At 42.2% G+C, this 237631-nt stretch overlaps 1 protein-coding gene and 1 long non-coding RNA gene across 3 annotated transcripts; one reads left to right on the forward strand and one right to left on the reverse strand.

Annotated features, from left to right (window-relative positions):
- Positions 1-49022: 49022 nt before the first annotated feature.
- On the reverse strand, positions 49023-207107 carry LOC102460195 (versican core protein). 2 transcript variants are annotated; one of them, XM_075932193.2, is made up of 15 exons: positions 206631-207107; positions 190791-190866; positions 177091-177468; positions 150465-150639; positions 150214-150341; positions 130295-130588; positions 115139-118546; positions 84787-90258; positions 82112-82225; positions 80689-80802; positions 72195-72353; positions 70119-70201; positions 51991-52135; positions 50891-51073; positions 49023-50188 (listed from the first exon to the last, which is right to left on the reverse strand). In XM_075932193.2, exons 2-15 carry the CDS (start codon positions 190858-190860, stop codon positions 50058-50060), a joined length of 10854 nt encoding a protein of 3617 aa, XP_075788308.2. In that variant the 5' UTR covers positions 190861-190866; positions 206631-207107; the 3' UTR covers positions 49023-50057. The 2 variants fall into 2 exon arrangements, with proteins under 2 accessions (XP_075788308.2, XP_075788309.2); XM_075932194.2 differs by lacking the exon at positions 115139-118546 and having other exon boundaries at positions 206631-207091.
- LOC112546004 (uncharacterized) lies at positions 160756-162773 on the forward strand. Its single transcript, XR_003089609.2, has 3 exons — positions 160756-160827; positions 161785-161922; positions 162632-162773. It is a non-coding gene; the product is annotated as an uncharacterized LOC112546004 (long non-coding RNA).
- Positions 207108-237631: the final 30524 nt, after the last annotated feature.

A 237631-nucleotide genomic window follows, 5' to 3' on the forward strand; every position in this document is an offset into this window, starting at 1 on the left:
TGGGCAGGAGAGAAATGCCTTCCTCACTGGTCTATTTACTTAGTCACTGACAGGTCTCATTGAATGACATCCCAACAGGCAACAAATGAAAAATTGTCTGGAAGCCACTAGAGGTGAATCGTGTGTTTTTCTTTCCTCCAGCACCTCCAAAAACCGCCATGGAGATAAAAGTCTTTGGATTTTCCTGATAGATTAACTAAATAAAGAAGCTCTGCTGCTAAAGCAGTGGCTAGAATTGGGAAACTGATTACCTTACATCAGTAAGCTCGAGTCACTGGCATTAAAACCAATAAGGCTGTGATTTAATACCCATACTTTGAACACATAGCCTACCAATAATAACAAGATTTATTGGCTGTAACTAAAATTAAATTGTCCTGGAGAAAATTTTATGCTGCTGGATCTAACTCAGGAGTCCTGTGCATTCGTTGGCATTTTTTCCCAGCAATACTTACTGAAGTCAAGCAAGCCCATTACAGAGCAATTCAATTCTGATGATGGATTTTATTGTGTGGGGAGATGTCAGAGCTCAAATTTACTGAGGCCCTAACTCAGCCATAAACAGAGAAACAAATAAATAGTCCCCCTTTTAACAGAATGACATGAAACAGTCATCCATAGAAAAGGAAAAATGGTGAGCCAACATAGCATAACTGATAGAAAAATAATTTTTTTGACCACACATCATAATGTTGTACCTAATATCAGGATAACCAGAAAGGTTCCTTTTAACCGCCCATAGTTCTGTTTCTAATGAGCACTCAAGTCAAATTCACCCTTCCTGATTTTGCATCTTGGACTAACCCTTGGTCTTTAATTTTTGGGGGTTAAAAAACATTGTGCAGTAATCCTGGGACATGTTTTTTGTCTTATTGTGTATCTGTCCCCTGACTTCAACACCCGAAGTCAGAGAATCCTCAGGATAGGCCCCTTTTGAGTCGTATTTGTTGCCTCCCTCATTTGGTCAGATAGTCCGAGTCTATAAACCTTTAGAGTAAGTTACAAGGCTCATCTACTTCCTCAAGCCAGCGGTATTTGTATACTTTAATTGTTCATTGAACGTTTACTTATGGTGACATTGATCAGTGATTTACTGTCTTTTTTTTATTTTTTTCATGTGCTCAACAACTATATGATGGGGCCACTTCATAAAGCTAACAAAATAAAAAAAAGTTATTTTGTTATTCTTTAACTAATCCTTCCAGTAAAAGAATAAAACAGACAATTGTCCACACGTAAAAATGGATATGCTTTTCCCCCCACTTAGATATTTTTCTTCAGACCGCCTTCACATCTGATCAAGTCCGAAAGGAAGAGAGTTGAGAATCAAATTCAGTCAATCATTCAATTAGCCCAAAAGAGAAATGGAGCTCATATTTATTGCCATCAGATTTAAGGAGACATTGACTAGATTCTTCCACTTAGTGTTATTATGAATTCATGTGTTAGTGCTCCAGATGTCAGGTATTTTAATTTTTAACCCACAATAAGCCATCAATAACAAAAAAAACAAAAAACAAGGGAAGAGCAGGAGGTGCAAACAAAGAATTGTTGAGAACTTGTGGTGCTATATCTTTTTCAAAAACTGTAGTGAACATGTTAAAATATGAAAACCAACAGAATCATGGCAGGTAACCACATTAATCTTCCTAATCTCAGTGGGTGAACCTTATTCATTATAACAAGAGTTGTGGACAGCCCCCAACATTGGTGGGCTTCTCACAGGTTTGTGATGTATTCTGCAGTTCTTCAGTTCATCACAGCTGGCCCCCATACCAGTTTTACAAGGGTACTGTGAATGGATGATTAGGAGGAGAGGAATGGATGAGTGGTCAGTCAGTCCACTGTTATGGAAAATGCTTGCCATAAACTGCCACCTAGGGCTAGGGCAACTCCACAATCCTTAATTATTCTAAAGGGATTGCAAAATTGCCCTCTGCCTGCAGATTACAAGGGTGAATTCCATCCTATCCTTCTGCTTAAATCCCAAGTAAGTCTACTTACTAAGAAGTCAGGTTTGCAGCTACTTTGATACAACCCCACCAGTATTTGATAATAATACTGGTTTCCAAATACTAGAAGCAATTCAAAAGATTTGACATGCTTGTGGATGCAACAAGTGTCTGATGCAACTCCCACTGAAGTTAAGGAAAAGGCAACCATTGAATTCAGTAAAATGTATATTAGGACATGTTTACACACACACGCACACGCACACGCACACCATAGAATTGTAGGACTGGATGGGACCTCTGGGTCATTTTGTCTATTCCCCTGCACTCAGGGAAGACTATGTATTATCTAGACCAGTGTTTCTTAAACTTTTTAAGACCAAGGAATACCAAACAATTTTTTTTTATGGGGAACACCAAGCATTTTTTTTTGTTGGGGGGGAAAAAAGGAGCCTTGACCCTTTAAGGTCAGCCATTTCCAAGAGAAAAGTTGTTGAGCAAAACAAACAAAAGAGGATGGGGAAAAGAAGTCAAGCAAAAAAACCCAAATAGTTTTCCCTTTTATCAGATGAGCAGGCATTGCCCTTTTAAGGACGGCCATTTTGAACTCTGTTCTCTGCGGCACACCTCCAACTGCCTCGCGGCACACTGGTGTGCCACGGAACACACTAAGAAACGTTGATCTAGACAGAGGGCCTCAAACTGCCAGCCTGTGGGCCATCTCCAGACAGAGTGGAAGTCCCAGCAGGCCAGGGAGACCTGTCTCTTACCAGTCCTGAAGCCCCGCCCCTTCTCACCATCACACCACCCTCTCCTTAACGGATGTGGCTTTGGGGGATCACTGGGACAGGGGAGCTGGTGCGGCATGGAAGCAGCATTCAGGCCTCCCAATAATCCACAAGCGCCATATCCTCAGGAACAGGGTGCCATGGAGGGGAGGCAATTTAAACAGCCTGAGGCTTTTGCTGCTGATGTAGTAGCAGCAGCTGGGAGACCAGGGCCCTTTTAAATATCTGGACCCCAGGGCACCTGCCTCTTTCTATCCTCCCCTGTCAGTGGCCCAGGCTGCAACTGAAATAGTTCTGTTCACATCTGTTTCTTTCACACCTCACTGTAGCATGTGGGTCCATTAGTTTGTGATTCCAGCCTTCTGTCTTTAAAAAGTGCCAGTTTATTACATAAAACTAAATTGATATCCATTTGCTCAGTTATCAATGCTACATAAGCGTATTAACATGCACTGATTTTTTTTTTAACCTGGGAAGCTATGAAAAATGAAAATGTTTGTACTGTTATTGGCTGCGTTCAAAGTACAACCCAGCTGTGGTGCACTGCTCTGCCTCAAGGGAGGCTGCTGGGTTCTTTAAATTGGGGGAGGGGAAGAGAGAATAAAACTAAGCACAAAACTAACTTGCAGTCTGTTTTGTAATGCTTGTTTTCTTTCCCCTGACCCTTGTCACATTTCATACAAATTTATCTCTAATACACTGGAAGGTGAAAATACCTTTCTAATCCACAAAGAATATTTCCTACTGGGAAGCACAGTGCCATAAAAAGGTATCCCTTGCTATAGCCTGTCTACATTTTAATAACCATCTTAAATGGGGCATTTGTAAGGTTGTGCCATGAAAAATACTTACATTTGCCAGAAAATATATATCAACAGTAATGATAGACTAGAATTATTTCTGTTCTAAGCAAAAGAAAACACTTTGCACCAACACCATGAACAAGATTGTATTAAGCTATTTTTTAAGACTGCATTTACAGCATTTTTCAATGTACCTTTTAGAACTGAATGGTTTTTACAGGGACTCAGAGTTGGATGGACCTGATAATTTGTCAGTCAATATTTTGATGGGTGCCCCATAAAAGTTTACTCTTGGTGATAGTAAGTTGCAGTAGTAATAAGCTGGACAGCATTCCCCCTCATTCAGTTACTCCAAAAATACTTGTAACTTTAATATTTCCTAATTAAACTTCACATAGCTCAGCATATCCCTCCTTCTCCTGAATGGCTAGTGTATAGAATGTCCAGGACTTCAAAAGACTGGAGCATCAGTATAATGTTTTGCATTATGGATATTTTATGTGGTTTTACTTGTTGATTTATAAACTGCTTAGTATCTATAAACAAAACCTATAAAAATCAGATGCACAAGGACAAAATGAATAAAAATGCCTTAATCTCAAGCTAATTCTCTGCATCCTTCAGATGAAGATGTAGCCATAAGGATAGGTGCTGTATTGTGACCAGAAGAAGGGGCATGGGGGAGGGGGGGAACCTTTTTAGCTCTCTAGGGAATATCTAACTATGGTGTGATAGCAGCAGAGCTGCATCACCTGTAGCTGTGCCATTGTAGCGACTGTCATGTAGACATTCCTGAAGGAAGAGAGCAGTCCCATTCTGCACTTGCTGAAGTTTGAGGGATTTTTTATTAAGTGTATTTTAACCCTAAGAGAAGTGCAATGCAGTAATAAAATTCGACACTCTCCAAAAAGGAATGAACAAACACTTGAACTATCTTACCCATTATCAAGATAGCTTCCCCAATTATCACCTCTAATACCATTAACTCTCAAACATCCCACTCTCCCCACCTCTAATATCATCAATTCACAGACACTTACCTTCCTTCCTGCCCCTGCCCCTCCCCCCCCCCCCCGCATCCCCCTCCTGTTCTGAAATGTGATTTGTCCTTTTCATATGTGTTTATTTTTTTAAATTGTATCCTTTGGTATATATGGTTGTGACTATTTTCTTCCACTATTTGATCTGAGGAAGTGGGTCTGGCCCACGAAAGCTCATCATCTAATAAACCATCTTGTTAGTCTTTAAAGTGCTACATTGTCCTGCATTTTGCTGTAGGTGACAAGGCATGGCAAAGTCCATGTGAAGTAAGAAAGATTACAGCATTGTCACCAATCAGATTTAAGAGAGTGCTGTTGGTGGCTGCTATAATCTGAAACTCTAAAGACAATCATGATGCATGCACGTGTTGTGAAATGTATTAACAAAAACTGATGGGCTACGTCTACACTGGTATGATTTTTCGCAAATGCTTTTAACGGAAAAGTTTTTCTGTTAAAAGCATTTGCGGAAAAGAGCTTCTAGATTGGCACAGACGCTTTTGCGCTAAAGCACTTTTTGCGGAAAAGCATCTGTGCCAATCTAGATGCGCTTTTGCGCAAGAAAGCCCCAATCGCCATTTTCGCCATCGGGGCTTTTTTGCACAAAACAGTTTTTAGCTGTCTACACTGGCCCTCTTGCGCAAAAGCATTTGCGTAAGAGGGCTTTTCCCGAGCGAGAGCAGCATAGTATTTGCGCAAGAACACTGACAATCTTACATGAGATCGTCAGTATTCTTGCGCAAATTCAAGCAGCCAGTGTAGACAGCTAGCAAGTTTTTCCGCAAAAGCAGCTGCTTTTGTGGAAAAATTTGCCAGTGTAAACACAGCAATGGAGTACATAAAACCTTTTCCACAGCGATGCTGGTAACCAGGCACTCCTGTCATGAACCTCTGCAGAAAGAGTGACAGCTATCTGACTACACCTAAAACCTGATATCTGTTTGCGTCAGGAAGGCTACATGCAACTGATTGTTTGGGAGGCTGCACAACACCCACAAAAAAAAGACAGTTGGGGCATAGGAAACAGTAGGATGCACATGAGAAAAGCAGCGAGTGTGAGTAGAAGGACAGAATGGTTTTAGCTACTAGGACCTGGGCACCTAAGGCAGGACAAATGCTTAATACCAAGAGGATGACAACTGAAGATCCTGAATGGGAAGAGATACCTATGTGTGGCCCTTCAACATGATGCACTAGGTCAAATGCATCTTCTCTCTTCCCAGCATTTCACTCCTGGCTAGCTTAAGTGGCTCCCTGCTCAGCTTGCTGGCTTCTGAAGATTCTTTTCTTAAACCCCCAATGTCTCCTGGGCATTGTATGGGGAGCCTGGGCACCTAGGTCAGGGCCCAAGGATTCCATTGGATAGCAGGATGACTACAGCCTCCTCCCAGGATTCTCTCTCCCTCCCTCTCCCCCCCGCGGGAAGCCAGCACATGCCTCCTCAGGGCCCCCCGCGGTGCAGGGAAACCCCGAGCGTGCATGCCCCGGGGCTGACCCCCCATCTCCTGCGGCGGGGCCAAACCCCCACGGGAGCCTGCCTCGGGGGCAACCCCCACCCCTCCCGTGGTGGGGCCAAACCTCCCTTCCGCGGCACGACGTGGCTCATCCCAGCCCCTTCCCTCCCGCAGCGCGGTCAACCCCCGCGGGCACCTACCCCGGGGTCAAACCCCCCTCCCACGGCGCAGCCCATCCTATCCAACTCCCTTCCCTCCCGCAGCGCGGCCAAACCCCGGGGCCGACTCCCACTCCCGCGGCGCAGGGAAATCCCTGCGCCCAACTCACCCCTCCAGCATCGGCAGTGCAGGAAAGCCTCGGCACTCCTCCTCTAGGGCCAACTCCCCCGCCCTCAGCACACAACACAGCTGTCAGAGGGGGAGCAGCCCACGGACTTCAGAGAGGACTTCCGTCCACCCTGCGGGAAGCCGGCACTACACTAGAGGTAGGTAGTGGGGCTTCTCGGGGGTGGGAGGAAAATGGGGGGGTGGGGTTGTAGCCAGACACAAACCCCATCTTGTTCCCCCCCCCCCCCAGAGAGCAAGAGAAAGGCAGTCAGCCTTTGATGCCCTGGGAACACAGGTGTGCTGCCTGTCCCTGACTACCATAAACAGAAACCAGACAGTAAATGGGCTAGCTGACGACCCGGGGCCTCCCGTCGCCCTGATGGCTAGTACCAGTAATTGACACGACTGCACTGTCCCAGAGAGGAATCTTCGCCCATCACATACCAGAGGTGCCCATTGTCTACATTTTCCCAGGTGTAAATTATGCTTTGCACCCTTCGTGGGAAACTTGGTGTTCAAAGCCATTTTTCCTAATTGGCCACTTGAAACCAGGAAGAAGCCTACATGACCCAAGGGGTATAAAAGAGGTTCAGCAGCCCACCCCATTTGAGCTCCAATCATCTATACCTGCTGGCAGGTACTGATTGTCTCCCGAGGTCTGTGGGACGCCCAACCTCGCCCTACTTCTTCCCGAGGGATTGAGAGAAAGACGCTGGCCACGCCAAGTCTGGAACGCAGGGGTGAGAATATATACCTGCTATGTGTCTATTTTGCATGCATTTAATAAGAGCTCAGAGAACCAAAGGGTTTCATGGTACCTGTAAGTGACTTATTAGTGTAATTTCTGTCCTGTCCTTTGTAGTGTCTGTGTTATCTGTAACATAGTAGTAGCATTTAACAACTAAGTTTACCCTGTAACAATAAATAGTAACGGTTTAAGCTTTAACCTGACTCCTTCAGTTGCTGTAACAGAACCAAGCACAATTTAAAAGAACTTCAGCCGGTCATAAGGGACTCACTGCCCTGACCGTCGGCTGACACTGGTCGAGATCTCGCGAGGACCAGTCCATCGCGAGCGACGGGTTGGTGACCACGGCTCTAGACCCATTGCAATGAGGACCCTGCCAGTGTTGCTTCTCACATGGCTGTGACCTGTGACACAGTGGCAAAGGAAGGACAGGATCCTCCCTGTTAAGGGACCTGGACCCAGATGTGGGTGGAAGGCTGAAAAGCCCCAGCTGTAGGTCAGAAACAGTTGCCTCTACCACCCTGGCAGAGATGCAAAAGCTAGATGTTGGGTGCTTTAACCACTAGACCCTCTCTGAGCTCTCTATCACGTTATAAGATTTGAACACCTGATTAAAGAGCTCTTTTGGCACTTGCCTATTTTAAATTACTTTTAAAAAGTAGAATTATACATGTATATAAAACTGGAACATTTTGTATTGTTCCCCCTCATCCCAGTTTTGTCTAAGTACACTGGGGGCGAGAACATCCCCAGGATTCAGGCCACATAAGATGTCTTAAAGCCACCCAATGCCCTGCTTACACTCCTGCACGTGCTGCTCAGGCTACATCTAAACTGCAGGCTTCTTTTGGAAGAAGCTTTTCTGGAAGAGACCTTCTGAAAAAACTTATTTCGAAAGAACATCCACACTGGCGAAGCGCATGGAAAAAATGATCTGCTTTTTCAAAAGAGAGCGTCCAGACTGATTGGACACTATCTCGCATAAAAGGCCACCTGGAACCTCTTCAAGAAGGGCTTTAGGTCACCAGTTGCTTCCGAGTGCTGGTGCCCGAGCCTTGCAGAGACATGCACTTGAAGGGACCCCCCCCCCCCAGACAGCCATTTCTCTGCTTCTGCTGCATGCTTACCAACCTCTTTGAGGGACAGCAAAGGTCTTGTAGTACCTGCTTTGGTTGTCCTGCTTTTTTGGACACCACAGCTTTTTTGTTAGTGTCATGGAGCCAGAGCTGCCCCGGGCAGTTTCTGTAGCACTTACATACAAGAATGATATATGCACCAAAATAGGATCTATAGATCCAGTAGATTGTAACATTAAAACTGATAGGATACAGGAGGTATTTTTAAGCACCTCCTAGTTATGCAAATTTATATTCATAGTCAATTTGCATAAAGCATGGGGAGGAACAGTCACAATTATGAGTAGCAAGTATGACTCTTTGCTGGTTAGCAAGGACAGGTATTGGAGCTAAGACTCTTTGCTGCCTGCCCACTCAGTGCATGTTTACACTGCAATTGAAAACATGCAGCTGGTCCATTCCAGGGGATTTGAGCTTGAAGGGCTCAGTTTACCTTACGCCTTTTTAATGGAGGTGTAAATGCTAGGACTTTGGCTAGAGTCTGGGCTTTAGGAACCTGTGAAGTGGGAGGTGACAGATCAAGCTGCAGCCCATGCCTGAAAGTCTACACTACAATTAAGAGCCCTTTCGCCTGAGTCTGCTGGCATGGGTCAGCCCCAGATGTCTAATGGCAGCATAAATGCACTGTTAATGACTTCTATGCATCAGGGCCTGCAGTCTGAAGCTACGTCTACACTACAGAGTTTTTTCAGAAAAATGGCCATTTTAAAAAAAAAAACCCGTCATTTACATCCACACTGCAATCGCATTCTTTCTAAAGTAAATCAAAGGAACAGTGGGCTTTTTCCAACAGCAGTAATCCTCTTTCTATGAGTAAGAACGCCTTTTCCAAAAGAGCTCTTTCGGATAAAGGCATATGTGGATGGGGAAGAGGGTTTTCTTTCAAAAGAAGAGGCCTTCTGGAAATAACACAGGTTCCCTGGTGGCCACTCCATCCAAAGTAATAACAATTCTATAGTTCCTGTCTCTTGGCCCCTCTTAAAGTTGCAGGCACCCTGGACAAGCCTTAAAAATTCCATTGGGCACTAACCTATATCATTGGGCTGAATCTGGCCCGGTGACTCTAGACACCATTGTTTATATGGTACATGTGCTGTGTACATGTGCACACATCCCATGGTGACCCTTAATTTTGGCTTTAGTTTTTGTCTGCAACTACAACTCAAGTCTATGTCCTCAAGGTGTAACCCAGAGAGGCTTCACATAGGTAAACAGTTGTCACTCCACCTAGAATTCCTGTTACACACAAGGCTTGTTATCAGGCTAACCTGTTGAGACTACATATGGGACAGCAAAGTAAGAGCATATCAAGCCAATGTTTCTGATCACAGCTCTGTCTCTGTAAAGACTGTTTGTCATACTATGGAACGATGCTTTCTATAAATAGGAGGCTTAGCCAAACAGAGTGAAGAAGGAGAAAAGAAACAAGCCTAAATTCAGTATATTTAGGAAGAGTAGAAACCACTGGTTCAATTTAGTGTGCGTCAGGGAAACCATAACCTTTAATATTCTTACAAATAAAGTCTGTATGAAAAACTGACACGTCACAGTTTCTGTTGTGCCCATCAATTTATACATTTTACCGTAATTACAGTATATGCTGTCTCACCATGCTTTAGATGAGGAAGTCAGAGGATAATGAATTTGTTATTTAACATCCCCTCCCAAATTACTAACCTTTTCCTCCTCTACTTCACTGAGAACTCCCGAGTAAAACAGCATTATAAAGATGGAGATTAAATTCATGTGTGCTATATATGTCATTCAAAGCCTGTAATGTCTGCCAAGGCCATGACATCCTGAACAGAGCCAGACATTTATTGGAAATTGTTTTCAGCTCTGATTTCCCATCACAGGTTTTCTGAAACACTTTCTGTGAATTTCTGCTAAAGGAAACTAGTAAAATATTGTGTGTAAATATTTATTTAAGGGCATGGAAGAGGAATCACTTCCCACACCGCACCCTAAAAAAACTGTAGGGGAAAAATGGTTCATTTCTGGTAGTTTGTTTTAAACAAGGACAGTCTGTTATTTTACTTGCTGGCCATATGCCACTTATGACTTTGCTCAAGCCAACCCATATAGAAAATATTCAGTGTATTTTGTGTAACACAGGAATTTCATCTTTTCCTTTCATTTTCCCCTGGGTTTGAGCTTAAAACTGCTAAAAAAAATAATCAGCTCTCCCTAAGAAGCTAGTCCTAGACTGTAAGAAAATTCTTACCTGGTTGATGCCTTTTTAAAGGATGTTCCTACATGGTGAGAGTAAAATAAGGCCAATTGTACACTGTAATAGAGAGAAAGTTTCCTAGCTGCCTATGGAGGGAGTCAGGAAATTGCAGAAAAGTCTCACCAGAAAAAAAAAGAGTATCTGAGAATGTAGGGGTGGATCTGCCAGGTGCTCCCAATGCAATTAATGTGGGCCCAGCCCCTGCCTTTATGCAGGAATCTACAGTTGCTGTCTGCCCGCTGCTTCTCTAGGGAGCCCAGCTGGCCAGGCACAGACCAGTTTGGAGGGACAAATGAAATGGAGCAGGCTGGTCCAATCTCCTTTCCACAGGTGGGAAGGGTGAGGAAGTGGTGAAGCATCCCAGCATGCGAAAATCTCAAGAGACTGACTCCTCTCCCTACACCCAATCATTTCCCTCCTGTTCAGGATGCAGCCACCCAGCTTCACCCCTTCCCCAGAATAACCCTCTATTGGCTACTAAGCTACCTGCCTAAGGCCCTCTTTTAGCTCCTTGGATTGTCAAGGAAAGGCAAAGAGGGACAGTAAGTGCACAGCTGCCAGGGGCAGGTCTCCTCTTTGCTTCCCTCTGTCAGGTAACTGCTGTTGCTTCCTGTCCTACTGAATGCTACCTTAGTTTTGGGGCACAGGGTGGGAGAATCTGAGGTGATGCACCCCACACAAAAGGAGCAAACATGACAGGTCTGTTAAAGAGCTCACCTTGCCTAGCTCTAGTTAGGGATAGCACTTGGCACCCTAGGTTTTCAGTGAGTCTAAGGTAAATGTCTACTGCAGGATGTGTCCAAGGAGGACAGACATCAGGAAGCTGGAGCTCCTTTCACTCACACGGTTTACTTCTGTTCAGTTTAGTGGAGTTACTCCTGATTTACACCAGTGCAAGTAAGAAGAACCAAGCTCCACAACTCCTAGCAAAATAAAATCCAAGTTCTTTATCTAGTATATGTTTGGTTCCCAGGAATATAGCATTCTGCTGTCCAGCTCCTTGCAAGGTAGTCCAATAGCTTTGATCTTGCTTTTTGTTATCCTGGAAGGAAGCAAGGTGTTTAGTGATTGCAACATTCAATCAGAATTTCTCTCTCCGAACGCCAGACAAAGATGCCAGTGGACTAGAATATTTTTAAAGGACTACATTAATCTTTTACCATTCTACCCTGATCACTGGGTCTCCTGGAACAGCTCCAAATGTCTCTAATTATTGGAGTCTGGAGTTAAATCATAGGCACCCCAAGAAACATTTTTCTTGTCAGTATGAAGGCATGAATGCATACAGCTTGCTTGACTAGATCTACAGAATTCACTATATGTAGGGAAAGGGTACAAGAGTGAAATGTGTGTACTAAAGCTAATAAATAGAGTAATCAGTACAAATTTTTGAGTCCAGACTTAGCTCCCACATTTAATTCATTGGCTTACAGTATTTTCTGACCCACATAGCTATGACTCCATGTCAGCTGGTGCTCATAATGAATTGAGCAAGACAAAATGAGGCTGTAAAATACCTAGCAAAATCAAAAACTCATGTTACATAAAAGTTGGTATTGCACTCATGACTGACTTCTAATTTAAGAAGTAATTATCATTGAAAATTTAGCAGTCGGATCACTGAAAACAAAAAAAATTAGAGTATTTCTTCTCTTATCCAGATAAGAATGGATATCTATAACAGTAAAAAAAAAAAAGCTAAAGTTTTGGGTTAAATGAAATTGGGGATGATGTCTTCAGTGAAATTTATGGTAAATTCTCAGATTAAATTAATATCAGAGGAGTAGCCATGTTAGTCTGAATCTACATAAACAATGAGAAGTCCTGTGGCAGTTTATAGACTAACAGATTTATTGGAGCATAAGCTTTCGTGGGCAAAGACCCACTTCATCATGCATCCGACCAAGTTTGTCTTTACCCACAAAAGCTTATGCTCCAATAAATCTGTTAGTCTATAAACTGCCACAAGACTTCTCGTTGTTTATGCAGTTTAAATTCAGTCTCCAGGCTTTAAATTAAGGCCCAGTGTCTTTCTAAAATATACTTTCTAGTTCAGTGCCTCTCAGCCAGTGGTACAAGTACCTTTACAGGTACTTAAGATAAGTCTGGGGGGTACATCAAAACAACTGAAATTTGGAGAAAACTGAATTTTTGTTTTTAGTTTTACAGCGCTTTATTATTTTTGTACTTTTTACACCCACAAATTTTATTGCCCACCCAGTTATGATTAAGTTGTTTAAACAAATGTGTTGCAATGGTAAAAAAATTGTGTGTGTCTGGAAACTGTAGGTACTGGGGGTACTTATAATGTTTTTTTTAAAGGGGAACTTTATAAAAAATGGTTGAGAAACACTGTTCTTATTCATCCACAAGTTATTGGGCTGGGTCACTGGGTGAAATGTCATAGCTTGTGTTACATGGAAGGTAATGTTTACAGTATAGGACACAAAATACAAGAGCCCTGTCATGCACTCAGGCCACCTTGAAACATGTCACCGAATAGGAACAACAGAACTAGGGATGTGAACTAGTTGACTAATCAACTATACGACACGGAAATGCTTATCTGATAGTCAACATGCTAGTTGACTAATCGCTTCCCCCCCTCTTGCTGTCTCTATCAGAAAGAGACAGTACGGGGAGGGGAGGGTATGGGGTGCTTCTAAGTGGCAGCATCCGGGCTCCATGCGGTGCTGCCACTTTGAAATTCTGCATGAAACCTGACACGGGGCTCCCCATGGTGTTTCTAAACTGCAGCATCTCATGGAGTCCGTGGTCAGTTGGGGATTATGTGTCCCCAGCTGACCCTGGGCTCCATGTGGCACTGCCACTTTGAAACTCCAGGGGGAGCACGAGGCAGTGGGGAACTGCTTGAGTTCCCCACTGGTCCCATGCTCCCTGCAGCGCTTTCACCTTTGAAGTGTAGCAACAGCCACAGGGCTGGCCCCAGGCCTCTTGCTACATTTCAAAGGCTGAGGCTTATTGACTAATCGAATAGTTGATGCATAGTAGACTATTCAATTAGCCAGTTAATCTAAATTTAACATCCCTAATCGAACTAACAGCTATAATCAATAAGGACCAAGGCAACTGCTTACACTCAAATGACTGTACTGCATCTATTAGACCTCAACCCCTGGTCTACACTAGGGGATAAGTTTGAATTAAGATACACAACTTCAGCTACATTAATTGCTTAGCTGATGTTGAAGTATCTTAATTCGAATTTTGGCACTATCCACACTGCAGGAAGTCAAAGGGAAAACACTCTTCCTTCAACTTCCCTTACTCCTTGTAAAAGCTGGACTACTGGCATTGACAGGAACCTCCTGTCAGTTTGAATTACCGTGTCTTTACTAGACCCACTAATTTGAGTCCCGGAAGATCAACTCCATCGGCTTTGATCTTATTTGTAGTGTACATATGGCTCAGTTCTATCTGAGAAAGTGTTTCAGAAGGATGGTTAGACCCCCAGGGAACTCAGTTCTAGCTGGTTAAGAAAATGTGATACTTGAAAATTCCTCAGGACCCAGATAGTCAGGCTGGCAGTGTCAAGATGAACTCCTTCAAGTATTATCTAGTTGTGACAGACCCGGCGGGGTCTGCACTTACCCCAGGGTGGGGGCCGCCCCCCCCCCCCCCCGGCACCAGGCGGGTGTGCAGGCGGCCTTGGAGACAAGGGCAACCCCAGGCGGGCAGAAGCCTGATGCGGGGAGAAGCTCCCTGCTGCACGCTGGGGAAGGCGAAGACAGGAGCGCCCGCGGCAGGCAGGCAGAGAGCCTGAATGGCGCGCCAGTCGAATGGGGCCGTGCCGAGGCGGGGGCGTGTAGCCAGACACAAACCCCATCTTGGTTTTCCACGAACCCCATCTTGTCCCCGTCCCCCCCCGAGAGCAAGAGAAAGGCAGTCAGCCTTTGATGCCCTGGGAACACAGGTGTGCTGCCTGTCCCTGACTCTACCATAAACAGAAACCAGACAGTAAATGGGCTAGCTGACGACCCGGGGCCTCCCGTCGCCCTGATGGCTAGTACCAGTAATTGACACGCCTGCACTGTCCCAGGAGAGGAATCTTCGCCCATCACATACCAGAGGTGCCCATTGTCTGCATTTTCCCAGGTGTAAATTATGCTTTGCACCCTTCGTGGGAAACTTGGTGTTCAAAGCCATTTTTCCTAATTGGCCATTTGAGATCAGGAAGAAGCCTACATGACCCAAAGGGTATAAAAAGAGGTTCCGCAGCCCACCCCATTTGAGCTCCAATCATCTATACCTGCTGGCAGGTATTGATTGTCTCCCGAGGTTTGTGGGACGCCCAACCTCGCCCTACTTCTTCCCGAGGGATTGAGAGAAAGACACTGGCCACGCCAAGTCTGGAACGCAGGGGTGAGAATATATATCTGCTATGTGTCTATTTTGCATGCATTTAATAAGAGCTCAGAGAACCAAAAGGGTTTCATGGTACCTGTAAGTGGCTTATTAGTGTAATTTCTGTCCTGTCCTTTGTAGTGGCTGTGTTATCTGTAACACAGTAGTAGCATTTAACAACTAAGTTTACCCTGTAACAATAAAATAGTAACTGTTTAAGCTTTAACCTGACTCCTTCAGTTGCTGTAACAGAACCAAGCACAATTTAAAAGAACTTCAGCCGGTCATAAGGGACTCACTGCCCTGACTGTTGGCTGACAGGGCGGGGCAGCGAGCTCTGGCCCGCACATCGGGACGCGTGAGGACGCCCGGGGGGGGGTGGGGCCGACGTCTCTGGTGTCCTTGCCCGGGCGGCTTGAAAAGCCGCTGGGCAGGACGGCTAGGGGTGACCCCCAGAGGAGCTGCCGCCGACCCAGCAGCCAGAGGGAGATCCCCCACCATTGGAGGGCAGGCGGAACAAGGCCAGAACCGCCAGTAAGGCAGCGGGACAGGGCCGATGCGCCGGGCGAGGTAAGCACCTCCGGCAGGCACACCAGTGGGGCGAACGGGAACGGGGAGTGGAAGGAGCCTGGGGCGAGGCCCTTTTGGCGCCCGTGGACAGGTGCGTTACGGGGGTAGTCCTCACCTGTCGTGGAAGGAACATCACCGCTGTTCCCCCACTTAGGGCCCCGGGCTGGGACCCGGTGGAGAGGGTGGGCCCGGGTCTCCCACATCCCACCCCTCTGCGCCTAGCCTCAACCCTCCCGCACGCCCCGTTAGGAGCATCCGCAGCTTGGCGTACGACGGGCGACTGAAACTGCACAGTAAGACACTAAATACCTTTTTCCCTGCTCCCGGTGAGGACCTTGTCCCCGGATAGGCCGCCGGGCACTTCCCTGCCCCCACCCCCTTTTCCTACTGTCAGACTAGGACCCAGGGACCCCCAAAAGGGGCCAGGGCAGTGAGTTCGCAGAGCCCCGGTCCGGCTGTCTGGCCGGGTGATCGCACTCGAACCTCAGGACATAAAGAGGGAATCTTAGACGGCAGGTCCGCTGAACCCCCCTACCCCACCGGGAGGGGGCGCTCGCACCCATAAGAAGCCGTCACATTAGTATTTCTAGGAATCACAGCAGAAGGCTCAGAACACTGTAGAAAATCTTGAAATATTTATTATACTGAAAAGCATAAAAGTTACAGGGCCTGAATCAGGTATAATCTGGATACAGGGACTTCGTTGGATTTCACTGCTTCTCACTGCATTAACAGAATTGCTGAAGATGCCCAAGAGTGCATCTCCACTGCACCGGAACTCAAAATAAGGCATGCAATTTGAGCTACGCAAATTGCGTATCTTATTTTGATGCTATTTCAAAATAGCTTATTTTGTCATTTGGTGCTGTCTACACGTCCCTTGCTCCTCATACAATGACGTTTACAGGGATGTTGCAATAGTGACATGCCCAGCCACACTTTAGGATAATTTTGTGGTGCTGATTGAGTCCAGAATCTGACCCCCTGCTTTCCATCTTCAGGAAGAGACTCAGCAAGCAGTCACTCCAGTGCAGCACACAGTCTAGTGTTTGATGTTATGTTTCTGATAGTTCTATTGAAGATGACGTGCTTCTTTGTAAAGCTATATCAGGATGCACTTACCTACTCTGAACCTCAGTTTCCTATTTGTCAAATGGGTATCATAATTCTATCCTACCTCAGAGGTGGGGTGAGGCATTTAACTAGGATGGTAATGGGAGTCAGTTTTAAGTAAGGAGCCAATTCCATCACAGATTCCATGACTTTAACGAAGCTCTGTAACTTTTTAGGCTTTAGCTGCTGTAGCAGTGGGGCTAATGCAGCTGTCACCACCCCCTCTGTCTGGCAAGGCTCTGCGATCAGTCCCCAGAGCAGTAGGGTTAGCCCCTGTCCTCCAGGGTATAGTTAATAAAAGTCAAGGACAGGTCATGGGTTTTCTTGATTTTTTGTTAAAAATCATGTGACCTGTCCATGAGTTTTACTAAAAATACCTGTGACAAAATCTTAATCGTAAGATATATAACTAAGTAGAGTACAAACTTGGCACTTTGAATGAAGAGCAGAAGCATAGACTATCTTGAAAGATTTACATTCTCCTGTTGCAGGGTCTTTCAGCAATCCCCCGCAGGCAGCGTGCTTAGCCTATCTTCTCTGGGATCTTCTCACCTCCAGGATGAAGGTGGAATATGAGTGTACAGTTCATGCACTTGGAAACTGGCTTTTCCTAATGCAATGGAGAAACTTGGATCCACTGCCTCCATTTCTGACCTCACAGAAGTAGTCATTTGGGAACCATCAGGAACTCATAAATCAGTATCTAAACCAACTTCAGACCCTCAGAGGGGAAAAAGGTGGATCAGAAAACCCTTCATCCTGTTGACTCAGCAAGCCTGGAGAATATCATTGCAAAGACAAACATTGTGTGTGATGAGACGCTGCTGCTTACTGTCTCTAGCCAGGAGCTCAACTGATTTTGGCCGTCTCTAAACAGGAATACACAGAGGTAGTCACAGAAGCTTTGAACTTTTTTCATCCCAATTTTGTTCTCAGATCTCTACAAGTCAGGGCTCTTTTAATAATGGCAACAGTTCTGAAGTATTACAACTAGCTAGCAATCAAAGCTCCCTTAAGATGGTCTCATTCCCGAGTTCAGTTTTACATTTGTACTGTAAGGCAATGGAAGTTTAACTGCACTGCACACATCATATTACTTCCAGATTATCTTAGCCATAGAAACCACAGAGCTGCTGTTTTTTGCTCCTGCCTGTACTACAACAAAATAACTCAGGGTGCGTCTACACAGAACCTGAAACTTGAAATAAGATATGCAATTTGTATAGCGCAAATTGCGCATATCTTATTTCAAATCTATTTTAAAATAGCTTATTTTGAAATTTGACATGTCTACACAGTGCCAAGTTTTGAAATAATGTGCTATTTCAAGACATCCCTGAACCCTTGTGGAATGAGGGTTACCAGGATGCTGAAATAGCGCGCCTGTTATTTCAAAAAATATTTTGAAAATACCAGGTGGCTTGTGACGATGCAGGGTAGTTATGTCGGGATACCGGAGGTATCCCGAAATACCTGCCCAGTGTATACGTACCCTCAGAGTGTTGTTATGATTTAATTTAAACCCCATTATTATAGGCTGCGTATCTTTCTTTCATATCAGAGAAGTGATTGAAACACCAGCACTAGCATCCAAAATACAGGCTTCTTGTGCAAGAACTGTTTTGCGGAAGAGTTCTTGTGCAAAAAATCTTCCACAAGAGCACATCCATACTTGTGCATCTTTTGCGCAAGAGCATCCATGGCAGTGTGGACACTTTCTTGCGCAAGAAGGCTCTGATGGCCATTTTAACCATAGGGGCTTCTTGTGCAAGAAATTCATGTTGCCTGTCTACACTGCCCTCTTGTGGAAGAGCTCTTGCACAAGAGGGCTTATTCCTTGTAAGGAGAGGAATAACTCTTCTGGAAGAAGCCCTGTTTTCCAACGCTATTCTGTAAATTTACTTGTGCAAGAATGCACGTGCAGTGAAGACACCTAGCAAGTTTTGTGCAAGAACAGCTGTTCTTGCACAAGAAGCGTGCAATGTAGACACAGCCAAAGGGTTTCAAATGCAGGGTTTAGTTCCTGGACCAGCTTGTCTATTTGTCCACACAGAAAGTCAAAGTGGAAAGGAAGATTTGGAGCACCAAGCAAAGTAACTGTCTTCTGCTGTATTCAGGGAAACTGACCTTTATATATTATAAATTAAAAAGAGACAATATCTGGATTGATCATCAGTTTCTCCTCCTAATGGAACCAAAGCAACTAAACTTTGACTATTGCTTGTAATGAAAGGGGATGGAGTATCTTTCACCACCCACCTCTTCCACCCCAATTAATTGAGATTAATTAAATTGTTCCTCCTTCTCTACTCTTTCTACCTTATTTACTCTTGAATGATACTTGAAAGTTCTTAATTAGTCATTCTCTTTGCTGTAAGTCCTGGCAACAATATGTCACCGTTTCTACCAAAAGGTGGAATTCTTGTAGATCACAAAATGTTTTTTAGTAATAAGGTGAATATCAGTATTGTGCCTGGTACGGCCCCTGACTGAATCCTTGATTCCAGCAGGCATGCTCATGGTAAAGGTATCAGAATCTGGCTTAGTCTGTAAGGGAGGTCACCAGCTTTGAACATACAGAAAGCTCTGCTATAGCTGCTGCTGAATTGATTAGTTGCAGTATGAAACCTGATTCTGAATTCCTTTAAACTTCTGTTGAAATTGCTGGCAGTTGGGCACAAGCAGAGTATAAGGAGGACCATTTTTCTCTGATGCAGAAAGTGCTGCTTTTTAAATAAGAAACATTTACTCCTTCTCAGCACCAGATCTTTCACATAGATTAGCACAATCACGCTGCATTGGCAGAGTTTGAATCAACACAAATGAATGCATTTTACTAATGCTTGAATCAACATTAAAAAGTTTACATAATTCATCCAAAAGGAAAAAAACCCTCATGATTTTGAAAAGAAATCATGTTTACTTTAATCAAGTCAACAAGAGTACGAACAACTCAATGTTAGCTTTTGGCTTTTCACTGTAAAATCTAGATAAACACATTTCAGTCCAGTAAAGATTCTAACTCTTGGAATGTCTTTTTGCATCTGGAAAACAGCTGCCTTAGAAAGAGATTCCAAACCTTGCACTTGATATTCATTAAGTGCCATTCCATCCCTTTGCACTACCCCTGGCAGAACAAAGATGATAGAAAGCTGGCTCAAATAACAAGTGGATATTTCCCTCATATAGGGCAACATGAAGCCTATCCAGTCAGTTACATAGTCTGGGATTTGATGCATATCATAGATGTGTTGGGTTCGGAGTGGAAAAAAACATACACCACTATAGAACTTCAGTGTCATTGGAACAGCCTTATGAGGTCACTACAGCTATCTTAAATTATAGCAGCACTGGGGCTGGTGTTTCCTGGAAGTCAGACCAGCTCCTGTGTGCCCCAGATTTGAGGGGAAATGTCTGTGGTGAAACATCCTTATAACACTTCCATTCCTCCAAATCCCAGTCGATACACAGCTCAACCAAACCTGAGGATCGAGCCTTCTGTCACTGCTATGTCAATAAAACTGAAAGTTTTCTGTAGTATTCCAAATTTACTGTATAGTAGATATCCAAAAGGATTCAGTTCTAAGTGTTTGCACTGCCAAAAGGTTCATTAATTGATATTGGGTTGAGTGGAGAAAGCATGGAGGACTGGGCCAAAATGTGTAATGAAACAATATGGTTTATGTTTTTGTATCTTTAATATTACTTGCCTTAAATGCTGTAATCAACCTAAATTAACTTTAAGGTGTATAATCAGACCACACCCCACACCCTCTTCCTAAAAAATGTGAAATGCTACAGCTCAAAGATATGGAGAATGAGTACATGTTCATGTCATCTTGTGGTCCAACTGCACTATTTAATGTCTTGCAGCAACCCACAGACTGTAATAAGTAACATGCTGGACAGAAATCCTGGCAGCAGTATGAGATGAGTGAATGAAGGATTTTAAAGTAACAGCAAACCAATGATGCGATTAACATAACCAGAAATGCGATCCTGTCTCTAATCACTTTGGAGTGATACAAAACTAATATTTTGTTTCACAATTTTTTTGAAGATGAACTACAAAATGAAACAGAAATGAGGGCTTACTGAAAAAATATCAGTACTTCCTGGGATGGGACCACCTGTCTTCTTTGCTTTCACACAGACTGCTCGGAGACTGCTCAGTTTTATATACCCTTGCAGCTATAATATTTAGTCATTTCACTTTAACTATCCTTTCTCCCTAGTGGAGGTGAGGGAGTAGGAGAGAAAGGGGAAAGATCTCTGCCCATAAGGAGCTCCCTTTAGGAAGACTGGTCCTGGTACTAACCAATGTTTCCTCTAAGCTGCACAGCAGCACAACTTCACAGAGCCCAGGGCACAGAGCTGACTGACTGGGTGGGGCTGATTCATCACCTGTGAAGCTGGGCTTCCCCACAGCTTAGAAGGAACCTAATCTCTGTTTGCACGTCCTTCCTATGCTCTTTTATCCTGTCTCCTTGTTAACAAGCTTATTAGCTCCCTAAACCCAATCTGGTAACTAAACCCTGGTCTACACTAGGAAATTATTTTGAAAAACTCCCCTTATTTCAAAATAACAACTGGAGCATCCCCACTACTAAGCTCGTTATTTTGAAATAAGGGGCTGCTTATTTGGGAATAATAACTCCTGCTTTCCACGAGCAACAACATTAATTTTGAAATGGTTATTTCAAAATAGTGGTAGTGTGGGCGCTCAACTACTGCTATTTCAAAATAACTGCTCCAGAGTGATTCAGATTACTTCCCAGTGCTTCCTGGTAGCGGGTCCACATTAAGAGACTAATGTGCTTTGGAGTAATTTTGCGGGTTCCCTGTAATGTGGATACACTATTTCAAAATAGTTATTTCAGGAGTTATTATTTTGAAATAATTTCCTAGTGTAGACATGCCCTAGGAATTCCTCTCCTTATTCAGGCCCTCCTAGGGGCTCAGCTGGTTAAGCAGCGATTAGCCTGCAGACTCCCAGTACACTGTCACACTTCCCATTACTACCAGAAGCTATTGTGTGGTCAGGCATGCTTTTACCTTATATAAAATTATTCTCTCCATCACTCATTTTCATGCTAACAAAAAAATGGAAGAGAGGGACCTTGCTGGTGTTAACATCCATGCAACCCTCTTCATAGAATGATAGAGCTGGAAGGAACCTTAAGTTGAGTCGCCTGCACTCATGGTAGGACCAAGCACTCGGGAAAAAAAAGTTCAGGCTTTCATGTAGCAAACTATCCTGGAAAAAATATGAAGCAAACAAGACACAATGAAGACTTTCGTAGTTCTGAAAACCTCTTTTTAAAATGTACTCACTTGGTTTCTAGCATTGAGCATATTTTTACCAACTCTAATTCATTGGTTCTCTAGTGTTGTATCATCTAGTTCAGTTAGGGCATGTCTATACAGCAGGGGAAAAGTTGAATTATGCTAAGCAACTTCAACTACGTCAATTGATTAGCTTAAGTCAAAATAGCTTAATTTGGCTTTTGGCACTGGCTACACAGCAGAAGGTGGAAGAAGGACACAGAATGGCTAACCTAGTGAGAAGGGCTTTAAACTAGGTTCGACGGGGACAGGTGAGCAAATCCCACAGGTAAGTGGAGAACATGGAGACCTGGGAGATGGGTCTGAAATGGGAGGGAGCGTGGGCTACAATGGCAGAGAGAAAGGAGGGTCAGGGCAAAACTGGGAGGCAGGGTCAAATCAGGATCTTAGATGCCTATATACAAATGCGAGAAGTATGGGAAATAAGCAGGAAGAACTGGAAGTGCTAATAAATAAGTACAATTATGACATTGTTGGCATCACAGAAACTTGGTGCGATAATACACATGATTGGAATGTTTGTATAGAAGGGTACAGTTTGCTCAGGAAGGATAGACAGGGAAAAAAGGGAGGAGCTGTTGCCCTATACATTAAAAATGAAAACACTTGTGCTGTGTCTAGATTGCACCCCTTTTCCGTAAAAGGGATGCAAATTAGACACAGCTCAATTGCAAATGAAGCGGGGATTTAAATCTTCCCTGCTTCATTTGCATAAACATGGCTGCCGCTTTTTTCCAGCTCGGGGCTTTGCCGGCAAAAAGCGCCAGTCTAGAAGGGGATCTTTCGGAAAATAAAGCCTTTTCCGAAAGATCCCTTATTCCACAGCCTTGGAGTGAGGGGGAGGTGGGCATAGGAGACGGAAATGTTGAGAGTCTCGGGGGGTATGTCTACACTACAAAGTTAGTGTATGTCTCGGGGGGTATGTCTACACTACAAAGTCTCGGGGGGTATGTCTACACTACAAAGTTAGTTCGAACTAACGGACGTTAGTTCGAACTAACTTTAATAGGCGCTACTCTAGCGCTCCGCTAGTTTGAATTTAATTCGAACTAGCGGAGCGCTTAGTTCGAACTAGGTAAACCTCATTTTACGAGGATTAAGCCTAGTTCGAACTAGCTAGTTCGAATTAAGGGCTGTGTAGATCCTTAATTTGAACTAGTGGGAGGCTAGCCCTCCCCAGGTTTCCCTGGTGGCCACTCTGGCCAACACCAGGGAAACTCTATTGCCCCCCTTAAAGGGGCACGGGCTGGCTACAGTGCCCATGCCAGGTGCAAGCCTGCCAGCACCCAGCCAGCAGACCCTGCACCTGGCACGGATCGAGACAGCCACCCGATGCCCCCCAGACCTCCCCCTCTTCCCGGGACCAGGCTGGCGGCTCCCGGGAGCTTGCCCTGGACCACAAGAGGCGGGCACCCGCCTGGGCTAGTGGGGACATCGTGGACCTCGTCCACGATCTCCGCATTAGGCACAAGAAAGTGGCTGGCTTGGGCAGGAGAGCTGCCAGCCTGGCCGCCCAGGAGCAGGTGTGCAAGAGAATCAAGGGGGTCCACTGAGACGCCCAACCCTGAGCCCTGAGCTTACAATGGCCGTCCTGGGTCAGACCAAAGGTCCATCTAGCCCAGTAGCCTGTCTGCCAACAGCGGACAACCCTAGCGACCCTGGAGGGGATGGACAGGAGCCAGTGACCAAGCCATTTGTCTTGTGCCATCCCTCTCCAGCCTTCCACAAACTTTGGGCAGGGACACCACTTCTGCCCCCTGGCTAATACCACTCTATGGACCCAACCTCCATGACTTGATCTCACTTCCCTTTAAACTCTGTTCTAGTTGTAGCCTTCACAGCCTCCTGCAGCAAGGAGTTCCACAGGTTGACTCTTTGCTTTGTGAAGAACAACTTTCTGTTACTAGTTTGAAGCCTGCTACCCATTCCTTTCCTTTGGTGTCCTCTAGTCCTTCTTTATGGGAACTAATGAAGAACTTTTCTGTATGCACCCTCTCCACCCAACTCCTGCTTTTAGAGACCTCTATCCTGTCCCCCCTCCGTCTCCTCTTTTCTAAGCTGAGAAGTCCCAGTCTCTTTAGCCTCTCTTCATATGGGACCTGTTCCCAACCCCTGATCATTTTAGTTGCCCTCCCCTCTCCCAGCCTCTCTCTTCCCCTCTCCCACCTCCTTTTCCCAGTCTCCCCCAGTTTTGTTCAATAAAGACAGATTCCATTTTTGAACACAATTGTCCTTTATTTTGTACATCAAGATAAGGGGCTAGGGAAGGGTAAGTGGAAGGAGGTGAGGGAGGAATGGGGCACGAGCCCCTGATGGGGAGGACTGGGCTGGCTCTGTGGGCTTCTGGGCGTGGAAGCTCTCCTGCAGCCCCCCAATTGTCCCCTCTCCCCAGATGGCAGCCTGCGGCAAGTGCAGCCGGGCTGATGGCCGAGTGCTGTGATGTGCCCAGTGTGGGCACTCCAAGCCAGGACTGGTTTGCAAGCGGGGCACCCCTGAGAACTGTCTGTCCGGGGTGGAGGTCGGGTCCCTTTAAGCACAGCCCTCGGCTAGCCCGAGACAGCATCTCCACGCTCTAAGTCCTCCTCTGATGCCCTGCCGGCACTGCTTCCGGCCATCCTTAACCCTCTTCAGGGTCCACTTAATGTGGACATGCTAGTTCGAATTAGCAAAACGCTAATTCGAACTAGTTTTTAGTTCTAGACGCGTTAGTTCGAATTAGCTTAGTTCGAATTAACTAATTCGAACTAAGTTAGTTCAAATTAAAATGCAGGACAATGTAGCACTTTAAAGACTAACAAGATGGTTTATTAGATGATGAGCTTTGGTGGGCCAGACCCACTTCCTCAGATCAAAAATTAGTTCGAATTAGCGCTGTAGTGTAGACGTACCCTGGGTTAGGCTAAAAGGGATTAAAAACAAAGGTGATGTCATGCTAGGAATCTACTACATGCCACCTACCCAGGTGGAATAAGTGGATGAGGTTTTTTTTAAACAACTAACAAAATCATCCAAAGCCCAAGATTGGGTGGTGAAGGGGGACTTCAACTATCCAGATATATGTTGAGAAAATAACACTGCGGGGCACAGACTTTCCAATAAGTTCTTGGACTGCATTGGAGACAACTTTTTATTTCAGAAGGTTAAAAAAGCTACCAGGGAGAAAGCTGTTCTAGATTTGATCCTAACAAATAGGGAGGAACTGGTTGAGAATTTGAAAGTGGAAGGCAGGTTGGGTGAAAGTGATCATGAAATCATAGAGTTCACAATTCTAAGGAAGGGTAGAAGGGAGAACAGCAAAATAGAGACAATGGATTTCAGGAAGGCGGATTCTGGTAAGCTCAGAGAGCTGATAGGTAAGGTCCCAAGGGAATCAAGACTGAGAGGAAAAACAACTGCGGAGAGTTGGCAGTTTTTCAAAGGGACGTTGTTAAGGGCCCAAAAGCAAGCTATTCCGATGTGTCAGAAAGATAGAAAATATGGCAAAAGACCTCCTTGGCTTAACCACGAGATCTTGAATGATCTAAAAATAAAAAAGGAGTCATATAAAAAATGGAAAGTAGGACAAATTACAAAGGATGAATATAGGCAAACAGCACAGGAATGCAGGGGCAAGATTAGAAAGGCAAAGGCACAGAATGAGCTCAAACTAGCTACGGGAATAAAGGGAAACAAGAAGACATTTTATAAATACATTAGAAGCAAGAGGAAGACCAAGGAGAGGGTAGGCCCACTGGTCAGTGAAGAGGGAGAAACAGTAACAGAAAACTTGGAAATGGCAGAGATGCTCAATGACTTCTTTGTTTCGGTCTTTACCGAGAAGTCTGTAGGAATGCCTAACATAGTGAATGCTAGTGGAAAGGGGGTAATTTTAGAAGGTAACATAAAAAAAGAACAAGTTAAAAATCACCTAGAAAAGTGCGATGCCTGCAAGTCACCAGGGCCTGATGAAATGCATCCTAGAATACTCAAGGAGCTGATAGAGGAGGTATCTGAGCCTCTAGCTATCATCTTTGGAAAATCATGGGAGACAGGAGAGATTCCTGAGGACTGGAAAGGGGCAAATATAGTGCCCATCTATAAAAATGGAAATAAGAACAACCCAGGAAACTACAGACCAGTTAGTTTAACGTCTGTGCCAGGGAAGATAATGGAGCAAGAAATTAAGGAAATCATCTGTAACCACTTGGAAAGTGACAAATCATGTCAAACTAATCTGATAGCTTTCTTTAATAGGATAACGAGTCTTGTGGATAAGGGAGAAGCAGTGGATGTGGTATACCTAGACTTTAGTAAGGTGTTTGATATGGTCTTGCATGATATTCTCATCAATACAGTAGGTAAATACAACTTAGATGGGGCTACTATAAAGTGGATGCATAACTGGCTGGATAACCGTACTCAGAGAGTAGTTATTAATGGTTCACAATCCTGCTGGAAAGGCATAACAAGTGGGGTTCCACAGGGGTCTGTTTTGGGACCGGCTCTGTTCAATATCTTCATCAACGACTTAGATATTGGTATAGAAAGTACACTTATTAAGTTTGCAGATGATACCAAGCTGGGAGGGATTGCGACTAATCTGAAGGATAGGGTCATAATTCAAAATGACAAGTACAAATTGGAGAAAAGGTCTGAGATAAATAGGATGAAGTTTAATAAAGACAAATGCAAAGTGCTCCACTTAGCAAGGAACAATCAGTTTCACACATACAGAATGGGAAGCGACGGTCTGGGAAGGAGTACGGCAGAAAGGGATCTAGGGATTATAGTGGACCACAAGTTAAATATGAGTCAGCAGTGTGATGCTGTTGCAAAGACAGCAAACATGATTCTGGGATGTATTAAAAGGTGTGTTGTGAGCAAGACACGAGAAGTCATTCTTCCGTTCTACTCTGTGCTAGTTAGGCCTCAATTGGAGTATTGTGTCCAGTTCTGGGCACCGCATTTCAAGAAAGATGTTTAAAAATTGGAGAGGGTCCAGAGAAGAGCAACGAGAATGATTAAAGGTCTAGAGAACATGACCTATGAAGGAAGGCTGAAAGAATTGGGTTTGTTTAGTTTAGAAAAGAGAAGATTGAGGGGGGACATAATAGCAGTTTTCAGATATCTAAAAGTGTGCCATAAGAAGGAGGGAGAAAACTTGTTCATCTTGGCCTCTGAGGATAGAACAAGAAGCAATGGGCTTAAAGTGCAGCAAGGGAGGTTTAGGTTGGACATTAGGAAAAAGTTCCTAATTGTCAGGGGGTCAAACACTAGAATAAATTGGCCAGGGAGGTTGTGGAATCCCCATCTCTGGAGATATTTAAGAGTAGGTTAGATAAATGTCTATCAGGGATGGTCTAGACAGTATTTGGTCCTGCCATGAGGGCAGGGGACTAGATTCGATGACCTCTCCAGGTCCCTTCCAGTCCTAGTATTCTGATTCCTTTGACTTCCCTTACTCCTTATGAAATGAGGGTTATCATGAGTCAGAGTAAGAAGTCCTCCAGCTCAACATTATTTCAAAATAATGGCTTGCTTGTATATGTGCATTTTGTTATTTCGAAATAACATTAATTATTTCGAAATAACACTGCTGTGGAGACATAGCCTTAATGGCCCTGTTCTCACAACCAAAGGACTGTTAACTGAGTACAGTAAAACTCCAATAGTCTGGCATCCAATAGTCTGGCACTCCTGATAGTCCGGCATCAAAATGGCAAGAGCCTAGTGAGTGAGCTTCGGCAAAAAATGAGTTACGAGGTGGCAGCGGCAGCAGCTGAACTGAGTAAAAAGGGTAAAAAAGGCTTAAAAAACTAAAATATTACAGTATACTGTATACAGTATGTAGAATAAAAAGGGTTAAGAACACTTTTATACAGTATATAATGTATACAGTGTATATATATAACCATTTTATAGTACCTCCTGATAGTCCGGCATATTTGATAATCCAGCACCACCTAGGTCCCATAGGTTCTAGATTATCGGAAGTCTCCTGTAATTCTTATACAGATTCTTTGTGAATTCTCACCAAGAAAGAGTGTCCAAAGGATATTTTCTTTCCTAAAAGAGCACAAGATAAAAAAAAATAGTTACCAAAATATGACACTGCTTTGTCTATAGCCACTCTTGCAGGGATATAATCCTGCCCCATTTTACATGACTGGGTGCAATCATCAAATCCAGCATATTCCTGTGTGTCACAACTAAATTGAACGTCTTTGGTCTGGGTTGTTTGCTATTATATGTTTATTAATTTTTCACTAATCACAAATGAATACAACTGATTTGCCATATCTGAAATATCTAAGATAGAGATCAGAGTATTGAAGCAACTTAATGGAATGATATTTTAAAAAAAGAAAGTGGGCTGTGATAGACTGTAAAATTGTAGTGTGTACAACATTACATTCCAGCTGAATTAACTTTCCAGCTATGCGTTCTTACTATGGATAGCAAAATGGGTTAGCATTAAAGCCAACACATGGCACAGAAGTTCCCTAATGGATAAAGGACTCCATACTTAACATAATTAAAATAGCACACTAAGCCTCTCAGTGCTTGAGTAGGAATGCTTTGGGCAGAAGAAAAAAAAAATTAATGTCAACATCTAACAAGCTTCTTAAGCCAGAAACAACTAACCCTAAAATTAAAAAAAGAGCATGATGCCAAGAAACTAAAGAAGACCTTCCAATAGGAAAGCCAAACTATTTCCCTTTTACAAGTAAAAAGATGAGCAACTGTCAAGATAGCAGCTAGGATTATCCCTATAGTCCTATATTTTATGCACCTGTGAGGATCAGTCTGACAGAAGGAACATAATTGCTATAAAATTATGTAAATAAACTCCACGTGCGTCCACAGTTCTAACAAGGGATCATTTACAGTGTACCAAAAATGCCTCCTGTCTTCATTGTTCCTGCAAGGAAATAACCACCAAAATCTAGCTTTGCCAAAAGTAGGGTTACTATCAGCTGCACTCCAGCAGCTTTGGGTTTTAAACAACAGGAATCACATTTCAATTTCTAAATCATTAGCCTTGAGTCAAGTGCTGCCACATTAACATTAATCCAGTTATTCTGCTTCTTATGGTGTTTAATTCCAAGGCCCTTGTAACATTATACAGTAGCCCTGAATTATTTATTTGATTAAAAGGCTATTTAATAACTTTACTTGACAGATAAACTATTTCACAATGCCTTTGGGCAAAGAATATTAACGTCCGTCTCTTTCACATAATACCATAACTTACAAATAACCTTTGTAATGCGCAGTTATGTAGTAGTCTTGTGCTGAAAAGCTCCACCATGCACAATATGGTTCACTGACTCTGTGTTCTGTTTGTTCTTGTACATGTAGTTTTTGGATTCACTGTAAATTCATTTGAAATGACATTTCTCTATTAACCATTTTAAAGCCCTATTCATTCTGATGTTAATCATGCCAGACTAAATCCCACTATTTAATTTGCAACTGACCTTTGCAATTTTGCTATAACAAATTTTAATTACTCATTAATAATAGCAGCTATTCCACAATTTACAAAACAAAAAACCCTAGCACTACATCTTATCAGAGATTCCGGTAATGAAGATGGTGAAGTTCATTGATTTCAACAGTTAAGAGTATACAGCATTTATAGCATTATTCTTATAGGAGCAAATAATAAAGACATTGCAAAGATGATTTGCCAGAATTTAGCTTAATTTAGGGAAACTTTATGGCATATAATCTAATAAAGATACCAGCTGATCTTTAGCAATTCAGAACTATTCATGAAAAACAGGGACTACAAAAATCCTAAACTTTCAATTTTTTTCCTAATCTGCCTATTTGATGAAGTTCTTCAATTCATATACAACATTCAGCACTGAATTTAATAGTTAGATAGGGAGCTGCATCTATGCAAAGAAATTAGTACCATCTCTGCATTGTATATTATAGAGACACACTTTCATTAATGCTATATTTGTTTCCAGTTACATCATTACACACTGTTATAATAGTAGTTTGCATTTTTGATAATTGAAAACAAGGTATTAATCATTACCTCACCTCTGAAAATATTTTTATCCCCACTTCTAAAAAAACACAGCTACATTAAAACAGATGCATATAAGGTCTAGGTCAAAGCTGGGAGTAGAAGAACTTATATAATGGGACAGAGAGTGGCAAGATGTAACTATAGGATCCTCTTTCCTCCATCAATAGAGTATTTCATACCACACTGTCATGTGTCAATTTTGTTTGTAATTTTGGTGTATGTTTATATTTTTGTTATTTATCATTGTTAAAGACTGCAAAGGAAAACAAACCTCCCTCCCACACTCACAGTGCCTCCACAATTCCAACTGCTGCTCACTAAGTCTAATATTATGGGTCCTCAGCACCAGTGCTCACATAAAGAACATGAAAGAAGTCTGGAAAAAACAGTAGATTTATTTTCCTTTTTAAAGAAGGTAATGTAGGACACAATCCAATAAACCTCCTGTGTCTGACATCTAGTGGTAGTTTGTTTGAATGACAGTCTCTAGAAGGAAAAGTGATAAGTCCAAGTCACTAATCCTTCCACAATGCCCTCATAAGTCTCCAGCACCTGGTACGAAATAGCTATGGGCTGGGGTGCAGAATTTCAGATCCCTCTTTCCACACAAACAGGGTTTATCCAGCTCCTAACCATCAGTAACCCAGTAGCTTCAAAGGGTTAGCCGAGTTTTAGTTCATTTGCAGAGTAGCTTTACCCTATTCCATTCACCTCTACTGCTGCCATCTCCCAGATACTTGTCTTTAGCATATTGGGGAGAATTTTCTTCTTAATGGATTGACTGTGTACATTTTTTGACAATGATTCCAGCTATATTCCTAAGTACTATACCAGTGAGATAGTATGGACCGCACTCCATTTTGACACCTCAAAAATAGAATTCATGACATCATGCTGATATTGAACTCTACTCATTCTGAAGAGAGAAGACAGCGTCATGAAAGTTCTGTAGTGCTATACACCCAAGTGTTTTCTTGTCAATAGAAATCAAATCTATAACTCTGGATCTTGAAGCATTAGCCTCTATTACATTTATATTTTATTGCTACAATTTATATGCAAATTGCCAGAAAGGTGAGAATTGTATTTTTGGTCTCAAACTAGTCCCCAGCATATCTTGTACCAATAGAGGCAGTGGGTGCTGATTCTTGTCATGTACCAGGTATATTAAAGTTTGTAAACCTGATCCATGCCTCTGAAATTGGTGAGAGTCAAAAATTTCCTCCTTTGGAAATAAAAAAATCCTGCATCAGTTTACAAAGGTCCTGTTTCCTTAAGCACAAGAGGAATCAGACAAGAAGAGAGTCTCCTTGCTCACAACACCACACCTCTTCTAGTTGCTATCCCAAACCAAAGTTGAATCAGTTAACCAATGAATTTTGAGACTGAATTATTTGTAGAATAACTAAAAACCAGTTCAAAGCAAGATTACTGTAAAAAATGAATCACATGCATTACGTATTTGTTATTTCCCAAATTAAAGTGTTAACAGGCAGGGGAAAAAACTAGCAGAATGTCAGAACAAGAGAGAATGATTTTAAAAGCCCTGGTTAATCAAAAAAATACACATTTAGTTCTGCTTATTATATCACAAAACATCAGTCATAATACACTTTCTGAGCTTGTGGACAGAAGTACATGAACTTTTGTGCCAACAGCTAACAAGAGTCTTGAGCCAGACAATTCATACTGAAATAGTTACAAAAGAAGGCTATGTCAGGAAAGAAGAAAGACTGGACAAGACTGCAAAACAATTATCCCCATTGCAAGCAAGATAGACTGTTAGATTTCAAACAGAAAGTGGTTGGAAGCCTACCAAAAGAACTACTATACTTTCTGTATCAATGTCACATGTCCTGATCACTCTTGAAGGTCAGTCCTACAGGAAGGCATCCAAACCAAACAGAGGAGGAGGACAGTAGTTTTCAGTTTCTTGAGAATGTCCAGAATGCTACAGATACTGCTTTGAGGCTAACAGAAGCAGAACATGCCCACCCAGTCAGTGACAATGAAAAACACCAAGAACAACAAAGAGAGTCCAAACGGGCCATTCCATTTCATCAGCTGAACAGGCCAAGGAAGAAAGAACAGTTTTGAAAATAAAGTGGCAGTAAGAATGAGAAATCACCAGACATTGTTACTAACAGCAGTCTAATAACAACTGTCTAATAACAGAATGAATAAGCCTTTCATCTCTGAATGTATACTGATCTTTGTCATGTGACCTGTCTAATTAAAATCAGGTGATTTTGAAGCAAAATGTGAATTTTTATTTCTGCATCACATTTTGCAACTCTTATACTGAGTTAGATTAAGTGAAACTATTGTTCACACATATGAAAAAATGACAATTGGTCAATAATTCATAGGTTTCCATGGGATAGAACAATTCTATAAACATTGACACCTCAACCCAAAATCAAGGTTAGTAAGCAAACAAATCCAAGTGATGTAACCATAACTGGGGAATGGGTCAGCTGCAAACTTTTAGTGAAGATTTTGTTTTCTTCCAGGTCATTGATAGAAGTGCTAAATACTACAAGGCCAAAAAACAATCCCTGAGGCTACGTCTAGACAGCAGTGCTATTTTCAGGATCCCAAAATAGCTATGCTGAGTCATTAAATGTGCCCGTTATTTCAAAATAGATTTTGAAATAATAGGCACGCTATTCCGGCATCCCTGTATCCCTCATTCCACAAGGGTTAAAGGATGTTTTGGAATAGTGCTTTATTTCAAAATTAGATTGAAATAAGATACACAAAGTCTGTATCTTATTTCACACTACACGTGCAGTGTGGATTCACCCTCAGAAACCCCACTGGTTTCCTGATTACATTTACATTTTGAGACTTATCAATTAGGGTATGTCTACACTACCCTCCTAGTTCGAACTAGGAGGGTAATGTATGCATACCGCACTTGCTAATGAAGCCCGGGATTTGAATTTCCCGGGCTTCATTAGCATAAGCGGGGAGCCGCCATTTTTAAATCCCCGCTGCTTCGAACCCCGTGTAGCGCGGCTACACGGGGCTCGAACTAGGTAGTTCGGACTAGGGTCCTATTCCGAACTACCGTTACTCCTCGTGAAACGAGGAGTACCGGTAGTTCGGAATAGGCACCCTAGTCCGAACTACCTAGTTCGAGCCCCGTGTAGCCGCGCTACACGGGGTTCGAAGCAGCGGGGATTTAAAAATGGCGGCTCCCCGCTTATGCTAATGAAGCCCGGGAAATTCAAATCCCGGGCTTCATTAGCAAGTGCGGTATGCATACATTACCCCGCTAGTTCGAACTAGCGGGGTAGTGTAGACATACCCTTAGCTAGTTTCTAACCCATTTAATGTATTTTGTGTTAAATTTATATCATTCTGTTTTTTTAATCAAAACATCATTCAATATCAAGTAAAATACTTCACAGAAATCTAAGTATATTATATCAACACTATTACCTTTAAATGGTTCAGAGGGGTCTCAGAGGAGTAGCCATGTTAGTCTGTAACTTTAAAAACGACTAGTCCTGTAGCATCTGACTGATGAGCATAACCTCAATTGCCAGATTGTGGCTTTTTGGGCAAACATGTAAGAAGTTATTAAATTGTTCCCAATCAATAATTATATTTTTTCTGATTGCATACTTCTTCACAGCTGATTTGGCTACTACTTGTTTTTAGCCCTTTTAAAGCATGCCATATCTATATTACTGGTCTAGACTGTACTCTGACAGCATTTATCATGATCACTTGTGCCTACACTTCTATTAATTTTCTTCTTTATATGTTATGAAAAGGACTAATACAGTATTCCCTCATGTTGATTGCAATACTTTTTGAGTGAGGAAATTGTCATCTATAATGTTTAAAGAAAGAACATTTTCACTCTGGCAGCATGAGAACTCCAACATATATCACCCAAATTGAATTTCTTTGTGATCACACTTTTTCCCCCTTGCTAAATTATACTGGGAACCATCCTGTTCACTAGTGTGATTTGATTGTAGCAGACAACCCCTAGTATCCCATCTTGTGTGTTAGCTGCTAGAACATCTATCTAGAAGCATTCAAGATCATTTTCTTCCACATCAGTTTTGATGCAGTGTACATTTATAATGTATAGAAGATTGAGATGACATTGCTCAGGTCCTTAACTCAATTATTTTTGGGGTTTTTTTTGGGGAAAAAAAAGAAAATGCACATGCTTATTTTAAATCATTGCTCTGAGGTGGAGCTGGGGAGGAAGGGTTCAGGTGCAGGCTGCTCTGGGGCGAGAGGACCACCCGAGCACTTTCTTACCGCAGCACCTTGGGACTAGGTGAGAAGCACCTCTCAATGGCCTTTGCAGCTCCAGCAGGCAAAGCCGGGGGAGGAGTACATGTTTCCTGGCTCAGGCAGGTCCACGTTCATCTCCACCCTGTGCTCCCCAGCCAGAGTGTGGCATGCAGCAAACTGTGCAGTTTCCCCTTGCTCCACAAAGGGTGAACAGCCAGCAATGTTCCCCTATAAATTGGAGTGGGGGGGGGGACTTAAGACCCTTGCCTTTGAGGATGGGAAACTCAGGGTGGAGGCAGTCCCAGATTGGATGAGGCACACCCCCAGACAGCCCCTTTCATCTGCCTGGTGATTCTGTCTCTTTTCTATGGGTATGTCTACACTTGCCTCCTAGTTCGAACTTGGGAGGCAAATGAAGCATACCGAAGTTGCTAATGAAGCATGGGATTTAAATATCCCGCACGTAATTAGCATATTCATGGCCAGTCGCCATTTTAAAATGACGGTCACCTGAATTAACTCGCCACATGTAGATGCAGTAGTCCAATCCAAAACCCTTCCCTCGAATTAACTGTTAGTCCTCATTGCACAAGGAGTAACAGTTAATTCGAGGGAAGGATTTTGGATCGGACTACCACGTCTATGCGTGGCGAGTTAACTCGGGTGACTGGCATTTTTAAATGGTGACCGGCTGCGAATATGCTAATCAAGCACGGGATATTTAAAGCCAGTGCTTCATTAGCAACTTCGGTATGCTTCATTTGCCTCCCTAGTTCGAACTAGTGGGCAAGAGTAGACGTACCCTATATGATTTTGCAATACCATTCCAGGCACAGACAAACAGACTTAGGGTACATCTAGACTGCACTCTAAAATCAAAATAAGATACACAATCTATGCAAATTGCAAGTCATATTTCGATTTTATTTTAAGTCCTCCCTTTTGTTTTGTTTGCTCGGCCCCCGCCCTTCCTCCGGCCATCCCTGGGTCCCTGGGTCTTAGCGCCGGCCGGGCCAGGTTCCCCTCACTTTCCTGTTGGCTCCGGCACGCAGTGCCGGCCCCCTGGCCCCCACTGACCCTCCGCCCACGGCGCGGGGCCGCCTTTCCCGAGGCCGGGAGTGCGGGGGGAGGTCCCCCCGTCACAAGTTATAAGAGGAAGCTGTGTACCAAATTTGGTGGTTCTAGCTCTTACTGTTTAGGAGGAGTTCTCTCAGATATATAATTCTCTCAAACATTCCAGCTAAGCATATCATCCCAGTAAGTTTCAGTAATACCAACTAGATCAAATTTTATTGCTCCAATGAGCAATTCCAATTCCTCTTATTTGCTACCCAGACTCTTAGCATGAGTGGCTAGGCAATTCAAGAATTTCTTCTCTTTGTGTTCTTTGATTTCTTGGTTAGTTTTGTTCTCATGACCTGGTTTTAATAGGAAACATTTACTGAAGAAAACTACAAGTTATAAAAACAAACAAAAAGAATAGTGCATAGCTGGAGTACCACCTTTGTCTTCCTTGCTTATCTGGAACTTTGTACAATGCACAGTAACCTCTAAGTGGCTTGGTGCAAAAAAAAAATCTCTTTATAAGGCTACCCCTCTGAGACTTATTACAAGATTGCTACTCTAAATCTCACAATGCAGTCATTATTGTATAAACTAACTGCATGACTGTAACAAAGAAACCTTTTAAATATGGATATGTGTAATTTATTAAAGGATACACAATAATTAGATGTCATTCTAAAATTCTTTTTGCATTTCTCTCTGATTTTCCTAAAATCAAAGGGATTTCAAGTATTCAGTGGTAGGCTTTGTTAAAAATTTGAATCAATCAGAAACAAAAATGGACAACATTTATTACTCCAACTGATCAGTTATTGGGCCTTGTGAGAGATGGTTGCTTATAATTTTAGTGGTTTTAGATTATGGAAAACTGTGTTCTATGATTGCATATAGTATTGTATCCACATCACCCAACATAATTTGTAATAACATAAGACGTGCCTTTCAGCATTTTGTGTTTCAAATAACTTTGGCAAACATTTTCTCTATCTAAAATGCTAAATGTTGCCATAATAGATAATATAGTACTTCACTTGCTTAGCAAATACCAAAACAGACCCCACCAAACCTGGAACTGAATGTGCCCAAATTTTGCAATGATGAAAATCCAGATTAAAAATGCAATACTGTACAAACAACCTTGACTTCACTGGGATTTGTGTAAGTACACAAAGTGAGTGAGGGAATATCTTTTACTGGACCAACTTCTGCTTGTGACTGAGAGGCAAAGAAGTGTTGTAGAATAGAGCCCTTCCTACATGTAAGATACTTTGAGATCCTTTTATGGGAAATACCTAGACCATAAGGCAAAGAATTTCATCACCCACTGTTGTCAAAAAGAAGTTTGATAGGATAGGATAGGATAGGATAGATAGATAGATAGATAGATAGATAGATAGATAGATAGATAGATAGATAGATAGATAATACCATCACTCCATTTTTCCTTTCTACTTTTTCTTTATTTCTGTATAGCTTATATCCATCTGTACAGCATTCCAGCTATCCCAAAGCTATCCTACTGACGAAATGAAAAGCATTATAATGAACTTACATGCTTACAGTGCCACAAAGTTGCAAGGCATTTTACAAAGATTAAGACATAGTCCTTTCCAGGGGTGGATTTAGGGCAGGGCGAACAGGGCGGCGGCCCCGGCTCCGCGCTTCAGAAAGCCCCGCGCATGCGCCGTGACGCCGCGGCACATGCGCATGGCGTCACTGCACATGTGCTGTGGCAAAGGGGGGGCCCCGCAGAATTATGCTGCCCGGGGCCCCACAAAACGGTCATCTGCCCCTGGTCCTTTCCTTGAAAGACTGAATCTAAAGGATGTCTTTCTCCTCCACTATAAATCCATCACAGACAAAGGCAGTTTTCAGAGTGATAAATTCCTTCCAATGGTATTGAACATCTGTCTTGTTAGAATTATTTTCTTTGCTGATTTCATTAGTATATACCCAATCCACTGACTGGAGTGGTGGAATGGAGCAGAAGAGAGAAGGGCCCTGACTTTTCAAACCTGGTCTTTGTGTGCTTAAAGACGTGTTTTATAAATTTAAAATAAGTGTGGGAGTAAATGAGGACACAGAGAAAGCCACACATACATAGACAGCTACATGCCTTCAGTTCTGCCCGCAAGTAGAGGGTGTAACAAAAGAACATAAGAACATAAGAACGTCCGTACTGGGTCAGACCAAAGGTCCATCTAGCCCAGTATCCTGTCTACCGACAGTGGCCAGCACCAGGTGCCCCAGAGACGGTGTACTGAAGACAATGATCAAGCGATTTGTCTCCTGCCATCCCTCTCCAGCCTCTGACAAATAGAGGCCAAGGACACCATTTTATTCCCTGGCTAATAGCCTTTTATGGACCTAACCTCCATGAAATTATCTAGCTTCTCTTTAAACTCTATTATAGTCCTAGCCTTCACAGCCTCCTCTGGCAAGGAGTACCACAGGTTGACTACACGCTGTGTGAAGAAGAACTTTCTTTTATTAGTTTTAAACCTGCTACCCATTAATTTCATTTGGTGTCCTCTAGTTCTTCTATTTAGGGAACTAATAAATAACTTTTCTTTATCGGCCCTCTCCACACCACTCATAATTTTATAGACCTCTATCATATGCCCTCTTAGTCTCCTCTTTTCTAAACTGAAAAGTCCCAGTCGCTTTAACCTCTCCTCATATGGGACCCGTTCCAAACCCCTAATCATTTTAGTTGCCCTTTCCTGAACCCTTTCCAAGGCCAAAATATCTTTTTTGAGGTGAGGAGACCACATCTGTACACAGTATTCAAGATGCGGGCATACCATAGTTTTATACAGGGGCAGTAAGATATTCTGGATCTTATTTTCTATCCCTTTCTTAATAAATCCTAGCATCCTATTTGCCTTTTTGACCGCCGCTGCACACTGCGTGGAAGTTTTCAGAGAACTGTCCACGATAACTCCAAGATCTCTTTCCTGATTAGTCGTAGCTAAATTAGCCCCCATCATACTGTACGTATAGTTGGGGTTATTTTTCCCGATGTGCATTACTTTACACTTATCCACATTAAATTTCATTTGCCATTTTGTTGCCCTATCACTCAGTTTGGTGAGATCTTCTTGGAGTCCCTCACAGTCTGCTTCTGTCTTGACTATCCTAAACAGTTTGGTATCATCTGCAAACTTTACTACCTCACTGCTTACCCCTTTCTCCAGATCATTTATGAATAAGTTGAACAGGATTGGTCCCAGGACGGACCCTTGGGGGACACCACTAGTTACCCCTCTCCATTCTGAAAATTTACCATTTATTCCTACCCGTTGTTTCCTGTCTTTTAACCAGTTCTCAATCCAAGAAAGGACCTTCCCTCTTATCCCATGGCCATGTAATTTACACAAGAGCCTTTGGTGAGGGACCATGTCAAAGGCTTTTTAAAAATCCAAGTAGACTATATCTACTGAATCCCCCTTGTCCACATGTTTGTTAACCCCTTCAAAGAACTCTAACAGATTAGTAAGACAGGATTTCCCTTTACAGAAACCATGTTGACTTTTGTCCAATAAATTATGTTCTTCTACATGCTTCACAATTTTATTCTTTACTATTGTTTCGACTAATTTGCCCGGTACTGAAGTTAGACTTACCGGTCTGTAATTGCCAGGATCGCCTCTAGAGCCCTTTTTAAATATTGGTGTCACGTTGGCTACCTTCCAGTCATTAGGTACGGCAGCGGATTTAAAGGATAGGTTACAAACCACAGATAATAGCTCAGCAATTTCCCATTTTATTTCTTTTAGAACCCTTGGATGAATGCCATCCGGTCCCGGAGATTTGTTAACATTAATTTTTTCTATTTGTTCCAAAACCCCCTCTAATGACACTTCAATCTGGGACAGTTCCTCAGATTCATCACCCACAAAAGACGGTGCAGATTCAGGAATCTCCCCAATGTCCTCAGCCGTGAAGACTGAAGCAAAGAAATCATTTTGTTTTTCCGCAATGGCTTTATCGTCCTTGATTGCTCCTTTTATAGCTCGATCATCTAAGGGACCCATAGGTTTTTTAGCAGGCTTCCTGCTTCTAATGTACTTAAAAAACATTTTGTTATTTCTTTTTGAGTTTTTGGCTAGCTGTTCCTCAAAATCTTTTTTTGCTTTTCTTATTACATTTTTACACTTGATTTGACAGTGTTTATCTTCCTTTCTATTTATCTCACTAGGATTGGACTTCCACTTCTTAAAAGATACCATTTTGTCCCTCACTGTTTCTTTTACATGGTGGTTAAGCTACGGTGACTCTTTTTTAGGTCTCTTGCTATGTTTTTTAATTTGGGGTATACATTTAAGTTGGGCCTCTATTAAAAAGGATGTCTTTAAAAAGTTTCCATGCAGCTTTCAGGGATTTGGCTCTAGTCACTGTGCCTTTTAATTTCTGTTTAACTAACCTCCTCATTTTTGTGTAATTCCCCTTTTTGAAATTAAATGCCAGGGTGCTGGACTGCTGAGGTGTTCTTCCCACCACAGGAATGTTGAATGTTATTATATTATGGTCACTATTCCCAAGCGGTCCTGTAACGGTTATATCCTGGACCTGATCCTGAACTCCACTCAGGACTAAATTGAGAATTGCCTCTCCCCTTGTGGGATCCTATACCAGCTGCTCCAAGAAGCAGTCATTTAAGCCATTCAGAAATTTTATCTCCGCTTCTCTTCCTGAGGTGACATGTATCCAGTCAATATGGAGATAATTAAAATCCTCCATTATTATAGAGTTCTTTATTTTGGTAGCCTCTCTAATCTCCCTCAGCATTTCAATGTCAGTATCCCTGTCCTGGTCAGGTGGTCGGTAATATATCCCTACTGCTAATTTCTTATTATTGGAGCATGGAATTACTATCCATAGAGATTCTATTGAACATGTTCATTCACTTAATATTTTTATTTCATTTGATTCTACATTATCTTTCACATACAGTGCCACTCTGCCACCCACCTGGCTTGCTCTATCCTTTCTGTATATTTTATATCCCGGTATGATTGTGTCCCATAGATTTTCCTCATTCCACCAGGTTTCAGTGATGCCTATTATTTCAATCTCCTCATTTAATCGAGGTACTCTAGTTCACCCATCTTATTAGTCAGACTCCTAGCATTTGTGTACAAGCACTTTACAAATTTGCCACTGCTTATTTGTCTGCCCTTCCCTGATGCATTGGATTCCTTTGCATGAGGTTGTTTGTCTGCTCTGGCCCATGGTTTGCCCTCTCCCCTCCTCTCTTTCTGATTATAGCTTAGAGAATCTCTAACAATGGATTCTCCTCTAAGAGAAGTCTCCCTCCGATTTACGCGCATCTCCGCACCAATCGGCTTTCCCCCAAGAGCCTGACTTGTGGCTCCTTTAAAAAAAACAGCCTCTTGCTTGCCTTGTATGTTATTCAGCTGAATGTTTGACCCAAATTTGCCCTGGGCGTAACTACTTAGGCTTAATTCCTTGTGAAAATGTGAAAGTAATCAACTTTAATATAATCCATATACTACAATAGTTATTCACTTTTTTTTATCACATTCTTGACTACAAGGATATAACTGGAAGGGGCCTTGGCCCCTGTATATTACAAATATATCCCAGACATCAAGGTCTTTGAAAACTTCCTTTTTGAACAGGCAACAGATTAGCGAAAAAAGGATGTTTACATTAAAGTTGATACTTCTTTGCCATTTTTATTGCCATGAGTGAAAAATAACTATATGGATTTTTGTGGAGTTCTACAATGTTAGTGTACATCCTGGTTCTATTAAATTTACACTGAATTATTCATTTCTCACATCTTTTTTTTGACTGAAGAATATCTTCACTCCCAGACAGCTTGTGATACTCTGTGGGATTATGCCAAAGTAGTATAAATGAACTGCAGTTTTCCACTTTGAGTAACAGCCATTACTTAAAGTCAAGTTTTATATTGGTCATGAATGCTTCTGTGTCGACAACAGAAGTGACGAAGTCTATTTCTCCACATAGCAAACAGTTGCAATGCAAGTTTATCACACACTACTACATCAATGTCCTTCAGTCATGACTTCCCTATAAACACCTTGGGTGCAGCTACACAGCAGCATTATTTCAGAACAACGGCTTTTATTCCAAAATAACAATGTGTCTACCCAGCAATTTCGTTCTTTCCAATGAAATACGAAATAACAGGCAGCTTATTCCAACTTCTGTAAACCTTCCGTATTCCTCCATAAGGAATAATGCTGATTCTGAAATAGATATTTTGGAATAGCAATAGTGTGGACACTCCTCTGCTGCCATTTCAAAATAGCTCCTTCCCAGGGCCATTCAAAATAATTACTCCTCAGTGCTTCCTGGGGCTCTAAATTGAGATAGCACATTTACATTAGGGAAGCCTGCCTCAGACTAATTTTGAGGCTTCTCTGTAGTGTAGACATGCTATTTCAAAATAAACTATTTCCAAGCATTTCTTCTGGAATAGCTGATTTCGAACTACGCATGCAGTGTAGACGTATCCCTCTAGGGATGTGAATTGTTCTGTTTCCATGACTATTCAGTTCTTGGCTTCTTTTCTGAGACAGCCCTAAAAGAACCAAGTTGTGCTTCTTTTACTGCAATTTGCTTGTCTTTTTCTTTCAAAAGAGGCTTTTCCAAAATTTGGTGCATCTACACAGCACCAAATTTCAGAAAAACCCACTCTTTTGAGCTATTCCTTCTTCCTTTTAAAACAAAGTTTACAAGGATGACAAAAGAACGCATCCACTTTTCTGATTTTTTTTTTTTTTTTTGGAAAAGCGGACGCGTTCTTTGGATGCAACATTGTTTTTCGGGGATACCTCTAGTATCCCAAAAAAGCGCTGCAGTCTAGACGTAGCCATAGACTTTCTGCCTTCACCATATTTCCTGAACCCCATGCTGTGGATGATTTATGGTGTTTGGATGCAAAGAAAAGAATATCCACTGCTGATCTGGAGTAGTTGTCTATAGGTGTGTCTACACTGCAGGACAAAGTAGAATTAAGATACGTTAATTGCATAGCTGAAGTTGAACTAGCTTAACACAACTTTTGATGAGGTCAACACTGCAGGGAATTGAAGGGAGAATACTCTTCCTTCAACTTCCTTTGTACCTAATGGAAGCAGGACTGCCTGCATCAACTGGAGTGCCCCTCTCAGTTCAAATTAGCTGTCTTATACCCTAGACCCTCTAATTTAAGCCCTGGAAGATCGACAATGGTAGCTTTGATCTTCCTCTGTAGTGTACATGTACCCTAAAATAGTACTTTCAAGCTCCTTTCTAGGAGTGCACAAGCATTAGAGAGTTGGAAAGCAATTATTATACAGAAGTTCTAGAAGCGACAGCTATATAGCTCTGTCCCAAAACATCTTACATTAAACACCATATAAAACTTATGTCACAAACATAACCATGGCTGAAATTTTTTTAACTTGTTGCAGCTGGCAGTTGGGTATTGGAATACAGCAATAGATACTTTAATCTAATAGTCCTCCACTTGAAACCAAGAGAGCACAAAGGAATTGGAGATTTTGCTAGAGTCTGCTGGAATATCCAGTAGAAAATGTTTTGAAACAATTCAAGCTTATCTTTCCACTACACCAGAGCAGTCAACCTGAGGCTATGTCTAGATTATGGGTTTTTTTGAAAAACTCCACCGTGTTCAGGGAATACGTCTGCTCTTCCACTTTTTTTTTGCAGAAGAGCAGATTAGCTCTTTCAGAAGCCCTGTCTTCCTCCTGCCATGAGGAAGAAGGGCTCTTCCAAAAGAGGGCTTTTTCCCAAAATTTGGCCCAGTGTAGACAGGCCAAATTTCAGAAAAGACTCTTCCGAAAAAACTATCGGAAAAAGGTATGCAAAAAGCCCCGTAGTCTAGACATAGCATGAGAACTTACCGTGCCTGACAGAGGGTTAGCCCTATTTCATAGATAGAGAAATAGACACATGATGAGGCAATGTCTTGTCTATGCTCACACAACAGATCAGTGGCAAAACTATGGCATCCTCATTCCCAGCCCATTGCTTTAGGACAGTGAGGCTGACTGGAAGCAGAGAAGTGAAATCATCCAGCTTGTTTTTACTGTACAAGTCAAGTGAATCAAAAAAAGTAAACAGCAAATCTGTGAAAAGTTAGTTTCTTAAATTAACAAATCTATTCATAATGTCTTAACAGATTGTTGACAATATTTATAGGACTGATATTTTCATTGCATCTGAGAAGAGTTTTAAATTAGCTACTGTACTGTTGTCAAATAGCTTATAATTTAGCTACATGCTTTGACACATTTCTGGAAATTACATATTGATTCTTCCTCTAATGCTATTGTTGGTAGTAGATGTAAGAAAGTGGGCTTTTAGTGAACACATTCACTTGCAATAAGTGTTTGTTCTGATAGTACTTTAATTAAAGTAGTTTAGTCCATAAGAATATGTCTACGCTACAGATAAGATGGAAGCGGCGCTGTCGATCTTCTAGGGTTCAGATTAGTTGTCTGATTAAGATAGCTAACTAACGTGAACTGAGAGGGGTGCTCCAATTGATGTCGGTAGTCCTGCTTGCATGAGGAGTGAGGGAAGTCGAAGGGAGAGTGTTCTTCATTTGACTTCCTGCTGTGTGGACAGCACCAAAAGTTGAGTTAAGGTACTTCCACTTCAGCTACGCAATTAATGTAGCTGAAATTGCATATGTTAAACCAATTTTATCATGTAGTGTAGACTCACCCTAAATGTATTTACTGAGAGTCTATTTTCCCATGCCTGCTACCAACAGTGACATTAGCCAGTCTTCCTTATGGGTATAATCAATACATAAGTCCCAGAAATTTGTCCTCATTTAACTATGTGCTCCGTAAACTATTTGACTGCAATACATAATTTAAACCACTTCCCAGATGTGATGGAAATATATCTGTTGATAACAGGTATTGAAAAGTACTGTAAGCTTTGCCCTTAAATTAAGGGCTTTACTTTGAAGTGTAATAATGGAATATTAAATTATCATTTTTGACTATACAGTACAAGGGTTTGTAAGAAAAATGACATAAAGTGTGATGAGTAAGAACACAGAAAGAAGGAGGTTGTATTATTTATATTATGACTTCTAGGACTTAGATGTTAAAGACATTTGAATGCCAGTTGAGAACTGATATCACAGTAAATTTACAGGTCAGGATCGGGAACCATATGCCTTCACTGAGGTACTTGCAGAAGACACCAAGAGGTAAATTAGTTTGTGATCATTATAAGCACTGGGAGAGAGGTTTGTGAAGCAGAGAGAAACAGTTAAGATAATGATTGGTAAATCAAATATAACAGAGGTTCCAATAATTCTTTGAAATTGCTTGTGAGCAACCTAATCCTTTGAAAGAGAACACTAGGGACCGTGGGCTTCACAGAACTGAGCCAAACAAGAGGTGGCAGGTAATAATAGCCTCTATGATATCAAGAGACAACAATTTTTATTTGATTCAGTGGATGAAAAATCATAATGAGTTTATAGAAATAATATAGCTTTTGCACCTGCAAGAGGCTTATTGAGCAAATTCTAGTGCTCCTAACAATTAGAAAAATTATTCATAGTGGACAACTAGCTGGAAAAAAAGCAAATATGATGATACACCCTTAATGCCAACAAACTGAAAGGTCCAATTCTGCAAGTCTGGGGATTTGCGCTGACCAGGACTGGGGCTTTAGTAAAGACACCATTCTTTAACGATAATAGAAATAATTAAATAAAACCAGCACCACCCACGAATAATGATTACAGAATATGTTACTGCAAAGTTGGAGGGAGGGATGTGCATCTAGGGACATAAGATTTGGCTGTCAAATGCAGTTCTCATGAAATGACAGCTTAGTACTAGTGACCATAAAGAAATGAAAAATACAGACTTAGAGCAAAATAAAATTCCAGACTTAACACTGTAAACAAAACTAGCCAGCTTTGCACAGACCACAGTTCATCCCTGTTTGCAGATCTTCCCCCTCCAGCTGGATTTTTAGAACGTATGTGCAACATAGTAACTAACTCCTTTCCCTCCACTGAACTTTCCTCAATTGCCCTAGTTGCTGTACTGGTGTGCTTTTATAGCTCTTTCTCCCTTCAGCCATTGCAGTTCTGTCCTACCACCTTCAGAGAGCTGCCTTTGCACTTACTCCCATGCCCCTGCTTTTTTCGGCTATATTAATTCAGGTTTTTTTCCTTTTTTACAAAAAGTTTTGACACTATAATCATAGCACACAAGTCATAATCCATGCTGCTTTGGATACGTTGAGAAGAGACGGGGATAATACCAGTCACCAGTAAAAGGAATAACCAAGAATAGCCATTGCATCTTCTATCTAAAACTTGTTTCCTTCATGACAGCTCCTGAAAATTCCAGTTTGCAGTCAAATAACTATTCAACTGGATCACTTTCGGAGAGTCTAAATGTATGTATCTCCATGACTGGCAGGAGAAAGAACTATAGTACCAACAATAGGGCCAGAAGAGGATCCTACTGATGGTGATGCACCATGGAAGGTGACTAAATTGTTTCTTTCCCCATGCTCCAGGACATTATCTTCTTGCAGCACAGTCACAAAAAAGTCCCGTCCACTTCTGACGCCAGAACTCCCGATTCGCCCTTGCTGGAGCATACTACATGAAATAGCCTCAAATCACATCACTCTACAGGCAGATGTCTTGCAACAATATATGATTGCTCTCAGTTACCAGGACAGCACTGGAAGACCTTGACTTAGTATGTATACATGGGTATATATTATGTCTGCGTGAATGTCTACAAGTTGCTGTGTCTCTCCCTGTTAAGTTGTGCAACATTTCAAATGTTCAGAATTCCTAAAACTCCCTTTTTCATAGCTATAAGTGGATTTTGAAAGTTGAAGTGTGAAAAAATATTCTATTTACTATTTAATATTTAATATTCTATTCTCCCCTCCCTCCTCCTTTAAGCCCCCCCCCCCCAAATAACTGAAGTGCCTGACTATCTCTAATATATTTGTCTTCACTTGGGGGAAGTTGGGGAGCATCGTTATTGGGACTTGGGAACTAAGTGATGTGCCCATCACACAGGAAGTCTGTGGTAGACCCGTGTCTCCCAAATCCTAGGCCAGGGCCATAATCAATGGACTATCCTTCCTTTCTTTAGGCCCTCACAATTTAACAATGGGGATTACTGTAATAGCATGAAAAACCCCACACGAAATGAAATTTTGCTATGAAAGAAAAAACTTATTTTTGCAGCACTTCTTGAATCTGTAAAGCAGTGGTGGAACAATAGACCCTTACTACATTTCTTCACTCTCTCTTCCTGGCCAGGCTGGAGATGGAAGTAGTGTGTCAGTAGCCTTTCTTGCAGTGCACAGACTCTTTTTCTTCCACTCCTGGTCTGTAGTTCAAGTGTTTAATGAAGGTTCTTATTTTATCCAAGATGAGCCACCCATCCCTACCACATGCACTGCAAGCACAAAACTGGAAGAGATTCTATTTGCATGGACTTTCCAACTCCAGCTCCATCATCATGGCATTTGCACCCACGTCAGGAATACAGTTCAATGTGCCTCAGCTGGCTCTGAGTTTAGGGAGTGCCTACTGTTATCAAGCTTGAGTAGTGGTGTATCAAAGGGGAAGGGGGTATCTGTGGACAGGGTTCATATATATGAGTAGTTAATTCATGCAGCATATTCTTTTGCTGAAACTTTGCAATTGACACTGCAATATGCACCAACATTTACTCCTGCTGTTAATAGAAGCATCCCAACTCAACCTTTGGCACATATAAATGTATTCAGAAGAAACACACAGCCAAGAGGAGCTGCCAGTAGGGAGCACTGGCTGCTGGGAGCAGCAGCACCATGTTCCTCTCTTTTAGCCATGGAATCTTCTCTGAGTAGGGCTGTAGCTCAGCAGATACCGATTTCTATTCCTGGTGATCCACATCGGTGTGGAGAAATGTGGATCCATCCAGGGCTCTACTAATTCGGTAGCAATTACAAAGAAGCTGTGGGATGCTGATTTTGACTTTTATATGCAAATCTCTGACTCCATCCCGTTCCTAACTTTGACCTCAATAACTTTGTGGGTAGTTGCATTTAGTGCTCCTGGAAGTGAAGTCCTAATGCCACTGGATTGAGTAGAGTTTTGGCTTCTTTAAATCAGAGGAAAATGAGCAGAAAAAACTGGAGGTTTTGTGATGTGGACACATGTGACCTATGGCCTAGTGTGTGCCCATCTAACCAACTTTATATTTGGGATTGAAATCAGGAATTAAACTAGGTTTCCAGAAGTGAAGAAAGTTCAATTAATTTTCTAAATAAAAGAAACATGGGTTTGATTTTAATAAGGAAGGTTGTCAGTCCTATTTTATTATGAGTGACAGAGGCAGAAATGGACAGAATCAACATAAGCTATATACCTAACTTATTTAAACTACAGTCACCATGGTATCTGAATGCCTTACAACATTATTTAAATCCAAAAACAAACAAGTAAAAGAACAGATTTATACAACAAATTTGTACATATAGTAAGAAAGTTGACAGAGTGCTAAAGCCTATTCTATGACGTGTATGTGTTTGCACAGTGAAATGATGTGTAGAATACTCTATATCATGAACAGAGCCTTGATTTACACAAGTAATAATCTTGCTCTATATTTTAAAACACTGTCAAAAAATCCAGTATAGCTACTCATCTAAAATCTAATCCAAACCCTATTAAAGTTCAATAAAAGACACCCTTTGACTTAAGTGGGCACTGGATTGGACCCATAGTACCTGTGAAATAACGGTGACTACAAACAGCCTAGCAGATGAGCACCTTAGTCATATGTAAAATATCACATTGCATAGATTTAAAGTGGAAGACATGCAATAACAAGACAAGTCACAGTATAGCAAAACCTTGTTTCTTTGGTGAAACAGAAGCAGATATTAAAGTTACAAAAATTTTAACTTTCATTCACAAAAAAACAGACATTCACATTGTACACTATACAAGTTATAATATAAATAGAGAAAAGTATTATGTGCGCTGTAGAGGGGGAAAATGTACAGGTCAGTGCAGCGGGATACCGCTGTCAAGAACACAAAGAAGTAAGGTTACACTGGGTTTAGCAGTCAATGGAATTTCTTAAAGACACCGTTTGCACTTGTAGATACTGTATTTGCTGAGAAGCCATACAAGGTTTACTTTATGGGCAGCTCAATAGGATACAAATTTCTGCATGTTAGCTTCATTTTCAATTTGTGCTTGCTTCTCTCTCCATAATTTTTGCCTATATCAATACTGTAAGAGACCTCAACTTATTTTTTATATTATTATTGGTATATCACAGGCTATTGATCTTTTTTAAAAAATATATTTTTGCACTGCTCCAAAGAGTGCAAGGTCTTTGCGGAAACAAGCAAACTGACATGGTCCTTGTTGTGGAGAGCTTATTTTAAATACTATCTAACTATACATGTTCAGGCCAGTCATGAGCTGAATGGGTGAAAGTAATATAAAAAATTCAAAATAAAGAAGCCCTGCATACCCACTGCATTCACCACAATCTATATTTTTGCGCACTTCTTTTTAGATAGCCAACATGCTGATTCTTCTACACATCACCCATCTCATCACAAACAAGTGATCCTATTTACTAGGAATTTTGTTCATCAGGGAAACAGCAGTTGAACTGAAATATGGTTCCAAATGCATCAGGGGAGTTTTGGGGTACAATCAACTACCAAGCTCTTTTATTTTTCTTTGCATGGGTTAAATAACATCCAATAAGTTAAATCAGTATGGCTTACTTCATTTATTTAAGTACGCTTCACAGCTGCAGCATTCATACACAAACATTCATTACTTTATAAAAAGATTAAAAAATGGTTATATATACAAAATTTACTTTTTTAATTTTTTTGTTTGTTTAAAAAAAACAACAAACAAAAATTTTAAAAAAACAAAACAAAACAAAACAAAACAAAACAAACAGCCTAGGTCTATCTCCGTTATAAAATGCAGAGACCTGTAACATAGACCTATGGTTAGTATTGTGAAAGTCATTTTAAGAACGTAACTCTGATTGAGAGAGTTAATGTATTAGCACTTTTACTCTTACAGGCCTCCTTTGTCATATACAAATCCTGCATGCAGTCCTCTCTCACCATTGCTGAAGCTGGAATGGAGAGCTGGAAAAGTGCCACACAGCAGTCCCTAGTTCAGGCTTACTCTCACTTTTTATATTCTACTTCTAAGTTTCACATCACATGGACAAAAACTGTACCTCTGATGATAGATTAACAAAAAAATGGCACGTAACTTATGTGTTTATCTTCATCTTGCAGTTTTCAGTCAATACAACTATATTTAAACCATCTCCAACCTAGGCAAATGACATACAAACAAGAAAATCATTGATTACAGACCTCTGAGGCCATATAACCCTAAATATGCCCAAACTTAGTGTGACTTTTCATTTTATATACAGGATTTTAAAAACAACACACAATTAAACATCATAAAATCATCTTATTTACATTTTCATTGGTGCTAACATTGAGCTGTTTACATATTGCTGTAGGCTGGTATAGGTTATAAAATGGTCCCCACTGGTGGCATATAGAAAACTAACATTTCTTATTGGCTGGAAAAGGTTCCTTGTATTTTTATTTGTGAATCTGCTGATAAACACCAACATTTTTGTAAAATGTGTTGTGAATTCTGGCATCCATAGTTCAAAACAATTTGATAATACTTCTATAAGTGATAGAAAAGGCACAGTAAGTTAGAACGTTGGCTGAAATGGTGAAAATCCCCATTCACCATTTATCATTCAGCGCCTTGAATCCTGCCACGTCCTGATCCAGCGGTGATAATGTTTTGATGAATTTAACAAAGTTCCCTTTCCTGATGAAGGATGTTTATAGTAATATTTCTTAGAATAAGTCCTTTGGAATGTGGACGCTGTGAGGAAGGGGAAAAAGCAGGAAAACATTAAAAGAATTCCTTAATCTGAACAATAAACTGGCGGATAATGTGACTATATAATGAGTTGCACTTTATATTAAAGTTCCATTATTAATTGTTTATAAAGGGTTAATAAATGAGTATTTGATATTATAAACATGTGACAGACAAAAGTATTATGTGTTATAGATGATTACAAGCATATTAAAAGTCAGAATCATCAATGGTTGTGAGTCACAGTTATAAGGAACCTATTTGGCCATGATTATTCTCTATGCCAACTTTTATGAATTTATCAGTTACATGATATTTTATGTGTTTTTAAAGACCCAGCTCCTGTAATTAAGTGAGAGTTTCAGCTTTCACTTTTTTTGTTTTTTAAATATATTTCTAGTCCTGATGGTTGAGGAGAAAAGTTTAGAACTCATGATCCAGATACATCCTAAAGGCTGAGAAACCAGAAGACAAAAGACTCCCTCACACTTTTTTAAAATCATGATTTGTTGATACCTGATTTATGGTTTTGAACACCTGAGATTAACAATGTTGCTGGAACAATCTATATAAATTGACATCTATTCATCATTTTTAACTCTTCATACATTAGCTGAAAATGTATCCTTACTAAAACATTTGACCATAGTGGGTCTATAGTTTCTGATATAATTCATAGTCAGTTCCTTTTCAAAAGCAACTTACGATTCATGCAGGTGATTTTAGGCATATCCCAGCTTCCATTCCCTAGACACCGGATAGTTGGAATATGGCGCTGGATGAAACCATCTTTGCAGTGGTATCTAATCAGGGAGTTGATTTCATAACGAGGTTTCATCTTCCCAAAGGTCTTTGCATTTTCCACAACTGGAGGCTGACCACAGGCAACTGAAAACCAAAAAGGGCCAAATTCATAAGTGTCATTCCAAAGTGTAACCCAGCAGTCTTTAACCAAGGACAGCACCAACTGACTTCTTAGGAGTATGACTTAAATCAGAGCTGCAGGATCAGCCAGTTGCCACATGGTGTACAGATTTTAATAATGTAAGATTGGGAACTGGAATTTGCATACAAAAGTGCTGGAATTTCTTTTTGGCTTTTAATTTATGTGTAGCTTGAGTGGCAATTTCTGCAGAGATTTTCTCTTGAAAGCTGCAGCACTCCAAAGGTCATTAATTCTACAGCAAAAGGTTTTCAAAACGGTCTAATTCATAAACTTCATTTGGAATCCTCCTTGTGAATGAGAATATATGTGAAACATTACAGACCTATGGAAATGTATGTGAAACACTGGAGACCTTACCAGAAGATCAATGCTCTGGAGGTCAATCTTCTGGCATTTGATTTAGTGGGTCTTATATAGACCTATAAATTGAACACTGAGGGCTGCTCCCACCAGTGTCTGGTACTTCTCCTTACGTGAGGAGTAAGGGAAGCCAATGGGAGCATTTGCTCCCGTTGGCCTCCTGTTGTGTAGACGCCACCAAAGCTCAACTTAAGGTAAGCCGATTCCAGCTATGCATTTTGTATAGCTGGAGCTGTGTTCCTTAAGCAGATCTTACTGGTCTAGTGTAGACTAGACCTTTTTATAGTACTTTTATAATAGAAAGGTAGGGGAAATATGTTGGGATCTATTCTTAGCTAGAATATGGCTACACATTGAACACAAACCCATCAAAGGATCCATTTAATCAACTTACAGACAGGATTTGTCTCCATTAATTTATAAAGCAGGGTCACTAAGATGTATGAATTCAGAGAATCTTGCCTATTTCAATCACTATTACATAGTGATGGTTACTTACCTGTTCCTTTTTTGCAGGTGTATGTAAGGTGATAATTGCATGGCACATCATTCCACTGGCCATTCTCATGCCAAATTATAACCACACAGTCTTCTCCAGCAGAAAAGAAGCTGTCTGGCTGGTTAGGTCGCCAGTTTTCATATTGCTGCAGAAAAGAGGAGCAAAGTCATGATTTCCAGAGTCAGGACATATTATATTCTGCATTAGAGAAGGCCACATATTACCTCTGAAAGAGAGCAAATTCAATAGTTCAACCCAATCAATTCAGCACAAATTAAACAAAAAAATTGATATACAATTAATAAGACACTGGAGGGAACTGATTTTCTTAAAGGCAAAAAATATAACGCTTACTGACTTCACTGTTCGGCCAGTACCCTGTCTCTGACATCAGCTGGCACCTGATGCTTCAGAAACAGCTGTGAGAGCCCCACAATACGCACATGTGGGATAATCTGTTTCCAGTAGGTCTCATCCTGGTTTCCAAACATACACAACAACTAAAGACAGATCTTTCCCTCCATTAATGGACATCCCACCCTTTCTGGGCTTCTCTGACCCCTTTTTAATTGCCTCCTAAAAATGCGGTGTCACTCCTGGAATAATTGTATGAAGGATAAATTAAATAGCTGAAATTTAAATGCCAGAATCTAGTCAACCGATCAGCTCCTGGTATAGTCAAAATGGCAAGATCCCTTTGCCCCTAGTGTTGACATTTGAATGTGGTACATTGTCCATATAAATGTCCATAAAAGCATAGCTTTGTTAAAAATAACTTTGGGAAATTACAACTCAGTGTCCGTTTGAACCATTTGGAAACAAAGTCAATGAACTACTCACACCTGCTGTTTAGCCAATGCTGAATCAAGCTCTTAAAAAAACCTCAGTTTAATACTTAACCTGTTCCTACTACAATATGTCAGTTTATCGATCAAAAGCCTTTCATTACCTAAGCATTTCTCAAGTCTAATATTCTAGTCTAAACTGAGCTGCACTGAATTTATTACAGGTATCTAGGTGTCAATGGGAATACCAGGTTGAAAAGGGATCCTGGTGGCTCTGGTCAGCACAGATGACCAGGCCATTAAAAGTTCAGCTGGCAGTGCAGGGGGGTTAAGGCAGACTTGCTGCTTGCCCTGGGTCTGAGTGGCAGCCAGAAGCAGTGGCATGTCCCTAAAGCCCTTAGGCATGGGACGGCCAGGGAAGTTGCATGCTGCCTCCTGCCTTTGCCCCTAGCACGGGTCAGTAGCTCAAATTGGCTTGGAGCTGCCTGAGGTAAATATTGCCCAACCAGAGCCCACGCCCTGAAGGCCCTCCTGTACTCCAACCACCTGATCCAGCCCTGCGCCTTTTCCCAGAACCTGCACCATGTTCCACACTCCAACTCCTGACCCAGCCCTGAGCCCTCTCCCAGAGTCAGCATCCCACACCTCCTTCCTCTAATCCCCTGCTCTAGTTCTGAGCCTGACCCGCACCCATGCTCTCTCTGAGCCCACACACCTCCGTCCCACACACTTCCCAGAGCCTGCACCTCCAGCTGGAGCCCTCACCTCTCCTGCACCCGAACCCTCTGCTGCAACCCAATAAAAATGACCAAGTCAGTGAGAGAGGGGAAATGTGAGACAGGGGAAATGTGATGAGGGGGTGTCTTAGAGAAGGTATAGGACCCTGGGGAAGAGTGGGGCAGAAGGCAGAGCAAGGGTATTCAATTTTCTGAAACCAGAAAGTTGGCAACCGTAAATTATTTTCACTTCTGTCCTTCAGTGTTCAGAATCACTAATACAGGACATATACAAGTTAGAGATCTGAAAGTGTAACCGTGTACATGGTTAACCAATGAGTCTGGGCTCAACAGTTAACGTGCATGGTTACACACAGGCCTCCGCCCACCGTGCTGAGTAATGTCAGTAAACAAGTAATTTTATGGCAGTTAGTGGAGTTACTCTGGATTGACAAAGTAAAATCCGAAGTGGATGTTCTGTTATGCCTGCTCAGCCCTTCTTCAGCATGCTCAGATATGTCATGTAATTGAATGGTTGTGTAACTGCATGAAATCTGAGTGGTTACATGAGTATTAAATAATCCCTGGGGGTGGGGCTGACACTCCCAGCCCCACTCCTGGGAAGCCCCCTGCCACCTGTATCAGAGGCAGCAGCACGGGGTGGCAGGCAGAGCCAGTCCATGAAAGGAGTCAGTTTAAAAACTAGCTCCCGGTACAGACAGGCTGCCTGCCTGGACCATGCTGCTGCCTCTGTCCACGGGAAGCTCATCCCCCCCACCATGGACACAGGCTGCTCAGCGGGATGTGGAGCAGCCTCTGTCCTTGGAGATCTCAGATCCACTGCAGACAGGGGTTGCTGCTGAGAAGCAGCCTCCACTGCCCTGCCCCTCCACACTGCTGCCTCTGGTAGGCAGGCAGCACCAGGGAGCTGGTGCTAGGGAGTCTTTTAAGATGCCTCCCCCTAGCACTGGCTTCTGCAGCCCTCTCCGCCCAAGGGCAGGCAGGTCTGCGGGAGCTGATACGCTCAGGGAGCCTACTTGAAAGTCCATTCCCTGCATGTACTGGCTCCAGCCTACCCCTCTCATCCTCTGCGCTAGTATAGAGAGGCAGATCAGGTGTTCATGGGGAACCAGTTTTTAAGCTAGCTCCTCATGGGCACTGTCTCTCACTTTCCTGATGCAGAGGGAGCAAGGGGGGAGAATGCATGTAGCCAACAAGATTAACTGATGAGGCTCAGCTTATCAGTTAATCGTCTATTCCTCTATAGGATGACATCCCTAGCAGAGATGTGAGCTGAGGATGATCAGTGTCTTATTTGATTTGAGCTCTAATCACATACAGCAGTTTGTGGGAGTTTCACATTGTAATACTTTCAAACTTTTTTGTTTGCTTCATTGGCAGGCTGCAGCCTAATGGTGCAAGATCAAATCTAGACTTTGGTTTGTTCAAGAATGTCTGATACTCCGCAGCATGACACACCATTGCCTCACATCTGATACGATCATTGTACTTATCTATTTTGGCTGGGAAGCTCTGGTTTTTCTTGGTGGTAATGCCAGAATTACTTAAGAGAGGAAGTTCCGAACAGCTGAATTGCTCCTCTGGGAAGTTTTTCAATACCTTATTTAGCCGCACTCCACTGATTAGGCAATAAGGAGTTAGGGGGGAAACTGTCTCTCAGTTTGACTAGTACATGTTACTTTACAATGCATTAATATCCTTTTTTTTGTTATGAGAGAGATTTGGGGGGATCCCAGAGCTTAATTCTTCTCTGACTTACAATAGTGTAAAGCAAGAGCAACATTATTGGGATCAGTGAAGTTACAAACAGCATAAAACTAGTGAGACAGAAAAATCAACCCCCACATGTAGCAATTGCTAGGCCACAGCATTTGCATTCAAAGATATTCCATGTCTATAATCCCTGCATTTGCAAAGTGTAAAGACATCCTCTATAAATACAAAAATGAATCCAAAATACCTGACTAATAATTCCTCTGTTGAGAACCACTGTTCCAATATCCTAAACAAAGCATCTTTCTTTTTAGTGGTTGTCATTTGAGATCATCATATTTCAACTCAATCACTGTATTTTACAAAAAATACATTGTACCAAAAATAGCTCTTTCAGGCAGGCTCTGTCCCTGTTCAGCTCTTTAGTATGCAGGGTTTTTTAAAAGTCATGCCTAAAAGAGCTCAGTAGCCAAACTCACAGATGGATCCAAAGAATACTGGCCTTGTTCCAGTCTCTCTGCATGTATCTTCATGTAGTTTGTGTCTCCACAAATCAGTGAAGCCATTATCCAAAGGCTGTTCCTCATATCCAGATACCTTTCAAGCTAGCCTGAAGTCATCAATCAAATGCTAACTCGTATCTTACCAACACCAATAGTCTTTGTTTCTGAAAACCTGAGTACATTCACATTTTAAGTTGACTCCAGGTGAAAAAGCTACTATGGGCTTTTTTAAAAAAATCTACAACAAAAATATTATGGTGTTACGCCACCAAAAAGAATCACCTAAAGAACATTACCCCTATGGGCAATATGGAAGCAAGGCCATGAGGAAATCATTGTGACATAATGTGAAATGATGCCTGAGATCAAAACATTAAAGGACATCCAGGTAGAGACTAGGGACCTATACTCATTGCCATTTGTACAGCTGCGAGGGGAGCTCATTGCCAAAGGTGGGGCTCTCTGCACATCTTTCCTCCAGCCATACAGTGGATCTGCAAGGACAGTGTTTGTGGAGGGGAGCTACACAAAACATTCCTGTGAGCTACACAAAGTAGTTCACATCTCTCAATGTTTCAGTCTCCCTGCAGACTTAAGATGAGATTGCTCTCTTGGTGACATTTTCAAGCACATCTTCAGAACTGCGATGGGTAGAAATTTAGGGTTTGTCTTTGGTCCCTGCACAGATACAAAATATGTATCCACAACCACAAAAATGAGCCGCAGATATCTGCGTCCACATCTGCAGTTGCAAATACCCATGAATATAAAGTGGATATCCACAAATTTGCAGGATTCTAGATACAAAATTTGTATCCGCAAAAATGAACCATGGATATCCACATCTATGCGGATACTCACGGATCTAAAACAGATATCCTGAGATCTGCCGGGCTATATCTGACAGCATAGTTACATGCTGGCTAAACCTGCCAGCACAGCTACACTTCCTCCCAAAAGAACATTAGCTCTCTTTTGTTGACATAGTTACATTTACACTTGCACTACATCTAGACTGTATCCCTCTGTCGACAGAGAGATGTAGATTTGGCACATTGAAATTGCTAATGAAGCAGTGATTTAAATATCCCATGCTTCATTAGCATAAACATGGCTGCCACTTTTTTTGAAATTGAGTTTTTCTGAAAAAAAAACGGCAGTCTAGACGCAGATCTGTCAAAAATCAAGTCTTTTTTGACAGACCCTGTAAACCTCATTTTTTCAACAGATCCACATCTAGACTGCCTTTTTTTTTTTAAAAAAAACCCTCCTTTTCAAAAAAAAAAAAAAAAAAAGCAGTGGCCATGTTTATACTAATGAAGCGTGGGATATTTAAATCCGTGCTTCATTAGCAATTTCGATGTGCCTAATCTACATCTCTCTGTCGATAGAGGGATGCAGTCTAGACATAGCCTTGGTGGTGGAGGGGTTACTAGCATAATTGTGTCAGCTGAGAGTGCATGATTTTTTCACTCTCTTAGCTGACATAGCTATGCTGGCAAAACTTCCACTGAAAATTAGTAAGGTTAAGATGCTGATGTCATCCATAACTCCAGAAGCTGGTTCTAGGTACATGAGTAGAGTGTCTCTAAGCCTTATTCTGTCTCTGAGAAATCATACAACAATACTGCCCTGTGATCATGGTCAACCTGAAAACAAGAGTAAACCCTTAATACTCTTCATGGTTTGTAACTATAATGTGCTCCCTCAAGTCATTTTCTTTATAAGGTTTGCTGGTGAAACGGAGGCCCACAATTACTTCTTGTAATTAGACAGTATTGGCTTACACATCACTACCTTTCTTTGCTACAGAGCAGAGGTCTCTTCTATAGTGAGATGAAGGAGAGTCCAACAATTAGAGCTCTAATCTGGGACTTGGGAGATACAGGTTCAATTCCCTGCTGTGCTACAGGCTTCCTATGTGACCTTATCACTTAGACCGGGGTAGGCAGTAATTTTTTATGCGGGGGAGGGGGGGGCACTCTAAGAATTTGGTAAGTGGTCAAGAGCCTGACTTTTCTATTATAGTAGTATGTGGGGTCCGGGATGGAGGTTGGGTGCAGAAAGTAGCTCAGCATAGAGGATTGGCGTGCAGGAGGTGTGGGTGCAGAAGAGGATTTTGACCTAGGGGAGTGGTAAATGAGAGAGTGCAGGGTCTGGAGGGGAGTTGTGACCCAGGGGCTGGGGTGCAGAGCATTTAACTTGTGACCTGGGGCAGGCGGTTGGGGTATGGAGGGAGTGCCAGGTTCAGGCTCTGGCTGAGAGGTGGCTCACTGCCAGCAGCCCAGCAGGATCCTTGGGTAGGCTTCCTGTTTGTCATGCCCCCACACACCACTCAAACCTATGGCCAGCTGCTGGGGCAAGCGTGTGCATCTCTGTAGGGCACATGACTATTCTGTGGAGAAGGGTCTCCATGAGGTGCCTGTGCCCACAAGCACAGTCCAAGCAGCATGGGATGAAGCAGGGACAGAGCCTGCCCAAAGGCACTGGCAGCCCAGAGGATTGTGGCAGCCTGGACTCAGCCTACACACAGTATTTTTACACACAGTATTTTGTCTGCTCCTGACTTAAGACTGAATACACTGCAATTAAAAATCCATGTTGGCCTGTGCCAGCTGATTCTGGCTGCAGGGCAGTATAATTGCACTGTAGAAGCTTCTGGGCTCGGTCTGCAGCCCAAGCTCTGGGACCATCCCCCTTTGCAAGTTCCTAGAACCCAAACATTTACACAACACTTAAACAGCCCCTTACCCCTATTACCCCTAAGCCTGAGTCAGCTTGCACAGACCAACCGTGGGTGTCTAATTGCAGTGTAGACAAACCCTTAGGTACCATCTAGACTGCGGGGGTTTTCTGGGATACCAGAGATATCCCAGAAAAACTGCTGCATTCAGGGAACGCATTTGCTCTTCCGCTTTTATTTGCGGAAGAGCAAACATGCTCTTTCGGGGATTCCTGTATTCCTCATCTAGACGGGGCCAAAAAGCGGAAAAGCCTCTTCCAGAAAAGCAATCAGAGTGCAATTTGCGTAGCTTTTTCCGAAAAATGGCTATAGTGTAGACTTAGCCTTAATCTCTTGGTTCCTGAACTGGAAAACTGTGAGGCATTCAAACATTATGGTAAAGGAGGCCATATAAGTATCAAAAATACATTTATTGTTATGTCCCTCTAGTGAATGAATTGCTATAAACTTCATTCCACCTCCCCCCATATTTTCATTAGCATTAAACTTAACCAGACTGTGCCAACTGAGTGACAGACTGTCTTTTCACTTAAATTAAGTCTAAGGAAACAACCATTTAACAGCAAACCCTTTGTCATTCAGCAGTGTCACTATTCAAAAGGAGCAAGCACAGTATTCCCATCATGAAGACTTCTCTGCAAATACCCTAATACACTCTGCCATACAGAAGGTTAGTTATTTACAATAGTTTACAATAACCACCCATACTCTGGAAACTAATAAGTCATCCATTTAGCTCTTTAGCTGTTTGCATATTGTCAAGGTGAATTTGTGGGGGAAAAACATCTGAGTATTGTAATAGCCATCTACTGATAGCAGCCTTTCCTTTATCACAGAAATACATACCAAGTGGCTGTGATCAATAGGCTAGGATTTTATACCCCAACAGTCAACAGATGCTGTGTGTAATGAACCACAGCAAAATAAACCTCATATGCAAACAAAACTTAATTACTTGACCCTTTTCTTGTGTACAGGCCAATAATCCCTTCTAAAACTAAACTCAAGGAATTATTTACTAGAAGTGTGTCTAATCTTTGCATTTTCAGAGTTGCTGGGGGTGGGGAGCAGTTTCTGCAACTTACATGACTCTGCAGTACACATTTTTCCTGGCATGTTTTTGACATCTGTTATTAGAATGGGATTTGTATTCCTGTGGCCCTTCGCCCTGACTGCTTCACAATGAGCAACTGATGTGGCATATCACAAAGCTGAGACAAGGACACCAGGAGTGGGAAGAAGGATTTTTCCGGAGGCCATTTTATCTTAAATTAAAGTTAAGCAACATTTCCTGACTAGCATTTATCAGTAAACTGGTTTAAACTGAGCTCTAGCAGCCTTCAGGATACTACCGAGAACTTGCAATTGTCTCATTTTCCCTAATCCTCCTTGAGAATGGGAATATGCTCTTCCATAATAACAGATAAGCCCTTAGAAGTTCTTATCAGGAAAGTCGCTGACAGAGTCACACTGGTGGGCTTCTTTTGAAATTCATTTACCTAACTCAACTCAGCTGTTATATATCTGCTTTTCAATGAGGCCACGTCCTGCTATTACCCAGTTTTACAGCTGGGTTGACTGATGCATAAGGAGGTCAGTTGACTTTTCCCAGGTTACAGAGAGTGAGCAGATGAGTTTAGACTACTCCATTAGACAACACTGCTTCTATTAACTGAGAGACTGGAGGAGGCCTGGAAGGAATTTCATGTTCCATAGAAAGAAAAAGGTCAAGGATTTATTTGTAAAGATTCAATAATGATTATAATTTCCTTTAATAGTCACAGCACCATTTAATGAATCTGATATTTGCTCTTGGATAGACAAGATGTTCCCTTATGTCAATTGAATTGCTGCGCTGAATTTAGTTCTCAGTCCTGCAAACAGTTTCACACGTGCTTTACTTCAAAAGCATGTGAGTAGTTCCACTGATTTCATAGAGAATATACATATGCTTAAAGGGCCCCCCCCCCCATTCAATCAAAGTATTTAAGCATCTGCCTAACCTATGTATAATCCCATGAAAATTCTTGGGCAGTCCACTTGATTATGTGCTGAAGCACCTGGCATACCCTATAAATATTTACATCTAACATAGAATATATATCATTTAGAGAAAATATTACAATGCCATACAAAGCACTGTTTAGAATCAGTGACATGCTGATACATATACTCACTGTGAAACGTATGTTTTGTATAGTAAGGAGAGGTGTTTGTTTGGCTCCTTGACTTAATTATTTCATTTGAGCACTAGTGAAAATGAGAAAGTTTGTGTTGAACATAACAGGGAGCTTCCACTAGATGGAGCTGCCTACCCATTATTATGCCTAGATAGTAATATTCAGCTGCTGTGTTACACTACTTTGAATAATACTAAAAAAAATTTAAAAAGATTAAAAATATTAACTCCTCCTTTCCATGCTTGATTCAAAAGCCCATTGACACAAATGTAAAGACCCCTGCTGATGTCACTGGACTTTGGATGAGGCCAATTTTTTCACCGTGTTTCATGTATTTAATTTAGTAAGGACAAATTACTTTGATTTATTTGTATGCTTAAGGGTGACTTTTTCAGAGGAAGTCCAGACTGCTCCATACAGGAATTAAGGAGACACTGACGTTTTTGGTAAGGAGGGTTTCCCTGATGTCTTTGTCTACTGGCTAAGGCTACATTAGAGAAATGGGAACCATTGTATCTTCATGAGTTTTTTTTAATGGAAATAGTGGCTATCCAGTGTATGGTTCACAGCTTGTGCAATATACTACTTGTTTATTTGGCTGGCCCTCTCTACCTAAGAAGTAGTTGCATCCATCAGAAACAAAACATTTAAAAAATGTTTTAGGATCTTTGGGATAAAGATCACGATGTAAATTAACATCATGATTTAACATAACTTTGCTCTCTAATTAGCTTTTTACAAATTGGAATGAATGTGAATGTTGCAGAAGGACTAATTTAACTTGATTAAACTAATTTGCCATAGGGGAGGTATCTTTGTTTTCAGGAATCTGACAGAGGCTTGTTAATAGAGTAGATGAATTCTGGGAATACTAAAGCAACTGTATAAATCAAAATCTACATAACCATGTTTTTCACTTGTACAACTAACCAGGGACACACACAGAAAAAATATTCCATTGTGCTATTTATTCCCAACCATTATTGCAGGTTTTAGGCCACTACAAGTTTCAGCCCAAAGCCAAAGGTAAGGCAGCTCAGAAATTTGGAGGGGGAAAAGCAGACAAAAACCAAAAGTTTGTTTAAGAGGCCTCATTGGTAGACTGAGACATTCTGAGCTAAGAACATAATTTTAAATAATAATAAAGCATAGATCTCTTGGTATAAGCAGGTCAAATGAGCATCAGAGGGTATGTCTACATTGTGGGGGTTTTCTGGGATACCAAACATGCTCTTTCAGAGAACCCTGTATTCTTCATTCTAGACAGGGCCAAGTGGCAGAAAAGTCTCTTCTGGAAAAGCAATCAGAAAAAGGTACACAAATTGTGGAGAGCAATTTGCATAGCTTTTTCTGAAAAAAACCTATAGTGTAGACCAGCCAGAGAGAGGGGCTGTAATGACTGCTACATATGAAAATCAAAATATTTAATAGATTTAAAATCCCTGTCTTCAGGAAACTTATGGATCTCTGGCACAATAACTTTTTTGTTTCCAGTTGACGGCATGATATTTTAGTCTGTTTGTTTTATTTAATTCTCACTGGCAGCATACCTCCCGACAAGGTTTCATATATTTTTAAGCCCTTTTGTGTTCAATACAGCTATTCTTTCTGGAAGGGGAGGTGTTAGAGGTTTAGACTAAAACAGTCTGATTCACTGACCAATAAAGGAAAGAATAAGAGAGGACTTTTGTTTTTACAAAATGAAACTTTTGTTTTTATGTAGCTACCTAACACTGGCAATGAAGCCTTATATTACAAACATAAAGTATAACACTCCTTTGCTAAAGGGAAGAAAAACTACCGTAAGGTCTCTGGACAGTTGTTAAAGTGGCAACTTGCCCATTACTTTCTTGACTGCCAACATTCTCTGAGCGACAGACAATCTGGCCACAGACACTAGCCAGCTCCTTAATACTACACTAATCTTGTGTAATGGAAGTGAGCTCACTGCCATACAAAGCACTAATTATCAACAGCATTTTCTAAAGGATATGAATAGACAGAGGTCTGCAGCACAACCTCAAGTAGCTATATAGGCTTAATCCATAACATGGAACATTGAAACATAATTCCAATGGACTCCTTCTCCACTATTTATTTGCAAGTGAGCTTCATAGTGAAATGCTAGCAAGCCAAATACAAAGAGAAGAAACATCCAAAAGCAACACCAGATTTTTCTATTTAGATGTGTGTGCTTTACATCTACAAAGGTTGATATTAAAATTCAGTTTCCTATGAGATTTTCAAATACAGACCGCTATTATTTATTTATTGACTTTCAAAGAATGATTTGTAGAATGCCCCCAGATGATTAGGACTGGTAATATTTATATCAATGTCTGTCTTCCACGTAGCAACTTTTTATTACTAAATTTCTCCTAACTTGATTTTCTCCTAGCTGAACAGAGCAGAATTTGATATATGCATTCATCTATCTGGATGTGGTCTATCTATACCTTGCAAATAAAATTTGTGGACTCTGGTCCTTTTTCCTTCTTCATAGTGCCACTGTCATTTTCCAAGGTTAGTTTGGTGGGCGCTAGTAATATCTTTTATAATATATTTGCAGTTGTGGATTGTTCATAAACAGTTCTCACCAAATACTCCAATGAGCATTCAATAGCCATGCTGTGTGATTAGTTAGTTAAACTGCATGATATGGTTCTTATTCCCTGATGGGATGACCTAATATGAACGATTGCAGTACAAGTATTTTATTTGGATGAATAAAAATGCCTACCCATACATTCAGGTGAAAGAAAAATAGACATAGAAGCGCTTGCACAAAAAGTGAATAGAACTGGGTTAAGAATACGTTTTAAGGCAAATCGCTATTTTGATTTTTCAAAAATGCTTATGAAAACAAACTCTTACACATATGTGTTTTAGTTCCCAAATTAGGAACTAGTAGAAAAGAGCCTCGTCCAAGGAACACACAGTACCAAACTACAGAACAACATGACAGGCAAGTATCTTATGGGTTCCAATTCCATGGTTAACATATTCTCTCTGGCATAGTATATAATTCAAATGTAGCCTGTTGCATTCATGGGTGCAGAGCAATGTTGTGAGAGGAAACACTGCTTAAATTCCAGCCAGTATTGCAAAAAAAAGTTCTAAAAGGATTCTGGCCGCCACTTATTCACTAACAAGACTATCAAGACTTGAAGCTGAGGACCTCACTAGTTAAAGGCTGCTTCTGTATGTCCTATTTTGGGAAAGAGTAGTGAAAAGGCTGAAGCTGAGCAATTATGGAAAAATGTGTAGTCTGCAGATTTCCTTGATGGTAGCCCATCTTATTTTAAACACGGCCATTGATCTGAAATTTTGTCAGTGGCAGTGGTCAATAATTTCTATCCTGAGACCATTTACAGCTGAACTTAGCCCAGAATGCAGTAGCCTACTTGTTAATTAGAATTGTTTGTTGAGATCAAACAGCACTTGTTGTGATCTGGGAGCTGCACTGGCTACCTGTGGACTTTTGGGTGAAATTCAAGGTGTTGTGTTCTTTACAATCCTAAGTTTCTCTCTTTTCTAAACTAAACAAGCCCAATTCTTCCGTCTTCCCTCATAGCTCGTGTTTTCTAGGCCTTTAGTCATTTCTGTTGCTCTTCTCTGGTCCTTCTCAATTTTTCCACGTTTTCTTAAAATATGATGCCCAGAACTGGACACAATACTCCAACTGCAGCCTAATCAGTACAGAATAGAGTGGAAGTTTGACTTCTCATATCTTTCTCACAACACTCCTGTTACTGTGTAACCCACACACCTAGGCTATGTCTACACTGGCGGGTTGTTGCGCCAGAAGTATGCAAATGAGGCTAAGCGTGGAATATTGCCGAGCTTCATTTGCATACCTAACAAGCTGCCATTTTTGCGGAAGAGGCTCTTGCGCCAGAAGGAGCTGTCTACACTGCCCCTTCTTCTGCAAGAAAAACCCTCTTGCTCAATGCCGTTATTCCTGAAAATAATCAGTGTAGCGGCATTGAGCAAGAGGGTTTTTCTTGCGCAAGAAGGGGCAGTGTAGACAGCTCCTTCTAGCGCAAGAGCCTCTTCCGCAAAAATGGTGGCTCATTAGGTATACAAATGAGGCTTGGTGATATTCCACGCTTAGCCTCATTTGCATACTTTCAAGGTCCCTTCCAGTTCTAGGAGATAGGCAATCTCCATTAAGAGACCTCTACAGCAGGGCTGGGAGGCAGCTGGCTTTTAGCTCAGAGGGTAGAGGCTCCTATAGTCACCTCCCTAGGTTCAAACCCGCCTTGGTGGTGGTTACAACTACATCCCAGAATCATGTTTGCTTTTTTTTTAAACAGTGTCACGCTATTGGCTCATATTTGACTCATATGTTGACTCAAACATAATTTGGCCCACAGAAATATTTCTTTTTATTATTTGCATTCACAGTGAATCCATTTGCTCCTTGATGGTTTGTCAATGATCTGTACATTTTCTCTCAGAAATTCTGCCTAGTGATCAGTTCATATATTTACAACCTGTAAATCTTCCTGGATTCCAAGACTTGCCTCACTTAGTGGAATTATCATTTCTAACCACATATAAATGCCAGCTGATGAATGAAAACTATGCATTGGAAATAAAGAGCAGTTTTATTGTTGCTGCTTTTGATAAATTGCAAGCAGCTGACCATTTCCATGAGAAAAACAAAGGCCAAGATTTTCAAAAGGAGCTGCTTATAGATAGGCTCTTGAAAAATGGTACTTAAACAAATGGTCTGATTTTCACATTGCTGAGTGCTTGCCAGAGGGAGCTGGTAGGTGTTCTGAGCTTTGATGTAAGAGATCTACTTTTCAAAAGCTTAACTTTTGGCTCTCATTTTTTAAACTCTTGGCCATAAACTTCTCAAATACATTTTTTTAAAAATACAGACATGACATGAATGGATCTCCTGTAATCTACAAAATAATTCTCAGTGAATTGAAATAAAACTTTTCATCTGATTATATACTGCCAGATTTTTCCTCAACTGTATATTGTCACTTAAACCTTCATTAATAGGCTGATAAAAAAGCTCATTTTATTGATCCATCACATTTCATCATGTTAACACTTCAACACTGATCTTATGTAAACTTATAAGAGAATTTTTAAAGCAGTGGAAGAGAGAGAGGGCAAGGACAACATTTTGATTTTGTATTGGCTCATGTAATTCTCATTGAAGGCAGGTAGAAATGAGTGTGAACATCTAAGTGATGGATTTAGTCTTGGTACAAACTAATCAACGTAAGCATCCAACTCTGATCGTATTTAACATGGTTGGCACTTCCTTCCTTCCATTTAATTCATTGTTCTAAATATCTTTTAGATGCAAGTAAAAAGTACATTTGAGCCTTTTTCCCAAAACTGTACTAATAAAATACATGCCACCACTTGACAAAAGAATTCCCTGCAATAGATTGAATAATTATGTTGTGGATTTCCTCATCTTCATGGAAAATGTGCACCAAAGTAACTCAAACCTCATTCCCAATCTCCAGTGGTAGAGTTTGAGGTTCATAGATTCCTGATTCCTGCTTGCTTTGCCCAGATTGAAAATATAAGCCAAGGAGAAATCATGGTGATGTGGCAATTTTAACGGAGTGTGCAGGAGTCACCAGATCCTGCACCCCCATCCACAGTCAGATGGGACTCTCATCCAGCAAGTAGAACAGAAGGTTTATTCATTGACAGGGACACAGCGTAGCACAGTTTTATTGTTACAGGAACTAGGGATGTTAAATATCGGTTAACTGAATAATCGATTCACCTCATGAATTCTTATTGGCTAGTTGACTATTCTATAGTCCCCAGGCAGCCCCTGTCTGGGAGGGGAGGGGTCTGAGCTCCTGGACCCGGCACAAGCCGGAACTGAGCCGGGCTGCCTGCCTGCCTGGCTCCTAATACACTTCAAGTGCAGAGCTGCAGCAGGGGTAGGTCCAGGACCCAGTGCAAGCCGGGACTGAGCTGAGCTGCTGGCCAGCCTGATAAAAAATGTACTGGCAAGAGGTGGGTGGAGGGGGGGAAATGCATGAAGTCAATAGCATTTACCTATAAGCTTTTGCTTATCGATTAATTGGTTAATCCACAATACTATTACATTACTAACAGGAACCAGGAGCATTTAGTATAATTCATCTTGGGGAAAAGGGGACCAGAGCTACTGCTCTGGGCCCCCAAGCCAACTAGGCTCCCTTCTCTCCAAACCAGCTGAAAACTAACTCTCACACCCAGCAACTGATTACAGCCCTCCAGGCTGTTACACCCCCTCCTTTCTTCAGATTCCTGGGCAAAGTGTCTCCTGACTGGATCCTCCACCTAACTCAGGTGACAGGCTTGCCTGGACCATTTCCTACATGCCTCCCCTCAGGAGTTCTCATCCAGAGAAGACAGTAGGAATCACACACAGAATAACAAAGCAACCAGAGTGAATACCATCCCCAATATGTGACAGTAATATATACTGTTTGCCATAGTTATTTCATTTGGGCCACACTGGATAAGACTGTGTCAGGATTTCCATTGTCGTCATCTATTTCAGAAGGTAAACTTCTTTAATATTTTTACACACTAGTCTTATAATTGTTTGTAAACAATATTTAAAGGAAGCATGGGCATACTCTTCAGCTGCTGACTGAGCTGCTCTTGACACTCTATCAAATGAGTACAGTAATAAGACAAAAGCAGCTTTACATCCTCGGCACTTTGCGGCCAAGTGAGGACTGGTTTGCCCCCTGGTAATCACGAAATAGCCGCTAATCCAGTAAGAGACCATTAGTGTAGCAGAACTCTCTGAACTCATTCCTGAGACAATTCTGATGCCAGAGGAATCTTCAGTTTACTGGGTAAACTAGTGCCTTTAAACCAACAGAGCTAAGAACAGCATGAACAATGCTAGATCTCTGCTAGGGCCTCTGCTAATCAAAAATTCAGGATAGCTTGGAGTCAGGATTTATAGGCAGACCCCTCTCTAATCTAAGAAATTGAAGTTAAGAGGGCATATTACTGAGTTCCTTTTTTGTTGTAAACTTACCTATGGTGACATAATGTCAGCTTTCATGATTACAAACTGGATCAATAGGGCTAACGCCTATACTGCAGGTGCTTACCTGCAACAGCACGCACAGGGCTTTCATTGTTAGCATTGTATTCAAATCAATAGAATCTGAAGATGCACCTGATACATTAAGGGCAGTGCTTGCACCTTTGACCAAGATGTAACTGGAACATGTATGTAGAGTCCAACAATTAATAATGATAAACGGTCCAGTGGAGGAGACAAAAATTATGGAAAAGAATCTAAAAAATGAGGCTACGGTAAGCAAACAGAAAACACATGCAGATTCACTGCATGCACAGAACATTTCACACACGGAATAACTGGCTATGGGCTATGAGTTCAAGACACACATAGATTGTTCCCAGAGAAAGGGACTGAGAGTAGGAAAGTGGGATAAAGATAATTTTTTAGAAAATAAGACCTCTTTAGCAGATGGTCTTACACTGCCCTGAAAATGTCTTCTCTTCTTACATTTTTTTCTTTAACTTTGAATTTAACACCCAAGTTTGCCCAGCAACATGTTGAAAATAAAGAATCAACTCTGGCTTTTAATTTCCTGATTTTTGTTAGCTTGTGTCATACCAAATTTGCCTTTGCAATGTGCAAGTTACATCTTGCTTAGTATTTACCAATGCAAAGATATGCCCTTACACAGATAAGGGCTAGATTATGCCTGAGCTTAGGAGAAGAAAGGGATAAACAAAGCGAATGGATCGAAAGGTGCCAGACTCCCAAGAATAGGAGGAAGCAATGTAGAGTAGCAAACTTCCTCTCCCTATAGTCCAAAAGATTTGTGCCTCCAGGCTCAATTAAGGAGATTAGTTCCAGCACTAAAACAAGCACATAGAAAAGTTTGATTTGTTTTCTTTTATTTTTCACTCACCTGTAAGAAATTATCGTTCACATAACACTGAAAAATCTTGGAAAAGTCTTTAATCCTCTATTTACATCAAGTGTCAATTAATCAAATCAGCTTTGTTTCAGAATTCTTACTAAAGACACCATATCTATGTGATAAGCAGTCACATACATACAAACTATTGCAACATAGTCTGTATGTATGTGACCTGAGGACCAGATGTTTCCTGGTTAGAGAAGGGTTCACAAAGGAAAAAATAAGCATGACCAATCAGTTTATATAGTGTGTATCAAAGGATGTTATACTGGTTGTAAATCACCTGTCTCTTCTAAGAAAAAGACTGAATACTTTGGCTTGGGTGAATTAGTTTAGCTGAAGGTGGGGAGTGAATATTTTCTTTCCCCATCTACTTATTTTTTCCTTATTGCTTTGATGCTATAAAGATATCAATAGTACTCCCACATCGTAGGGTTAGGGTTACACTACAGCCTTGTCCCCCCAACGTAAGTGCTCCATTGTACGAAATAATTCCAGTTCCATAAGAGGCGTAGGACTTATGTCTGTGAAGTTAGAGTGATGTATTGTCTGTGTAGACACTGAATTACTTATATATCAGCTGTTGCCTGTCTTGTCAATTACATTGGTCTCCACTGTCAAGATGGCGGATACCTAGGCTCCTGGCTTGGGCTGCCACTGGGTTCCACAAAGTGAGCTCTCCACTGAGAGTCACTGCTCTCTGCTGGAATTCTGGCTTCACTGAGGCTCAACTGGAAGCCTGGCTGCACTACCTGGCATTCTCAGCTCCCTGTTGAGAGCATGGCAGCCAACCGGACTCATTGATCTCTCTGCCAGGCACAAGAAGCCCCAGCTGGCTTTCTCCTGATCTTGGCTGGGAGCAGGAAGGCAAGAAGCCCCAGGGGCAAGTAGGCTTCTGGCAGAGAACTGCACGCAGCTGTGAGCTCTAGCTCGAGCTCTAGCTCTCAGTCCCCCACACTGCTCCTTTTCAGTTGGTAGAAGTGCTCTGGTGAGGATAAAAGCACCACCAATAGAAGGGGGTTAGTGTGGACATCAGCCACTGCAATAATTACATAGGTCAAGTTAAGGTTGTAGTGTAGACATGCCTTAGCCTATCATGGAGAAGGCATTCTTGGGGTAATAGGAGGGGAGATATAGGAACCATTATGCGCCCCCTAGACAGCCTGAGAATTCCCCTATGCTGAGGGACTCATCAGGCAGCAGGATATATCAACTTTATAGCCTTTTTTCCCCCACACCATATAAGCAAATAAGTTCAAAGCAGTTCCACCAGGGATCAGGATCTGGGCCTTAGAGGATAAACATCTCTCAATGTGTGGATTGAATAGCACCCTTTCGGCACTACCATAATGATAAGAAAAGGTAGCAATCCCAAGCATGGAAATTTGCTGGGGTGAACATTTGGCTATTTTATTGATTCTGAAGTCTGACCTTTTTTTTCCCCATTTCCAATGGCTATTTGATAAATCACCAAAAAGGCTTTCAAATTAGCTTTTTCTTTTTAAGACATCTTACCAGTGTGCTCCCATCGGTCCAGCGGAAGTCATGCTCAAACATCTTGTCATTGAGACCAATCCACTGGTAGTCATGCCCAACTCCTAACAGGAAAGATACCACAAAGATATTTTTATTAACTTTCCCATAAAAGGGAGAACATTCATCAAAGAAAATTAAAAAAAAATCACAGAATGAATCAGACTTCCTGTTCTTAAATAGCATTCACTAAGCATGCACAAAAAAATTTACAGGCTCATTTTTAGCCTTTTTATTTTAATTCAGGAAATCTACAAAAATATAGTCTCTTGCCTATACTATCTTCCTTTTATCCTGCACATCCCAGAAGATCTGATTAGCTTTCTACCTAGCCCAGCAGTTTAAAGTCAGGTACTGATAATTAAATGGGAAAACAAACTTACCTCAACTCTTTACTGTAATTAAATAAGTATTTTCTCTTCCTTAGTAGTGTTAAAAGTTTCAGTGACATTTACAGGAGAGATGTGCCAAACTCTGTGGCAGAAAGTCAGAAACCTGCAGACTTGTCAGGAATCACTACCAACTGGACTGGTCCAGATCAGCTGACCCAGGCTCATAGGGCTCTGAGGCTGAACAATTTGTATGTAGATGTTTGGACTTGGGATGGAGGGTAGAGGGTCCTACAACTCAGGCTCTAGCCTAAACCCAAACATCTGCAGAAAGATTTTTAGCTCTGCAGCCGGAGTCCTGCCAGCCTGAATCAGCTGATCTAAGCCAGCTATGGCTTAGATACTGTGCATCTTTTATCCCTATGGAGATATATCATGAAAGACCCAAAGTGTTTCTTACAAGAAGATATTCAGAGACCGAACAAGTGACCCAAATCTTAGAACAAAGTATGACAATTAGAAAATAAACATCTCCAAACAGTTTAATCAAAAATATTACTCAGTATGTGCAGACAGCACCTCATGCTGTGATGAGTATCACAAGGCTGAATCTGTCTTGTAATGTAACATAGATGGGTATGTCTGCACTGCCACCCTAGTTCGAACTAGGGTGGCTAATGTAGGCATTCGAAGTTGCAAATGAAGCCCGGGATTTAAATATCCCGGGCTTTATTTGCATCTTGCCGGGCGTGGAATGAGGTGTACCGGTAGTTCGGATTAGAGAGCCTAATTCGAACTACAGGCAGTCCCCGGGTTACATGGATCCAACTTACATCGGATCCCTACTTACAAACGGGGTGAGGCAACCCCGCACTAGCTGCTTTCCCCCAGCAGACCAGGGAGACGCGAAGCTAGCGCCCCCCCCCCCAGCAGACCAGGGAGACGCGGAGCAGCTTTTCTCAGTAGACACCTCAGCTTGAGAATAAAGGACTGAGGGAAGTGAGGTGTGGGAGAATAAAACTGAGCCCTGGAGAAATGTTCGGCTAGAGTTTCCCTTACAATATGTACCAGTTCCGACTTACATACAAATTCAACTTAAGAACAAACCTACAGTCCCTATCTTGTACGTAACCCGGGGACTGCCTGTACCTACTCCGTGCCGCGTGTAGCCGCGGGCACGGAGTCCGCACTAACAGGGATTTAAAAATGGCGGCACCCAGCAAGATGCAAATGAAGCCCGGGATATTTAAATCCCGGGCTTCATTTGCAACTTCGAATGCCTACATTAGCCACCCTAGTTCGAACTAGGGTGGCAGTGTAGACATACCCAAAGTGATTAATGCTTTGTGTCTGTGAAGTCCTATTTAGGATGTCCCACAGAATCAGATTGTCTAAACAGTAAGGCTAGAACAAAGTCTCCAGATTAAAGTACTGAACTTCTTTGTCTTTTCTTGTCTTTTTCTCAGGACCTAAAATTTTAGGGGCAGAAAGGCGATTTTCTCTGAAGATCAGACATTTCCCCACTGCAGATCATGATTAACACAAAATTAACAACAGAAGGAATGGTCGAGACATGGGGCCTTCCTTTTAAAAAAAATCAAACAAGGAGGCATATTTTAGAAGGGAAAAATGAAAAGTATTTAGAGGTCTGGATGGTGTTTTCTCAGTATGTGTAACTATGCTCTATCCTCAACCCAGTGTTGCTGAGCGGAATCCTAATGGTACGTACGGTTCACAAATATCTGCTCTTCATGAGACAAGATGCTTGTGAGGTGAGCTCCCTGGAGACGACACTCTCTTTCGGCTGCATCCCATGTGCGGCGATGGGCAAAGTATTTGTAGCATTGTCCTTGGAACTTATGCCAACCATAATCACAAGTCTCTGTATCTGTGACAAGTAAACAAAAAACACAAGAGAGGCACGCTTGAGATTTATGCAAGTGGACAGAGGATTCTGCTATTAAAGGCTCAGGAAAACACAACCTAAGCACCACAGATTTAAAAAAAGCACTGACCCTGTAATTCTAATTCAAGTCTTCAGTACTTTTATATTTACTAAATTTCTTCTTTAGCCATAAGTAAAAATATGCTTTGCATATTAATCTGTAACCTCTGAATTAGCACGTTATGCCAGATCGTGACTCTCTCAAATAGGCATTATTTATTCTATAACTCTGAAAGAATTAAATTCGGGTGCTCTGTTTGGATTTAAGGTTGTCCTGGCTCTATACTTTTTATTGTTTAGTTTTGTGGGGCTATTAAGCAAATAATGCTTTGAGTTACTTTGTTCTATTACTATGAAGGACTGCTGATTGAAAATGGCCATGGAGAAAAGTAACTGTCATTGTTCATCTAGCAGATGCAAAGTTGAAGTGCTATCTCAGCAAAGATTAAGGTTGGCCAAAAAGAAGGAGTAGACTGTAGTAAACTTAGGTATCAATTTCTAAAGACAACTATAAAGCTGGAGTATAAAGTAATGAACTGCACATTGTGCTTGGATGAGGGGTAGTACTGATAAGCTCACATCAGCCAATATTTCTCTCCTGATAAATAGACATAAATGTGAGCTTTGGAACTGTAGCAGTTTGTAGGGTTGATATTAATTATAATGTCAAGGTAAGGCTGCCAAAGGCAGAACAGATGCTGTAAAGTGTCTATATTCATTTTGATTTTGTTTTCACTGTACAAAGAGATCACAAGGACAAACAGTTTTATAGTAAGAACGGTTTTAAAAGAGTGAACCAGCTCCTCTTATTAGATGCAAGACCCAATGGGAGGAAATTAGAAGGAGCAGGAGAGAAGTGATCCCAGCATGATTTAGTGCAATCTATGGACTGCTCTGAGTTATGCTGGGTGGAATCGTACCATTGCACCAGCTGAGGACCACTAGAGAATTAGCAGGTTCTCACCACACCCTTTTCAAAACACATGAACATGCCCCTAGCTCAACCACCTCTCCCCTATTGGTCCCTATGCAAGAAGGGCACAGAGCCAAGTTTATACCACCTCAGGATTCCCCACACAGCTCTGTATGTCAATGATCTAGTAACTGTATATAAATTACATTATTTGGGGACCTTAGGAGGTGGGAATTGGGATTTTTACTTAAGTCAATGGTAGGATGTGGCCCCAGGGACTCTAGGGCTACGTCTAGACTGGCCCCTTCTCCGGGAGAGGCATGCAAAGCAAGCAAGTCAGAATAGGGAAATCCGCGGGGGATTTAAATATCCCCCGCGGGATTTAAATAAACATGGCCACCACTTTTTTTCCGGCTTGGGGAAAAGCCGGAAAAGAGCATCTAGACTGGTGTGATCCTCCGGAATAAAGCCCTTTTCCGGAGGATCTTTTATTCCTACAGCCTAGCTGTATATAAGGGAGCTGTAGCCATCTATTTATACCATGTATGCTAATTCCTTAATTAGAACATTTCTTAGCTTTTAACTGGAAGTTATGTATTACAGCAGTGATGGGCAACCTAGGCTAGTGAGGCTACGTCTACACTGCGGGTGTTTTGCGATAGAGGAAATGCAAATGGTGTGCTCATTTGCATATCTCGCACTTTCATTTGCATATCTTCTTCCGATCTTTTTTGCGGAAGATACTTTTGCGATAAAAAGCCCTGTGTAGACAGGGCCATTTGTTGGAAAAAAACTCTTTTGTGCAAGAGCCTGTAAAACTCATTTTTTGAGGAATAAAGGTCTTGTGCAAAAGGGATTTTTTTCTGACAAATGGCCCCATCTACACAGGGCTTTTTATCGCAAAAAGCTCTTCCGCAAAAAGGATGGGAAGAAGATATGCAAATGAGAGCACGAGACATGCAAATTAGCGCTCCATTTGCATTTCTTCTTCCGCAAAACTCCTGCAGTGTACATGTAGTCTGAGTGGGCCACATAGGTGGCCCCCCATCTCAGTGGGCCGCAAGATTCTTGTAACCAAGATGGTCTCACAGGACAGGGTGGTTTTGCTAACTACACTTGTGCACCTAGAATTTTTGGGGTATGCCTATTGAATTGCAGCAGTGCTTTGATTGGATGCAGAGGGAGTGCCCGGCTCTCACAATCTATGCATGTAATCAGTACACACCTCAGTTCATGCGCCCTTACCTTACATGCCCATCATTTTAGTAGCACAGGTAGGAAAATAACTATGCAGATAGAAACCATCAGAATCTGGCGACCCTGTACATCGGCCACAATGTATCACGGGTCACACACAGAACCCAATGGGTTCCATGCAGCCCACAGGCCGCAGTTTGCCCACCACTGTATTAGAGCAATTGCCATGCTGGAGAAGCATTGGTTAGAATACACGTACATTTTTATACTAGACAAGTCAAGTTGTGAAAAAGCTGTTCATACTTTAAAGAATCTCAGCTATGGAGAGAGCATGTAATTTACAGCACAGAGTTTTTTTCTACCCAGGAATGTAGGCACATGCAACAGTTGGCACTTAATCTCCTTGAGCTGGCTGATTTTTAAGTTTTGTCTGTCTGTGGTTGTCTAGAGGTTTTGTTTAACCACATAGCACTAAGTGTGCTGTCCTTCATGGTGGACCCTTCAAATCTCATTACTCAACTTGGTTAGGAGCCTCATCTCAGAGAAAGGAAGTCAATAACAACAAGCAGAATTTGATATAACAGAGAGAGAGAGAGAGCTCAAGGATTATGCAGAACTGAGCCATGCCAATGCAGTGACTGTTCACTGGGGATGCCAGCTAAATCATGTGTGAGGTGGATGTGAGGCTTGAACACAGAGACTGCATTTAAAATAGTAACTAATATGAGGCCTTTAATTATCAGTGCTAGAAACATACACTGTATCAAACCCCTTCTCTTTAGCCTTATTAACCTTGAAGAAAAGAAGGATTATCATTTGTTTACAGTCTCAAAAGATCATTGGTGAATATTCTTCCCAGAAAATGAAGGCTTTGCCTACAATAGGATTTCAGTGCTTGTGCCAATGCAAATGCCTTTCTTGCACATGGGAGTCTAGCTGCACCCATGGCAGTACATTTCCTATCTGGTCAGTGTCCACTGGTGAATAATTTTGGTGGGAATACTTAGCCATCTTACATTGCATGCACACACTTTGTTTCCTGAAAGGTAATCATAGCTTTGTGTAAACTGATCCCAAAATGTATTGGAAAGACTGAAGCACTGACTGCTATGTTTATGGGGTTTTCAAAGTTGTCTTGCTTGCCCAAAGGTTTATTATAATTTAGAGATTTGTTTCCAGAAATGTGTGCCAGGAGTCACCCACACACTTTTGTTCCTTGAAACAGCCCCTATAGCTGTATAGCTCTCCAAACATAGTAAATGGGCAGGTATGCAACATCAGCTATAGGCTGCTTCCAGTAGTTGCAATATTTTCAAACAAATTCCATAAGAGGATTAAGAACACAAAGGCTAAAGTTTAGATCCTACAATGCAAAATGAGTCTTGCTCAGCTGTGAACTTTCTCAATGTCTCCGGACTCAGGTAATGAATGAAAGTCAGTGTCCCATTAGCCCAGACCTCTCAAAGATAAACTACTTCTCTAGTAAATATTCAAGAATCCTCTCAGCTATAAGATGTAAGCTAGAAACTATCTGTTTCCAAAGAGAGTCCTTGCAATAAACCTTTCTGCACCTTTCTGCTTGCCCAAGGTATTACAACTGGGAGAAAAAAATGAATCAGCTGAGGAAACAGTAATCACAAACATTTGGACAGGGATCTCAAATTTGAAAAGCAATGTTGCTAATAATGAAGAAAACATTTGTTTTGTGTTGGGGACTTGGAAGAAAAAAGAAGTCGTTTTGTTGAATTACCCTACTGAGGGATGTCTACTAATAAACGAATATGTGCCATTTTGGCAGTCTGTGAGCACAGCTGCATTCAGTAAACAGGGTAAGCTATGAGAGTGTCTACAGAGTTTCAGCACAATGGAAGCCAAACTTCACTTTAATTTTAAAACAAAAATGCATCACCTTCAGAGCAGGTGGATCAGTCAGAATAAAGAGAGAGAGAGATGAAACAAAAGGAAAACTGATCCAGATAAGGAAAGAGGGGGGAGGAGAAAGAGCAAATCCATTGTTTTCTGTTAGACACTCCCATATCATATTCTAGAAGCCAATGGTGAAATTGTTGCCTCTCTTAGCCAGGTTATATAGCATACTATTACCCAAATAGTCCCACTGATAAAAATGGGACTATTTGTGCAGTAAAGTACTTTTCAACCTGAGTAAAGACAGAGCAATATTGAGAAATCGTCATCATAGGCTACATTATGACACACTTACATATATTGCATATTAACTTATCCTATGACCAGTCCCACTAATTTGTGGAGAAGTATTCCTCATTATGAAAGACGATTATCATACTGCAGCTCGCTATAACAAAGCACTTTATATGTTACAAATGAAAGACCCCAAAGTCATGAGCTCATTTGTCTAAACACACCAAATGGTTTCCCATCAACTTTACACTGGTGTAACTCCCTAGACTTCTGTGGAGTTACCACCTACTTAAATGGTTTGCAGCCACTGCCTCAGTCTGCAGTCAAATTCGCTTGCTTACACAAACTTTTCCTGGATATTATGCATTGAAAAGTTACAAACAAGGGACTATCTGCTTGGATATATAGATATAGTTGTATTTTGAAAAGTTGGGCATTATGGGTAAAAAAATAAGTGACAGAAAGGGATACTTATAAGAGAGCAGGTGTATTTATCTGCACTAGTAGTTTAATCTGAATGGGAAATAATAATAATAATTAATAATAATATTGTCTCTCTGAATAACACTTTGAGTTTACTGAAAGAATAGAAGAATAGAATATTTTGTCCAACAACTTTCTCTTGCATCATTTAAGAAGTTCTTGGCCCAGATTCTCTGCTGAACTATGTTTCCATTTGGTGAGACAGAGGAAGGTGGCTGTCAGGGAGGCAGTTATAGCTCACTCGTTCTCAGAATGGATTTATTCTGCCCTAGGTGATGGCATAGATGGAAGTACTCTGAAGGCTGCTCATCCTTCACCAGTTGGCAAAGATCTCTAAAGGACAATGTATCTGCTGAGCATAGCCAAAGTGTACTGAGCTCTGGCAATACTGCCTCCCTAAACCTGACTCATGCCCAGAATTGGAGGTAGAAACAGACTGCACCAGCTGAGAGTTCCCTTGCCCTTGGGGAATTATAAGATGGACAGATCTGGTTGCTTTCTGATCTCTCCCTTTTGCCTCCTATGTGAAAGCATGATTTTCAGAAGTACTCTGTAATTGGGCACTCAGCTTCCATGACCGTGAGATTGTGGATGCTTTTTACGTTTATTTTGAAAGTTCTCAGAAAGGAAGAGGAGGTATTGCAAGCAAAAAATAAAATGCAAGTAATGAACATAATGTTTGCATGCTCACCTACACCTTTCCTGAAGCCCTGAGGTGACACGTTCTGTCATTCTGGATGCATTTTCAATGTAGCAAAGTCAGAGCTGATGCCATGAAATAAAGACAGCTTGCCAGACAACTGTGTTTGCATTGCCAATACAGTTTTATTTTGTCTGGTGAAATGGAAATTTGGCACTGAACACTTTCCCCAGGTCCCAAACCACTGCAGGACTTTAAGTGGAGGAAATTTAAATTCCAAAGCTGAATGAGCAGAGGTCTGTTTCTCATTGACAAACTAGGAAATGTTCCCATTAACCACCTAAATGTATTCTCAAGTTGGTCATAAAATGCAAATTAAAGCTACCATGATTCTGAAGGCTATTCAGTACTATAGATTTGCTGGGGGAAAAAAGAGAACATTTATTCCTTCTGTTATAAAAACACTATCAAATTCTAGTTTTGCAGAACAGATTCAGAAAGTCTTTCAAACAGTGGACTATGTCAGATTACTGAAAAGTTGGATTGTGATGAGAGTGCAACTAGTCATTCTTTAGAGGTTTTAGCTCTACCAAACAAATCTCTTTAGGTTCACTTGGAAAAACTTGTGAACTGTATTTCACCCAATAGGTTTGGGATGAAAAGTAAGCCTGAAACTGCCAACATTTATGCAGCTACATGTAGAGGTCTACTTGACTACTCCGTGAGCGAAACCAGTCAGTGGCAGAAAAAAGAGGAAGAAAAGTATTTCTGTTAGCCCGGGGGAAAAAACACATCTTTAAGCACCATTTCTTTTTCTCTTAGAAACATCTCCACTAATTTTAACAATGGGCCAGATTTTGCTGCTCTTACATACATCAAGGAGGTATCTTACTGTGTGAATAGTCCCACTGAAATCAAAGGGGTTTCCTGTGCAATAAGGCACTGGAACATGGAAAAATAGTGGCATGTGGCCTGTTTCTCCTGAATTTACCAGGAGATCTTCTTACAGCTCTGTTGTCATCTTTACCTGGCAACCTTTTTCTAAATGACCACAAAGTCAGCCTGGAGAAGCTGGGAGTACAGATACCAAGCTGATAGGCAGATGATACAATTGGTGATGGCGTCCTGGTTTCCAGCTGTCCATGTTCTAAATTGTGGACTACATTGTAAAGCATATGCACTGTCATAGGCCTGCTGTCTTGCCAATCAGAATGTCACCTTACACTGCAGCAACTCAAATGCTTAGTTACATAATAAAGTGACATTAGGTCAGAGCTGAAGATTAAAATACACTTACTTTAATATGGCGAGAGCAGCTATTTGGATATGTTCCCCTCATTTTGTACTTATATTGTTTATTTCCTCTCTAGGGGTACATCTACACTTGCTCCCTAGTTCGAACTAGGGATGCAAATGTAGGCGACCGAAATCGCTAATGAAGTGGGGATTTAAATATCCCACACTTCATTACCATAATCTCACCCGCGCGCTAGTCTGCTCGCCAGCTGATTCGAAACAGTCAGTGCACTCCGGGATGCAATAGTTTGAATCAAACCCCTTGGTTCAAACTAACATTAATCCTCATTTTTTGAGGAGTAACGTTAGTTTGAACCAAGGGGTTAGATTCAAACTAGCGCATCCCAGAGTGCACTGCCTGGTTCGAATCAGTTGGCAAGCAGAATAGTGCGCAGGCGAGATTATGCTAATGAAATGCAGGATATTTAAATCCCCGCTTCATTAGTGATTTCGGTCGCCTACATTTGCATCCCTAGTTAGAACTAGGAAGCAAGTGTAGACGTAACCTATGAGACCATAACTTAACATTTCTTACTTCTAATAAAAATCTTCCTTCGGTGCTTGCAGTCTCCATTGTTATACTCTTTCGGTCAATTTATAGTTTGTTTTTGTCCTGCTGTGTATTTGCTGCCTCTCTCATGATGGTTTTGTTCTAAAATTTGATCATGAGTGAAGTGAATTTATAGTAAACAAACACTTGACATTGTTGAAAGAGTCATACACAACCTGCAGAGTTGATGTGTTCAGCTGGATATAAGAAGCTCCAGAATCTCTAAAAGAAACCTGGAATGGACCAGCAACCAGGGCCACTGCCTGACATGAGTGCCCTTACCTTTAAAGATTTCCACACTATTGTTCTGTCCTATTGGGCCATTTCTTCTTGCTGCCCCTTCTGATCCACCTATTTGTTCATTTCTCCTACAAACACCACAAATTTCTTCTATTCTGCCTCTTGAACAAAGAATATTGTCTTAATTGCTACAAAGGAGGTTAGACAGGAAATGGTTAGCAGAGCCAGGACCAACAGTGTAGATGGTGGTGGTATACGGCACCCTTTAAAGCAGCAGAGCAACTTGTGCCTTTCCTTACATACTGGGAAGTTCTAGGAGGCATTTTGCTCCTCTAATTGAGGGACAATTCTGTAGCATCACCAATAGGGCAATTCAGCCCTTAGGATACCTAAGTAGAACAGATTTTGGATACCACGGTAGGAGCAATCAAACTGCATAAGAACAGCATATTGCAGTTTCATTTAGACAGCTGGAGTTCCAGAGTAATAAGCATAGCGTGCCCTGAGGAGGCTAAAAACGGATTCCCACAAATGGTCAAACAACATTTGCATTAGCTATAAACAAAGACTTTTCTGATTGGATATAACAATAATCATAAGCAAACGTGAAAGAGAATGGAAACCAAGAAACACAAGGGAGAGCTTACTAAAAATACCCATGTCCATAAGAAAGACCTATTCCTGATGTCTTTGCTCATGTAAAATTCCCACTAAAGCTAATGGGAGTTTTGCTTACTTGATGATTACATAGTGGCCCCTGACTAGTCACAAATTGCAAAAAAAATTGTTAATGTCCTACCTTTTTCGCAAAGAGCACCTACGTAGCTTGGCAGACAAAGACAAGTAAATGTATTGAGTCCATCAATACATGTGGCTCCATTCCTGCAAGGATTGGACTGGCATTCATCAACATCTATATCAAAATGTAAAAGAGTAATGAACATGTATTCACCTTCTTATAGGGAAACACCTTTTACCCTTATTCAGAATTGGTACTAAAAACAATTTCACTCATGAATAATAAAGCATTGCAAAAGAGACTACATTACTGCTTTTTTCACATGAGAATTATGACTTCCACAAACAAATAACCTTAGCAAAGTGGTAGCTATTGAACAACAATTCCACATTTACATGTTTTTGAATCCAGCTGTATGACTCCTGGGTTAATTTCGCTAATCTCTATCTGCATTTCCTATTTATCACTGTGAAAGAAGATGAGCTGTAGTGGATATAGCTGATTTCTTCAGCTAGTTAATTATCTCCATGATGAGTACAATTTCTCTAGACTGTGACCATGGTATACAAGTCTTATCTCACAATGTAAACAATGCTTCTAGTTTCTGACTGCAAACTGCAGGCATTAGCATTTTATTGTACTGTCTATCTATTCCTTTCATGTCACGCTTCCTGCATGACTGGGGCAAAGCTTTTTAAAGGCTTTTTGCTGCTTATTATTAGGTGTCTTCATTGATAATAATCTTTATAGATAGAGATTTTCACTGGACTTATCAAACAAAAGTTTCCTCTGTCCTAATAAATATTAGCATCTGGTATTAAAACACCCATACATCTCCAAATTCTATCTGTACAGTGGTGTCTCCTGACCACAAAGAAGAATGAAGACTTGTGACTTTGAGAGAGATTTGTGAGACAAATAGGTCTGAATATGAAAACTGAACCTACAACTAATCTCTTAAGGAAATTTACTCTGGCATATCTACCGGTTAAACTTTCACCTAGATTTCATGCAAATATCTTGTCCAAAGATGACTTACTGATAGTCACTGAGTATCAAAATATAAAAAGGGTATTTTAGTTTGACAACAGTGCTTAAGTAACAGTTTCACAGGCACTTAAAACCGTCCTAGGTTAAACAACCGCACCGTCTAAAAGATCACACATAAATATCGTACAGTTTGAAAGTGTGCGATTAAATCCTGAGAGACTGTTACTTTCACCGTATTTTTTTCTTGCTTGCTAGTTAAATGTGTGTGTGTGTTGGGGCCAGGCGGGGGTGGCAGGAAAAAGGAGCAGGTGTTTCTTTCTTCGCCTCTCTCTGTCTGGCCCAGGTCCAACTTACAGAATCCTTCAAAGCCTCAGCATCTGTCGCATAGTAATATATAATTCCTTTCACAAATCTTAGATACGAAAGATTGTTATTCTAGTCAATCTGCAGACAATCCAGTACAAGAAAAGCTTTCAGCCTGGCATCATCTTACCCAGTTCACACTGCTCGCCACTGAAACCTGGCATACATGTGCAGACGAAGTAAGAGCCACGTGGATAACAGGTGCCCTTATGGAGGCAGGGATTACTTTTGCAGGGATCTTGGCCTGTTATATGAATTAAAGAAAGAAAAATTGCTACATTATCTAAAATATTCAATTGTTGATTCTTTTAAGGGAGAAGGGTAGTTCCTTATTTCTGCTTTGACACTTTACAACAATTAAAGTTTAAACCATTACAAAAGTTCTGTACTACCTGGAGTAGTCATTTTCAATCACCATAATTTTCAGCCTTACTGATAGCTATAGATTCATGACAGAGAACAATATTCATTTTCAGAGATGTTTTATGGTTTTAGAATGACATTTTATACTGTTTCTGGCAACTCAAAAATTCATTTGAGGATTTAGTTGGCGTGACATGGCAATTAATTATAGCCAAAACAGTTAAACGTGTGTACAAATGGATGGAAAATGCATTCTTTTGAACAGGGTTAGTTTATATGGAATGATTGGGTACCCAGAACATGCATCTTTTAGCAAACTCACACGCTGCTGTCATTTTGGATTGTCATACTTAGCCACCTACTGCCCAAACACTCTTATTTCTTTGCAAGGGTCTTTTGCTAATTAATATTCTTTCCCTAAATCATGCACCAGTTGTCTTCCTTTAAAACATACTTTCAAAACAAACTTACTAGCTATATTTGAAACTAAACCAAAATATTTAGATAAAAAACTTACCTGCCATGAAATCGCCAATATTTACCGATGTCATCATTTACATTTTTTTTCTTGTTGTAGAGGTCTACTGATCTTTATTTGAACTTGGTTCAAAGTTAAACATATGTGCATAATATAAGCAACTAAAAATTATCACTGATACATAACATATATTCATACAAAAGGTAGCCACTCTACACCTGTATTTTTTGCACTCTTAAGCATTCAGCAAATCAATGCATACTGTACTTCTGGCCTGCAAGAAGAAAGTAATGGCTATTGGGAGTCTGAGAATGCAGAACAGGAATATGAAGCAAAAAATAATCTAATTCAAAGACATGGAACATTTACATTTTCCTAATTTGTTTGCTTGTCCTTTCTGGTATATAGGACACAATCCAAAGTATTTCTATTGATTCAATTAGTTACCCAAGCTGTTTGGAAAATGATGAAAAACAAGGATATTTGAGCAATTTTAAAATATTAGTCCATTTCTTACCCAACTTGCCAGCTACATACAGACACCTGATGAATAGTAGATATTGTACACAGAAATCATTTTATCTGTGTATCTTTCATTATCTCAAACTCTGTCCAAGCCAAGGATTTTTTATTTACATTTATATTCGAGGGAAGCTCCATCAAACCAATCAGGGTGCATCTACACTACAACCGTAGCTTGAAATAAGCTATGTAATTTGAGCAATGCAAATTGCGTAGCTTATTTCAAATTAATTTCAAAATTTGGTGCTGTCTACATAGCACTTAGTTTGAAATAAATCACTATTCCAAAATTTCCCTTGGTCCTCATGGAATGAGGTTTACAGGGACGTCAGAATAGCGAGCCCATTATATTTTTGAAATAATGGGTGAACTCAAAAGATGCAGAATAGCCATTTTGGGATACTGAAGGTACCCCAAAATAGCACTGCAGTGTAGACATAGTCTCAGATTGCTGAAAATTTGACCATTATTCAATAACCAAGGTTTTTAAAAACTCTTTAGCCAGTCTTGAGGTTAATCTTGTACATTTTTTAAAAATTTGTATTATGGATAAACTTGTCTGCAATTAGTGAATGCAATTACTTGAAGTGTTCATTTAGGGCATGTCTACACAGCAGAGCTAAACTCGAAATAAGCTACTCAACTTGGCCTTCGTCAATTGCCTAGCTTAAGTCGAAATAGCTTATTTCGACTTTGGGCACATCTACACAGTACTTATTTCGAAATAGAGCACTCTTCCCCCGACTTCCCTTACTCCTCATACAATAAGGTTTACAGGAGTTGGAGTAAGAATCCCATTATTTCAACTTTATTTCAAAATATTGGGCTTGCTGTAGACGCTCACTATGTTATTTTGGAATAACTGGCATTATTCCAAAATAATACTGCTGTGTAGATGTTCCCTTAATGTGTTTTCCAAGTCAACTGGAATATTCCATGAAAGCCACTAAATTAGTAAAATAATTGTACAGTGCAATTGTCAGGTAAATGCTACAACATTCATCAGATAAGTTAAATATATCTACATATCCAATAGGAACTTGAAAATAAAATAACCACAACTGGATCCTGAGTTAGAATCAATGTTCCTTTTCTTGTACAATGATCTCTCATCATCTCAGATCTGAACCTAAACCCATTCATGCAAACAGAAGGTCCCTTATGATTTAGTGAGCTTTGGATTAGCCTCCTAGTTTTCTTTGAACTTGTACAGGGTAGGGTTCACCACTGTATTAACTTCAGTATTGTATGATGCTTTTAAATGCATTATCTTCATGGTCTTCCAAATTTTGTTTGATTATCATATTTCATAGATAAGCACGTGTTTGTTAAAACCTATCATTTTAGTATAGAATAAAGTCTTCAAGAGAACATAAAGAAAACATTTACATGTTTGCAGGTAACAAAACAAGCTTAAGATATTTATCAAATTTGTATCTTACCAGGTATATGGACTGCTGTGCCTTCAACTGAACCTTCACTATTGCCGATCAGGAAATCTGATCCATTAGTAACTTCCAGAAGGAAAAATGATGAAGTTACAAGTTCAACTGTGTTTAGGTCTTCTGGGTTTATGGTTATCTGTCTATTATAGTCAGGAATGTTTACAGGGGCTGTAATTTTTGTTGCAACATCAGATGAAATTGTTGTGGCCTCCTTCTGTCTTACCACAGATATTTGTGTTTCCAGGCTTATATCCAGAGATGTTGAAGATGAAGGTAACATTGCAACAGTTGCCTGGCCAGACTTGAGTACTCCAGCTGCTACACTTTCATGTGGAACTGAAGCTGGTGTGGTGTATAGGCTTGGCAAAGCTCCCCCATTGCTGCTTTCCTCTACTTCATTGGGATCTTTCACTTTCTCTGTTGAAGTTTCATCTTCAGATGGGCTAACTTCTGGAATCTCTGTGTCTATTGTTCCTCCAGAATGTATAAAAGCTGTTGGTATGACATATTTTGATAGAGAATCTTCAGAAATGGTTGCTGGTTCCTCAGCAATCAATTCTATTACGGAAGATTCTTCCTTTGTTCTGTCTGTTATCTGTCCACTAAAATCAGGAGTACTTTCAACAGTTGTGCTTTCTGATTCAGGTTCAGGAGAAAAGTCTAGTGGAGACTCGGTTTTAGTGGACAGCACTTTGGTGAGTGGTTTGTAAGTTGCTGCAACATCAGCACTAACTTCTTTGAAAGTTTGTTCTGATTGACTGAACCTGTCTGAATCAGTTGATGGCAAAGTACTTGGAATGATTTCTTCAGGGTATGCTGATACTTCATTAACCAGGTAGACAGTTACAGGAGATTTGGGCATTTGAGTTACAGGAAGAAATTTTTCTAAATCTGTTTCTTCAGATTCTTCTGATGTGATTTTTGTTTCTGTGTAAACTGCATGATGTTTTACTTCACTTATATTAGGTGACTCTGTTAAGTTTTGGGATAGAAGTCGTGGGGTAACATGACTTACATCAGGCATGTTTGTTGGCAAAACCTGTTCTGTCTTAGTAGGTAAGTCTGGTCTAAAAGAAGGAAACAAACCCTTCTCCTCATCAGGTTCTTCTTGTCCCATTCCTGAATATCCCGAGGTAGAGATTATTTCACTTTGATCTGCTATTGCTTGGTTATCAGACAAAGTACTTGATTCAGGGTGGTCTTGTGTTTTATTTTTTGGTGTTACATGTTTAGTTTCAAATGGAGATTCTTTGACCTCTTCACTGACTCGGGGGGGCACATGAGGGCTGGCCACTGATGATATCGTTGGAAGCAAAATATCCAGTTCAGGGAGTTCAGCAATGATGGGAGTGTCTGTTGTGAACAGCGTGACACCCCCTGAACCAAAATCTTTATCATCTGGTCTGGGTCTATTTTCAGTTGTTACTGATTCAGTATTTATTGACTTACTGGAAATAGTCATGGAAAGATTATCACCAGATCCATATGATTTCTCTTCAGCAATAGAAAGATTAGAAGTTAAATCATACTCCTTCACTTCAACTTCCATGCTGTCATTATTGCCATATGTTGAATGAGTCTCTGTATCTGGAGTTGTCTGCACAGTTAATATATCTTCATGCATTGATTTAGAATGATCCATATCTATGATTGTTGTTTCATCTGATGTGATTCCTTGTTGTACTTCACTTACTGTGATCTCATTAAAAATCCTTGTATCGTTTATTAAACTCTCACCTGTAAATGTCTTTGGTTGGACACTAGTTGGGCTTGGTACAATCTCTTTTTCTTCTGCTTGGGTGGAAAACAACACTGAAACAGTTTGTGATCCATTAAATGCTATCTCTGTGTTCAGTGCTTCAGAATAGTTTTCCGTCTGAGCATGAGGAGCAACTGTTGTTTCAAGCTTTTGCAAATGGGTGTCTACCCAGCCAGATCCTTCTCCAGAACTTTCATACAGTGGTATGGGAGGCATTTTTATTGTTGATGTTGAAAGTGCTTTCTCTGTTTCAAGACTGTGTTCTTTAAAGAAGCTCATCGAGGCAGCAGTTATATTTCCATTAGTCATCAATTGGGAAGTTTCCTCTTGCGTAACAACTCGATCGGTAGTAGCTGGTGCTCCATATGTTTCATTTTCTTTTACCCAATGAAAAAATTCTTGTTTGTGAGAGTCTTCAGTGATGAAAAAAGAATGGAATGTCTCTTTTTTGGTAGCTTCTTTAATACTGAAGTCCCTAGAACTCTCTTCAACTGAAGCAGAAGTCATAGTGAACATTTTTTCTGTTGTGTCTGAAACTGCCTCCGTTACAGAACTGAATAGTCTGAATTCTTCATTAGAATTCTTGTTTGATTCAGTCTGACCACTTGCAAATTCTGTGTCGGAGGCAAGTTTTGGTCCCATGTTTTCAGGATGAAATGTTTCAGGACTTAAAGTAAAGATTTCTTTTATAGTCACAACAGTCAGTGGCACCATTGATGGAACACTAATAAATTCATCTCCTGATCCTTGTCCTGAAAACAATGAGTCACTACTTATCTCTTTATCGGTTGGCTTGTCATCCTTTGGGGTCAAATGTGACCTATGAATGTCTTCTGTAGAGAAAATATTATGTACCAAATCTTTTTCTTTCTTTGTAAGTGTAGTAGTAGTGTTTATATCTTTGCTTTCAAGTTTTATGAACTCAGTTACTAGGGTAGTATCATTAAATGGAATCATTTTTTCAATATATTCAGTGCCAGGAATTATCTCCAGTTTCTTTTCTTCTGAAAATGGACTAACTGTGGAAACAACTGAAATTTCAATTTTTTCTAAGGTAGATTCTGTACTTTTAATGATAGGATCTTTTGTTGTTATTCCAGAAGGATCTTCTGCTTTTTGTGTAGTTTCTGTGGGCATTGTTTGCTCAGAATGTATCTCTTCTTCCAAAGGAAGATTTATACCAAAAGTTCTAGTTACTAATTCTGTAGGAATTTGCTCTTCCACTTTTACCTCAGTAATGACTTTTTTTGGAGTTCCTGTTCTAACTGTGGTGACTTCACTTTTGGTACTTATGTCTATATTTGAAGACTCAACAGCCAAAGAACCATTTACAGAGGGTGCACTGATAATTTCTCTTTCATCTTTTGTTGTTTGTGTTTCTGGTCTTCTAACTGCTAAATGTGGTGAAGCTGTAGTTTCTGTGAAAGACTCAATGATAGAATCCACTTCTCCAGAACCCTGATCAATTAATGGGAAAGTAGTACCAAGTACTTTTTTGGTGGAACTATGTGCCACTGGTACTATGGTTCCACTCTCATCACTTGATTCTTCTCCCGAACCTACCTCCATAAGAATATTTGTCTCTGCTGAGATTATTGGAGAGCTGCCTTTTCCCCTTTCACTTTTTGTAGATTCAGTTACAGCCTTTATGCTGCTGATAGTATGTGTCACAATGGTATCAGGAGAAGTGATTTCAACTACAGTCTCCACAGAAGATGTGGCCCAAGGCCTTTCTAAGTATTTAGTTTGTTCTTCTGTTGCAACACGAGTTGCCATCTCTTTTCTAGACTGAGGAAAAGACTGTTCTTGAGAAGGAAGAGTTGTAATCATATAACGAGCTTCTGTTTCATGTTTTTGTTCCCCTGGTTTACCTGCACTAAGAGAGTCTTTGGATTCCTGCCTTTCAGTTCCAACTTCCTTAGCTGAGTAATCTGATTCAGTACTTAACCCTGACTTAATTGTTTCAACAGTTGCTGTATATTCCACAAATGAAGCATCTGTGCTGTAGCCCTCTCTTTCTTGCTTTTTTGTTTGTGTTTCAATGTTCCCAGTCACAGACCCCAATAGAACTTCAGTAATGGCAGGTGAGGCAATTTCTCCAGAGCCTGGCTCAATAAATGGGGGATTGGTACTTACCACATTTGTTGTGACACCCCCTGAAATTATGTCTCCAATGGTTTTCCTAATGTGTGTTAGTTCTTCTCCAGATCCCTCATCTATAAAAAGGCTTTTCTCTGTGGAAAAAGGAGCAGCGGTAATCACTTTGCTTTCAGGCCACGTGGCATCTGTCATTAGTATTATTTTGCTGAGAGTAGTGAATTCCTCACCTACAGTTTCAATATTGTAACCAGAACTTTCCTGTGCATCACTGAATACTGACTTTCCTATCTCAACAGTAGATGAACGTTCCTTAGTTAAAGGAACAGTGCTCTGTGCTTCTTTTTCATCTTCTTTCATTTTCGTTTCTGTTTCAGGAGCACTGCTAACTCCTTTTTCGGTAATTAACCCAGTAACAGATGCGGTGGTAGCAGTTTTTTCAGAACTTTGGTCAAAACCGAAAGATGTAGTGCTAGTTTCTTTATGCAAAGAAATGGAGGGTCCTGAAACAGTGGCAGTAATTTCTGTTGTCAGAAGTTTGCCAGATCCTAAGAAAGTTTCTTGTACTGAAATCTTTTCAGGAACTACAGTCTCTGTTACCATAGCTGAAGTTTTAGCAACAGCCTCCTCTGCTACATCTCCAGAGCCTTCTGGCATTATAAATGAAGTAGGACTTGCTACAGACTTCAGGATATGACTTCTTGTTGTTGTTTCTACAAAGGTTTTCAATGGGGAAAGTCTATCAGGCTTAACAGTTGATTTATAATCATCTCTTAGAACAGAGATTTTCTTTTCTGGCATATGGTCTTTTGTGCCTATTTCTGCAGTAGCAGTATCAAACTCAGGACTTGGAGCAGAAGTTGCTGCTGAACTTTTTATAGCATGTTCTTTGATTGTCATTTTAATAGTTTCTGAAACAACAGCACCTGAAAACTCAGAGACAATGGCAGCATCTCCAGAAGATTCCATAGTAATCAAAGGCAAGATTTTGGAGTCTTCAGTTGAGCTTTGCTGAAATTCAGTTCCATGATGTTTTAAGGTCTCTGAGTGTTCTAATGAAGGTTGCCCATATATAGATGTTACCTCAGATTTATCTGTAGTGGCAACTTCCAAATCACTACTTAAAACAGGCTCCAACATTGCAACGTCTACTGTAGGTTGTTGTGTAACTTCAAATGCCCCTATTATTTCTCTAGATACACCTGGCTGTATTGTACCAGAGGCCTCAGTTTCAGGTATTAGGGTGTTAGTTTCATTGATGTGTGAAAATGTGACATTTTTTGAATGAGTAACACTTTCAATTTGGTCACTTCTTGCTTCTTCAGCTTTTGTGTCTTTAGGTGCACTGGTCACCTGTTGCTTTCCATTGATGAACTGCAATGCTGGAGGAGTTGTAACATCGGTAGAATTTTCACAGTCTTCATCTTCCTCTTCTTCCTCTTCCAGTTCAAAAATGGGAAATAAAGGTTCCATTATTAGGTACTCAGAAGACTCTTGATCAGGGACTGAGGTACAAGGTTCAGCCTGTGATGAGTCTACATCTATGGGGGGTTCGTCAATTTCGTGTGGATGTACCTCATGATCAAATAGATCCAATAATCCATTCAATGGCTCTGCAAAAAGAAAGAGCTTTTCAAAATCCTTAAGTGATAAATGTGGTAGTGTATTATATTAGCCATAGGTGTCACAAACAATCTATCATAGCAAAAATATATTGATTTCAAACTAAATAGTATGCTATTTTATTGGCACAGTAAGATAAATATGACTGTTTTTAAAAACTGTACATTTGCTTTACCAGTTCCACTGTATTTATAAACAGACCTCACCAATTTTTATAAATTGTCATAAAACAGGTGTGTTTAATCACAGAAATAGCCTTGTGCTGACTTCTTCAATAGATTTCCACTATTCTATACAGAGGTAAAGGGAACAGAGGGGAAAAAATCAGTTTGAGACAGAAGAAGCTATCAGTGGTGCCCAACTGCAACAGTTACCTCTGTTGATGTGTTGCATAAACTAAGCTTCCTTAGCAATCGAGATGAAACCTCCATTTGTCCTGAATATATGCTAGCTCAAATGAAAGTAGTTGCTTCAAGACTAAATGAGACACTCTGGTCTGTACTCTTGACCATTAGGTTAGTAAATAACATGCCACTAATCAGGTGCATTATGGTTAGTGTAAAATATCAACCAAATAATAAAGCAAATATAAAATATATTGTACACAGAACTGATGCCATATAGTACATATATATTTATTTTATTTAATGAGACTTGAGAAATGCCAGTTAGTTTTTATTTCCAGTTATTATCATGAATAGTATCACTGTTTAAATATATTGCAAAAATTAAATTATTTTCTTTAGGCATCTGAACAAATATTGAACAAATAAAAGATTTTCAAACATTTTGAGACATTGATGTCCATTGAATTCCAGTGGGCTCTATACACCTAACGTGCCCCAAAGTGTAAACTTTATCTCAAATTTTCTGGTCTATAGGATGCATGCCATCTTCAGAGAAGCAAAACCTATAAGATCTCTTTGTCTTAGACTTTGTCTTATAGAACTTTTAGCTCCGCTGATTGGTAGCCAGAAAGTTTTGTGCTTCTGTACACAACTTTTAATCTATACATTTCTCTTACACGTCATTCTAGATAAATAAGATAGACCAGACCTTGGCTGGTTTAAATTGAGGTAGCTAATAGAGCTGAACCTATTTACATCAGCAGAGAATCTAGCCGACGTACCTGGCTTCTACCCTTTAGCATTATCAGATAAACACTACTTACCCTATGGGTCTGAAAAGCTAAATTAAAGGAAGGATTCTATTTGTACTATATACATAGTAAAAGGCATAGTGCCATATATAAATTAACCTTCCTGCTTAAAAAAATTCTTACCAAAATATAAAAAAGCAAATTGTGACAAAGTGCTATTCCTTCAAAATAATTATCTTAAATGTGAGCATCAGTTAACCACAGAGATTTTGTAACCTTCACTGGCATAGTAATCACTAGGATCATTATGCAGAACAATGTGTTAAGTCAATTGAAGATAACAAGCACTGCTTGAAGTCTATGGTTTTCCAAAGAATCAGTTTCACTATGTTGTTCATGCAAACTGTGCCAGAACAATTTGCATGTGTATTTTGAGCCTGGAAAAAAAAGCTTCAATGTTGCATCTCATATGATCAGATTAGCACCTGCAGCTGAATTTTTTAAAATCTTGCCAAATGTGTTGCTATGGGCCAAATCCTGAATAATTTACTTGGTCCATACGCAGGTAAAATTCCAACGGAGGAGACAATGGGAAGAATGTGGTAAAAACTGAGGGCTTCTGGATTTGGTGCAAGTTAAGAGTTGTGAAGTGTCTACCATAATGATGTACCTGAACCAAAACACTGGGCTTAATCTTAAACTGTGAGAAAATTGAGACACATGTCCAAAGTTTGTAGGTCAGCCTCTCTCTAGTGTTCTGTATTTGCAGTAAATATTATAGGACACATTTGAAAACAGTGGCTGACAGTCTGTGTTGCATCTTTCACTGGAACAGCACAAACCTCAAAGCCCAACTGGAGAGGCTTTTAAGATGGCTTTAAGCAACATTAGTGCTCATCCAATTCTAATCAGCTCTAGAAGCCATTATAGCCCCATGCATAACTTACACAGCACAAATTATGATAACCTCCTTGGGCTAATCTATGGATCACTGCAATGCCTCCCTTTTGGGCTTGTTGGCAACCCTCATTGGGCAGCAGAATTTTCCTTAGCTGCCTCCACAAACCCTGTTTGCTGCCACAGGAACATCTACCGTCACAGTGAAAGATACTGTCCTTCTATTTTCTTAATTATCAAAATGATTTAAAATACTGATCACTTGTACCTCTGTTTGATAAAAGATAAATACCCTTGCTGCACTTCTGTCAATCCTGTCTTTATTCATAAAGACGAACCTATTGTGTATTATATTTTGTAATGAAACTATATTTATAAAGCGATTCTAGAGGATTAAAAATTCATTAATAGAAAAGAAAACTAAATAAATCTCCTACCTGACTAGAGACAAAATGCAAAAATCTCTAGGACATGATGATAGAATCATCTTCCACCACAACCCATAAGACAAAAGTGTGCTCTATGATAGCCTATGAGCAACCTACCAAATGCCAAATATCTCAGAAAAGAATACAACATGACTAATCCTGTTGACAAACAGTATAAATTAGGTACATAACTCCCATACACTATCATAACAATATGTCCCAGTATGTGAGATAGGACTAATACACCTCACTGCATTTTCTAAAGCTTCTTCATTCATATTGCTTATTTTTTCCATTGCTATTTCAAATTTGTCTATTACTCTCCCATGCACTTGTGCATTTTTTGGTCTGGCTCACAAGGCAGGAGAACAAAGTTATCATTCACTGAAGTGGTTTCTAACCTTTCTCAGAAAGAGGTAGGAGGTTAGAGATGTAATTTGCTATCAAAATACTCCTGAAACAATGGCTTTTGATTTGATTTTAGACCTACTCTGTTATGTGTCCCTTGTGAACAGTGACATACTTGTTTCTGCTCTCTTAAGCTTTTATGCAAATAAACTCAGAAGTCTGTAATAACTTTAATCGGCCTCAATTTAGGGAAAACTGACTTATTTTTAAATTAATTGGGACTCCATCACGTATAGCCAAAGAGCTGTTGCCATTCCCACAAGCTTACTGAATTTATTGACTGTTGTAAATCATTTACCTCAAGTGGCTCCATGCATACATTTTCCACTTGGTAGAGTGTTATATCTATTTTAGCTTCAATGGCAGACCTCATGATACAAGTATGATGATGTGAAAGTCCTGTTCAGTTCTGCTTTCCAAAGAAAGGCAAAAAATATAGATATTGAGGATTTTCTTGTGAAATGTGGCTGCTCGCAAACACAGAGGGGAAAAAGGAGTGAAATTCCTGCCAATCTGAGTAACCAGTAACTGAAGAATAACCATAATGCTACCCACAAATCAATTTTGAGAGACATGTCTACTGCAAAGCAGTAAAATCATTTTTGGAAGACTTACTTTGGGAAGGCAGTACCTTTGTGCAATATATTAAGGGCTTGATTTTTTAAATAAATGAAATCTTATGCCATATGTAATTGTACATCTTTTTTATAACACTATTAATGCCACCACACAAAGAAACTGGATATGTACAATTGCAAATGCCATATTTGACCTATTATGGAAATTTTGACCAAGGAAGGTCTTCATTATTTGGCTAATAGAGAACTGAGTATAACTAAAAATAAATAATAATAACCAAAAGTACCACACTTTGAGTACATTGCACATGCCAATGTGCATATGCATGACTATCTTGTGGAAACATTTACTACAATTGTTCACACTTCTGAAGTAGTTGTAAGAGCAAATGCCTAGTCAAATTAACCAGAGAGCAAGAATTATTATTTCCCCCATTGTCATAGGAATTGTATTGGCTAGTTAGCTATGTGAATATACACATGGTTTTACACATAAATGTACACACTAAATTCTGAAAATCTGGTCTGAACTGCAGAGATAATAATTTGTTTGAGGGTAACATGTCTAACAAGTTCTGACCAGTGCATTATTATTGTAATAATGCACACCTGGGAACCACTCAGATTACTAGCTCAATCTAAATTGTTTATGGTAAATTTATGGCAGATTAATGACTTTAGCGAATAACATCTGTTCCAAACTCACCTAGATGACATGTACAAATGTATATAATACTGAAGCAAGCAAAGATCTCTGTCAGACCATAGTATAATTTGTTAGTTTTTTCAAGATCCAACATGCCAAGATAGTCCTGCATAAAAGCAACTTTGCTTAGGCGTGTAACTCTAATATGGTTAAGATAAACTTGCAATATTAAGCAGTGTTCCATGGCTTAATAACTGACCGATAAGAAAATTGTATCATAAAGCAGTAGCACCCAACCTTATTACACAGAATGGCCACATGAACGTATGCACAGCCTTGTGTGGGCTATTCAGATCTGACAACATTTTAATACAATTTGATTTATAGTTTAAGTTCAGCTTGTTTAGTCTGTATTTGGATAGGTTGTTTCTATACAGAGTGTTGTTTATCTACACACTTGTGTGAACTAAAATGATATAAACATGACAACAAAATGCTAATAAATGAGTTGATAGCATATTGTGTTAAAACAGGATGTGAGCCTTATGAAATGCTCTGGTGGTGTGTGCATAGCCCAGGGGCCATAGGAGGAGCAGTCTTGTCATAAAGAATGTGGCTCAATTGTCTTTTATTAAAATATCCTTCATTCTAGAATTTCAGTGGTTCAATATTAGTAATCATGACAGTTCTGAGCCTTATTAAGTGATGATAAATTCTCTAACACCTACAGATGGCCAATGAGCTATATTATAATATGCTAAAAAGTTATCGGCATATACAGGCAGTCCCCGGGTTACGTACAAGATAGGGACTGTAGGTTTGTTCTTAAGTTGAATCTGTATGTAAGTCGGAACTGGCGTCAGCCGCTGCTGAAACTGATCAGTTTCAACCGCGGCTGAATCTGGACGCCAGTTCTGACTTACATACAGATTCAACTTAAGAAACCCAGGCATCCCCAAGTCAGCTGCTGCTGAAACTGATCAGCGGCTGATTCCAGGAAGACTGGGGCAGAGCAACTCTGCCTCGGGCTTCCTGTAGTCAGCCGCTGGTCAGTTTCAGCAATGGCTGACTTGGGGACGCCTGGGGCAGAGCAGCTGGGGTGCTGCTGGGTTGCTCCAGTAGCGCGGCTCCTCGGCAATACCAGTTAGAAACTTTCTCTGAAGTTTCTTTTGGTTCATGCTAACAGTTCCAGGAGCCTACTCTTCTTGCCTACTGACATGGGTGTCCAGTATGTAAGGTGCGGAAAGGCTCTCCCTCCCAAACTGCCAGGCATAGCCCCACCCACTAAGGATGTTAAATATTGGTTACTTGAATAATCAATTAATCTCATGAATTCAACTATTCTATTCAACTATTCTATAGTCCCTGGGGCTGGGGCCAGCAGCCAGTGTGCTTTGGACCCACTCCCGAGGAGCCAAGGGCACCATTTCGGGATGGTAGGGAGGGCAGCAGCTGTGCACTCTGGGACACGGCTAGTGTTTCATCCTGTTCCCTGTACACTAAGGAAGTGAAGGGAAAGTGCTTGTGTAACCCACATAACTAGTCTGGTTCACTATCCCATGCAGTGAGTGTCACCGAGACCACAGCAACAGATAAGAACAAGACTGGCTGGCTTTAGCTCAAAGGGTAGCGGCTCCTATACTAAGCTCCAGAGATCCCAGGTTCAAATCCACCACAGGCAGTTACACTTGCATTCTGTGCATGCCTCTCACACCTGGCTGGTGAAGGGAGCTCACCAGCAGGTGTGAGAGGCACACACAGAATGCAAGCACTTGACCCTCACCCCTTTAGCATCTGGGGAACGGGATGAAAAACTAGCCATGTCCCAAAACGCCTGGGTGCTCTCCACCACACCTTTCCAAAATGGCACCCCTGAGAGGAGCCCCCCGCCACTCCATGCTGCTGCCTCTGTATCAGAGGCATTAGCGCAGGGTGTCAAGAAGGAGTTGGTCTGCAAGGGGAGCCAGTTTAAAAAAAATCAGCTCCCCTCATGGATTGGCTGCCTGTCACCCCATGCTGCTGCCTCTGATACAGAGGCAGCAGCACAGAGTGGCAGCAGCTCCTATCAGGAGGGGTTAAGTTCCCGGACTCAGTGTGAGCTGGAACTCAGCTTGGCTGCCTACCCACCTGGCTCCTAACACACTTTAAAGACAGAGCCGCAGCAGGGGTAAGTCCTGGACCTTACATGAGCCAGGTCTGAGCGGGACTGCTGACCAGTCTGGTAAAGAGTTTACTGGCAAGGGGAAGGAAAATGCGTGTAGTCTATAGCACTAACCTATAAGCTTTTGCTTATCGGTTAATTGGTTAATCAACTACACCCGTGGTCCCCAACGCGGTGCCCGCGGGCGCCATGGCGCCCGCAAGGGGATTTCTGGGCGCCCGCTGGAACATCTGGGTTGGCCCCGGCCCGGCGCACGGCACACGCATGGTGCCGGCTCCAGGCCCGGGACGCATGGGCGACCCCTCCCTTGGTCGCGCGGCACATGCGCAGGGCCGTCCCGGGGCGCGTGGGCGGCCCCAACCCGGGCCCCAGGGCACATGTGCGGTGCCAGCCTGGGGCGCGTGGCTCGTGGGCGCCCCCGGGCGTGTGGCCCATGCGCGGTGCTGGCCCGGGGTGCGTTGCCGGCCCCTGCCCCGGGTGCGCGGCACATACGCAGTGCCGCCCCCGGGCGTGCGGCTCGTGCGTGGCCCCACCCCCGGGCGCCCGGCTCCTGCGTGGCCCCGCCCCTGGGCGCCTGGCTCCTGCGTGGCCCCGCCCCCGGGCGCCCGGCAGGCACACAATGTTTGGGACCACTGAACTACACTATTACATCCCTACCACCCACACTCCACCCCCAGAATGCCTGCAGTAGGCGTTCTGGGGTGGACTGTTGAGGCCCCCAGGGCCCGTCCTCCCCACTGCTCCAGGCCAGGGAAGCTGGGGATGCATGCCTTCTGCCCTCCCCAGTGCTCCGGGGCTGAAGAGGCAGGGCTGGGCCAGGTTACATGGCACACCCTCCTCCAGGGCTGGGGCCATGATGTGCAGAGCACGCCCTCTGACCTCCTCCAAAGCTGGGAAGGCTAGGGCCATACCATGAGCCCTCCGACCTCTTCTGGGGCTGGGGAGGTTGGGACAACTGCACTACCGCCTTTTCCACTTTTATCCCTGTCATTGGGGCGGGGCTGGAGGTGGGGCTGGGACCTTGTCTCCCCCAGCAGTGCCATCGCCAACTGACCATGTCTACTGATCAAGATTAGACCGGTTAAGGATAAGAACTAAAGAAATGGCAGCATTTTCATGATGTGGAAGTTTACTTCTATGTATGTACGTGGAGATCTACATTTTCACAGTCTGTAAATTGTCATAATTCAGTTGCAGTCAGTTGTGCTGTACTTTACATTAGACAGATGGAGGTATGGTTTTGAAATTCCAAAATATATTTTGTAGATGCCAATTCTGAGAATGAGGATCCAGTATGAAGATTTTGAAAATGAAAGATACTAGGAAAAAACCCAAACTAGCTAGCTAGCAAATTAACACTGAAAGAAGGTCCATGAGATATAAATTAGATTTTCATAGATTCATTAGTTCTACATTCAAAACAGACCATTAGATCATGAAGTCTAGCCTTTCATTTAATAGAGGCCATAAACATTTTACCCAGTTACTTCTTCATTGTGATATGGGTTGAAGTTATTTTAGGATCAAATTTTAAAAGTGAAGTCAAGTTCCAGTTAGAACAGTCTTACAATTACAGCTAGCTGAAAAATTTCCAAAAGATTTTTCCACTGCAAAATATCTTTTTGTCAAAAATCAAAACTTTCTGTGGAAACATGTTGATTTAAAAGAAATTTCATGTTGGAAAAAATGGGAAATACGTATTATAATAACATAGGGTATGTCTACACTACCCCGCTAGTTCGAACTAGCGGGGGTAATGTAGTCATCCACAATTGCAAATGAAGCCCGGGATTTGAATTTCCCGGGCTTCATTTGAATGAAGCCGGCCGGTGCCATTTTTAAATGCCGGCTAGTTCGAACCCCGTGCCTCGAATGAGGAGTACAGCTAGTTCGGATTAGGAAGCCTAATCCGAACTAGCTACTCTGTGCCGCGTGTAGACCTTATCAGACAAGTATTTTTTTTTATTTATATTTTTTTGTTTCCAAATGAGTTTTTATTTCAAACTGAGTTATTTAAAGTTGAAGTCAGAACAGAAGGAAAGATGATGATCCTACTGAACCAAAATTAAATTTTTTGACAATTTTGTTTTACAGAAAATTTGGAGTCATATCTTTAGCTTGTGGTGTGCTAAGACAGCCTATCAAACTGAACTCTCTCTTTTCTTTATGGTGCCATATCAGTCTATCTCCTTCTCTTATCTCTTATTTTACACTTATTTTGTAAGTTCTTTGGGGGCAGGGACTGTCTTTTTGTTCTGTGTTTGTACAGCATCTAGCACAATGGGGTCCTAGCCCATGATGAAGGCTTTTAGGAACAATGACAATACAAAGAAGAAATTATACAAATAAGAATTTCAAAATATCTGAATTTCCCACGCCACTAAAATTCCATGTTCTGACAAACATTGTACTTATGACTGCTTTTATTTGTGCCATGGTCACCATGGAACAATGCTGCGGCCATGCCTGCTCTCTTCTGGTTATGAAGAGATGTGAATCAAACCAAAGGTCTGGCATTAAGTGTTAAAAGAAACATGGCTTCTACTATAAGCACCTCAGTACAGCAAAGCAAAGAAAGCGCCAAAAAATGTTTTTTTTTTAATTATTTTAATCTTTCCCCATATTAAAGTGTCTAGTAGGTAGGATAAGGCCTAGTAAAATCCAATTCTTGATTAGTATTCAGTCAAAATAAACAGAAGATTTTATTTAATTCATTTAAAAATGTTCCCCAGCTGGAGATACTTTTCTAACAGTTTTGTGAGCCAAAGGTAACTTCTGAAACATTTAAAGGATATGATAAATGTTTCAATATGTTATTTTTTTTTACTTTCTAAATTTAATCAAAACGTATGTTTTGTTCTCCCTCTCACAGTTGAAAGAGATGATTCCCCTCCACCCTTAGCAATAAACTAAAATTATTTAACTAAATTGACCCTGCGTAAAATGTTAAACTGTTCAACTCAGTTTCAGGAAGGCAACATCTGAAAAGAAAAAGTTTTGCACAGCTGGCTAGAAAGAAGCTGAAAGTCATACAGGGTGGGTGGTCAGTCTTGACTAGTCAAATTCAGCCTTTCAGCCTGATTTACAGTCTTATATTTCCATGCAAGGCACAGCACTTCTGAAAATCTGGGTTTCAGGTCTTGGAATGTTCTTAAATTCCAGTCTTTTTATAATAGTACCATTCCCACCAGTTCTCACCTGGCAAAATTGCTGGCTATTACCAGAAATAACTGTATAAAATGGGTATCACCAATATGGACATCTGTTTCCGACAGGTTTCTGGCCTGTGTCCTGTTGCTAACATGTCACTGCCAAATTTTAATGTAAAAGTGAGGATGCAAAACCCCTATCAGAAATTAAGCAAGATTTGTATTGTAAAAGAAACTATCATGAGACTGTTTGCCGACCTCTGACCTTTCCAATGCCCCTTACTGCTTTCAGCATTTGTCCCCCTTGGTGGTAAAATTATAACAAAAAACAGACTGAGCAACATGTCAAAGGCTACAGTTTAATTGAAAGAATGTCAGAATTATAAGTCCTATTAGGTCAGGTCCCTTGATACTAGGTGAATTATCACATGCTACTCTAATTGTTCTCCTCATATTTCCTTTACAGCCCAACATCTCATTACAAAACTCTATCAACAGTGTGTGTCTCATATTAAGAAGAATCTACTGCTGACACAATTGTCCCTACATGAACAGTTATTTCTAATGACAACTCATTACTGCCTAAAAAGAACATGAGTGTGAGACATATAGTGCTAAATAACCCAAAAGCAAGTAACTGGAGAATATCATGCCATTAGCTCCAGCCAACATTTTACAAATCTCAACAGAGAAAACGTCACAGAGTTGTGCTATCACCTGATATTAGATCAGCTTAGCCAATCCACAGACCAGCTCCCAGGCCAAGTATGTAGGCCAGATGATAGGCAAATGAGCTGGCTGGGAGAGGAAGAATTCTGCTCTCCAGACTGTGAACCAACCTCAGAGATTATTGCTCACAGAACCTATTCCTGCCCAAGTTGTGGTAAATTCTGTGAGAATGCATGTGACTTTCATGTGGCCCTTGCAGGAGGCTGATTTGCCTTTGCCCTTCCTCCCCTCCCCCCACCCCAGTCCATTCACACCTTACTCTCTCTCACCCTAAGCTTATACCAAAGAAAACACCATGTTACCCAAGATAGTGGCACTCAAATGCATCTGTTGTGACACAATTGGAAGAAGCTACCCCATGTAGATGCAAGCTGTACCCTTACTACCTTAGGTTCAGAAGCTCTTGGAATAGAACTATGAAATGCCTCTGCAATAAGGATCAGCCTAAGAGAGTGGGAAAAATGGGAGTGTATGATCCCAAAACTGAAGAGAAACAGAACAGCTTGGTCTAGAATCACACTATTGCTGTGGCTCTGTCCCTGCACTTCAACTACAACACAGGAAGAGACTGACTGAATATGGAAACAAGAAAAATTAACCACCTGCCACCTACTCAGTCTTTAATTCACAGCTCAGTGAATGGTTGGGCTTTTTCCCAACCATTGGTTGTGGCTGTTCCACAAAATGATTAATGTATTTTGACTTTATTATAATAGATTTGATAATGACTTTGCTGCAGTTCTGAGAAAACTGAAATTGATTTACACAACATAGGGCCTGGAAGTAGGGGTGCTGCCTCAAGACCTAGCTTGAAGTGATTTGCATCAGACCCAGGGCTTACAGTTTGGCTCAATGGCTTCCAGCATCCCCATTATGTAAACAGCACCAATGTTACACACTTGTGTAATATTGACAAGAACATGTTATTTTTCCACTGTTTTATTTCAGCTGTCAAAGATTTGTATTTTTACACTGTATCCACAGTTTTAGGGTGAAAATAGTGACACTGTAGTAATACTGCAATGTACTAATTACATATCTACACCGGAATGGTATAGATGTAGAAAAGATCTTCTATGGTACAAACTGGCAAGCTCCATTAAAGGTGCTGGAGTTCTGCTGATTTACTTATGATGAAAATCTGCCCCATATTACCCTTTATACAGGTTTGTAGAGCGGTTAATGTGTGCTTGGTGTCATTTAATGTGAAGCTTTACTGAAATTTTATCCCCTGTAATTTTCCAAGTTCTAAATACTTCATAGCACTGTTTTAATTTAACTTCTATACAAGTCTATACAGCAAGCAGACAAAATCACAGATGATCAGATACTCTCTTTGGCTGCAGTTCCTGTTCTCTTTGTGGAATTTACCAGGTTACGATGGTTGGAGCTATTAATCATAAGGGAATGTGTACTTATTCAGTCAAAGCAAAACTATTTTTAGGGCTCCAATTTTCTTCATTTAAAATATGAGCTAACCATTGCACAAATGTAGCCACCACAAAGTGGCAAATTTTTGGTAGATACAGACCTGCCCCATGAAAACAAAAAAATGTGCACATTTGTGCAGCTACGTTTATGTGTTTATTTTCTTCAGTTATACATGTATTTTCTGCAAATGCAACTGGGTAGCTAGGCCTTTAAAAATCTCTTTGTAGGTACAATTGCACATGTAAATGTGTGATATTTTGGTTTCATTAACCTTCAAAATGATCTTATTTCCTCTTACATATTAACATGTATTCCCTTAGACGAGGAACATATAAAGTCTTCTGAGATTACCTGGTAATTTGCTGCTCAGGACTTCACGTAAACTCTTTAGTAACTGTTACAGCTATATACCAAAGCTCAGCGTTTTTCAAAGCTAAGAGTGCCGAACTGCTATCTACCAATACCAATGCAAAACCAGGCTTCCATTTGGCTGTTTGTAGTTGAACCATTTCAAAGTATAGAACCATTACTACTTCTCAATTGGCAATTATTATCCTTTTGCCTCAAGGCATGAAATGAACTAATGTCCATTGCTTTTCAGGTGATTAGTTAAAGAACTCATGTGGGAATTTACTATCTTCAGTTCCTTCAAGCATGAAGAGGAATACTTACACTTGAGGTAGTCACACTCGAAGACTGGTTCACTGACCCTTACAGCTCCATTATCACTATTAGTTTTGCTTCACCAGAATATACTTCTGGTGGTCTTTATCTCACCCTGCCAGCCTACATGTGCTCTGACCCAAGCATATATTACAGATATAGAGACTTCACGGTTAATATTCAGAAAAATGTAATATTGACTTTAAAGAGATTGGATCACTGACAATCTCACGACAAGCAGAGTGGTAATAGGATAACAAAGAATCACATATTTTCACACTTTAAAGTAATTAGTGTAGATTAAAAGGAGAAAAACTAGATGAACTATCTATTCAAAATAACATTACTATGTGAGAGTGTGTGTGTGTGTGCGCTTCTCTGTGGGCATGCATGGGTGTGTGTGTGTGTCACATGTGTAATGTTATAGATACAGTTCCCTTGACATAGAAAAATATAATGATGGGCCAAATCTTTTATTGTTATTCAGGCCAAACTCCCACTAAATCATTGGGACTCTTGCTGGAGTAAGAAACGACTGCTAGAGGAATTCAGAATTTGACATACTATTACTAACAATAATAAATAGTGTCTCTAAAGCATTCTCCACACACTGGTCAAGGCTTTTGGGAGCTCCCCAACAATTTAAACTATGGAACAACAGCAGATATATAAAACATATCACCAGATGTCTTAGTTTATTCTGTAGCCCAATGATGGCAAAATAAAAAGACAGAGATTAATTAAAAGGAGCTGAGACAGTCTAAAAATAGGCATGGTTGATTTAGAAAGCTAAATAGCTACTGATCAAGAATAAATTTTATGGAAAGGAAAGACTGAACTGATCCTTCTTAGGGGTTATAAATATAGCCCTTTGTGACCAGAAAACTTAACTTTCTGTGTGGTGACACAAACTGAAATTTCTAGATGGTAACAATTGGGAGGTCTGATAGTTGGATTGTAATACAAGTTAAACCTCCCTGGTCTGGCACCATGGGGACCTGAGTGGTCCTGTGCCAGACCAGGGGAGGTTATTTCTGCCCCCCTGCCAGCATTCCACTTCTGGCCTGGCTTTCTGGCATGCTCCTCACGTGCGAGCAGCCCTGCTGCCCTGCCATGGCAGCCCACGGTCCAGCCACTGGGGCTCTCCGCTTCACCACAGCAGACCACAGCCCAGCAAGCGGTGCTCCGCCTGTGCTCCCCCATCACAGCACCAGTCCCACCAGCCTGCAGTCCTGCTCCTGGGACTCCCGTGCCTCCTTCTTCCTCCCTTTCCTTATGGCAGACTGTTGCTCAGCCACCAGAGTTCCCAACCCTGCCAGCCCTAACCAAGCAGCACTGGCCCCACTGCCAGGGCTCCTGGCCCCATTGCAGCAGACTGCTGCCCTGCTGGAGCCCACTGGCATTCCAGCCACCTTGCCACCGGCTCAGCCAGACTCCCTCAGCAGGGCTCCCAGCTGGTGGCCTCCTTGCAGCCAGCCAGGCTCCCGGCCCCCGGCCCCCGTAGGGCTCCTGTTTCTGCCCTCCACCAGGTCCGTCTGCTCCAGCAATATCCATGGTCCAGTGTTGCTGGATCAGGGAGTCCCAGTTGAGAAGGGTTCAACCTGTGCACCACATTCAATGTTTGTTTTATATATATGAATTATTCACTAAAAGATGATAATCTCAACTGCTTTCTCCCAAAGGTTTCAGGAACTGGGATTAAGTGACTTGCTGGGTAGTCAAGTCACTACTTGACTAGTCGCTTCTTTGCCCACCCCCCTACTGCCTCTATCGGAGGCATCAAGGGGGAGGGCACAGGAGCCAGTGCTTGGGGGAGCTGGCTTAAAAGCAGGTTCCCCCCAGCACCATCTCCGCGGGGGGCAGGGGAGGCAGCGGTGCAGCAGGGACCCGGGTATGAGCCAGGATTCAGCTGTCCCAGTTCACGCCCGACACTACACTTCTGCTTTTTAAATGTGGTAAGAGTGGCTAGCTGAGTCACAGCTCATGTCTGGTCTCCTGCTGCACCTCTGCCTTTTAAATATTGTAAAAGCTGGGCAGCTCTTACTACATTTAAAAGGCAGAGCCACAGCAGGGTTAGCTCCCAGGGTCAGGAGCTAATCCTGCTGCAGCTCTGCAGTTTCTCCCCTTAACTAATCAAGCAGTCATGGAAATCCCATCGACTACTTGATTAGCTGATTAAATGCAATTAACATCCTTATTCAGGAAACATATGGCCAATACTGAACACAGACTGACACATGAAATGCACCAACATGTATTATGTGCTCTGTCAATCAGATCCACCCTGCCAAAAGAAGGGAGATGTATGTGGAAAAGAAGCTAATGATATTTACTGTGCTAGCAGGAAAACTACATTTAATTCAAAGTACTGCCCACATAGACCTGAGACTTAAACAAAAAAACAAAAAAACAAAAAAAAGATGAATAGCTTAAAAAACATGAATAGCTGACATATTTTAAAAAGTATCATCACCAGAATACTTATTATCTATTCTTTTCAGTGGCACTGGGTTTGCAAATCATTTTCGCTTTCATACTACTTTTAAAGTAATGTTAGCTTGTATTCCTAACACCAAATCTGAATTGAGCTTGAATTAGGCTTCATCAGCGACATCACTTCATATAAAGTAATTTTTCAATTTGTTTTTGGTAAAACAAACATGTTTTGAAAATGGCAAAAAGCTTGATTAGCAAGAAACTTTCACTCAACAGAGAAAAGTTCAGTATGTGTTGGATACAGACACCCACCTAATTAAAAATAGAAAACACATTCTGCAAATAATCTCCACAGAAGCAACAATAGCCATCTTGTACACATTAAAATTCCACTAAACTATCTATATGTGACTGAAACTTCTAAAAAAGGATTCCTACATAACAGTTATACTAAAAACTATATTGTACCTATGAATAAAATGATCATTCATTTTTCTCATGAATGAACAAAGAGCTCTAAGGAAGCTTGAAGTGTGTAATCCCTGTGTCTAGATCTGGGAGGTTTCCTTAGCAACAATGCACAAACAGCAGGGAATGTGTATGCATCCTCCATGTGTAACATGTGGGTACTATTTTCTGGTCTCTATGGCTTTTTGTAAAGGAATGTGAAAATAAAATCACCATTCTATAATATGTTCCTCAAAAAGAGCCAACAGTCATGGCCTGTACACTATTTAGCAGTTTTTAAAATTAATCTGTGTTAGATTTCAAAGCTGTATTTCATTTTTTGAAAGGGAAGGAGGAATGGTGCTCAAAAAACATGAACTTGTTTTGGTTGGTTGGTTTTTGGTTACATCAAATGACTCCTGCATTTGCATTTCAAATAGAATTTATACTGCTTTGGGTCTCATTTCTTTATAAAAGCCCTTCATAATGCTGGTTAAACAAGAGTGTGGTAATGTGGTGAAATTGTAGCAGGCTTAATTAAGCAACAAGTCCTTCAGATAAGCTTAAATAGGTTGATTTAAGTCCCTGCTGCCAAATGGCCTTAAATGTATTTTTAAAAAAACCCTACTTTGTAGAAAGAACTTGTAGAAGTCATTGTGCCAGATTCTGATGTCAATTACAATGGCAAGATTCTGATCTCAAGTACCACAGTAGGGATACTCCGGATTTATTTTAGGCCAACTGTGATGTGAAGCCCGGTTTCTGTATTTTCCAGTTCTTAGGAATGGATATGTAAAGGATTAGGTCATTCTGGATATGAAAATGACCCCTATAGTTCTCAAATAGATTAATTACCTTATATACCAAACAAGTAGCAGCTGCATTTCACATGGAAATGTATGTCAAAAGAGTCAATTGATTTTCTGTCTTAGTTGAATAGACAAACTCAACCCTAGCACTGAAACACTACTATACAGAAACAAAGAGTTGGGGGTCTACTCTTGACAAATAAATCACCATATCAAATGGTATCTTTGACAACCAATCAGAATACTGGATGTCTGAACATGTAAGTTAGCATCCATATGCTGAGCCTATTTCCAGCAGTGATTAATTTGACCTCTTCTGTCTGACGGTCAAAAGCACACAACTGATCCATTCTCAAGGTTATCTTGATGATACAGTACCTGGTCCAACTTCTAGTGAAATAAATGGAAGTATTTGAATTAATTTAAAGGAGAACTTAATCAAACCAACAGTGAGCCACTTACATGATGCCACGCCAATAAGAGATACCACAAAGAAATGTATTTGGATCAATCTTGGATAGACTATCCAGGAAGTTATGGCAAGGGAACACTGACGTAGAACCACTGAACATTGCTTTCAAAACAGATATTACTTCTCTGCATTAGCATTTACGTAGTTATAAAAGATTGTTTTCTTATAATGCCATTCTAGTTCAATTATCTTAATTTTGAAGTACATGATAGCTTTCTCAAGAGCTCAGCACTTGTCCATTAAGCTAAACTTGTTGCTCATAAATAAAATAAACCAGTTTACAAACAGAGCAGTGCTGAAGCCAGAATTTCCATTTGGTAGAGAATTTTGAAAAACATTCCAAATTGCGGACAAAACCCCAACATTTTGAAATTCTCTGTGAAGGAAAATTCTCAAAAGAATAGTTTTGGTTCATCCCAAATGCTTTGCTTCAACAAACTTTAAATATTTCAACTTAGAATTTTTAACATTTCTATTATATTATCAAATATAATTATACTACATTATAGAATATAATACAACATAAAAATTCACAGAGAAACTAAAGCATTTTTTCTGACATTATCAAAATAGTATGTTTTGACATTGTCAAAATGTTTTATTTTAAAAGAAAAATTCCAGCTAAGCTGACCCAATTTTGTGAAGCATTTCTATTTCAACATCCACTTTTTAAAAATAAATCATTGCATTCCACATAGATAATGACAGTCCTACACAACAAGCAACGTAAAACTTCTTTTATAAAACAAAGATAAATGTAGAATACCTCCTAAGAATAAATAATGGGTTTGGGTAACATACATTTATCCTCTCAGTGAGGAAAGATGTCTAATATTATTTATTCAGTATGTGAGATATTAGCCTAGGTGTTTTCTCACCTGCAGGACAAATAACTTTCTATCTAATTCAACAATGAACACACATAATTAAAATAACCTCGTGAAAAATAGCAAGTGGCAAATATATCCCATAGAATAGTGTCCTGATTGATGTGTGCCATTATGCATAAATAATCTTAATTTTAATTTTCCATGCAATGTAACATTTAAAGGGAAAAATGCCACCCTGTATTGCACAGGTGTGTAGAAGGTAGGGAGTCTTTTGCCACCCAGAACACATGCCGAGGTATAGTAGGGTTCCCATTTAAGACTAAAGAGAGGGCCAGCAAGGTTTGGAGGTATTGGCTACCAAGTCTATCATGCTTGCCAGCCCATCCTGCCCAAGGCTATAAGGTCAGCCTGGTTCAGGATGTGGTCACCACCTCACATGCTTGCACAAGTCAATGACCTGAGCCAGCCAGGAATGAAAACTGATCCTTTCAGAGGAAAAGTAAAGTGCATCCGATAAAACTTAGATACAGGTCAATTGCATACAATCCTTTCTTGTGTGAAAAAAATGTTTGTATCAGATTTGTGCATACATGTATAGCAAGACCCTGTGCAACTCTATCAAATCCCACTGCACATGCCCCTTTCCTTGAGAACAGAACACATGCGATCAAATTCTGATAACCCTTATACTGAACAGTACCTACCTTCATCATTAGCCCCATTAGAGTCAATGGTACTAGTTGGGGTCAAATCATTGAGTCCCTTACTCTTACTTGTGTGCTATAATACACATGAATAGTCCCAATGAATTACTGTAAAGTACTATTTTATGTAAATAATCTGGCCCACGATGGGCACTGTCAACACCAAAGGAAGAGCCTAATGAAGATTATTCAGACAGTGTGGAGATTAATGGCTATGATTAATCCACATGATGTATTTTAAAGAAATGACTTTCATTCAATTTTCACACACCTAGGACATTCTAAGGCAGAAAACAAGCATGTTGAACAGAAATCACATGTTACACACACACTGCCTTTGCAAGCTCTTTTTGTAAAATTGCAGGCCCACAAAACACAGGTTCCCTCACTTTCATTCTATTAAAAGCTTGAGGGGACAAGAAACCAGACAGAGCGGTTGTGAAATTCTGGATCTAATAAGCACCTTCCAACGTATTCACTAAGTAAACACTTTTAAATGTCTCTGAAAATGCAGGTGTGCAAATTACTTCTAATGCAGACAGGAGCTGTTTTTTCAGTATCCCCTCAACCACTGTTAAACCACCCCCAAAACTCCCCCACTAGCATTTTTCAGCTAATAAAAGCTTTATGAGCTGAAAAGTTACTTCAGATTTTTTTCAGCTGTTAACTCACACCATTCCAGCTACAGCATTATAAGTCACTGTTATAAACCATTGGAACTAATGCAACATGCAAGGAGCATGAGTGGCATGTTTTGTTTCTCCACTGTGAGAAACAAGCATCATATAACTTGCTCAGTATGGTGGGAAATTACTAATATGATCACATAATTCAGCATGGGAATGTTTTTTCCTGTCTGTGTTGAGTCCTACTCAACACTGATCATAAGTAAAATGGCATTCAGTTCTATATAAGTAAATTAAGTCTCAAACAGTCCACTATAGAACTTGCACAGTCATTTTTATGACAAAAGAAGGGATGTTTCACCATGTAGAAATACAATTTCCTCATTAATTGGTACACCTGTCCTAGACCTGCCCATGTCACAGACTGTCAGAAATGTCATGCTTTATAGTCCTCATTAATTTGTGCACCTGCCTCAGATTCATTAACATGCCATTACACTGGCTGTTTGCCAATAAATTATCTCATGGAAAACTGTTGTATTCTTATACAAATAAGCAGCTTAATCCATTCATCTATATTCTCTCCTTTATCAGCATTTCAGTGTAACTGCCAAAATATAGCATAATGAGCTTGATTTTCAGCCAGACCTCAGCTATCTTCTGTTTCCATGGGTACTATTGTACACCTCTCTGTAACTGAAACTTCATTTATTCACCCACAGTTAGTTTCAGTCAAAAATACTTGCAGTTAGATATCTAACTACTTGATTTGTAGACAGCACAGGAATAGAGTCATTGTGGAGAAGATATCTCTAGTCCAGTGGTCACCAACCTTTTTGTGGCCAATAGCACATTCATGTTTTCAGAAGAGTGTGGTGGGCACCTGTAGCCAGACACAAACCCCATCTTGGTTTTCCACGAACCCCATCTTGTTTCGCCCCCCCAGAGAGCAAGAGAAAGGCAGTCAGCCTTTGATGCCCTGGGAACGCAGGTGTGCTGCCTGTCCCTGACTCTACCATAAACAGAAACCAGACAGTAAATGGGCTAGCTGACGACCCGGGGCCTCCCGTCGCCCTGATGGCTAGTACCAGTAATTGACATGCCTGCACTGTCCCAGGAGAGGAATCTTCGCCCATCACATACCAGAGGTGCCCATTGTCTGCATTTTCCCAGGTGTAAATTATGCTTTGCACCCTTCGTGGGAAACTTGGTGTTCAAAGCCATTTTTCCTAATTGGCCATTTGAGATCAGGAAGAAGCCTATATGACCCAAGGGGTATAAAAGAGGTTCCGCTGCCCACCCCATTTGAGCTCCAATCATCTATACCTGCTGGCAGGTATTGATTGTCTCCCGAGGTCTGTGGGACGCCCAACCTCGCCCTACTTCTTCCCGAGGGATTGAGAGAAAGACGCTGGCCACGCCAAGTCTGGAACGCAGGGGTGAGAATATATACCTGCTATGTGTCTATTTTGCATGCATTTAATAAGAGCTCAGAGAACCAAAGGGTTTCATGGTACCTGTAAGTGACTTATTAGTGTAATTTCTGTCCTGTCCTTTGTAGTGTCTGTGTTATCTGTAACACAGTAGTAGCATTTAACAACTAAGTTTACCCTGTAACAATAAAATAGTAACTGTTTAAGCTTTAACCTGACTCCTTCAGTTGCTGTAACAGAACCAAGCACAATTTAAAAGAACTTCAGCCGGTCATAAGGGACTCACTGCCCTGACCGTCGGCTGACAGCACCAACAAAAACAGGCATTAAATGTGAAATTGAAGGCTATTTTCATATTAAATGTAAATTTGATAGAAACTTAATTTAGTTGGATAATTTTTATTTTAATTATATTGTAATTCATTAAAAAAATTCTGCATTAATAAAAAGGGGGGGATGTCCAAATGTTGAGCAAAAAAGCACCCTCCCCCCCCCAAAAAAAATCATGGAACCTTTAAATTTCACACTCCTTTCCACATGGCAGTGGAAGACTGTCCCAAGTAGCTTTCCAGCTGAGAAACTGAAAATACCAGACATTTTACTGGGGGGGAGAGGTCAGGCCAGGGGTTTGGATTGTGCCTCAGGGCAGGGAATTGGGGAGCAGGGTCTGGGAGGAGAGTTCTGTGGGTGAAGATATCGGAGTGGGAGTAGCTGAGGGGCCGGACACTTACCAGCAAGACGCGCTGCTCTCCTGTTTCTCCCACAGGATCTGCCTGGCCATGTGCTTGGGGATTGGTAGGTTCCCGCAGCTGCCATTGTCCAGGTCCAGCCAATGGGCTTGTGCGGGGGGTGGAAGCGGCCATGAGGGACCCTCCCCTGCCAGCTCGCAGCTCCAGCACCACAAAGGGTCCCACCATGGCTGTTTTGCGTGGGGGGGGAGCTGTTGCTGCCTTGCAGCCGGACCCGACCAGTGTGGGGTTTGCTCCGGCTACTGAAGCGCCTGCGCGGGCTGCCTGCTGTGGTGAGGGCGGGGCTCAAGCCTCCAAAGTGCCGCGTCGGGCTCCCTCACGGGCCCCAGGCTGCCGACCCTGCTCTAAGCAGGGGTGAATGTGAGCAATTTTAAAATGCCGGTGCGAGTGCACATAAATGCCCCCGCGGGCACCATGGCACCCATGGGCACCGTGTTGGGAACCACGGCTCTAGTCCAATATTTGAATGATGATATAAGTATACATTTTGCACACATATATTTAAAATCAAAATAGGAACATATACTGTACTATATGACAGTGTTTTCCAACCTTTTTTATGCCACGGACTGGCAAAGCCATTCACAAAATTTTGACAGATCGGTAACATTTTATTTGCATATTCATTATGCAAATAAAACGTTACCATCCACCTAGCCCCAACCCAAAGTCTCTGACCTACACCACTACAGACCATGCCAACACCCGCTTGGCCCTGTGACCCAACCATGCTCTCACCCAACACCCCTTTTCCCCTCCCACACTCACCAGAGGAGGCTGCCCCCTTTAGCATGGCCGTTACTGCCTCACGTGCAGGGGGAGTAGCCCTCCTCCTTCACACCTCCTCCCTCCCCAAGTGTGTCTTGTACACCCATGGGTAGGGGGGAAACACAGAGCTCCAGCCAGCCACTATTACCAAGGGGGGACCACTATTACTGCTCAGCCTCCTCCTGCCACAGCCTCAGCCCCAGTGCCACTGCCAGAAAAAGCGTCCATGAGAGCGAGAGGAGGGGGGTAGTGTGGAGCCCTGGGGAGGCATCTTCTGCTCCACCTCCTCCTGCTGCCACTTCAGCCCCAGAACCACCACCGGCAAAAGCGGCCACACAGACAGGGAGAGTGGTCATTGACGGTGCGCATGCTTTCTCCTCCTTCGCACTCCCTCCCTCTCCTAGCACATTTCCCCAACTGCAGAGAGGGGAGGAGGAGGGAAAGGCACATACTCTGTCTCCTCCTGCTGCTGCCTCAGCCACCATGGCTGCCAGAATTGAACTGCCGCAAACAGCTGGCTTGAGCTCTGATAGCCACCCCAGCCTGGCAGGAAGCAGTGCTGGTCCACAGATCGGAGATTGAGAACCACTGCTATATGAGGCACTAATTTATGAGAATCTAGAATAAAAAATACTGACTCAGATATTTCAGTTTCATTCAATCCACGGCATTCCTATTTGACTCTATAAGCTTTTGCCGACAGATCCTGTAAGCCTCGTTTCATGAGGCATAAGGGATCAGTCGGCAAAGGCCTCCCCAGCCGACTGATCCGCATTTAGACTACCATGCTGTGCCAGATCAGCTGATCATCAGCCCAGCACGGCGGCCATGTTTATTTTAATGAAGCGGGGATTATTTAAATCCCTGCTTCTTTGCCTAGGCCGGGTAAATTAGTTTACATGGCTCCGTCAATGGAGCCATGTAGTCTAGACAAACCCTTAAAGTGGCGCATCAGAGTGTCTCATTTAACCAAGCTTTCCTAAATATAGGCACCAGGCAAAACACAAACTTCCAAAGCTGCTAATGTGTCACATATCCCAGAAACAAAAATACCATTCAATTTAAAAAAAAAACACGTAAACCTTTCTAATATTGTTTTTTTATATTAAGCCCCAATTGATTACAATGTATCAGTCAAGACCATGCAGTTTATTATAGCTATGTACAGTAAACTTCCGATAATCCAGCACCTTTAGGACCCAGGGGGTGCCGGATTATCAGATATGCCGGACTATCAGAAGGGGGGGCTATGAGGGGTCTGGAGTGTGGTGGGAGGGGATGCCACCCCAGATCCCTCATAGCCCCCCCTTACAATAGTCAGGCTCTGCCCCAGGAGTCCCTGATTCAGCCGCTGCTGGTCAGTTTCAGCAGCAGCTGAATCGGGGATGCCTGCAATAAAGCAGCTGGGGTGCTGCAGGGTTGGTCCCGCAGCGCCAAGTGGTGGCGCTATGGCACCAACCCGGCAGCACCCCAGCTGCTCTTGGGGACGCCTGGGGCAGAGCAGCTGGAGTGCTGCCGGGTTGGTCCCGCAGCGCCAAAGGACGGCGCTGCGGGACCAACCCGGCAGGACCCCAGCTGCTCTGCCCCAGGGGTCCCCGATTCAGCCGCTGCTGAAACAGATCAACGGCTTATTCCAGGAAGCCCGGGGCAGAGCAGCTCTGCCCCGGGCTTCCTGGAATCAGCCGCTGATCTGTTTCAGCAGCGGCTGAATCGGGGACCCCTGTGGCAGAGCAGCTGGGGTCCTGCCGGGTTGGTCCCGCAACCCTGAGGGGCAGCGCTACCAGACCAACCCGGCAGCACCCCAGCTGCTCTGCTCCCGGCTTCCCCGATTCAGCTGCTGGTCAGTTTCAGCAGCAGCTGAATGGGGGAAGCCTGTCCGGCTGCCCCAGCACTTCCGGGTTCCTGATGCATTGGATGCCGGACTAATGGAGTTTTACTGTAGTATAAAATAAGCAAAAGTAAAAAATATGCACTCTTTACAAACTCTGCTAAGTACATTGTAAACATTAAGGGCACGTCTACACTACATGGAAGATCGACATTGCTGAGGTCAATCTTCCGGTGTTTGATTTAGTGGATATAATATAGACCCGCTAGATTGAACTCAAAGGGCACCCCCATCAAAGCTGGTATTCCTGCTCCTCACGAGGAGTAAGGGAAGCCAACGGGAGCATTGGCTCCTGTTGGCCTCCCTGTATGTGGGTGGTGCGGAAACACAATGTAAGATGAGTTGACTCTAGCTACATAATTTACATAGCTGGATTTGTGTATCTTACTTGGACCTTCCCATGTAGTGTAGTCCAAGCCTAAGGGATCAACTTTTGCCTTTTGATTAGTACACACAACTCTACTGGTTCCCAAACCAACTCCCATTGGAATCAATAAAAGGATGTGCATTAATTAAAATTGGAGTTGAATCAGGTTCTTCATACTAACAGTAACAATGGTCATGAATAAGTGAAAAAAGAGTCCTTTAAGTAATCACATAGACGCATCATATTCACCAATGCTAAAAACAAAAAAATACATTTGTGTGGAAAAAAAATAATAATTAAACATAGTATGAAATTCAACAAACCCTACAATATACCTCAATTAATTTCCCTTTCTTCGGGACTCTCTTATCTCTCTTTTGAAACTTAATACTATATAACAGATCTAAAGTAAACGCCAGCTGTCTGATTCAGTATTTTAATTCAGGAATTGGTAGCTTAGTTCAATGTAGTTTTGCAGTTTCTGTTCTGGAAACCCATGGAATTAAAGCTGCATATGGAAACACAGTGCCTTCAGCTAAAAAACTTCATGAACTTGTGCAAATTAGGGTAAAATTTGCACCGTGGACTCTGCAAAGCAATTAGGAGAATGATGATGACATACCATGGCAAACGTGAAATATCCTGCCCCCAAATCCCACAACATCCATCTGTGGAGGGAAAAGAAGGTTCCTAAATTTTTTAGCTGAGCACACTGTAAATGGTATTGTTAATGACTATAGACTAATGGAATGTTAACACAGTTTAATGCTACACTTAAGAGTAGTAATGTATGGTATGGAAGCTGTAAAATTAAAATGTTTTGTGTCACAGATAACTAAAAGTCCAATTAATGATTTGATTACATCAGATGACAAACCAGGACATCACCATTCTTATGACTCCCAATAATATAAAAAATAGATTTGCACCTTCTTACATCAATAGCAAATTTGACTCAAAGATAATTATAAATTATCATAGCTAATTACTACAAATATGTACATAGAAAAACTTGAAAAGTTCTTGTTTAGATGAAACATGATACTTTCTGTGCTTCAGTAATCGAATAAAAAGTTCTGATATATTTTGAATCATTACTAATATGGCTAACGGTATGGGCATGGGTCACAGATCTAAAGGGCAAACTCTTACCTGTATCATTGCCTGTAATGGCAAAGACAAATAATCTAATGTCAGGTTTCTTTTCCATGTCTGTTTCGAGATCTGAAATAGAGGGAGACACTTCCTGAGGTTCCAAAGCCTCTGTAGTTTCTTCAACTTTGGGTGGTCTGGTAGGTCGTGCAACTGCAGTGGCACTTGATGATGTAAAATATTCTTTGTCAATTTCTGGTTCCACTGTTTTGCCTGTCAGATCATCATCAGTAGTGGCTTTACTGGGAGAAATAGATTCATCAATTATTACTACACCTATGCTTGTTTCCTCCTCATCTTCCCTGTCAATTATACGTGGTGGCTTTTTAGTAACAAAGGATTTGGTAGTTGAAGTTGGTTGGATTTTGTCTACTGCACTTAGAGCTGTTGTTTTATCTGTTGCAAAAGCTGAAAATAAAATTGGTTTTGTTCCTTCAGGTTCCTCCAATATTCCTGAACCTTCCAGACTATGGGTTGTCAAATTTTCCACCTTTTCCTCAGAAGTAGATTTCTCAATCTGATGAGTAATACCTTCCAGTGCAGTAGGACCTGTAGGCATTATATGTGAAGGCAACTCAGTTTCCCAACTCACCACACTGCTTTCTTTGGTTTCATTTTCTTGCTTGACGTGTGGTACTCCACTTTCATCTTCATCAGTTTCAGTGCTTGGTGATCCTGGCATAACTTCAGTGGTCTTTACTTTGTGTTCAGTAACAGCATCAACTTTTGGAGACAGAACAAGCTGCATGGTCCTAGTTGTTGTTTCACCAGATGCTAGAATTTTTTCATAATCCATTATCTTTACATCAGGCACAAAAACTTCTGTAGTTTTATGTTTTTCATTATACGCTGATCCTTCAGTAACTATGCCCATATCATGCCTTTCAGTAATAGCTGTGTGAGTTAGTTCAGGTCCAGTAGTTGTCTTCTGTTCATATATTTGAACAAATGTCACAGGCACCTTAGAAGTAGTTGCAGTAGAATCAGTGTCAGTAACCAATTGCTCTCTAGTAATTCCGTATGGTTTTTCTTCCACTGTTCCTTCAGTAATTTGGACCACATCTTTACTTTCAGAAAGAGTTGTCAGAGCAGATTCAGATTTGGATACTACCTCCTGATCATCTGTTTCCACATGTACTTGAGTAGATATCACATCCATTTTAGAAATGGATCCTGTGGACTCCGTGGCAGTAACTATTTGTACCATAGTTTCATCTTTGGTAGAGTGTTCCTTTTGAAATATGATTCCTTTTATATCTTGAGTTTCCACATGTGGATGAATAGTAGTGATCATTCCGGTGATTCCTACATCTTGGGTCTGCTCAATAGCACTTCCTTCCTCAAGGCAATCAACTTGTTGCCCTCCTGTTCCTGCACTAGGTGCAACCTTTTCTTCCTGGGTTTTGATGGTAGTGGATGTCATTGTAGATGATTCTTCTTTAACGATTGTTCCTGTACTTATATGGTCACCCTCTGTGACTGCATATTTTGAAACCTCTTTATCTGTAAATGTAACATCTTCAGTAAATGGTGCTCTTAGTTTCTCAGTGGCCTCTGCTGGTTTCACATCTGGGGCAGGAGCAAATGTTCTCATAGTTTCATGATACCTTGAAACAAAATCTTCATCTTCTGTAAATCCTATTGTTGGTTGTACTTTGTCACTCACTTCCGTGAATGGAGGCCTGGCTGTTGGTAATTTTGTAGCTTTTGATGCTGGCACTGCTGGCATAAAGGGCTTTATTGTTGCATCACTTTCCTCCAGCGATATTTTTGATACTGTGATTACTTCCAGTTCTATAGCTCTGCGAGTGGGGTAGATACTTGTGATATCTTTACTCTGATCTAAATCAGCTGATACAGCTGTAAGTTCTTCATCAATTTTTGTTTCTGTTGGCTCCAGACTTATCTTAGTTTTATCTTTTGCTGTTGAAACTACTGCTTCGGGGTGCTTTGTATGTTCTACGATATAAATTTGAGCTGGAGAAGCTGTAGAAAACTCCATTCCAGAGATACCATCTCCTGTTCGTAAAGTTCCATATGTTTTTATATAATGAACCAAATCTTCTGTCACATTTTCCTGATCTTTATCAGTAGTTAGTGGAGTGCTTGAAACTTGGGAGGGAAGTGTGAATTTTTCACTTGCAACATATCCCTTGGGATCTGTTTTAGCCTTATCAGAGTCTGGTTTTAGAAATGAGAGCTTATCAGTCTGTGTTCTCTTTACTACTCCTTGTGGTGAGGTGGCAACTTGTGAGACAGTGATGGCATCAGCTTCTGTCTGATTAACTTCTGATACAGATGCAGACATAGGTACCGAAAAGGAAACTTCAAGTGCATTGGTAGTCTGCACAACGGTCAAATCCTCTATGCTTCTTTCAGCTGATGCCTCATTATTATCAAATAAAATAGGTTCTTCTATAACTCTAATTGCTGGAGGGGACTCACTTGCTAGAGAAGATGCCCTAGTAGTTACAGCATGCTCTTCTAAGAATGTCTGTGATACAGTAATTACTTCTAATTCTGGGATTCTGCTAGAAGTCAAAGTTCTGTGGTCAGGCATAACAGTGTATGCACTTGCTTTGCCATCCTCCCCCTCCTCATCCTGTGCGGTAGGTTCATGATGATCTATATGCAGATCTTTGGGAATTACAACAGTGGTAAGTTTCTTATCAGTTTTTGCTTCCATTGATTCTCTTGTGGGGTGAGCACTAAGATACATTTCCTCTTTTGTTAGTGTAACTGAAGTATCTGTTTCAGGAAGCTCTCTCACAGGGGTCTGCACTGAGGTATTTCCATATGTTCTTATTGGGCCCACCTCTATTTGTTCGGTCTGACTTTCAACTGTGTGCATAGCTTCAATTTCAGCATCTTCCCATGAAACTGTGATTGGAAGCAATGTGGGGGCCACATCTGTAGCTGCTCTATGCTCTGAAATTATTGAGGACAAATAAACGTCCTCTCTAATTTTAGACATATCTTCAGATAATTCTGCTGCAGAATAAGTGTGCTCCATCTCTTCTTGTATAGGTGTGCTCACTGCTCGTCTAGGTGCAGCATCAGGTGTAGCCATTTCCAATGACACAGAAGGATCCACTTTGCCATCTGTGACTGTCTGAGGTAGACTATCGATTAACTTAATGTACTCCTTAGGCATCGTCTCTTCTCTTTTCTTCTCGCCCACTCTGCTAGTTAGTATTGCGTCTTCCTTTTTGCTTCCCAGGATTACTTTTGCTGAAACTGGGGTCTTTGTTTTTGTGACAACTGATTCGGTGACTGAACTATCAGCAATATCAGTTTTAAAAGTAGCTTTGCCAGGGGTTACTTTTAGTTCTGTTAAGAGACTGGCTGGACCACTTTCCATAGGAATGTCCAGCTCAACAGATGCAGACTCTGATACATTTTGTTTACCTAAAAAAAGATATTAAAGAATCAGTTAGACATGGTATAAACAAATCTATTTTTATACTTCTCTGATGCAAATTAAACCCCAAAGAACAAAAGTGATAAAATGTTTTAGATAAAGATTTTCAATTCAGTACAGCTTTAATGCCAGCATAAAAACACTGTATTACAATGCCGCAAACTTTGTTGCATTTATACACAATACTGAGAGAAAGTTAGATTAGGGCTGATGGTGAGAACCGTATATTTTCACTGATTGGCTTTAATTAATTTGCCTTTAGCCAAAGTATTTGCCTGCCAGGTTTTATTTTGTTCTCAATTTGGAGGTGCTATTGAGTGTTTCTAAGTAACAAAAGTAAATTAAATGTTCTTACTTTTAGTTTAGGATACAATATTATTCATAAAAGTCCTGTCTTTGACACCCTGAGCAAGAAGTGCTGTGAGGGCATCAGCATCAGATGTAGGGAAGGAAATCTCTTGCATTGTTGAACAACAACAAAAGCAGCAGCAACAGAGCAATGTCAGTAATATTAATTTCATGGTGCTATATTAACACTATCAGAGATCTCTATACAACATAATATTAACAAAATACAAACATATTGTTCTGTATTGTACTGAATGAAATGTTGAAGTGGACTCTTTCATTTCATACTCTTGCCAACTGACTCCCAGTCTATCAGGGTATATCTACACAACAGGGCTAAAGTCAAATTAAGCTACGCAATTTCAGCTATGTAAGTTGTGTAGCTGAAGTCGAAATAGCTTAATTCAGTTTTTGGCATTGTCTACACAGCAGGAAGTCAAAGGAAGAACACTCTTCCTTCGACTTCCCTTACTCCTCATTAATAGGGTTGCCAGATGGTTTCAACAAAAATACCAGACACACTTGACATTACATGACAATTTACATTACATCTTATTTAGAAAATACTGGACATTTATATTTTCTCAATTTGTTTCCTGAACAGAAAGCTCAAATACTAGACTGTCCGGTTCAAAACCGGACACCTGGCAACCCTACTCATGAAATGAGGATGACCATGAGTCAGAGTAAGAAGTCCTCCAGCTTGACGTTATTTCAAAATAAAGGCTTGCAGTATAGACATGCACTGTGTAATAACATTGCTGTGTAGACGTATCCTCAGAAAATTCTTGCAGTTTAAGGCAGAAACATTTCTGATTTCTCTTGTGCATTCATGCTCCGCTATGTTAGGGTGCCTCTACACAGCACCCTAAACTCAAAATAAGATACACAATTTGCACTACCAAAATTGCATATCTTATTTCAAATCTATTTTGAAACAGCTTATTTTGAAATTTGGCACGTCTACACAGTGCAAAATTTTGAAATAACATGCTATTTCGAGACATCCCTTAACCCTTGTGGAATGGGGGTTACCGGCTTGCCAAAATAGAGCGCCTGTTATTTCAAAATATTTTTTGAAATACTGGGTGGCTTATGTAGATGCAGGGTAGCTATTTTGGGACACCTCTGGTATCCCAAAATATCTATGCAGTGTAGATGCACCCTTATGTATTAGCTGTATTGCAAATGCCATGGATTTTTTTTTTCCAAGGCTCACTTTAGCATACAATTCACATGTATAACAGGAAGCAAAATACCAGCTTAGTATATTTTCAGCATATAATTACAAATGACAAAAAAGGAATCCTGACAACAACAGGAGTTTGTTTAGGTAACAGAAACTAACATGCCATCCTAAAACACTGTATTGCAATGTCACAACATTTGCTGTCATCCATCTAAACTATACTCTGAGACATTTAGATTAGTTTTGAAAATGAGAACACTAACCGACAGAGAGGTCTGATAGTACCTACATGTGGGATCAGAAACACAGTATTGAAATGAAGTTTACTTTTGGAAAAAAAATGAAAAGGGCATAATCCTGCTGTCTCTTCATGCATAAAATTGGGTGCATTGTATATAAAAGGACAGCAGGATCAGGCTTTTTAAAATATCAAAAAAATAAAGGACAGAGTATGGTCCTTGGAATCACCATTAGGTCACAGACAATGATTTTCAGATTTTTAAAACACAAATGTAAGGACTAATTATCTCAGCATAACTCAATAAAACCTACAGCATCTTTCATGTTAATGCATTGAAAAGTATCTAATCATGTAAATTAAAATCCTTAGACAAACATGCAAGAAATGTATGTAATTACCATGTTTTAGGTGGATAGGCCCAAAGGTCAAAAGCTGTATATTACATCTGAGAGTTTCAGAATTAATGAATGAGCTCAGAGAAACTCAAAGGCTCAGTGTACAATATGAAAGTTTTATCAAACTTCTTTGAAGGCTAGGGGCCATGGAGAAAGATGAGGGTTTGACAAAGGTCACATTTGCAGAAAGGAGCTATTCCAGAGGATGGACCAAAGAAGAGTCTACACTCCACTGAGACCTCCAGAATTTAAGAACACAAGGAAAAATTATTCGAACAAGTATTGGCACAGGCAGAGAATGGGAAGAAGCAAAGGGGAAACATAGAAATATGCAATTGAACACATGCACATGCCATACGGCCTTATAGAGCTTGTCTACACTTACAGCACTGCAGCGTGCAGCCTCACTTGTACAGGTGCATCTCTGTAGCACTTAGTGAAGATAACTACCTAAGCACGAGAGAGCTTCTCCCATTGACATAGATTTTCTGTCTCCCTAAGAAACAGTAACTATGTTGACGGGAAAAACCTCCCATTGACACTTCTTCCATCAACACAGCACAATCTACACTGGGAGTCTGGTTGGTATAAATGCCTCATTCAGGTATAAAAATCTATAACCTCTGAGTGCCCATATAGTTATACAGACACCAGATCATAGTATAGAACAGGGCTCAGGCACATAAGGCATTTGTGTGCATACATTAGGCCTACACAAATGTGCATTTCAAATTTCACTGACCTAATTCTGATAATGTTGCCCTTACAGACAAATTATTAGATTATACACTGAAGTGGACAAAGAGGTGATAGGCCAGGTGTGTCCAAATCCATAGCCAAATTTCACCAAAGTTCAAAGCATTAGTATCCAAAGGCTTGGTCCATAGCCAGTACACAGTTGTATCCATGACTCATTAAGTTTGGATCCAGAAGTTTGGGGGTAGATGATCTGGTGTGAGCCACTCTCTAGTTAACATCTGTTCAAGTGGGCACAAAGATTATTGTTTGTTTTAAAGAATATTAACATTAATAGAGGTGGTGAAGATAGAAAATAAAGCCAGTATCAAAATATAATGATGAATAAATAGATAAAATGTGATTCATCACTATTTGAGGGTTTGTAATACTAGTTATTTGTGACTTTTTAGGAGACTGCCAGGTTTTCATTAAAATGTTAACAAATTTACACAAATTCATGCCTGATATGCAGGTACTTACTATTCACCACTTATTAACTGCTAATCTCTTGATAAAACGTTTCAGACGTTCAGTGAAGGAGCTCAAATAAACAAATAAAAAAATAAGGCCAAATGCATCAGATATTTGGTTCAGCAATTACTAATTGACCAATACAAACAAACAAATTGTGTTTCCTAAAGAAGAACACAATACAAAATCTATTCTGTTTATAGATAAATGGTCAATATTTCTGCAAACTGGAATCCGAGGAGCAGTGCTGATTTACACCATCTCTAAGATTCTTTCAGCTATGCTAGGTAAATGCCTTATCACTTATATGATGTATAAAATGTTTCATAGACACGATACAGATTTGTAAACTTAACTGAGAAGAATTAGCTGACAACAGATGCTTCTTTTTAGTGAAGACATCTGCCAGCATTACTTTCTGCCTTGTAAAAAAAAAAGCTGCTTTTTAATAGGTTCCAACTCCAGTTTTAACTGCTTGCTTTTCTATCCAGATGTTTTGTATTACTGTATTCCTTGCACCATGTGTTCAATGGGCTGTCTTCTTTGTGCTTCTTCTGATGTAAGGCATGAGGCAGATTTTCCTAATAAAATGCTTGAATCTTTTAGCAGCAAGAAAGCAAATTATCTCAAAGACTGCTGCTTACATCAAAGACTATCTTATGTTGCTTTCAATTGATTCCTTTTATATTAAGAACAACCTGAATGAAGTTGATTTTGGATGGATCCTATGTGAATTGACAGTGATACTGTACTTTTTTATTTTCCAACTGTTTACTTAATGCTTTCATTCTGAAATAGCTTTCTTTCTTTCTTCACTGGTGTTTAAATAAGGTCATTAAAATGGTGGAGTTATATTAAGACTAATAATTTTATCTAGGAAAACACACAAAAGACTTGAGAACCAAATGCTTTACCTTTGAGGCCACAAACTGAGAAGCTTAATAAGAAGGCAGACAATACTAATTTTGCTTACATTTTACAAATAAAATGTGTCGGTGTTTTCAGGATACAAAGGCCCCAGTTCAACAAGATACTTAAGCATGTATCTATCTTTAAGCAATTGCATAGGCCCTTTAAATCAATAAAACTACTCACGTGATTAATTTGAGGCCTATCTTACAGAAGTATCTATATGAATTAGGGCCTTATACTATTTCAGTGCCTTATGAAACATGCCCAGCAAACATGTCCATGCATAAGCCCATCCAGTCCATATGTTTAGCAAGTTAGAAAGATAACCCTTCCTACTCCAATCAGTGGTTGACAAAAAAGTAGTCTAGTAATTACTCTCTCTCTGCTGCAGTAGTAAGGACCTGATCCAAAGCCTAATGAAGGTCAATAGACAGACCACCACAGACTTCTGTAGGCTTTTGATCAACCCCTAACAGAAGAAAAAAATCTTTTCCTCTCTGTAATGTGTAGCTATAACACCTGTATCCATTAGAAATTAAGTCACTTCTCGCTAAAATAATACTTTGTTGTGCTTCAGTGAACATCAGTGTTCCACAAATTCTACTTTGTAAATATTTTTAACATTCCCTCTCCCTCCAAAAGCAATCTTAGCTTTTAACAGATAAAAGACTTTTTCGATGACAGACCTGATGCAGCAAAGTACTGGAGCACATGCCTAACCATGATCAAATATCAACACTTTAGGCATACTCAAGTAATTTGCAGACTGAGGGACTAAACGTGAGCCATAGGAAATAAACACAATAAAACAATTAATAAAGTAGAGGTTAAACTTCAAGAAGACTTCAGACAGATTTGTAAGCAACCAAGAAAAAAAAAAGATAATGAGCCATATGGTTTCTGTAGAGCAGGAAAAAAATACATGATCAAAGAGATGGTCTCTTTTTTAAAAACAAGATTTTAGACTTCAAAACTAATAATTATTAGTCTGAGCCCATTTTATTTCCAGAGTCAAGACTATTTGTACAGCATGGTTTTGCAACTGGAAAGCAAACTAAGTAAAATATTAAACTTCACCGTACTACAGGTAGATTTTAAAAAAGAAAAACACCTACTGAATCCAGTTTTTAGAATAGAAATCTTCCGAATGTAAGAAGTTTCTTTTAACTTTAACAGCAAAATTAAATTCTTTTTTTTTATCTATCTGTCTGTCTAGAGACAGAGAGAGAATTTTCATCAAGAGTGGTTTTATTCAGAGAAAAGATTTTGTGATGGGCTGAAGAGATGACTACTTTTTTTAAAATATAAGGTTTGTTTTGATCATCATTAATACAGATGTCTCCTCTGGCAGAGATCTATTGCTTTGGAGCATTTGAAAAATCGAATCCATTAGTTGGCTCCACAAGGGCCAGAGCCAGCCATCCTTTCTGGAGCTGAGAAGAATATATTTTCATGTGCCTCACAGATTCCAACTGGACTTCTCAAAGTTACAGAAAATATTACTCATTGTGGCCAAAAGTGTCAAACTCAGGTCCTTAATCATTGCTATTTCACTTCATACTAATTGCATAACATGCAAAACACTCAAAAATGTAAATAGATGTGGGCGCTGAACATGAGTTCCCATTGTCGTGTGGTGGCCAACCATCTAATGCTCTTCTGGGATGAATAAATAGGGAAATCTTGAGTAGGAGTAGAGAAGTTATTTTACCTGTGGATTCAGCACTGGTGCAACTACTGATAGATATTATATCTACTTCCAGTCCTAGTATTTAAGAAGGTTGACAAATTGGAGAGGGTTCAAAATGCCATGAGAATGGTTAAAGGAGTTGAAAACATGTCTTTCAGTGATAGACGTCTACTTAGATTAACAGAGAGAAACTTAAAGATTGACTTGATTGTCTATAAGTATCTACCTGAGGAACAAATATATAAAAATGGACTCTTCACTCTAACAGAGAAGGTATAACACAATCCAATGGCTGAAGCTGAAGCTAGACAAATTCTGACTAGAAAGAAGGCATCCATTTTTTAAGGGTACTTAACCTTTAGGACAAGTTACCAAGGGTCATAATGAATTTTCCATCACTGACCATTTTTAAATCAAGACTGGATGATTTTCTAAAAGATCTGCTCTAGGAACTATATGGGGGAAGTTCTGTGGCCTGTGCCATACAGGAGGTCAGATAAGACAATCGCAATGGTCCCTTCAGTCCTTGTAATTCATGAGGCAGAGGAAATTTTAGTGGGACACAATAAAAAAGTGACATTGTAACCCAGACACCTAGGCTACGTTTACACAGCTTCATTACCACACTTCATTTGCATAATTAATTAGGAGCCGTTTTTGCGCAAGATGCTTTTGTGCAAAAAGGCGCCATCTACAAGGCTCCTTTTTGCACAAAATCCCCCTCTTGTGCAAGAGCCGCTTGTCCTCATTTTTTCAGGAAGAACGGCTCTTGTGCAAGAGGAGGTTTTTCTGCAGAAAGGCACTATGTATATGGTGCCTTTTCGCACAAAAATCTTTTGCGCAAAAACGGCTCCTAATGAATTATGCAAATGAAGTCTGGCAATATGCTAATCCGCATTTTATTTGCATAGGCTTTTGGGGAAAAGGGAAGCTGTATAGATGTAGCCCTACTGTGGTTCACTGGCCCATGCAGTGGCACCGAGACCACAGCCACAGATAAAAACAAGAGACCTCTGCAGCATGGGCCGAGAGTCAGCTGGCTTTTAGCTCAGAAAGTAGAGGCTCCTACACTGAGGTCCCAGGCTCAAATCTGCCTGGGGGTGGTTATAACATCACTGTGTTCTACTATACAAACATCTGTTTTGCAGAGAATAGGCATGGATGTTACCTAGATAACTCTTCTTGATTTTGCCGCAAAAGAAACTGTTTCCAATTAGCAGCCTCTGATCAAATAAATTAATGTAACAATTTTTATGCTTCCTTATCATTAATACAAGTCCCCTAAGTGCCAGCATGTAAGTATTAGGGGGGAAACATAACAAGATACATTATGAAAATGCTAACAGAGCACTAAGCATGGTACTGAGGTTTTGTGCAAGGTTTTAAGAAACCAAAATTGCAGCAGTCAGTTCTTAACCAGTTTTTCTATGAATCAGCTGTGTCTGAGGGTCAGATCAGGGATTATTGTATCACATAATGCCTCACAGTGACTATGTTCTGCATTTTCAGGTGAAACACCCAGCTAGACTCTGACATTTAAGCCAAAGTCCTAAGCGGTCACATCTTTGGGAGGGCAACAGAAAGATTAACTATGTCTCAATCTCTCTAGTGTTGACTCTTTTATACAAAGTGAGCAATTTCACTCTTCACTGGAGCAAGCAGCTGCAACCAGTACTCTGGCCTTGTTTTGCAAGCTGATTCAGAGGGTGATCAGCTTCTTAACTTTTCCTCATTTCCTCTGCCTCCTTTTTGGATCCTGGCTCTTCAAAGGAAGAAAGACAAGCAAGTAAATAGTCCATGAGGAGCCATTTAGTATGGAGTAAAGTTTCATACTAGCCTTCTTCTCTTTGTGTGTTTACACAGACCAGGAATGGGCAAGACAGCCTCTGTGGGCCGCATCCGGCCTGCCAACCCAATTGACCACCCTGCCACTTCCCTAGCCCCAGGCCAATAGAGACCTGGGAATGGGGGAGTGCACAAAGTCTCCTCCCCTCACCAGGAGTGTGCGGTGCCTAGAAAGAACCACCAGCTGTTCAAAATGGCTGGTGGTTTCCTCTAGGCATCACATGCCTAGGGAGCAGGGGTCAAAAGCAATGGGTAAGGGGAGCGTGCAAAGACTCCTCTTGCTGCAAGAGGTGTGTGGTGCCTAGAAGGAATCACCAGCTGTTCAAAACACCTGGCAGTTCTCTCTAGGCACGGTGTGCCTCTAGCAGGGCGGGGGTGGGGAGACTTCATTCACTCCCCCATCCCCAGGCTCTGATTGGCACAGGGGGAGGGGAACACGTGATGTCTTTCTACCACCAGGGGCACATGGCACCTAGAGGGAACAACCAACTCTTTTGAACAGCTGGGGGCTTTCTCTAGGCCCCACGCACTCCTGGCAGGGTGGGGACAGGGGATAAAGACTTCATGTGCTCCTCCACCTCCAAGCCAATCAGGGTCTGTGGGCAGAGGAGCATGCAAAGTCTCCTGGCCCTGCCCCTTCCTCCCTAGGCCCTGCCTGCAACCACTTCTGAAATTCACCAAGTGGACTCTCTTCAAAAATTATTGTCCACCCCTGGCATACAAGCTCACACCATCTGATCCACTGGATTTAGACCTTACTCAGCACTGTCCTTACTCAGCACTTTTCCCCAGGAAAATCTCCTTCTGATCATTGAAAAATTACTGCTTGTTCCTGCTAGATACTGAGCACTAAGGAGATGTGGATGAAATATTCAAGCTGGATTGACCAAAAAAGTTGCAAATTTATGTGGAATTCACAAGTATTGTTTTGATTAAGGTTCAAAAAGGACATAGATAAGTTCGTGGAGGATAGGTCCCTCAGTAGCTATTAGCCAGGATGGGCAAGAATGGTGTCCCTAATCCAGTGATTCCCAACCTTTTTCCCATGGAGGAACCCCTAAAATAATGTTTCATATCCCGAGGAACCCCTACCTATGAAAACATTTGCTTGGCCAGAAAAAGTTGAAAGTGGGGAGCACAATTCAATTACTGCTAAATTATTATCAAGAAAATTTATTTGTAAAGAGCTGTTATATATGTCAGCTTACGTTGTAAGAAAAAAAAATATTTATTTATTCCACGATTTCTCGCGGAACCCCTGATGATGATCCGCAGAACCCTGGTTGGGAAACACTGCCCTAATCTATATTTGCAAGAAGTTGGGAATTGGCAACCAGGGGGAGGGGAAGAAAAAACACTGGATGATACCCTGTTCTGTTCATTCTGTCTGAAGCGCCTGGCATTGGCCACTGTCTTCTGGGTTTGTCTAGACTACGGGTTTTTTTCCTGAAGGAGATATGCAAAGTTGATGCTAATTTGCATATCTTCTTCCAATCGCTTTTTTGAAAGTGGGTTTTTTGAAAGTGAAAGTAGTCTGGAAGCAGTTTTTTCAGAAAAAAACCCTTTTTCGAAAAAAAACGCTCTTCCTTTAAAAAGAGGTTTATGCGGTTTTTTGAAAAAGGGGCTTTTTCCCCCAAAAAAAGCATCCAGGCTACTTTCACTTAAAAAAAACAGCTTTCGAAAAAGCGATCAGAAAAATATATGCAAATTAGCACCAAATTAGCACCAAATTTGCATATCTCATTTAAAAAAAACACACACTCTAGATGTACCCAGAATTCAGTATACAGGGGCAGGTGGACCTTTGGTCTGATCTAGTATCTCTGTTCTTATGTTCTTAGGATTGGAAGAAAAAGAAGCATTAAAAAAAGTTTAACTTTACAGCTTGACAAATATTTTGAAAAAAATCACTTGGAGTTAACTCCAAATGAGGTTGGTTTTTTTGGGGGGGAGGAGGATGGGGGGGTTCCAGTTTTGTGTAATGGCCAACCAACCAAAAAAATCAGTTATTCACACAGCTCTACTTCTGAGCAGGGTTGTGTGGTTTCAAATCCCTTCGATATCTTGGGAAAGCATCCAACTCCTCTGAGTAGGCACTTGGCAAGATCAGGCCCTGAATGAGTACAGAATATGGCCCAAATACACACACATTTACATTTGTTTCTATAAACAAAAAGGGATGTAACTGGTGAACTCTGCCACCAGACTCAGACTGTAGCATTTGGTTTTATTTAATACTGATGCAATATTGAATTCAATTCAAAATGCTAGAGAAAACATTTTGAAGCAATTCACTCTATTCCCAAACCATATTAGTTTTGTTTATTGTTTTTTTTTCATGTAAAATAGTTTGTTATACTTTGATTTCTTTTTGTTTGCAAACTAATAAAATATTTGCATCTGTGAACATTGTCTGAAACACTAGAGAGAAAAAAGAATGAGCCATGCAAATTCTTGTGAAGGATTTCTTTTTGTTTGAAAACTAATAAAGTCTTTACATCTGTGAACAGTGTCTGAAATACTAGAGAAAAAAAGAAGACAATGAGCCATGCAAATTCTTGTGAAGGATATTAGTAAACTCCAAGATATGTCAAAATTTGCTCTAAGAATAACTTCCCAAAAAGATAAAATACAAAGTGCAAAATACAAATTCTATTTTCATAAGGTGAAATTCACTCAACACACCTATGCCCAAGTAGACAGTCTTTATGTGAGTTAAGATTTCCGGGGCTGGAAAGGTGAAATCTTATTTTTTCACTGAGAACTAGGCCTCCAGACTTGAGTTCAAACAGCCACCTCCTCAAAACTGTCACTATTTCAACCCATGGAAGGGGCTTCTGCAGTCCCTCCAAAACAGGATGAAATTCACCCATCATACTTTAAAATGGTCATAAAAAAAAACAAATTGCAAATACAGCTTCTCCCCAAGTTACAAACGAGTTATGGACCAAACACTTGGCCATAACTTGAGCTGTTCGTAACTTGGACCCCACTGCAACGTAGGAATAAGAGATCCTCCGGAAAAGGGCTTTATTCCAGAGGATCGCTCCAGTCTAGACGCTCTTTTCCGGCTTTTCCCCAAGCCGGAAAAAAAGCGGCGGCCATGTTTATTTAAATCCCGCGGGGGATATTTAAATCCCCCGCGGATTTCCCTATTCTGACTTGCCTGCTTTGCATGCCTCTTCCGGAGAAGGGGCCAGTCTAGACGTAGCCGGAGGAGAACAGAGTGACACTGAGTGGGTGAGGCCTACTGTCACTGAAAGGCAAGAAACCAGAAGTCTTTAATTAAAGACCCAGTACTTCAACATTTACTCATGCAAGTTCCCTCACACCTTAACTTTAATGGGACTAGTCACTGAAATAAGGATGTCATTGACATCAATCAAAAGGAATACCACTGTCAGTATGGGTTGCATGATCAGTCCTGGATGCCTCAACTCAGCCACACATTTCCACAACAATAGGCAGGGCTCGACAAATAATACAATCTACTTGCCTGTGGCAAGTAGATTGTAACCTGGAAGAGCCAGGTTTGGGCATGCGCAGATTACCGGACAGCATGGCTGGTAAGCAGGGCTCATCACGGTTTGGAAAGCCCTGGCCATAGGTAATCCAGTAAATCATGGGAGGCTCTTGAAAAATGTGTGCCACACTTTTGAGGAGCAACAGGGGACAGGTGAGACATTATCTCAGCATTTTCTCTCTCTATAGTGCCTTGCCTTGTCCTTAATACTGTTTTAACAGAGTTGTTTCTGTTTGGCTTCTTTGTTCTGTAAAGCCACAGTAATGAAATGCTTTAGTTACACAATATACATGTTATGTAAGGAATGGAATCAAGCAAAATGGCAGGTTAAACCCCTTTGTAACCAAAAATACATTCTTAAAAGCTAATAAAAAAAAGCTTACGTTGAAAGCAGTAGGCATCAAACTTGCTATGTGGGTAGGGAAAGCCTGTTTGGTTCTCATAGCGATACAGGGTTCTCACCCCAAGTAAACCTCCTCCACACTGGATTCTAGCCACAGACACAGGGTAACGCACGCTGCCATCAGCCAGCCAGCCGTAGTCACATTGGTCAAAGCCATTCCTCCAGGCAGCATGCAGGTCCCCAACTGTAGCAAGAACTGCATCCCTTTTCTCACACTGCTTCTTAGCTTCTTCAAAGGTCAGCTTGTTGGGTTGTGTCACGTGGAACACATCGCCTAGAGGAATAAAAACAAAGGTGAGTTTTACTGATCAGTTCCCTCTTGATACTCCAGCTCCAACTGCTTCTCCAGTATTAAGGTTGAGACTTGCTTTCCATTATCAATTCAATTTAATCCCATGCCCCGTTGAGATATTTAGAACAAGGCCTTGCCCTCCAAATTTGTCTGTGTGCTCCGTGACCAGAGAATCAAATCTGCCCCAAATTCACTCTATATACATGCACACAAAATTAATTCACTCGTCACATAACAGAAAGATTTAATCTATGTCCTTTCTGTGAGGGAATTCTGCAGGGATTGAGGACAGACTCCTGCCCTTAACATGCAGGACACAGTGAAGCCAAACCATCTGTGACTTCAGCTTGAGCCTTGGGCTGGACTAGTAATTGTGACTTTGGTGCACTCAGTAATGCACTGAATATGATTTGTCAGTGCTTATTTATCTCAGGAAGAGCAAATCTAGTTTCTTACATCTGAAGGCCTCTTACTTGGCTAACCCTTCTTGTCATCACTAGGATCTCTCTTGAGGCATAGATAATACAAATGATCTTTAGTGGCTACAGTTAATCAGTTTTTAGAATGATATTTTTACATGTCAACTACTTATAGCATAGAAAATGATAATCATTTCTATGGGCATATTATTGTATGCCCTGAATCTGTGACATCCGCTGAAATAGACAAATTAGTCCAGAAGATCCTTTGTGCACTTTGTCTTCAATCTCCAAATAATACCTTTCCACTTATAAATGGGACTTGAACAAAATGAGTATTGTGCCTTAAAATCAGTTCCAATGTAATTAGCCATTTTGTAATTGATATTTTTTGTGGTTTTGTTTTGTTTTAGCATCTAAGAGAGCTTCTCTGTCACCCATCAATATAATAACAAAGTTAACCCCCATAAACTGGGACTGGTGCAATGTTTGACAGCTTCCTCTGTCAGGCTTAAGATTAAAACTCATTAGTTACAAAGTTAAAAAAAAAATTCCATGTAAACTCAAGATACTTGTTATGAAAAGTTGATTTTTCTGGTTTGGTTTGAGCATCTGAGGCTATGTCTACACTGGAGGGAAAAGTCGGAAAAAGATTCGCAAATTGTGAACCACAGTTTGTGTTTCTTTTTCCACTTTTCTTCTGAAAGAGGCTTTTCCAACATTTGACCTATGTACACGGGGCCACATGTTGGGAAAAACCCTCTTTCAGAATATCCCTTCCTCCTCATGGAATGAGGTTTACAGGGATGCCGAAAAAACATGTCTGATTTACCGATTTTTTTTCCAGAAAAGCAGACGCATTCCCTGGACGTCGCAGTGCTTTTCCAGGATACTGCCAGTATCCCAGAAAAGGTTTGCAGTGTAGACATAGCCTAAGAGAGCTTCTCAATATAATATAATCAATCAATATAATAACAAAGTTAACCCCTGTTTGACAGCTTCCTCTGTCTAGGCTTAAGACTATAGCTAATGAGTTTTAAAATAATAATAAAAAAATCAGTGTAAACTCAAGATACTTGTGAGAAGTTGATTTTTCTCTCTCTCATCTTCTGTGGGCCAGAATACAAAGGTTTCTATTGCTGGGGAGAGCTACTTAGCCCCTCTGGACATGTGATCTGTCTCACCCATGTATTTGTCTCCAGAAAACCTAACACAAGGCAGATGGAGAGACCTCATCCATATGAGCAGGTCTAGTCACATCAATATTGCACTTACACTAGGCCTGAAAGGAATGCAAATATGAAAGAAGGCAGCGGGCCAATTTTTTCTCACTCTTACAAGTATTGTCATTTGTTATTACAGCTGCAATATCATTTTCATATCATGTGTTTCCTTATACAAATTGTAGGGAATTTCTAACCAAGGGATAAATCACTGCAGCCCGGTGGTCCCCAAACTTTTTACCTGATACTCTCCCTTTGCTCCTTTCTATGCCCTTCACTCTAGAGCCATGGACAGAGGAAAGGGGCCTGAGGGGCCACAGCTGGGGGCGGAGCTTCAGCTAGGTGTGGGGCAGGCAGCCAAGGCCCCAGGTACAGGGCTGGGGTCAGGAGCAGAGCTGAATGGCATCCCTATCCTGTTGCGTATGAAGTATGGCCTGGGCCCCTGCCAAGACTTCCCAAATGTTCCTTCATGTCTCCCTGGGAACATGTCTCTCAGTTTCAGGATCTCTGTTGTAGCCATTAACAGCTGAATTAGACTTCCTAAGGATGGTACATATGTGAGGCAAAACAATCTTCCAAAGCTTGCATTTCAGTTGATTTGATAATGGCACAAGGGCCACAGGTGTGGTATGTAAAGAGCAAATAAAGCCACTCTCATCTACAGTATCTGTACAGAAGAAGTTGTACTCTGTAAAAGGGTTGAAAGAAAAGAGTAAGCAAAGCAGGGGCAGACTTTCAGTGAGTAAAAACTGGAGTTGCTCCACTAACTACACTGATTTACACCATCTGCAATCTTGACCACACTCTGAAAGTGATATTTCCAACTGTACCAAATTGAGCTTATGAACAGAACTATTAAATTTACTCACACATACTAGCCAGGCTGAGATTTGGACTCTATGATACAGGCACAGTGAGTTACATACAAATTGGGACCCACATTTTTATACCCATGCACTGAATTGTGCATACCATTCTGCATAGTGATGTCATTTGCTACTAGATTTAAACATGCAAACCATGGGAATGTATTTTCATGGTTTCATATTATGCCTACACACTGCTGAAATCTACCCATCATTGCCACACAAAGAGATATTTATTTAGAAGGCACCCTTGCAATGTGCCTGCATTTTCAATGTTAATAATACTGCAAAACTGAGTGGTGGGGAGAGAGAGTGCCTTCTTTCATCTGCCTCCAAGGGATAGCTGTGTTAGTCTGTAACTTTAAAAACAAGTAGTCCTGTGGCACCATTGGGTACGTGTACACTTGTTCCCTAGTTCAAACTAGGGATGCAAATGTAGCCGACCGAAATTGCTAATGAAGCGGGGATTTAAATATCCCTGCTTCATTAGCATAATCTCTCCTGTGCGCTATTCCATTCAACAGCTGATTCAAGCCAGGCAGTGCGCTCCGGGATGCATTAGTTCGAATCAAACCCCTTGGTTCGAACTAACGTTACTCCCCAAAAAATGAGGAGTAATGTTAGTTTGAACCAAGGGGTTTGATTCGAACTAACACATCCCGGAGCGCACTTCCTGGTTCGAATCAGCTGGTGAGTGGAATAGCACGTGAGCGAGATTATGCTAACGAGGCAGGGATATTTAAATCCCCGCTTAATTAGAAATTCCGGTCACCTACATTTGCATCCCTAGTTCGAACTAGGGAACAAGTGTAGATGTACCCTTAGGGTACGTCTAGACTACTTGCCTCTGCCGACAGAGGCATGTAAATTAGACAGACTGACATAAGTCAATGAAGCAGGGATTTAAATATCCCCTGCTTCATTAGAATAAAAATGACCACTGCGTTGCGCCGGCTCAGCTGTTTGTTGGCTCAAAGCAGCAGTCAAGACGGGGATCGGTCAACAAGGAAAGCCGTTGACTACCGATTCCTTATGCCTTGTGAAACAAGGTTTACAGGATCGGTCGAAAATGGCTTTCCTTGTCAACCGATCCCCGTCTTGACTGCCGCTTTGAGCCAACAAACAGCTGAGCCAGCACAACGCAGTAGCCATTTTTATTCTAATCAAGAGGGGGATATTTAAATCCCCGCTTCATTGACTATATCGGTATGTCTAATTTACATGCCTCTGTCGGCAAAGGCACGTAGTCTAGACACACCCTTAGAGACTAACAAAAATATATATTATCATTAACTTTTATGAGAAAAACCCATTTCATCACTTCTTTTTACTGAATCTGTAATGATATATTAGAGGGCAAGTTTTTTTCTTTCTTTCTAAATTCTTCTGGTGTAACAAAGATGACATCTGTGTCTGTAACTCAGTTAATGAAAAAATGCTGAAAAAATCCCCAGACACATTTAAAAGAAAAATATTTAAAATGGGTCAAAATGCCTGAACAGAGTCTAGTTTTATGCCTCTTGCCACCTATTGGACATGATACGAGCTTTTTGGAGATGAAGCATGCAAAAAGATGGCAAAGCAATCAGCAAAATAATTTCGTCATTCCACCCTGTATTGTATAAAGATTAATTTCCTTCAAGAATGCCAATGTGAAAATTAGAAAAATAACTGTTAAAATAATAGCAATTTTCATTTGTTCAAGCCAAGAAATTAGATACTTAGAATTCAAATCTTCTAGTAAAAAAACAACCCATTAGATATGTCCAAAACAAATTCTAATTAACACACACTGAGACTACAAGAAATTAGCCTGCAATCAGTCTGTCCAAGTTGAAAAGAAATGACAAGTCTATGTGTCAATATTAATTTGATCTGCATTTACGGCAGTGTAACAGCCATCATGACCCAACAGAAAAACAAAATCAAGCAAAACTTCTAGATGGGTCTGAAGTATCAGAGGGGTAGCCGTGTTAGTCTGAATCTGCAAAAGCGACGAGGAGTCCTGTGGCACCTTATAGACTTACCTTATAGACCTTATAAGACTTATAGACTTACCTTATAGACCTTATAGACCTACACTTCAGTTAGTCTATAAGGTGCCACAGGACTCCTCGTCGCTTTTGTAGATGGGTCTGGTTATACAACTTTTAAAAGCTGACCTGCAGTTTTCCAAAACATAAAAAAGTGACCTTCATCCATTGAACCCATAGGAGAAATATTTCCAAGACTATTATCAGATAGTCCAGAGGTAGGGATCTGATTTACACTAGCTCTGATTTCTGAGGCTTAAATGAGAAAAAGAATTAAAATACATGCATGGGGCTGAGTGAGACCAGTTTCTGTCATCTGATGCCTTAGTTCTCACTTTAAATTAAAAGAAGTTATATAGGTCATTAATGTCTGTAAGAATCAACTGCTTCCAGAAGACAACAGAAGGAGAAAAAAGAGGTTCTCTGCCCAAATGGTGGTTGAAGACAACAGGCACTCCAATGGTGTTACTACTCCAATAGCAAGTGTGAGCCATGTATTCCCTCATTATCGCCTACAGACAAGACAGGTTGAACCTCTCCAGGCGAGCACACTCTGGTCCAGCAACATCCATGGCCTGGCCTGATTTTAGTTAGCCAGATGTCCACTTATCATGGGTGTAGCCAAGTTTCTTGCGATCTGATAAAGTTCGTTTACAGCCACCAGTTCTAGCTCCCAATGTTCTGTGCTATTATTTACCTCTAATTTACTCCTAATTGTCTTCTAAAGAGCCCAGTAAGCAATAGAAGTGTTGGCAATGCTGCTAAATGATATTGACCTCCCATGGTTTGGCAAATTTTCTGCTTCGGCACCAGTCAGGTCCTGAGGATGCCTGATTAGAGAGGTTCAACCTATACTGGGGAATACAAGGAGCGTGCCCGTATCTCATTACGAACACACTGGTGTAAGAATGCTGAGAACAAATCTTGGTGGCATTCTCTTTGCTCAGGGATGGCTGGGTGTCAAGTTATTGGCTTTTGTTGTGCACATACTGTAGGGGAAGGGATAGGAGGGAAAGACCTATCTGTGCCCTCTTCACAGATCACCGGCACCCCATATGTATGTCCCAACAGCAATGGGGAAATCCTTTGTGTCTTGAGATATCTGAAGAAAGAGCCAACCTTACTTCATTGTATCCCTGGTCCCTTCTTTCATCAAAACACAACTTGTTCATGCTGCTCCCCAATTGTGTCTTTTCTACATACTATTCCCTTAGTACAGAAGGAGAGGTAAATCTCAGAAGCAAGAGATAATGCTGAAAAGGAGCTCATTTAATTCCTCCCCTTCATATGGAAACCCCAGGAGTATGATGGGAAAATGATGAAACATAGAGCAGATGCGCTCAGGCTCTGCTTCTCATCAGTGGGATTTGGGAAATAAGAGTTCACTAAGGCACAAGTCCTGGCTTCCACTGGGACTGGTCAAATTTGGCTGCTGTTTGCACTCATCTTATCACCTCTAAGCAACCAAACAGAAAGAATTGACCCTTATAGATTTCCTCTAAGGAGCATTAAAAGTTGCTAATGAAACTAATCAAACATATTTAAGTTGCAGCGTATTCCCTCAAAATGACTTCCACCTTGTGCTTGGGGGCACTAAGTCTCACACTTAGCGGGGGCGGGGGGTTACTGCCATCCCCTCACAAGCTGCTTAATTATGCTGTCTGGAAGCTCCAAGTTTTCCCAACCAAAACATAAGGACTGCACTTTTTCCACACTTTCAAGAAAGAAACAGAAAACTTGTTTGGCAGGCACATAGCTGACGTAGCCCCCATCACCAAAGCAAAGAAGAATCAACTTTTCCTCTTTAAAAGAATGCCAAGAAGTTAAACATGATCAGTAATGTTTTGATAGCTGGAGTCAATGCTGAGAGGTAACTCAGCAAAATTATTAAGGCAAGCCCAGGGCCTGGAGCAGAAGTGGAAGGAAAACTACATCTGACCATGCCGTGCAACAGCAAGGGCGAAATGGAAACCATGACAACACTTTGATTACAGACAATAATGCAACGTGTATTATTCTTGGACCCTTTCTCAGGTCAAGTCTCAGGTTGATTCCCTACTCTCAACAGTCCGAGCACTGAAAGAATCTCCAGGATTTTCCTGTTATAAGTATTTGCATTGCTTAGTTTAAAAAAGCCCCTGGCCAAAATTTATTTTTTATTCCTGTCAAATACAACAAGCTAGATGGGGAAGCCAAGCTTTTTGTTGCAGACAAAGGCTGATTCACTACCACTGCTGTGCCAATAAGCTTCGGGTCTGGAGGCTTATCAGGTGGATTTGTAAGAAGTTCCATTCCTTTGAAGCATAATTCACTTATTTATCCTCACCAGAAGTCTCCCTGAGTCAGGAGAGAGAGCGAGTGATTTTCATGAGCCATATGCTTTAAAAGCAAGTATGAAAATAAAGGTGGGCCAGCTCCACAGCCAGAGTCCTCATACAGCATGGACTCAGTAGGCCAAAGCCTCTCATGGAAGGCATTGGGTGTGGAAAGTGTATCTCAGCCCCAGCCTTTGGAACCTATGATACCAGCAACCATACCCTCTCCAGCACTGAAGGAGAACTAGAAATGCTAAGGGCAACCTCAGGTTTCATTCTTTAAATTTCTGTCCTTTTCCCCTGTGCAGCCCTGTCACAGTTTTTGGGTAACTGCACCTCTAATCTCCCTTCACGATCTGCTCAAGGAATTCCCTTTTGGGTCTCAAAGATCTAGCTGTCGGCTCTCTGCCAAGAAACTTGTGAGCCTCTCTCTTCTCACTAGCGGTTTAGACTCACAACTTCCTTGCCCCTCACTGTGTTTATCCCAGTAGCCAGTCTGACTACTCTGCAGCCCCTGTGCTTTGCTGCTTCTCCAAAGGCTATGCCAGCAGTTACCAGTAACCAAACAGCTTTTCCAAAGCAAAGTACATGATTTTAGGATAAAAAATCTACAGGGAAAGCATATCAAACAATAAAAGTGTCTAATGTATTATTTAAGATTACCTGCGCCTTCTCCCACCCTACCTCCCAGGCAGTCCCGGCAGGCTCCAAGCCTTCCACCAGGTGCCTTTCCCCTCCCACTGGACAAAGGCCTCTCTGTCCATTCAAACAGGCTCTTTACACAGGCTCTTCTGGGGCTCTTGAACCCAGCAAGAATCAGTGTATACAAACCCTCTGATGGGGTGGTAAGATGGATGGGGAACTAGGTGATAAGCATTTCTGGAGCTGTTAACAAGTCCAAGAGACTACTGTAATTACCCACCACTGTTTTTAGTTTCCAGAGGTGCTGCATAACCTTCCCTCAAGGTGCTGACTATAGTCCCTAGACCACTTAGGGTTGCCAGATACTTCCACAAAAAATACCAAACATGGTGGGGGTGGGAAGGGAAGGGGGACCAAAGTTGTTGAGTAAAAAACACCAGCACAAAAAAGTCTCTTTAAATCCCCCCACTCTCCCTGCCAGACGCAACAGGGGAAGAATGTCCCAAGTGGCCTTCCGTCCAAGAAAAATAGAAAATACTGGACATTTTACATGTCCAATATTTTCTGGGGGTTTTTACCAGACAGAGGCCGCAAATATCAGACACCTGGCAACCCTAAGATACCAATAACCTGTACAGAGAGCATTCATGCAGTGAATACTAGTCTCAAGATATACCTGAATTTGCCTTATCTGTCACACTCCCTTCTGGGGTCATTTCTGCTCTACCAAGAGTAGTAGAGCTCCTTATTCTGCCCTCCTCCAGGGCTTAGGACCAATGGGCTGTTTGTGTTCACTGCCTTTACCTAGTATCTGGGTGCATCACCTAATAGGCAGCTCAACGATCCCTAGGACATTACTATATCTACAAGAAATCAAGGGCCAACTGATAAAGATAAAAAGTTATTTTATCCCTTGAAGGAACAGGAGTAAATTGCAAGAAGGAAAAGAGAGCTGGTAAAGGAAGCTGGGATATTAAATAAAGAAGTAACCAGCCAATCCCACAGCAATAAACAGTAAATATCAACTAATTAGGTAAAAACAACCAAAATGCTCCCAAGTTTCCCCACATGCCTTGGGTGCTTGGTGAACAGGTGCTCACTGTAAAGAGCTAGTTGCCCTTGTGGGGCACTGGCCTGGCTTACTGGCTGTAGACCGGCTTTCCCAACTCTGGATGCCAACAGCTCTCCCATTCAGGTGGCCATCCATGGATACCATGATTACCATGGCTCCTGGAGCTGGGACAGGGATACCGATGGCTCAATCTCTCCATTATGTAGATGCGGGCTTTGAGTCACTCTTAAGCCTTCTGGCAGAGAGAAACAAAACAACATCCTCCCCTTCTGCTGCAGGAAGAAAATCCTGGGCTGCTTCCCCTCCAGCTGCTATAACTTGATGCCCTGCAGCCAGCTCCCACAAATACTGTCCCTGCCTGGGCTCAGCTCACGTATTGGGCAGTCCCAGCCACGTGTGGCCTCATTAAGATCAGCAGTTGGTTGTCTGATCATGTCAATCGGACTCTGCTACCTCATCTTCCTCACATATATTGTGTCTGTCCAGGCACAGCCCACATGCTTGGGTGATTCCAGCTATGTACAGTTCTTCAGAGCCTGCATACCTGCTCATCAGTGGGGGCTCCTGGTCCAGCTCCCAGTGTCTGTGTGTGTGTCCCTGAAGCAAAGGTTTGGCTGGCAATCTCAGCTGCAGTTCTACTTTTACAGATAGCCTGGAAATCATAAGCCAATCCCTTGTGTGGGATGCCCAATTTCCATTAATATCATTGGGAGTCAGGCAATCAAGTATCTTGTTAACCTTTTGCAAGCTATGAATCCTAATCTACGCACAGTGATGTGATAATGCTAGAGGAGAATTTATTACATTTGGAGGACATTTTTCCCACAGGCCTGCCCCCAAATGCTAAGGTGAGTTGCAGCTCATTATATTCTGCAGTAGCAGCTGTGACCCAGCATTATTGTTTTATTAGTTCTTATTTGTTGATAGGGCCAAGTGAATTTTAAACCCTCCATAGGCTTTTCAGACAAATCACTTTCATGTATGTATTCAGGATGAGGGTTAGGGTCTGATCCAAAGCTAGGGTAGCCAACTTTCTAATGGGGTTACCAGGTGGATTAAAAAAAATACCGGACACACTTGATCTCAGATGTGGAGGGGAGGGGAAACCGGCCGGGAGGGGAGTAGGGCTGGGAGGAGGGGAAACCAGCTGGAGGGAAGCAGGGCTGGCAGGGAGGGTGTCGGGGGGAGCGGGGCTGGTCGAGAGAGATTGGGGGGGAGGGGAGGGAGCAGGAGAATCATCTGGCAGGAAGCAGGGCTGCCTGGGAGGGGGTTGGGGGAAGCAGGGGGAGAGAATCAGCCAGCAGGGAGCGGTACTAACCTGGGTGCACACAGATCCCGGGGCACTGCCCGTCCCACGCACGGTCCCAGCGAAGCACGAGCGAGTCCGGCCTTGGGGATTCCCTCCTGCCCAGGCCCTGCCCCCCTCCCTTGCATAGTTACATACTGCCAGGCTGGTAGACACACTGACACAGCGTGAGTGTATCTACCAGCCAGGCAGTTCGCAACTACGTACTGATACTCCTCATAATAATAAACTTACCTAATTAGAAAATACCAGACAAATATGTCCGGTATTTTCTCAATTTGTTTCCCAGACAGACTCCTCAAATACTGGACTGTCTGGTTCAAAACCAGACACCTGGCAACCCTACTTTCTAATATTTAAAAAATGGACATTCCAACAGGAGTGCCAGAACCTTTCCTGTCACCCCCACCCTCCTCCTATCTCCTCTTCTCAAAGCCCCAAGCAAGGCCTCCCCCTCCTTCCACTTGAGGCCCCACCCCTGCAGACCCACCTTTTCTCCCAAGACCCCACAGTCCCATCCTCTCCTTCCCCCACTCCAGGTCCAATTACTTGCTGCTTTTCTTTCTCATCCACACATCCCTCTCTCCAGGTTGGAAGAGACTCGCCTATGGAGCTGGGTCTGAGGCACCCTTCTATCTGTGTAGAGACTGGTGCAGGTGATGACCCCATATCTCCCCATCTCCTTTGCCCATAGCAAGTGGACTTTGGGTGTCTGATCAATAGTACTGACCAGTCACTGTCAAGTTCCTTTTCTGACTGGACTTTCTGATCCAAAACTAGACACCTGGCAACCCCCCTATCCTACAGAAATCAATAGAAAAACTTTCATTGACTCAGTCAGACTTTGGAGGAAGCTTTGAATCCTCCAAAAATACCCCAAACATGAGGATTTATTCTGTAAGGATATTCCTTTTTATTCTTACATACATTTCAACAACAACAATTGTTGAGAGTGACTGGCAAATGTTGAAAGTCCATCCAGTCTTCTATTGTTTTCCTATACTAGTTGGGAAAAAAGGAGTGTCATGGGGAAGGGGCTTTTTGAATCTTCTCAATTTCCACCCCAAAAATACTTTTCTAGCACAATTCCTTGTTTGCATCTTATACATACATGGCTTCTAACTTGAAAGTTCCAGGGCTTTGCCCATTGGACCACACACACACAGCCCTCCACTTCATCCATGGGACTTCACTTAGGCCTTATCTGTACTTCCCAGAGGATTGATGTGTCAGGATTCAATTTAGCAGGTCTAATAAAGCCCTGATAAATCGAATGCTAAGGGCACCTCTGTTGACCACAGTACTTCTTGTAGTGGAGAGGAGTTAGGGAAGTCAATGGGAGAGTTTCTCCTGTTGACCTCCCACTGTGGGACCTCCCCAGAAAATCGATGTAAGGTACATCGACTCCAGCTACGTAATTATCGTAGCTAGAATTGCATATCTAACATCGATTTTCTCGCTAATGTAGATCTGGTGTTACCTACCAGCCCTGTGATCTTGGGGAGCCAGGGAGTGACATTCATGGAAAACCATCCCCCCCCTTCCCCTAGGCCTCGGCTAGAATCAGACAAAGCAATGAAAAGGCCAGGGAAGACACACCTAAACTAATTAAGGAAACACCCCAGCCTCATTTGCATTGGAAATAGAACTCATTAGCATACAGAATAGAGACCAGATCTTCCAAGGCAGGAACTGCAGTGAATTATGGGATACCGAATGCAGAGAAGCACTGCCTGATGGGAAATCTCTGCTCCAGATGCTAATGAACCCAGGCCTGCTCACACCCAAATTAGTCATTATCAGACCAATTCTAGTAACGATCCTATTGACATCCAAAATACTGAAATGGCCTAGCTGCATTGTGAGCTCGTTCAAGGAACATCATCCATAACCAGGGGTGATCAGTCTCTATTGTCTCGCCTCTTTCTCTTTGAACTATTGTCTTGTCCCTATAAAAACTCCTACCTTTGCCCAAGCAAAACTGTTCTGATACCTGGATTTAAACTGCATCAGTTTCTTTGAGACTTCTTCATCTCCTGTCTGATCATGCTGGGGGCTCTGTTCTGCTTGTTTCCTGCTCTCTGGACCCCCGGCTACCATCATCATCTGGGAACCCTGATCAGTGCAAGCTCCATAGAGTGGTGAGGTCTCTCTCTCTCTCTCCCATCAACAACCTCTCTAAGCATAGCCTCCTGACCCTGCTCTATGTAAACTGTTATATGGTTACCTAACATTTGTGATCAGTTTCAATTTAGATTTAATATTGTAACTGTTTGATATCTATTCACTACTCAGAAATAAATAACTTTCATTATTAAGCTAGTTGCTTCTCTCTCTCTCTTTCTTTCTCTTTTGCTCACTCTTCCTCAAAGGGGGTATGTCTACACTACCCCGCTAGTTCGAACTAGCGGGGTAATGTATGCATACCGAACTTGCTAATGAAGCCCGGGATTTGAATTTCCCGGGCTTCATTAGCATAAAGCCGGCGCCGCCATTTTTAAAAGCCGGCTAGTGCGAACCCTGTGCCGCGCGGCTACACGCAGCACGGGCTAGATAGTTCGAACTACGTAGCCATTCCGAACTCCTCGTTCCATGAGGAGTACAGATAGTTCGGAATGGCTACGTAGTTCGAACTATCTAGCCCATGCCGCGTGTAGCCGCGCGGCACGGGGTTCGCACTAGCCGGCTTTTAAAAATGGCGGCGCCGGCTTTATGCTAATGAAGCCCAGGAAATTCAAATCCCGGGCTTCATTAGCAAGTTCGGTATGCATACATTACCCCGCTAGTTCGAACTAGCGGGGTAGTGTAGACATACCCTGGGGTGTTGTTTTGGCTTCCCCATTCGCTCTGCATCAATGCTTCTTGTACCAAGCTAAAGATCCCTGTAGTTCCCAAAGTCCTGTGGGGTTTGCTCATCATGTGGTTTACCATTGAATAATTGTGGTGTGAAAGTGGGGATAGGGAAGTGCTGAACCTGGGGGCGTATGAGGATGGCAGCTTAAAGTGCTGTTTAATCCAGCCCATTGAGTCCAAAGGCACATGAGGGTGCAGTGTGGCATTGCTGCTAAACCCAGCCAGCTGAATCCAGGGACATATGAGGGGGTCAGCTTGTGAGTGCTGATTACCCAGTCCTCTCAGACATGCTCTGTTAGTGGGTGTGAGTGTCTGTGTGTGTTGCTAAGGTGGTAAGAACCCCATCCTGAGGAACCTAGTTCCTGCAGGAGAGCTCCAGTGGGAGGGGGAATTGGCAGCAGGGTGAATTCAGCTCCATATGAGAGCACAAGTAAGCACAAACAGCACACTGATAGAATTATTAACCTTCCCCCAGTCCCATAAGAATAACTCCAATAAATGAGCGTACCCCAGAGTATTGGGCAAATCTGGTAACACTGGCCTTAGGCGCCACTGGCACAACTCTAATCTCAAATTCATTCTTACCAGAGAGCAGAATTGAAAGACATATTTTTAGCCCTTCATTTCTAATCAATAGATATTGTAATATTACTGGTGGGAAACTTGTTTCAGATAGAAATGAAATTAAGCAGAGAGCGAGGTTACTGAATCCCCTCAATTAACAGCCCACCTTTGAGACCTTTAACTATAAGCACTGATTTACTGTGTTCAAAACCTTGCATAATGAGGTGAAATGAACTACAAAAAAATTTAAATAAAACTATTATAAGCCACGATGCCAAGGCCTAGTTAGTTTAAAGAAAAACTGTTTCCAATCTCTTTTTTAATCATTATAGTGCTGAAATTTTAAATCGACATAACAGGTCACCATTAGGGTTGCCAGGTGTCTCGTATTGACCCGGACAGTCCGGTAAAAAAATCCAGAAAATACCAGACACTTAAAATGTGCAGTATTTTCTGATTTTTCCCAGCCAGGAGGCGAAAATATTATGACACCTGGCAACCCTACTACACACTTGGCAACTGGACCCAGCCCCCGGCCGCTGACACCTCTTGCCCCCCACCCTCCTGCTTAACTGATTCCACAGGGAAGCTGAGTTCTGGCTTGAACAAGAACACAAAATGGCCGCCGGCAAAAAGCCTAAAGACCAAGGGGAAGCAATGCCTTCCCTGGGTCTTAGTGCTCTACCGTTCCTATCCCTACTCTGACTCTGCATGCATTGAAAGGGCCATGTGGTTTTAATGCTGTTTTATTTTTTATTTTTTAAGGGTTTTTTTTTTTTTGCTTAATCACTCTCTCTTTTTTTTTTTTTGCTCAACAACTTTGGTCTCCCCTTCCCTCCTCCCGCAGCAGAATTTTTTTTTCCCTGGTGGTTCCCCCCCCCCCCCCCCCCGGGGGTGTGTGCGGTATTTTTGGTTAAACCATCTGGCAACCTTAGTCCCCATGTTTTTTAAGAAAATTCAACATATTTTACTCATAATTGTGCACATCCTTTAATCTCTATTGCTTTCCTCTGAACAAGAAAATGGTAAGACATAACCTAGATGACTGGTTTTAATTTAGGTTAATTATTTGTATTGCACAAATTCATGTCTCATGCAATGTAATTTTATAAAGCCAGAAAAGAAGGAAGAAAGCTGAAATGCTTCTAGCTGATACACATCTTTGTCTGTAACTAACCATATAAATAATGTGAATTTAGTACATATTTAAACTAAAGTCAACTGCTAATATTACCATGCTCTTTATAGGACCATCTGGTCTAATGTTGTCTCCGATACAAAGCCAATATACGTAGGGTCCCAACTATTGCTCATTCACATGATAAGCATCTTCATTATGGGCTAAATTCTGATATCCTTATTAATGTCAAGCAGGCCCTTACTCTATGGCTGTGTCTACATAGGCACCCTTTTCTGGAAAAGGGATGCTAATGAGACCAGTCGGAATTGCAAATGCCGCGGGGGATTTAAATATCCCCTGCGGCATTTGCATGAACATGGATGCCGCTTTTTTCCGGCTCAGGGCTTTGCCGGAGAAAAGCGCCAGTCTAGACGGGATCTTTCAGAAAATAAAGCCTTTTCCAGAAGATCCCTTATTCCTCTTAAAATATTTAAATCCCCCGCAGCATTTGCAATTCCGACTGGTCTCATTAGCATCCCTTTTCCGGAAAAGGGTGCCAATGTAGACACAGCCTATGAGTAGTCCCACTGGTTTCAATAATGCTACTCATAGAGTTGTAATGTCTAGGACATAGACAGCTGGACCACTAATCTTCACTGAGCCTGAGTCGGGAGCAGGACTCAGGGCTAGTACCAAGTCAAGAAATGGGCATCCAAGTCAAGGCACGTCAGGTTCAAAGGCAAGAGTCAGTGGCCAGATGGGACAAAAGATGAGATGTGAGGCAGCAGCATGCCAAAGTCCACACTTCGTGGCTCAGACAGCTCTGCTGATCATCTTCCAGGTTTAAACAGCTACTGTTGGATAATCAGAGGCCTACAGGGTTCTGTTGAACTGAACTCTTCAGGCAGTACTTCCTGCAAAGCCTAGCCCTCCAGTAATTGCTGGGTGTTGCTTCTCCTTGGGCTCATCCTTTGGGGTGGGCCATCAGAGCAATCACCCAGAAAAGTCTGCCAAAGGGACTGCAGTGAGCAGTATTTCGATTCTCACCTGACCTGTCCAGAGAGCAGCTGGGCTGATGGCAGCGACAGGCAGGCAGTCAGCAGTGCTGGGAGGGGAAAATGGGCAGACAGAAGCTGCAGAGGGCAGCTAGACAACCAGCTGGAGCTGGGACACCCCTCCTCCCCCTGCTCCACATGTGCAGCTGTTGCCGATCCTGTCCCTCTCTGTCCTCCCCAGAGCCACCCCTGCCCATTCTGGATTGGGAATACCCTCCTATCTGCTGCAGCAGGGTGGGGAGAGACTGATGGTGGAGTGACCCTCTTCTGGACCTCTCCCAAGCTGGAGAGATAGGGGGAGGGTAGATCTGTGTATCTTGCTGCCTTTGGTGGCTTGTGTCAGAACACAAACCCTCAGACTCCTGACCTTGAGTGATCTCTTAAAGAGACAGTGCATTCATATGCTCAGGCATGAACAGATTCTTTCCCTCTACCCCCAATACACTGTAGGGCTCCCTACACTCAGGTCATTTTCCCACCGTGGCTATGCTGAGGGCATCAGCAGCTGTGCTTTTCTCCCTTTCCTTGTGCACTCCCTGAGCTGCTTGGAGCAAAGGAGCAGCAGTTCCACGTGGGAATGAGCAGCAGTTCTTTGTGCATCCAGGTGGATCAGTTTCCCCACATGGGTGCAGAAGGGAGATGCAGGGGTTAGAGTGCAGGAGGGTAGGAGTGAAGGGCACAGTGCAGGGCTTAGGGGCACAGGAGGGAATTGCAGGGGTAGGAATGAAGGGGGCTCAGTGCTGGGGTTAGGGGCACAAGAGGGAGGTGTGGGGAGTAGAAATTAAGGGAGCTCAGTGCAGGGGTTGGAACACAGGAAGAAGTGAGGGTATTAGGGAGCAAAGGGGGCATAGTGCAGGGACATGCAGGGTTTGGGGAAAAGGGAGGGTGGGGAGACTAAGGAGTCTATGAGGGACGCGGGCACCAGGGCCATGTGGGCCAGTGGCACCTGAATGCAAATTCATCCAGGGTAAATTTGCCCTGCTTCGCCTAGTTCAGAGGTGGGGAACCTGCAGCCCTTGGCTTGCCTGGATCCTACCCCCAAGGGTCGGGGTTCCCACTCCATGGCATTGGGGTGCCTGTGCTGGCATTTCAGCTCCTCTGCTATCCCACCATGGGGCTGGAGCACACAAAATCTACTAGCCTAGCAGTCAGCAGCCCCCAGCCTAAAAAAGGTTCCCCGCTCCTGTCCTAGTTTCTCAGTGGAAACATAAAAGTATCAGTCATCTAAGACCCTACTGCCCCAGGTCATGACATATGAAAAGTAAGGCACTATTCAGTATGAAAATAGATCTGGCCCTTTATCAACATCTTGAATAATACCTGGATGTTCTTGGTTCCAAAACATAATTAAGGTGGAAAATATCTTGTATGAGCCAAGTTCTGTGAGGTGCAGGCTTCCCTTCATTCCATTTATTTTTAACATAGCTTGAAGGGGCTCAGCACCTCACAACAGAAGCTCAGACAGCCTGTTGCAGAACCAGGCACTAAATGAAAAGGAAAAGAAGTAATACATAGCTTCAAATCCTAAAAGCTATGTCCCATTTCCATAGAATTCATGTTATTTATGCAACAAACAAAACAATGTTGTTTTCTTCGATATTTACTCTCCACATACATTATTTGTGACTGCAGTTTAGCAAATTCTCTATTCTCCATGGACAAATCTGGTTCCAGACATTTATTCTCTTTTGTATTATGTAATTTCTTGAATTGGCACTAGCTAGCACTCTTCTTGGCAATCTCAGCATAGAGATTGTCACCAGGTGGATGCCTCCTGAACACCACCACTTGGCCAACAACCCTCTGCCTTGGTTTCCCCCTTTAAGAATATTTTGTTATGACCCACAGACCCTTTTGCCCATTCACATCCCTTCTGAACTTCTGATTTATTAAATTAACAAACATTCAAAGTAAAGTTTTCCAGGCCTTCCTCAAGTCCAGTCCACTATATCCCTATCAGGTCACTCCCATGCTGTTCCTGGCTGTAATCTCACTCTGAAAGTCCCAGATTCTTCTGCTGGAGCCTCCTCTCACCCATCAGCCTCAATAACCTACTCAGTTCTCTGTGAGAACTCTCACTCTGCCATTTCTTGCTGTTCTTCATAGGAGAATCAGATGATCCCTGCTTGGATGTGCCTCCTTAGAAATCAGGGCTAGCAGCCCGCAGGCCTCTCATCCATGAATTGCCAAGCCACATTGTTGTAGAGACCAAGAATTTGAACAGGTCACAGAGCCTGGGCTACTATCTCACTCCTAGCAGTGGTCTCTCCAGAGTAGAATAACGGCCTTTTGACATTGCTGCTCTGCTCTGCGATGTGGCTAAAGTGAGGACTTTAGGGTGGACTTCTCACAAGCGTTCTGTATTGGCCTAACTCTGCTCCCACTGAAATCAATGATAAAACACCCACTGATGTGAAGGGAAGCAGTGTTACTCCAACAATGAACACTGATGAAAATCCCATCCTTAATATGCTACCCCCAATCGAGCACCATTTTTTTTTTAATTTCAGAAAAACCACACTACCGCCCTGTGTATTTCATCTGTGCCTTTCAACAGAGTATGCACTACACTCACATTAGTGATTCTTATTTAAAGCAGCAACAATAATACGGTTTTTTATCACCAGGAATGGACTGTGATATTACGAATAGGTAATGTAAGAAATAAAAGCAGGGGAATCATTTCAATAGTTCTCTTTTGAGTACTATTTTGGACCTGATCTATACCTCCTGCAGTAAGGGCAAAACTCCTCTTGACTGCAGTGGGACCAGAGTCTTTATCCAGATGTTCAGAACAGAAAGGAAATGTTGGACAATAACTCAAATATAAAATAAAAAAAATCAAAGCCTTACAATGTATCGTTTAATTCTTATTCCTCAATTTAAATATTTGAAGATACAGCTGGTTCAATGCTTGCTTCACTGACTTTGTCAGAGCTATGATAATTTATCCCAGCTGAGGAACATGTCCATGAAACATAATTGCTAGCTCTGGTAATGCATTAAGATGGAACAGTGAAAGCCTAGTTGAATGAAACTCTGCTCAGCAAGTGAAAGTCTCATACTTTTTCAGTGCATTGACATATGACAGCTGTATGTCTGGTTACTGTAGACTTCTGGCATGGAGGATAAAAGTCACAGCACAAAGCCTGAGTAAGAATGTAAACGGAGGTGGAGGGAAGGAAGGGGAGAATCCACCTATATCTTAAATGATTTTTTGTGTCAGTTAGTATACTGTCTAAGCATGGCTGTATCTAGAAACTGCCCTCCCCCATCCCATTAGAGAAGTGCATGGTAGTGAACTATGCTAACTATAACTGTTACGCTAGCCATAGGCTGTAAGGGCAAACAGAGATCACAATGTGATATGGGAATCTGTGATCACTGGACCCTCACATCTTATGCCCCTCTCTCAAATCCTTGCTGTTTTGATCTTTATAGGAGTGGCACAGAATCTAATTTTGCTATAGAAAGGTTTTAAAAAAAGTCCCTTGGTTTCAAAGTCCCTTGGTTCCATCATTTCCCATCCTCCACACAACAGACCCACAACTGTTGTACTGTATTTGGAGGCCTTCCACAGACAAATTTCATATGAATTGAAATTATATGACTGTTCTGGAATCAGTTACATGCTGCAAGTCTCACCAAGATATGTTATGCTATGAAAACCTTTTCTTTCCAATATTAAGCATGCATGGTCATTTAATATCTACCCAATTCTAAAGTCACAGATAGGTAAGCATCTTAACTATAGACTTTTGGAACCATAATATAGTCAGTAAGTAAACTATATGCATCTTTAGTTCTATGCAATGTATCCAAGCATTAGAAACATTTCTTGAAGTAGCTTGCTTTATTTAAGATTCTAAAAATTGTGAGGACATGTTCCAGTGGCAGTTTTACATTAAGGACTAACTATAGCCACTCCAAACCTGAATTTGTGAACCACCACCTCCACAGTCTCCTTTAATTAAGGCCCTCCATGCCACAAACTATAGTTCATTTCATCCAGCCATTCTTTTTCATATGCACGACTAGGATGTATTTTATACAAAAGTTCTTATTCTACTGTCTTGCCGTGTTAGATTCTGCAATTATTTTAGCTTTCTAATCACAACATACATTTGGGGCTATCTTACCTTCCAGGTGATCCACATAGCAGTATACATCATAAGTTTCATTGGGAAGACGGAATCCATATGTTCTGACTCCTTCCTTTCCCATTTTATCTCCATAGCAGCCAACTCTGGGTTGCCTGATTGGATACCTGGAATATAATACATTAATATTTCTTATTACAGTAAGATAACATTTTAGTGCATTTTAAGTATAAAAAGATCAGGCCTATTATTTTTGTGAATATTGTCAAGAGACAATTTGAACAGCTCACCTGACAGTTTGGTCAGACAACCAGCCAGCATCGCATTGCTCAAATCCATCTTCATATGCAGCTTTCAGCTGATCAGGGTTTGCTATGACAGCACCATTGTCCAGACAAGCCTTCTGAGCATGCTGAAAATTCAGGGTGTACCGACTGCTTGCAGCACGATAGTGAAATACGACACCTACAAAGACAACAAACATAGTGTAATGTCACAAGGGGCACCATATTGGCTATATTCATTATATGGAACCATTATTCTGGTACAACAATAATAAAAAAAGAATAAGGTGACTCCCTCCTTGCACAATAATAATAGCATACTATTACAAGATATTCAGTAGTAAGTATGATTGTATCTCCCTCTAGTGACAGCTGCTAATGACTAGATAACAGTCTATTGCTATCCAGAGGTTGGAGAAATTCTTTTAGTACAAATGGTAAAAACCTATGATTTTGGTGAAGAAGGTCCCTGGTTTGATCTCTCTATGGTGTTTGTTCCTGCAGGCCAGATTAGTTACAAATAAAATAATACAATTTATAAACATCTGAAGATATTCTATACAATTATATTTTCTTTTATGTACTAAAATACTGCAAGCTACATAAAGCTTTCTTGCATTCGAGGATTTCTGATTTTGGTAACTGGAAGAACTTAGAAATTAAAAAATAAAACTTCAGCGCATTAAAACAAGTTTAGTTTTCATTAGGAGCCAACTCTATTCTCAATACAAGTGTAAATCCAACTGACAACTGCAACAACAGCTGGATATGCATATCTAAGAGCAGAACTGATGGATGTATTGCCTCAGAAGCATCTGGTACTAGTCACTGTCAAAAGACAAGATGCAAGGCTAAAAAGACCAATGATCTGGCCTACTGTGGCCATTCCTATGTTCCTAACATTCAGTGGGCAGAAGGCTTTTTGCTTTTTTTTTTTACTGTCCAAAATCATTCGTTCCCGATTGCTATGCCTTTAAAGTTAAAAAACAATGGATGATGCTGCATGATGCTCTTTTGACAAAATCCTAGGGATATCAACGTGTAGTTGCCTATATACAATTAACCGATAAGCCTAGGCTCATCAGCTAATCTTGTTGACTACATGCATTAAAAGCCGGATCCCCCCAGCACTGGCTCTGAGGTGCCACCTGCTCCCCTCCTCACCCCCACATACGAAGCAGACCCTGTCTGCGGGGTGGGGGGTCTGAGCTCCCTGCAGACATAGGCTGCTCTGTCCCCCACGGAGCAGCTTCTGTCTGCAGGAAGCTCAGATCCCTGTGGACAGGTGCTGCTGCCACCCCACGCTGCTGCCTTTGTATCAGAGGCAGCAGCACAGAGTGGCAGGCAGCTGGATTGCACAGGGGGCTGGTTTTTAAACTGGCTCCCCTAGTGGATCGGCCCCCACCTGGAACCCTGTGCTGCTGCTTCTGATAGAGAGGCAGCAGTGCAGGTTGGTAAGGGGCTCCCCAGCAGTGGGGCCAGAACTGATTGACTGCCTGCCCCACTCCCAGGGACTATCAAATAGGTGTGTAACTGATAAGATTCCATGTGGGTACACAACTATTCAATTACCCAATATCTAACATCCCTAAAAAATACTACATATTAGCATATCACTAATCACTGAAGTATCCATTGCACTTTACTCAGCATTATGAATTAGCAAATAAATCTCTGCATTAAATAAAAAAGCAAAGTGAATAAATTACACAGTGTACTTTTTCTTCTATTTTGACAATTTAATTTTATTATAATATTTCATTATGTGCTCTAATATATTATGAACACATGATGAAGCCTTCATAATATGAGACTTCACTACAGATCTCTGCCATTAAAACTTTGCTGAGAAGAGGGAAAAGACCATTATTTTCTGTATGAACTCAAAAGAGGACAAATTAGAAAAGTGCAGATTAAAGTAGTTCCATTATTATTAGAAATTACTCTGTCCACAAGATCAAAGCCAGATCTGGTGTAATTTCAATGACTTCTCTGGAATTAGTTGCCTTAATAAAAGGTCTGAATGTGACTCATAGATTATATGCATTCATAGATTCATAGACTTTAAGGCCATAAGGGACCACTGTGATCATCTTGTCCGACTTCCGGAACATTGCATACCACAGAACCTCACCCACCCATTCCTGTAATAGACCCATAGCCTCTCGCTGATACTCAAATCATTACTAAGGCTGTGAGTTTATCACAGAGCTCATGGTCTCCGTGACCTCTGTGACTACTGCAGTGGCCAGTGTGATTGGCCCAGGAGCTACCTGAGCCACTTGAACAGACCTTGTACCAGCTGCACCAGCTGTTGCTGAAACAGTCCTGGACCACTTTGCTCCCTTCCCCCAACAGCAGCAGAAGTTTGGATATGAGAGAGGGGTCAGTGCTGGAGCTTGACGCAAGAGAGGGGGAGAGGACTCTTGGCAGTGTTTAGCTCAGGGGCAGGGATTTCCCTACACCCTCCCATAGGAGTGTATACCCCCCCTGAATTTCCTCAATACCCCCTCTCCCAGTTTTGTGAACTAGTTACATGCCAATTTAGTGATTGTTTGGAAATTTGAATTGAAATTGAAACATTAAAAGCATATACAGTGTATGATAAGATATGTGTATCTGAAAAAGTATAATAGATTTGATGAAAAGTATGAACATAGATTAGCTTCCTTATACAACTGTTGTTTTTTATGATAATGTCAGTGCATTCATTTTGGCGATGTTGGCCAACCTAATAATTTCAGATTATGATTGGTAAGCAAATTCAAAATGAGCTGTCCCTGACAGCTAGTGATGAGCTGGGGGGAAAGGCTTCAGGACCAGATTGTATTTACCTAATCTACCGAGGTATCCAGCAAACAGAGCTGTGTTGCCCAAGTGATAGATTTTGGCTGGGGTTAGGTTACAAATCATTTGACTGGGGGGAGGGAGGAATGAAATGTTGTTATTCTTATTGTATGAGTAAAGGGCAGTAGAACTGTACTTAACCTGTACTGATTGAAAGCATCAAGAGAGAGGGTGGGGACAGGTGTTTTGCTTGATGATCTGTCTGTCTGTCACAAGTACTATTTGCCCTGCTCCTCTCCACTGTTTAAAGACAGAGCTGATTAGGCTCTTTTGTTTTGTTAAGTGACCATTACAGCTGAAATAACTGATAATCAGGTCTAAGTGCTTAGTCCTGCTGTGGGGACAGTGTTCCTGTGGGGACAGTATTTTTGTGTAAGAGACAGCCCAGACTGCACTGGCAGTGAGGTTCCCCCACTGAGAGCTCAGCTGAAATCACTGAGAGCTGGGTAGAACCTCAAGAGACCAACTCGCAGAGGTCACAGTGGCAGGTGGCAGCAGAAGATGATGGTGCAGGGCCATTGGCAACAGAGCGATGGAGTGAACGGTGGCACAATGAACAACAGTGGCCAGAGTGAACACTGAGCAGCTGGAGGAACAAGCAAGGTGCCTTCTTGCCCCCCACCTGGGAGGTGTACTAACGTGAAAGCACCTCTGAACTCTGAGTCTCCACTGACCAACGACAACACCGGTGAGTGGGGTGAGGTGGAGGGAAAAATGAGAGGCACGTTAAATAAACATTTGTTTGTTGGACTACATTTTAGTGACTTTGCTCCAGAATGCTAGATTTGTGACTGGGAATGGAAACTTATATAAATGTTTCCTACTAGGCCAAGATTTTTAAAATGCATTATTTGCCAAGGTTGTTATCTCACTTCGTTGCTATCTTGAGAGCTCATTATGTTGGGGAGTTTCTGTACTAAACATTTTTATTATTATAATTAATTTTACATAAGAATGGTCATACTCGGTCAGACCAGTGGTCCATATAGCCCGGTATCCTGTCTTCTGACAGTGGTCAAGGCCAGGTGCTTCAGAGGGAATGAACAGAACAGGTAGTCAAGTGATCCATCCCCCTATTGCCCATTCCCAGCTTCTGGCAATGGGCTAGGGACACTCAGAGCATGGTATTGCATCCCTCCCCATCCTGGCTAATAGCCACTGATGGACCTATTCTCCAGGAATTTATCTAGTTCTTTTTTTTTAATCCTGTTATAGTTTTGGTCTTCACAGCATCTCCTGTGAAGTACTTCCTTTTGTTTTTTTAAAACCTACTGACTATTAATTTCATTGGGTGACTGCTAGTTCTTGTGTTATGTGAAGGATTAAATAACATTTCCTTATTCACTTTCTTCACACTAGTCAAGATTTTATAGACTCCCTATGATAATCCCCCCCTTAGTTGTCTCTTTTCTAAGCTGAAAATTCCCAGTCATTTTAATCTCTCCTCCTGTTTCATACCCCTAATCATTTTAGTTGCCAATCTCTGTACCTTTTCCAATTCTAATATATCTTTTTTCGGATGGGGTGACCAGATCTGCACACAGTATTCAAGGTGTGCACGTACCATGGATTTATATAGAGGCAGTATGATATTTTCTGTTATGTGTTTTGGTGTATTTTGCATTATCCTTATATTAAATGTGCATTATCCTAACAAAACATTTAATTTATTCATATTTCTTTTATACGTTGCAGGTCAAAGTGAAAATTAAAAGACAAAAAACAATACAATTTTTCCACTCCATTCCATCTACGTGAAAAGGCAGCAAAACTCCAGGCCTCTGGACTGCATCAACATGCAGAACACCTTATAAGCCCACTTTCAATGCCAATGTTAGAAGTACTTAATGAGTCTGCTAAGAATGCTGGAAACATAACTCAGCTCATGCAAACAAACAAGGCTGTGGCATCATACTTTCTATTTAAGCAAGAGATACCACACACTAAAAACTGGAGGCCAATGTTAAGTGCATTGTCACTTATTCATCCTGAAGTTGAACACTAGTTGCAAGCAAGACCAGGAAATGCTCACTATCTTCCTGCAAGAAACTCAACTGACTGGCTAGAAGCATGCAGTGCAACAATGAAAGACTCAACAGTTGAAAAACTGAAGAACTCTCTCACCACATTCAAAAAATTTGCATACATGGCTGATGAATGCACCGATGCAAATGGGCATCAAGTATTAAGTCATTGTGTATGTTATCTTGATGTCAGTGGTAGGCCAGTAGATGTACTTCTAGATGTTCAAGTTATAGAAAACACATTGGCTGCATCTGTGACAACCCACATCTTAGAAGAGTTAAATGCTTGTCAATTGGACCCCAAACAGATGGTTGCTTGTGCATTTGATGGAGCTGCAAACATCTCTGGAAGACATGGTGGAGTACAAGCTTTGCTCAGAGAAAAGTGTAACCCTAATCTCTCCTATACATACTGCAGAGGCCATCTACTCCAACTAGCACTAGTACGAGTTGCAGAATCTTAAAAGACATTAAAAAAGCTATAAATTCAATGTCTTCGTTATATTCTTTTTTTCAGCAAGAGTCCAAAAAGACTGAATATCTTGGAATATATAGAAGATATACTGGGACTGAAGTTCAAAGTAGTCCAACCTGGGAAAACCTGCTGCCTTTCTCATGAGCGATCCTTGGCGGTTGTCTTAAAATTAATCCAGACATTATTACTAGCTTTGGAAAGTATCTACCAAGATGGGATGGATCTAAGTAGTGAGGCTGGTGGATTACTTTTGCTACTACATTCAGAGAAGACTATTGCCATTCTCTCTCTCGTAAATCTACTGTTGAAACCACTTGGGTCATTAAACAATGCCATCTAGGCATCTGCTACAAAAGTAGTAGATCTTTGTCCAGCAATAGAAGCTACATTTGGCTCAGAGAGCTATCCATTGAAAAAGTACTGGAAGAAGCAAAGATTTCAGTCCAGAAGTTGACTAATGAAAGCATTTATATTGAATCCTTAAGTGAAGAAGACAAGAAGTATTTGTTAAGACAACTGAAAAAGTACACAGACTTGATTCTTAAAAATCTATAACAGCGACTTCTAGATTCTACTCAACTTATACCTAGCTTTTACAGATACCCGTCCTATAAAACACCAACAGTTGAGTGGAGTGAGGCACTACCAGCAATGGGGCTGCCATGTCCTCAGGACAGAATAGAGAATTTGAACACAGAGTAGAATATCATACGATGAATGAATGAAGATTTGACTTCAACTTCTTTTTTATCATCACTAGTAGCTCGACTGGATCTTTGTGCTATGTTTCCTGGGATGAAAGAAGAAGGAATTCATCTCTTGCCACTCCCAGTCACAACAGCTACAGTTGAGAGTACTTTTTCATCATTGAATAGAATTTTGTGTTCTGAAAGAAGTCGCCTTCTGCTTGATCATGTGAATGAACTAATGAGCATATCAGTTGAAGGAATGGAAGTACCAGACACACGAGAAGCCATTGAAGATGAACGCATTGTATTCGAGAAGTTCATTAACAGATTTGTGCAAAATTAGAACAAGAAACCAAGAAGGATGTAGACATAGTGCTTCATAGAAGGCTTGAGTAGCCAACTTTAATTTGTGTGATTTTAAAACATGAGTTATATCTAATGAAATGGTCATGAAACATTTTTCAGTTTTTACTGTGGTGCCATATAGCCCATCTTCACCCTCACAGTCTCACCCCTCATTGGCCCTGATACCCCCCCCCCCCGTAAATTCGAACACCCCCCTAATTTCAATTCCTGGGGAAAATACTGCTCAGGGGGCTTCCTGGAAGCAGCAACATGACCCTCCCTCAGCTCTTAGACAGAAGTGTGGCTAGGTAGATCCACACTCTGCCTCTGCCCATTGGCTCCTCCTCCCTCACAGCTTCCATTGACTGCAGTTCCTGGTCAATGGGAGCTGCAGAAGTGGCGCTTGGGTCAGAGGAGCATAAAGTGCCCACTGGTCACACACCGCCATCTAAGAACTGAAGGTGTCATGCTTCTGGGGAGCTGTTTGGAGCCAGGTAGGGAGCCTGCCAGCCCTGCCAATCCCCCCACTTAGCTCAAGTGGAGGGCCCGGAGCTGCTACCCCCAGAGTACCTGCAGTGCTGGGGACCATTCTCCTTTTTGAGCATCCAAGTTTAGTCAGGGGTACATAATACAAGTCATGGACAGGCCACAGGCTATGAATTTTTGTACACTGTCCATGACTTTTACTATAAATACCTGTGACTAAAGTGTAGCCTTAATCATTATTTAAAGACTTCAATTTATAGATAATCCACTATTTCCTTCTTGTTTAAACCAGCAACTCCCATGCCACATGCTGCAGAGAAAGGCAAAAACCCTCAGGGTCTCCACCAATCTGACCAAGAGGAAAATCTTTTCCCAACCCCAAATATGGCAGCAATTAATTAGACCCTGACGAAGATGCACCTGTGAAAGAAATCTCTGTCATAACTCAGAGCCCTCCCTATCTTGTGTCCCATCTCTGACTGTTAGGGATTTTTGCTACAGGTCATCACCAATGGCCTACATGCTGCTCTAGGCAGTCCCATCATACCATGACCTTCATAAATGTACCAAATTCAGTTTTGAAGCCAGTTAGGTTTTTTGCCCCATTTCTCTCCTTGAAAGGTTATTCCAGGATTTCACTACTCTATAGTATAGTAGACTTGCTGCTATTACTATTTACTATTCTTGGATGAAGACTATTTGGGCTCCCTGATTTGGTTACATTAAGATGTTTGAGTTTGTTTCAGATGTGGTAATTTCTATTTCCATATCCTCATTTCTATTACCCACCCTGCCACTAGCCCTAAACTCCTCATTACCCTTATTAATACAAGAGGCAAAGTATTTGTTTAGGTGTTTGGCTGTACCTAGATTATTTTTAATCTTCACTTCCTCCTGAGTGCTTAGGAGGTCTCACTCCTTTTATTTTCTTTTTTATTTATATGGCTACTAGAAGATTTACCCAGCATTGCTTGAGTCTTTAACTCATTTGAATCATTGTTCCGGGGTAGGGTTGGAGATGAGAGGTTCATTATGCTGGTTACCCTGGGGAGAGAGGATAACAGGCCCTCTCTCCTTGAAGTAGCTTGGGGCAAGGTAAGAAGCACCTCTCCATGGCCGCTGAAGTTACAGCGGTCACAGCCAGGGGAGGGATGCATGTGAGGACCGACAGACACAGACAAACTCTGTGAAATATATAGTAGATAGCTGTCCCTTTCTACACCCCTACTCCCTGCTGGCCCAATGGGGTTATATCTGTTCTAGTCCACATCTCTGACCCCTTGCTGTCCCCCCATGGTCATTCTGCAATATAACTCCCTCCTACCAGACCCCTCCCTTTCCCCTTTATGAGAAACAGTCAAATGTCATGCACATCCCATGATCCTGGCATAACCAAACTGACTTTTTTTTTTAAGTTAGGATAAGAGGACGCTGCATACCAAATCTGGTGGTCCTAGCTCTTACTGCTTAGGATGAGTTCTTGAGCAAATGAACTCACAGACACACAGACAAATGCACATTTCTAAAATATTTAGTAAGAAGAAGAAGAACAAACCTTTTACTGTTGGTTTTAAGTTTCCTTTGCAAGGTTCAATTCTGCCTGGCTTTTGGCATTTAGAGGTAGCTTTTCTCATTGATCCTTCTCATTCTTTGTAGACTTTCTGCTTGTTTTGTAAAAACCTGTTTGAGATGCTTGTTTACTCAATTTGGTCTGCAAGCCTTCACTATGATTCCCCCCACCTCTTTTCTTGCAACGAAGGCTTCAGGATTGCAATTTTGATATAAATTCCAAGCTTCCTTCACATTCAGTTCAGTCTGTTCCCTTAATTAATTCCCTTAATGTTTCTTAAAGTTTCCTCTTTTGAAATCAAAGACCACAGTTGCAGACCTGTTTTTGTTTATCCCTCCATTCCATTTAAACTGAATGAGCTTATTTCTCTTCCCTGGTCATGTTTTACTAAGGAAGTTTTCCAGTTGAAATAAAAAAATCTTGTGTAAAACACCCTAATCCTTTCTACACCAATTAAGTCAATGACACAAACAGAGAACAGGATCAGGTCTGCATTCCAGCAGTGTACCATGCACCATGGAAACAATGGAAATACTCCAAATTTCTTCAGGTCTGGCCAAGCCATGTTTGACGCTGGACCAAAGTAGGACAAGACTCTGACACAACTCCTGCTGGGAGGGAGCTAAAATGACACAGAGCCGTGCCAGCTGTACTAGCTTTATGTCCCCCAAGAATTCCCTTAACTGGGAGAATTTACTGCTGTCCACCTGGGGCAGGTTTATAGGCCATTTGTGCTGCCTGAGCTGCCCACACTGGTGCTTTCACCTTGTGGACCATTTCAGTGAATGGTCTCTAACCACAGTCCCAAGCCTGCCAACATGCCCACTCCCAGAGTGGCATGCAGAAGAATACTGTGAAGCTCTGTCTTGAGACACCCAAACAAGCATGGGGTGGTATAACATGGTGCTGTTAGCAGCTATAAACTGAGACCTTTGGCAGCAAGCACCCTGCTAAAGCATACACAACATAGACAGTTTGGATTTGAAGGAGGTAGAAGCCATGTTCCCTCTAATTTTTCCCATATGTGAGCAGAATGAATTTTACTATGTGCACCAGTGTGAAGCTGAGGGGTCACACATTACCTCCATTTTGGTGCACATAACAAAATTCATGCAGAGGGAGTGGGGTGAGGGGCTAGCAGTGTGGGAGGGAGCTCAGAGCTGGGGCAGAGAGTTGGGGTACAGAGATATGAGGACTCCAGATGAGGGGTGTAGACTCTGGGTTGGGCCAGGGATGAGGGGTTTAGGATATGGGCTACCACAGGGCTACAGCAGGGAGAGAGGATTGCTCCTGGCTCTCTCTCTCCATAACAGCACCTGGCCTGGGAAGTGGAAGGTAAGAGAGGCACCTCTCCATACTGCAGCAAATCCAGGGCTTGGGCTACAGGATAGACATACTTCCTCAACCACAGCAGGTCTGTGCTGGGGCTGGGTTCAGGCCACAGTAGGTCCAGGGCAAGGCAGGGAGAAGGGCACCTTTCCCCTGGCTACAGCCCATTCAGGACTCTTTTGAAGTCAGCAGACACTGGTCCCTCCCTTGGCCACAGCAGGTCCAACCCAGTCACATTCCCATAGTGCCTGTGTGTTACTTAATAGGTTGTTGCACAGCTTACAGGGAACTTAGGTAAAAGGGATCATTTGCACTTGATGAGCTAATTATCTCACCAGCTGGAGAGCACAGTGAAGAAAGAAAGCTTTATAAAAGGCTGATCCAGAAAACCTGCTCCACCTGATTGCTGCTATGTTGTGATGTACCTGGAGCATACACTGAACAGAGGTACCCTGGTGTTCTGTGAATGCTGCTTATGTCACAAAGGGATTACCATATAGAATTTTCAAGTGTTTAAGAGAAAGCCTGTTCACAGGCAGCAAGAAATTGGTTCTGGTATTGGAGACATACAACCTAGCACCTAAAACAATATACTGCACATGTTGTAAGTTTATTTTTAAAAATTCTCTTCAGGTAGTAATACAGCTTGACACTAAGGTGCCAGAAGTTTATGCTGATTTACACCAGCTGAGGTCTGGTCCAATGGGTTCTGTTGTTAATAGTATGTATTTACAGTCCCATTTTTTTTTTATACTGAGTTTATATACCTCAGTCTGAAAACACATACAGGGAGAAGTATGTGACGCTGGCTGGCTTTTAATCTTCACAAAAATGTCATGTTGACACTGATTTTGATTCATGACTCACAATGGTCTGCACTCCTCATATATGGCTGACCTGATCTAAAACAGTTTCCCTTCTGCAGACGAATTCTGTCACTCAGGGCAAAAAGTCTATCTGGTAAGGCAGGAAATATGTGGGGGGCTGATGACAGCACTTCATTTCCAACACTTCATTTTGCACTAAGTACATAAATGGATTCCCAGTGACTGTCCATCTTGCCCTCATGTCTGAAGTAATAGCTCTAAAAAAAATGGGTACATGTTGCTAATGATTGTGACGTCTAAAAAGGCAGTATTTAAGAGTTAATACCGGTGCCAATGTAAAGAAGCTCTCTCAATGTTCTCAAGCCTTTATTTATTTGTAAGTAGGGTAACCAGCAGTCCCATTTTTAAAGGGACAGTCCCATATTTAAACCCTCCTGAAGGTGTGTCAACTTTTTCTTAAAAATGGGCAAATTGTCCCATATTTTCTGACTTCCCCTGTGACTGGCAGTTCTGGATGCTGACTGAATTCCTGCTGCCCAGCTGCCCACCCACCAGTGGTGAGTAGGGTGTGGTGGTACAGTGACTAACAATAGGGATGGCTGTGCAAGGCTGGTGGTGGGCAAATATGTAGCTGGCTACTCACCCCGCTGATCCATCAAAACACAGCCCTTGCTGTGTGTTGGTGCCCTCTTCTGCCTCCATTCCACCCCTTCTCCCAACCTCTCTCCCACAAGTGATGCAACCTTGGTCTCAGGCCGAAGGTACAGGGCTGCAAGGACTAATCTGGGTGGCCTGGAAGGAGAACGGGGGAACCTGGCACCAGCAGCAGAGGTTGCTCCTGCCCTGCACTCACCACGACGGCAGAAAAAAGAGTGAGTCAACCCCAGCCTGCTCCACTACCTCTGCTCCTAGCCACATTGCTCAGGAGCAGAGCAACCCAACCAGGAGATGGCAGAGTGGAGAAGTCTTGGACTTGGTCCCCCAGCTCCCCTCACCACTGGTGAATGCAGGGTCTGTTCAGCCCATGCAGCCAGCACGAAGTTCCCCAGTAATCCCCTCAAACCACCCTGCACTGTTGGGGCCAGCAGGTCTGGAGCCACACTGGCCAGTCTCCCTGCGCTCTGGGACTGGGACAAGCTGAGGCCACACTGCCCGACAATTCTGTGCTCTAGTGCCTGGGGGTGGTGATTACACTGCTCAATTCCTCAATGATCTTGGGGCATGTTAGCCTATAGGGACCAGTGGCCCCAGTAGGATGTTAGGGACATGAGGCAGGAGCCAATAGCCTTAATGAGGGAAGGGCTGGGAACGGATGGGCCTCAGGCAGAAGGGGCAGGGCTGCAGGGACTAGCCTCCTCAGGTCAGTGGGTCACCCTCTGCCCATGTAGGGTGGAGAGTGCCAGGAAGGGAGAGTCAGATTAGTCAGTCAGTCCCCTCCCATGTGAAAGAGGTATGTGTGTGTCACCTCTCCCATGTGTGCGTGGAAGGGGGAGTGTTACCCTTCCCCGTGTGAACCCTAAAGCCTTAAAGATAAGAAAGTAATTAAAAAGAATCCAAGTATGCACAATTTCTTTTTAACAGGGGCTCAGTCAACTTGATGTTAATTTGAATGTTTGTACGATGGATTGCCATTGAATGCGCTTGAATACGAGTAATTTTACCAGATGTCCCGGATTCAGCATAGAGAAATATGGTCACCCTATTTGTAAGACTTGGAAAGGAACTTAGACAATGCTTTGTTCTCTTCACTCTGATCCTGAAGGTAAACTTCACCTATTTTTAAGAATATAAGACTCTGGCTTTTCCAGTGAGCAGCCAATGGACATAAAGGAGCCTATAGGATGAATAGAGAGGAGAACATCAGCATGTATAAGCCTGTGTAATGGTTGCAACAATTAGAAGACCCCCTGGGGCTAAGGAGATTAAATCACAGGACTTCCATTGTTTCAGCTGGATAGCGAGAGAGCAGGCAAAATCCAGTGTCCAAGATTTGGCACTTTTAAAAAATAGTAAAGGATTTTTCCTGGAGTCTATTTGTTTTGTGAAAGAAAAAGCAACAAACAGTGTTGTCCTAGGAGCAAATAAAGCAACTAGAAAACAGACTAGAACTGTGTTGTCACTGAACATCTGGCAAGCACAGTAAGTATAATTACAGGAAGAAGCAGCAGAGTCTGTAGGCAAGATCACTTAAGGAAAGTAGTCTGCGGTATACAAAATGTAAAAGAACTCATTTTGGGGTGTGCACCAGAGTGACTTTTAATCTGTTACCTGTTTGTTATATTTATGGAGAAAATAAATTTAAGGAAGGATTTAATTAGAAGAAATCTGTTTTTTTATTTCACACCCCTAGACTGCAACATTGCTTGGCTATTTGCCAATGCTGCAAAATCCATTGATGGTACTAGGAAGTGCTCCAATAATTCAGCTATTACACTACTGTGACCTATAGATCACAACAAACTTTCAGTGGTGAGCTCATCCATGGAAACCTGTGCCCTCCAAGGGTCTCTCATAGACTACGTTTGGCAAGTTTCACAAAACATTGAAAGATTTCATTGCTTGGATGTTCCACTTAATATTTTAATGACGGGAGTGGGAAAAGTTGTTAAAAAGCTGGGGCAGTCACTTTGTGGATTTGTATCAACGTTAGGTTCCCAAAGTAGGGATTTTTGTGTGTTCATGACTAACCATTGAACTGATAAACGGAAGCTTATCAGTTAATGGTAAGTTACACTCAGCGAAGCCTTCTCCGAGGGAGGTAGGCGGGCAAGGGCTAAGCTTTATACTGCAGAGATTTTCAGTGGTTAAACAATTACCCTAATACACAATTTTTAACATCCCTAGTCGAAAGTGTAGAGGACTGGGGGGAAAGATTTGAAGAGCTGGCCTTGTGGGGAAGCAAACAAAGTGCTCAACTGTGTGGTAAGCACAGTCCTGATTAAGGAGCAGTGTAGACAAACCTCTTAAACGTGTCTAGTTTTTGTCCCAAAGTTAACTATGTGCCACACAAATCTATGACCATCTCATTTTTATTGTTGAAATCATATGTATCACAAATAAAGAATCATAAACTAGAGATTATAGAGTCAAGTATATGACAGGAGAGACTAATAGGCTATGTCTAGACTGGCATGATTTTCCGCAAATGCTTTTAACGGAAAAGTTTTTTGTTAAAAGCATTTGTGGAAAAGAGCGTCTAGATTGGCATGGACGTTTTTCCACAAAAGCACTTTTTGCGGAAAAGCGTCCGTGCCAATCTAGATGCGCTTTTGCGCAAAAAAGCCCCAATTGCCATTTTCGCGATCGGGGCTTTTTTGCACAAAACAAATCTGAGCTGTCTACACTGGCCCTTTTGCGCAAAAGCTTTGCGAAAAAGAGACTTTTGCCCGAACGGGAGCAGCATAGTATTTCTGCAAAAAGCACTGATTTCAGACAGTAAGAAGTCAGTGTTCTTGCGGAAATTCAAGCGGACAGTGTAGACAGCTGGCAAGTTTTTCCATAAAAGCAGCTGCTTTTGCAGAAAAACTTGCCAGTCTGGACACAGCCATACAGTCTTTAAAGTTTATTGAATGAATACTTCATTTGTGTCCTTCGTTTTAGGTTTTGGTCACAAACTGAATCCTCACATAGGTCTTCACAGTGTGAGTGGTCTGGATACCGTGCTGCATGGCCCAGGCAGGAATATGCATGGCATTAATTACCAGTGTGCCACAGGAGTGGATCAACTGCTACAACTATGGATGGAAAGGATTAGCCAGTTAACTGGTTACCTGGTAAGCAACTGCCTTAGTGGCATGCTTACCTGGTAACTGGTTAACCGGCGGCTTAGACTGGGAGCAGTGGGCCCAGCCAGGCTGGATCAATCGCCCACCTGTGGCACTGTGGGTGGGAGTCTGTTCCAGCCCAGCAAGGCCCACTGCATCATGCTGCAGGTGGGAGAACTGCTCCAGGGTTAATCAGCTAAATATACTGGGAATTTACATCCCTACACATAAGCTGTTCCTCCTTAATTACCCCTTTGGGATGGCTAGATTTGTCTGAATAGTGGCAATAGATGGCACTATGCATCCTCTTGCATCCTCTACACTTCGCTCCCCTACACATGGGTGTGGCCCTGAATTCTTACGGTGAGATCTTTGCTCTTGCAGCAGCCTTGGCATACTGAAACAGTTCCAGTCAACTGAAAAACTATGCAGCACGTAGGGACTCTCAAGCAGAGGAATGCTCAGGTGGCAGAAAGCCCGTCTCACATGACTAGGAAGTACGGTAGGGTGGTGTCGGGGGATAGTGCTCCAGTTGTTGGCTTGTGTTTAAAAGCTGACATCAGAAGCCATTTTGCCAGTGTCAAATCAGGAGTATAGAAATGTGGCTGAAAGCCATCCTTCCCTCTCCTCTCCTCTCTCCTCTCCTGGGCTGCATTGAACACAAATCTTGAGTCTTTTCAACCAACTAATTACTTCCCTCCTTTCAGAGTAGTTCTCCCCTTGTTCCTTTTACTCCTGGCAGACGTACTAGGGACAGAATCAGATACCCACTTTGAAAGCTCAACCCAGAGACTGTGAGCAGCAGTGGAGCAACAGGGCAGCCTGCTCAGTTAGAAAGAAAGTCTGGGAGGTTAGCTTCCAGGAATGATCCAGATAGAAGACAGGCAGTTTTTTTAAAAGATTAACTAAAACAGTGTTTCTACAACTGCTGTATGTCAGGGTTAATCAATGAGAGCTCAGATTCCAGAGAGAACAAATCAATTAGATTGCCAACATAAAATCTCCAAAGGCTGAGAGCACAATGAAGTGGCCTTATTCCCACATTGGGAGCAGCTCCCATGTATTATCATCATCATGCCTGCACCCAAGGTTGGTCTGCATACAAAGGAAAATGTGAATTACACTCTCTTGCTTCTTTCCCCTTCACATTTACTCTATTTTTTTAACCGCTGCTTCTCCCCACTTTCCAGGTCAGGATTTGAAACCTTTTCTCCTATGCTTGTTTTCTGTTTTTACCTTACTCCTGTGGTCACCAACAGGTCGATCGCGATCAACTGGTCGATCGCGAGGCCTCGACCAGTCGATCACGAGGTGTCCTGTCCGCCCCGCCCCTATTTCCCTCCCACCCCCAAGAAGCCCCACTACCTACCTCCAGTGAAAATGGAGGTAGTGTAGGCTTCCCGGGGATGGACAGAATCCTGCAGCTTAGTGCCACTTCCAGTGATTCCAGAAGTGAGCTAGCTGCTCTGCCGGGTGTACTGCGGGAGGGAGCATCGGCTCCCTGCATCACACAGGAGGGGTGAGTCAGCCCTGGGGCAGGCGTGCGAAGGGTTTCCCTGCACCGGGGGGTCGGCTCCGGGGCAGGCACACAGACATGGGGAACTTCCCTTCCGCGCATGGGGCTTCCCTGCACCGGGGGGGGGTCAGCCCCCGGGCAGGCATGCACGCATGCACGGGGGGCTTCCCTGCGCATGGTCGGCCCCAGGGCAGGTGTGTGCATGCAGTGCTTCCCTGCACCGCGGGTGGGGAAGCTCCGCACGCGGGTCGGCCCCGGGGCAGGCACGCGCTAGTTTCGCTCTGGGGGTGGGGGAATCCTGGGAGGGGGCAGATACAGGGGACTCTCTGCCTCCACTGGCACCCCACTCCCCAGACCACACTCCCCAGCCACAGAACTCTGTCCCCACTCCCTGAACTTGTCCCCAATCCCGTGTCCTCAGCCACAGAACTGTCCCCACTCCCCTGTCCCCACTCCCCGAACTCTGTCCCCACTCCCCTGTCCCCAGCTACAGAATTTTGTTCCACACGCCCCGAACTCTGTCCCCACTCCCCTGTCCCCAGCCACAGAATTCTGTTCCCACTCCCCTGTTCCCAGCTACAGAACTCTGTCCCTATTCCTGTCTCCACTGGCACCCTGTCCACAGCTGCAGAAACCTGTCCCCACTCGCACACTGTCCCCTGCTGCAGAATCCCGTCCTCTGCCCTCCCAGCACCCTGTTCTCTCTCCCCTGCCCTCAGCGGCAGAACTCTGTCCCCACAAAATGTATAATTATAAATGCTTCATTTTAGATTTAAATAGCACAAATAAAAAACAGACCATTTATTTCATAACTATAAACACGTGATTTTAATTTTATATATCGCATAATTTAAAAATAAACTGTTTATCAGAGTGTGTAAGTAAGGGCTGGGGATAGCAAATGATGGATAGGAGGAGAATAGAAAGGGGCGGGGCTTCAAGAAAGGGGCAGGGTGGTGCAGTAGATCTTCGCCTGTTTGGAGATTTAAAAAGTGATCTTGGGTGTAAAAAGGGTGGAGACCACAGCCTTACACCATAAAAGTCTGCCAGGCTTGCAGCTGAAACAAATAAAAACAAAGATCCATGGAAACAGCCCTTCCCCCACTCCATCCAATGAGACAAGGAGAAGCGTGCTGCTGACAGAGGCATTCATTGGTGAGATGTAGACAAGAGCAAGAAATCTGAAAGGATTCCACCAGCCAGCCTAGTCCCCCTAAATCTCCAGGAGCCCCCAGGCGGGTTATGAAAAAACAGTTGAACTTTTTTTGCAGTGATTTTTCGTTATCTTTTCCATTGTATTTGGCCCCACTGTTATATTTTAATAACTTATAGGCTACAAAAGGGGTCATTTAAAACATGCACTAACATATTCTGGGGAGCATACTACTACTACTATTTTGCACTTACATGTGTAAGCAGGGGCTGAACTGCTGCTTGCTATCAGCCAGCTAAAAGGAGGGGTGGGTGTGCCCCACTACAGTTGTTTAGCTCTGCAAGGTAATTAACCGTTAGCTGTTGATATGTAAATACAGCTCAGGAGAGAATCTGAGGTGTGGCTATGTAAATCCCATTCAGTCAGGGCTGATGGAGGGTCAGTGTTGGAATGGAATGTGGAGAATTGTAAATAATTTGGGACTGTTGTGGGGGTCACTAATCATGCTACCCTTAAATGTGGAAACTGTAAAACATGCCACCAGTGCTTGCAGGAGAAACACAACCATCATGGTAAGAGGTCTCGGAGGAACAAGCCTCCTCCCTTCCAGAGTTAAGTGGACAGAGCTGGGGGGGAGAGTTAAAGGGCTTGAGTCAGCCTGCCTCATACCTGCCAGGTGTGAGCTGTGAGACTAGCCCAGCCTGCACCTTTCCCCCTTTGTTTTAAGGACAGACCTAAAGCAGACTCCCTGTGGAGTCTTTTCTTTTGCTAGTCCAGTGGAAGCTGGAGTCCTTTGCCAGTCCAGCTGGTGGCTAAAGAGTTGAAATCATGGAGAGCTGAAATCACTGGTTTGGCTGAGAGCCAGATCCATTGCGGCCAGTGTAGTGGCAGCGACCAGCAGAGTGGCTGGTGGGAATCACTGGCTGGTGGCGTAACATGGCGCGGAGTGGCGTCAGGCAAGGAGCGACGACTAGCAGTGTGGAGTGGCGATCAGCGGCATAGCACAGCAACCAGTGGCGTGATGTGGAGCGATGGCAGGCGAGGAGCGGTGATCAGCGGCATGGTGCAGAGCGGCAGCAGACGAGGAACAACAATCAGGGCAGCAGCAGGCGACCAGCAGAGTGTCCGGTGGTGTGGGACGAGACAGCTGGTGGAGCGTGGCAGAGTGTCGTAAGGTGCCCCCTATATATTCCGCCACCCCCATTTCTACCCAGGTTGGGAAGCGAAACCCTGTGGGTGAACTCTGGGTAGCATGGACCAGGGACAGAGATTTTTGGGGTGTCGGACTCTTTGGGCTTCAGGTGATTCTTGGCTGGGGGAAGGAGGGGACTTAGCTCATGTTTGGGTTATGAACTCTGTTTGTGGTATTTTCCCCAAGTTAATGCCGTATGACTTCTCTCTCTGTTTCATTAAATGTTTCTTTCCTACACTCAGACTCAGTGCTTGCGAGTGGGGAAGCATTGCCTCTCAGAGGCACCCAGGGGTGTGTGAATTTCCCAGATTACTGGGTGGGGGCTCGAGCCAGTTCTGTGTGAGATGGACCCCAAGATATTGAACCCAGCCCTGGTTACTGCCAGGCCTACCTGGCATAAGGGTTACACATGGTATTTTTTAAACGGTTACACATGGTATTTTTAAAACAAAAGACAGGACTATGCAGCACTTTAAAGACTAACAAGATGGTTTATTAGGTGATGATCTTTCGTGGGCCAGACCCACTTCCTCAGAAGACTAACAAGATGGTTTATTAGGTGATGAGCTTTCGTAGGCCAGACCCACTTCCTTTGAGGAAGTGGGTCTGGCCCACAAAAGCTCATCACCTAATAAACCATCTTGTTAGTCTTTAAAGTGCTGCATAGTCCTGTCTTTTGTTTCAGCAAGACCAGACTAACACGGCTGCATCTTAATAGTATTTTTACACACATATCTCAAAATGATGGATTATTATGCACACTTTTTACAGATGGTAAAATGAATCATCCTCTGGGACCCTTCCCCCAAGCCTAAATATCTACCCATCAATTGTACAGCTCCACAGCCCAAGCCAGTGGAGCCAGGCCAGCCATAGGCCATGCATTGCAGTGTAGACATATCCATAGAGACCTGATTTGCTGAACTTCAGAAACCCAAGGTCACATGAAGTTGCTTATCTAGACTCAGCAAATGAGTATGTAGATATAAAGTCAGCCAGGTATACTGGCCATTTTACTACAAGTATATTTGCACATGTATTTGCAATAGGGATGTAAAATCTTGTTTTAAAAATGTTAACTGGTTAACTGGCCCGCCGCACTGGGCAGTGGACGTAGGGTTGGCCAAATGGTTTCAACACAAATACCAGACACACTTGACATTTCATCACAATCTACATTACATCTTATTTAGAAAATACCAGACATTTATATTTTCTCAATTTGTTTCCTGAACAGAAAGCTCAAATACTGGACTGTCTGGTTCAAAACCGGACATCTGGCAACCCGAAGTGGACCCAGCTGGGCTAGAGCAGTGTTTCTCAACCAGTGGCACAAGTACCCTTAGAGGTACTCGAGAAAAGTCTGGGTAGTACATCAACACAACTGAAATTTGAAGAAAACTGAATTTTTGTTTTTAAGTTTTATAGTGCATAATTTTTGTTGTACTTTTTACACCCAAAAATTTAATCACTTACCCAGCTATGATTAAATTGTTTAAACAAATGTGTTGCAATGTAGAAAAAAATTGTGTCTGAAAACTGTAGGCACTGGGGGTACAATTTTTTTAAACGGGTACTTTATAAAAGAAAGGTAGAGAAACACTGGGCTAGAGTGTTCCAAGCCCACGGCATGGCAGGTTGGCCTGGCTGGTCTCATGCAGTGTAATGAGCCTGGCTAGGCTGGAGCACATCGTGGGTGAGGGGCTGCTCCAGGCAGGCAGAGTGCTGGTTTTCCCAGTAAGCATGACAGTAAGGCAATGCTTACCAACCAGTTATCCTTTTTAATCTTAATTTGCAGCAAATTCACATACAAATTAGACATGCAATTATATCCTCTCTCAACCTTACGCTGCTGAGGTCTTGAAAAATCAAGCCCTAAATATTGTATAGGTTACTTTCCACAACAAGTAGCCGAAGTCCAGGTTTGTATAAACTGATAGGGTAAATGGATAATCTGTAAAGACCAATCCCTCCTTCCTTTGAAATTATTTCTTTCATTCACAGCATAGTTCACTACTTATAATGTGTGATTTAAGATTATTTAATCTGACCTCCTGTAGAACACCTGCCATAGAACTTCTTCCAAATAGTACCAACACCAGATCTTTTTAAAAAAATACAAACTTGATTTAAAAATTGTGAATGATGAAGAATCCATCATGACCCTTCCTTAAACTGTTTCCATGGTTAATCACTCTTGCTGCTAAAAATATACACTTTGTTTCCAGTTTGAATTTGTCTAGCTCCAACTTGAAACTGTTGGATGGTTTTATGACTTTCTCAGCTAGACTGAAGAGCCCATAATAAAATACTTGTAATTAATTCATCCCTTTTCCTTCTGTTTGTTAGGCCAAACAAACTCTGGCTGAACTGGCCTTATTAACACTGGTCCTATACTTAATAAGTAACTCCCTTCTTTTGCTATACTAGTATAAATTTTTTTCTCATGGTTCTTTGAAATGTCTCCAATTTATCAACATTTTCCTTGAATTGTGGGGAACCAGAACTGGATACAGTATTCCAGAGCCATCACACAAGTGTAGGGGTGGACAAACTACACCCCATGGACCACATCTAGCCCATGTAACCTTTCATCCAGCCTTCAACCTCCCACCAGTGCTGACCCATTTTTCTGGGTCTCCCCAATTGGCTGGGGCCCCTGGGCATGCCCCTTTGGCCTAGAGGTTAATTTGCCATGAGGAAAAGGTCAGGCCAACAAGCATATATGACCTGCCAAACACTTTGCCTACTCAGATGTGACCCCTGCACTAGTGACAATGCTGAGATAAAATAAATCTCACCACTCTTACTCAAGATTTCCCTGTTTATACATCTTTGGAGAGCATTAGCTGTTTTGACCACAGTATCACACTGGGAGTTCATGTTCAGCTGATTATCCACAGTGACCCCTAAACCTTTTTCAGAGTCATTGTTTCTCAGGATAGAGTCCCCCACACTATAAGCATGGTGTGCATTGCTTGTTCTTAGATCTATACTTTTACATTAACATGAATATTGTTCACTTGTCCCCCAGACCCTGTTTACCAAAGGATTTATATTGGTTGGCGTCACTACAGTCTCCTCATTGTGGACCACACCCCTAATTTTTTTTGTTTCCTGCAAGATTTCTGGGTAATAATTTTGTTTTCTTTCTGGGCATTACTAAAAATGTTAAAAAGCAACAGCGAAGAACAGATTCCTGCAGGACTCCACTAGAAACAGACTTGCTCAGTGACAATTCCCCTTTTACAGTTAAACTGTGTGACCTACTGGTTAGTCAGATTATAATCCATTTAATGTGTGCATGTTCTATTTAGATCATTCTTATTTTTAATCAAAATTTTTTTAAGAGGTACCTGTTTTGAACACCCATTCATATAGGACATCAGGAAATGCTTGAAACAGTGGGTCATGTCCTTAGCTGGCACATTTTTATGTAGCTCAATTGACTTCATTACAGCTATGTTGCTTCACAGTAAAGCTAACAAGTGTATCAAATTTTACTAGCTTTATCTAATATATCACTAAACCCATTTAATAATGTTGGAATTTAAAGAGTAGTAATGCACAACAATGATTAACAATAGCAACTTTGATCATTTATAAACAACATCTGTCTACCAGAAGAATTTCAGATTGCTTTACAACTTGCATGTCCTTTTATCCATCATTCCCAGAGTTTTAGTGCTATCTTGAATGAAACAAAAGAATTCCAATTTCTGATTCACTAGTAAACATTTCTTCTAGCCAATGGACAATTTTGCCAAACTTTTCTACCACCACTTGTAACGCAGAATTATGTAACATCAATGTTGATGTATTATAAATGTATCAAGCAAGTCATGTAACAATATGCTGGAATGTAACTGCTTGGGTATAATTGTAACCCCCCCTTCCCCGATAAGAGTCTGTAATGTAGCAACCTGTACAGTGGATTTGTGAATATCTCAGGACTTAAGGCCACACCCATTGTTAATGTATGTAAAATGATGGAGTATGTATAATATGGCTTAATTTCAAAATGGCTTCTTCGACTCCATTTTGAAATGATAGAATTCTTTGGCATCCATTAAGAGTTTAGGTTATGTCACGTCTCACATGTCCACAGGTATGTTTGTTAGATTTTGAATATAATAACATGCATACCTGTTAGGATTTGAATGCCCATAAATATGTATGAGTCAAAGGTGTCCTCCAATAGATTTAAAACCATGCTAATAGAGCATTCTTGGAGGAACAATCAATTCAAACCACGGAACTCATAAATATTCATGAACCCAGGCTATTTAAGCCTTTGCCATGCAGCAGTTGTTGTTGCGTCGGGCTGCTTCGGGTTTGTCGGGTTCCGTCAGGTTGTAGGCTAAGCTAGGGAGTGAATGAGACTGCCAATTCTTAGTCCTAGGTCAAGCTGGTCCTAGGTATAGCTGGGCGGAAGGCTCATGCTTACCTAATACATAGGTTTAGATTAGTTTAGTTAGTTTAGGTATTAGAATAGGTTAGATATCGTCGTCGTGTCTGTACGGCAGGCTGCGTCGGTTCGAGTAATTCAGCCGTCATCGTGTCTGGCCAGCGGGTGCGTCGCGATTTAGCTTAGGTTTTTATTTAGCTAGTATAGGATACAGAGTCCACCATCGTCGGCTCCGGTCGCCCCGAGTGCGAGAAGAGAGGTCGAGGCCAGATGATTCGCGGAAGGTGAATCTACCGCCGTCACACTCAACCTGCACTTCGTGGGATCACCTTGGCTGTTCCTCGCCCGAGGCTGTCCATTAGCCAGAGGCTCGAAGTCGCCAAGCTTCGGACCAGGATCATCCACCGAGGGACGCCTGGCAGTTCCTCGCTCGAGGCTTTCAATTAGCCAGAGGCTTGAGGTCATCAGCAACACCACCATCGTCTCCATGCCGCTGACTCTGTAAGTAGGTATAGGAACCTTGGAGGGACTTCCCCTCAAGGGTCATGTAGTATATAAGGGGACTGCCCCCTATAAGTCTATTCAAAGTATATGTTTGGTAAATTTTGTTGTAAACAATATAGTCTAGTGGTTGAACTGTATTTATTGTGTTAAGTCTTTATTTGTGCGACGCCCCTCTGAGAGACAATCTCGAGGGTTGTGTCTACATTGGCACCCTTTTCCAGAAAAGGGATGCTAATGAGACAAGTCGGAATTGCAAATGCTGCGGGGGATTTAAATATCCCCCGCGGCATTTGCATGAACATGGCTGCCGCTTTTTTCTGGTTCGGTGCTTTGCCGGAGAAAAGCACCAGTCTAGACAGGATCTTTCGGAAAATAAAGCCTTTTCTGGAAGATCCCTTATTCCTGATTTTGAGAGGAATAAGGGATCTTCTGGGAAAGGCTTTATTTTCCAAAAGATCCCGTCTAGACTGGTGCTTTTCTCCGGCAAAGCCCCAAGCCGGAAAAAAGCGGCAGCCATGTTCATGCAAATGCCGCGGGGGATATTTAAATCCCCCGCAGCATTTGCAATTCTGACTGGTCTCATTAGCATCCCTTTTCCGGAAAAGGGTGCCAATGTAGACACAGCCCAGGTAATTAGATACTGGTGGACACCTTGCACCCGAGATACCATCCCGAAGCGGATGAGCACAGTTATTAGATAACTGTATGGAGAGCTAGTCTCCATAGCTCTCTAATCTGTTAAGTTTGGTAACACACTAACATGGGTTCAGCTTCACTGGCAATAGCCATTTTAAATCATCCTCCTAGTACAGAAAAGGCTCTAAAAGTGTCTCAACCAAGAAGTGACCTCAGCTCCACTTAGTTTATAAGATCTGACAAAAAACATAGAGTAGAGTGGTCTGATGTTTATAGGCTTTGTAGTTAACATCCTTTAAGATGAAAAAGAGAAGGAGGCTCAGGTGCTATACTAATGATGGGTATATAAAAAGTCACAGGCAGATGACCATTTAAACATGTAAAGCTCATCTTCACAACTAGAAGGACTTATGTTTTCTTTTTAAAATAACAGTGCAGGTAAAATAAAATAGCGAACACGGAAAAAAAATCATTGAATCATTCAAAAGGCCAAACTTTCAGACAGGCCATAACAGCTGCAACAGCACATGCACTCCTCATACCTACAACAGAGAGCAAACTTAAGAACTAACAATGTGATTTCCCTCTTAGAGCTGGCTATGTTTTTTCAATAGTTAGACATTTCAATGAAATTTCAAAGAATAGGAAAAAAATAAGAGAAGTCAGGAATTTTATTCAAATATTTGTGATTACTCCTCCCCCATTTTCTTCACCAGATCTAACTTGTGCAAAATCACAGGCTCGTCGGCCCTTCAAGGCTAGCATGCTCTCCTTTGTCTGGGACTTGTATCTAGAATCAGCTCACATAGTATTATGGCAACTTAATGATAATCACTGACTCCAGCTGTGAAAGGGTTAGGAAAAGGCTAGACAGAGTGGAGAACCCACTTAAGAAGAGATAAGAGAGACCACAGAGAAAAAGCAGGACTCCTGTGCAAGTTGGAAAACACATAGGAACAGGATCTGGCTCCGGCTCCAGAAGGGGTGAGAGGATCCCTGAGACAGAGTTCACATAGATAGGATATCAGGTGGAAGGAACCACAGGGAGCAGTTTGGGCTCCTGTGTGGGGAGCACTGAGGTAGGGCCTACAAGGTACAAGGAGCAAGGAGATCCCCAGTGGAAGCTGCCAGAGACCCTGGTAAAGGGATGCAGTGAAAGAAAGCCTTTTAAGACAAAGAGCAACAAAAGGACTGACTGTGGAAGAAGAGGGGAGCCCTAAAGGAGGGCCAGTGAGCATATTTCAGGGAAGCTTGAGTGGAGCAGAGAGCTTATTAGTTAGGCAGAGAAGGGAGAAGCCAGAGGTTTATGAACCAAAGAGATGCTATGATAAGCACAAGGCTACGTGGAAGCAGCACACATGGTCTTTGAGAAAGGAAAGTGTCCGGTTAAACAGCAGCATGTCTAAAGAAACACATTTAAGTGATTAATGCAGGAGCCTTAGACTATAATCCCAGATGGGTTTAAGTTTCCCTACCAATTCTTGAGGAAGGGGCATGCTAGACAACTGCAGGGGAAAATTAGGCTCCTGTGAGAGAGAGCCAATAAGAACACTTCAGTGGAGCATAAGAGAGGTGGAAGGACTATTATGTGGACATTTTGAATTTCAGGAGACTTGGCCAGAGTTATGAAAGGTGAGAGGCAGATGGCCTGTAGGAGGCACCAGAGCGACAAGTTCTCTTTCAGCATCACACTCTGATATAAGAGGGTGCTGCACAAGGCATATACAGGCAGTCCCCGGGTTACGTACAAGATAGGGACTATAGGTTTGTTCTTAAGTTGAATTTGTATGTAAGTCGGAACCAACCCGGCAGCACCCCAGCTGTTCTACCCCAGGCGTCCACAACAAAAGCCTGGTCTGCTGGGGGGGGGGCGCACTAGCTGCGCTCCCCTCCCCTCCCACCCCCCAGCAGACCAGGGACACCCGGAGCAGCTTTTCTCGCCCCGGAGGTCGTGGTGGCAGGACCACTGCGCGTCTGGGTGGTCCTGCCGCCCGCTAGTTCCGGGGTGAGAAAAGCCCTGTTCCTAGGTGCGGATCCGACATAAGTCAGATCCGCGTAACTTGGGGACTGCCTGTACACATATGCACATAATTCTAGGGTTCTACCGCTGCTTTTATCTTCCATTATGATGAAAGAGGTGCTTTGTGCTTGACATGACAATTACTTCACATTTTACTGGGAAAAGCTGGGAGAAAGTGGGTTCCAACTAAGATTTCATCATGTTTTGGTATATAGGGCAGTTATATAATTTGCCCTGTCAAACTTCCAGTGGATCAAATAAATAGTTCCTTTTTATTATTATTTATTTCTCACTGAACCAACAAATTACCAGAGCTATACCAACATTTGAAAAGACACAACTCCTACCCCAAAAGCTTTCAATCTAGTAACAGCAAAACAGTTTTCTCTCTCTCTCTCTCTCTCTCACACACACACACACACACACACACACACACACACACACACACACGTACACTATTGTAAATCACAGTCCTGAAGAAGGGTGGTATAGAACCTTCCAGAGACCATCACTGAAAGGCTAAGTAGAAGCAGCATCATGAGGAGGTATTTATAGGTGGTGAAGCAGGTCGCTTTGTGAATGAAAGGACAGAAATTGTTCCAAGTGTAAAGGGAAGTATAAAAAAACATGAAGAGGAAAGTAGAAGGATACCTGTTGGAGAGAGTCTTAGAAGAAAGATGGAGACTACTAGGAAGAAATGATAGCAGACAAGTAACTAGGAACGTATTTATCAAGGGTACTGAAGCATCTCTAAATGCTTTGACTTTCCGATAATTGTTTGTCCTTTCCATTTTAACTAGATATAAGAAATCATTATTAACAGCAAATATATTAAATGAATCCTTACCATCAACAGCCAATGAGATGATATCTTGAGTATCTTCAATTCCATACATGACATCACAGCGGTACACACCAGCATCGCTTGCACGTAGTTTAACCATAGTCAGTGAAGCATCTCCAATATCCTCTGGGTGGGTTGGAACGGACACTCTGCCTTTGTAGCCTTGCCCTATTTTGATGTTCCCATTTTGGGCTACCAGAACAGTGGTTTCTTTCACATCTTTTCCACTTTTATCTTGTTCAATCTTTGACCATTTGATTCGAAGAAATTCACTTGTATTGTTGTAGCTGGGGGGTAGAGTAGGCAAGGTTGAAAAGAAGCAAGGTAGAGTTGCTCTTCCAGAAAGGGAACCCTTTACAGGAGGGCTTTTTTCCACTTTAACTAAAAAAAAAGAAGGGCAAAACATTGCATTAGTGGGCCAACAAAGTAAGAACTAGATCAACTGCATTGCAATTTAAGGATTAACACTCACATGAGGACTGATTCTCATATACTTTACATGTTGGTGTAAATCAGGACTTTCTTCATTTGGAGTCAATGAAACAAACTCAAAAGGAAGTGTGCTCTAGTGGACTAGGATTAGAAGAGTTCTAGTCTTGCCTCTACTTCAGCCTACTTTGGTAACCTTGGGCAAATGGCTTCACCTCTCTGAGACATAGTTTCCTCCTAGGCAAAATGGGCAGAATGTTACTGCCCCCCTCCTTTTGTAAAGTGCTGTGAGATCTCCTGATGAAAAAGATCATGTGCAAGGCAGATATTGTTGTTACGCAAAAGTAAAACCAGCATAAGAGGAGAATATGACCCAAAGCCTTGGGTGCATACAATTCTGAGAACCTACCCATTGTTCTATCACAGATGAACTCATTTTCATCTGTCAAACAATGCTCTTTCTAGTGAGATTCTCCCAACTATTAATTATTTTTAATTGTTTGCCTCTTTTCCAATCTCAGGCCTTAACATGTTGCTGAAACCTAATATTACATGGTGTTCAAGTAAAGGAGCAAATGAAGCCCATGAAAGGTCTCCTCTTGTGATTTTAGGACTTTTAACATATTTCTATGACATCTCCAGCTGCAAATACTTCACAGGGAAATGCTTTCACCCAACAATATCCTTAGGGGAAAGTTGGCTACTGTTCATTCAGTTTGCCTATAGTGTGTGTCTGGAAAGAGATTTTTAGTTTGCTAGCATTACCCACCAGCTGTTAATTCTCATTGAGTTATTAGGTATGGTTCAATGTATGTAGATTTATTTATCATGTATGTAGATTTATTTCTTTTTATACTGGCATGCTCCATAACTCTTTCTCTGAACGGCTGAAGATAATGTTAATTCATTTTAAATGAACTAGGGTTCATAGCGTAGAAAGGTAATATCTGCAAACTAATATTGACCACCAAGGCTACGTCTAGACTGTAAGCCTCCTTTGAAAGAGGCTTTTTCGAAAGATACTTTCGAACAAGCCTCTTTTGAAAAAGAGCGTCTAGACTACAACCAGTACTTTCAAAAAAGCAAGCCACTTTTTTGAAGAAGAGCACCCAGGCAGTCTTGATGCTCTCTTTCGAAAAAAGCACAGTTTGCATTACATAGCACCTTTTTTTGAAAGAGCACTTTCAAAAAAAGGCATTATTCCTCGTAAAACGAGGTTTTCCGCAGTCAAAAAAACTGCCGCTTTCTTTTGATTTACTTCCGAAAGAACCTGGCAGCAGTCTAGAAGCAGGGGAAGTTTTTTCAAAAAAGGCCATTTTTTCCAAAAAGCCCTGTAGTCTAGACACACTCCAAGAGTGTTAGGGAAGAAACAAGTGCTGGCAACACATGGAAACTATCTACCTGTTTATTGTTGGTTGTCAAAAATGTCTTCTATATCTATACTGAAGAAAATGTTAAAGAAAGAAAGTTAACACCTAACTATTTAAAAACTATTATGTTAAAATGCATTTGAATGTTGATTAAATTATTTTTTCAAAGAGGCATAGATAGCTCTTTATGGCACATACTTTAAATATGTCAAATTTCACTTTGATATTATGTTCATCACTCTGGTATCTTGAGTGTCTCCATATTACAGAAAAGCACCATGTATGATGACTGAGATTTAAACAAGTCACATACTACAGTTAAGAACTAGAGACCAGAGGTCCAGCAAGAGGCTACTTGTAAAAACAGGGAAAGACCAATACTAGTCAGATTCAACAGCCAAAAGGTAAAGAATTGTTAAGATTATAGGTTGTTGAGCAAAAATCACCAAAGTCCAGGTTCAAATGTTCCTCCTCATAATGAGTATTGTCTTAGTGCACAAATATTCCCAGTGAAATCAAGAGAGCTACTTGGAGTCAGGTGCTACTCAGCCTGAGCAAGGGTGTCAGAATCTAGCTCATAATGGTATCAATGGATAATAACTAAGAAGCTGTGATTTTAATCTGAAGTTTTTCAATGCCTTTCAGTCTGAATCTCCATTCCATTACACCAGCTTTATGCTAATGTAACTTCAATGAATTACCCGGCAGTAAAAGTGGTGTAAGAGACTGCAAAACCTCAATTTAAATGGTGCTACCATCAGTTTATACAGGTGTGAGATCAGAATTAGTCTTAAAATATTTCCTATTTCTTATTATGTCTGGCTGTTTTTTTAAAAAATGTTTATATCTTCATTAAAGAGAGTATTTTAAAGAATTAAATACCTACTTCTAAAAAAGCTTAAAAAACAATGAATAGTTCTGTAGGACCTTAGAGACTAACAAAACATGTACAGTAAAACTTGTGCTATCCGGCACGTAACTAGCCAGAAAACTTTAGAAACCGGCAAATTTCCGAGCCAGGAAAGAACTTGTTAAAAGAAAAAAAGAAGGAAATTGGCGCTTTAAGCCGGGCTGCTCCTCAGACGCTCCCCCCCGCCCCCCCACAACTGCCAGACGTGTGCAGCATGAACCTGGGGGAGAGGCGAACGTCCAATATGGCTGCCTGATGCCAGGCCGCATTCTGACTCCCCCATAACTCCCGGCAGCCCGGCACCCCCACAGCTTGTGGCCTCCCAGCCCCCGTCCCATGCCTCTTGGCCTCCTCCCCGGCAGGTCAGTCCCCCCGTAGCTCCCAGAAGCCTGGCACCCCTGACAGCCAGCCCCTCTCCCCCCCCACCATAGGTCAGTCCCCTTTTGGTTCCCTCCCTCCCCCGGCAGGCCACCCCCGCAATTTCCACCCCCTGGCTTCCACCCCCCACCTACCCCCGTGGCTCATGGCCCTCTCCTAGCAGGCCACCCCATAGGCCCCACACGGCTACCACTCCACCTCCTGATACCCAGAATTTTTAGAAAACCAGCACGACCTAATCCTTGGATATGCCTGATAAAACTGGTTTCACTGTAGATGATATCTTGAGCTTTTGTAGGCACAACCCACTTCTTCAGATGAATGGAGTAAGGGATCCAGGGTACAAATAAATAGAGAAAGAAAGGGGATGGGGAAGGAAAGAGAAGGGAAAAAATAGGAAAATATATTGTCAATTACAGTGTCCATGCTAAATGAGGGTAATAGAGTGGGCTATAAGTACCTGGTGCTTAGCTTTTTATGTCATTAGGATGTAGAATGTAGCAGCCCATCCAGGTCAGGTCTTTGTTCAGACCTTGATTACAGGCATCAAACTTGTAAATGAAACCAAATTCTGCAGCTTTTCTCTCAAGCTGGTTTTTGAAATTCTATCACCACTTTAAGTTCCATTAGTGAGTGCCTGGGCAAGATTAAAATGTACCCCAGCAGGTTTCTGTATATTACCATTTCAAATATCTGATTTGTGTCTATTAATCCTTTGTCATACCTACTTCTAATTATCTTGCCTGTCGGAATTTTAATAATCTTCACAAATAGTTGGTGGTGACTGCAGTGAGCTGCAATATCCACACTCATCCCCAAGGAAATATTCTCCTTAGAATTGATATTTACATGTTGAATTGACTGAAAGCTCTCAGCAGCAACCATATCATTATGCAAAAGCAACGAGGAGTTCTGTGGCACTTTACAGACTAACAGATTTATTGGAACGATTTATTGGAACATAAACTTTCGTTAGCAAAGACTCACTTTGTCAGATGCACGTAATAGAAATTCCAGGGGTAGGTATAATATACAGGCATAAGAAAAGAGTACCAATCAAGAGTAAAGCTGGAGATAATGAGGTCAATTCAGGCAGGGAGGATGAGGCCCACTTCTAGCAGCTGATGTGGCGGTGTGAACACCAAGAGAGAAGAAACTGCTTTTGTAGTTGGCTAGCCATTCACAGTCTTTGTTTAATCCTAAACTGATGGTGTCAAATTTGCAGATGAACTGTAGCTCAGCAGTTTCTCTTTGAAGTCTGTCCTTGAAGTTTTTTTGTTGCAGGATGGCGATCTTTAAATCTGCTACTGTGTGTCCAGGGAGATTGAAGTGTTCTCCTATAGATTTTTGTATATTACCATTCCTGATATCTGATTTGTGTCCGTTTATTCTTTCGTATCATTGTGATATACAGTCTGTATCTATTCTAATCTAGAGCAACATTTTGGAAGGAAAGGAGGCCATGTAGCCACAAATACATCCATCTACTTTACAAAGTAAGTATCCCATAGTACTTTTATAATAAAAGTACACTTTGTTCCAATTTGCAGGCTCATCAGCCTAGGTTTGTTATTAGATAAAATAGGATATTGAAAAAAAGTTACTTTCCCCACTTGGGGGGAAAAAAAGTTGGCAATTAAACATGGGTCAGTGATGTTCCTGCACTGTTCCAAAAACTTATTTCCTGTGGCAGCCCATGCTTGCTACTCAAACATGATTTAATGTCCACTGCTGAAGGCAGCCTTTTCTTCTTTTCTTAACCCTTCTTACATCCCTTTGGCTACTTCAGCATCCTCCCTCTGACTGAAAGCACAGAATGCTGTGCTTTCAATGCCACTTTGCGGTCCATTCCTTAATAAGAACAGGGCCGGCAAAACAAATGGTCACCAAGGACAGCAGAGTATAAGGGACAGGAAGAGGTTCAATAACTGCCGGTGGCTACGTCTACACTGGCCCCTTTTCCGAAAGGGGCATGCTAATTTTCAACTTCAGAATAGGGAAATCCGCGGGGGATTTAAATAAAGATGTCCGCCGCTTTTTTCCGGCTTGGGGAAAAGCCGGAAAAAAGCGTCTAGACTGGTCCGATCCTCCGGAATAAAGTCCTATTCCGGAGGATCTCTTATTCCTACTTTGAAATAATAAGGAAGGAATAAGAGATCCTCCGGAATAGGGCTTTATTCTGGAGGATCGGGCCAGTCTAGACGCTTTTTTCCGGCTTTTCCCCAAGCCGGAAAAAAGCAGTGGACATCTTTATTTAAATCCCCCGTGGATTTCCCTATTCTGAAGTTGAAAATTAGCATGCCCCTTTCGGAAAAGGGGCCAGTGTAGACGTAGCCTGTGTGTTTAACAAATAGCTGCCCCCTCAGCTTCAGACAGTTTGCCTAGGTCAGCAGCTCTCCTGGAGCAGATCATAGAAGATACTATGGAACCCAGGGTATGTCTACACTACAGCACTAATTCGAACTAACTTAATTCAAATTAGTTAATTCGAACTAAGCTAATTCGAATTAGTGCATCTAGACCTAAAAACTAGTTCAAATTAGCATTTTGCTAATTCGAACTAGCATGTCCACATTGAGTGGACCCTGAACCGAGGTTAAGGATGGCCGGAAGGATGGAGTGGTATTAGCCAGGGGGTAGAAATGGTGTCCCTGGCCTCTGTTTGTGGAAGGCTGGAGATGGATGGCACGAGACAAATGGCTTGGTCATTGTCTTCGGTCCATCCCCTCCAGGGTCCCTAGTGTTGGCCGCTGTCGGCAGACAGGCTACTGGGCTAGATGGACCTTTGGTCTGACCCAGTACGGCCATTCTAAGCTCAGGGCTCAGTGTCGGGGGTCTCACTGGACCACCCTGATTTTCATGCAAACCTGCTCCTGGGTGGCCAGGCTGGCAGCTATCCTGCCCTAGACGGCCATTTTCTTGTGCCTAGTGCAGAGGTCGTGCCTAGTGCGGAGGTCCACGATTTCCGCACTAGACCAGGTGGGCGCCCACCTCTTGTGGACCTGGGCAGGCTCCCGGGAGCCGCCAGCCTGGTCCCGGCAAGAGGCAGAGGGCTGGGTGGCAGCGGGTGGCTGGTTCGTGCCATGCCAGGTGCAGGGTCTGCTGGTTGGGTGCTGGCAGGCTTGCACCTGGCACGGGCACCGTAGCCAGACCATGCCCCTTTAAGGGCTCTGGGGCCAGGAGGGGGGCAGACGAGTTTCCCTGGTGGTGCCCAGAATGGCCACCAGGGAAAGCTGGGGAGGGCTAGCCTCCCACTAGTTCGAATTAAGTGGCTACACAGCCCTTAATTCGAACTAGTAAGTTCGAACTAGGCTTAGTCCTCGTGTAATGAGGTTTACCTAGTTCGAATTAAGCGCTCCGCTAGTTCGAATTAAGTTCGAACTAGCGGTTTGCCTGTGTAGCGCCTATCAAAGTTAATTCGAACTAACGTCTGTTAGTTCGAATTAACTTTGTAGTGTAGACATACCCCCAGACACCCATTTTTCCTGCCCTTTCACTCAACTCCACAGCCATGTACGGGGGGGCTGACAGACTTGTCAGGACCACTGGGCAAGGTATGTGTGTGGGGAAGGGAGGGGGAAGATCTGTATTCACAGAAGGGGTGGGACTGCCTCCTTTGCCAGCCCTTCAATACCATCTAGAACATGTCACCTGGGGCTCTGGCAGTGATTTAAGTGGCCCAGTGCTCCAGTCTGATACTGCTTCCACAGTACTGTGGCAGTGGTGGCAGCCAGGAGCCCTGTGCCCTTTTGAATCACCAGTCTCTACGGCAGTTGTCCCTTTTGCCTTCCTGCAGGCAGGCCTGGTCATGGGAGACCTAAAAGCACTAATGTTCTCCTATATGTATGTACTGAAGAGAAATCACCAGCTGGGATGATGATTAATATAAACATTTTTCTGTTGCTAAATGGTGTATAAAAACCTTTTCAATACAACTGGTTAATGGAAGGAAGACACACGCGTGCACACACACACAGACTTAAGTCCAAATCACCACAAATAGCCATTTGGAATCCTTGTTCAAGCAAAATTCCCAGTTAAGTCAAAAGGAAATTTATCTCAGCTACGATGGTGGGATCAAGCCCAGGGAAACACAGTGTAGTCAAGTTATGGGGGATTCACTAAGTAATCTGTCATACTTCTTCGAGTACTCACCTTGGGTGTGTCTAGACTACATGCCTCCTTCGACGGAGGCATGTAGATTAGCCAGATCGGAAGAGGGAAATGAAGCCGCGATTAAAATAATCGCGGCTTCATTTCCATTTAAATGGCTGCCCCGATCTGCCGATCAGCTGTTTGTCGGCAGATCGGGGGAGTCTGGATGCGATGCCCCGACAAAGAAGCCTTTCTTCATCGACACAGGTAAACCTGGTTTCACGAGGCTTACCTGTGTCGATGAAGAAAGGCTTCTTTGTCGGGGCATCGCGTCCAGACTCCCCCGATCTGCCGACAAACAGCTGATCGGCAGATCGGGGCAGCCATTTAAATTTAAATGAAGCCGCGATTATTTTAATCGCGGCTTCATTTCCCTCTTCCGATCTGGCTAATCTACATGCCTCTGTCGAAGGAGGCATGTAGTCTAGACACACCCCTTCTCTAAATCTAAATTGTAATAAGTCAGTTACAGTCCCTGCACTTTGAGGACTGCAGACACTGCTTCTTCCCACTTCAGTCAGGGTGCAAGTCACTTCAAAGAGAGGTGAAAAGGGGCAGAGCAATGGTTCCGTCCTTTCCAATGGAATTGATCAACTGCTCACCGAGCAGGCTGCATGGTCCAAAGGGATGGAGTTGGGGGGAGGATTGTACCTTAGGATTGTACCAGAGTGCTCCCCTGCCATGATGATCAATCTGAACCAATGTCTTATAGTGCAATTTGACCCTCATGTTGCAGCCAATCCTTATACTAATAAAGGAGAAATGAAGTTCTGTTTATTTTTCTTCCCTCCATGTTATCTGTGGGGCTCTTCCTCCATGTATTAATTCACATGAATGTGCAGGATCATGGAAAGGGCCAACCTTTGTAGATTTAACTGAGTTTTCCTGTATTTTGGTGGGTTTCTTGGAGCCTCTCATCTCATAAATATAGGGGTTTGGATGTGAGTATTTAAAAGTTGCAGAGCAGTTTCATCTTGAACCTGCTGTAATATTTTACCAATCAAAGTTAGTGTAGCCTGCTGCTAGGCAGTAATATAGGTAGTAATATGGGCTGCATAATTAATTAAAAGGGGGGTAATTAAAGACAGAGAGGTTGATGATGCTATAAATTCCTACCATTACCTCCTGAAACTCCCTGATATAATTTCATCTTTGTGAGCTTGTACCTGGAATAAAGCTGTTTTCCTTTTGACTACCCAAAATTCCATCTAGCTGTTGTTCTGGACTTTGCCTCAGGTTCTCCCAGTTCATAGTCTGGGTTTTAAAAGTCAGCTCATCTTATCAGTGAAGCAGGTCTTGATCTCTTTCTTTTGAAGTAAAAAGAAGTACTTGCTCCCTGCCTCAGAACAAAGACTCCTTCTCCCAGAATGTCTTGGACAATCCCTACTTTTGCAAAAGTTGCAAATCCCTGAAAAAAAGAGAAGTAAGCAGAAAAGGGGATGATGGAACTTTTATGCAGCTGGGCTATTTTAGATAAAACTAACAGCAACACCCATTGGTCTGCATGGAATAAGGAGGTCTGGATCCAAAAGAAAGGAATGTCCGCCAGTAGGAGAGGGTGCTGAGAAGAATAGTCTTGCTGTGTGTTTAAGTTGAAGTGAACAGACAAAAATGACAAGTGACAGTGAGTAATCAGACAAAAATGTCTTCTCATGGAATCAAAGATCCTATTTATATTAAGCCAAGTTTACAGGGGAAAAATTAAAACCCTTTGTTGAGAGTTCATCAATAGTCTGACTACGCATACTCTCTATAGTCCAGTCTAGTAGCAGCCATAACAAATACCTATGATCTCATGTGCTCTATTAAATCTGATTTCTTTATATTCTGAGCCTAAGCAAACTCTGCTCATTAACTCTAAATCTTTTAAGAAAGAAATTCAATACTTAAGAATGTAACAGTGTTAGATTGTTAACTTTTTTAAAAAAATCAGGACTACCTGCAAGGACTTGCATGGAGCTTTGAGAATAGAGGTAATAAATTGGATCCCAACAAAAACTTCACTGTGTTCTTACCAGATGGTTTGTGGTCTGAGCTACTACAGTAAAGAGAGGGAAGATGTAAACCAGGCATAGAGTACTGGAGGATCAATTACTTCTCATACTCTGTCAGTAAATCATAGAAAACCAGGCAAATGTAAATTCCATCTGCAGACCTGAACATTGTAATACACCCCCACGTACATATACATAATATACAGATACAAAGAGATGTTTATTATGTATTAGTCATAGATAAGTGTCAGACTACTACTGAGGGGATTTTTCTACTCTTTTCAGGCTTATAGGGTCGTCTTGAAATCCCACCCATTTGTGACATGACAAATGAATGTTTAAATCCGGTAGGTAAATTCCCACATGTATCACAGTCACTAGTGCAGTTTGTAACCTAATATACTACACCATCAGCTAGTTCAAAAGGGAGTGAATGTCATGCTAACAACCAGTGTAAATGTTGTTCATTAACTTCTGTCATTAATCCTTTATGTGCACTAGAGCAAACGGCACAGGTCCTGTGATGGGGCACACCTCTGACCTCACAGGTTTTTGTGGGATTCCCTGCTGTTCTGCTCCCAAAAATATCTTATGGAAATGTTAAGGATCTTAAAGAAACACAGAGACTCTGTGATTTACTTTTATACCCAAAAATGCTTTTGTGGCTACATAAAAATTAACAAACTTACCTTGTGCATGTGTTAGATATTTATCAAAAGAGGCAAGCACAAGGATGAGAGATGATAAAATGTAATAAAGACTAGAACAATAACACTGGTCTGCAAATTGAAACAAAGTTTCAGTTGTTTTGATAAAAATAGGTGAGTTTACATAATTTTACTATGCTGATTTTAAAAAAATTGCATCCATTTTGCTCTATCACGTAAGGATTTTTCACAAATCAAAAAGAAAAAAATGGACATTTTTCATGCTTTTTATTCCACTTTATGCATTAAATACTTGGTAAATAGTAAGTTATAGTTCTTTTAGAAGGTCTGTTGTAAGTCCTTGTTTAAAGAACAAAAGAGAAAAGTGTGAAATTTAACAACTGAGTAATTTTAAATGATTAGATGCGACTTAATCAACGCTTTTTGACAACTTTTTATGCATTTCACCATCAGTCTCTCTTTTCAAGGACCAGCAGTAATCAGCCATCATGTTGACATCCCAGCATCCTTGATATCTCTTTTCCATCATCTTGATATCCTGATGAAATCTTTCCCCATGCTCTTCACTGACAGTTCCAAGATTTTCAGGAAAATAATTATTTTCAAGAACTTGCATGCAAAAAAACCTCAAATTAATTGTATTCGTCAAAATGAATGCCATTTAGCTTAATTTTGTTGAAGAGGATTGCCATATTATTATTTTATATATTATAGGCAGGGCTCGCCAGCCGCGCTGTCCAGCGATCTGCGTGTGTGCAGATCGTTCTGTCCATGCACAGATTGCCCGAATCCGGCTCTTCCGGGTTGCAATCTACTCGCCACGGGCAAGTAGATTGCATTATTTGTCGAGCCCTGATTATAGGAGTAACAAAACAGAATGGTTTCATTGTTTTAAGTTTTGAATGATATTTACAACTGTATTTTCTGCATTTTTCTTCATTTTCTTCATTTTTCAGGTAATCCCCTAACATGGCATCTCGAGGTTGCTTGAATGATCCAGGCATATTTTGTTACATTTGTGACAGTTTTGTTCCAAAGTCTTGATCCTCAAGTTTTATACCAAAGTAGGTGTGATAAACATTTCTAATAAAATCTGTTACGTTCTGTTTTTCCTTCTTTGGATCATTCAGGCAACCTTGAGATGCCATGTTAGGGGATTACTTGAAAAATGCTGAAGAAATGAAGAAAAATGCAGAAAATTCAGTTGTAAATATCATTCAAAACATAAAACAATGAAACCATTCTGTTTTATTACTCTTATAATAATTTGGCGATCCTCTTCAATAAAATTAAGCTATATGACATTCATTTTGACTAGTTCAATTAATTTGAGGGTTTTTTGCATGCAAGTTCTTGAAAATAAATCACTGAATATAATATACAGCCGCTCCCCGAGTTGCAAACAGTCGAGTTATGACCGTTCGCTCTTACGACCAAAGCTCCCATGGAGCGGTCGTAAAGGTGGTCCCTGAGATACGAACGCAACCCGCGCTTACAAACAGCGCAGTCACATGTAACTCAATGGGGTCCGAGTTACGAACGGATCGAGTTACGGCCAACTGTTTGGTCCGTAACTCATTCGTAACTTGGGGGAGGCTGAATAACACATTATAATAGCATTTTTGAAAAAGTAGACTCCAGTTTTCAGAAAATCTGTACATCGTGGGCAAAAATAGATATAATTTTTGAACTCAGCACCCCACAATTAGTTAAGAACAGTTATTTGTTCTCAGACAATGGAACCCATGCAGAAGGGTGTAATTAATGGCAAATATATAAAATATTGCTTATCTGTAATCTGGCATGTTACAAATAAGGTTGGTGTTTTATCGTGTCCTATTATGGGAATCTTGGATTTCAGGATTTATATGTTAAAAATCCTTATGAATATCCAAATCAAGGCCTTTTGTGATTTTGGCATGATAGGGGACTTATTTGGGGGAAGATACGATGGCAAGCAGTTGACTAAACCCCACAGAGGACCAAGACTGCAAATGTTTAACCTTGAGCTGAGTGACAGATTATAAGAGAACAAAAGCAACCAAGTGACACAAAGGACCATACCAATGGATGATCAGTAACAATTTTTACTCCAAGATGGAGTAAAAATGGCATTGCAAATGTGAGCTTTCTGCCTGATATCTGTTCTACAATGGAAAACAACAGATACTTGAGAGATAAACCAATCTGTTGACATTAAATCTTTTGGAAAGTATTTTCCCATTGCTTTTGCCCTCTTCACAATGGCCATTCTGTGAGGTTTATTTAGAATTGCCATGATAAAACTAGAGCTCTAACTAAAGGTTCAGACTGCCTTTCTAGGAGTGGGAAACTCTTTCCAGGCACTCCCACTAGACCACATGCAGATGAGCACCAGCCAGAATCTGGCCTAATATTATTGTTTTTTACTACTAGTTGAGTCTGATCAGTAGGTTACACATGTACAGCTAATCCCATACTGGAGAATCTTTGAGCCAAATTAAGAAGCAATAAAAGGTGGTGTAAATTATACAACAGTAGCTTGGTGTTCATGTGAGTGTGAGTAGAATTACACAGTCTAGGTCAGGAGGGCACAGAAGTGTCAGGAACAGAAACTAATAGGAATGTATAATGAGGTTTGGAGCTGCTGCTTCTTGTACATTCTTTCCCCTGCTACTTGCTTTTCCTGCTAACATCACCCTTCTGCTTTTCATCATGTGAATAATACCCATTTACAAGTGTATAAATTACCCCCATTTTGAAGTTAGCTTGTTATGCTTAATAACTTTTAGTTTCACTGTAGCTTATGCTAGATATTTCTGTCTTACTGGAACATTACAACTCACTGGATAAGGACTTCTAAATTTATCACAGGATACTTTAGCATCTAAACACATTTTGCTAATCTAAAAACCCTTCCCACAATGATTTTGCTTGCCTACTAGCCCCCATATAACAGTAGACTAAAGATAACACTGAATCTAAATCTATATCTCACCGTGGTATGCAATACTTTCAATTACATTACCAAGTGAAAACTAGAAACGTTGCCATTTACTAACCAAAGAGGTCCCAGCTCTCCAAGGCAAAATCACGGAAATGTAGTTATCTGCTCCTGACCCTCTCATGAAGTTTTTCAGTCTATTGTTCCTGAGGACAACTCTAATCTCTCTGGCCTACTATGTGTTCAATGAAGGATAGCAAAAATAAAAAGGTTTTAAGTAGAAAATAGTGGTGCTTCCATCATGCTCTGAGGAAAACTTTATTTTACTTTTTGTAATGAGTGGGCCCATTTAAGCTCCTCAGCCATTCCTTTTTCTCTAGAAAATCTTTGAACAATTTTCTAAGAGCTGGAGAAAAGAAATAGTCATTTTATATGCAAGTGTTTGCCAAGAGAGTGAAATCAGCTCAGAAAGCCCCTAAACATGGATGTGTTTACTCTTTGTTGCCTTAATAAAATGAATGGTGGTTTTGGTTGGGAGAATCATAGCTTTATTATTAGAATGTTGAGGAGGGAAAACGCTGAATTCTTTATGGTAATCTGCATTACATGATTACATTTTACATCTTTCTTATTTGTATTACTGTAACATTTAGAATCCTCAAAGGAGAGTTTGAAATCCAAATACGCAAGACAAACAAAGCAGAGGAAAGGCACACAAAGGGGAGTAACTCACAAAGTTATTCAGCAGAGCAGAGGCAGAAACAAAACTAGATGGCCTGAGTCCCACGGTTTGAACCTATCCCCTTCTAGATCATACTGCCTCTAAGAATCCCTAACAGACAGTTCTAGTATATGTTTTCACATTAGAACACTTACCTTTATGCAGTGCATATGTTACAACTAAGGTAGAGCACATCCATAAGACACTTTTTATATTTAATAACATCTTGACCTACAAATAAAGAAAAAAATGAGTAAGTCAAAAGTATTCTAGTGAGTACTTACGACATCAATAACTATCCTTAATATTAAAGATACAGACACACAGCAACAAGCTATTTATCAGGAGGAATGGATTAATGTTAAGATTCTTTTAAATCACTGGTTTGAATCTAATACAGTACTGGCAGAAAGTTATTAGCATCTGCTGGCTGATCTATGGTCTTAAAGAAATGAGAAGTAATCCAAACCCAATTTGTAGTTGGGTACAAAAACCGCCATCATTTAGAAAATTAGAACCTGCCATACTTATCAAGGGTCCATTTCATTTCACAAACATTGCCATAACAAATTTGTTCAATCATTTTGCTGAACACAGGTTGTTTAAGGGGACTTTCTGCTTGCAATATTTATTCCTGGGTAAAATTTCATTACAATAACAATGTGGCCCCCATTAATACAGATTCATGGTAGATTTTAGGTGTGTGTTTCCAAAGTGTGATTTGGACAATTCAGTGCTTTTGTGTATGCCACCCTCCTTTCTAGGCTATGAGCCCCATCAAAGATTGAAAAGTTCTCTAAAATACACAGTGTTTCCATAACAACACATTGCTAGTTCATGCCAAACTCTAGTTAAATATAAGTAGTCAAGTGAAATTAGAATGATTCCCACTAAATGATAGCCACTATCTCTTTAAAAATACTCAGCTATTCTTTATAGGAACTCATCTATAATATCTAGCAAACATGAAAAGTAGCTTTTAGTGACAAGTAAAGGTTTGTGAGGCACTGTTGTTGAGGAGCTGTTAGTCTGAACTCATAGGAGCTTCCTGATTTTCTTCTCAGAATATGCTACTCACGATCTCTAATTAGAGCAGTAGACAAAACTGAGAGCTATTTCATGTCCTGAACAGAATATAATTTAACTGACTTTAGGGAACTATGGAGCAGAGATTTACTGGGAAACAAACTACATTCGAACGGTAGACTTGAATAAGCTTAAGTATTAAAAAGTTATCACTGGAGTTTAAACATTGACCAACATCATACATGATGGCATTTACTAGGCAAAGTGGATGCTCACATATGATTGCAACAGACACAGTGTAACATCTTCTGATAACAGTGGGAAATATGCTCAGTGTAAAAGAATTCTGTTATCACAATTTACGGGTATGTCTCAAAAACCACATACCTGTATCTGGCCTGGGATACGTTCCACAGTGGGAGAGTGGTTCAGAAAATAATAATACAACACATTTTAAATCAACCCTTCACAATGTGATGCTCTTGAATATCTGAAAAGGACACTGTCATAATTCCTACTCAAGGAGATTATATTCCAGGATCTTTACATTTCCAGTGAGTGGATGGCTAATGTTGCTTGTTGCATCAGGAAACACATTGTGCAACATTTTCCTAGAACGTGTGGAGGAGAAAACCAGCTGCTTTCCCATGCAACGGGCTGAATGCTGCCAAGTACACCCCATCTTTTTATCATCAACTACACTAGACTGGGATTACAGTGTGATAATATTGATGTTACAATGTTGGTGTTCATCTGCACTGAATCTTGCATGATGACATTGACTATGCAAGAAAAATGCCTTCACACAAGGTTTACATATTTTTGTGGTTAAATCCAAAACAAGAATTATGACCTTAATCGGTTCATTCAACCTGATCCATCTCTTCAGTAAGATTTATCTCAGGGGTCAAATAGCAGTACTCAATTTAAATCAGTTCACAGGGACATGACTAGCCTATGCAGTTTTAGTTTGGGAGGGCAAGATAATTAACTATACAGGGCTAGGCAATTGGACCACCTCCTAGACCTTCATCCTGAAATGAGTGCATAAGTGAAATGGCTGTAGAGGAAACTGTTGCATATATCAGAGCTGATCATTTGCTCTTTATAATTCTACAAGGACTAATTTTCCAAGGTGGGTGTCTCCAAAAGCTGTCCATATACTGCATTTGTTTAAGGGATGTTAGCTGTCGTGTAATTGAATAGTCGTGTATATGACTAGCGGTTATATGACTATTTGATAGTCCACAGAGGTGGGGCCAGCAGCCAGTGCATTCCCAACTCCACTCCCAGGGAGCCCCTGTCACCCCACACTGCTGCCTCTGTATCAGAGGGAGCAGTGTGGGGTGGCAAGTAGCAGCTGGTCTGTGGGTGGAGCCAGTTTAAAAACTAGCTCCCTGAGCAGACCGGCTGCCTGCAACTCCTGTCCACGGGGGGTCTAAGCTCCCTATGGACAGAGGCTGCTCTGTAGCAGCAGCTCCTGTCCTGCAGGCTCACTGTGAACAGAGCCTTCTCCATGGGAGGCAGATTATCCTCTGTCCATGGAGAGTTTAACTCCCCCATGGACCGGGGCTGTTGCCCAGAGCTGCATCTGTCCACAGCAGCCCCAGGATTGTTGCTGATAAAGGCTGCTCCATGGGATGTGGAGCAGTTTCTGTCTGTGGGGACCTCAGGCCTGCTGCAAACACAGGCTGCTTCATGGCAGTCTCCCCTGCTTCCCCATGCTACTGCCTCATAGAGGCAGCAGAGGTAGGAGGTGGCAAGCAGCACCAGCTCCTGCCTCCCCCTTTCCCTGCTGCCTCTGTAGGAGGCAGCAGGGGGGGGGCAGGCAGGTCCACGGGGGCCAATACACCTGGGGATCTGTCTTGAAATCTGGCTCCCTGCATGTATCAATTCCAGCCTACCCCCATTCTATCAGAGGCAGCAGCCCGGGGAGCAGGGTTCCCTCTAAGCTGTGCACTTGCCCAGGCATGCAAAAAAAATTCCATCCAACCCACCTCCTACACAAAGCTTCGAAGCTGTGTGGTGGGCAGCAGGCACCGGCTCCAGCCACCAGAGCTAGAGGAGCTGCAAGCCATGTGGCAGGGAGCAGGCGGCTGCTCCAGCAGCCCGAGAGCCCAGGCGGGAGAGCAACAGGGCAGGTACTGGAGTCAGTTCCAGTGGGGGAGGGAGTGGGGCTAAGGACAATGGGAGCCTGGCACAGAAGCCAGATGGGTGTGGGGCAAAGGTGCAGCCATCTGTGGTGGTTGGAGGTACTGGGCGCAGGTAAATTCCAGGGGGAGGGGAGGCAAGTTGCAGGGTTGAACACAGGTCTCCGGGCAATGTGAGGGGGCAGGTGATGTGCAGGGATGGGCACAGGTCTCTAGGCAGTGGTGCTTAGGCTGTGGGCCTTAGGCCCAGCGACTGGTTATTTGTGTTTGGCGGGGAAGATAGCATGGCCCTGGCATATATACTGGTGGCAGATGGGAGGCAGACTGCAAGGCTGGGCACAACTACATGATGTGTGTGGGGATAGGCAGTTAGCCAGGCCTATAGAGGTACCAGCTGGCTGTGTGTGGTCCTGATAAGAGGCACAGGCAGTGGGGTACACACAGTGTGTGTTGGGGGCAAGAGCCAGCAAGCTGGGTGGTTTTCAGGGTGGGTGAGTGCAGGATCATGCACCTTGTTAATTATCCATTTTTTGGTATTTTTTCTTACATAATTTACACACACACACACACATACACACACACATAATTTTGTTAGCAACTGGTGGTTGTCACAGTGGCACACATCCAAACATGCTCACACGACATCAATATTTGGTGCACAAGACAAAACTCATTCCGCTCACAGATGGAAAATCTTAGAGGGAACACTGCTGGGGATGGGGGGGTTGGTTGATCCAGTGCTCATGGAGACTCGGCTTTTAAGCCAGCTCCTCACAGGCACCGGCTCCCATCTTTCCGCACTCTACTTGCTGCCTCTGATACAGAGGCAGTTGGGGGTGGGGGAAGAATGAGAAATGTGTGTAGTCGACAAGATTAACTGATAAGCCCAAGCTTATTGGTTAATCATGTAATCACCTACACAATTATATCCCTAATTTGTATGAACAAATCATTATTTAAAAAATGATTCCTCATTATTATAATCGATAGGTGAGGGGACAGAAGGTGCTTAATGTCTATGGGGCTATGCAATGCAGAGGATAGTTCAAGAAGCCCCTACATCCAGACAACTTGGGATCCACTATGAACAAGGTTTGTTCACAATTAATTCCCCCTATGGGTGCAACATTTCCATGCAACAGAGGGTATGGAAATGTTAAAATCAAGTGCCTCTGCAGCCACAAAGGAGAGCGCATGCAGTACTCTTCTACAAGGTTGTGCAATGGGTGTGTTCCCCCAGAAGCTTTAGGAAACAGTGGGCTTCCCTGCAGCAGAGTGTCTCCTGGAGTGCCCCCTGTTGGGCTGTGGCTGCACCTCCTCCCCTTATAAAGGTTGTGCCAATGGCTAAACAGTCAAATAACTTGAACTGGAAAAAACAAGAAGGACCAAAGAGGGATTTGATGAGAAAAAAGAAAAAGGTCTAAGGGGTCTATGGTGCACTGAGAGGCTGAGTTGGAGGGAGGGAGCCATCAGATGGAGCAGTGAGACAGGAAGAGGGAGAGGTGTTTGCTCAGGGTATATTGTCTCTAATAGCCAGGAGGAGAAAAGGAAAACTGCTTCGTACCTGTGTAATGCCGACAAACAGAACTGAACCTGGAACCTCTTTAGCTCCATGCATGAGTCTCCACCACTTGAGCTAAAAACCAGCTGGCTCTCAGCTGAGGCTGTACAAGAAACTCATTCTTTTCCTCTCTGTGAGTGGTCTACATAACCACTAGGTAGGACAGCAAACCACACCAGCCAGGAGTCCTGCACATGCCTCACACACTTCAGAAACACTCTTTACCCCTGAAAAACTCCCTACAGCAGAGTTGTGCCAGGGCAGGCCAGAGAAAGGCCCACATTTATACCATTCCAGTGGCCCCACAACCTCATACAAAAGGAGCTGGGAGCCAGTGGCAGCAATTCCAGCTGTGGCCCAGGTTACGGCTGAGATTTCAGTTCCCCACCTCCCTGCACTTCACTGCTTGGAATTCATGCCAGGGAATGGATTTCATTCTAATTGTTCAACAGTTAAAGGATCATCTGACAGAAATATATTGCCAGATATTATTGCTGGCTAGTGACTGAAGGCTGCTGGAAAGAGCACCAAAAATGGAAAAGTAAAAGAGAGGAAAAAATGGTGACGAAGGATATTTAATCAGGGATCTTGATTGTAGAAAACCAAATGGTATCAACATGCCTTGTAGAAGCAGGGCAGTACACGGGAATGGATGTTTTGGCATGTTTCATACACAGCTTTCAATTCACTACTACTGAATTTACAATTGCTACACACAAAACTTGAACATTTTTTTAAAATGTTGCACAACCCTCTGACCTTAATATAAAACACACACACACAAACTTCTCTCCCACACTGAAAATCTACCTCAAAATATATGAACTTTCATCTTCTCTAACCTGTAGCACCTCCTTAACCATCTGTACAGTGATTGTTCTATTTTCCCCAGTCACCTGTGGAATACTCATTGACATTAACAGGGGTTTAATACCCATTAATAGCTGCTTTAAACTCTCGCACTTCAGACTCTAGGCCTAGATGGGTTTTCTTAAACATTTACAGATGCTGATGAATTATAAAAAGATTGCTTTACTGGGAAACCCCAGAAATAGAGGCACAATTACCTTAGGGACAATGGCTAAGTTATAACCCAAAGATTACAAAAAGATTCCTAACTCAGGTCCCATGGAAAGTCCAGGCCAAGGTTATGAAGTCAAGTTCCTCAGACCTTATATCAGGGATACTGCCTCCAGCAACGATCACTCATTGACCTTCAGAGCCCTCAGCCAGGCCTGGTCCACACTAGACCAGGCAGGTTGGCTTACCTTAAGCTGAGCCACCATAGCATCTACACTGTGGGAGGCTGACAGGAGCACACTCTCCTGTCGGCTTCCCTTCCTCCTTGCAGAATGAGAAGTACAGGATACCAGCAGGGGCTGCCCTCGGTGTTTGACTTGGGGATCTACATTAGACCTGCTAAATCAAATACTAGAAGATTGACCTCTGGAGGGTCAATCTTCTCCATAGTGAAGACAAGCCCCCAGCATCCTGTACTTTTATTCTGACCCATTTACCTCACCTTCTGCTTGAAGGCCACTTCCAAGCACCTGTCATGGCTACTGCTGGCTCCCTCATCAGCCTCTCTCCTAGTCCTTTGGTCACAGCTTTTAAGTAGGACAGCCTTCCCTCTCAAGTGCAGTTTGACATCTATATTTGCAAGGGCAAGCTTCAGTCAGGCCAACACAGCCATGCACAGTGGGGGCAAATTCTGCACATGCCCAAGGCTCGTAGTTTGGGGAGACACTACCCCCCATCCTCCAATACTATGCCCATGACAAACTCCCACAAAGCAGCCCAAGCTTCCTGCTCTAAATCAACCTCTGGTTCCCTTCTGAGCTAGACCCCTGTTACTTGAGTTTATACATTCCTCCCCTGTTATATTTATGGATACCTCCGCTGGCTAGGTAAGAGGTTAACCCCTAAAACTTAACAAGACAGCCAATTCATTACAGTACCGTATTTAGGGACAGATTGTGCCTTTGGAGTCCTCTGGCATAGAAAAAGCCTAGAGGGACTGTGTAGCAGTTGACCTACAGAGGAAGAATTTTTCCCAACTTAAAACTGCAGGACTTGGGTATATGTTTTATTTCTGCCCTTTATTCAAAAATTCATCTGTGGCACTTTTCAGCTTGAAGCCAAAACCCTTGACAAACCTAATATCTGTAACAAATGCTATAGACACTGTACACACTTCCTGAAATGCTAACTCCTTGGAGATAAAATAGCAGCAGTATAATGCTACCCTATGTCTGACTACTGGAAGTGAAGAGTAGCTTTTAAAATATTGCAGCCCATATGAGCAAATATTACTCAAGTTGGAATTTGGTTTGCACATCTAGGGCCTGATTTCAGTTTCACACCAGTTTTACATCAGGGTAACTATTGATTTAAGTGGGATTACTTCTGGGGTAAAATGATGTGAGAACGTAATTTCTGCTTCCCTCTAAGATTCCAGAGCAAGAAAGAGAAAAGACCTCCAGTGTGATACATAGCTATGTAGCAATCATTGTTTTATCCAGCTAGAGAGATTGATGGGTCTCTACCAAAAGGTATTTGTCACTTCCCTACCTATTTCCTCCCAGTTGGCAGTGAAATAATGATCTCCTACAGGCATTCATTCATTATTTTCTTCAGAAGAAGCCAGGTGTCTGAGGCATTGTGATCTGACATGTGACAGCTTCCCATTGTAAAAGTTTATAGCGGCTAGGTTTCTTGTGAGCCACAAAAGAAAGATTTAAAGAATGGTTAGCCTCAATTTTGCATTGACTCCCATCTTGCAAAAACAATGGTGCTTAGTATTGTAATTGCACAACATGGATCTAGTTTAAAAAAACAACAGGGATTTTCTGGCTCTCAGAAATCCCAATCCCAATCCAAAAATTGTTTTGATCCCCCTTGTGACATATAAGAGGGAACATCCTTGAGCTTTCTCACAGCAGTAGAAAAAGGCAGCTCAAGAACTATGACCTTCTGTGGTCCAATCCCAGGACCTAGCAAGTTTCCCAAGATAAGAGGCTCTTTAGCAGGAATAATGAAGTTGGGAAGGTCCTGTTCCCCTTGTCTCTTCTCCACTCTTGCGCCTCCCAAAAGTCCTGCTAACTTTAGGGCACCCTTGATTAAATCATATTGGCTCACAACTTTATCTGGACTTCCTTTTACTATCCACCTCTGCTGCTATCATGCAGAATACATAGGAAACTTTCAGAGGTCACAATAGAGAGTAGAGTTTATTCCTGGTTTGGTGTCAGGATCTCTTGGGAGACTAATTAGTCCTATCCATTTACACTTCAAAAGTGTACTGCCAACCCTCAAAGTTCAAAAATCAGGTCAGACCCTAACAAATTGTGAGTTTGACTCCAAAAATTACAAGCATTAAAAAGAAAAATCTTACTGATTTTGGATGGCACAGTGCTGTCAAATCCCCCAAAAGTGTAAGTGAGTTGCTTCTGGAGTTCTCCTGGCCAAGTGAATGTGCAAAGCTTCCAGCATCTCCCCAGAACCCAACACTCTAATTGAGTAACTAATTGATTATTTATAGCCCCCCTAGATTCCCATATTTGTCTGCATCCCTAACCTCTGCACCTTCTGCAGACCCCATATCAGTTCTGCCCCCTGCCCTGTATCTGTTCATCAGTGCACCTCTGCTCCTCTTGCTACTTCAGAGGTTCTTCCCTCTCTTTTCCCTCCCCATACAGCCTTGGGTGAGCCACCATTGGGGTCCTCTTCTTTGTTTTCCCAGGCCAGGGTGGCAAAGCAGCTCTGGGAGTTAATCATCCCACTCTCCTTTCCTAGGCTGGGTGGTTCTGGGAGGAGCAGAGAGGAACTAACCAATTTTTCACAGGAGGGGGCAGAGCCATTAGGACTTAGAATCCTAGAACTGGAAGGAACCTTGAGAGATGATGCAGTCCAGTGCCCTTCCCTCATGGCAGGACCAAACACCATAGATGTCTGTCTAACCTGCTCTTAAATGTCTCTAGTGCTGGAGATTCCACAACCTCCCTAGGCAACTTATTCCAGTATTTAACCACCCTGACAGTTATGGTATTTTCCCTAATGTCCATCCTAAACCTACTTTGCTGCAATTTAAGTCCATTGCTTCTTGTCCTATCATCAGAGGCCAAGGAGAACAATTTTCCCCCTCCTCCCTGTGACACCCTTTTAGATACCTGAAAACCACTATCATGTCCCCTCTCAGTCTTCTCTTTCCTAAACTACACAAGCCCCGTTCCTTCAGCCTTCTCTCATAGATCATGTTCTCTAGACCTTTAATCATTTTTGTTGCTCTTCTCTGGATCTTCTCCAATTTCTCCACACCTTTCTTGAAATATGATGCCCAGAACTGGACACAATAGTCCCATTGAGGCCTAATCAGTGCAGAGTAGAGCAGAAGAATGATTTCTTGTGTCTTGCTCACAACATTCCTGTTAATCATGCATCCCAGAATCACGTTTGCTGTTTTTTGCAACAGTGTCACGCTATTGACTCATATTTAGCTAGTGGTCCACTATGACCCCTAGGTCCCTTTTCTGCAGTACTCCTTCCTTGACAGTCACTTCCCATTCTGCATGTGTGAAAGGAATTGTTCCTTCCCAAGTGGAGTACTTTGGATTTGTCTTTATTAAACTTCATCCTGTTTACTTAAGACCATTTCTCCAGTTTGTCCAGATCATTTTGAATTATGACCCTATCCTCCAAAGCAGTTGCAACCCCTTCCAGCTTGGTATCATCTGCAAACTTAATAAGCGTACTTTCTATGCCATCATCTAAAATAAATCTTTGAGGAAGATACTGAATAGAACCGGTCCCAAAACAGACTTTTGGACTATTTCTGCTTCCTTTTCCCTCCCCCGCCTAAACTCCTCCCTGCTCCTGGGAGGGAGCTCTACATAATTCCCGCAGAAGGTTGGCTGCTCTTTCCTAGGACACAAAGAAGGCAGCCAATCAAAGGGGGATTTCCCCAGCAGTGCTAAAATTCTGAGAAATCTGAAGCTTCTTGGGTCATAGTAATATAAGTGCCAGCTGGGCTCAAAATGGACTCATGATGACATTGTAAGAATTGGCAGCACTTCCTGCATTTGTGTAATTTGTCCCTTATTGTGCCCACATTGTTTTAAATAGAGTGAGGTTCAAAGTTCCAGCAACACACACACAAAGAAAAAAAATCTAACCAGTAGCTGCCTCCAGCCCCTAACAGAATCAGGCACTAGAGAAGTAAGTTAAGACTACTCTTGTTAAGGCTTATGGGAACAAAGGACCACTGCACATGGCAGAGATCAACCTCCCAGTGCTGCCTAAGCAAACTAGAAAAGCCCCATCACAGACAGGCATTATGTATTTGCTGCTTTCTGCCCACAGAAGGACTAGGCACCAGTTGAGCCTTATACTTACATGTTATGGCTGGAACTTTCACAACTATTAGCCTCTACAATCTGCAGGCAGTGTGTATTTCACTTTTTCTTTTACTTAATCCTGTCTTTCACCCTTTCGTACCAGCTGAATGATTGTTAATTGCTGGCACTTATTAACTTTACCACAAATGCCATTTAATTAACTTTGCCAATTTTTCCACATTACTTCCGTTTGATTAATTACTGCACTGCTGCCAGTTGGTTAACTTGGCCTTTGTTTAATTCATCACCCATTATCACTGCACTGTTATATCCCCATGTAAATTGCAAACTATTATCTAGGGCCCCTGCTCCAGTACTTTTCCTACAACTAACCAGAGGGAATTCCTTTGGCCATTTAACTGCTGCCCCAAGCACAGAGGGGTTCTGTGCTGGATGTGAAAGGGAAAGTCATCAGAGCAGGGTGTGCATTGGCAATTTTGGGCTGCAGAACAGCTTTGGCAGCTGTGGTGAAGCTGCTATGGTCAGTCCCTAGCCCACTTTGGTACTTAACACAGCCCAGAATCTGAGAGAAAGTAGCAGAATGTCTCCTTTCCATCTACCAAGGGCTGAGATGCAGCATAGAATCTGCCCCCAGTTTTTGATATGTCTTGTAATATACTGTGCACATCTAGGATTAAACTGAGAAAAAGTGATGGTTTTCATCCAAGCTCTGCCCACAAGTGCCTTCCTGTCTCATCATAGCATGTCTCCCATTCTTGGTCCTGTCCTCTGCTCTTGCCTCTCCCAGTCTCATTTACCTGTTGCAGTTTCTACCATTATTAATATGAAAAGGAGAGCAAGGAAGAATGAGGCATGGGAGGGAAGGAAAAGAGCAATGGGAGTGGAGGGAGAAAGGCCTGGAGGGACCCCATGGTCCCCAGGCAAGGAGGAGGAGGAGCAGGGAAGGAGATTCATGAAATTACCTTATCCCATTCCACCAAAGAAGGCAGTATAGGCTGGTGGGAGGGGAGGGGGTGAGTCAGGAGGAACCATGCAGCAGTTTTTTGTCTTATCCCAGTGCTGAATTTATTGTGTGAAGATTACTGCGATGTAAATACAAACTACAACCCACATACTCCACAGGCAACAGCTGGATTAGGTGAGCAAAAAGGGACTTATCCCCTGCAATGCAAGAAGAAGCTGTACTAAGCTAGTCTCAGCTGGATGCCTCACTTTTTTGCATATGCAAAATGCAGGACAATGTAGCACTTTAAAGACTAACAAGATGGTTTATTAGATGATGAGCTTTCGTGGGCCAGACCCACTTCCTCAGATCAAATAATGGAAGAAAACAGTCACAACCATATATACAAGGATACAATTTAAAAAAAATGAACACACATGAAAAGGACAAATCACATTACAGAACAGAAGGGGGATGGGGGGGGGGAAGGAAGGTGAATGCCAGTGAGTTAATGATATTAGAGGTGGGGAAGGGGAAATGTCTGTGAGTTAATAGTATTAGAGGTGATAATATTCATCTTGTTAGTCTTTAAAGTGCTACATTGTCCTGCATTTTGCTTCAGCTACCCCAGACTAACACGGCTACATCTCTACCACTTTTTTGCATATCTTACAGACTTTTCCAGCCTCCCTGATTTGGAGACCCTATGGTTGATTGGATTTGTGTTACCACTGTTAGGTTCTCAAATACACATGCATATCATGTGCATCTTAAGATATCTACTAGTGTCTCACACACCACTGAGTTTACACAAGACATTCCAAAGACTGTGCTTCTACAAAGGACTTTGTCTTGCTTTTATCTTTTTTTTCAAATCTGGCATTAAGAATAAGTACATTATTTTAAAAATCTGAATGCTTGGTGCATATCCAGAATAGCATGGCCCTGTTGTGCATCTCACAGCCTCATGTTCCAGTTTGTTGTTGTCAGAATTGTGCTTACATGCATTCCCAGCACATGAAATCCCCTGTGACTTCAATTCACATGTGACTCTGGGGACAGAATTTGTCCCTGTCTTCCCAAACATTGAGACTTCATGGCCTCTGTGTCCACACTGAGCCAAATTCACTACTACTGAAACCCCAAAGGGGCAGTGAGATCTTGTCTTAGGGTTATTTCCATAAGAACCCGGCTGGTAAGCAGATGAAGGGAATTGCCAACCCTTCCAAAGCTGCCAATTTTGGGGCTTCATTCACCTTCTTATGCTCCTGTGTAGTTACACCCTCATTCCTAGCCAATCTTCCCACTCTAGGAGCTCTCCACGTAAAGCCAGCATAAGTCTGCCCTGGGTGAACTTGGCCTGTTGTGGCAACACAGGCAATGGAATCTTATGCCTGTAACACACTGATTTATGGGGAAAGCCTCTGTATATCCAGAGTGACTTCAGTGACTATAGTAGGGTCATTCTAGAGATTTGACACCTGGGGTCAGAATTTTAGGCCATGGTGCTGCCAGAGACAGTCTCAGCAATGTCCAGACTTGAAACAGGCAAGCACAGATCACTCTGGCTACGTCTATGTTAAATACTTCTTGCCCAAAAAGCCTATTTGCGCAAGAGTTTTTCACAAAAAATGTCTTGCGCAAGAGCACGTCCACACCTCAAAGCACATCACAAAAGCAATGAGCTTTTGCACAAGAGAGTGTCCATACTGCATGGATGCTCCTGCACAAGAAAGCTCTGATGGGCACATCTATACTTCAGGGCAAAGTCAAATACTTAAGAAAGGTTACATCAATTGCGTAGCTGAAGTCGAAATTTCGGCTTTTGGACCTGTCTACACAACACTCTTCCTTCGACTTCCCTTACTCCTCCTGAAAAGGAGAGTTACAGGGGTCAGAGTTAGAAGTCCTCTGGCTCCACACTATTCAGAAATAGCAGCTTGCTGTGTAGACATCGCCTCTGTTAAGGCTCCCTGTGATCGGCACATCTGGCAGGTGAGGGTCAAGGGAACATTCATTCCAAACTGCCCCGGCTTTGTGTTCGCAACGCTCCCTGCTAGGCTGGGCTGGGGGCAGCGGCGTGGGACGATACCTGTCACGCTCCGGGCTTTCCCCGGCTAACCAAAGGCACTCGCCGGCCAGCGTCTAGCTTAACGCCTTCCCCCTACGGACAAAGGAGCGAGCTGAGTCAGAGCTCCCCGCCCCCCAGATGAATTTCCCAGTCCACGTGGCTGCGGGGAAGGAGCTCGCTCCGGGAGCCCAGCGAGCTCGTAGTGCATGTGCAGGCAGCTGCCTTTTCCGCGGAAGGAGCGAGAGCCCTCGGATCCCAGAGCCGGAGGCGGCGCTGCTGGCATCGTTGAGTGCTCAGGCAAAGTGCCCGAGCCAAAGTCCCCTTGTGCTCATGGCTGGCAGCCGCTGGTAACGCTCCCATTGGGCCTTCCTGCGACCCCTCCCCCCGGCCCAGAGCCACAACTGCCCTAGGGCGGAATCAAACCCGGAGTGAAGCACTGAAACTCCTGCCTAACAAGCCCAGCCTTGGCCTCCACGCTGCTCCCTCCCCTCCCCTAGAAGCAGACGGGAGTGGAAGACACGCTCGCTCTGAGTCTGGCTGGGAGCTTTCCCGGGAAGTTTGAGTCCCAGGGAGGCTCCTTTGGCGTTTTTCCTGTAGCCTGAGTGGTCATGGCTGTTCCGACTCGAGGCATCCATCCCCTGGGGGAGGCAGGAGCGTCAGCTAACCCAGAACCCCGCTCTAAGCCCGGAAAGCTTTTCGGGGGAAGAGTTTTGGAGGCGCCACTTTTCCTGAAATAAACCTCAAACGTGAGCAGGGGGCTGCCCTGCCAACCCAGGAGAACGCTCTGCCGGGTGTTAGTACAGCACGGGGGTTTCCTTTGCAAAGGGGAAGGCGGAATGCAACGGAGGGAGGATTGCTGTATAGAGGAGAAAGTAACCCTGGCCCGATTTATCCTGCACTGTTGTCAGATATGAGTTGGGGGTATTCTCTGCTGCGCCAGTAGGGGGAGCCGAGGGTCTTCCCAAGGCCGGAAGATTCCTAGACATCAACGCGGGGGTTAGATCCGATTAAGTGCGCCGCCCCCCACCATGTATCAGTGCTCAACAGGAGGACGGAGCCTGTTAGCGATTTTACACAGGAACCAAGCCACTGAAGTCCTGTCCAGCCCATTCACTTATTAGCGGGGTGGGGGAAGGGCCCTTCTCCCGAGCTTGCCTCCGAGACAGAGACACCGCATGTTTCGGGGGAGGACGGACTCCTCTTGGACCAAGTCCCTGCTCTGAGTTTGATTATTCCCAATATACCCAGAGAAAATCCCCCTCACTTCCCAAACTCCGTAACATGCCGATGTGCTCAGCGAACAGCTGGATTTTCAAAGCAATTGCTTCCAGCTATGACATAGGTTTTTCCCTTTCGCTCGTATTGTATTAAAATGACGGCCCCCCACCCTGTGACATTTAGAGAAATCTGGGATCGATCCAGTAGGATTGAGTAACAGCCATGGGCTTGAGGTTTGTAAATTTCACATGGCTAAGTCCCCTGAATTGTTATGGGTACCTCCTAACTAAGCCGTTCCCCCAGGCTCGGAAACTCCCCTACAGCCAAGTGAGAACTTAACCAAGAGAAAGGGAAAGTTCCTTCATTATACATTTTTGGGTAACAAATAATAATACGCGGCTCCTTTATTTGCCTTGCAATATATGTTCAGAGAAACGCCATAGATCCTTACGTTCGATTTTACAGTTGTTTCAAATCTGCCAAGTATTCGAAGGAAACTCCCTCTTTTGGGAGGAAAAAGCAGTGTTTAAAATATCTCCTTCTTAGGCCGGATTGTGCAGTGTGTTTAAAAGCTCCCCTCCCTCCAAAATATCTCCGAAGCTCACTCATTCACACAGCAGAGCGGAGCCCATTTGAATGATAGATAAATGGGTAGATCAAACTGAACGTGACAAGTGGGGTAATGAGAGAGCATGACCTCGCATCCTTCCGTGCAATCCCTTTGTGGGCAAAAGTTTGAAACAGGATTTAAACCGGTTCCAAGGGGGGGATGAACACGATCACAACCAGTGCTTCAGTTTGGGATTCTCCTTAGCAAAGGAGCTGTTTCCCGCCGTCTAAATTCCTTTAATTTCCTTCCTTGACGCTGCTCACTCACTCTCTAACAAAGGGGAAACCCAAGGACTAGGCAGAAAAGGCGGCGGCTTGTGTTCCCGAGGAGCAGAGAAGCGGGCTGCGGATGTAAGAGGGGGCGTTTTGCTCTACTAACCCTGTGGTCCTTTTTCTCTTCTCCTTCACCCCCCACGCCACCCCTTGCCATGAAAATGGGGCTTAGAGAACGCCTGCTTTCTATCTCTGGAGGGATGCTAAGAGGTCCCCAGCTTCTCAGCCTGGGGCTGGCTTGAGTTCAGCTTCCCAGGGATACCAAAGAAATGACTTAGGAGGTAAGAAACTGACCTTATACTATTCTACAGGCAATTTAATCCCGATGGCTAGAAACGTTCCCCAGGACCATTCTTACTGCTCCTTCTGCGGTGGGGCTTTGTGTATTTAACACCCATACGAATAGCTCCTCGTTTCTCCCTTCTTTCAGCCTCCTGAGCCCCATTACAAATCAAGGTGCAGCTGTACCTTGCTAGCCATTCAACAACCAATACCAGAGAGTTATCTCACCGTCGTCACCCCCAAAATCATCTGCTCCCCATATGTCTTTGTTCTACTCGTTGCCCAGGAAATGTTGGGGCTCCCCAACAAAACCTTTTCGCTTTATAATTGTCCTTGAAAACTTCCCCAGATATTTACAAATGACCAGACATCTAATCTACCGCCACCTAAGCTTTTCAGTGCAACTCTTTGTCTTTGAAGGTACCAAGAGCACACAATAGTTTTTTATATTACCCGAGGGGGTTTCTAGCAGCCACATATAAAAATGCATAAAAAGGAGCATAGTTACCTTCAAAGGTAGTTTACTGCAGAGCCTGCAAAAAATCACAACGTGGTGCTGGGGCTAGTCCAGAATTCCCAGTGGCCGCATGAAAGAGTAAAATCCCTTGGTTAGTGCTGGAGGGAGATGCTGATTCCGGGGTCTCCAGCACTCCCCACTGGTGAGCACCTGATCCCAAGCTGCTGAGTCTGTTCTGAGTTCGAGCAAAAGAAGGAGCAAGACAGCCTGCCTGCAAGTTCAAATGCGAGCTCGAACACCCATCATTACTACTATATCATTGTACCGTCAGCGCTGCAAGAGGAGGGGCCCTCTCTCCGAGAGGAGGGTGAACGCTCACACATGCTCTTGAAGAAGCCCGCAGCAAAAGCAGAGAGCTCAGAGCTCTGTAACACAGGGAAGGGGGCAGGAGCAGCCAGGCACTCCCTGCCCCTCCTCACAAAGTACCGAGGGGAGGATGGTAGCTGCTTTTTTCAGCCCAGCGCCTGATTTTGCACCCACAGAAGTTGCTCCCAGCCCTCGCACACGATGTGCTTTTGTGGAGTCCGCTCCTTAGGGGGAATCTCCCTTACAAGAACCCTCACGAGTCTATGAAGTAGCAACAGATCCTTTTGCCTGGCAAAGGAAACGGCGTGACACAAACAATTTGCTGAATCAAATTGTCGCTCCTACCCCATCTTCCAGCCAGAAAGTGACAGGCTAGATTTTGTCCCCCAGTGTGAAAGAAGCATTGTATCCCTAATTACATAATTAACTGAAAGAGAAGGAAGGCACTCCCCTATTGTGTCTTCCAACCCCAGTTAAAGGAGGGAAGTGATCAGAATTATAATCACTGTTTTTCAAACATCTCAAGGGAGGTTTGTAATAAAAGAATGTATTGGTGCTTGTCTGTGCCACATTCACAGGCAATTTCAATCCATGGCACCAAGTCAGGGTTTCCCCCACTCCAGATTTACTCATCTCCAATCTCTCTTGAGATTAGATTAGGCATTTGCTGTCCAGATCTCTTTAAAAGCATCTGAAGTCACCTTTGCAGTCTTGTAATCATGTTGGCCCCAGGGTATGAGAGAGTCAAGGTGCACACAAAGTCATTTTTAAACCAGTTTCTGTTGGTGAAAGGAGTGTTTTGTAGCTTCACAGAGCTCTTCTGCAGGCCTGGAGAAGGTAATCAGAGTCAGAGTATGAAGTTACGGTCACTGATCAAAAATCTAAATACACTGTCTTATAGGAGCCTTTACTAGATCCACTTGAGCAAAGGATCTGTTATTTTGTCCATGGAACTCTTTTAAAAATATATATATGTTTATTATAGGTATTTATAAGGCACACATAGCCGTAAATTTGGGCACAATATACCCAGCAAAAACAATTCCTGTCTGTAGGATGCCAATTCCACCATGGACCAGATTCTTGATCACATTTACACATGGGGGTGTAAATCCAGACTGAGTCAAATGGAGACAGTGAAGATATTTTGAATTCATGCCCCCATGTGTAAATGTGATCAAGAATCTGGTCCATGGTGGAACTGGCATCCTACAGATAGGAATTGTTTAGGCCCATGATTTCCAAGAAGCGAAATTGAGTGCCCATTGGCAGTTCTACTAGATAGTAGGGAAACTTTAAACAGCACTCATTAAAAAAAAGGTGTATCTACTGTTACAATGGCCAGGTTCCCAGTGGAGCAAATTTCTTGCTGTACATGCTATGAAAACCTGGATTTCAGGCAAAGCTTTCATGCCCAGGGAAAGGGAGGGGGCAGGACTCATGAGTCTCATTCATTTCAGCTGAAACAAAAAACAGGACTATGTAGCACTTTAAAGACTAACAAGATGGTTTATTAGGTGATGAGCTTTCGTGGGCCAGACCCACTTCCTCAGATCAAATAGTGGAAGAAAATTGGCACAACCATATATACAAAAGGATACAATAAAAAAAAAAGACTAACACGGCTACATTTCTATCACTCATTTCAGTTGGATATTTAAGAATTCCAGTGTCAAGGTAGGCCACAATTCTGAAGTATTTGCCACTTCAGGGTTATGGCTACAGATTTGGGGTTTTAGAGTCTTTGATTGCTGGTAGAGTTTTAAAGTCTGTGTGATGCTATTGTGTGTAATAACAGATGGTATGTATTTAAAAGCAACTTGTCCCTGTGTTTAAATTATTTTTGTATATTGTGTCATAAGAAAAGGGTTACTTTTACTGAGCATCCCCATTGCCCATTAAAATTAATGGGGGGGGGGGAATGTCTGTTTGAAAAAAGAGACCAGGAAGTGTCTAGTTTTTCAACCCTTTAACCTAGTACAGTTTGTAACAGTTGTCACAGAGGTTTGGATATATATGTTGATAGTAACAATGGGTTTGAAGACTTGAAAAGGCAAAGAAATTCATGCACACGCGTTACACTTGGTCCAGTTTAAACCAACAGAAATCAAAACAATCAGAGTTAGTACTAAAACCCTTTATCTTCATTTCGCCTGGCTTATGGCTAAATACTGCAGCCTTATAGACTACCCTTATGACAGACAGTCCTTCCCTATACTGGGGCTGCATCAGCTGTAATGCTTCAGCACAATGTAGTGATTAAAGGAAAACCTTTCACCTTTCACTTTGAATTCCCTTGCTTATGTTGGTTTAAAGCCCTACTCCCCTACATCTCCCTCCCTCCCCCGTCTTGGGATCCTTGCCTGTAGATCAAACACTTCCATTGACATATGGGTAGAATATTTGCCAAGAGAAACCTGGTTCTCACGATGGGAATTTACTGTTCCTTTCAATTTGTTTCAGATTCATTAGTTCACAAGACGCCAGCAACGCTCACCTCCCTTTTCTGCAGCACCTTCAGCGGCTGAGGATGAATTAAACTATTTTCCTCTTGCCCCTTAAGGTCTTGCTAAGCTTTTTATTCACGTGTGCAATAGGAGAATCACGTTCCACTAGGAAGAACGAGGACAAGAGGGAAGTAGTTGAATGGTATTCATTTTCTTTACTGGTCTGTTCGCAGCCACTCACCGCGGGCTATTCAAATATTAATCATGACACGAAATTGGATAAGGGATGGGATATTATCGAGGTCAGACACCTCTTTATAGCCTAGGCCTTTTCTCACCTGCCTATTTTGGTCAGATATTAAACTGCTGTCTAGCTTTGCTATCCTTTTCTTGCCTGTCCCTAGGAAGTAGCGCTGGGTCGTGGGGAATCATGTCTGTCTTTTCACCCTCTCTCAGTCCTGCCAATTGAAGATTAAATAATTGCTCTTGGCTGTCAAAGCATCGGAGAACTCCTGCTTTTCTTTCACTCCCGGCCAGATCTGCCCTTCCCAACTGTCCAAGAGCGAGCCAGAGGGGAGTTTGAAGAATTACCAGCCTGAAGCCTTTGGCTACGTTTACAGCAAGGGGACACACAAAGGGGATGGGGGGGACTACAGTGATCAGGCAGGGTCACCCACTACAGCGCTCTTTCGGCTTCCCCGCCCATCGCTAGCTGGGACTGGTGCGCAGCTGGGAACTGGCTTTTTCACTCTTCTCTTTGGTTTCTCTAATCTTTCAAATCAGCGGGTGGCTTGCTCAAAGCCCGGCCAGTCCCCTGCATTCAAACTCCCTTGCTGTCAGGGCCTGATCCTCTGCAGCGCACCATTGAGCGTGGGCTCAGGAACTCTGCAAAGCGGGCTGCAGTCCGAGCTCACTCGGTCAGCCCCAAAGGCCGGCGTCATCCAGCTGCAACCAGCCTCCCGCTGGGTCCGCGCACTCTGCTGGGACGTCTCGCGAGGAGGGGGGCACAGGGGGCGGGGCTCTCAGCGAACTGCGGCGCCGATTGGAAGAGCGAGAGCTTCATTCAGGGGAAACCACGATGCGAGGCGCCGCCCCCTCTCCCTGGCCGCGGGAGTTCACTGGCCGGGGCGGGCCTCCAGTGCCACCTCGCTGGGGGAAAGAGGTGGCGGGAGGCGAAGGGGCTTCCGCAGCTGGCTCGGTCCCTGCACTTAGCGCTAGATCCCCTGCCTGAATGGGGAGCAGGGCTCCTAAGGCCCAGTCCGCCCCTTTCCCCCGCACCCACAATGCAGGAGCAGGGGGGACTCGGACTCCAGGGTCCCTCCTCCCGGGAGAGCGGCCAGAGAAGCCCTTCTAACCCCGCTCCATTCCCGGGAGACCCTACTGTAAACACAGGCTCCTTGGGGTCCTCCCCCGTCACAGCGGGGGGCGCTAAATGGGCTCAGCGGGGAGAGGCGCTGGATTCAGCCCTTACACCAAGGGGTCCGACGGGCTCGGGGAGAGCCGGTCCGGAGGTTTCCGGAGTAGCGATGTTTGCCAGGCAACTCGACCAGTCAGAGACAAGGGTCTTTCTCTCCTTTCCCCTTTGTCCTAAGGCAGCAGGGCCAGGCGACGCGCCTGCGTCCTCCCCTCCCCAGCCACAGAGACGCGTCCCCCTTGCTCGGCTGGCCCGGCTGCTAAAGCAGAGCGGCCCCACAGAGTCGGAGCTGGACTCTCCGAGCTGAAGTTTCCCTCTGAACACAAGGAAGCAGCAGAGATCTTAAAACTGAGCACTTCAAGGACACGTCAGAGGGGAAGAGGAATGAGGTTGCTCTAGCGGGCTTTTGCTATTCATTTAATTAAGACACAATAGGACTGTGGGAGAGTCCCTAACACAAGGGAATGGGGGCTCTGACTTGCTGCAAGGGGAAGGAGGAATTGCAATTCAGTACAAATCATATGCACAAGACACACACCCAGAGCCTAATTTGTCCAAGGAACAGTGTAAACGCAATAATAGCTCCAAGTTTTCATCCTCGTACCAACAGGACTCATGCGATAGTAAATACTGATGTCAAGCCGCTTCAGAATCTAGGAATATGAGTCAAAATACAGGACTATGGCTGATTTTAAAAGTAAAATTCACTAGCAAGAGGGTTTCATGCGCTTTAACAATGCCATCAGCGTTAATTCTATTATTTTAACTGCTAATAATAGAATATCTAGATTGTGACAGCATTCTATAAATAGTATGGCCCCTGATTTTAAAAGCCCCAGATAGTATAAAGAGTTTTTGTTTTCTGACTGGCTGCTGCTCTCTTTTCAGCAAGGGAGAAACTGGTTATAGAGAAATAGTGAAACTGACTACCCAGAGACAGCTATTGAATGTACAAAGTAAAAAAAAAAATTATATCTATCAAGTGTCTCAACATTCAGCTTAGAAATTGTAAGTATTATTTAAAACTACACTAGATAGCACATTTTAAAACCCAAATGAAATTTTGGAACCGACATGCTCCTTTAAATTTAACGCATATACTCTGGGACAAAGGGGCTCAGAAGAGTAATATAGGTAAGTACCATAGGTTACTCCTGTTTCTTGTTTGCACAGTATACTTCAATCATTCGGTGAAGGTTGGGGGGTGGGGGAGGAAGTGATCCACAATTTCGTCAGTCCAGGACGAAAAGAAAACAGAAGAAGGAAACTGATTTACTCTAGAGACCCTCAGGGTTTCTGAGACTGCCGAGCAGTAATGGGAAAGGTGAGGAGTTAGTCTGGATAGAAAAACAAACCTCCTCTACAACCTTTTGGTATTTTAATCCTGCTTTTATTTAGCAAACTCTTCCCCCCCCCCCAACCCCCTTTTGGGGCTTAGTTTTCTGCAACCGAATCAAAAGTCAGCTGAAGAAGGCAACATTGCCCTCTCTATAAAACCCTTCATTAAACATTCTCTATGAATTGGAGGTTGGATGTTTTATATCTTAACTTCTGATTCATTCTGAGCATCAATTATTTTGTTCTTCCTTCTTGCTGTAAATACTCTAAGAAGGTTATAAGTGGTGCTAATGAAAGCTACAGTTAGGCTACTAAATGTTTCCAATTAAAAATCACTTTTCAGATGTTCACATAATCTTTGAGATCACTATTTTCAGATGTTCACATTCATTTGAGAAAAATTCTGTTAGCAATTTTTCAATTATGGGACGGTCAATTTTTTTTCTTAAGACTTTAATCACAAATTTATAAAATGTATTAAAATGATAGCCATTTGAACAGTAAGCCATCTATAAATGGTCCTTTCTGAACAAGATTTATTCCAGAATATTTGAAATTGGCTTTGATTGAACAAAGTTATGACTATGTGAAAATACCAAACTGAGCATGTGTAGGGAAAATATAACTCTGTTTAACAGCACATTAGTAACATGAAATATAATCAACTAAAGGAAAAATATTAAAAGTAGTTTACTATACTATATGTTATCCCTTGCAATTTCTATGGTTTTCCAACCACATTTTTCCATTTACATTTTTTCCCCTTCTATATTGTGTGTGAAAGACACACAAATCAGGGAAAAGTGACAGTACAAATGATGATGTAGAAAGCACTGTCAAATGCACAACCCATAATGAAAACTCTACTGAGGTCAACAGACATCTTTCCTTAGACTGAGGCCAAGTCTACACTGACAAGTTACTGTGCAGTAAATCATGGAGTCCACACTGGCTCTTTAGTTAGTGCACGCTAGGTAAACTACCTCAGTGAGAAGCATAGAGCTTTCTGAGCTCTGGATAGTGCACTCGGTGCCAGTATGGACACTGTATTGTTGTACTGCTTCCTGAATAGCCTCTGGCAACCCTCAAGCCAGTTCTTGCCTCTCTGATCATCTCTTTCAACTCTACTGCCCTGCTCAGGTGACTAATCAGGTTACCAAGATTAGCCCCTGCATTCTTTTTGAAATTTGAAAGTCCCTTTCCTGTTTGCTTGGTGACGTGTGGTGTGTTCTCTGCACATCTCTCCAGCTGGCCATGCCTGCTCCATGCATCAGGAGATCTTGGGCTTGGGACTATGCCAAGGTGCTAGAAGTCATCTGCATTTGGGGAGAGGAAGCAGTCCAGTCCCGACAGCACTCCTAGTGTGGGAATTACAATTAGAGATGTAAGCGACTAGTTGACTAGTCGACTATCCAATAAATATAAGTTTATTGGATAGTCGACTAGTCCTTTGACTAGTTGCTTCTCCTCTCCCTCCTCCCGCTGCTGCCTCTATCAGTAGCAGCGGGGAAGGATGAGCAGGAGCCAGTGCAGGGGAGAGCTACCTTTTGTCAACAAAACTATACCTGCGTCCACACTACTGCCAAGTTCTGTCGACGTAACATCGACAGAACTCGGCAGTTTTGTCGACAGTGGTAAACCTCATTCTACGAGGAATAATGCCTTTTGTTGACAGAGTTCTGTTAACAGAAGGCATTATTGCATCTACACTGTCCTTTGCATCTACACTCTCATGTCGAGAAAGTGGCTTGCTTTGTCGACAGAACTGGATGTAGTTTAGACGCTCTTTGTCGACAGAAGCTTTGTCAACAGTATCTGTTGATAACGCCTCTGTCGACAAAAGCCTGTAGTCTAGACATTACCCTATAGGTTTGGCTTCTGAAGCAAAACTCTTGCTTACCCTACACACAAGCCCTAATATTCCCCCTGATAAAGCAAACAGAATTTAGCCCATAAATTAAAGCAGACTGCTTAGCTACAACCTGAAGGGATATTTTCCTTGAAAAGTTTCTAGGTAATACTCTCAGTAATTCATGTATTACTTGAGCAGATAAACATGCATTTTTAGGGTTAAACTCAAACACTGCTGAAGTATTATACTTCAGACCTTAATTAGAAGTAGCTACTGCTTAGAAGACCTGAAAGAAAAACAATAAGAAACTGCTTATCTCTTTGTTATATGCATCATTTTCTGGCTGCATAATTAGTGCAGAGTCATTGGCACTATGGAAATGAGTTAGACTTGCACAGTTAGGTATATATTGCTCGTGGGGGGTCAGAATTTCACAAAGACACAAATTCCAAATGTAAATACACCAACACTGACATTACACATTTATCTCATATTCATACATCCTATAGTTGCAATAATGTAGGGATACTACTACTACTACTTAGGTCTAGCATCGCACCTTTCATCAGTAGTTCTCAAAGCACTTTACAAAGAAGGGTAGTATCATTATCCTCATTTTACAGATGTGGAAAACAAAGGCACAGAAAGGTGAATTGACTCGCCCATGCACACCCAAGAGGTGGAGTCAGGAATACAACTTGGACCCATCACTACAAAACCAGTATTTGCATCCTTATGTATATGCCCACCTTGTATATTATGTTTGCATTACGATGTCATCTTTCATTACATGATCATATATTGCTTTCTCCACAGGACCATGCCTCAGTGTGCAGGCTGGATAGCAAGTGAGGCATTGTTGTGAAGCGAGTAAGGATGCGGGCTTGTTGATACTCAGAGGCAAGATAATACAGCCTGCTCATGCAAAGTAGCAGGCCCACTCATTAGACCAGAACAGGGCTGTGAGCGTGCATACTTCCCACTATCTGTGGTTAGCCATATATCCACAGGGGCACACCAAGGGAGCAGTCCCTGTATATGCTCCTTGCATGCACAGTCCCTTTGGGAACTAAAGTTCAATTCAGAGAGTGTATCAGGAATTACCAAATTCAGTTCAAGCAAATCAGGGTTGCCTGTCAGGCCATTCAACTAGGCCTCCTGGAACTATGGCCCACAATCCAGAGGGCAGCCCTCCCCCACCATGGTACCTTCTACAAACTCCTTTTCAGTGTCAGCTGTGGCAAGGTCATTCCTTAGTAAAAGGAGAAATGAGCCAATTGGGTTCTCCTCCCAGTTATAGTACTGGTTTAGTAGTATAGTATTGACCTTGCCAGAGTTACTTTTGATTTATTCAATGCAGGAGCAAGAGAAATCAGTTCTCCACAATCAGAGTCACTGAAAACAGTATAAGCTTTCAAGACACTAAAACTTTGTAAGAACACGAAGAATACAAAATGGATGTGACAGTACGGTGAGTTGAGGACACTCGCTGTCTGATTTAATTTGTTTTCCAGTTTTGTGTTTTAGTTACTAAGTCTTCCTCATTGACAGTGTCTACTAAACTCTGGCTCAGAACAAAGTTTTTACAGCCAAATAAGAAACTCTTGAAAATCTTCAGGCTTAATAATAGTAGTGCTTATTATTGCCATGAGAAAAGGCATGGTTTGTGTTAATGTTCATGTTTCTTGCATGGAAAAATTATTCTTCACCTGTCTATTTTTACTTTGCATTTATTTGTTGGAGCAAAGAGTACTAACTTATAATTAGCTATGAATGGCTTCTTTCATCTGGTAGAAAGAACAAACCACAACTGATGGTTCACTTTTTACTGCTGTATTACATTTAGTAATGCAGACTCCAAATTATCTGAACAAAGATAGTAGGTTTCCAGGATAGAGTTTATCAGAAGGAAGTCTGGGACACTCAGCATTTACACAGCAATTGACTATGGCTCAGAGCCCTTCAAAAGTGATAACTTCCTCAATTGCATGCTGGGGCAGAGTATAGGTTGGTTTGTTTTTTGGTACTGAGTTCTGTGCCAGTTTTCCTGCTTGGAAGACTAAAGACCAGATTATGATACAATTCATCATGAGAAAAAAAGTCTTTACTCTGTGAGTATTCCCACTGAAATCCATGGGACTCACAGAGTAAGGTCCTACTCAGCATGAGCAAGACTATCAGCTTCTGGCCCTGAATTATAAAGTTACATGCTCTGCCAGATCAGAGTTTTTAAAGAATAGTCACATTGTAGTTTATAGGGGGGGAACCCTTAGAGAAGTTGAATAGGTCACTGCTCAGTTTCTTCTCCATTCTGATCTGAATGAGAACAGAACACAGCACCCAAACAAGGAAGGGAGAGAACCTTGTCAGTATCAAGCAGCCTCAGCCACAGTCAAGTGCTGTGTTAATCCTCACTGTCTCAGACTTCCTCTGATAAACTCCATCCTGGACACACTTTATTTTTGTTTTGATAAGTCAGCGTCTGCATCATAAGATTTGATGCAGAAATAATACTGACTGATCAATTGTGGTTTTGTTCACTTGCTTTTATCACATGAAATAGCCTTTCATGGCTTTTTTTTACGATATGAAGGTACTATAACTGTGGAAGGAATAAACTGTCCAGCGCTGGTTCTACACTGATGGGACCAGCTCTTGAAATGAACTAAAAGAGATTTTCTCAGTACTCTTTTTCCTTGAGCCTCTAGCAGTCTCTTACTGTTTGCCAAAGTCACAACAAATGTGCCAGATTCCCATTGACTTCAGTGAGCTTTGGATCAGCCCCATGAATTGTTCACTACTGTGGCCAACCCCAGACATTAAAAATCATGAGCACAGTCCACCAAAATCATAAAACAGGCTTTCAAATGAGCTTTAAAAATTAATAAATGTGCATTTTTCCCTTTTGCCTCCTGGCGTTCATGCCTTTCAGGTGCACTCATGTCACATTTTCAATCTGTTCTCTGCAACAATGAAGACTAGCAAGTTTTTGCTTGTTTGTTTTAAATTAAAGCTGAGATCCTCATACCAAACCATGATTCTGGTTGATAGGCTTTAAAGAAAACCAACCGGAAATCACAAGGCATGCAGTAAAATCAGAATAGTTGGCAGCACTGCAACTCATTGGGCAGGGGAATCAAGAGTGACCTGAGCATGAGAAGAGGGTGTTTGGCTGGGAAGGCTATTGTGCTCACAGCCTTCTAGTGTCACTGGAGCATCACACAGGGGGCAGAAGCAGTACCTGATCAATTCCAGCTTCTGGGAATAAAGCCTCTCTTAAGTGCTTCCGTTCCCACTCATGATCGCGCCGTTTTGGAGCCCTCCCAAGCTATGAGTAGATCAGGCGCATAAAGGACTCCCCTTTTGTCCCCCATATATATAAAGCAGGGAAGCTCTGCTGACCCAAGCAGAAGGGAATAGATAGTTCCAAGGGCTACAACCCCATGTCAGTCTCAGGGAGAGAGGCTTTTCCCTCACCATATATGGAGACAGGGCTGCTCAAAGGGGGGATTGTGCCTCAACACATATACACAGGACACTGTTCATCTCCACGAATGGAGGATCAGTAAAGCAGAGCTACTACTGGGGGGCTGGAGGTACAGAATTCAGCTGGCAGATACGAGTCACAGGAAGGAGGGAACAGCCAGCCAGGGGTACAAGAGGAGAGCGGGGGACAGGACTCTGGCTATACACACACGATATGTTTGAGGCAGCAAGGCAGAGGTGCAATGAGCTAGTTGAGGTCAAGAAGAGCACGGAGAATACAAAATGGAGGTGGCAGCACAGGAAAGTTGAGCTGTGATGTCAGAAATTAAACTGTCAAAGTGATATCCGATTTGTAACTGACAAAGAACAATAAAAGACAGAAAATGTTTTGTTTACTTACCCTCCCCACCACCTTACTAAAATGGGAGGTGTATCAGGCATTTGTAAAAAGAGGGTTTGCTGCTGACCAGTGACTGTGATGTGGTGTGGGTACCTTGCTGGTTGCTAGGCTTGGGTTGTGAGTGACCTCCACTGGCTGCTGGCTGCAGCACGGCCCAGCAGGGCAGAGGATGAGTCATTATGCAAGGGGGCTTCAAACCTGTCTGACGAGTTATCTCCAAGGGAGCGGAACAATGGGAAGAAGGGGAGTGGAGCCCTGGCTGGGGGCAGGGCTGGAAGTGAGTGAGTTAGTTTCTGTCTGGGAGCATGGAGGAGACAGCCTAGGGAAAGGGGCTGGGATTTAGGGGTCCAGTCTCCCCCATCTCAAGGGGGGCTGAGGCAGTTTTTGAGCGAGCCCTTCCTGGCACCGGGGCTGCCGCTGCCGTGTGTGATGTGGTTCTCTACCCCTTCCCCTTTTCCGTCAGCGTTTGAGTTCTGAACTGCGGAGCCATCACACTTTGCCCTTGCCACCACTTATGCTTGAAATTCCTCATCCAGCAATTTACTTTCTTCTCTTTAGTCAGATCCCTCATTAGCCCATTTCTTTGTTAAGTTTTCCTATAGTTACCCATCATGAGCAATCCAAACAGAATTAAATGAAAGCACCATAACTAATGATATCCATCGTCTGTGTCTGAACAGCATGGTCTGATTTAGGCTGATTTCCACAGCAGTTTGCTTCTCTGTTCCATGACCACTGCTGGCATTCAGTAAACTAGTAATAATATATTAGTCTAGAACCTGGGCCATAAAACTTTACTTGCTTATTATCAGATAAAAGAGTCCCCTGAAAAAGAAAATTGAACTTCAGATACATCAAACTCAAGTACAAACTTCTTCTCTCTAGGTGGAGCTTGGATTTATCTGTCACATATTGTATGGTTATTGCACTGTAGTTGTGTGGTGTTAATGATTACTGCCTTGTTATTTAGGTAGATTAACAAGAAAAGGTCGACACACATTCTATATCTTAGTTTCCTTATTCAGCTTTGGTTTAGCTTTTCAAATCTTAGGATCGAATTGTGAATTCTTGACATCATTACTTTGTTGAAACTAACCTGTCTCCTACATTTATATGAGGTTTGGCCATTGCTTTTAGAAAAAAAAAGCAGAATATGCAGACAAATTTCACTTTGTTTTAGGAAGAACTCAAATCTTCCTTATTTGGTGTTTTAGTACCAGAATCCACCAAACATCATAGCAAGGAAAGATGGCAATTTAATAGCACGCTCAGTTTAGGTCCTGCCATCAGCTCTTACCCACTTGCTCTATTTGGAATTTATCCCGAGTGAAGATTACAGGGTTTTGGTCTAGAAGGTTCCTATATTCTCATGATAAGAGACTACCAAAATGATTAAAAATATTTTACCATGGTCTACATAATCACTGAGATTTAGGTTTTCACAGAGCCCAGTTTCAACACTGAGATCAAACTGCTGAGTTGCACTTGATTTCAGGATCAAACTAGGCTAAACTCAGAGTTTTATATTTTCAGGTGAGAGACACATGAATCAGCCAGTAGGTTCACTTGAGATTTGTTCAATACTTAGGCTCAAAGCAGTGAGTCTGACTTGAATTTAAGGTTTGTAAAAAAACAAAAACACGCACACTCTCAGCAAAGCACAAAAATGGGAGGGAGCAGGGAAAAGGATAAGTGAAGTCTGTCTTGTTCTTAATACAAATGATAGGATCCACTCCTAAATTTTGACAGGCAATGACAGAGAACTCTCAAAATTTAGCAGCCAATATTCTAAGTAGTTTAGTGCAACTATATTAGATGCAAATGGGACAGAGATTAGGAAAGATTTAGAAGGATTTTTTTAAAGTGTGTGTGAATGCACTCATATTATACAATATATAATGCAGCTAGGAGCATATATAACCAGCCTAGATAACTACTTGCACTTATTATTTGTACCTTCAAGTTCCATTCCCTATTTTCCCTTCATCCAACATTCTTTGTTTATTACTTTCTTCTGTGGCAACATCCTGCAAATATTTATATAATATGAATAATTTTATGCATACGAATAGTCCCCATTGAATTGAAAGGGATTACTCTTTGCAAGACCAGAGGCCTAAGATCATAAACTCCTCAGGGCAGGAGCCATGCATATGTGAAGTACCTACCACGTTGTAAAATAAATAAATAAATATTCATATTAATAACTTTCCACAAGGAAATCCCATTTTGAAACAAGGGCTAATACATCAGGTATAAGCAATCAAAAAACGGTATGAACAAATTAGTTTTCCTCAGAAGTTTTCATCTCAACATTTATTAAAAAATGAACAGAAAAATCAGATTTTTCTTATAATTTGTGTTTCTGAAGGGGTGGAAGGAAGTTAAAAGACTCTAAGCAAATTCTGTTTCTGAAATACTTAATGTAAGTTCCCACTGATCTTCTTCCACTCTTATTTCCCCTTGGATCCATTCAGAACTTCAGACTGTGACTTTTCACTAGCCTTCTGGATTCATTTGTTTTCATTTACTAAAATCCTCCCCTCCCTGCTTGTCTGCAATTTTCAGCATAATGCAGAATGCCTGCCACTCACCTTTCTGTGCAACATGATCAATTCCATACTCAGAAACACCAATTACTTGCTCTCAGTATGCACAAGGATGCTTTTCTTGTATGCCACCCATCTGTGTAAGATAAAATGATGGCTGGATTAAAGGTGAAGATTGCCCCATCCCTTCCACACACATTGTAGGTGTCAAAGCTCCATCAGGACGAATAAATGTGTGAATTCAGGGTCAAATTTGGCCTATAAATGTGCTAGCATAAATATAAATGGCTCAAAAGAAAGTTTCAGTGGAGTATATTAGGGGAAAATGTGTTCCCTAACAGCTGAGACTACGCACTGTCATGATACTTGTCACTGTGACTGGAGAAATCTTTTCATTGGGTTTGCATCTTCTTGAAAAATTTACCTAGGCTGCTGAAAACACAGCAGGGCTTACCGTATTTTCCGGCGTATAAGACGACTTTTGATGCTAAAAAACATTCCCCAAAAATCGGGGGTCATCTTATACGCCGGGTATACAGGTGGCGGGGCAGCCCAGGCACACCTTGGATGCCCCGCCGCCGGCTTCCCCCGAGGCGTTGCAAAGCCGCGGAGGGGCTCCGGCGCCGGGGCAGCCCAGGCGCGCCTGGGATGCCCCACCACCGGCTTCCCCCGAGGCTTTGCAAAGCTGCGGAGGGGCTACGGCGGCGGGGCAGCCCAGGCATGCCGGGGCTGTCCCGCTGCCGGGGCGTCCTCAGAGGCTTTGCTCCCGGTGTCCCTGGTCTGCTGGAGACGGTCCCCAGCAGACTAGAGGCACCGGGAGCAAAGCCGAAGCGGCGGCGGGGTGCCGCGGTTCCGAGGCTTTGCTCTGGCAAAGCCTCAGAGGCGCGGGACCCCGCCGCTGCTGCGGCTTTGCTCCCAGTGCCTCTGGTCTGCTGGGGACCGTCTCCAGCAGACCAGGGACACCGGGAGCAAAGCCGGGGAGGCGGAGGGGCGCTGGGGTATAAGACGAAAACCTATCTTTTAACTAAAAAATTAGGGGGTCGTCTTATACGCCCAGTAGCCTTTTACGCCGGAAAATACAGTAACTTGAAATAAGCTACGCAAATTGAGCTACCTCAATTGCACAGCTTATTTCGAAATACTGTAGCTTATTTTGAAATTCGGAGCATCTACACGGCACTTGTGTAGAAACAGAGCACTCTTCCCTTATCGCTCATAAAATGAGGGTTATAGGAGTCAGGGCAAGAAGTCCTCCAGCTTGACAGTATTTGGAAATTATTTTGAAATAACTCTAATTATTTCAAAATAACGTTGCTGTGTAGATGTGCTCATATTGTCTAATGTACATACGTAATTCTTAAAAACATGGAGTATCTATCTTCTTTCCTGGCCTTCTCCTTTCCTTGTACAAACACTTTTTTAAAAAAAATTGTATTGTAGAACCCCCAGAAAAGCCTAATTTTTCATTTCTGTTTCATTTCTCACACATCAGTGCGTATAGTATCCCAGGGCTCTCCTGGAGAACAGGATCTAATTGCATGGCAATATCTTTTTTCCACAGGATCCCTCTTCAGAGTTGAAGTGCTAGTGAGTAACTGGTTGTGTGTTTTGACTTTCTGCCTCACCAGTTCTATTTCTGGAATCATAATCCATGTAATGGTACGGCACCTTGGGGAAAACGTGTCAGAGTCAGGAGTGATTGAACTGCAAGTGCTGGTGGCTCCATTACTAATACCCTCTTTAATTGCTTGGTGTTATTGGGAAATCCCTGGCCATCACAAAAAGAAAAAAAAGAAAAAAGAAACTCCACTGATGTGAGAAGAAGAAAAAAACCCAGTGAGAACAAGTATGAAACAAAACAGAGGAGGGAGTTATTTGGGGTAACTGGAGAAAGGAGAATTTATTCATTGCCCTGGGGCAATTTTTTTCTGACACTTCCTCTGAGATGGGACTGGAACTGATTCTATGACAAAGAAAGCAGTTGAGCACGGCAAGTTCTCATTTTAAAGAGCAGGGGACTTGGGGGGGGGAGGGGAGTCCATGGGGAAATCTGAAAGCATACATTATGTTTTAAATTTTGTTTTCCTCCTGCATTGGAACAAGAAAAAAAACCTGAGAACATTTAAATTTTTCATGTGGCAGGAGGTGGGGGGGGGGGGGGGGGGGGGAAGACCTCAGAATACCCAACAACCTAATGAACCAGGCAGAGCAGGAGCTAGACTGTAGGCCTCCCACATCCCAGGTGAGTGCTCTGACTATCAGTAGATATAGTCATTATCTCTCTGGCCCAACTTTTTAAAATTATTTATACAAAGTAGAACAAGCTCCTACGGGGAGACTGAGATTCAAGTCCCTGCACCAAAAATCAGGCAAAGCATAAACTTGAACACAGGTTCCACTCTTCCGAGACAAGTGTCCAAACCACTGTGCACAGAAAATCTAACCAAAACCAATATGTACTTTATCACAAAAAAGTAATGCTGAAGAATTCCCAACAAGCTCTATTTAACAGACTTCAGGGAGCCGTGACAAACTTAGCTCAGAACGTCCTGACTTCCAAGGATTTAAGCCAGTTCCTTAATGCTGACTGTATATTTTTATTTGAGTCTATATCTCTATCTATATACAGAATATCGGTTACTTTTATTATGTATATATGGAATAAATAAATATTTCAAAAACACCATAAGCCCAATTTTCAAATCACAAGGTCTTATCAGGGTATCAAAATCTCACACAGGAGTATTCACTAAAGTGTCCTTTTAGGGCCTGATGCAAAACTTCCATTGTCTGCAATAGGCTTAAAGCACCTAATAGAAGATTTAAAATTGTAGAATACTAGGACTGGAAGGGACCTCAAGAGGTCATTGAGTCCAGTTCCCCTGTCCTCATGTCAGGACCAAATACCATCCCTGACAGATTTGCCCCAGATCTCTAAATAGCCCTCTCAAAAATTGAACTCAGAACCCTGGGTTTAGCAGGCCAATGTTCAAACCACTAAGCTATCCCCCTCCAAATGCTACCTGTGAGATTTTGGTGCCATGATAATTGAAGACCCACATGTGGAAACCAGGCCAGATGGATGTGTCTGTTTATTTATACAATTGAATGCATTCAAATCATAAAACGTTATTTTCAGAAATACAGACCTTTGAAAGGCAGGCACTTAAACCTTCCTAGAAGACTGAAGTTGGCACCTCACACAATAAATTAATTATTTTAATATAGCAGATATAGTGAGGGGAGTGTGCTCCCATGCACACCTGCTATTACCTACTAGGGAAATGAATGGCAGACTCTAGGCCTCATTACTCTGTGTATTATTATAGAAAAAAATACATTAGCTTCTGTTGGCAGAGCTTAGCTCTTAGCTCTCAACTCTCAATTTGAGAGTAGAAAACTGAGCCCTGTGTTAACACAGAGAAACTCTGACGAATGGCAAGATAAGCCAGCATTAATTTAAGGGAGCTAGCTGCTCCTTTCACTTGAGTGTGGAAAACTCCCATGGGAAGCTGGAGACCACCTGGGTTTCCATCCTATCTACTCAAGGAATCAATGTGTATACAGCTGCCTGTCAGAAAAGGGGAGAGATGTCTTCAACTGCTGTGTTTGTAATTTGGTTTGAAATCGCACAGAACTTTGTTACTTGTCTGAGCTGATCACTAGGACGGCAACCAAAGTGTGTTTTAAACTTAAAAAAAGAGAGAACAACAAAAGTGCTTACCAGTGCTCCTGGTAAATACATACAAATGCAAAGTGGTTTTGTGTGGTGGGGGTCTGTACTTCAAGTGAAGGTTCAATCATTTTAAAATGTAATCACCACTGAAGTCAGGTGTAGAAAAATACACATTGGGGGAGATTTCCAAAGCACCCTAGAGCGTTAAGACACATTTACAAATAACTACAATGGAAGAAGTGTGACTAAGATCCCTTCATGGACTGACATGATGTTCAGCCATTGCCCATGTGTAAGAACTGGGTCTGGTAAACGTATGGCAGGAATTCAGAAGATATGGGCTTAAAGCAGCCAGGACTGATTCTTATTTGCACTAAGGTCCCTTTATATTACCTGAGTGGAATAGAGAAACTTTAGTGAAAATAAGCATCAGGCCCACCAGGCATCAGACCTGTCCACTCACAGAACTCTTGGGCCCAGTTCCACAAAGATAGTTCAGATCCTAACCACAGACTTAAGCATCTAGGTCTCAGTTTTAAGCTCCACTATGATCTGCAAAGCTCCTGCTCAGCTGCCACCAAATCCTGTAGGCACTTAAACTCACTCCATGCCCAAGTTGTTTCAGGGGTGTCTTAGCTTCTGCCTCTGAGCATGCACCCAGCTGCTTCCCCCAAGGCATCTAGCCATCTATCTCCTGTATAACAGACTGGGACACTGCTTCCCACAGCTCCCATTGATGGGGAACCATGATCTGTGGCCAATGGCAGCTGCAAGCAGCTGTACCTGCGGACGGACAGGTAAATAAAGTGATGGCAGCCTGCAAGGAGGTAACCCTAATGAACTACCTCCAGCTTACTGCCTACCCCGATATAAGGCCAGCTAGTTAGCTATGTAATTGCTCAGTTTCATAGTAGTTTGTATTTTATACTAACAAAAGTAACCAAGAATTAAAATATATCTAATCAAACTAATTGACTCCAGTGTAAAGAAAGCAAAGGCTCTCAGTTTTTCTTTTATTGTCTCTCAGAGATATAAGGGTTGATTTTAAATAGTATTATGATCTTAATTTACCATTTTGTTATAAGAAAATATCCTTTTGGGCACGTCTACACAGCAGGGCTAAAGCTGAAATAAATTATGCAACTTGAGCTATGTCAATTGTGCAGCTGAAGTAGAAATAGCTCATTTTGGCTTTTGGCAATGTTTATACAGCAGGAAGTCCGAGGTAGAGCACTCTTCTTCCAACTTCCCTTACTCCTCATAAAATAAGGGTTACAGGAGTCGGATTAAGAAGTCCTCCAGCTTGACATTATTTTGACATTATGTAGAAATAACTGCTTGCTGTGTATATGCAGACTATTGTTATTTTGGAATAACAGTTATTCTGAAATAACTCTACTGTGTAGACATAGTCTTTTAGGTTGAGGGCTGGAGAAAAGAAATGTTAAGATATCTTGGAACGTAGTCACATCATAGAAATTGTATTAGGATAGTACAGGCAGTCCCCGGGTTATGTACAAGATAGGGACTGCAGGTTTGTTCTTAAGTTGAATCTGTATGTAAGTCGGAACTGGCATCCAGATTCAGCCGCTGCTGAAACTGACCGCCAGTTCTGACTTACATACAGATTCAACTTAAGAACCCCAAGCTTCCCCAAGTCAGCTGCTGCTGAAACTGATCAGCGCTGATTCCAGGAAGCCTGGGGCAGAGCAACTCTGCCTCAGGCTTCCTGTAGTCAGCGCTGGTCAGTTTCAGCAGCGGCTGACTTGGGGACGCCTGGGGCAGAGCAGCTGGGGTGAAACTGAAACTGACCAGCAGCGACTGAATCAGGACCTGGGGCAGAGCAGCTGGGGTGCTGCCAGGTTGGTCCAGTAGTGCCCAGAGCGGCGCTGCAGGACCAATCGGCAGCGCCCCAGCTGCTCTGCTCCAGGGTCCAAAACAAAAGCCTGGTCTGCTGGGGGGGGGCACACTAGCCGTGCCCCCCCCCCCCCAGCAGACCAGGGACATGGGGAGCAGAGCCGCAGCGGCAGCAGGGTGCCGCGCCTCTGAGGCTTTGCTCTGGCAAAGTCTCAGAGGCGCGGGACCCCCCCGTGGCTGCGGCTTCAGTCCCGGTGCCTGTGGTCTGCTGGGGACGGTCCTACCAGAGCAAAGCCTCAGAAGCGCGGGGAACCGCCGCTGCTGCCGCTTCAGTCCCGGTGCCTGTGGTCTGCTGGGGACCGTCCCCAGCAGACCACAGGCACCCGGACTGAAGCGGCAGCAGCGGCGGGTTCCCGCGCTTCTGAGGCTTTGCTCTGGCAAAGCCTCAGAAGCGCGGGAACCCGCCCGGTGCCCCTGGTCTGCTGGAGACGGTCTCCAGCAGACCAGGGGCACCAGAACAGCTTACGAACGGGGCTTTCTCGCCCTGGAGCTCGCAGATAGCAATCCGCTACCTCGACCTCCGGGGCGAGAAAGCCCCGTTCGTAAGTGCAGATCCGACATAAGTCGGATCTGCGTAAGTCGGGGACTGCCTGTAATATGTTACTCATTTCTCACTAATAACCTAAATCACTTACAACTTTCCGGATGAGCTCCAGTTTAAAAAGAAGACTACTATAACAAAAAAAGTCTTTACTCTTTGAGTGCTGAATGATTCCTGATTGTATCTTTGGAAAGCAAAACAGACATGCCTGCTAAATCCCAGGAAAAATGCATTGTCAGTGCTGTATTTTTGTATGTGAATGTGTGTGCTTGATGACTTAGGGTGCGTCTACACAACAGGGCTTAACTCGAAATAAAGTATGCAAATTGAGCTACCTCAGTTGCGTAGCTTATTTCGAAATAGCTTATTTCAAAATTGGGAACGTCTACACAGTACTTATTTCAAAATAGAGCACTCTTCCTCCAACTTCCTTACTTCTCGTACAATGAGGGTTACAGGAGTCAGAGTAAGAAGTCCTCCAGCTTGACAGTATATTGACATTATTTCAAAATAACTGCCTGCTGTGTAGATGCAGAGTAAATTAGTTTGAAATAACTCTAGTCATTTTGAAATAATGTTGCTTTGTAGACATACCCTTAGAGAATATGGAGATTTTCCTCTTTTGATAGTGGGACATATCCAGCTCACATCATCTGTAACTATGTCCCTGACTGTTCACTTGCCAATGCAAAATAAACTACTGACTTAAGCCAGATCACAAAAAGCTCCAGCATAAATGGCACTAAATGAACCCTTCTAGGGAACTGCATTCAGATACATTAGTGATGGGACTTTAACAGGTTTCAAAAAAGAACTAGAAAAATTCATGGAAGATAGATCCATCAATGCTTATTAGCTAGGATGGGTAGAAATGGTGTTCCTAGACTCTGCTTGCCAGAGGCTGGGAATGAGTGACAGGGAGGGATCACTTGATGATTACCTGTTCTGTTCATTTCCTCTGGGGCACTTGGAATAGACACAGTTGGAAGACAGGAGACTGGGCTAGATGGACCTTTGGTCTGACCCAGTATGGTCATTCTTATGTTGTTCCTCTGGCAGTACTTTCTGTTATTAAACTGACTTGGGGAAGGGAGTGAAAAATGTCAGACTAACATATCTAGACACTGTTATTTTAGAAAGAAAGAAAGAAAGAAAGAAAGAAAGAAAGAAAGAAAGAAAGAAAGAAAGAAAGAAAGAAAGAAAGAAAGAAAGAAAGAAAGAAAGAAAGAAAGAAAGAAAGAAAGAAAGAAAGAAAGAAAGAAAGAAAGAAAGAAAGAAAGAAAGAAAGAAAAGTCTCTTTATAAGGCTATACAGGGAAAAACATAAGCTTAGCAACTATAAACTTTGTTACCTGTATGTGTTCATTGGAAACAGTGTTCTAGCTACACTAGCCAATTGCTATTCAGTAATGCTTTTTTGGACACTGAGTTACAATGAAATTGTGTAATCATTTCACTTATAAATTATAAACTAGCTACTTCCATTGGAAGATTTTTATTTTATTTTATTTTCTCACATGAAAATGTGTACAGCTTCTAATTAACAATCACCTCAACTCACCAAGTATTCTATCTTTTCAATAAAACAAAGGATAGTTTTATTAGCCTGTGTTTCTCAACTCACATTTGTCTGTCTTCCACAGTAAACAAATTTGAGAACGTAATTGTTGGCCAATGTTTCTGGAGTACATTTTTTCAGATTTTGAAAGGAACGGTAGCATTTGTCAGACAGCTTTGCTTGTATGTTCTGCATGATAAAAAAAAACTTTAACAAGATAATAATGTCTCTGGATAATAGGGCAGCTTTAAAAATAGCATGATCATGACAGCATAATTCTCTGATTCCTTCTCTGTTGAGAAGAAAAAGTTTGTTTAAGTGCCAGCCTCAGCCTTTTAGTGTTGCTCACAATTTCTAAAAAAATCCAACTGATGTGCAAGTAAAATAGTTATATAAATGACATTAACTGCACCCAGGATTGTACTGTAACTGTTGGATTGCTTGTCCTTATTGTGTATTCTGGCACAATTCACCTCATATTATATGTATAGACATTTTGTTATTTTTAAACACTTTGCAGTCTCACTTTAGAATGTTTTTATGTAACAACCAACTAAAAAACAATGTGAAATTTCTTGTTAATAGAGACGAAGAAAGAGGTCAAAATTAAGGCAACTATTTTAAGAATGAGCACACCTGTGAGGCAAATGTTGTTCTTTCCCCACCTTCAACCTTCCCTTGTGCATGTAGAGACTTCCACAGGCAGAATGGGGACAATACAGAAAGCTGACACTTGCCACTGCTTCCCTCAGAGAAAAGCTCAACATATCTCATCATGACAGAGACTGTAATAAACTAAAGCCAACATTTGGAAGTCCAGACAATTTGGCAATAGAGTAAATAAGATTTGATGGCTGGAAGTAGGAGCTAGGCAAATTCAGAGTAGAAGTAAAACCTATATTTTCACGAGTGAGAGTAATTAACCACTGGAACATCTTGACCAAAGGTTGTGTTTGATTCTCCATCACTGAGAATTTTTAAGTAAAGGTAGGATGTTTATCTACTTGCTCTAGTTCAAACAGAAGTGACTTCAGGAAATTCTATGATGGCTTATGTTATACATGAGGACAGACTAAATTATCACAATTTGGCCTTGTACATTACATAAATCTGCTTGTTTTTATTTTCAGTTACAATTGTAATGAAAGATAAACTTCCTAAGTTGAAAACAATTAAAGAACAACAATGGGTTTAAGTTTTTTTAGTTACAGACTAACACAGCTACCTCTCTGAGACTTCCTAAGTTGACACATTATTTTTTTCCTTTTTCCAGGTGTGTGCTGTTACCATCTCTGCTATTTTCAGTTCCATTTACTTTATTGTCATGGTAACTATGCAAATATAACCGAAGTTAATAGAGTAGGTGGATAGCAAAAGGTTTAGGATGGGATTTTCAAAAGCACACTGCAATGGCTTAACTCTGCTCCCATAAAGTCAATGGGAATTTTCTCATTGATTTTCCTGAGCACAATTAAGCTAATGCTTTAGAAAGTCAACCTTTTATGTTGATACATTTTATAGATTGCTCCAGATTTTCTAACTGAAAGAATTTCAGAGTCACTCGTGGGAATACTGATGCAAATGCACACCAAAAATGCACATTGTAACTGGAACTCAGATGCGTTTTACATATTTGAAGTGTAAATCAGGTGAGAATATAAGGGTATATATACACTGGGAAAAAAACAAACAACTGAAAGCCTCAGAGTCCTAGTCAACTGATTCAGGCTTGTGCTATGGGGCTAAAAATAGCACTGTAGGGGCATGTCTACATTAAGAAATAATTTCAAAATAAGTGAAATAAAAATAATCACTCCTGAAATAGTGTGTTCACACTACAAGGCCACATCAAAATAGCTTAGGATTATTTGAAATAGCGCATCCACAGGCCCACCAAAGTTATACTGGCAGCAGCTACAGACAAAATACAGAGGTACCATTGCTAGTATAATCACAGCCTAAACTTAAGATTGAGTTCCATTCTCTTGCTCCCTCCAAATTTTACACTATTGTATAGGGATGCGACTGGTTAACCCATAAGCATCAACTTTACCAGGTGATGGTTATTGTATTCTGGTATTAGCTGCTTTATTAAAATAATCAAATAGCACTATTTTAAATTTTACAGAATGTTTAAAGGGTTATGATGTCCTGAGTTTTAGTCTTACTTCATAGGTACTTATCTGAATAGCTCACTCATCCTGATGACTGCATAATCGCTTCCATCAGGGTGGAAGACCTCCTTACAGAAACTTTCACAGACCCTGTTGTATGTATCCATGATATCGCTTATCTCCCATTTCAGACGGCTTGCATTATGTTTTGTGATTGCCTCTACCTGTGTGACAAGGAGAAAATCTGTGAAATGCTCAACCAGCTTTCCTTCAGACTTGGTTGCTGGCTTTACCACAAATAGGCTGACTTGGCAGTAGATCAAAGACCCCCTTTACACTAAAAAATTACTAGATTAAGGTGCCCACTGCTCATTTAATTCAGCTATTGCTGGTCTGTAGCATAGTTTGGTAAGAAAGTTAAAACATGGCTTGCTCCCATCTATATAGCATAACTAAAGTCATGTGTTAAGTCTATGAGGGTATTAGTCTGGGTATAATTTATATAGGGAGTGTAGATTGGACCAAAAGGTATTCAGAACTGGGAAAGTGGTTCCTTATCAGGCAAATATTTACATGTTTACATTTCCAACAGTAAGCACAGATGGTAATGTGACAAATTCACTTTGCTAAAGACTTTATTATTGTGCTTTGTGGCAGCCTCCCTTGGAATTAAACTAAATAAATATATATATCTAGGAAGCCATTGTCTTCTTTGGCTTGGAATCACCTGTTCCAGTACAATATTTTTTTCTGCCATGCTTGCAATATTCTCCCTATGCCTATATGCCAAGTGCTCCCTCTCTTCATTCAAATCTTTCCTGAAACTCCACTTCTTTCACAAGTGTTCATAATTTTAACCCATGGACTGAAAGCAGCCTATGTCCTACCAAGTTCAGGGGTTTCCAATCTATTGTGTCTGAGTTTTATGTTCCTTTCAGACTGCCAGCCCCTTGATGCGAGATTATGCAGCACCTGTCTGCATACATAAATAAACAAACAAAAGCATTCTGCATAAGAAATCAGCTACAGAATTAGGTCCAGGCATTATCAGTGTTAGAAGCAAGACCCTGAGCCACACAGTTTAATAATAGAAATGTTGTGGCCAAAAATGTCAATACAATGGAGAAACATGGGGACATTATCAGACACAAATTATATAATGGGGGACACAAGCTTCTCATTTATGCTCTTCTCAATTGATGCCCTCGGTGTAATTCTTGGCCTATAATTCACTTACCTGATCATCATTTTATTTTATTCAAAAATAAATAGTTTGCCATCCTAATTAAAGAAGCAAACCTATCATCCTGCAGCAACAACAGTACATCTTAGGGAAGCAGCCCTGTCCCACATGGTTTGAATGGGATCCAGGAAGGAGATCAGAACAAGATAATGTCCTCACAGTTTGCAAGGCCAGGAAAATAAGACCACAAGGAAAATAAACCTGCCTTCAGAATTTGCTGATCATCATTTGTTCCTCCATCCTTTGTAGCTTAACACCAAGTTTGTCACCTCCTGTGGTCTCTGGGGCAAATCCAGGGTACAGGGAGGCCAATGGCAAGAACACCCTATTGATGCCAGTGGGACCAGGATACGATCTTTTAGATGTCAGAGATTGAAAAAACAATAAATGATGGAGTAGATACAGAGTGAAAAGTGCACAAGAGTCAGAGCCAGGGAGGAACACCACAATTAAATGGTTTTGCTGCAAGTCATTATTATAAACAACTTATTTATATAGTACCTTTCATCCATACCAATCCTAACCAGAGAACATACAGAGGGATCGCTTCACCTCCAGTGAAAACCAGCCATCTATCATCTGCAAGCAATCCACCTGATACCTGCGGACTTCATTAAAATTTATGAAGAGAGCGAAGAATTACTTATACAGATGAAGATATCATTTCTTTCTCCCACCCCCACTTTGCAAAAAGTGCTATAGAAACTTTCTTGAAAAGAAGTGTTCAAGAACTTTCATTTACATCGCAACAGCACACTTAGGCTGTGTCTAGACTGCAGGGTTTTTTTTGAAAAAAGTAGCCTTTTTTCGAAAAAACTTCACCTGCATCTAGACTACAGCCGCGTTCTTTTGAAATTAAATTGAAAGAATGTGGCTTTTCTTTCGACGGCGGTACTCCTCATTTCACGAGGAAGAATGCCTTTTTTCGAAAGTGCTCTTTCGAAAAAAGGCATTCTTGAATGCAAACAGGGCTTTTTCGAAAGAGAGCATCCAGACTGCCGGGGTGCTCTCTTTCGAAAAAGCAGCTTGCTTTTTCGAAAGTACTGCTTGCAGTCTAGATGCTCTTTTTCGAAAGAGGCTTTTTCGAAAGTATCTTTCAAAAAAGCCTCTTTCGAAAGAGGCTTGCAGTCTAGACATAGCCTTACTGTTGATTCATAAATGAAATAGCAAAAGCATCACTTAAGCCCTGATCCTACAAACCCTTGAGTATTTGCATAACTTTATTCTTGTTAGCAGTCCCAGTGAAATCAGTGGACATACAAATTGCCACCCAAAGCATTTAACTCTCACTGTAGAACAAAAGTCAATTAATTTTAAAAACATCACCATTTAGACTGGCACTTTTTGCCGGCAAAGCCCCGAGCCAGAAAAAAGCGGCAGCCATGTTTATGCAAATGAAGAGGGGAAGATTTAAATCCCTGCTTCATTTGCAATTGTGCTGTGTCTAATTTGCATCCCTTTTACAGAAAAGGGGTGCAATCTAGACACAGCCTCCATGGCTGGCACTATGAGTGACACCACAAAAAAAATAGGATGTAAATTCCATTAAACCAGTTAACTGCTTAAATGTTATGGTTAACTGCTTAAACAGGGGCAGGTGGCAAGCTGCCCCGGCCAGGCCAGAGCACCCCCTACCCACTGCATGCTTCTCCAACAAGGAATGTAATAGTTTAACTGTTTATACAGTTATCTGATAAGTATGAGCTTGTTGCTTACTGTAACAGTTAGATGCTGGCTCTTGGCCTCACCCCCTGGTATGCAACAGGAGCTGGCTTAAAAACAGGCTCGTAGCACACACTGGCTCCCGGAGAGCTGGCTGTCACCCTGCACTGTGGGCTCTCCAGTATGAAGCTTATAATGAAGAGCCTGAAGTGAAGCTGCCTCCCTGGGAGTAGAGCTGGCAGCCAGTCCTGCTCCTGGGGAGCCGGCTCCACAGTATAAGGTTTATACTGCAGAGCCCGCAGCATGTAGCTGTGTAGCCACTAAAATTTACAATGGTTACCCAATTAACCACTTTTTATCCTCCCTAGCTCCAACCAGGCTCTTCTGCGTCCCGCAGAGAGAGAACTTTTATCCCAACCCACTGGGGGGAGTTCTGGGAGAGGTGTATGTGAGTGGCAGAGGCCGCTTGATGGAGAGAGTGCTATTGGGTTCCACTTCTCTTCCTCCTCCTGGCAGGTCCCCAAGCAGGAAATCGGTCTCCGCTGCATTACAGCACTTGACCGAGTATGCATGGTGATGTGTGTGACACTGCTATGTGTTTTTATGAACCCAGCCTCCTTAGTGGTGGCTTGTCATGGGAAGGTGTCCCACCACGGAGTCCGGGGTAAGGTAGACCTCTCTTGTGAGAAGGATCGAGGAGTTCTTGTGTGAGACCATCATGAAGCTGAGTGTTTCAGACTGGCATTCCATATGCACCCACATGCACAGACTATTGTGCAACTCTTCGGGAAAGTAGGCCAAGCGAGGACTGTGTAGCCCCTTGCAGCCTACCCCCATGCGTGTATAGGGAAAGCTATAGAACTCACCTGTAGTGCCTTCACTGGGATCATCCGAAGCCAGGGAGACATCCTGGGGGAAGGGGAGACTGGCTCCAGGGTGAGGAGCAGCTCCTGGCTAGCGGGCATGGTGGCCTGTTCCTCCTCTTCCTCCACAACTCCACCCTCATGGAGGCTGAATCTGTGCATGTCCTGGCAGGACTTGACAATGAGTAAGGGGAGGTGACCGGCTGCCCTTCCAGGATGGCATTGAGCTGCTTGTAATAGCAGCAGGTGTAAGGAGCCGCCCAAGAGCATCCACTTTGCTCACAAGTGCAGCTGTGAGAGGCCTCTGGAGGCCAAATATTTTGAAATAGCAGTGTCCACACTCATGGACTATTTTGAAATAACAATTTCAAAATAAGTGTTATTCCTCATGGAAAGGAGTTAATTATTCAAAATAACCAGCCCGTTATTTCGAATTAACGGGCTTGGTAGTGTGGACACTCTGCCTGTTATTTCAAAATAAGGAGAGTTATTTTGAAATAACTCCCTACTGTAGACCAGGGCTAGATGAGCATACTATGGCTGAAGCCTGGCTCGGAGACTCACCACTCTTGTCTGGTGTCACAATCTCAGCTGCAGGCTGAGCGGGAATGCCTACACTGCTATTTTTAGCATAGTGTGAATCTGAGTCAATTGACCCAGGCTTTGAGACTCACTTTGAAGAGTTTTATTTTGCAGTATAGATCTATCCAGTGTGGCTATTTGCACTAGCAGGTTATTGGTACATAGAACTGTAATAACTGTGCACACATATCTTGGTCTATAATTCTAGTCATTGGTCTGTTTGAAAGCCTGGACAAGTGTCTCCATCTTTTATTATTTCAAATTCAATGGCACACATTGTGAGGCTGTTTCTGCAGCTACTTTCCTTCCTGCCCAAATTATTCCATGCATCTTCCTCGCTTTTTGATGAGAAATCCTTTATTGTTTCAGAGCTTGTTGCAGTATTTGAATTTTCCTTTGAATTTTCACAAAGGCTTTATGTGGGTTTGTGATCACTGTTGAAGTGGCAATTTGGTGAAGGTGAAGCTTTTCTGTAGCTATCAGTAGAAAAACAGAATGTATTTGTATTTCCTACTGACTTTTTAAGTTTTATTTTTAATAGGTTTGCTTCTATCCTAGGGCTAGGTGTTAATATGGTTGAAATCTGAGAGGGATGCTAAATGGAAGTAAAATATGTTTTGCCAGTAATAAATAGAGATCAGAACTATGTTTGGATTAGAAAGAGATTTAGATTTTGGGTGCAAAGTAAGTATCAGGGCTAGTATTCAGGTTTGGATCTTCATTCACCAGCACCACATTCTTACAAGATTTTTGCCTTAAATGGAGCAGTCTTGTAAGATCATTTGAACATTTTCACCATTTCTGGCTGAAATCTCATAAGTATAAATGTTTTTCTGAAATTTGAGCTGTCTGAGATGACCCCAAGAAAATAGGCTCCGTCTGTTTTGGATCTCAGCTAGAACCCCAGACTATCATTTATTAGTCAGGCTTGGGATTCACAAACCAGAAGTAGAAGATGGCTAGGATCTGAACTCCATTTTATTTGGACAACTGCCATTTTGTCAGTGGTTTTATCTTCTGCCCATCTCTTGTCTTTTGTTCTTATCAAATTTGTTTCTAGCATTCCAGTCTTAGTAATTGAAGGAAAGAATGTTACTTTTCTTAGGATGGTAGCACACTTTGTTGACATCAATACATAATGATTCCTTTCTCAGCTTGTTAAAGGCATTTGACATACCAAAGGAGTTGGTGAGTTCCATAACATTGCATCAACTTCATTTTAATACAGGAAAGTAGGATTAGAATGTCTATTCAATCTTTGTGTGCAAGCATAAATAATCTAAGAGCTCTTCTATTCTCATCTAATTTGACAAAGAAAATATGTTTGCATATTATATCTGTAAAATATGTAATCTCAGCCCAGAAGAGCATTGCATTTTCCATTCCACATATCTTACCTCTAAAATAACTGACAGAGTCGTCAAGGAAGCTGTATTGCAGCATCAAAATATTTTGTTTTATTTGTCTGGTTTGCATTTAGTTTGTGGAAAACTTTACATTGTCAGGTCAATGGGAATTCTTTTTACAGCTGCCTCCTCCTGTTTATCTTTATCTGTCAGTAAAGTAAACTGTCCTGTGGTTGTTTGGAAACCGTTGTATTTTATACTGTCCTCTCATGGGTTACACTCAGTTTATATTGCTACTTAGAGAGCTCAAATTCCACGAGTAGGTAATATTACTGTTGACTTCAATGGGAAAACATATTGAGCCAAATTCAGAGTTTGTGGTAGGTGGGATGGGTAAAACTCCTTTCACTTGTTTGGATTATCTTAAACCTGCCTAAAAGGTACAAGTTAAACTAGGGTGGAGGCAATTTAATTTACCCCTTCTTGCACTTGCCTGCTCTTTGCTTTTCTTGCTACACTGGTGGTCCTTCAGTCACTGGTGGTCCATTGACTCTTACATTCAGTTGGATTCAGCTGACCGAAAGCAGAGGCAATGTGTAAGGGAGAAGAGAACTGTGTGGGGGTAAATAAGAGGGAACCTACACAGATCTCAAGGCCGAGTTCCACATCCTTTGCTCACTGAGGGTGGTGCTTGTTCAGGTGTGTAATCCCAGAGAATGTGCATAGTTTCATATCTTCTACTCACGCAAAACTCCCTCTAACAATGGGCCATAGAGGTGAGCCTAAGATGATACTACTCAGTGTGAGAAGGGCTGAGAGTCAGACCCTCACACAAGGAAGTCTAGGGACATGTTTATATGACAGGGTACAACAGCAGCACTGCAGCTGTGTTGCTCTATCCCTGTAGTATAGATGCACACTACAGTGATGCAAGGATTTCCTCTATCACCGTAGTAACTTTTACCTCCCCAAACAATAGTAGGTCAACAAAAGAATGCTTCTGTAAACCTAGCCACATCTACACTGGGGGTTGGCTTGGCTTAACTGAACTTCCTGAGACTTGTAATTATCTAAATTTTAGTTTACTTGAGAACCAGGCCTTCATGCATCTAAATCTAAGGTAGTCCAAAGTGAATCTTGAAAGTGTAATTCACCTCTGAATCTGAAGTTTTTCCTCAGGAGGAACTGTTGGATCTTGACCAGAGTCTATCCAATTAGAGAGCTTCCTCGTCGTGTGTATAAATCTCCATGGTGACAGCTACAGAATGGAAACCATATAAATTGTCACAGTTCCACTTAATGTGCCATTTGGAGTTTGCTTTTTTAAAATGTGTATGTAACCATCTTCAGGTGTATTTCAGCCTGGGACCTCTGGAGCTTAATGTTGGAGCTTCTACAGCGTGATCTATAAAACCAGCTGGTGCTCAGCTTAGGCTGTAGAGTTCACTCATTCTTTTCTCTCACTGTAACTGGTCTAAGTGCCACTCAATGGGACAGTGAACCACACACACTAGGATGTGGGTTACACATACACACTGTAAAATTTGGTCTTGTCTTTTGAATGAGTATGAAATTGTCTAACAGTTCTTTCTTAAAATAGAGATACCCAGAAATGGGGTTTTATATAAATATTATCTTGATGGTAATTTGATACATTTATCAGTCCAAAAATGTTTCTCCAACTGTTAGTGCAACAGGG

The sequence above is a fragment of the Pelodiscus sinensis genome, chromosome 6 (assembly GCF_052426305.1).
Source record: "Pelodiscus sinensis isolate ZL-2025 chromosome 6, ASM5242630v1, whole genome shotgun sequence".
Lineage (NCBI taxonomy): Eukaryota > Metazoa > Chordata > Testudines > Trionychidae > Pelodiscus > Pelodiscus sinensis.

Excerpts from the sequence above, each read along its gene's own strand:
- LOC102460195 (XM_075932193.2), bottom strand. The coding sequence starts at position 190,860 with ATGTTATTAAATATAAAAAGTGTCTTATGGATGTGCTCTACCTTAGTT. Across the intron at positions 150,640-177,090 it reads CATCTCATTGGCTGTTGATG|GTGTCGTATTTCACTATCGT; the intron begins GTAAGGATTCAT and ends TTGTCTTTGTAG. Across the intron at positions 52,136-70,118 it reads GGACCGATGGGAGCACACTG|CAATATGAAAACTGGCGACC; the intron begins GTAAGATGTCTT and ends TCTTTTCTGCAG.